Source organism: Apus apus, chromosome Z (assembly GCF_020740795.1).
Source record: "Apus apus isolate bApuApu2 chromosome Z, bApuApu2.pri.cur, whole genome shotgun sequence".
Lineage (NCBI taxonomy): Eukaryota > Metazoa > Chordata > Aves > Apodiformes > Apodidae > Apus > Apus apus.
This window is the reverse complement of record NC_067312.1, coordinates 39,665,465-39,883,904: the sequence shown is the minus strand read 5'-3', so window position 1 is coordinate 39,883,904 and position 218,440 is coordinate 39,665,465. Positions and strand designations below refer to the sequence as shown.

At 38.7% G+C, this 218,440-nt stretch overlaps 2 protein-coding genes across 7 annotated transcripts; one reads left to right on the top strand and one right to left on the bottom strand.

Moving 5' to 3' along the window:
* Window positions 1–25,991: 25,991 nt before the first annotated feature.
* Window positions 25,992–153,240, top strand: LOC127396008 (protein prune homolog 2-like). The gene is made up of 20 exons (XM_051643559.1): window positions 25,992–26,027; window positions 57,899–58,003; window positions 58,462–58,664; window positions 59,967–60,130; window positions 67,897–68,049; window positions 70,560–70,654; window positions 99,518–99,676; window positions 100,576–107,080; window positions 107,530–108,358; window positions 127,894–127,973; window positions 128,872–129,072; window positions 133,283–133,459; window positions 136,448–136,550; window positions 139,781–139,912; window positions 140,084–140,170; window positions 144,164–144,262; window positions 146,341–146,376; window positions 146,894–146,932; window positions 148,463–148,510; window positions 150,348–153,240. Exons 1-20 carry the CDS (start codon window positions 25,992–25,994, stop codon window positions 150,367–150,369), a joined length of 9,273 nt encoding a protein of 3,090 aa, XP_051499519.1. The 3' UTR covers window positions 150,370–153,240.
* Window positions 153,241–182,088: 28,848 nt separating this feature from the next.
* Window positions 182,089–195,056, bottom strand: GCNT1 (glucosaminyl (N-acetyl) transferase 1). Of its 6 annotated transcripts, XM_051643148.1 has the most exons (5): window positions 194,853–195,056; window positions 190,553–190,676; window positions 186,376–186,516; window positions 184,514–185,961; window positions 182,089–182,688 (listed from the first exon to the last, which is right to left on the bottom strand). In XM_051643148.1, the coding sequence occupies exon 4, from the start codon at window positions 185,822–185,824 to the stop codon at window positions 184,544–184,546; it is 1,281 nt and encodes a 426-aa protein (XP_051499108.1). In that variant the 5' UTR covers window positions 185,825–185,961; window positions 186,376–186,516; window positions 190,553–190,676; window positions 194,853–195,056; the 3' UTR covers window positions 182,089–182,688; window positions 184,514–184,543. The 6 variants fall into 6 exon arrangements, with proteins under 6 accessions (XP_051499108.1, XP_051499102.1, XP_051499103.1 ...); XM_051643142.1 differs by having other exon boundaries at window positions 182,089–185,961; XM_051643143.1 differs by having other exon boundaries at window positions 182,089–185,961; window positions 186,376–186,478.
* Window positions 195,057–218,440: the final 23,384 nt, after the last annotated feature.

Sequence of the window (218,440 nt, the reverse complement as noted above, 5' to 3'; positions counted from 1 at the left end):
GTAATCTGTGGGTTACTCCCAGAAAGAAAACTTTCTGCTAGGCTTTGTCTTCCTTGTCTCCTGCACACGCTGCGAGTAAACTGCTGCAAAATTTTAGCGTGTTGTGTGCTGTTAAGTAAAAACTTAGTCCTGAGCTCTGTCTTTAAATCATTTAGTTTCATGAAATATCTCCTAGATAAGATAAACATACATCACATGGTTAGTCAGAAATTATTCTAGGAGTTCATTAAATCTCGTCTGGGGAATTTAAATGAACCCAAGTAAGTAAATTAAGTGCTGAGTTAATTAAGTTGTTAATTAGTTAATTAACTGCTATGGTTTCAAGTGATGCCATTAACAAACTGACATAAATTTCAGTTTAGTTTTTTATATATAGGAAGTCTTTATGGAACTGTAACAGCTTGGGGGCTTAATTCTTTCCACAGAGTTTTGCACCAAATGCTAACATATTCATAACAGGGATTTTATTATCCATTGACAGGGGTGGGTTTAAAAATCTTTTAACTAATTGCTTTTTAAAACAAAGTCTGATTCCTACAATGTTATTTTATCCTGGAATAAAACTTTGGACATGTATAAAAATCGTACAAGATGAAAGAAATTTTCTAACAAACAGATGTGTTTGGAAAAGCTGCCCTCTTTCAGAACCAGATCTCTGCTGATCACTAAAGAATATTACACTTGTGCAAGATGACAGCATGTGCTGGTTTTGTGTTAGGGACTACCACTTGTGGCATTATTATTGTAAAAGACTGAATATTCTAGTGTATAATTTTAGCTCTGGGTACTGTTACTCTGTTATACATTTCCTCAGGTGTATGTAACTAAGTTTCTCTTGTCCTTCCCCCCCCCCCCCCCAAATTACTGACGAAGAAGACAGGATCAGAAAGAAAAGAGACCTTGGCCTGCCTTAAGTCCCTCATTTAGGAAACTCAGTTATCACCTGGTTGCAATTGTGTGTCCTGCTATTATTAATAAGGACAAAAGTGAAGGTAAGAAATACAGAGCTGGAGAAGGCTGGCTTCCCCTACTTGCTTTTGAAGAAATACTGAAAGAAGTATTCCACAGGTGGTACTGTCATAACCGAGTCTGTGATGCTGAGCAGGGCTGGAAGTCTTCCTTTGGTTAAAAACACAGTGTAGGCACTATTATAATACAAAGAACATGGATAGAGACTCTGGGTAGGAAGTCTCTCTTTCTTTTTCCCACGTACCTCCACGGGGCTGCTTGCAGGTAGTTTGAACATTGGTTCTGACAGTGATGAAAACATCAGGAAGGTTTTGAATTTATTAACACCTAGAGATGGTTTTGAAATTATGCAGCCAGAATCCTTGAATCTGCCAGTTATCCTCGTTGGAGTTTTGTCTCCCTTAGTCTCTTTCCTTTCTCTCTACAGTAAGAGAGAGGGGTAAATAAAGAGCATCTGTCATTTATTTAATTAACAGCCCAGTGTTACACTGTGACTCCAGCATGTTCTATCTTAAAATTGTTTTATATCTAGTGATTCTGTATGATGATTGGGGCTTTTTGTTTTCTTTTGTTGTTTTTTTTAAGCTAAAAGAATGACAGGAATACCTGCCTCTCCATACCTTAACACTAGCTTTACATTAGTTAATCTGCTTGCCTGCGTTGCACCATATGGTACTCAGCTCAGTCAAAAACAATAGTTACATGAACTCTTGACTTGAGTTCCCATGTGTTTTATGTCCAAACCCAGGAAATCATACAAATTATAGCTGGAAAGACATACTAGGTTTATTTCCAAGCCAATGCATTCCCTACAGGGCATTTCTGTGTGTTCTCTGCATTCTAATTTAAATGACTTGAGCAACGCACCTCCCTATTAAAAAAAGCTGTTTCAGTTTTATATAAATTTCATGGTCAAGAAGCTTTTACCACTTTGCTTAGGGTAATCCCACTATTCTTAAACATATTCCATGTATAATACTGAGTAATTATTTTAATGTTGGAGTTTTTTGCCTTCAAATATTTGGAGATGATTATTATGTTCCATTCCCTAAGCTAGGAGAGCGAGATGTAGAAATGATACCTTCACCAGTTTAAGAAAAAATGCTTTCAATGATCCACTATTTTGTATGAAGGCAGAAGAATCTTGCCTCTTTGAAGTGCCCGATGATTTTGATTCACAGTACTTTCTGGGACAGCCGATATTCTTGATACATCCAGCAGAAGAAAAGGAGGTTGGGTAACAATTGTTGTTCGTGTAGACTCACTTCTGGCAGCAATGAATAATAGTACTGTTGTAATTGCAATCTTGTTTTAAAGTTCAGAGCTACATCAACATAATGCTAGATCCTTGATTCTTAATGTGGAAGTCGGATGTACGAATATGCATATATATATATATATATATATATATATATATATGCACACATATGTATGTATGCACATGTATGTATATATTTGGATGCAATAAGCAGTATTTGTGGGCAAATTCACAGAGAGCTTGTATATGCTCTCAGAAAGCAAAAGACACTTGATACTGTGTTCTACTTGGGGATGTTGTGTTTTGTCTGAGACAGAACTTTTTTGATGTTTTTTGTTTATTACTACTGAAAATGTAACACAGCTTTTCTTCACAGAAAGGTAAAAATACAAAAAAAAATTTCATCATTTGGAAAATTCACAAGCCACAGAACGTACATTCTTATTACTTTGAAAGCTATTTCAAACATCTATCCAGCCCATGTTATGCATGTGTGTGAAAGGGGAAAAGCTGAAGAACAACAACAAAATAATAATTTTGCCACTCTTCCCGTAGTCTCCTGTACTATGGTTGTTTCTGCTATGCAGGCTCAGTATTTCCTTGGGATACTCTAGTCAGTTCATAGCCAGAATGTCAGAATAATTGCAGAAAATATTCTTGAGCAACCATGAATAGCCCTGGTGGTAGCACTATAGGCCATTGCTGGTTGAAAATTAGTAATAATACAGAGTTATTCTGAAATCAAGTGTTGATGTTTTATGCACTATACCCTCGGTCAAATACATTATCAAGGGCTTGTGTAGTTCGGAATTCATTCTCAAAATAAAATAATTTCCTATTCAAGGAGGCTGAGGAATTCCTGAGATCACTCTAAATATGTTAGGTGGTGGGTTTTTTTTTGTGGTGTTTGTTATTGTTGTTTTGGTTTTATTTGGTTGTTTTTGTTTGTTGGTTTGGTTTGGTTTTTTGTGGGTTTTGTTTGGTTGGTTGGGTGTTATTTTTTTTTGTTTGGGTTTTTGTTGTTGTTGTTGTTGTTGTTGTTTTTATGTTCTCCGTGCTCTTGGCACAAAACTGTGTTTTTTTCTGTTTTCACATAGAATTGGATAAACTTCTGTGTACCAGACCATGCATGTCTGCCGTTCTTGCTTTAAAAACAAAAACCAGGTTTCAATTTCATTTTTGAGTTGTTGAAACATGTATTATCTTTTCCTAGGAATTGTGTCTTCATTTGTAAAGACCTGAAAGTGTTTGGAAAATGCTTGCTCATGGCATACATGATACAGTGAAACTCTCTTTTCCATATTTTTTCTTACAGTGCATGTTGTCAGTTTCTCTCAGCTAACATAGATCAATCCAATTTAATATTCTGTTTTTTAACCTGACTGTATGTTTCTCCAGACGAGAAAATAATGTCTTCCCTGCAGACCATATGTTTCTCCAGATACTGCAAGTGTGACATTGAGAAAGGTGGAAAATTCAAAATAATATCTGGCAGAAAAATAATTATTTAAAGGTTAGAAATTTATTTGCTTTTCCTTAGTTAGGATAAGGTGAAGCAAATCTTTAGTCCCAGAAATATTTACTGAAGGGATGATCACTTCAGCATTAACTTTTTGTGTTCACACAGCTCCCACTACAAGACAGAACAACTGCAAGTAATAACAAGAACAAAACAGAAAGGATTGTGTGTTCCAGAAGTTCATCATTTGTGTGCTCTTCAACATGAGTTTGGGTTAAACTATCTTTGAGGTTTTACTTTTAGGTGCTGTACAACCAAAAAAGCTGTTGTTACAGAAACAAAAATTAGCATGCTGTGAATAGCCATAGACTGTCAGTCTGTTTACTTGGGTAGCCAAATAAGTAAGGGGAAAAAAATTACAGGAAAAATAGTAGCATCTGCTGCCAGAGGTACTAATTAGTGACTGTTTAAAGCTCACCTCAGAAATTTCTCTTTTACTTCAAGAAAATACAGGATTTTCTTAGGCACTTACCTCAGATTTAGATCTGAGGTAAGGTGTCTACAATAGGATTCATGAGTCCCTTTCTTCTCTGCTCATGTAAAACAAATCAGCAAGAATACCTGTGCTGTTTTTTGACAACGCTTCACAGCACTTCTGTGTGGTAAGATGCTATAAAATTCCATGCTCTAGATGTAACTGTTAGAGATGTAAGAATTCCAACTTGTTGTTTATCAAAGGCAAACCACTGTGGACAAATTACATACACGTGTCTGTCTTTGAAGGAGACTGTGTGGAGTAATATGGAGGCAGGGGGAAGTATTAAGTTTGAGGACAGGCTGCAAATTACATGAATTTCCAAGAAAAGGCATTGCAAAATAATTGTTGAAAGTAAAAACATCAGTCCTTTCAAAATAAAAGTGTTGTGCATTCGAATATTATGGAGAAAACATCACGCTTGACTTTATGTATTTGTTTATAGTGAGGTGTTTGGGGCTGTATTATGCAGGTGTATAATGAAAAATGAACAGCAGAGTAGACAGAAATGCTGTGTTTAGAGAGCATTTGTTTTTATAAATGAATTTCATATCTCCTAATAGCTCTGAGAGATAATACACAGAAAAGGTTGTTGCTGTTATTAATAATATTTTAAAATATATGTATTAATTCATTTTTTCAAGGGTTTTAATCTGTACAAAACCTGGTTTGAGCAACTGCTTCTTTTGGTACGGCGCAGCTCTTTAACCAAGCAGTAGAGGGCATTCTTTCTTCAGGAGATGGTACCTGTTCCTTTAAAAAGGCCAGTGCTTTAGTGAGCAGGTTGGTGTTTCTGGGTCCTTTTCATCTTTAAATGTAGCCTATTCACATGTAGATGTCGAAGACAGAATAAAGGGATAAATTCTTACTTCAAATGTGCAATATACTCCTCAGGGTTGAGTTAACAGTTACTGAAATTGTATCTATTTTTAATGACTTAATTTGGGGATGAGAGAGTATATACTTGTTATTCGAATTCACTGAGCAACATTTTTCATAAATTCAGTTATCTTAATATGGTGTTGGATATAGGTCGACATGTGAGATACTTCAGTTGGATGTGATCAGTAAATAATGCTAACAAAAGCATTTTCAACAATACTTACAGCAAACTGCTCACGTTGACAGCAACACCTGGGTAGGTATTTTGAGAGCATGTTCAAATGCAGCTGGGGACCTTGGTAAAATTCCAGTGGATATATTTGGGTTTTATAGGTTTTGACATTGTCTCAAACCAGCCCTTTTTGAAAATAAATGTGGTGTGATGTCTTCCTCTCCCATTCGAAATTGCTGTCTCATCTGGAGCAAGTGAGCACTGGGGGCTAGACCTCTCCATTCCAAAGTTGGGAAATTCCCTCCTGCATCCAGCAGCTGTTTGGAGACTGTCCAGACAGAGCCCCGAGTTGGAGAGCAGCAGGGGAGCTGCACACCCTTGAGCACAGGGCTAATTGGCAGTAGGTGTGGATTAACATTTTGGAGATGTTGGATGCTGTACTCCCCTTACCAAAGACCTGACAACATGCTAGGTGATTTGAGAATATGATTTTAAGTATTTGTCAGTTCTGAGGTGATTGACATCTTTTTAAATTGATGTGGAAATGAGATGACTAAATGGCTTCTAAATCTGGGTATCAGGCATAGGCATACTCATTATAGCTATGGGTATAGATTAGGCATAGGCAGATCTGTTGTGTTCCAGATTTCCTTTCAGAAGATGGTTGTCTTAGTGAGTCCAGCACCATCTACTTCTCCGGATTGTGCAGAATCAAAGGTAAGGTATGGAACAGCATGGAAAACAAGATGTTTCTATATATGGATATATATATATTCACTTTAATAACAAGAGGGAAACAAAACGATCTAATAGCAGAGATGAAGATGTTTACATCTTAAATTTGAGGCTGCATATTGCAATTGTATTTGCAGTGTTGCATCTGAACATGTGAAAGTAAAACTCTTTTCTGTGGCATTGGCCTATTGATTCACATCTGCTACTTAGTGAAATTTTTTCCTGATGCTGCTTAGTCATCAACAGAGCATAACCTCACCATATATTAAAATGAAACACCATGGGAGAAGTTATAATTGAGAAATATGGAAAGAAACCTAAATCATCACAGAATCATAGAATGATTTGGTTTGAAGGGACCTTAAAGATCTAGTTCCAACCTCCCTGCATGGGCAGGGACACCTCCCACTAGGTCAGGTTGCTCCAAGGCCCATCCAAACTGGCCTTGAACAGTTCCAGGTAGGGGGCATCCACAACTTCCCTGGGCAACCTGTTCCAGTGTCTTAGCACCCTCACACTAAATAATTTCTTCCTAATGTCTACTCCTCTTCCAGCTTAACAGTCAAACTACAGAATGCGATCTGATAAATCACTACTAATCTGCTTATGCCATATTATTTAATTTGATGTCTGATGAGTTGTTTTAATTTTGTACCCCTTTTGCTTCAGAAAAAAACTAATGGTTTTGATTTTGTGTCATACTACTGTCAGACCCTTCTTAGAACATAATTTTTGATCTCTATTTCAGGAATTTTCTCCAACCTGGTAAGAACCCCATACATAACCCTGCAGGCCTGGGGAAGTGTGGCTGGAAAGCTGCCTGGCAGAAAAGGACCTGGGGGCTCTAATTGACAAGAGGCTGAATATAAGCCAGCAGTGTGCCCAGGTGGCCAAGAGAGCCAGTGGCATCCTGGCTTGTATTAGAAATAGTGTGACCAGCAGAAGTAGAGAGGTGGTTGTCACCCTGTACTCAGCACTGGTGAGGCCACACCTGGAGTATTGTGTCCAGTTTTGGGCACCTCAATTCAAGAGAGATATGGAGGTGCTGGAGCGAGTAGAGAGGAGGGCAATGAAGCTGGTGAAGGGCCTAGAGAATAAATCTTATGGAGAATGCTTGAAGGAGCTGAGAATGTTTAGTTTGAGGAAGAGGAGGCTGAGGGGAGACCTCACCAGTCTCTACAGCTACCTGAAAGGTCATTGTAGAGAGGTTGGTGCTGATCTCTTCTCCCAGGTAATTAGCGACAGAACAAGAGGAAATGGCTTCAAGCTGCCAAAGGGAAGGTTTAGACTGGACATTAGGAAAAAAAAAATCTCAGAAAGAGTGGTTAAATACTGGAATAGGCTGCCCAGGGAGGTGGTTGAGTCACCATCCCTGGATGTGTTTAAGGGTCATTTGGATGTGATGTTGGTGGATATGATTTGCGGGAGAATTTTGTGGAGTAAGGATGATGGTTGGACTCGGTGATCCCAAGGGTCTTTTCCAACCTGAATAGTTCTGTGATTCTATGATTCTATAAAAATAAGTTTTACTGTTGCTCTTTGTGAGCATGTTTTTGTTTTTTTTTGTTCATTTGTTTATTTTTAAAGAATTAGTGTTTAATTGCCATAAAATAGCAGTATGTTATGAAGGAGACATAAAGCTCTTGTTCCCTGGAAAAGGGAGAGCCCAGCAGGTAGTGCTGCTTCAGCTGGCAAATATTTTTTCTGCTATAACAAACCTTCAAATTAGTTACTTGAGATAATATTTGCAAATAAAATGCCTTCCTTTGTCACTGGCCTACTGATACACATATCATTTCCTGGCTATTTTGATTTTAAATAAACAGCTTTTGCTTGCATAGCATTCAGGAATCTAACTGCAAACCAACACTTATTTCTGTGGATGACTGTGAGCAGAAGACTAGTAAAATTGGGTATTTTTAGACTCTAATTATGAGTAAAATAACAAAATAATAATGAAAAGTAAATATCACAACCGTATGCAGCTGTAGAATTTTGAATATAGTTTTGAGACTGGAATTGTCTCTTGCTTAGCTGAATATTTGCTGTATGTTTTCCTTCAATACGAATGGGTTTGCAAAGCGAATATCAGAGAAAGGCTATGTTAGTATTACAATAGAGTAAAGGAAACAAAAATTATTCCCAGCTGAAAACTGACATTTGTGGAGAAGGGCCATGGATTTTTTACATGAAAAAGGGCTTTCTGGTCACTTGCGGTAAGGTCTGTCTAATGTTTACTGCCTCCCCTTAGGTAGTAGCTCACATGCTTCTTTCCACTTCCCTATGCTGGCTTTGAAGTTACTGAATTCTGTGCTGGGCAGAACTTAAGCCAATGGAGAACTATCCTGAAAAAATCCCCAAAACACCTTTTGTTTTGTTTTGTTTTGCTTTAATGCAGAAGAGGGTTTATGATTAGAATTGGTTTAATGAAGAGCCCAATAAGCACTTCTGGTGCAAATGAATGTGATGGGAATGCAGAGAAAGAAGTATTGGTGAGACAGGAGAATGCAGGATCTCTTTGTAAAGCAAAGAGCTATGAGTTGGGTCATCTTGCTTATCCTCTGGAATATGGATCAGTAGGCTCCATCCTAAGACTTCTATTCCAGATAATAAAGTAGGTAAAACATGTAAAGGTGTTTACATCAGCTACTGGATTTGGTGAGCTACAAGTGAACTAGATGAAGGAATGCAATATTTATAGGTCTTGGCAAGTTCTGATGCTTTGTTGCCCAGCACTAGCACCTCTGTACTTGAATGAAAACAGTTTTGTATCCAGTTTTCCCAGTGAAAGGACGCTCATAGGTCACTAGAAATTGAGCAATAATTTGACAGAATGTTTTAGTACTTCAATTTTGGTATTTGTGCACAGATGGGAGAATTTAGGTTTAAGATTGATCCATGCAAATTAGTGGACTGCAGTCAACTTGCTCAAAAACAGACAAGATGTCTGGCATGAGAAGATAATTTAATTTGAGTGTCCCAAGTTCTGTATGTTCTGCTTGAAACACTGGTCTGCCTTCAGTTTCATGTGCAACATCCTGGTTTTTTCCTTAAAGATGAAATACTGAACTCTTCACTGTGCATCTGGTTGCTTTACCAATGAACTTAGCACTTTGTAGACTCAGACATTTGGGTAGAAAATATTTAACAGATTAACTAGAAAATGGAAAGTTATCTGGATAAAATACTCTCAAGTCTAATGTTAATGGTGGATATAGTTGACTGGTAATGCTCTTTATATGACATCAGCAGTCCTGAGCAGAAACAGAAAAGAAATAAAAAACAAAAACATTGCACTACTGCAGTATATGAGAGCTGGCTGTCTTGGCACTGAAAAGGGAGTTTGATCTTAACCTTTTAAAAAAGGTGTACTAATGCTGAAGTAATGATGCTACCTATCACAAACGTTAACCTACAAAATAATCTTTGTCATTGCCCTGAAAAGCATTGCATTTTTAAATTTTTTATTTCTTTTTTTTCCAGGGAAGAATGGCACTAGCAAACATTAAATATTGTGTTTAAATATTAAGCATCAAAGTGCACCATTAATTTTTAATAAGCCAATTAACAAAGAAATATATCCGTTTGTTTCTGTGCAAATGTAAGAGTATTGCAAAGAGTTCAGCAGAGAGAAAGTGAGTTGTGATGAAAGGAAAAGACAGCATTATAAAGCAAAACTGCAGCTCCCAGAAGGCACATTATTAAATCCAAATAATACTTTGAAGAAAGGGAGAGCCTGGGAATTTCAGAAACATCTCCATTTTCGTAAATGGTTGAAGGATATAACCTTTAAATCTTTAAAGGTTCATTACAAGGGAATTGGTGCCCTAACATGAAGGAGACGAATGTCACAGAAAAGCAGAAGGGCAAATTGTGTAGCTGTAGCTTTTCATAGGCAGGAGCGTATTTTCAAACAGAAGTATTTCTTCAATATGCTATTTCAGATTCCTGTTGATGACAATGTCAGGCAAATTTATATAGTAGTTTTTTATTCTAAGGCTATTTTCAAAATACAGACTCTTCTCCACCTGGCCACATACTAGGGGGTTCAGTGTCTGGAAATCTATGAACATAAATGGGAGCACATATCTAAGTAGGAATTTCTTTTATTTGACACAGGGAACATGTCTTGCCGCAGTGTTCAATAAGCACAACATAAAGTTTATGAGGTGGAACAAAATCTGAAACAGTCTTATTTCTTGGCAAATCCCACCAGGTTGAGTTGCATGACAGTCTGTGCAAGCAGCATCATTCCAGGAACTTGTGGTTACATATCTGAAGTACTGTGGCAGGATAAGGCTAACACAAAGGTCTTAATGTGTAAGAACGGTTCTCTTTCCCTCACACACCTACAGCTCATAGAACATAATGGTAAAACCAGGAATTCCTGGGGTTAAGGTTGGTTTATTGTTGTTTTTGTTTGTTTGTGGGGGTTTTTTTGTGTGTGTGCGCTTTTGTTGTTTTGCTTGTTTGTTTGTTTGGGTTTTTTTTAATTGTTAAATTGAAGCAGTAGGAATAAATTTCACATTCCTTGTATTGATTGTCTTCTGCCATGGTGGGAAAAATCTATTGCATCACTGAATGATGTTTGAGAATAACTGTTAAGATATCTGTTTTTTAGCTTAGTGGGAGCATGAGACCATATATTTTCTAGAGCCAAAGTCTACTGGAGTAGGCTTCATCTAGTCTTAAGTTTGAACTCTTCTCACTTTGTCCCAAGTAGACACATATACTCTCCTCCTTTCCCAACACCCTCTCAAATAATCTTTCCCTCTCAAAAAAAACCCCAACACCCAAACCCCAAAATGTTTTAGACTTAACTTTCTGAAGGCAATGGGATATTAAGAACATTAATCAGCATAGCAGAGTGGTGTTAGAGAGTTTTTCTTCATGAATACCCTGCATGAAATAGCCCTGAGAACAAGCTGTCCTTTCTTGCTGTTAGAGAATTGCTTTTTGTGGCACTTAGTACCTTACTGAACTCCATTGTTATTTTCCAAGACCTTCAAAAACTGCCTTTAGCCTGCTATATTAAAGCTGTAGACTGAAGTGTGGAGCTTGGTGCAGTCCTTTTCTGCTAAAAGTAGTCATTGGCTGCACATCTCAATTTACTATTCATTACGCATGAGCAGCACTTACATATACACTGGAAATCTATGATACTTCTGATGGCATCTCAACAGATGCAGAGGAGAAATTTTTCATGTTTTCACCTTGTAATTGGGTTAAAACACACAGGCTGCTCTGTAAAAATTGTGTGAAGTTTGTAGGACCTAGACAGGCCGTATTGTTCCCTCTTCTTTTTGTGTGGTGCTTATGAGCAAGAAAGAGCTTTTAATTGGTGACCTCTTCTTCATTTCTGCTATTGAAATGGGGATGGAACTAAATACATGGGAAGAAAGAAGAGTCACTGCAGTTTAAATAATCAGGGCTGATATTTTCTTATTACATTGATGTTTACAGCTAGAAGACATTCTAGCAGAACTCAGTGGCGTAGTTCCTGTTACTGTCCAATTGTAAATCATACATAAATCTCCAACATATTACTAGTGTGATTACTGAGACACTGAACTGGAATGCAAAGAAAGGCATTAAGTAACCATGTAAATATTTTTGTAGTTTTCTATCTGTCTATAATTATACGTAAGCTGACTGTGGTTTTCTGATATTCCTTCAGTTAAATTTGCTTAAATACCTTACGTTTTAATTTTGTAATAGTTGCTGACAGTCAAACTGAGGAACTGATATTCTGTCAGAGGTTGCTAGATGAAACTTTCAGCAGAAGAGTCAAAGCTAATTCATTCTGAAAGTCAAAATTAATATGAAAAACTTTTTTTTTAATCCCTCCATCACCATCTCAGTTCTTTTAAGCCTTGGAGCAGAATTTAACTTTTGTTAATTAATTCACTGGTGGCCACAGTAGAATCCCATGAAACAGTCTGTATATATCAAATGTCATGTGCCACTAGAGTGGGAAGCTATAGAGAAGCAGCATGTCCTTCAGCTGAGGAGAAAAGGATTCCTTCAGTCTACTATTCCTAATTCATCCACTGAAAAAATTATTTCACTGCTATCAGTTGACAGACATCTGAAACATATGCTTCTCACCTATTTTACACCATCTTGCATCACGTATGGCATTGCTATTTCTATAGCTTTTAGAAATCTTGAAGCAAAAATGTGAAAAGAGTATGAATCAATCCAAAATAGCAACATTGTTGCTCTTCTTGTTTTTTAAAGGAGGAAGGATCTCATTCAAATGACTTACCAAACTTAGACAAGTACAATTTTATTTCTATATAGTGGAAGTTACATTTATCACTGTAACTACTGTTACTACTTTATTTTATCAAAAGAAAGAGAAGAATACATTACCCGGGTGTTCTGACATACTTCCACAGACTGGATGTATCTTTTTAATAAAAGATTATGGGTAACTTTATTAAACAGAATATTGGAAACTGAGACTGTGGTTTAAACACCTGCCATGAATGTAATCTACTTAACATGCGCAGTCAGTCTACTTACTCATATGAATGTTACTGTGTTTGTCTGCTTGTGAGATCTGGGCTGTGCAGAGGGCTTGAGATAATACTGGTCCACATGTACTAAAGGCAATGGAAAGAAGGGAGATAAACTTTACTCAGAGCTTAGTGCAAAAAAGGGGAAAAGGGCAACAACATCTGTTGGCCATATTGTCTTTTTTTTTTTTTTTTTTTTTTTTTTTTTTTTTTGTATTACTCTTATCTATACTACTAGCAAGAGAAGCAATTTACAATATGTAAACACTGATTATTGGTAGTTAAATCAGAAACATTTCTGAATAGCTACAATTTACAGAAATAACACCAGTTCTAAAGTAAAATATTTTTGTTGAGTATTAAAAAAATGAATAATGATATGGAATAAGAGTTCTGAATTTGGAGTTCTGAAGGCACTTAAAAGCCCTAGGCAGTTTATGCTCAATTTACTCTCTAAGGTAGACAATAATTCTATACAGACTTAACATACTATCCTTCATCTCTACCTTGGACTTATCCATCTGAAGGAGAGCTAGAGGAGAAGTAGAAGTACAGACTAGCCGGAAAAGCAGATAGGTCAGTTGCTCAGCATGCAAATAATTTCTGGGAGTCTTGAGAATTTGCTTTAAAAATCAATTATCCATTCTATACTGTGTCCTGTTTGAAGCAAATAATGCTAATTTGGTAATTTTTCTTGAGAAAAAGAAATAATGAGTTTCTTGCACATTTTAACAGCTTCAGATAAATTCTGCTCTCCAGGAAATTATTAAATTGACTTACAGTTGGCTGTTATTCAGATTACAAGCAGTTGCTTTCCTGTAAGAAGTTTCTAGACTGTAAGTGATCAGGAAGCATGAAGGTGAGTCTATAGGTGTTCAACTGCCTGAACACCATATTCCAAGAATTATATGTTATTCTGCTTACAGAAGCTATGGACCATAAAACAAAATCACATTTTTCTGCCTGTAATAACACAGTTCAAATATCTCTGCTCCTCAGTGATTTCATGTGTTCTGGGTAGACAGAAACACTTTAAGAAGTCAAGCAGTTGTATGAATGCACAACTAGACTAGCTATGTACTGCCAAAATAAAGGATTCCAAAGGGTAACACAGGAATGGCTTACCAAGAGCCATAATCACAAGAAAAACAAAGGAGGCAGTTTTTAGTACTATGTAAGTGGTGTCATCCAAATATAAGCCCATAAACATGACAGGATAGAATATTGCCAGCAAGAAAATCAGTATGAAATACTGTAAATTTGGGGACAGTATGAGAAAGATGAAAGTAATACTTGGTTCTAAGTTTTAGTTTAACTACCAACAAAAGAATCATTCCTGTCATGAAGCTGAAAATGGATATTTTTTCACTCCTTTATTCTTTTCCTTGTTGCTCCATGAAAATGCAATATTTGTGGATTATATAATTTTTGAGGCTGAAGAGGAAATGAAGATAAGTATGAAGTAGGAATTTTTGACTCCACTGACTGTGGTGGAGAACCTTCTTGTTAACTTTAGTAGATGAAGTCTTTCATTTTTTATTTAAAAAATCAAATCATCACTGACAAAGCACTGCCATTTGGGCATAGTGAGTTAAATAAATGTCAGGTGACTCGACAAAGTTCTGCCCTCTTCAGGGGAGAAAAGAAATATAATATAAACATAATTTGCTCTTTTTAGAGCAGAAGAGATACCTAAGCAGAAGTGAATTGACTACCATATTCAGGGAGTCATGATAAAAAGCATGTGCTTTTTCTTATGCTTCTTATTTCAAAGATGAGTTAGTTCTGACACCCTCATTCACTGATTAATCTATTCCTCCCATACATTTCACTCTCAGTGGTTTATTCAACAACCGTGCAATTGCCAACAAGATTCTTTTCAGGCTCAGTGTTCATTACTCTAAGTATTATTTTTATTTTTTATTTTTTTTAAATGTGATTTACTTGAATTTTACAGTTTTCTCCAGACTGTAAATCTTTCTCATAAAATAAGTTCCTGCTAAAGTGGATGGAACTGCTCACTGAGTAATTAAATAGACTGAACTCAGCACTCAGAAAAGCCTGTTGTGGTATATATTTAACTGTCCTGCATGTTAACGTTATGATTGCAATTATCTCATGACTATGAAGTCACTGTCTGTGTAAAGTTAGCAGATGAGAAGGGCACAACTCCTAATCTGATCTTTCTCTCTAGCTTTGCTATATTTACTGGGATTGAGGATATATAAGATGCAAAGTAGTGTTTCATTCCTTCCTGATCTCCTTAACTATGTAACCTCTTTTTTCCTACTTCCATTAAAAAGGTTTCCTTCAAAAAAGAAGGGCAGTTTTACCCCACCATTGATTTATTCTGACTTGCTGAGTAAATTTTACTCCTTCCTCCTGTATTTCTGAAACAATACTCAGATAACTAAAGAACGTATTTCACTGTATCTGAGTTTCATGATGTAGAATGGGAGATGGGGTGTCATAGGAGCATCCTGAAGTGTCTCTCTCTTCTGAAGTGAGTAAACACCCAAAGAGAGGGATTATGCAGCAGTCACTTAGGAACAGACTGAATCCTGAAGAAAGGTTGGCAGCAGGAGCGTACATATTGAGGCACACACCAATGTCGCTAACAATTTTTTTTCTGTCCATGGAGGAATTACCACCAACTGCAACTCCATTCACAGATACTAGTTTCCCTCAGGCAAGTGGCCTACACAACATATTATATTTTTAAGTGTTTTTTTTGATATTTAAAACATTAGTCTTTTCAAACAAACAATACTTTAGATTTATCAAGACAATACTGATCACTTTCAATAATCTCTTGTGCTTCAGGACTGCTTTGTAAAAAGCACACGTTCAAATTTTGTTTCCTATTAAAAAAAAATAAATGCAGATGATACTGATAATCCACATTATAGTGTACTTACTGAAAAATGTAATTCTTGGTTTTGGAAAGGTGGGCTTCATCTTAGGAGGGCATAACATTACGTTCTTATCTGTCTTAGTGGCCTCTGCCTAACAGTGTTTGAAAATTATTATACTGACTTAATAAACACATTACTCATCCTTCAGCAAGAAGCACACAGTTGATGTACACTGACTTTTTTTTTGGGGGGGTTGTTGTTTTTTAATATTCTAAATGGGTATTCTTAAAATAAGTTATTGAACACTCATATTTGTTTATTGGAATTTTGTGTGGTAGGCTTTATGGTATTGCCAGTTTTATAGTCTGTGTTTATGTATTTCTGCTTCTGTGCTGCATAATAGAGAAATAAGCCTTCCATTTCAGCTCCAGAGGGCAGGACTTTGGGACAATGAATCTCTGTAGATTCTCATATGGGTGTTGTTTATCTCCTAAAAGGAAGCAGCCCTGAATAAATAAAATATAGTATTTTAAAATATTTCTTTTTCTTGTGGGTGATTAACATTACAAGTGATAGTTTTGGTTGGTTGGTTTTAAATTTTTATTTTCATAATGCTATGCTAGTTAGAAGGTAGAAGCTTGAACAGACCGTTTGTTGCTCTACCATAGTTCTTAGTAACTTCTCTGCTTCTGCAGCTCTTATCTGTAATACAACTTTATGCATCCAAAACCAGAGTGTTTGCCTCACAGTGCAAAGATTCACATTTATTCTGTTCTTTCCCAATGAGAATAGGAGTATCCTTAGTCATTTCCAGAGCTGCTCAGGGAAGCTTCTACAACAGCTGCCTGGACTGTATTTGCACTGTGGGTAAGTAGGGGAGATTGAATAAATACTGTAATTAGGAACATAATAACACATTTTGATAGTTTTAACAAATAACACCAACATTAATCTTGTGTACGTGGTGACACTAATGATCATTAATGGCCAAGCCTGTTATCTTTACAGTATGAATTCTTAGCTGAAAAGCCTAAGTCTTGAACACAGGGCATGCTAGTATTGAAACAGAAAATAAATGCAAACTCTTGGAATTAATCTCATTGGTTCATAATAATCCTCTAAAATATAAACCAGAAATAACAGGAAAGACTCCATATCTTTTGTTTCCTTTGATTTGAATGCAGAAATAATAGGGAGCCACATGGATACAGCTGGTTTCCATATAACCATATTTACTCATTATATACAGTCTAAGCTACCTTTGTGCTCCAGCTCTCTCAGGTTCATAAGCCACCCACAATGACTACCAGAAGGGGTTTCATACTTTCAAAAAGGCATGTTAGTCAGCACTGATACTACAGGTTTGAGGTAGTGCAAGTAGACACAGCTTTGTGGGGAACTTGTGTTAAGTGCTGCATTTAGTTAGCTCAGTCTACACAGAGGTTTGTGTCCCTTGGGGCTGGGCATTTAAAGGCATATTGATGGTGGACATGTTTTCCCTGTTATGTGCTACTAGTTAAAGCACATGCAGGTCTTAACAATGCTTTTGGAAGAACAGTATCTATTTTAGGCAGTCTTTCTTTGGAAATGGTTACTTGTGCGTCTATTCCTGTTTTCTAGCAATAACTTTTGAAAGCATTGATCAGTTTCAAACATATTTGAAAGAATTTCCCACATATTTAACTTGGGGAGATCAGTGTCTTTCTATTAAATGTCAGATTATCCATTGAGAGGGTCATACAAGCATTATGTCCACTATCAAAAGTTTCCAGGCTTCCAGTGTAGGCTCCAGAAAGTTCTCAGAACAAAATATACCTGTTCTTAGAAGACACTTTGTTGGTCTGCTCCTCTGTGTTGCTCATGTAGCTGTTACCTTCTGTGGTATTCCTTCCCTTGAATAGAAAAAGATGTTTTGCTCATTAAAATGCATTAATGTAATTAAATATACAGCATTCTACATTGAAGTCTTACAGATGATTTTATGAAGGCATGTGCCTTCTGGCCTTTTTTCTTCAACACAATCATCCAGCTGGGGAGCACTGGAATCACACTTGAATTGCCTTGCAGGAGCAGGGATGTACAACATACTGGTGGTGTTATGTGATACTGGCTGTGCTTTATTTCAAAAGAGGTATCAACATTGCATAATCTGCAGAATTTATGGAAGCTGTCTTGCACCTTTGACACACCACATTGTTGTCTCTGGTATCTCATGATATAGAAAGAACCACAGGCTCTCATGAAGAAACATTACTGTCTCCAGATTTCTGTTATTTTTTGTTAGCTTATCAGTTCATCAGTGACTACAGGGCTACAATAAAGCTGGACCTGCAGCTCTGTCATATGAAACACCTTTAGTCACCTTATAGGAAGGCAGTATATTTGCTATTCCATGTTGTTCCATTTATGGTGAGTAAAACACAGCGCAGTGAGCTGTTGCCAATGTCTTCTGTTTAACCACTTTATCAGGTGCTTTTGAAGCTCTGTGGGATTTTTTGCAAAACTTGCATTGACATGTTGAATTTTAGAAGCAATTTAAGGGCTAAATTTAATTTAGTGTGCGTATCTTACTTTGCATGCCACATACTAGTTATTCCCTGAAACTCTTCCAAAATGGAAGAATTTTATTATTTTTTTTTTACCCACTTCAGTCACATAGGAACAGTTGAGTTGTTATTTGACTCTATATGTAAAAATGGAAATGTGCTGCAGGCTTAGGAAGGAGTTAACAGAAAAGTAAATAGTCACAGTCTTAGGAAAAACAGTTTCCTGCTGAGTTAGAAGGCTCTGAAGAGAGGAATAAATCATAGATTTTTACCTTCTACTATGACTATCAATAATTCTACCTTCAAATGTGCTATCTTAGTGACCACTGTAAAATGTTATAGCCTGTTTACTAAAACAGGCCATCCTTCAGTTAATCTGTCAGGAGCATTTGCTTCACTGAGATGTTAGCTGCTTTTGGAAACATTAGATTGAACACTTAATTCATTAGTCTTATGGCTGATAAGATGTATTCAGTTTCACCTTCCTAGCTCTATTTGGGATACACTTTGTCCCTTGTAAAAGAGTTGCCTAAATAGAGTTACTTGCTTTGGTATTTATTCTGAAGCAGTACACGGGGTAACCATAACACAGCAAAACTGGGGTAAGTGTTGCAAAATACTTCCCTGTGCAATATGGTGCACTGGTGTCAGACAATTTTTGAGGTATACAGAGTCAGCAAGCCTTATTTGGACTTAAAAGGATTGTATATTGTAAGCTACATATTTCTGTTTCTGGCATAATTTTTTGGTTCATTGATTGTTTTTTTGTGTGTGTGTGGTGGGTTTTGTTTTGTTTGTTTGTTGGTTGTTTTTTTTCCCAAAACAAGATTACCTGAGCATGATTTCCTCTCACATCTTCAGATCAGCATGACTTTTGTAATTTCACGGTTGTATTTATATGCTTCATTAGGAAAAAAAAAAAAAGTCAGAGGCAATTTTTTACCCTCTATAAATACCCTTCTCCATTTAAAACAAATTTCATCTATGGAATGCTCTTTACTGTACTTTATTTATAATATAGAACATTTTAACTGGTATTTCAGACATTTGTAGTAAATGCTTCTCTACTTCCAGATAACGAAATCTCTCATCGTCCTCACACCATTTCACAAGGTTTCATTTTAGCCTCAACATATCTACACAACATTCAGTATTGTCCTCAAGGTAGAGGTCCTACAAATTTGTTGAGTATGTATGAATTTCAAAGTTCAGAATAAGAATTGTACTGGCTTTATAGTATTCTTTTTACAGAAGTAATTGTAATTAGCTGTGATAGTTGTCTGTGGAAGGTGAAAACTTGGGTAAAAATTATATTAGAATTTACTAATTGAGTGGTTTCTAACTTAAGAATTACTTCTAGCTGATCTGTGACAAACAGTTGCATGTTCTGGTCAGCTTGCAAAATCAGAAGAACTTCTACTACTCCAAAGGTTCAAAAAGTAATAAATATAATATTCAGTGTAATATGTTCCCCAATTAGGTTTATTGTCACAGGGCAAATATTCTGTTAACACTATAATCTCTAATTCGAAATTTGGTGAACATATTTTTTTTTAATCTGTACTCAAAATAACATTTGTAACAATGTTTCCTTGTGTGCTTTTACTAAACAACTCAAAAGTCAATAGTCAACTTACTGTATGTAATTGATTAATGTTAATCTGTAAAACAGCAGATGTTTTATGTACTGTTTACTCTAATTTTCTTAGAATTAACTTGGAAATACCTTGTGCTCCTTGCAGCATAAAATCTTATTGTCAAAGGCATAAGATTGGATGCTGCTGAGGAAGGAGATGTGTTTTCAAGGACTTTGACCCATGTGCATGGGAAGCAGTGTTAATGATTTAAGTTAAATGGCTTAAACTCTTTTCCCCCATTTTGACAGTGATTATGCTCCCTTGGAACAAGTTTCTCCCTAGTTTAAATAGACTAGTGTATGGCAGTGTAATAGAAATAAATTTATTTTAATTAATTTCCAGGTGAGGGGTCAGCAGAGAGGAGGTTTGGTAACAGCTTTAACCTGCAAAGCTGAGCACATCTATCAGAATTACCTCTTTGATCTGGGCCTAGTTTAATACAAATAGCCTGTATTCAGTCTGTGCAAATTAAGTAATAAACTCTGTCTCTTAATAAACTGATCATTTGAACAGTTTAGGATGTATTTATGTGGGAGATGCAATTTACCTACGTTGACAGTACAGGTGCGATAAGAAAGGCAGCAGCACAGCAGGTTGACTTCTGTAATAACCTGTTTTAGTACTTGGGTTTATTGAAATGTCTCTAACAACCAGGTGTGGAGGAGGGCCTGTGATACCTGGAAACTCAGTTTCCATGGGCTTGGTGCTAAAGGGAGATGAATTTGGATTCTAGCTTCTCACTAAATTTTTTCTTTGGTATAAGCTGAAGTTTTAGAGGGGCTAAACTCACAGCTCTATTGTCTGTGCTTATTCGTCTGTACTTTTCAACAAAGAAAGCTATTCAATCAGTCATTGTTTGGGATACCTCCAAGTACTTTTGGTATTGATTCAGTAGTGCTTTCTGGCTTTGAATTAGTAGCTAGCCTTGGCTTGAAAACACACGCTTTGATATCTTACTCAGTTTTGCATGGAGGAATGGAACAGACAATTATTGTAACACAAGAAGTATGTGCTATTCACAGCTAAAATAAGACTAATGCGTTCAGTCTTTGGTAACCTCAACAGATACTGGTATTGGATCTTCAGGAGTCATCTCCTACCCAGCTTCTCCTTTCTCTTTCTCTGCCCCTCAAGAATAGTGACAGCAATTTCATTTTTACCATACCTGACATTTCATAAGAATAATGGGGTCTGATATAAAGCTTTCTACTTTAAATTTATGGTTGGGAATGAGGTAATCAAATAAACAACAGTGATTCCCTGGAGAACATAATTTCTTATTAGTTGGGCAGACCAGCAGTCCAACAGGAACATTGAGTTCACTGGCTCCTTTTCATGCCCATCTTCTCCAAAGACAGGAGGCATTCACAGTGCAGAGGTTTTATGCATTGTTGGTGGACTGTATTCACATTTGGAGGACAACAGACATCTGATATTTGAAAAGGTTTCTATAGGTGCATCAAAGGCAAGAAATGTTTCCACAAATATATTAGCAACAAAAGGAGGACTAAAGAGAATCTCTGTCCTTTATTAGATGCAGGGGAAACATAGTGATCAAGGATGAGGAAAAAACTGAGGTACTCAATGCCTTCTTTGCCTCAGTCTTTAGTAGCAGGACCAGTTATTCACTGGGTACTCAGACTCCTGAGCTGGCAGACAGGGATGGGAAGCAGATTGAAGTCCCCATCACCCAGGAGATGTTGAGAATGACAATGATGATGATGAACCATTTAGAATACATAAGTCTATATGGCTGGATGGGATCCACCCAAGGATACTGAGTGAGCTGGCAGAAGTGTTACCAAGCTTCTTCCCATCATTTACCAGCAGTCATGGCTAGCCAGGGAGATCCCAATAGGCTGGAGATTTGCAAATATGACCCCCACCTACAAGATGGGCTGAAAGGAGGATCCAGGGAACTACAGGCCTCTCAGTCTAACTCTGGTGCCAGGAAAGGTTATGGAGCAGATCACCTGGAGTGCCATTATGCAGCACATGCAGGACAACCAGGTGATCAGGCCCAGTTAGCATGAGTTTATGAAAGGCAGGTCCTGCTTGACTAACCTGATCTCCTTCTATGATAAATTGACCTGCTTAGTGGGTGAGGGAAAGGCTGTGGGTGTTGTTTACTTGGACCTTAGTAAAGCCTTTGACACTCCTTCCCACAGCATTCTCTTTGAGAAACTGCCTATATATGGCTTAGACCAGTGCAATTTTTGCTGGCTAAGAAACCGGCTGGCTGGGCCCAAAGAGTTGTGGTGAATGGAGTTAAGTCCAGCTGGTGGTCAGTCACAAGTGGTGTTCCCCAGGGCTCAGTGTTGGTGCCAGTTCTCTTTAATATCTTTATCAATGATGTGGATGAGGGGATTGAGTGCATCCTCAGTAAGTTTGCAAATTACACCAAGTTGTTTGGGAGTGTTAATCTGCTTAAGGGTAGAAAGGCTCGGCAGAGGCACCTGAACATGCTGGATTGATAGGCCAAGGCCAATTGTATGAGATTTAACACGGCCAAGTACCTGGTCCTGCACTTGGGTCACAACAACCCCAGGCAACTGTACAGGCTTGGGGAAGAGTGGTTGGAGAGCTGTCCAGATGAAAAGGACCTGGGAGTACTGGTTGACAGCCAGATGAACATGAGCCAGCAGTGTGCCCAGGTGGCCCAGAAGGCCAACAGCATCCTGGCCTGTATCAGGAATAGTGTGGCCAGCAGGACTAGGGAAGTGGCAGAGTCAGGTTAATGGCTGGACTTGATGATCTCACAGGTCTTTTGCAACAAGAATGATTCTCTGACTCTGTGATCCTTATAGGTTGGCCAGTGTAACTGAAACATGTAAAACTGTGAAGTGTAAGTAACACAGAAAAGCACTGCTCACCACAGGAAGTGAAGATGCTTGACACAGAAGACTGCATAACCAGTGACTCTAAGTACATGTCTTGTTGGTAAAACCTGTAAGAAAAAAGTAGTAGCTTTCCATGTGAAAATTTTATGGAGATGCCAGAAGTAAAAAGCCTCAAGTGCCAGCATCAATGCCTGTCAATCTGCTGTTACTACATGCAGTTTTGGTCTTTCTTGTTTCTTTGGGTGGTCGCCTGGAGAATTATTCCTTCAGTAATCTGTGGAATCATTTTCTTCCTTTGAAATTATTTAATAATACCTTTTACAATACGTAAAAGCTGTGTACTGGGTGCATGTTTTTCATCTTGTATTGAAATGATTATGTAACATTTTAGTTCCACAAGGCAGAAACTACTTATTTGTACTGTGGTAGTACAGCAACTCTTGAAAAGAGAAGCCTTGTTTGTCATGAAAACAATTGTTAATATGGTATTGCAGTGTTTATCATAAACACTACTTATGACAGAAATGCTAAACCACTGGAAGCTGCGTCATGACAGCTCTTCAAAATCCTTGCTAAATTGCAAAGATGAACTACAGAGTTCAGAGTGGTATTTTCCTTAGACACAGTTAATCCTTGGTAATAAAACCAGTTTCAAGTGTATGACTGGAGAAAAAAAAAAATTGTATGAACTACAGTAACTATGAAAGATGGCAGAAGTCCCTGCATTGTTCAGTATTGCACAGTATGTAAAAGGACACAGGTTTTACTAGGATACTTTGCATATGATGAAAATTCTTTTCCCCTGGATGGTCACAGTGAAGATGAGAGTAGAGTTTTAGAAGATCCTGTAGTGTAAGGCATTCCTGTTTCAAAATCACTAGAGCTATATATTTTTTAGAAGACATAAAAATTATACAGTAAAGGCATTATGTATTTCAGCATGCTTTAGTAATGGCTGAAATAAATAGGGATACCTGTCCTTCCAAACCATACTCTCTCTCAGAAATACAACATTATTTGTACCTACTTTTTCAAAACCACAAAAATACACAAACTCATAGTCCACAGGTTTCAACATGACAAGAGGTATTGCAAATGTATGTATGGGCAAGAAAAAAATCAGCATTGCTCAGCAAATCTACTTATTAATAACTCAATTTTATACAAGAGATGTACAGTACATTGTCATTTTGGAACATGTACATGATTCCCACTGATTTAATAAGGAATTCTGTTACATACATCAAGGGAAGAACTCCCCTTAGGAAGAGCTTCTGCAAGACTGTGAGTTGGTTTTGGTTTGCTACTTCAGAAAGATGAATTTTAAAAAAATAATCTGGGTCCTGATTCATCTCTAATTTAAGCTTCAGTCAAGTGGAAGTAATTTAGTGGCTGCAAGTCGGGTAGAAGAGAGGAGAAGCAAGCTAAGGATTTTCTGTAAAATATTAAGCATTTAGAAATACTAGTTCTCTGTTCATGGTTTTGCACAATGGAATATGAATAATTAATTATACAGTACCTAAACCATACTGTAATTATGGAGGCAAATGACTTGTTTAAAAAACAGTTTCAAAAGGTATATTTTACAAACATTTTCAGAGAGCTCGGGCACACTCTGTTCTCAATACAGCTGTACTGAGGCCATCTCTGGGTTACCAGCATGTGGATCAAAAAGAATCCACAGAGTTCTTCTAAGCTCAGTGAAAGATATTACAGGGTAGGTGTGTATTTGCTGACTGTGTCCATAAACGTGTACAGAGACCTATTAATTGGATGTACAAAGAAGTAACCAACCAAAAAACTTTACAGCATGTGGGAGTAAGTGTGCTGATAGGAATGAGGTGTCAGAACATAACTGTGCTACCTGTTCAGAAAATTCAGCTTTTATTCTCCTAACATTTGCTGTCCAGAGTCTGCCTTCTGACATCACGTGTTTTCAATATGTATGCAGCAAAAATGACCTCTTTAAGCATCAGTTTCCTAAACTCCAGTCAGCTGCTGTAGCAAGATGGATTTTTTTAAACCTTGTTTTGCAGACTTCCTTGGAAGGAAATATATACTTTACCCTATTTTTTGCAAGATCACATTGATTTCTTACCTGGCAAAACATTTTAGCATACCTCAACTCTGCATCTCAAATTACAGAGCAATGCCTGTATCGCAATATTTCACTTTCCATTTAAAATCACAAGTATGATGATGCCTTGTGCAAAACTTGTAATCTTGCAAGACACCCATGTTTCTATGGAATAACGGGAAAACCCAAATTCAGATAGAGTTTTGAAACATACTAATTTGTTTCAGAAGATGAAATGTTCCAGTAGCTAGCAGGATTGAATTTTTTTCTGTGTAACACTGGCATTTAGAAAGCTTTGCTTCATGTCATTTGCACTGTGATTCAGTCCACTCAAATGTTTTAATGAAGATTTACCTTGCAGTTTAAAATGGTTATGATACAGATTATGGTTTTTTTCCTGTTCCCCAGAACACTTTGGAACAGGAACGTCTGACGAGGCAGAGCAGATTGATCACAACAGGCAGTGCAGTAATAGGATCTGCAAAATATCATGAAAGAATTAAGAAATAAAATGAGAGTGAATTGCACTGATAAGAAAAAGTTTATTAATAAGGGAGAGCTTTTAGCTTTTACAGTAATATCTTGAACAAACTGTAAAATAATACACAAGAGAAATATCCTAGATCTTATAGCACTGAATTTATTAATAATTAGCCATTGCTAACTCCTCAGTGAGGCACAACTTGATTGAAATGATAAATCTGTGCTATTCAGGTTAGTTATTTATAGTGGGCAAAGGAAACAGACTGGTGAGTCCTGGTGTAGTGCGAGCATTGGGGAAGCCATGAATCCCGCAGTTTATTTCCTGCACTACTCGTAGCATGACCTCCCGTTGACTTCTACAGTCCTGGGCCGGGACTCCAGCTCTACAGCATCTCTCGTTATTTCTGTACATAGTGGATGCTACGCTAGGAGACTCCTCTGTGAGTTGTTCAGTCGAATATATCTGAAACACGACCGTGGGCACTACAGTCCGAGGGGACGCCAGGTCTCAAGGAGAGGGCAGGGTTTCCGGAGCCTACGCGCTGTCTGCCAGGCTCCCTGCAAAGCTTGTGCCCCACAGTGATGGGAGCCCGGAGCGGTCACAGCCTCTGACCCCCGAGCCGCGCGTCGCGGAGTTTTGCCATGAGTAGAAGGGAAAACTGAGAAACCCCGGCCTCAGGACCCGTGCCAGGCACCGGCTGGAACCTGTTGCTGTCACCCCCGAGACGGCTCTCGGAGCGCCCGCTGTTTGCGTCACACGTCATCGAACACAACAACCCGGAGCTCCGAGGAGTCCGGCGGGCTGGGCAGACCAGACGGCAGCGGCGTCCGGAGGGCAGGGGCCGACGTGTCCGCCGCTCCGCGCCCTCCGCACCGCTCCGCGCCCCTCCGCACCGCTCCGCGCGGCCTTGCGGCACGGCCTGACGTCACCGCCCGCGGCGGGGCGGGGCGGGGCGGGCTGCGGGGCAGAGCGCGGCGGGGCGGCGGTCCTGCGGGCGCTGCGGGTCCTGCCCGCCGGCGCCATGGAGGAGTTCCTGCAGCGCGCCCGGTCCAAGCTGGTGAGTCACGGCCGCGGGTGCAAAACTTCGCCCGACTTGCCGGTAATGGGCGTCGTCGGCCGCTCGTCCCCTCCCGCATCCCCGGGGGCAGCACCCGCGGATGCTCCCGGAAACTTGCGGGGGTGTTTCAGCCGCGCTGCGTTCCGCGGCGGTGCTCAGCAGGGCGGGCGGGCGGGCGGATGGGGCGGGTGACCTTTGCGTCGGCTGGGGGGGTCTTTTCGGGGTGCGTTTCGGTCTCACACGGCGCTGCCCCTGCGTAGCGCTGAGTAATGCTCTCCTCAGCGACCGCACCGACCCGTGTGGGGCAGGCGTGTGGGGGTGGCAGCCTGGCTTTCGGGGATCACTGGGACATCAGTAGAGACTTTAAGATGCATCAAGTTGCACAGTTGAATGGGGGGAAAAACACGGTATCGGGAGTCACTGAAAGCCTGTCATTTCAGTGGTCTAAATGTCGCGAGGAGTAGGGTGTAAGTTTGGATAAGCAAGACTTAAAATAACTGAGGAGTATGCTGAGGTGGCCCCATCATTGTAAGGGGTTAATACTGCGCGTTAGGAATCGCAGAGATAACAACATAAGGTTGTGTTCTCAAATGACTCTGTTGTAGTGAAATTGCAGTGCCTTCATTTTGTTTACAGAGACTGATAATCTGGCCGCAAATAGTGCGTGATTTCCTCCTCCCCCCTTATATGTACTCAAAAGTAGAATGTTTTTAAGACTCGGGTGGTCTCAGGCCATCTTATTTCCAGCTGTAAGGGTTGATTTTCTGTGCAAACTCGGTTTTACAGTTGTTACCTTTCATGGTCACCCTGTGCTCTTGCTGGCTATGCCAGCTCTAAGAAGGATGTTCCCTTGTAAGGCTAATAATGACTCAGTAAAAAAAAAAAAAAAAAAGAAAATCCTGTGGCTGGTGGTTTTGACCCATAATTTTGGGCACTTGCGGGTTTTCCTCCTCACCTTTTGGGGAGTTGCTGTAGATAACTAAATGTAAACTTCATTGTTGATAGAATAGTAGGACCTTCCCAGTGGCAAAGACCTGTTACAAGTCTCTGGACAGTAAGCAATCATAAAGCAAAGAACATCTTTCTGTGGTGGCCATCAGTCCCTATATGTAATGATTTGTACCATCTTTGCTGTCATGCATATGTTGAAAATCATAGAGTTAAGGCTTTTTATTGGAGGACTGGCAAAACAGAAGAGAAAATTAATGCTATGGTGGCTCCCTTAATATTTAACTGTGTTGGCAAATGTTAAGGGTGAAGATGAGGTGTGTCATCTTGGTTACATGCCAGCTAGATTGTTTTACTATGTATTTTTAGGAGCTTGTAAAGTGTTTTCCTTATGTTTTTATGTAAACAGTCTCAACTTTGCTAGCCTTGTTAAAAGAATATGCATAGCACAGTTAGAAAACCTTAATGCATCTTCATATCAGCGTTTCGTATATTGCAACATTTGAACTGGAGATTTGGTTTTGGCAAATTTTCTGCTCAAGTTCATCAGATGTGGTCTTTCTTAGTAGATATTAATTATGTTAGATAGCGGTCCCCTCTGCACCATTTGTAAATGGCAGACTATGAAAAACTTAAGTTTACTACTGAAAGCAAATACTGCATCAATCTTTCTGAATAGCTATTGATAATCAGTAAGGAGCTGTCTGGAAAACTGTGATCTGAAGAGGCCCATGGGTAATAGGTAACATTATTTCTATAATTTAGACGAAACAAAGGATGAAGCAACTGAGCAGTAGACCTTGTTATTCCTGCAGCGTGGATTTTCAAAATAAATTCTGACTTCTCTTTGTGCCTTCTGAACTGTGGGACAAAAACCCTCAAGTAGGAGAATCACAGAGGACACGTGTCTTTCTGACCATGGTATTTCCTTGTATCATCATGTCAGCTGAGCATGGCTGAGGAAGAAGCATCTGAGCACTGGTGTGTTCAGTTCAGAACAGATTTATAATTCTTATAGGTTGACTTCAGTTTGCCCATTTACTTTGTACCACAGTGGCCTGAAAAAGGTAGTGCAAAGCAATTGAAGATCTGCAACACGGAAGGCAGATTATGTCTTTTCCTCCTGCTTGGTCAAGCCCTTTGTAGGGAATCTGCTGATATGAGGAAGCCATAAACTGAGTGGAGGGCAAACAGAGGGTTATGTTTGGTTTGCCACTGGTGTAAGGCAAAGCTGCCCCAGTAAATGGGCAAGTGGCTCAGGTCTCCTGAGCTGCTATGAGTTGCTGTGCTACTGCAGCCACATCTATGGAAGACACTAGAGCCCTGCAGTTGTGGCTCAGAGGCCTGATGATGCCAGCCTTACAGTGCTAGTATTTCACACCATAGGTAATCTTGTTAGGTTAAACTGATTACAGTGCACTGACTACATGAATACTACTCAGCATGAGTAAAGGAAAATTTTCGTTACTCATGAACAATAGCTCCAGAAGAACAGTTGCACCAGACTCTGCAGGAGAACCTATTACTGCAAATGCTTCATCATTCATTTGGGTCTGGCTCCAGCCACAACATTAATCAAAGCTGTTTTTCCACATGGAGCAAATTCTAGCCTCAGAGCATACCACACAAAGGGCTTTGACATTTTTTGTTCTCTAAGACTCTTGCATTGTTTACCTCCATTGATTGTTAGAGAGAAAAATTCTCTCTGTGTTATATATTAATAATGAAGTCTCCATTAGGCTATTCTTTCTTTAAGAACAGTGAGTTTTGTTTTTGTGACTTGTCATGTAGTCATAGAACATTCTCAGTAGTTTTCAGTACTGGTTTTTGAAATTGTTGTATATGATCTATGTACAACCAAGGGAGAAAAATGTGAAAGGCAAAACATGGCAGAATGTCAGAGATGCTATACTGAAATTTTGGGGCATTTACAGTTCAGTCCTGCAGGTTTTTTTCTCCAGTTTTTCCTAAGTCTAGTAATAATGTGAAAAAGGTCCTTCTAAACCAGCATTCCGTCTTGGCTAAAGGAGGTTTATATACAGTGGAACATACAGGTCTGCTGATCAGATGTTGAAAGCTTAGAACAAAATATCTATCTGAACTGCTATGTTAGCCACAGTTAGAGCCATCTTCCGTATATTTGGCTGTGCTTTGGTTTGTGTGTGGGGTTTTTAATTTTTTTGTTTGTTTGTTTTAATCAACTTATGCTTTGGCTTCCACAAAATTCGTGAGACAGTGAGGTTTTACAACCTTATTATGTGCTCTGTATGAGTGGGGCAATATCCCTGTTTGTTTGCTTTAAACCATCTGCCTGACAATTTTAAAGGGTGTTCCATGCCTCGAGTAAGTATTTGTTGTTAACTCTCTCCATGCTATTTAGTTGAGTTTTGCCATATCCCTCTTCTTTTGAACACTTCCATGCTAAGGTTTTCTGTTGCCCCTTCTTACACAAGCACTTACTGTATCACTCTGTTCATCCCTCTGGCCACCCTGAAAATGTGTAATTTTTTTAACCCCTTGAAAGTTGTGGAGTGCAGAACTGCCTGCCATATTTGAAGCATAAGTGCTTAAAATACTTTGGCAGTAGTATAACAACATCCCAAGTTTTTTTTTTCCATTTTCTTAAGTCTTGGTATTCTACTTGCTTACTTATTTTAATGTCAGAAAACATTTTTCTGATGTTTTCTAAGTATCATTTAAAAAGAATGTATCATGTTTTTATTTGCTTAGTAATATCCATTTTAAAGCTGTCTGACTGTGTATGGTACCTAAATACAGTTAAAAAATGAAAGTGGGATTGTTACCTCACATTTTCTCTCATCTGCACTAGTTGGCCCTCATTTCCATTTACTTTTATTACCTAGTCCTCAGTGTCATGAGTCTTTTCTGCAGCTCCTGTAGGCAGTTTTAGTTTTGACTCTCCTGAATAACCTGGTGTTATCTGCAGCTTTTGTCACTTCATTATTTGCCTGACTGTCCTACTGGAAGTAATATTATTTATTATTTATGTATATGAAGAACAGTGCATATCACAGTACATATGCTTCTGGAGACTCCTTCACAGATATTTTTCCTTCACTGTGAAAGCTGACCATTTGTAGCTGTCCTTTTTTTGCTAACTTTGATTTCTTTACTATACCATGGGAGGACTACACTGCCTTTTTCTTTGGTGATTTAGGTTCTTTACTAGCCTGTGGAATACTTTTCAATAATAGTTTTGGAGACCCATTTACAATGCAGTCACTAGCTTGCCCTTCTCTGCATGCTTGTTGAATTATTAAAAGAACTTTATAAGTTTTATTACAAAAATGTTATACTTCACAAAACCTTGCTGTCTTTCCCTATTATATTATTGATACATTTGGTGGCAACTCAGTCTGTGTGTCACCAAGTCAGACTATTTCAGGCACAACTAAGCTCTCAAGTCAATACATCATATTGTATAGTTTACTTAGAAAAATAAATCAGAAGTTTACAGCTTCAGTGTCATAACTTCAGAATGATTATCAAAATGTTGAAGGGAATTAAATAGAGAGGTAAAAATTCAGAAGTTACTTCTTCAGTAATTCTCTGATGTGAAGTACTGTGTGATGATGCATGAGGTAAAGTTCGATATTTTTCAAGTAATCTCATGTGCTTCAGACTGTTTGTTGTGAAGCTGAATGACTGTGAGGTGTTAAATCAAGGGAGTCTGTCAAGAAGGAGCAATTGAAAAAAAAAAAAAAGTATATATAAATTAAAAAATGGACAGAATTCTCCCTGAGAGATGCTGAGTCTATGGCTACCAGCCAGTACTTTTTCCCTGGCCTTAGGTCTCTGCTTAATGGGGAGCCAAATGCCTCATAAGCTGGCTTCAGGGAAGTCAGATAGGACAGAATGAACCCTGGAAAGGGCTTAATGCACAGATGATGCTGAGATACCCACATACTGCAACAAACCGCTTCGAACTAGCAATTGAAAGATGGTCCTCCCTCTGCAGAGAATAGCAAATGAGCTGGTGAAATAATCTTTCTAAATGCTGTGTCATCTTCAGCAGTTAATACTATTTGGAAGAAAAGCCAGAACCTCCTAAAACTTAATGCTTTTAATGCTTTACTGCCATAAGAAAAGAATCTATAATGCTACACAAGTGTTACAGCTGGTAGGATAATACACTAGGCAAATGGGGAATTATGCCCCTAGATGTGCCCAGAGAAAAACTGGACTGTGTGACTGGACATTTTCCAAAGGGAGGGGTAGGCCCATGACCAGGGAGATGTCTTTGAGAATAGTAAAATAGGCTTTCAAGTCATTGCTTTGATAGATATGAAAAATGAATGTTGCACTTGTTTCTGAGGCAGAGAAGTTCAAAGAACAGTTAGTGATGATGGCATGACTTGAGCAGACTTACGTGACCATAATTTAAAAACAAGCTGAGTCACTTACACATTTATTCGTATTGCCTTTTATTTGGCTATCTGGAGTTTTGTTATCAATTATAGGCAGTGGTTACTTTGAAAATAATATTTGATTTAGCTGGAAACAAGTGATGGCTTTATGGGAAGTGAAAGACACTACAGAAGTGAAGCAGAAGTTATTTTCCCAGAAATTGCTGGACTTCTTCAAGCAGAGGGATAAAAAAGCTTTCAAGCATTAAGACAAAAAATAAGTCTTACCCTCTCATACATCTTCTTTGCATTATTCCAGCAGCACACAGGGGACTTGACTCCATTTAGCAGGGCACTTAGAGTATGTAAAGAATTAAGAGTATGAATAATGATATTGACTTCAGTCAGAAAACTCGCATGTGTGAGTTGTATATACACCTAAAAATGTTGCAGAATCAGACTCTTATAGCTGATTAACCTTTTGTTCCTTAAATCAGTCAGAAGAAATTATGTACTCTGCAGCAGAAACTTCAGAGTCAGGGTTCATTAGTAATGTGGAAAAAAGAGTAAACATTGTGCTAACGTAATTGTGAGATAAATATTTAAACAAAGAACATTTGTGAGCTGTGCTGAGCACATGCAGTAATATTAAAGGGTTTATAGAGATGAGTTATATGACTGGAAAAATTTTTAGGGAAATTGTATTGAACAGCATTTCCAAATATGAATTCAGTGTAAGGGGAAAAACCCGAGAGCATGAAAATAAGAAAATGGAGGTGAAAGTGTCATTGTAATGCAAGTAAGACATGTTTTTAGGGTGATATAAGTGTTTAAAAATGCAGGTTTTGGTTACAGTCTTCATATTGCATAGTAAGGCAGTAATAGGCCTTTGTATACTTTTACACACTCATACACGCACAGTTATAAGGGAGAGTTATGTTGTGTAGGCTTGATCTGTCCCTTTTTTGTCATCATTATGCAATTTCAAGTGGAACACTTCTTTCTGTTTTGGGTACCATACAGCCAAAAGTATTTCTTAGCTGGAGGAAGAATTCAGAGAATCGTAACGAAATTACTTAAAGAATTGAGTTCCGAGGAAATAAAAATGAACTTAAACATAAGACTTGGTTAAATTACTGCTTAGCTGAGACGTGAGTGCAGTAAAAGCAATGCAAAGAAAGGATCATTCCTTCATGTACGTAGGTATACATAAGAAGTTGCAAAATTCTCAGCAAAGGCTTAATAACGAGAATATTTCCTGAAAATGGTCTTTTAGCTGAGTGAGCAGTCTACCACAGGAAAAGGAGGAAGCCCCTCCGTAAAAACAAACCAAAATAAAACCTGAATCTGATGAATTTATGTAAAACACACACACACACACACACACACACACACACACAAGCAGATCTCGCTGAAATGGTTGTCAGGCTCTGGAACAGACTGCACAGGGAAGTGGTTGAGTCACCCTGGAGGTATCAAAAAGACTAGTAGATGTGGTACTTAGGGACATGGTTTACTGGTGGACTTGGCGGTGTTAGGTTAATGGGTGGACCTGATGATTTGGGTCTTTTCCAACCAAGACAATTCTATGATTCTACACAGAAATAAATTCCAGAAGTGTTTCAGTGCACTATACCTCAGTTTACTAGGGTATCACACTACCCATGCTATTATTTCATTGTGGTACTGTGGGATTGACCAGAATCCTGTTGTGCTAGATACTGTGCAAAAGATTTAATAAAAAAAAAAAATCTGGTAAATCTTTGTCTTAAAGGGTCCATAAGGTAAGTTGGAAAGCATAAAGGAGGAAGCAGATGAATCCAAGGTATTAGTAGGATGGTAGTGGGTAGATCTGGTAACATTTATGTATCCTAATCCTATTTGTTAAAATTTTATCAAAGGACAGCTTTGTTTAGGAGTTAGAACAAGGAAGGTGGGGAGATTTGGAAATGTGTCTTTAAGGACAGGGACAACATAGGAGGAAACAAGATGATCTTATTACTCTTTCTGTTCCTCTGCTATTGAACAGCTGAACATAAATGTTAACATTTCATTATTGAATAAGAGATGATAGATGAAGCAGAGGAAGGTTTGAAAAGGTTACAAAATGTAGATTAGAGATTCTATTTAATGTGTTAATGCAAGGAGAGCCAGGAGAGAGAGAAGCCTGCAAAATGGCAGGCTCAGAGCCACAGGCGGGGAAGGTTTTCCACAGCATGGTTCTGAAAGTTGGCATCTTACGTCTGCTGAAGTCAAATAATGTTTCTATGATTGAACCATCAGGTAATGATAGCCAGAGTGTTAGCTCTGAGGGCAGATAGGAGAGGATGATGAGAAAAAAGAACCTGTGGGACTTTGCAAGAGGCAGGACGTGTATGTCTAAACAGAACACGATGCCAAGATTACAGGCTGGAGTGACGGGTGGGGTAGTTTTGTTAATCCCTATATATCTCCATTATATATGTCCCTGTGAGAGGGAGGTGCAACAAGAGGAGTGTGAGTAAATGCTCAGCTGTAGCCCTGCTGGGCTGGAGCATATGGTGAGGTTCTGCTGGGGAGGTGGGGAGAAGATGTAGGACTTTGGTGTGAAAGGGACAGGGCTGGAGCAGCAGCAAAGTCCAGTTTTCCAGCCTGAAAGGCTGAGTGAGTTCAGGTTCAGAGCTTAAATTGCTTGGTAATGTTCCTGTTGTATTCCTTTACTCCAAAGAAGAGAGCCTGGAGTCAGCAACAGTTAGACAGGTCGTTAACAATTGGAATGATATCACTTGTTCTAATGAGATAAAAAAAGATTGAAGGACAGTAAGGACAGGATGGACAGTGAAAAGGTTAGGAACGTTTTAGAAAACGGTGACATCTGGATGATGTCATGTAGCTCTCTTTCCTTGTTTTCTGTATCATTTGACAATAACTGAATCATGTGTAATAGACCTAATAGACCTAATGTGCTGGCCCAATTCCATCTTGCGCAGACACAGCCTGCTTTTGTACGTTCCCTTCTAGCCTCAATTTATTGGTCTTAAGCCTCCTTATACAAACTTCTCTCTAGAGCGCAGTGAGATTTTGCAGTACACCTGAAATAAATTGACCTGTTATGTACTATTTAGGAAGTTTTGATTTTGCTGTATTTTGATATCAATAGTTGTGGTTCTGTCTCTTTTGTAATTGATACAGTTTTGATTCTGGTTCTGTTTTCTGTGTGGAAGTGCATCTGTATACAGTGCCTGATAGTAACTCACCAAGTTAGCTGCTGAACCAGCCTTTAATTAGGTGACAGATCATCATGCTGAAGTGACCTTTTCCCCAATGGTTAATCTTACTATGCTACAAAGCATAGGAGTTATTATATGTAATAAATACTTTCTTGCTCTTGTACGATAGTGATTAAAATATCCTGAGCAGAGATGAGTTGGGAGGGAGGAAGAAACCTCTGAATTGTATGCTGTTCTGCTGTGAGTGGGATAGGAGGAAAGAACCTTTTATTTTGGTGGTGTTGTTTGGTTTTGTTAGTTTGGTTGTTTTTCTTTCTGTTGTTGTTATTTTGCTTTATTTATTTATTTATTTAATGAGGAGCAGAATTGCTTTATTTGGAATGTATTTGACTCTGTGAAGTAGTGAAAAATGGTAAACTTTTGAACACTTGGAGGGAAAGTCTCTCCTAAATATAGACCATTGGCAAGCGATAAGCTGATTGATTCAGCAGCCTTTCTTTTACTTAACAAGGTTTTTCACACTCAGTCAAAGTCATTGGCAGGCCTGGCAGGATTATGGCTGAGTCAGAAGGGGTGCAGTAAGTTTAAGCTGCTGGAAGAGTATACCACTATTTTGTGATGATGCATGTGTGCAGTCCACAGAAGCTTCGTGTATGGTTACATGGTCTTTCTATTTGAGACTGTATCCTCAGCATTCATATTACTCAGAAGAGCAAAAGGCTTTACATGATGTACCTGTGTAGCGTGCATTTATGAGGCTTGAGTCTGTGTAGCATCTGGGATAGGTTAGCCTGCCAGGTTTCTGCATGACTTTTTTAGACATGTTTAAAGTGGATAGCCTTATTAATCTTTGTACAATTCTTTGGTTTCCTCATATTCTGAGAGGCTAGCTACATACATTCATATGCATGCTACTGTGTGGAATTTGTTCCCTCCCTTGAGAATTTGATGCACATTAGAACTTCAACATCTGCAATGTTAGGAAGAATAAGCAAAGGCAGTGACTTCATTGCTTCTTTGAAGGCTGATGCACATAACTGCATTAAAGCATTCATTCCAGAATGAGAGAGTGGTGCAGATAGGAGTTCTAATCTTCTGTCTCCAGAGACATGAATTCATATCCTGTTTTAGATCACATGTGGTAATGAGTTAAGTGATCTAATCTTAGCAGTTACTTGTTCACCCTTCAAAAACATTATGCAGCTGGCAGCTTTTGCTTAGGAGGAGAGGGATTTCTAGAGCTGGTTTGAAGTTTTTTGATTGGTATGTTTTGCAAAACTTGTGCACTAGTTGTCGGTGTGAGCCTATCTCAATATCAGAGTGTTAAGTCTTCATTTGAAAAAGGAATCAGCCAAACCAGCCATCACCTTACACCCCCTGGGCTCCCTTTGCCCTCACTGTGTGAGAACTGGGCTGGTTACAGTCTCATGGCCTGAAAAGATAATTTATTTAGGGATTATAAATAAAACACGAATTACAGTTGATGGAGAAGATGAACTGACCTAAATAAATATATTTTTTTTGTTAAGGTTAGGCATGTTTGAAGACTATGAAGTCTGCTTGACTGCAAATGCTGAGATCTTGTTCCTTGTATATAGAGCAAGTTAAAGTATATGGCTTACTTATTACGGAAATAGTTTAGATGCCATTTCTGCACCATGTATCTGTCCCCTTGTAAATTATTTGAATGTGTCTGTTTACCAAATTGTCTGTGGTGGCATAAACCATTGCTGGAGAAAATTTCATGCTTTGTATTGATTTTTTTCTTTCCCCCAACCATCTTGTGGGACTTACTTGAGATGTTATTCTTGCTGTATTCTAGTAGGCTGGGAGTTCAATTCTGTGTTACGTTGGTGAAAATACAGAGTATCACCAGTTCTGGTAGCATGACTTTATGTCTCCATTGAGAAAAACAGAAGAGAGTTTTCAGTGTGAAAAAATGGAACACTAGATATAAAAAATGCTGTATTTTAATGAAGACAACAATAAGCAGGTAAGCTTACCTTCTTGCTTCCATTTCTCGTCAATTTTATAGCTTCCAAAGAAGGGAAAATAATGAGATCTTTGGTTTTTATATTTGTTTTTGCTCTTTGCTTTCCTGCCAGTAGAGTATTCGATAGTCAGAGCCATGGTATTGCTATATGGTTTTTAGGAGATAGGGCATACATACCAATGTATGTGAAACTAGTATAGTCTGCCAGTAAATTTCAAACATTTCAGTATGCTGTAGTACTTTGTGGTTCTCCTCAAGTGCTTGTAATATTGCAGTTTGAAATTTCATTCTGTGCCAACCAATGAGGTACAGATTGCTGAGTTCTTTTGCGTGGCTTGTGTTTAGGATAAAGTAGCCTTTTGACATATGGTTGTTGATGAACTGCCGTCTTCTGTTCTACCTTACAGTAAGCTGTCCATTGCTAGATAACCAGACAGTTCATCCTGTCTCTGAGGTTCTTTCTTTCTCTTTGTGTTGTGCTGCACTGAACAATAAGCAAGGGTGCTAACAAGATGTGAAATGACATTCTCAGTCTTTCTAGCCTCGCTTAATTACACGAATCCTCCATTGTAAGCCGAGTGCTTAATCACTTACCTTGTAAGCTAGTTAGATATTAATTTTAATTCCTTGCATATCTCAGTTTTTTAGAACCTGGACTGGTGCTGTTTGATGATAAAGTAGCCTAGTTAGTGGCCATATTAAGTAGTGATTAAAATGTAGCTGCTTCTCTGCCAACCAGATAATAATTACTGATATTGAATTAACGTCTGTGAGAGCAGAATCTACACTTTGCTTCCATAAAATTGAAAGTGGTTATACAAATTGAGCTTGTGGGTAATCAAGAGACAAGGAATTCCATTCAAGAAGTGTTAGGCTTATGGCAGAAAACAGGAAGAGCCCAGCACTATTTGATGGCATCGTTTTGAGCTGAGGCAGCAAACCTGTGGTACACTAACAGAAGTTGCAACTGGAGTAATAATCTGACTTCTGTCCAATTTGAAAGGTTAGAAGGTGATATAATAGGTTGCATTGCAGGCACTGCAAGGAGAGAATATTTCTTTCAGATGCATGAAAATGCCTGTTACAGATTTACTGCATTGTGAGAGCACAGGTCTCGCTTTGAAGTGCAAGTTTGGATTTTACTGTTTTCAGAGTGACTACATAGATCCTTTTGGTAGAGAGCATATATGCTGGTGAAAGGAAAGAAGCCAAGAAAGAAGAAATGGGAGGGAAGGTGAACGTGGCTGCCCAACCTGACATCCAGCCTTACCAGTTTTCACTTAGCTTGTATTGTTAAAATACCACTTCCATCTCATTCACTTGCTTGTGTGCAGACACTCTCTGTCACTTGCACGCACAGGGAGAAACATCAACTCTCTCTGCAAGTGAGTTAATGGGCTGGGGAGCCCTTGGGCACAGTTCTCTGCCTTAAATGACTCAACAGACCACAGTGAGAGGCTGAGGACTATTTTTGAAATCCCACTGAACTGGCTGGGGGACAGTGTCTGTTCTGTGTGCAGGCACATGCACACAGGTGCACTCCCTCGTGCATATGCTGTGGTGCATCTCCCAGCAGGTATAACTGGTAACAAGTTGAGGTGATGCCAGGGGCTGCAGTCTGTTGTGTGAAGTAAAACAATACATCTCTAGGGGGGCTTCTTCTAAAAGCTGTTGAGATGTGCAAGAAAATTCCTGAGGTGACAGGGGTGGAGACTTTACTGAATAATGCTTGTCCGGTTGGCATCTTTCATCAATATGGGAAAGACTGTCCTCTAAGATAAATTTACACTTCTGAAAAAATGCGAAAACAGACTTCCCTCATGCTGCCGTTGTACGCTACAGCTTTTGCCTTGCTTACAAAAACTGTTCAAGAAATAAAGTAGTCCTACTGCTCTATTTTCACTTTCATTTGAAGGAAAGTTTGAAGACCTCAAGGGCAAGACTTCTTAGGAGTGGCTGAGGTCACTTGTGTTTTTCAGTTTGCAGAAGAGAAGCTGAGGGGTGGCCTCATGGTGTCCTACAGCTTTGTCACAGGGGGCAATGGGGCAGGAGATACTCATCTCTCTGGTGATTGGTTACAGGACATTAGGAAATGGAATGAAGCTGAGTCAGGGGAAAGGTTCTTCACCAAGAGGGCGGTTGGTCACTGGAACAGGCTCCCCAGGGAGGTGGTCACAGCACCAGGCCTGTCAGAGTTCAAGGACAGTCAGGACAATGTGCTTAGTGATACAGTTTAGTTTTAGATAGTCCTGCAAGGAGCAGTGTGGAGGGCTCAATGATCCTTACATGTCCCTTCCAACTTGAGATATTATGTGATTCTGTGATTTTATGAAGTAGAAGATACCTTTAGTTCTTCCTTTGAAACTAGAAGAAATATGGTAAACAAAATGTTGCAAGCTTGTCTGCAAAATCTAAAATAGATTTCTTTTTCCATATACTCATAATTTTACATGCTCTTATGTGTATTTTCAAGGCTGCATATTAATAAGTAGATCATTAATGTTCAGAGCACCACCAATTCTTGAGAAAGCATTTCAAGTCAACTGACTGTCATTTTTAACAGGAAAGAGGCTAAGCTCTATCCCTCAGAGATCCTAGTAGAATCCTAGCTGCACTAAACGGAATAGGTGAATGGATGTCACCAGCACTGTACCAAGCTGTAGCTGAAAGATAATTTATCTTCAAGTTAAAAAGATTTAATCCTCACATTAAGCTGTTAATCTATGACAGTCCAGAGAAGCTAGGGAGTGGCATCCTTTCTAATTTAAAAATTAATTAATTAATTAATTAATTTTAAGAGTAGCACACTATTGTGTTTGTTTTGAGGATCTTTAAAATTTCTGAATGTTTAGAAATTAACCCATTTTAGTGATAAGATGATCTGAGTTAGGTTGATGGGTGATAAAAGAGCATGTTGTGTGGACTGAAAATTGGAAACAACTGCTGTAATAAGAAAAAGAACCAAAACTGTTTAAGAAGAGATAAAGGCAGGGCAAGGGAGTTTTATTGCACTTTCTGAATCTTTGCAGAAACTCGGATACTCACAACCCCCATTTTATCCCTTTGCATAACACTGAGTGCTATTTTGAAAAATATTGTGGTCTGACACTTAAGTTAGGTATTTGTTGCTGGAAATCATGGAAATTTATTTGAAATGATTGGTGAGACAGAGTCAAGGCCAAGATTTTGTGAAAAATCCCCCAAAAAATTACGCCAAGAAAACAAAAAGAGAAATGAAAGTAGAATGATAGTATGAAAGCTATTATATATTGAATTTCAGAATGTCCTGTGTGGTTCCTGGTTCTGTTGAGAATCTAAATTAACTTGAAAACTTGACTTGAGTCTTGAAAACTTCCTCCTTTCCCTATGCTTTCATTCTCTGTCTGAAATTTTTAGTTGCTATTGTTAGAGAGATATTAATTTCAGGGGCCCAGCTTTACATAATTACAAATGTTTTTGAAGGCATTTAATTAATGTAAATCAACATGCATAGAGTTTAAAATAGCTCAAACCTACTGAGCATTACTAATTAGGTCTTTTTCTTGGCAACCCCTTACAAAAACACCTATCTAGAATTGCTAGTTGTACAGGGAGGCTAGTGAGCAGTGGGAGACAAGTGTCAGCTGGATATAGTGGGGTTCTCCTAGTCGCTGAGAGGTGGGTGTTCCCCTCCCTCTCCAGTGCTGTAGCATCTTCTGCTGAACAGTCTGTGAAGAGAAACATTTCTCTGTTCCTTCTGAAGAAGGCCATGCTGAGCCACAATGTTATCTCTGGTTTTGACAGGGTGGTCTGTCATCCAGCACCTAATGCTAAAGCTGTCTAGTGTCTGTCTCTTAAAACACATCTCTTGTAAGTGCATCTTTTGAAGTGCCCTGCAGGAAAGAATCAACAAGTCCAATTTTAGCTTTTATCATCTGCTCTTTAATGACAGAGATTAGTGTCAAATCCTTGAATTGGAGAGTGAGGGATAAAAAGGAAGAGGGCCAACATCTGTGCAATGTGCTCTTTTTAGCTAATGACAGCCCGTGAGGTAAATGTCCTCAGTAAGTCAGGTCTGATACCTTTGTTGTCCCTGTCCTCAGGCCCACATTGCTGCTGTACCAGCAAACCAGTATAAGGAAAGGAATGGAGTTGGGTGTAATGTGTTCTGGTGGTGAGGAGAACTGGAGCACACATGCAAAGGATTGACCATAGAGTATTTGAGGTGGGAATGGAGAACAGGATCTCTTGCTGTTTGTACACAACTTCTATGCAGAGTGTTATTTTCTAAGCAGGTATTCCTCATATTTAAAGTCTTATAAACTTCTATATGTAAGTAGTTCTCATATATTCCATGTTATTAAATAGAAGGATATGCAGATACGCTGTCCTACTGAACACAGTGACCATGTCTATCTGAATATATGTGTGCACACAACCACCCCTGACATGTAAAGTGGCCAAAGTTCCTATCTGTGAGCACTTCTGCATCAGTAATTTAAGAGTCTTACCCTTTGATGGTGAAACTGCTCTGTAGAGGTCACTGTAACCTCATCCCATCACAGACAATTAAATTAAGTTTATTTTCTTCATAGCAATGAGTAAATCCTAAAAGGAAAAAAAAAATGGGGATATTTTAAAATAGTGAAAGACATTTAGGGAAAAGTTAAGTCAATACTTTCAGTAATGTGGAGGTGGGAGCTTGGCTAAATAATAATTTGTACAGTAAAGTTTGAAGAAAGGGCAAAGTATCTTTACCAAGATCAATAATAAGAAATTGAGTAGGTAGCACTAGCACAGCTCAGCACTCTGTGGCAAGACCAAAGATGTTTTGAAGGAAATAGGCGAAACTCACTAATACTATTCCAGAAAGCTGCTAAGCTTCATGCTTTTTCTGCAACTGTAATTTGAGGTTCAGTTTGAGCTGCAATTTGTATTAATGTCAGATCTGTGGTATTTAGAGAATCAATTGCTCTTACATAATGTTAAAAAAGGCACTTTTGTATCTGGGAACAATGTTGGGAGCAAGTGTAGGAGAACAATACCATACTGCTGTATTTACTTTGTACATAATTTCTGAAATGTCCTGCTGTCATCCCTTCCCTCCCCTCCTCACCCCCCTTTGACCTTTGGAAAATTTATGCAGAGTCTCTGCTAGTTTATTTTTTGGGTATGACTGTCATGTTACTGGTATAGTTTAGTGATGATGAAGGAAATTCTTAGACAAGGATGATACCTGTTTTCTGTGTCCTGCTATTTGCAAAGTGTTCAGACTTCCAAAACTTGATTGTATTTTTTTTCTGATGAGGTATGTATTAATAAAGAGGTTTTTGTCATTTAAATATTTTCTACAACATACTCTGAGTTTTTGTTTTTATGCTGAAAAGTTCCTGTAGAGAACTCCATTCATGAGAAGCAGTTAGGTATAGATTTCATTTAACAGTGTTACAAATTTTCTGCATTATAAAATGGCATTTTAACTTGAGTTTCTGTTAAGCACAGCTGTCACTTTGTATTGTATCAATTGATTTAACAGACTAAATGTCAGCAGAGTAAAACCTGAAGTTTTTCTTGCTAGTGTTAACTTGAGGATGTTGCACAGCCCAAATGCTTCACAATATACCCTTTATAACAAAACAGGTATTTTTGGTCATACTGTTGTTAAAATGGTATGTATTTTGCTATCTATATATCCTATATGATGTTTCAAAAGAAAAAAAAAATTAACACAAATTAAACTAATGCTAATTATTTAAATTTAATGCTAATTGTGACACTAACTACTGTAATTATGAGCATCCTGGTTCCCCGAGTAGACAAAAGTCATTACAATGCATTTGTAAGGCTGGTTTTATAATCAAAGGAGTGCAATATTCATGTGACTTCATCAAGTGGACATGGATCTCCTCTGGGAGACATAAAAGTCTATTTTTATAAGTAGATCTCATTCTCGAAATTTGCTTCTCCTGTAATCCTGTGCCTGTAATAGATGACTCAAATCACAGAGCTTCTGCGGTTTGGTCATTGTATAAGTTTAAACAACTTACTAATCTGTTTGAGTACTCATTTAGTGGAATACCTCAAATCTCTTCTAAGTCAGTATGTTCTTTTAAGACCTGCTGTGCTTTTTTGTTCAGAAGTGGTAAGTGTATGTTGATGTTTATACATATGTACTCCGTCTAGAGCCAGAGATTAAATTTGTAAATAGACTGCGTAGAAATAGGTTGCCATTATACCTCAGCCTCTTTGACTGATCCTGGGAAAACAATGTTGCTCTGCTTAGCTGGTAAAAGAAAGGCAAGAATTATGCCGTGATTATCTTTAACAGTCTTTCCTAATTCCATTAATGCTAAACAGATGCCCTTTCAACAGGTATACAGGGCCAGCACACGCTTCCTGTTTAAGGGAAAGAAAAGAACACAAAGTTATTCCTATTGTTCTTTCAGTGCAAAATGCTTACATTACATAAAATGCTGTTTAACGGTCCTCTGGTCTGCTGAGATTTATGCAATTAACTAAGTAGAAAGAATAAGGTAAAGAAATGTCACATTGAGAACAGACCTTACACTGCAAAGCCATAATATCAAAATCAGTTTTTAATATTGCTGCTGGTCTTATCCTGACACATGTTTAACTGGATGGTTGTCAGTATCTCCATGGGTGATGAATCCCTTTTTTTTAACCTTGAACACCTTACATATTTTAGTTCACTTGTTGCAGCATTTTCTTAGCTGGAAAGACAGGAATTGTCTTATTAGCACATACTAAACAACCATGTATGTTGTGTTGCTAGTCATTGATGTGGAATTTAATTACTAGCAAATTCTAAATGCTCTTCCAGTGTTCTCAGACTTCACCAGAAGAAAAATACAGGTCTTGCTGCTGTGGTTAGTATTGTACACCAAATATATTGGCTTGAGTAGGTCACAGAATCTTAGAATCATAGAATCGTAGACTGGTTTGGATTGGAAAAGACCTTTAATGGTCATCTAGTTCAATCTCCCTGCAATGAGCAGGGACAACTTCAACTACATCAGGTTGCTCAGAGACCTATCCAACCTGACCTTGAATGTTTCCAGGAATGAGGTTTCTATCACCTCTCTGGGCAGGTTATTTCAGTGTTTGACCAGCCTCATTATAAAAAATGTCTTCCTAATATCTAGTGTAGATCTACCCTCATTCAGTTTAATCCACTGCCCCTTGTCCTGTCACTACAGGCCCTGCTCAAAACTTTGTCCTCAGCTTTCTTGTAGGCCCCCTTTAGATATTGAAAGGCAGCGACAAGGTTCTCCCGAGAGCCTTCTCTTCTCCAGGCTCAACATCCCCAACAGTCTCAGCCTTTTTTCCTAGGAAAGGTATTTCATCCTTCTGATCATTTTGTGACCCTCTGGACTTTCTCCAACAAGTCAATGTTTTTCTTGTGCTGAAGACTCTCTTACGTACTTTGATTTGGGTTTTGGTTTTTCTTTTATTTATTTTGTTTGTTTGTTTATTTATTAGTTTGGGGTTTTTTTCCTCCTCTCCCCAGAGATTTGAGGGCTTCACTCTGTGCAAGAGGTGATCTAGGAGGGATGTTGTGCTCTCAGATATTTTTACCTTCAGAACTACTTTAAGTAAGTTTAGAGCTCCGTGACTTTCTAGAGGTAAGATATTAGCCTGAGAGGAAGCACATTGCTCTTTGCTAGCTTCTGTATGTCTCCTGGCCTTTGGACCCTTTATAATTAACTACAGAAGACACAGAAATCAGTGGATGATGTTTTTCCTAATAGTATGCTTTTAAATTGAAAACCAAGAGCTTGACTGTTGAGGAAAATCAAGCAAGTCCGTTTTGGGGGAGAGTGCAGTCATTAGTGTTTTTCATAGATTAAAAATACATCATAGTATGTTAAATATAAAACTAGAAGGTACTGTTCTATCTGTAGGGGAATTGTCAAATGAAAGTTAAAATTGAAATATTAATGACATTTATTTTGTTTGTTGTTACCATATATTTTCTAAAATACTTGTCTTTTGAATTAGCTAGAGCAGCAGATTTGCCAGGGATGATGAATTGCCTGTTTTGGCATTGGCTGAGAGGATTCAGCAAAATTATCACAGAAGAGGATGTCGTACTTAATCAGTCATTAGTGTCTCTTCACATGTGAATTTGTCAATTTACGTCTGCTGTTTCCTTCTTCATAATAAAATTTGAAATAATACATTGTGAAAACCTTAACTGAAATGGATGAAATTGAACCAAACCTTAAACAAAATAAAATCTCCCTAGGTCCGTTCTGTGCTCTCATACTCTGTTAATGCTTACCAAGTTTTTTAACAGAATGGAATGATGTAACGTATCTTTAAAGAAATTTCTTTGTAGCTTTATAATGTAAACAGAGCTTAAATTTACTTTGTAATTACACTTTAATTTGTTTTTTTAAATTTCCATTCTTTAAAAGTAATGGTTGATATGCTCACCATGAAGGTAATTCTTAAATCCTATATACTGTCCATTTTTATGGTTCTTCTCTATGTAACATTTTTATTGAGATGAAATTGAGCTACTGTGCCAGATAAAGTCTGTGTGCAATCAATAGGCTATTAGTTATTCCACGTTAGTCATTACACCTCTGTTCATGGTGGGGTTTTTTTTGTAGCTACAGTGACATTCTGGCTATAGCTCTATATGAAGAAGATGTGTTTATTGTGTTGTGGTTCTTGACAGATCTTGGCTGTGATGGAATATTACTGTGATGACCAGCAGTATTAACATGATTTTTTCCTTTTTTCCTGTACCAATTGTCCTAGTGTGTTAAATTTAAAATAGAGCTAAAGTACAATTATGTTCTGCATCAAGACAATGTAATTTGAAATGGAGCTGTGGTTCAGAAGGGCAGTAATAATTATTACCATAAATATTGTTTGCAGTATCATCATCTGTATGTCAGTTCAATGTGTCATGGGGACTACACAAGACTAATAAGGTGGGAGTCTTATAAAAAATGTGCAACCTCTATGTTCTTACTCTTTTTGGGAATCTTTGTAGTGGGCACTTTAGTGCTCTGTGAAACTTTTAACTGTGCATTGCTGAATCCCTGAAGTGCAAGAAGGAATGGGAAATGCAGATTTGAGTGTCTTCCCTCATATCTGTTTTTCCCAGATTGGTCCAGGTGTAGGAGGTAATAATGATTTCACCTTCTTACAACTTTTTGCTCCCTCTAGAGGATGTTTTTCAGAGTGATTATTGTCTCTTCTAATTCTTCTACTATTTTTCCACTGTCAGATGTGTGGGACAAATACAAGGATTAGATTCAGTGTTTTCCCTGATGCACTCTTTTTCCCTAGAAAGACAATTAAGAAATCCTGGTAAAACTTTTTTTTTCTTTTTTTTTCTTTTTTTTTTTTCTTCCCCCCCCCGAGAAATCTTATATCCTTAACAGTGTTTTAAATATTTTATCTGAAGCTCAAATATTCTGTTTCAGTTTCCTAACCTTTTGTCATTGAATAGTAAAAGAGGAGATTTTTCAATAGACTAGAACTAATGTTGCATTTCTTCAAAGAGCAATATTTGTCGTATTTTTGTCTTTTTACGAGAGTGTACTTTATGTGTGCTGTCTCATTAGAAGGAAAACTAAAATAAACACAGCAAAAATGAATGTTTTAGATTGCTACTGTATATTGTCTTTCAGAACACTGTAATTAAAGTGGTGTTTGTTTGCCCTATAATATTACCATTCCCTAATCAATGTACTGAGCAAGCACCATGGTGACAAGATAAGTTGCTTTGTTTTGTTCCATATGTCTGTGTTCCAAATTTTCCATAGTTTTAATTGGTTCCCTGCAGAATAACATTTACAAGCATATGGTATGGAAAATGCTGACTGCATTTGTTATCATATATTTTAGTACACTGGTGGCACTAGATCACTAAGCCTTTAAATGTGATTATGAGGTTATTTAATGCAGTCAATAGTGTGCGTAAAACACAGTGAAAATCTTCAGTGAGCCAAATGGTATCAAGGAAGTATGTTTGAATGCTTTCTTAATGCTTCAAGGATAAATGGGGAAGCGTGATTCCGAAAAGGTTTTGGGTAATGGTTGTGCTGAAAAATACTTTGTCACCTAAAAATGTTTGGAAAGGTCTGTGGAGGCTGCTTGCCATCCCAGTAAGAGGAAAGTGTGTAGGAACACAGAATGCAGAAAAGGCAAAATACACAATACATCAAAGTTTATTGGCTTCTGAAGAAGGGCACTGGCATTAGCTGATGAAATAGAATGCAGGATCAGCTCTTAAATCTCATGAGTCTGACTTTGGAGGCATCAGCACTACATTTTTACACCACTTCTGCTCTGGCAGAAGACGACCAGTCCAAAGGAGAATACGATTGACTGAGAAGACACTTGTCATCTCAGCAAGTGTGAAGGCCTGAGTTCAACAATATTGACATAGGTGTTGGGTTATGCCTTTTTTGATTGTGCTGGAGGGGAGGGTGTGTCAAGATGAAGAGCAGCTGAATTGGATTTCTTTCTGAGACAAATTGACCAAGGTTGTTCCAGACTGCTTCGAGGCGTGCTCAGTGGGCTAATAGGTTAATGACTCCTTTAGTTTTCATGAGCAGACTGGAAACTCAGGCACAGCCCAAGTGATGAGAGAAAGAGGCACTCCATACGTGGAGATTTCTGATTTATGGATTGCATCCTTTATGTATGGATTGAAGAGGTACCATACACATTCTTTCCCTAGCCTGAATCCAGCCTAATTTACTAAATAAATTTATTCCTTTACTGTTTTCATGTCATCCATGTGAAAAAGAGTATTAGACACAAGTATTAGACACAAGCAGCACAAGTCCTGCTACTGAATGTAAGAATGTGATTATGCATTTTCTCTTGCTCATATGCAATACATAGGTGGTTCTAACATTAGTATTATGGGGAGGGCAATTCAGTGATTTGAATAGTATAGACTGTATGAATAAAAACACATTCATTTGAAAAAGTAAGTTAATGCAGCAGAAGAGGAAGAAGGGAACTTTGATTTTACTTTAGTAACTTCATGAAAGAAAATCCTATTGATAGACTGTTGAAATAGTGCTGATTCAAGCTTAAATAATCATTCTGCTGGAAACATATTCCTTTTTCAGCCATATGAGAGTATATCCTGTTTTTTCTTGGAAGGAAGAGCAATATGATACCTTTGCTGAGCCTAAGGTCATTTAAATAAGTTTTTCTCCTCCTCACCTTTTAAATACTGTTTCATAAAAATTAGGTTTCTTTAATTCCCTAAGACAAAACACTTAATAGCTGTCTGACTTAATGGGAGTTTTATCTCAATGTAACAGCAAAATTGGGATGAAAATATGTGGTGCCCAAGTCATGCTTCACAAGTGCGTGCAAAGATGTGCATGTGTGTGTACCCCGTGTATGACCCATTCTGAAAACCAGATGCTATTTGATACCCTGTATTATACCTACACCACATGATCCACTATGGGATGGTGTCTCAGAAGTTGGCCTTAAAGGCAAAAATTTGGAGCAGCAAGAGAGTGTGAACATGTAAAGCTTATAAAACATGGTGAAAATCAATGCCAAATCAATTGATGGAATAAATCTAATTTTAAAAGGAGCCAACAAGATTTTGATTGATGTTTTTGATTCTGTGGTGTTTCTTTTGATATTGCAATGGCATCTCTGCATTATTTGATCATGCCAACTATTCTATTTCTAATAAAAATTACATATAGAGATCATTTTAATTTTCTTTCTTTTTGTAATGTGAATAAATATAGGGGGTAAGTTAGAGACCATGTATTTGAAGATCTGGAATAGCAGCTTGCATGCTCTTACTTTGTGCAAAATGACTAAAAGATTAAAAAGGGTAGAAGTTTGCAATTGTTAGGAATTCTTTCCTGAACAGTGTGAAGTTTGTCTGTCTGAAAAATGCCAAATTGCAGACTGATGGTAATGCAGAAATATTGATCTGAATTCTCAGCAGCAACAGCTGACCATGCCAATGCTTGATTATAAGTGACTGAAAAACAGAGATCCTGTCTTGTGGAAATTCCAGGAACAATGTAGGGACAGGATTTCCTTGCCTGACTGGCATGTCAGAGAGTTAACCTGACTTATTTCCATTTTAAGTTTTGAAGGGTCAGCATGCTTCTATGGAACAGTGTCATTTTAAAATAAAGCTCTCTTTAGCAAGCTTTTGACTCTTAAATGGCTTTTAAAGCATTAACTTCAGAAGACCAGTAATTCTTGTTCAACATGGCTATGCTCAACCTCCTATGGGAAGTGCAGTCACCATGAGAGAAGGGAATGCAGGTAAGACCAGGTAAAATATATATATCAGCTATGCCCCAGGTAAGTTCTACATGTGTGACAAGTGAGGTGTGAAGACCTTTTCCTAGTCTTTATTATAGACTAGCCATAGTTCTTTGTCATCAGATCTTACTCAGCACAAAATATGAGGTGATATTTTGTGCGTATCCAACCACATCTGAGGGTAGCTTTAAGTTTTTATGACTGTTCCACTTTTGTTTATCTTGCTGGTAAGGCTGTATCTCCCATACAAAAGCAGATGGTGTGGATTACCCCTAGTTTTATTGTATTTTATTTTGCTAGTGGGATTGATGTTTGTTCTAAAAGCTTTATCTGTAAGTAAGTGCAATATAGAAGCAACATGTAGTGATTAAAATATGGCACACTTTACATTTTCTCTGTTAAATTAAGTCCCTTGGGGGCTACTACTTAACCATGCATTTTACAACTAATGCAGTAAACTACACAGTACATGATAAATGTTATACCGCAGCGATAGAGAAATATAATAGTTTTTCTTCTGTCCTCAAAAAACCAAGAGGAAACAAAGACTTATCAGATTAGATAATATCTTTTTCTTCCCAGGCCAGTATAAACCTTTTTTTTCTGGAAAGACGTATGAAATATTAAACTAATTCGGACTTTGCATGAAATATTAAATTAACTTTGCCTTGGCTTAGAGCCATTTCTATGACAACAGAGAAGGATAATCAACTTGAAAACCCTCAGGCCAATGGAAGTATAATACTGCCTGATACAATAAGGCAAAGGCAGGATGAACTCCAAAATGACTAGCCAATAAATTGTACCCGTGGGCTGGAGGTACAACTCCAAAGCTACTGAGTAGGTACACAAATCCTCTGTCATGTAAGTAAATGACTTAAAATCTCTGTTGGAATATTTATCACTATCTTGTGATAGGTCCAGGCAGTTAAGCTTTTTTCCCATGCATCTCCAGGCAAGCTAAGTATATCTGTGCAGCCGTGCTCCCTTTTTAGTGCTTCAGCCTCAAGGCTGGAAAAGCTTTCAGCATTTTATCTCACACTGCATGTGAGTCTGCAGCTTCTTCCTTTATTAATATGATTCTGTTGAGCTGTGTAACTCCCCCTTCAAAGCCTTACTATCCATGACAAATACTGTCCCATCCCATACAGTAAAAGGCAATGATTTTGTTGCAGTTGAAGGATGAAAGATCCTGTAAGATTTGACACAAAAATAAGAACAGTGGCTCAGAAAACAAGGCTGTGTGTGGCTGCATGTGTGTGAGAGAGAGCATTTTGTTCTGTTTAGACTAGAAGTCTTCAGGATTTCTGTCTTGCAAGATCACTTCAACTTCTGCATTAACAGAAGGAAAAAAAAAGAGAATGCAATTTTTGACTGGGATATTGTAGTTTGATGAATCACTGTATGACACTATGTGTCATAGCCAAAGCTTTTGCCAACCTGATTGCCAGTGTCTGCAGTATGTTTGAATGAATTGGGGGTTTCATGCAGGTAAAAAGCAATAAAAGGTATTTTTGACTGCAGCTGCATAAAGGTACAGTTGCTGTAATAATGCTTTTATGTGATCAAGGAGAACAAAACTGGGCAGGTATTAGAATTTGTTCACCATAAGTATCAAAGTATCCGAAGAGATCTCTGGCTAGATAGCAGAAATAGCCTAATGTTTATAAATCTCTTTTTTGAGCATGTTAAGTTAATTTTGATCTGTGTGGGTCTGATCTGAATTGAGTTATTCTGCCTGGTGCCATCTGAGAATGACACGTCATTTCTTTAATTCATTTTATCTCAGACTAGCAGTGTTTATGCATTTTACAACTTTCATTTAATCTAGCTAAGCAAAAACCTACTAGCACTAAGAGAGATCAGTGGTATCTTACATAGTTAACTTATGAGTTCTAGTTTAATCACTGACCCCTTAATTTTTTTAATTCTTAGAAATACTGAAGGTTAGCGATTCCTATCACGTTTAGCAGTGGTAGCTGCAGCAGGTAAGTCACATTTTAGTCTTGTTGCAGCTAAGTCTTACAGAGTTTAAGAATCTAAAGCTGCTTCTCCTTAATAGTGGGCTTCTCTGCTGGGGTCTTTTCTTGGAAGACCTGGAAGAGGAAGCCTAACTTGCATGTACCTGCTTTTATTCTAGCTGGCCGATTAGTTGTGCAGCTGCTTGTATCTGAAATTACAGAAGAGGAAGCAAGCTCAGACCAGTAAGAAAAACAATAAGCGTGGATGCCTTGAGAGGGCATACTTCAGGGTGACTTTTATGGAGAGTATACTTTTTTGGAAGGTTATTATTAATAACTAGTAGTAAGATACTAAAAAGCCACTCAAGGAGCTATACACAGGGGAAGGAAATGCTAGTGAAATCACATATCTTGGACCTGCAAGAGAGGAAGGAGAAGTGAATAAAACTATGCTTAGTGAATAGAAGAACGGAGATCAGGAAGGCTGAAAAGAAGAAATCACTGATCTTTAAAACAGCATGTGAGGACTGTTAGTGGAAGGTCTACCTTGAACCTTGGTCTTCTAGAAAAAACAGATAAGAAATCAAGTAAGAAAAACAGACACTATCTCATACTGGTTTTGTGTTGGTTTATGAACCACGAGCAACCATGAAAACTGAGTTCCCCAGCCTCAGAAGACGTGGCACCAATTTACCAGAGGAGAAATGCCACATAAGTTTGTCAGAGCTGGAGATGTCACCTGAGCTAGAGAGTGACATTTCCTTTATATGCTTTTTGGAAACCTTCAGTGAGAACTGAGAGGCTATCAGGAGCGAATGTGGTCCCAGAGGCTGCCAGCAGTCAGGATGTGCTTCCATGACTTCTGCCCCCCGGTCTGGAGGGGTTTTTAAATGAACCCAAGGGCACATGCGGCGCTCGCGGCTGTGGCGGGTCTGTATTTTAGAGCAGAGATTAGAATCCCACCCTCACCGCACCTGCAAGTTGTTACTGAGTTTACTTTTGTTTAAAATACACAAAAAAAGGTAGCACGTCATAGGAAACACTTGTTTTGTGCAGTGTTATGTTTATATTATTATGGATAAGTTTGGATTTAAGCCCTGGAAGATGCAAACAAAGGTTATTTTGAAGGTTCTGTTGACCTTAAAATGTCATTCTAATCAATAAGAAAATAGTTTTGTAAAAATTCTTTCAATTATTCCTCTTAGCATAACTTCAGATATGCTGATATCCTCCTTCTTGCTTTAAAAGTTGTAGTGAACAACATTGTGGTTATAGATTACAAGACCTGGTTGTTACTGAAGCAATATCTCATTATTTGTTTTATATATGGATGGTGATATCTTTTGCTAGTATTGGTTAGATGAAGAAGTAATGTCATGCTGAAAGTACGGACTTCTACAAATTCTAGCATGCTGCAGATCATAATCAGGATTAGAAATGTTACTTCCATATTTTTATGTTCAGAATTGGTAGATGACACCCGTTTGTCCTAAGAGGAATATTTGCAGAACTGTTCAACTTTTTACCACTGCAGTTTCGGCAGAGATGATTTTTTTTACCCGATATACAGATGTCAGATTTTCTTTCCAGCACAGGATAAAAGAGTATTTAACCTGCTCTCACATATATAAAACTGTGGTCATCACTAAGCTTTTGCTAAAGTATCTGTGCTGTTTGTACAAGATTTCCTGTTTTAGAATAGACTGAAGGAGGTGCTATCTATCTATCTTGCATAATCCATGAGCATATGCATACATTGTTGTGATTCTGGCATCAGATAAATACCCAGTTCAAATAATAAAGATGCTTAGAATAGAAAAATGTTGTCCATGTGAATAGTTTATGCAAGTGTCATCTTTATGTGTCACTGAATTATTATAGTGGTTATCACTGTGGAATAGGAAGGTATTCAGTAGTAATGTACTGACCTGTGCCAGGAATAGCATGTGCCTGTTTTTGCTCTTCTCTGTAGATGTCCTTGGCTGGTCAGTTTTGCATGTAGCAGCTCCCAGACCATAGCTCCTGGTCTCCAGTTTGGAGTTACATCCCTGGGCTTAGAGGAGTTGCTGCATAGCCCAATGTTTCTATTCTTCCTGTCTAATGGGACAGCACAAACTATATGAATGCAAATGCTAGGATGGAACTTCTGACTGTGGCTGGTGCAGATTGTCTACAAGCCTGATCTGTTTCTTTCTATATTAAATTGATGATGTTTTCTAGAATGTATCATAAAATTATAGGTTATCTCAAGTTGGAAAGGACCCAGAAGGATCATCACATCCAGCTTGTGTTTGGGAGAACAAATTACTTACTGGATAAGAATATTCAGAAAATGGAGGACTTTGTTTGGGGAAACAATAACAAACATCTTTTTGCTTTTTCTAGTAATAATTGAGAATGAATTTTTATATTGTTTTTGTTATGTTTTGCTCCCTTTGTCAGTTTCCAGAACTACAGTAAGAATTCTCCAAACATATTTAACAACTTTATTAATATAAATTTAATTTATTAATAATAATTAATTTGGCAATGTATTATTTTCTATTGGAAGGCATCTCTTAAAAAAGAATGCTTTCACATTGTTTTTCATGAAGAAAATTCTTAAAGCTGATGAAACAAGATGGGAACCATTACTTTTCTCTCTTGTCAGTGCACCTTACATCATCAGAATGTCAAGCACAGACTTCCTTTGCTGTTTGCTCTTTCCAATTTTTGCACTGAAATCTGTGAAGTAGAAACTTCAATAGCTTATTAAGATAGTTTACAGGTTGACGTTCTATTTAACTTTAGTAGAATAGCTGTCATATTTTATTAGAAAAACCCCACTGCAAAAATACTTTGCTAAAAGTCACAAATGAGAGCTTAGGGAGTGAAATGGGGTAGGTTGTGTGCAAGTGAACAGATTCTTACTTGGGGATAGGTAGAATAATTAAAATAACCACTTCTAGTGGATGAAACAAAAATACATCCTCTCTGGAGTGACTGGAGAGAGGCAGTATGCAACAGAAACCCCTGACTGACTTCAGAAATTTGTTTTTAATTCACTTTCCTTCGGGAAAGAGTTGACAGTAGCTAGTAGGTTACCTTGACTGCATGTTTGTCTTAGGCAGAAATATTCTGGAAGAAATGAGCATTTGTTTGCAGAGCTAGTAGGTTAACAGCCTGACACAGAAGCACACCACTTTTAATCTACTTATGTCAAGTTAAAAACTCAGTTTAGTAAGCTCCATCTCAGAGTGTCTCTTAAGTTCTTGATAACAGTCCAAGGAGATGGCCTGCTCTTCCAGTCTGTTCTGGTTCATATGTGTTGATGAAATTCTGGTGTGCTTGAGTTAAAAATTCAGCCCTCAGATGGCTAGTTGACCTGTTTGGATTACAAAGAGATGATCTCCAGTGCTTTCTTGCTCTTATGTGTTCTTTTTTTATTCTGCTTTTTGTAGTCATTCTTTTCTAATTTCTTCAGAATTCAAATGCAGGGTTCAGAAATATTTGGCCTTGGAATTCTTCAGTTTTTTACGAAATTATTCTGTCTCCATTTCTGAAGAGGTAATAAAGGGGGGGAGGCACGCTAGCACATACAGATGAGTGAAAGAGGGTGTCTTGTTTTGTTGTTGTGTTGTTGTTGTTTTTTTTTTAGAAACGTGAATCTATCTTTTCCTTTTAAGCAGCTATTAAGGGGGGTTTTCCATCTTTGGTGGTTCTCCTCCTGCATGATTTTCTACAGGTTTTAGTACTGTAGTGTATACCTGTGTATACGGTTAGGCTACAGCTAACATGTGCGTCCAACAGAGCTACATCTAACATGCGAGTTCTAAAAACAGGCGAGCAGATTTTAGTGCCTGAGAGATCGAAGACAGCACAGAAAAGGTCTTAATTTTTTGGAAGAAAGCACTCACGTACCTGATGGCTGACATTCGTCACTGAAACTCAAATGACTGTTGAGGATTCTTGCTAGTTCTGTATGGCGTAGTGTTTTGTAGAATATGAGCAACAGAAAGCAAGTAGTTTTATAGGTACAGAATATGTAGATATAGAGCAGCATCAGATGCCTTGAATTTTTTATATTATTGTTTGCACTGGATTCCTAGAGGTGCTAACTTTGTAGATTTAATAGTCAGTTTATCAGTTCATTCAGTGTCCTTATTTTTCAAGGCTGAGTAATCTGCTAGGCAGTTTTGATGAATCTAAAGAAACAGACTTCTATACATGGAATAATACTTAAAAGGGATGAGCTCATGAACTTTATTTTAATTCATTAGGGTATGTGGCAGATCAATCAGAAATGTATGGTGGAGGAGAACAGTATGAGAAAAAATATATTGAAAAGAAGAAAATGGAGACAGTTTGTTGCTGGTGAAGGCCTACAGCTTGAATGAATCTGTTCTGGACATTGTACTCTTCAGAAAGCTGTCTGTCTTTCTTGATACATAGCAAATGGAGAATGTACGTCCTAATTTTATTGCCCAAAGGTGTTTTGATGGCTGTATTCCATATAAAGGAAGGACAACTACGTTTCTTCCTTAAATCCAGATAGATGTAGGATTAGACACAGAGAAAAAAGGTTAGTTTAAAGAAATTGCACATTTATAATGATTGAGGATAATGTACTAATTATACACTATGGTAATTGTGGTAGCCCTATTGGACACCTTTGGGTCAAAATGAGAGGGGTTGTCTCTTAAGGGTGGCCTTGTAGTGGGCATGTGTTACCAACCCCCAAACCAAGACAGTGTGACCAACAAAGAGATACTTGGGTTGCTCAGGCAAGCTTTGGGTCAGCAAAACCTGATTGTTATGGGAGACTTTAACTGCCCAGACACTTGCTTGAAGAATAACACTGCAACTCACCTAACATCAGTCAAGTTCCTGGAATGTGCAGAAGACTGCTTCCTCACACAAATGTTGAATGTGCCAACAAGGAATGGGGCACAGCTGGATTTACTACTCACTAACCAAGAAAACCTGCTCTGTAATATCTCAGTTAGTGAAAGACTTGGCTGCAGTGACCACAATATTGTGGAGTTTGGGACACTGCTGGGCACGATGAAGGTTAATTCCATAACAAAGGTTTTAGATTTTATAGGAGAAAACTTCAGCTTGCTCAGGGCTCAGTTGGAAGGGATTCCATGGGAAACTTATGTAGAGGGTAAAGCAGCTAGTGATTGCTGGGAATTTTTCAAGAACACTCTCCTAGATATGCAAAACTGGTTCATCCCCTCTAAAGGCAAGGGAAGCAGATGGAGCAAGAGACCCCCTTGGCTTAACTGTGAGCTTCTGGGTCTGCTCAGAACCAAAAGGGAAGTGTACCAGAGGTGAAAAAGTAGAACATCACTCATTGGAAATTATAGGGGCATTACCAGGGTATGCAGAGATGAAGTTAGGAAAGCAAAAGCTCAGCTTGAGCTGACATTGACCAAGCTGAAGGAGTGGGCTAGCAGGAACCTTATGAAGTTCAACAGGGAGAAGTGTAAAGTCTTGCACCTGGGAACACATAACCCAGGAATGCAGTTCAGACTGGGATCCACCTGGCTGGAGACCAGCCCTGTGGAAAAGGACCTGGGGGTCCTAGTGGGTAACAGGCTCAACATGAGTGAGCAGTGTGCTGCAGGGACACAGAAAGCCACCAGGATGCTGGGCTGCATCAACAAGGGCATCACCAGCAGAGATCAAGAAGTCATCATCCTGCTCTACTCGACACTTGTCAAACCACACCTGGAGTACTGCATTCAGTTCTGGTCTCTGCTCTACAAAAAGGATGCAGACAGGTTGGAGAGGGTCCAGAGGAGGGCCACAAGGATGATCAGAGGACTGGAGGACCTGCCATACGAGGAGAGGCTGAGAAAACTGGGTTTGTTCAGCCTTGAGAAAAGAAGCTTCAGGGAGACCTTATTACCATGTTCCAGTACTTGAAGGGTGGCTACCAGAAAGACGGAGACTCCCTATTTACAAGGAGTCACATGGAAAACACAAGAGGTAATGGGCACAAGTTGCTCTTGGGGAGATTCCAATTGGACATGAGGTAAATTTTTCACCATGAGGACAATCAAACATTGGAATTGTCTCCCAAGGGAAGCGGTAGATTCCACCACATTGGACAGGGTGCTGAGCCATCTCATATAAACTATAGTAGTATCTAGAAAGGTTGGACCAGATGATCCTTAAGGTCCCTTCAAACCTGGCATTCTATGGTTCTATGATTCTATGATATACTTCTTTTGAAAGATTAAACCTCTAATTGAAAATAAATCCTAATTCAAAATAATAATAAAAAAGTACATCATCAACAACAGATGTTTAATTGCCTATGTTTCATTCTGAGACATCTACCTAAGCATCAGTCAGATATTTATTTTAAATTAGGAAGCATCTCATTAAAAGAAAATAAACTGGATTGTTTCTGTGCAGCTAGCTTGATATTATTGGTGTGCACAAGAAAAAAACATCACCTTACATTTTGTTTGTGGAATTGTGAAGAAGGTAGACATTTTCCTGCAATATTTTGCTTTCATGCAGCTGATCTGTCTTTTCATGGTGTTTGTAAGGGTCCTCATTTTCTTAAATGAAGAACAGTCTGAGTTCCCTTTGTGAGTGATGACAACTCAAAGCCCTCAGAGCTGCATTTGGTGTATCCAGCTTCTGAAGAGTCAGGGTGAAAGACATTTACTTTGTCTGGTTGCTTATTTTAGCCAAGCGAGAAGGGGAAAATTAAAATTACTATTTCCTGTGTACAGTTTGCTGTGTCTATTTTCACACTCTTTGGGGCTGCTTTGATGACTACATTTGTGAGGTATTTTCAAAAGCTTTTTCCCTGTGTACATGAAGCATCTTACCTGTTACTTGGCTGCCAAAGCAACTTCTCTCAGATTAGCTCTACTTCGGGTTCTAAACTGTGGTCTCTTATGAAACTCAGATTTCTTGGCTGTCTTGGGAGCTGAGAAGCCAAGGAAATGTCTGATCCAACAGTCAGTGTATTCCTTCAGCCAACGGGAAAAAGGACTACAGCTGAGGACATTACCTAATATTTAAATAGTCTTTTGAAGTGTCTTGGTAATGGGGATTTAGTTTTTCTCATTGCTGCCACTCATTGTTGTTGTTTTCTAATATGTTACAGAACAGGAGCAAACACCTGGAGAAAGTCCATGTTGTTCTTGGGAATAAATCCTGTGATTTGGATTCACTCATTTCTACTCTGGCCTATGCATACTTTCTAGACAAGGTAATGAAAAAAATGGACTAAATGGTCCCAACTCATTTGTACCAGGTTATCTTATTGTTAAGTTAATTAAAACTTAATGTAAAAACACTATTCTGGACGACCATTTTGTTACAATCAGAGGTGATATTTTTAAATAAAAACAATATAAATTTCTTTCCATTAAAAAAATTATGAGTGGGTATTAGGTTGGTTATTAAATAACAGTGAAAGGTCACCCCTGTACTTCATTCTTTCTCCTTTCTCCTTCCTAGTATCCCAGTGATGCTGTAGAAGGCAAACAGAGATGGAAGAACAAGAAAAAAAGCAAAATATGTTTTTTTTAAAAAAATAAGTAAAAAGGAAAAAAAGTCGAACAAAAATTCAGGACTGTTTCTGATTGTTCACTCTGTTAAAACATCTTCCTAAAAAAAAGAGGTCTTATTTTATGCAACTCTGCCAAATTCACACCTATGTTACAGGTCAGTCCTCCTGATGTTCTTTGCTTACCCGTGTTGAATATACCAAGAAGAGATTTTAACTACTTCACAGAGACAAGATTTATACTCGAGGAGCTGAATATCCCCGAGTCATTTCATATCTTCCGAGATGAAATCAATTTGCACCAGCTGAATGCTGAAGGGAAATTGTCTTTAACACTTATAAACAGCAACATGCTGACAAGGTATGTACAACAAGATAGCTTATGCGGGTTTAAGCTGTTTTAGAAATCGTAGTTTACTTTTTTTCTTCAATAATATTGGTATTGCTGTGTTAACACAGACCAAAAAAGAGGAAGTTAAAATACATGTTATCTCCCATTGTCCCACAAATGTAACAAACTAAACAGTCACCTTTCCATTACTTTTAATGGAATTCACTTTTTAAAGTAACTTGTATTTTCACACGGCTTAAATTAGGTATTTTAATTTAGTTTTAGTAGTCTAGAAATTTCCTGTGACCAGTAAATAAGAGGTTATTTTTTTTTTTCCCTGCTTCACAGGTAGTTTTTGTTAAAGTCATTAAGACTCTCACATTGGTTTGAAGATGGCCAGCACGCTTGCATATGTTCTGTTAAGATGGCTGCTAGATTATTGCAGTCCTTAAAAACTACAGCATTTTTCTCAAAATGTCAGCAGTGCCAGGGGCTTAGAGTTGCTCAGTGTAAAATCACAGTCCATATACCCATGGTTTAGAGGGAATATTTACAAGTCCGTGGTTAATCTTTTATAGGAAGTCTCTTTATAATGGTCTGCCTGTCTTTCCTAGAGTGAAGGATGCTGTTTACTTCCAGCTCCCTTTAGAGCCTCATTTAGGATAAGTAACATGCTGTTGTGCTATGGCCCCATTCTCCTCTGAGGGGTTTGTAGATTAGAATAAAAGTAAGAAAAGTCTAAAATTAGAGAATGCATAAATCTCATAGTTACTGACTGTTTAACAGTACATACTTCTGTGTTTAGAAATAAAAATTATCCATAAGATTTGCTTTGTGTTTATTGCTGTCCCTTCCTGTGTTTCTTCCTTCTAAAGAATTATGATTGCTATTTTGTATTATTAAATATAGTTTGGCTTTGTTATTGCTATTTTAAGCAGAAACATAAGGTGTCTAAATGCAGCAGAAGTTCTTTTGTAAGTTGCCAAAATATCCAATGGGAAAATTAAAAAATCTCCCCCTATATTAAGAGTGATATTTTCAGTATGTGTAGAATTTTTTTTTCCAAAATATTAATTTTTAACTATTTTGATAATGGAAATGTAAACATTTGAGTCTTAACAATGTATCAAGCAGTAAAACCACTGTGAAGATCTAATTAAAGAAATTACAGTTTTAGGACTTCATTGTGACATTCTTTGGCTTTATAGCAGACTTCAAGTAGCAATAACAATAGTGTTATAGACTGGAATAAAAAAAAAAAAGTACTGTTTTACTGGGTTTTCTAAGCAGCTAGAAAGAAAAATCCATATGATTTTTAAATTTGCTTGATAGTGAGGATAAAAGTTTGGAATCAGCTGTTGTTAAAGTCATCAATCCAGATGAGCAATGTGACGGAAGCCTGGAGTTACAAGCATCTTCTTCCTCTTTAGTAATAAAAGAGATTCTTCAAGAGGCACCAGAGTTAATCACTCAGCAACTGGCTTATCTCCTCAGAGGTGAGAGATTACTCTTTATATTAAATACTGAAAGGTTTAATGGAGTGTTTCTGAATCTGCTCATGCAGAAAGAGTGTGATCCATTCTTTGGTTAACAATCCCTTTAAAGACCACAGGAAGCTTCATAAAAGAAGCAGGGAGTAAAGAGTTTGTTAAAGAGTAACATTATATTGAATATTAAAAATGTGCATTTAAAAATAGGCATGAGAGGTCTTTGCTGTATCACTAGAGAAGAATATTAAATGGAGCTGTCGACACGCCAGCTGGGTAGCTGGAAAAGCTGTGCAGTTTGTCGATTCCAGGGGCTGTGCAGTGCTGCCAGTTTGGCTCAGCCTGCCTGTGGACAACAATATGGATTGGAATCTAATATTTACAGTTAAAGCTTCTCCCGATGGCGGTACCTCTTTACAGAATGATACTTCAGTGGTGTGGTGCAAAACTTTTGCTGCTTAAAGATGCTGTAACCTGTAAATCTTCATGGCGCCCTCCGTTTCTTTTGTATTGCATGCCCGGTAGAGGCAGAATTGTTTTCATATCTGTCTTTACAGTTCATAATTTGTCTTAGTTTCCTCAGTTTATTTTCTGCAGCAGAACTCTACAGTTGGAAGTAAAACAGGGGTTGAAAGGAAGTGTTTCTTTTGAGTTATTGAATGAATTTTAATAATGTTTAATGAATTTTAAAGGTTTTAGAAATGCCCTTTTAAGAAATCACTGTAGGCATGTTTAATGAGGATTATGAAAACTTGCCTACACGTAGATTTCAGAAGCTACTGGAGTCTTCACTGTGATAACTAATCATCTTAGAACCATAGAATGGTTTGGGTTGGAAGGGATCTTAAAGATCATCTAGTTCCAAGGGCCATGTCCCACTAGATCAGGCTGCTCCAAGCCCCATCCAGACTGTCCTTGAACACTTCCAGGGAGGGGGGAACCACAACTTCCCTGGGCAACCTGTGCGAGTGTCTCATCACCCTCATAGATAAAAGTTTCTTGGTAATGTCTAATCTAAATCTACCTTCTTCCATTTTGAAGTCATTACCTCTTGTCCCATCACTACAATCCCTTGACAAAAGTCCCTCCCCAGCTTTCCTGTAGCCCCGTCAGGTACTGGAAGGTGCTCTATGGTCTTACCAGAGCCTTCTCTTCTCCTGGCCAACCCCAGCTCTCTCAGCCTGTCTTCATAGGAGAGAGGTTCCAGCCCTCTGATCATTTTAGTGGCCCTCCTCTGGACTTGCTCCAGCAGGTCCATGTCCTTCCTGTGTTGGGGCCAATGTTCTGATTTTCCAATGTTCTAATTAAAAGAGATACTTTTTTCTTTTTTTCTTTTTTTCTTTTCACATAACACAGCATTTAGCTCCATCTTTTAGTACCTTTCCACGCTAATAAGCTCTGGTGAACCAGCCATGAAATGTATTTGTAAGCTCCAAATTTCTGTTGAGTAGCTGTCCAGGAGTTTAGGCAAATGACCAAGCATAATAATTGGTTTTGGAGGGAGAATCAGAAAGACTTTTGGGGATCTCTCAGGGTACCTGCTTGGTGGTGAAAAATGGCCAAGAGGCAGTGCTCAGTGTAATGAACAAGAATGTGTTCAAGTACTATTAATGATTTTAAGTGTCTGCATGTTTTGGCTCTCTAGTCAGTATCCAAGGTAAAATAAAGTGCTTTTATTAGAGAGTATTGAGGATGTTGGCATTAGAGTTAGCACTTCCAGTTATGAGGGAGATAGTAATTAATTTTTTTTTTAATGATTACTAATTTCATTTTGATTATTGTGCTCGGTAGCACATATTTGAGGAATTTAGTGGACATAGGAGTTCCTGCATAGCTTCTCTTGCATGGTATGAGAAGTGATTGACAAAGCATAAACAACACAACACAGCTGCACTTGTAACTTAATGGTTTTCTGCTTCTCCCCACAGTGCAGTTCATACATACAGAAGGCCAGGCAATACAGTGAGTCTGTGGTGCTCTTAAAACAGAAAGGGTTTTTGGTACTTAAGAACCTCCCATTGCAAATTCAGAAGATCCAGTAAATCCCATTACTGGTTTGGGAATATATTAAAAAAAAATAATCCTAGGCATAAATTAATATAGATGGCAGATCAAATTACAAGCAATCTGAAAATAAAAATCAGCTACAACCTACCCAAGTCTAGCTTTCACATTTCTTTGTGCATATTATGGTCTTTTGCCTTGCCCATAAAGTATAGCTTTTGAAATTCATCTCACCTGTGAGCACAGGAAATAAAGGGACCATATCATGGTCTGGAAGTAGCAGTGGCAGCTTCGTTTTTACTACCTATGAATGTGTGTATAGATGCTCACAGGGTGGCCAGTCTCTCTGGTTGCAGTCCACAAGCATACAGCCAGTAAGAGGTCCTATTGGTGTTTTTCCTATTTTGTTATCTTACTGCCAACCTAAATCTATATATTGTTAGTATGTATACATTTTGGGGGGAGTTAGAACAGAAGACCAAGGTGGAAGTCAAAGTGCTAAGAATTAGGATTTTATTTTTGTAAACCAGCAGAGAGATCTCAACATCTGGGTCTCTGAGCTGGGAACTAATCTTTCATTCTCTGGCTTTCCAGGGAGTATTTTGCTAGAAGACTTGTAAGATGATACAAATACCTCATGTTTTAATAATTGTCACGTAGTGGCTGTGACAGTTTTGTTTGTTGCCTCTTTTTCAAACATTTTTTCTTACAGTCTATTAGCAATTTTTTATCCTAATAACAAAGGCAGATGTTTATAACGTGCCATATTTCCACTTAGAAAAATTACACCTGCTCTTCTGTGTTTAAAAAAAAAAAAAAAAAAGTCATGAGAAAAGACTTTTCCTGTGAAACTGAGCATTATTGATTTAGGCAGTTTAAGACTTTTTTCAGCTGAATGCTTTCCTGATATCTTTGTCTCCCCGGCAGACATGCCCTTGGGCTTTGAACAGGGCCTGCTTGGAGAGTCAGGATGTTGTACAGCCATGTTTGCCTTAAGTTAGCTAAGCTTGTGCTGTCCCTGGATTTGTGCCAGAAGCAAACTGTTATGGAACCTGCCAGAGTCTTGGGCCTGTATTATTTTATTTCCCCAGAGATGTTTACAAAGGGACTGTTGCCAAGCTCAAGATCCATTAAACTGCTGAATCATTACATTTTCTGTTGCAGCCAGCTGGCAAGGATGTGATTCCAAGCACTCACTGTCAGGTACCTTGGGTCAGTGCACTCTCAAAAATGCCTCCTTATGTTTATTTGTATAAGGCCTTGAAGGATGCCACAAGGTGCAGACTGCAACATGTAAACAGAGACAGATTTACAGCAAGGGCATCAGCTTTTTTTTTTTTTTTTTTTTTTAATGTGAATCTTCTTTTTCTAGCTATGAACTGCATAGCTGAGATCTTTTTGTGCCCTGTTGGGGCAGTCTGTCTCTCAGTAGAGAAGATTAGTTATTCTAGCCACCCAGACAAATGTTAAGAAATGCCCTTTTGAGGATTTTGGGAATGATGACTGTTTTTTTGCTATGTCTTGTACATCCATCAGATGATTCACATGTTCCTTAATTGGTTCATCCATAATATATATGCCAGGAATAAAGAAACATTTTCAAGTGCACCAAATGCTGCACTTAGTTGTACTGATAGTTTTGGTTTTATGTATGAAAACAGTTTTCTTGGACGCAGAGCTTCCCTCCTTCCCTTCCTTTTTTCCTGCCCCAGCTACATTTAATTCCAGCTTTGTGGCTTTCCTGTTAATTACAATGAAGACTTGGGTCTGCTTTACAATTCTAGTTTGTGGGATTTTTTGGGAGTGGGAAGTGTTGAAGTATACTTTCCATGAGGGACAGTAGGCTTTAATCTTTTCCCTGTCCTTTATTAGTCCAGGTCATGGAACAAAGCCTCAACAGGATAAATGCCTATGTTTTCGTTGTACAGTTTCTCTCAGTCATAAACTTATAATTCAGGAGATGCTTGTGCGGTTCTTAATGTTTTCCCAAAACGACTTCTGCCTTCATTAGATCATGTTTAATATTAATGAACAGCAATTGCTTTTGGCAAAACAAGGGCTCCACTTCCAAAGTGCTTTGCAAAAGGAATAAAATGCACATTGTTTTTAAGAGTCCTAGCCTATTTTCTAGTGACCTCTGCTTAGGAAAAAAATATCTGTAATTTAGTGTGATGTACACAAGAAATAATATTGAATCTTGTATTACCTATTATATATTTCATTTTTCTGTTCTTGTCAGCAGACAGAGCAGCCTCCATTATGCTTTCAGAAACCCTGGGGGGGCTTGCACCAGCACTCAGTAAAATCTGCAGGAGATTTCTGAGCCCATGTATCTGTCTTACATCACATACTTAGAAGAGAGCACATGACTCAGTGGACAACTGACCTGTGACCAAGGAAAAGTACCTTGCATGAACTGTTTTTCTAAACTACAAGGAATCTTAACCCTTGCAGGAATGCTGTAGATGCCTGAGGGAGAAGACGTGTGACTTTATTTCCCAGTGATTAATGCAGTATTAAAGAATGAAGGAAGAATAGATGTTGACCTTGGGACTTGCTGACACCCTATTAATTTGAGAAAGATAGTCTTGCTTTCTTCCTGGTAGAAAGGTTAGCAGTTGTAAGCACTACAGTATTGTTGTGATAAGTAGGAAAAACAGCCTTTTAAAAGATGCCTTTCAAAGCTTTTCTGAGATGTCTTCCTATGATGAGATATTATTTCAGTCTGACTGCATTCCATGTCCTAGGCAATCTTTCCATTCCTTTTTGGAATGGACTCTTCTTTCCTCAACTGCTTTCCTGTCTTGCCTCCCCATATCCCTTTACTTGGTTCTACAAGGGCTGGGCTCTATCAGGCCTGGAGTTACTCAGTTTCATTTGGCAGTCCAGCCCTAAACTTTACAGTAGAAACTGCCTGTGCTGGATAGCAATATTACCCGTTTGAAATACTGATATAGAACAAAGGTTATAGAAATAATCCATTGCATTTTATTTAGTGGTTTGGGAATCGTTTGAGAAACAAGAAAAAATACTTTTCCTTAAATTCTGAGACTCAGAAACTGTCTTTGTTTGCCTTCCTCCTTGGTTGAGCCTTTATTACCTTTCAGGAGGGACATGGTTCTGCATTTGTCTTATAGCTTACTGGGAATCAAGGACTGATGGGATAAAATCAGTGGTGTAGTTATTGCTTAATTCACAATTAATCCTGTAATTAGGCTGGAATGATTTGTGATTTATGGAGTTAAAATTAATCAGAAGTTGCTGACCTGACCGAACCCACTACATAGTAGATATTTCTATATAATTAGGCAGACAATGAAGCTTACGTCACATTGACTTCAAAAAAGATGAGTTTGATTATATACACGACTCACCTCTCGTTTGCTGTATTTCCAGTGTGTTTGTGTTAAAATTTTATATTCTTGGTCTTCCCAAATACACTTTCCCCTGAAGCACACACAGCTGTGGTATGAATTTGACACATTGTGTTTCTGAGCACCTCTGCAGATGGACAGGCTGCCTAGGAAGCTGTATGGGACATGAAAGAGCCTCCCTCCCACAGGAAATTGTGTGATGAATTTGAGAATGCATTGTTGGTCCAGTACTCCATTTCCCTTGTGTGTGCTTGAGCTATTTCCTTGTCTGCTCCTGGTGGAAGAAGAGGGTACTGAAAAAGCAGAAGACTGCTATTGCTAAAATAATTTATGCAACCTGGTCCCTGAATTGCCATTTGTAATTCATGCAGCCTGGTCCCTGAGTTATCATTTATCCAGGTGCACCTCTGTGCGGGCTGGGGATTTACTGTGGGCCATCTAACTCATTCTGGTCACTGCCCTTCCCAAGGTATGGAGACGAAATGTAACGCAGGAACTGTTATCTGGTTAGAGGTAGCAGCAACATACTGTTACATGAATTATCCTGGAGGCTGCTGACTGAGAAACTTGCTTCACATAAAAGGGACTGAAAAATAGCCTTTTCTAATTTATGTGGATATCTTGGGTGCTTTATATATCAGTTATTTACCCGTCGTCCTCTGAAATCTGCTTGCTGTGAAGGCATGTGTGGGGAATGGTCCATCTTCTCTCCCCCCCACGTAAGACTAAACAAAATGCCTTTCAAGCCAGCAAAGCAAGAGTGGTGTCTTTTTACTGATGTGACAGCATGTTTGGTGTACCTAAATTTACAAATGTCAGTCTGGATCAACATACATGATTTTCATGCAGTCTATATTTCTTTGGTATTTTAATGCTATGAAATAGAGCAGGAACATTGTCTTAAAGTGGCAATAAGACTGATAAAGAAAGTGAGCTGAGAGTTAAAAGAATACTGGCAGTTACAGGATCTGTAACAGAAGCACATAATGGAATTTCATGTATGTGAATTTCCAGAAATCAGCATCTGATGGGAAACAGCTTTTGGCTTATTAAGCGCTATTTAGTATTTAGTCCACACAGGATTTGTCTAATAAAGAAGTGTGTGCTTAGTATGTAAATTTTTATAATTTTTTTTTCTTTGCAAATGCTTTATGAATTTTGAATAAATGCTTTTTGTTATTTTTTGTGATAACAGTGTAGGAGAAGAATGGATACATGCTAGATGTTTGGGTGCTAGCCAGTCTAGTGAGATTGAGGATGGCTGTGTCCATGTTTTTTTCTTTTCCTGTCTTGGCTCTGTGCTGAAGACTAAATATTTTGCCTTATAGTAACTTATACCATTGTACGTATTTGCTCATTGACTTAGCATGATGCAATGCAATCATACACTTGTTTTAAATCCCTATGCACAGTATAGCAATAAATAATTTCAGTGCTGAAGTAAAATATTTTATTATCCTTAATGTTGGAGGAATAACTGGAAGTGGAAGTGTGAATTTATAAATGAGATCCCAGTCTCCGGGGAATGAAAGTGTGACTTTAAACCTTCAACCATCGGGAATGTTTCGTGTCCAGGATGGCAAGCATATGTGCAGCACATAGTTGTCCAAAAAGACCTCAAACTAATCTCTGTATTGTCAGAGCATAGAAATTTTGATGAAGTTATTTATTGGGTAATTTTTCTCTTTAATTTTAAAATTGAATGCCTTCTTTTTTGGGGATGAATATTCTGTGCTTTTTCATTATGTTAATTGATGAAGAATTAGCTGGAATCACTTACCCCAAATGACTTTAATACTATCTAGTCCAACCACCCTGCCACATATGTGTAGGGACATCTTTCACTAGATCAAGTTTCTTGAAGCCCCATCCAATCTGACCTTGAACACTTTCAGGGATGGGTCATCCACAGCTTCCCTGGGTGACCTGTCCCACTCTCTTGCCATCCCCATGGTAAAGAAATTCTTCTTTGTGGCCTTTGTAGCAGTTCATTGACACATCTGTAGAAGGAAGGTCAGCAGCGTGGATTTACTGTTTCCGAGCATACCAACACTTGGTCTAATGTTTAGAGAGAGCAACAAGTGCTGGTGTGCCCCAGCCTGCTGTTGGCCATCCTGCAGAGCTCTGCTGGACATGCAGAAGCACACTGCACCCTGATGGTGGCACTGGGACCATATGTAGCATAGACGAGCCACACAGTTCAGATTTTAGAAACCGCCTTCAGGTTGGGAGGATGTTTCTGTGTGAAAAGAATGCAATAGCTAATTCAGTGAACTTGTCGGTGGAAACAAATGCCAGAAAGAAAAGGGCCTGGATGGTGATACAATAAGCATTATTGTTTCTGTAGTACCTCTGCTGTTGACAGGAGGCACTGGTTTTTGTTTTTTGATGTTTCAGGAAGCATACTCTTCAAGTGCATGTCTTTGGAGGCTGGCAGAATTACAGAGCAGCAGGAGAAAGTACTGTCAATCCTAGAGGAAAAGTTTCCAGATCTTCCTCCACGAGAAGAAATTATCTCAGTTCTCCAGGAGACTCAGTTTAACCCACAAGGTAGTGCAACTTGCTTCCATTTTTCACACCTTTTATGAGTTTAGTTATGTGATTATATCAGAGTACATTGGCCCATTGTGTGGGGTGAAAATAGCTACAGCATGGACTTTAGGGACAGTTACATGTAATATATTTAATTTTAAGTTAAGTGACTTATGGAATTATGATTTCTGTTGATGAACTACTAAATTCCTAAATCAACTTATTTCTTTTACAGATAAAGTAAACAATAATTTATGCCATATATTGCTTTTACAAGTGTTTGCTAGTCAAGAATTTGTGTTATTGAAGTATATGTGCATAATCAATTCATGTGTTGGCCCAAGAGCAGAAATTATGCTACAATTACCTGCATGATGTGGGAGTAGATTTTCTCTTTGGAACCTTCCCAGATTTATATACGGTTCTGTACAGGTGGAGTTAGTTTGACTTCAGACTAAGATTAAGGAAGCAGTGGGAAAATTGCAGTTTTTCTGGTCCTTCTGCTAGAAATAGCTGAACACAGTTGTCATTGTTTCAGTGATCAAAAGTGGGAATGTTTGAACCCAAAATTTGGTAGCAGGCTTTTGAAGGGATGCCTGAAGAAAATGGTTGCAATAACTCTAGAACATTTTTGCTTTGTTAAATGGTGTTTGCTACCAGGTTCTTACCAAAGAGTGAGTATTGAATTGCTGAGATACTTTCTTTAGGTGTATCAGCTAAGCACAGAGTCCATGCAGACTTGTAGTCTTTTTTTTTGCATTCTCTATCTCCCCATCTGCAGAACCCTCTCATCTGAATTCAGATCATCAACCTCAGACGGCTGCTCTGGCTGATAGTTCAGGACAGAATCTGTGGTGCTGCTTCAGTTGCTCTTTGTTTCAGAGAGGTTGCAGACTAAATTAGTTCAGGGCTAAAAATCTTCACATAGTTCTCTGAAGTTCTTCCAGACACTAGTCAGGGACTCATAGGTCAGAACTGAACTGAATGGAGCCTACATCGGAGAGACCCAGTGACAGGGGCTTTTACAGGACGAAGTTCTTAGTTCTGGCAATGAATGGCCTGGGAAGATGGCTTGTCGTGTACTTGGCCCATGAAGTTTACCTTAATATCCAACACAAAACTTGGACATAATGGATTCTGTCTGTGTAGCACTGATTGCCAATAATTTTTATATGCTACATGAGGAGGGTAAATGTCATACACTTGTGGGGGTTTTTTTGTCTCAGAGTTGCTGTTCGTTGTGCGTTACGTATTTAGCACTGCATATATTCATATGGAATTTGTTTTCATTAAGGTGCTGTTGAGTTTCTGAAGTCCTTCAAAAGCACTCACCTATTCTGAAATTATACCTTATGTACCTGTTATTTCAGGCGATATTAGGACAAATCAGCCAAAAAAATTCTCAGTTTCAGACAGATATAATGAGTTATTGGCCTGAATTCATGAATATGTTTGTTATTTGAGACACAGTGGACTGTAGCCCACCAGAAAGTCTACAGGTTACTTATAAATATTTTTAAAAGGACAGAGGTGTAAATATAACAAATATGTGAACATCAGCCAGTTCATCTTGTCATTAAATGGAATGCAGTAACTGGACTTTATACAAGAACAGTAATGAGAGGATTAATTTACTTTTTCTAAATTGATATTTGGCTTTCTATTGAAAATAACTTATGCAGACGTTTTTTGGATGTTATGCTGCTAAGTTTTAAAAGTCTGTGGACATTTTAGTTGCCATTCTGCAATGAAGTAACTGGCTTGATGTTTGTTATCACATTTATTTTTGTGTGTGTGTGGTAAAACCGTGTGTGTGATAAATCCTATACATGATATATATTTCTGTTGAGAATATCTACAGCATTTTAGACAGACATCTTTCATTAGAGAAACTTAGTTGTGGATTTTCAATACATTGTTTTCAACATGTCTGCTTGAAATGCAAAGCAATTCCAGTTTTACACTGTTGTTTCTGATGATATTAAGTGCTTCAGTTTCTATGGCATGTAAACATCTAGTTGGTTCTTTCACCGTTTGATGTACATAAGAAGAACCTGTTCGTGTTGGTAAGGAAGGACAGAAAGGTTGAATGACTTTGTGTTTACAAAATATCTTATGTGCTTTCCTTCTGAATATTTTATAGATACTGTAGTGTTGTGTATGCTCTTTTCAGTATATTACCCAGTCAAGAAGTGTTTCACATTAGACTATAGGAATAGTCTACGCATACATTTTTCATCAACTGGAATTCAGTTTGCTTAAAAAATGTGTTTGCACACCTTAATTGCAGGAGACTTCTCCATCCTTTGCTCCTTGTGTCCCTACTCCCCTTTCATTTATTCCTTGCTTAGAAAATCCTTCTAGAAACATTAAGCACTGGAATATCAATGTTGCTTTTAATTTTCTCATAGGATGTCCTAAAATATAGAAGGCTCAACATTAAGGTCTAAGCTGTGTTTTTAATTTATGTTGCTGCATCTGGTCAGCTCTACATGTATGTATTTAAATTCCTTTCTCTTCTCCAGCAGGTGTAAGTATTGATGAGGTTATGCTGAAGGATCTCAAGGAGATTTCAGATGGAGAAATCAAAGTAGCAGTTACCACTGTGTACATGACACTGGAGGTAAGAGGAAACCTAAGATAGTTGATAACAGCTCTATTGCATACAGAGGTGGCTCTTTAGCATAGACTTTGAGACAGTTGTCTTCTCAAAATTATGTATGAGCAGAATTTTCAGTGATTTAATTAACTTTGAGAAAAACGGCCCTGCTGTTTTGGATGTGTGTCATGAAGAGTGGAAGTGTTGCAGCTCAGCAACTCAAGCTCTGATTTCAAGCAGAGTTTCACAATAGTAAAGGCAGAGATTTTTAAGTCTGGTGTTCTAACTAATGTCACACCTCAGTAGCACATTCTCTAAATGATTCTACACTTTCTTTATCTCGAGTTTTACAGATCTTAATTGAAAGTAGATTCTAAAAAAATTGTCAGTTCTTGAGAGGGTGGAAGTTCTTTTTAGGAAAGTCTTGACCTGGAGCTAAGTTCCTTTCCCTTCTCTACTGCTAATTCCTTATGTTAAATCAATAAATATTTTCCTCGGTTTCCCCTCTGTAAATTACTATGGACATGAGCACTGCAAATAAGTACAGTGCTCAGACATGTAGGACACATGCAGGTGCAATCCTGCTCTCTGCTTTTTCATGAAGAAAGACATGATTGTAAAAATCCTAGTACTATTGATGTCAATGCTTTATTTGTGTGTACATAGTGATATCAGTCACCAGTATGTGATTTACATCTATTGTCTGTTGGCTTACTAGTTGTCAACTCCCTGATTTTTGAGTGTCTTGACAATAAAGAATCTTTCAGATATTAAAGGAATTGACGGTGTTTGCCTTAGCGATAAAGGGAGAGGAGGAATTCCGTGTGGATGTGTTTAGGTTTCCATAAAAGTCTATATGCAGATTTGCATTTATTTGGATGCATAACTACCTTTGGTTCTAGGATTCCTGGATTTAGGTGGCATTAAAGCTGTCAGTTAAAATCAGACCTGTGTCTCCAGTGACTGGCTGCCAGAGCACATGCTACTTGGATTTCAGCAGCATAGCAGCATTTTTTCAAGACAGTGATGGAAGTGATAGAGCCTAGATCAGAGTTATTTTTGTTGTCTTTGTTGGAAAGTTTCCCCAAATCATAATAATGAGTACTTGCAGGAATTGTAGCAAAATGTAGTGCATGTATTACAGTTAATTTCTGTTATGTTATACCCTGAGAGTATATTTCATTTGTTCTCTGCTGGAATTCTTTTGGAAATGAGAAATATCTTTTCAATGTGACTTTCTGTGAAAGGCTTTCTTTCCTGAGGAATGGATATTTCCTTTGTAAATTGAACTCTGATCTCTGCTTTCTCAAGTCTAGTGCACCAGAAGGACAATCCAGGTTTTATAAGTCTTGAGGCTCTTGATATTGTACCTTCATAACATATTTATTGGATTGTGTCCTTAATATTTTAATGAGAATCATGTCATAGAATCATAGAATCGTTGAATGGTTTGGGGTGGAAGGAATGTTAAAGATCATCTAGTTCCCATGCCCCTGCCATGGGCAAGGACACCTCCCACTAGATCAGGTTGCTCCAAGCCCCATCTAAACTGGCCTTGAACACTTCTGGGGAAGGGGACATCCACAAGTTCCCTGGACAACCTGTTCCAGTGTCTCACCACCCTCATAGGGAAAAATTTCTTGCTAATGTCTAACCTAAATCTGGCCTTTTCAGTTTTAAAGCCATTACCCCTCATAACTCCATGCCCTTGTTAAAAGTCCCTCCCCAGCTTTCTCGTAGCCCCTTCAGGGAGTGGAAGGCCTCTCTGTAAGGTCTCCTCAGAGCCTTTTCTTCTTCCAGGCTGAAAACCCCTACTCTCAAATTGTCTTCATAGTAGAGAGGCTCTAGCCCTCAGATCATATTTGTGGCTCTCCTCTGGACTCACTCCAACATCTCCGTGCCCTTATGTTGATTCATGATAATTTATTCTAACTGCCCACATAACTTGCAGTAACCTAGGAAGACATAAAATCAAGTTTCTCCAGGGCAGGCAACTGAACACAAGGCAAATAGTTTATGGTTGTCTGCTATTGACTAGTACAGGCAAGGGAATACATATGTTCTGAAGTCTGACCAGTTTGTTGAAGTTCTTGTTCGTGTTATTGGCCATGGTATCTGAATACTTCAAAGACAGCTTTGAGGTTGGAGAGGTTGTGTGATCTTTTAGTATTGAAGGGTTGGAGCCATGTCTGTGTGGGTGCCAACCAGGAGGTTTAGAGAAAATGCCAGAGCCTCAAGGGAGATTGCTATCACCAGTGTTGGAGTCCCACAAAAGCAACCTGCGAGATCCTGCTGGCACAGTGCCAAGAGAAAGTCCTGGCTCTTGCAACAACTTTCCTCTTTGTCGCTCTGTGTCTGAGAGAAACTCACAGTAGCTGTTTCAGCAACAGCAACTTAAGAAATTCAGACATGTCTGGGCACAGGGTGGATCTGCTTCCCAATGAATAAATAGTTTGATCCCAAAGAGACAGTTTAATTTTCAGGCTATTTTGTAGTAACTAGTATAGCATGCAACTATGTTACTAACTGACAATTTCATTTGTGAGTTATAAAAAGGAATGTTTTTAATACTTCTATAAAGCAAATCAAGAATCTGTCTAAGATGGAGTGTGTCAAAGAAGTGCTAGGTAGACTATTGGACTATTGCAAGCAGTTAAGTCAGATTACATGTTTGTTTGAAGATTTGAACTTTTGGTGTTTGTAGTGTCTGGACCATAGTTAAGTATTGGGAACATTTTCTTGCAGTATACATATAAACACATTTTAAATGGCATCAGATTGGTCCATGGATTTGTTTTTGATGCTAAAAACAAAAGAAGAAAACCCCAAGTAAACATGTTAACATTTAATCTTCCAGTAATGGAATTGAAAACAAAATTCTCAGCAACTTACAATAGCAGTGCGGTTCAGAGATATTTTTCTGATGCCTGTTGTGAGAAGTTAGGGTATGTAAAATAAATGATGTATGGAGCTGTAGGAATGCGACTTTTGCAGACTACCTTATGTCTAAGGAACATTAAACATAGGGTTCTCGTTTAGCAAATAAATAACCATTCATTTCAATGGCTGCATAGTCTGGACTTCTGTGCATATTTTTGCAAAGATGAGACGAGGCCATTAGGGATTTAATATAAAATAAATCGCCAAGGGGTCTTCTTGTAGTCCTAGTCTTTCTGCCACATGGTGTGTCACTAATGTGCATAAATGGGCTTAAATGAATTTGTTATCTGTATTACATTTGCAGTATGTATATATTTATATATTATTTTTTAATTGTGTTTAAAAATAAAACATTAAATACATCATTTCTGAGAGCTGAAAACATACAATTTGTAAATAAAACAACCTTAATTAAAGTCTTAAAATGTCAGTATGTGAGATCTGCCAGTTGGAAAATGTACAACATATGTAGTACACAAAGCTTAAACATACTTTAATTTCCTTTTTCAGAAGTATTAGGCCCCTTGCAAAAGATACTATGAGGATGATACAACTTAGTTCCCCTACACAGTGGGATGCATCTCCGTGAATTCATGTAGGATGTCAGGCGGGGTGTTCATTATGGCTCCTTGCAATATGAGAAAACAATAAACTTGTAAAACCAGCCAAGGCCTTTATATTTATCAGTGCAGTTTGGCCACTGCTTAAAACATTAAATATTGATTTATTCAACTGTCATAGTGCTGTGATAACTCACAGAAAACCTGAAGAATCAGAGATTTTGTAGTTACAGTATCTCTAAGAATGCACGAGGTGAACAGTGGTATCAGGTTTGCAATGGTATGTATGTTGGATTTCAGTTTATTTTGGTCTCTGAAGAAATTGTATAGACTTCATTGGTTCTAATTTGTGTGACACCTGGCCTAAACTGGCCCATGCTTCTTTTTATGATTTTGCCTCTACAGGTTTTCTTGAATCTTGGTTCAAAGGTGAATGAACAAATACAACTATGAGAATTATTAAAGGAATAACCATAAACATTAGATTAATATACTAACATCACAGAAAACTGTGCTTATGTTTTCAAGTACATTGTTCAAGAAGCTGAAGTGTATTTTCTTTTGTATCGTTTATGAAATGTTGTTTTTTTGAAAGATTTTTAAAAATGAAATACAGCTGTATAATATGCCCTATCTCTCAACTAAATAAAATGCTGTCATCTACAGTGTCATTATTGGACTGCATTCCTGACTTCTACAAAGCTGACTAATTTATCATTTGTGTACTCTCCTAGTTCTTGTCAGTAGTGTCTCAGCTCAGCTGTTCATGGGGCATAGACACTGACGGCGGGAGGTGCCTTTTTGAGAAATGTTCAGCATAGAAAGAGATTTGCTATGAAATGAAAATAGGTTTTTTGGTTTGTTTTTTGTTTAAATTTCAATGTTAAACCCAACTTGGAGATTTAATGTTTTAAAATGTGACCATACTGTTTGATAACTGATAATTGATAGGAACTGATAATAGTTAAATTAAAACCAGTATGAATATTACAAAAAAAATATTTTTTATTTTCTGCTGTTTGTTTTTTTCTTTGCTATTGTGTGGGAAACAACTTAATTAGAACAGTAAACTGTCAATGCGTGATTATGGTATAATTCCAGGTATAAGTAAAAAGACTTCCTTTAGGTTTGCTGGTGTTAGTGTTGCATACTACAGAAGACAGCAATTCAGTCAACAGGAGGTAACAGAGATACATGGTATTTCTAAGCAAATGTCTGTCTTGGTGATTGCTTTTGTATTTTTCATTTTTTTTACATTAAAAAAATATAAGCAAAACCATGAACCACATTTAAAATCATACAATATTTGCTTAGAATAGTGATTTTTTGATGCAGAAAACCAACAAAATATGTCACTCTGTCTTGAAATATTAATTTTGTTCCATCTGTTTGGCAAAGCGTGTGCTTAAAGCACCTTCTGAACTGTAGTGTAAGCGAATGCGTAACAGTTGTAAACATTACAATAGCCCATGTTTTTAACATACCCCGTTGAATTTTATACCTTCTGCTGTATTCCAGAAGCCTAGCCCTGAAGTTACCGGGTTTTTTAAGGTGTAGGAATATCCTGGAATTGTTAATTAGTTGAATGAAGTGCTCTGTAAGATTTTTCAGCATTTATGATCTCGGTTTAGATGATGATAAGATCTTTCTTTTGACTCTGTGAAACTGGGTATGCTCTCAGGCTTACTGTAAGTCAAGGGTTGTGTCTTATTGAAAACTTCAGGGCTTACTTCATTTTGTATACATTTTGATATATTTCATTTATAAAACAGGGATCAAAAATACAAATTTATTCAAGTTGAAACCCCTCAGCCACTATTCGAGTAGTCAAGTTCAGAGTAGCTAAGAACTTCCTTCCGTCTGTCTGTCCTTCTCTCTCTCTCTTTCTCTCTCTCTCTTTCTCTCTGTCTCTCTTTCTCTCTCTCTGTATTGTTTTGTTCTGAAAAGTTTGTAATCTGTACATAAATAGTATTAGCAAGATAGTTTATTAGCATTTGTTATTAAACAAGACTTTCTAAATAAAGGAGCTACAGATATTTCAGGAACAAAAAAAGTGATTTTCCTTTTACATCTCTCAGTTGAGTATTTGCCATATGGGTTGCTCAGCATCACACTCTCAGCAGGTCTAAATTATGGTAAACACACAGAGAGTGAACAGGAAAAAAAAAAGGCAATGAAAATATTAATATTCTCTCCCCACCCCTTTTGTTAAAACTGAACATGTTCAGGTTCAGCCCATATAGTTGTGGCATTTAGTTTAGTATGAATGTATGTGCCACTCTGCTGAGAGGCTTCGAGGACTGAAATGCTGCACTTTCCTTGCCATGTGGCTGAAGTACTGGAGCTTGCATGGCAGTGTGTAAATTATCCCTTCCCTGCTCTGATCTGGCATGTTGCCAGGCCCCTCAGGGGTGTGCTCTCTCCATGAAGGGCAGTTGGTGAAAACATTGCTGCTCTTGCTGTGGCATGGGGAGCTTTAGCTTTTCCCTGGGCCGCCAGAAGGGCATCACCAGCTGAGTGAATATGTTGATGCTCTGGTCCACTGCTAGGGTTTGGAACAGGCAAAAAAAGAGAGAAAATAAAGAATTGTATGGATTTATCTCAAGACTCACAACCGTGGAAATCCACAGCATCAATATTTTGAAAATCTCCTGTCTCACATGAGTTCTTACTGTTGCATATGTGCTTTCCTTTTCTCTGTGGGTTACCTTCTCCTTCTAGGGACTAATGCCACCATAACTGTCCTTCAGGGACTCTGTAGAACTTGTTCAACCCCGCTCCTTAGCATCCCTATGTGGAAAATCAGTGGAGAGCAACAAAAAGTACTAAGCATGTATCAGCAACCCAAGTGAGTGCTCTTTCATCAAAGCTTCCAGGTACCAGTTTTACAGGTACAAACAGGCGTATCTGAGCAAAAGAAACTCCACTGCACAAAGAGAATTCTGAGAAGTTGCTGCCATTACACACTTGTTATTGTAATTACAAACAGGAAATAATTACGGAAGAAAATGCTTTTAAAAAGGTGTGGTTTGAGTGCTGCCCCTCTGCCTTACGGTCATACAATAGACCTTGGTAAAGCACATACTGTCCTTTCTGTCTGGCGGCTTTTGGTGCCAGGAAGAAACCTGCACATTCCCATTCTAGATTGAGGATTCAGCCAAATAATTGAGAACGGGTCCAGATTTAGAAGAAAGTGCAATAGTCCTTCATGGAGCAATCATGAAATAATTTCCTTTAGGCAAGATTTTTTCTAAGTCTTAAAAAGGAAACACTGAATTTACAACACCTGCAGATATTTAGTTCAAATAAATACAAAACTCTTTTTTTTGGAACCTGCTATATTTTTGTTTCAGAAAAATCTCCACAGGTTGGCAGTAAGGTCTACAAGTTGCATATTTAACTTGTTTATTAGCATTTGCAGTTGTGTTTGATTTCCCTGTGATTAGTCTTTTGAACTTAATTGGAATAGCCAGTTTTGTTTCTCTGCTTATTATTGGGTATTTTATCCTCCTGTAGTCTGCTGCAGCTTGTTCGTGTTCTCCATGAACTAATCTGTAAGTACTTGTAGATGAATAAATAGAAAATATTGGTTGTTTTATCATCTAGTATGCATTCTTCCTTCATGTATATCATTAGCCTAATTGTTTACAGTGTTCCAGTCAGTTAACACTTACACAGATCCTCTGAGGTAATGGAGTTGTGTTTTGTAGTCTAAACCAATATTTACTCAGAAGTCAAACCTCAGCCCCACTTCCTGTGGACTTCTAGTACTATCAGTGCAGCAGTAAAATCCAAAGTTAGATTTTCAAGATGCTTGGGTGGATAGAACCATGAAAGCAGTGACTTTACTAATTCCTATTTATGCATCAAATCTGTCATTTAAATTTATGTGAATAACAGCCAGCTGAAGTCAGGTGCCACCGGTGGACTATTTTGGACTCTATTTTATACTTTAACCATTTTATGGAAGTGTTAATTTACAGCGTCTTCTGTCAAACAGTAATGTTTGGAAATTTCAAGTAAATTAAGGGATAAGGAATCCTTTGTGTGCTGAGCAGTTGGTCATTGTGAACTAAAGTTTTGAACACATTTAAAGTGGAATTGAATTTGGCTATGTTTTTTATCCCTTATTAAAGACTCAAAAAACAATCGTATTTTCAAATCACATTCTGCACAGCCAGTGATGTATCTGTGCTTGATGCCACTATTCTTTACAAAATAGGATAATAGTGTTATCTGTTAACATAAAAGCAAAGTTTGACTCCACAGAGGCAGCTGGAAGCAGATAACCACAATATGCTTAAATCTCTTAGGAGCACACAGTTTGACATATACTGCTGAAACTTCCTTGTATTTAGGAATTCTCTTAAGCGAAATGCTTGTCCTGAGTCTCAGCTGGTGTGCATAAAGAAATATTCATTTCCCTGTGGTAACATGAAATTTTATTTTTTTACCTTTTTTATATGTATTTAATGGATTGAAACACTTTGAAGAAAAAAATGCATACATTTCTGGTCCTAATCTAATTCAGAGGGGTTTTATGGTTCTTTCTAATGTTTTATGTATAGGTAAATTAGAAGGTTTTGTCTTGTACAAGCTAGCAGGGAGCAAAATCAATTCTTCTCCATGACATGCAGGAGGATGATCAGTTGGGCGGTGACAAATGGATGTTTACTGGGTTGATATTGCGGGTCATTTGAAAAGGTGTTGTCAACAGCTTGCAAGAGGGTCCTGATGACAGCAGTATGTGCTAAAACTTACTACTTTTTACTTGCAAGTTGCAAGAGAGGGGTATATGAACCTCCTAAGATATGCTGGGTTTTTAGTGCCTTCAACTTCATTATTGTTTAAAATTTTAAAGTATGGTTATTATGTTGCAGTGTTCTGTGCATAGAGCCAGGCAAAGTTCCTGCAGTAGAAGTGGGCGGTGGAGGCAACTGAAAGGAAGGAGCTTTCAGGGTTTCAGTGTCATGTCAGAAAGGACACTCCAGGAGTTGGAGAAGAGGTACAAAATGATTGCCGGAGAGTGAGCTACTATGGCACAGAACATAAAGGCATAAATTAGCATGAAATGTGATATGACTAGTCAAGACTGTGCCATAGGATTGTTCTTAGAGATGAGGCTACCACATTGTGGCACTACATGCTGCATAGAAGTGTGCCATACATTTGTGTGTGTGTATATATATGCACCACATATGTGTGAGGAACATGTGAGGAGCCATGATGGAAAATGAATTAGGCTCACTCAGTTTTATTTTTAATTTCTCATTTTCTTTATTCCAGTGCAATTTAGTTTGCATTTCTGTCTGCGACAGTGCATCTAGATTTCTGACTCAGATCCTAAGAAATAAATTTCTAATTTTCTGAAACTGAGACACCTTGTCTCAAAGTTCCTTTTCTCAAAGAAATGGAGAGAGGCTGGAACCTTTGCTGGCATAACTGTTACCAACAGGAGTGTCATTTCTCTCTTATGTCTGTCCACTCACAATCAGTAAAAGTGACTCAGTTACAATCAGAAGCAAATCTGTTTCCAGAACAGCTTATTCTGTGTATGATTTGGCTTGAACTTTGCTATTGACTATGCAGATTTCAGAGCTGGAGAAGTATTAGTGGTGAAAGAAAACTGCTTTTAGATGTGGAGTGACTTCACGTTGTCCATAGGATTTTCCAGAAGCAAGACACAGTCTGGTTTCCAGTGAGGGAAGGTGTATTTGTAAGCAGATGAGTAGCAATGCTGTTATACCAGATGCATAGCTGAAGACACTATCTTGAATGGTACCTACAGTAAAATATTCTACTATTTAGGCAAAGCAGAATGAAGATCAACATAATGATGTATGTGGAAATAACTGCATAATTTCACAGATCAAAGAAAACTAGAAACAAAAATGTCATGCAGATACAAAAGATATTTCACATCAGGTCTTAGTTTCATAATCACAGACAGTGAAGTTGAAGCTCTTCACAGAAGTTTTAGTGGTTTAGTTACAGTGGGCAATTACATATTTTAACAAAAAAAGAGCTTATTTAACAAAAAAAAGGAGGCTATAAGGTAGAAGCTTTGTTTTCCTGCATTAAAATCTGCATTAGTTTTATAGCATCTGTATAATGCTGGTTTTCTTGGTTTTAAAGATACCCCACTGGTAAAGCTTTAAAAAAAATGATCTCTTGACCTCGTGAAAAAGTTAGTTATTTTGAATGTTAAATGCAATTATATTGACATATGGTGATAATGTGATAAAGCGTAAGGGTTAAAGGTTGAAGGAACTATGGCTTGGCAATTAGCAATGTAAATGAAACATTCATTATCCAGCATGCTGAGAAGTTGATGAACTGTACAATAAATCTGATCCCAAGTCACTACTGAGATAACTCATTTCAGACATAACGGTATTTATTAGGATCCTGGACATTGTTTTGCATTCTCTGATGAAATCTCTTGCTATATAGAATTTTTTAATTAATTATTTTCTGTGAAATAAGTCAATACTAAAAATTCATAAGGCCCTAAGAAATTCCCAAATAAAATAGAATGAAAAAAGGGTAAACATGGAAGACATTGAAACTTATCCTACCTGGAAATAAGTTTGTTTAGATGTATTGATATATCTTCAATGCATTGGTATTGGTATGTTTCCAAACTAGGTTGTCTCTAGCAACTTATATTAACTCGTTTAAAGTAATTTTTAATCTTCCAAGATATAATTGAAGTCATAATGTGACCAAATAAGTAGAACGCAAATTATTTACTGTTGTACTTTCCATTTATACATAAACCAGGGTATTTTTAATGAGAACACAGGATATAGATTTGTTCAAGAGATGATGCAGAACATGTTTACTCAGTATTTATAAGTTCCATGAAGATTAGAACTGAGTGTTATCAGACATTATTACAGTTAACTGTACTTGCGTCTCTCTTAGAACAATGCTCAGTACCAATAAAACCACAGTGAAATTTATTAAATTAATGATAACAGTGGTAGATTACCTCCCATTCATTAGGCAGTCCTATGAATGGCTTAGGAGGAGTTCCTAATAAATACTGCATAATGTGTCCAGTAAAAATAACTAAGGAGAAGTTAACAGAAGTTACAAGACACACAAGTATGCGCTAGCTTTCTTGAAGATGAAACACAAGAATTTTATGTTGAAGTGATATGTGGAAACAGAGTATGTATTTGGTTTGTGTTAGAAAATGCTGAAGATGTTTCTTCCTTTCAAAGGCTACCAATTTGTCATGACCTTAGGAAGTGTTACATTTTATTTTCTGCTTCAGCTTTGCTCCATTTGGCATTGTTATAAATTTTGCATTACATTTTATTTTACATAGATTTCCCACTGTGGAACAGACAAATTTCTTACTATTGAGTCAAAACATTTGAGTACATATAAGCTCTGAGAGAGTACCACGTCTCATGTAGTATTCATGCTACTTCTCTGAAATTTTATTCTTACGGATCATTATGAATCCTGAAAAAATCACAATAATTTATTATTTGAGCCAAAAACCCCTCAGTACTCCCTTAATCTTTTCCTTTATCAGTATCTGATGTGCATAATTCTAACTTCACTCATCAGTGTCAGCAAGAAATGCAGTATTTTTTCAGTAGTACAAAGCAATGTAATGCACTGTTCAGAAAAAGAGCTTAATAATATGTATTCTATATGGAAAATATATCATGGTATATTTGCATGCTATTCTGTACTACATGGAAAGTACAAACAACTTGCGAGGAGAACTCTAAAAGAGTGTTTGCTCCCTGCTCTCCTTGCTTCATTTAGTATACAGAAAACTTCAGAGAGTTACCTTACCATGATATGCATCCTGAAGTGCTGAAAATTGCTTTTTGAGTAGGCATCTGTCATAATTTGGATTTTGACTGAGAAGTTTCTTGGATCAGCATGGTGGAGGAGGCAGGATATGTTGGATATCCTGTGGAAAACCTGTAAGACTGGCAATAATTTAATTTATTACTCTGAGTTCTTCCAGTAGCAGCTTAAGCTCAAAAAAAAAAGATGTCTTCTTGGAGTAATTGAGATGGCTATTATATATATGTCTCCAACATAGGTGAAGAACAGTTTTAATTGCAGAAGCTACTTTGTTTCTGCTCTGGTTGTGTTGGAGCATGGCTGTACTTTAAAACCTAGATTGTTAAAATTTAAGGATGGGTGAAGCACATCAACCAGAATTCTTACTATAAAGACAGATCCAAGTGCTGTGTTGAGCGCATTTCTGACAGAACTAAGGCTGCTACTACTAAGTTAGTATAAAATTGTGAGGAAAATGCCATGAAGAAAATATTTAATTGCTCTTAAGCTTTATTTATATGAAGAGTTCCTTATTCAACTGCCTTGGAATTTTTTTTTGTGACTGTATAGCTTTTATTTCAGTGGCTGTTGCTGTGCTTTTCTGGAGCAGTGATATAAGTTAGAAGAATCTGAAGCATTAATTCTAAAATATATAACAGGTCATCCTATATCCAAACTTTTAAAATTAAAAATGACTACAAATAAGTTATTATGTTACATTTAATATCTTCCTTTTCATAATACTTCACTGAAAAATCTCTGATCTAAATAAACTTGCTGACCCACAGCTTATTTGTACTGTTTCTATTAATATACAGAGTTCTGAATGACGGTATTTGTAAAGTCCTGGTTTTCTGACTACATACTGATTGGCTGTACCGGATCAACTTGAAGGGAATTGTGCAAGCAGCAGTGTATATGTGTGTTTATATACTTACAAATGTATTATTTGACAATTTGCACACGGTTGAAATATGAAATAATCAGTATATACATAGATTATATACACTGTCTATAAAATATTCAGTACATGTACAATACAAAATACACACAGGATTTGTTTGAACAAGTTTATTTCTACAAGCAGCTTTAACTGTAGACAGAAGTTTTTAGAACTCATGTCTGAGTGTTGGCTTTTCTAATTCTTAGGTATTTTCTTTAAGTACTGTGTTTTCAGTTTCTCACAGTTCTTTGAAAAGGTACAAGAGTTTTAAAACAAGGCTTCATCTCCCATCACAGTCTTCTTTTTCAATTTCTTAAGCTTTCTTTGCTATGTTTGTAGCTGAGCTTGAAGCCAAAGGTGAAAAATCCACCAATCATTTGGTGTCATGACAACCCAAAACAAGTAAGCCAGAAGACTTTATAATCTTTCATGACATTCTAATATAGAGGCCACTTGTGATGATATGTCAGAATATGTCTAACTTGTTGCAAAGTGCTCAAACAAAACTTCTGGAAAGATAATAAACAAGATGAAGGAAAAATAAGGCATTGGGAGACTTTTTGCATACTAACGTGAAGGTACCTACACAAACACTGTGTGCTTTTCAGACAAGGAATTTTTATTTTTATGGCATTCAACAAAATTACATAATATTGTGACATACGGGTAGTTCTTACAGCTCATATCCAAGTGGTTTCTTGGAGTTCCAAACCTAACAGATAAATTATCTTTCTTGTAGCTATTTATGAATTTCTCAGTTCAAACCAACCAAAGGCATTCAGTGGCATATCCATAGGCATGAGGTCCTCATGTAAGATAGGAGGATCCTTGTAAATGGTAAAAATATCTGTCTTGAATAAATATTTTTTCTTATGTTTTTCTGGGTAGACTCCAAAATCTCACTGCTTGTTCTCGAAGAGTAACTCTCCCATCAACAAAATGGGATCATTTCAGTATGATGCTAGTTAGTTACTAGTAACTAGTAAGAATCAGGCTTGAGGTGATTTTGTCTGGGTTTTTTATGCCAGCAGGTTTATAGATACCAGTTGTGGGTTTTGCAGTCTAGTCTCATTAGTGGATTTTTTTCCTAAGCCTAAGTCTTCTATAGCTGGTTAGAGAGAGAAAGTATTTGTATTTTACTTGATCACATTTAGATTGTTTTTTTAACAATTTTTTAAATTTTAAATTGCTTTCTTCTTATCAGCTGCAAGGTCAGAACTAAATCTTACCATAACTGTCTTTGCAAACATGGGGGCAGACAATAGACCTTAGACCATATGTCCTGGGAGAAACAATACTTTTATTAATGTTTAAGAACTGCTTCTTGCATGAAAACATATGTCAATAGCTATGCTTTGCAGAGAAAAAAAAAAAAAAGAAGGAAAAAAAAAAAAAGAGTAATCCAAAAAGTACTATCAAGTGATGGTAAGGTATTTCTTCCTTTAGTAAGTTTCCTGATTACTTGAGACAGCTAAGTGCTTATCAGGCCACAGAGGCAGAATGCAAATCTACAGAGCCCGGCTGTAGCTGACTTTGCTATCAGCTAATTATCCAGGAGAACGTTTATAGTATGGGTGAAAGGTGCCTTTTTGTAAGGCAGCTGCCCAACAGTACTCACGAACAGTAGCCACTTAGCAGTTTGATTATTCACATCCTGCTTACTGCATACCAACTCCCCTGCTCTGTACTGTGGAAATTAGTCTTGGCTGCTCAATCTAGTTGAATCTTCCTTCTGTGGAAAACTCGAGCCATCTACTGTCCGAAGAGAGCATCGTTGAAAGTGAAGTGTGTGATTTTTCTCTTGTCCTATATCCTCAAAAATTCTCCTGTGTTTGTAGGTAGTAGGATGGTTGCTCACAGCATGGATGCAAAATTAATTTGGTCTAGATGTTTGTGGGGAAAATTTATCCATTAGGACATATACTAAAGGGCATTTATCCAGATTTCAGTGTTGACTGTTATTTTAAAATTTGTATTACATAGGCAGCTTGAGAATAAAGAAAAAAGCTGAAAAACAGCCATCTGATAGCATGCAACATCTAAAAAAATCAGTAAAATTAACAATTTTTCTGCTCAGTTCATAGTTAGCTTCCATTCCTAGTTATCTTCTCAATACTTAAAAAAAAACCCAGACAAACTAACTTTGTAAAATACAGTTAAATTCTGAACATGACTCTACTGAAAAAGCATGTCAGGGTCCTAGTTTCCTGTTTCTTTCTGATTTCAGATCTAGTAGGTATAAAAAAATACTTGATCATACATTTAGAGAAACCCTGACCAAAAAAAAAAAAAAAAAAAAAAAAAAAAAAAACCTCACCCAAACCTGTAAAAAGTAATAGGGTTGGATTTTTTTGTTGTTGTTGTTTTATCCCTGTCAGGTCTTCCAGCTCACATCCAACTTAGGAAGCCTGTCGAGATCTTTTTCCCCTGATGCTTCCCCACCACTTCTGCAGGTCGCATTGTGCCAGTGTCTGCTGGCCAGTTGCTCCAGCTATACCCTTGTGACACCTTGCTCTGCTTCAAAGTCTTAAACAGGTGCAACTACATGGAACTAAACAAATAATCATGTCAGTTTGAGACATAAAATAGGCTGTAATCAACGCAGCTGTTTCTTAATTGGAATGAGCTATTAAAAAGCATGAGGAGAGAGAAGAAACATACAAAACACTTATTTGCTGATAAAGTCAAAAGGTCCACACTAATTATTTTAGCTTGTAAGATTCCCCATCATTTTCATTACCAGGGTAGTTGCTCATGTCATACAAAAATACACAAACACACCCAATACGAATAAGACAGCATTTATGTATAGGTTGAACCAAATGATTATAAATGAATTGAGAGATGTCTCCTGGGATTGGACATAAAGGTCTTGTAAACTGAAAATTTTATAAACAAACAGCTGTTGGGAAAATACCATTATGCTGTAATAGCTGCTATTAAAATCCATTAGCAGTCTTGATGGCCTGTTTGAATTTGATGCATCATTTGCTCTGACAGCATTTCTTTCTAAAGAATTTTGTAAAATATATGAAAGACAGCAGTAATAGACTAGGTGATTAACACTGATTACACATTTTACTTCCATGTGCCAATCAAGCTTTGAAGAGTGCTTTGTATTCTCCAGTTTAAATGTCGGTGGACAGACAGGAACACAGCAACCTGAACAGCTGCAAAGCTTTCTGCGTCACTGTGGGAGAAATAGACAGGTCTGCAGAGGTGAAGTATTTCCAGGTTAAAAACCATGTTTCAGTCAACAAAATAAATCTCTGGTGTTTTTTAAGAGTTTGAGCAGTCTCCGAATTGATGCCAAACTGTCATTCTCCTGCTCACAGATCCAGATAACATGGTGGATACCAGCTGCCACAGGGGTAGGTATGACCTGCTTCCAAAAGTAGTCAGACTTCTAATGAGATTTTGAAAAATCTGTGTGCCAAGCACTATCTAAAAATTCTTCTTTTCTAAGAACAGTTCAAACATCAGTGTTCTATCTGAACTGTCTCATCAGGAGCAGGGACAAATGTGTCTGTCTGGAGGCAGACACAAGGATGCACTTGCCCGTGGATGCTGCAAGGGCACCATCTCGTGGGTGAACCAAGATTAAAAGACTAAAGCTTGTTAGGGCCATCAGATTTAAATGTCTTTTATTCAAAATTTCTTGTCTGCTGGCTTTTTTTTTTTGTTGTAATGCTCATGTTCAGATAATGTAATGCTTGTTATTTGGTATACTTTATTTCCTTTTTCATCCTGTACCTTGTGTCTTTCAATGTTTTATTCAATGAACTCAACATGACAGAGAATTATTTAAAAGTATTCTGTTATAAACTCCCATGCCAATTTTATAGGTGCCCTCTTTCCCCCCCTATCTTTCTACCTGTATACGGCAGGGCCATGTTCAGTTCCTTTAGTAAGAGGGAAGAGGGGTTCGTGCTTTAGTGTAAAGAGAGATAAGTCAGTGCTTCTATATCCTTCTAGCTCGGGACCATTAGTCTTATATTATTACACAAATAATAATATTTGTGGTTTAAAATGTTCTTTTTGTTAAGAATTATGATACAAGTATCTTAAAAGAGCTGGAGGTCTATGATAGCACTGTTTATTTCTGGTGTTGTTATAACAGGGTTGCAAGAGGTTGAAAGTAGAGTAATGTGGTAGCTGCACTGTTTAACGTAGAAGTTGTTCGAAGAGCCTTTACTTTGCTACTTATCTGCTACAGTGTGGTTGTGATAATATATCATGCATTCCCCTGTATGCCTCCCTCTAGCACTCAGCAATAGATGGTTTTGCAATGTAATGTAGCAGAGGTAAAGCCCTCCTGTAATTTCATATTGATTTTTTTCATGGTTTGAAAGAATGCTGGATGCTGTTTGGAGCCCCAGCTTTCTGATTTACATGTTAACATTTTTAATAGTATTTTCAGAAAATAAACGAGGCCCTGAATTTAAAGACATCAGTTTCACTGAGGTTGAAATGAGAGCACTGTAAAAACAAGCCAGCAGGATGGGCAGTCTTAACTACTGGCCTAATTAATAAGGTGCTCATGCACATATTTTTTACTTCTGTGAATTACTTCAGTTCCATGAATTTGGTAAGTTTTGAATATATTTAAAGTACATTTTACTGCTAAGTGTATTAGTGGTTTGATCACTATAGCACCCTATCTTACTTCATTTACTTCAATGTTCAGATGGCACAAATTCAGCATTTAAAAATTGTGTTAGAAACCTTAGTTTTGAAATCTCAGATTATCAATAGGCTACAGTGAAGTCAATGGGTAGAAGTACAAAACTTCATGAATAAGCTGCATCCTTTGTTAGATGAGATTTTGTTTTTACATTGCTAAGTAGTACTTGTTTCTTTCCTTACTGTGCTAGAAGGATGCTTGAGTGACAATGCATGACTGGATTCATGAAGGAGAAGGTAAACAGATGCTTTTTTAAAGCATTACAGCTATGCATAGCATGCCTGTAGCAAGCTCATATATGTGCTTTTGACTTGCTACGTATTTACCTTGTTGTTAATTCTTTTAGTTTGTTATTTATTGAGTTTATATTTAAATGTATTTATTTACTTCATTAACAGTATAACAATACAGTTTACCAGACAGATTGGGTCTGGCTCAAGATTTAAGAGGCTGGAAGAAACCTGTGATGGTGTGAGGAGAGACAGTTGTGCTAGCTAGAGTCGCTAGTGCGCAGGGGTAATTGCCAACAGTTGGTAAATCCCATTTTAAATGTGTGTTAAGCTGCAGGAGCAATATTGACCTAATGTGATCACACCAACAAAAGCTTTTGGAAACTAATTGACCTGGCTGCTGAAGATACTGGAAAATAATGATTTTGCATGCCACTTGTCCTGTGATATTAAAATTTACAGCCCTTTTCTGTTTATCAACGCCAGCAAAAATGATGTATTAGTGTTCTTCAGCCAAAAAGCCAAACTTTTTTTCCTTCTTTTCACACTCTTAGTCACAATTTCTTTTAAACATTGAACTTTCCATGTAAGTATAAAAAAAAATTAGAACCACGTTAAATATATTCCAGCTTTTTTGTCTCCTGAGGTCCAGTGGTTGTTGAAGTAGATGTACATGCCAGTGTCAGCAGAGCAGTGGTCCTGTGCCTCAGAATGGTTAACTCTGGGTTGGAATCAGGGTACTGTCTTGCGTTGCATCTCAGTTTTCACGTTTTCTTCTCTAGAGAGAGAGAGAGCAAAGCACAACTTTCTGAAGCATACAACCTGCATAAAGCACCTATGCTGGAGAACTCAATCCGGCCAGTTGTCATCCAAAATCTGCCTTACACACAGCTTTTATTTTGTCAGAAACTTGAACTGTCTCAGTGGGAAAAAGCTGCTGTCTTAGCTACTGCAAATGTAAAATAGAGATGAGGGTGCCACAACTGAGCTTCTGCCCAGTGTAACCAAGGGTGTGCCCCCTGACAAGCATCTGCAAAAACTTTGGTTTATCCTGTTTTGGCTTGTGTTGGTAATGACTTATCTCTTCTGAAGGAACTGACTGTTTTAACGAATGAGTTGCTAAGGGCATTTTTCTTGCCTAACTGTAAGTGCTTATTAGAGGAATCCTTAGGAAAACTTAAGTGAATTACAAGATAATGAATTGCTACTGTCATTGCTAAGAAGACTGATTTTTTTAATTTTTATTATTATTATTTATGGTACTATTCAGTGTACAGTGTTCAATTATCTCTGTCCAATTCCTGGTTCCTGTTCAGAAGTAGCCAGTGCAGATGAGACTCATGCCAGTACTACTGAAAACACACTGATCCCTGTTTGTTTCTGTGTCTTGGAGGAAGATGTTCAGCTTCCTCAGTAGAGAGATTAACTGAAAGAATAGGAAATTAATTACTCTTTTGTCTCCATAGTATTCCAAGTGAGGGTTACCTATTTCAACAAGGCAGCATGGGCAGCCAAGCAAGATGCCAGTGATTTAGCACACACTGCAAGACCGAGTTAATAAAAATAATTCAAAATGCATTTCTAAAATTTTTACATACTTCGCAGAGAACTTTTAATTCTTGAAAGGGTGTTTTGTTAAACTTGAGTGCCAGAGCAGCAGCATGAATATTGTCTGTGTAGTGTGCTGATTGAGAGAGTACTTACTTACATGTGCATCAGTAGTGTGTATGCCAAATCCTTTGAAGTCAGGAGAGGCTTTCCATTGAATTCTAGCTTGTGTGATTCTGAATTGACCTATTCATTCAGGCTTGCAGAATGAACATCTAATGGTAATAATTAGTATTTGTATTTTTTAATATGCAGAGACCCCAGTTAGAGTGGGACATATCAAAGCCATGGATCTGTGCTGCTGAAAGGAAAGCATTTATTGTGAACCAAAGGATAAAAGTATAATAAAGGCTGAGGTACAATCAAGGAGCGTTTTGCCTCAGTGGGAAACTGTCTGTAATTAGAGAGATTTGGGGCAATAAGAAAAAAATATAAAAAGGTGAAACTAAATTCTTAAATTGGCATCAGTGTTTCTTACTGAGAATTCAGTTGCAACAGTAAGAGAATGAGAAATCAGAAATCCGAACAGAGAGTTCATGACATGTTATAGGGAAAGTAAAAAAGAATTTAAGTCAAGAATTTGCAGCACTGGAGGAAGAAAATCTGTAGGAGAAAAGAGTATTTTGGAGTCAAGAAAATGAAGAGGTACAGTTTTTTGAGAAAAATGGTTTGTAATCGAAAGACTAAGGGAAGAAACAAACAACTAATTTAGAAAGTCAGAGAAAGAGGTAGCTATACAAAACAGAAGGCTTCACCAATTACTAAAATTTGATGAAACAATGCAAAACTAACACATCAACAACTTAGAATATATTAAAAGTGATAGATCAGATTACTTCACAAATGGTTGTTTTGATTCATTATCCGCTGATAATTTTCAAAGCAGGATTTTTAATGGGGAAAAGCAGTTTGGATCCTGCACAGATCTGGATGCCTGATGCTTCTGTGGTGAGAAAAGTGGTCCATTTTTTAAATTCTAGATTAATTATCTTGCCAAAGTCATTTCCCTGTCTATGTGAGTAGAGTGAAGTAGCTTTAACAATTATGTAGCTGTGGTTCATTCCTGTAGTAAGATTGTGAGATTCTTACATAAATTAGCAAAGTAAATGTGATGGGGGTTGGGGGAGGTAAAAATTAAAAATGTCAGTAACTTGGGATTTACAATTTGTACTTAACCTTTAAACAACTTAAAGAAATTTAAGGAATTAGAGGTTTTGTTGGGGCTTTTTTTTGTATTGTTTTAATTGACTGCAAGTTTTTTAGTTCCATCCAAAAGATTGTTGCTGTTTTCATAGTCTATATTAGTGTAAGATGTTTGTAGTTATTGTTAAATAGAAGTAACACTGAATTATTTGTTCAGAGGGCCACCCTGTAGGAAGAACTGCAGGTTTCCTTCTGTCTCCTATGCAGAAATTAGTTTCCCCCCTCAGCATAATGGTGTTAAGGAACAGAGAGGTTGGTGGAGACATGGTGCCATGGAACTCTGCCAGGCCATATCCTAACAATATGAGGAGGAGACATTGGCGGGCTGCTTTCTTTGGACTACAAATGAAGTCTGGTTGGGTTTTTATCTTCTTTACCAAAGAGGGGACAGGGTTAGCTTCCCTTGTATCGAAAGAAAAAAAGCCTTCAGGACTAACTCAGCTCTGTTATTTCTAAATAGGCTCTTGGCTGATGATTTATTAGGAGAAAGTAATTTCCTGTTACAGGCACCAAAGGATATGTGTGATAGGTATAATACAGAAGATATAAACACACATACAATTTTTCAGGCCCTCAGCCTGCGATGGTATATCCATTTACAATATTGCTAGCTTTTTGCTATTGAAAGTGGTTTTAATGTTTCATGTAGTCTTGCTGTCTCAAAACAAACAAATTGTTCCTGAAAGAAGAAGAGAAAGCACTGTTTAATCCTGCTACAGTGACAGCAACTAAAGAGACATAGCACTTTTTTTCCAGACAAAAGTACGTGTTTATGGGAAAATGACAGTAGTATACTGTTGCCATTGTTACAGTGAAGCAAATCTCCATTTCCAGTTAAGTTGCAAGCATTAGAAGAGCACATAAGAATAGCTCATGATCCTTCCTTGGTATTTTGTTTTTTTTTCCTTGATTGTATCTTCAGAAAGATTTAACATTTTGATGCAACATTTGCTCATGGATTTGCAGTGGTTAAATCAATAGTTAATGATGTTCTTTGTATAATTTGAGCTTGTAGTTTGTTTATGCTAGACCAACTTTATCCATACTCCAAACAAATTATCTCTTATAATCACCAGCCTGAAGATAAATCTCTAAATGTTTTTCTGATGATAGTGCTGTGGTTGGCAGGTGTTAGAAGTGCCTCCCAGGGACAAAGATTGAAGATGGGCTTGTTCTCTCAAATCCTTCAGGCGAGGTTGTTTAGCTTTCTATCCTGTCATCTGCAGAGGAGCCTTGTATGGTGCCCTGCTAATGAAATCTAATAGGCAAAGGTCATATATCTTTATGAAGAAAAATGCAAAGCTGGTGAGTGATAAATGTGCTTCATGGGGTTCAATGGACGACGCTTGTGATAAAATCCATGTTTAAACTGTGTTTCAAAACGGCTTGGAGTATCTCTGGTTTTTGTGCTGTAACTACTTTTTTTAACAATTCTCATTACTACTGATGGGATTAGATAAATACAAAAATAGTTGAATATGCATGCAAAGTTGTCTGTGTAATTAAAAAACTGAGTGGCGAGTTGAAGTGGGCAATTATTTTTCAGTATCCATAGCATAATTAATAAGATGGGTCTCACAAAATACGTCAGTGTTGTATTTATATCTGAAAGCTGTATTGATTAGCAATAGAAACATACTGGTTAGTGTCAAGATGAGAAGATTTAGGTAGATTTTAGCATCAGTTGTAAATAAAAAATGCCTTGTCAAAAGTAAAAATCTTTTTTTAAAAAGGGAGAAAACAAGCCATACTGGCATAAAATTGCAGATAGAACTTCTAAAGAATGCAAGTCAGTGCCTTTAAGACATGGCTAATTTGAAGTTAGATGGAATTAAATAAACTAGATATTGTTGAATCACTGCTGTTTTTTGAGAAGTTACCAGTTCATTTGCTATAGTTATACTGCTGAGCTAAGAGACAGTTCAATAAATCAACTCAGGCTTGATGGATTCTACAAACCATTGCAATGAGTGCGTGGAAGAGGAAAGAAATCTCTTAGTATTCCCTCTTTGACAAAAGGGTATGCAAAGAGCCTGAATGGATGAATAGTTGATTAATTTTGCCAGAAATTTTCTTGACAGCCAGAAATGTGTTTTTGCAATCCCGTGTTTGCATGGGAATTATTTTGTAAGGTATGAATTATTACATATAAACTTACACCTGAGACTTAGCTGGCTAAAACAGACATCTCCTGGTCAGTATGTATATGGTTGGGATATTTCTTATGTTTTAATTCATCACTCTGGCAAGTCAGCCTTTGGTTGTTACCAGTCAGTCAACAGTGAAATCAAATATTGTATGTGATTAAATGAACCTTGTAACTGAAGTGGTAAGTTGTGTCCCTATTTTTTAATTGATTTACAAGCTGTGGAAAAATCAGATGGCAGCTTGTAGGCTAGGGTAAGAAAGCAGAATAACATAAAGGTGAATAAAAAGTGTATCGTGTGCTACATCCATATGTCCTATTGATGAGTAAGACTCATAAGCAGTGTTTCTTTTTCTCCTCTAAGTTTCTGGGCTAAATAATGTATTAGATTGTATATACTACACTGTACTTTACTATGGAGATTTTTCCTTTTCACTTTGTGCATATTTTGTTCATGTTTTGTACAGGTGATGTTTGCTTATAAATGGGGTGCATTAGCAGGTCCCTGTATTCCTTTACTGTTAGGGTTTGAACACATCCGGTTTCATAATAAGCGACATTCCTTTCCGTGCTGTTCACTCCAGAAAAATACGTACATACTTACTTCAGCCTTTAAAATGACTGGAGGGAGTTAATTTTAACATAGTTCAAGTGCATTTCCCTGCAGTTCCCAGCATTTAATCTTTTAAACTTGAAAATCGTATCTGTAAGTTTTGCTGTATTTTTGTGTTTTTAACAACTCCAAACTACTTATCCTTCAACTGCCAAAAGTGCTGAAAAATGGCAGCTTTATCAGTCATGATTTTCTTATTACAGAAAGCATTCATTAACAAAACATCCATGTCTCATTAGACAAATGACAAGCGCTTTGAGTTTCTTCCCTTGAAGATGGAAATAAATAAGCTCTTTCACCTTTGTCTCACCAGACCAGATGATCTACATCCCTCCTTTGATTCCTGTGCTATTGTGAAACATGATTTCTTTGAGATTTTTGTGGTCTTAGCCATCTAATATTATCACATTTTTCCAGTGCACACCACAACAGTGTGCACACCACAACAGTACGCACACCATTACCTGTGTTTGATTATGTCTTTAGGCTACCTGCTTAATGTTTATCTCCTGCAGTAGCAGCAGTATCTTAACAGAACTTCATCTGCAGCCCTGCTGATCATGTTCACTCTTTGAGTGTTCATGCAACAGACCCCACCAACAGCAGAGACCATTTTTACAGTTGTATTTCAGGCAGTCAGCTGTACACCTCTGTAATCAGGGGAGGCTGCCTTGCTTAGGGATGAGAATTTGTGTTCCTTCAGGTGGGTGGCAGTGTTGGCCACCAAAGGCTGTCCAAGGTATTCCAGATGGAGGAAGAATGTTCTAAGCCAAATGGTCCATGATGATTCCCTTATGTTACATGGATATTATAATGTCTCTTAAGATACATGGCGATGCTGTACCCCAGCTGCTAAATTCAAAGCTGTCTCAGCTAGCTCTGAAAATGTGGAATACTGGAACTGAATTTTGCCTCTTTACCTGAGCAACTTTTTGTATTTTAAAAATTTTATTAATGAATCTGAACTTTCCAATCGTTCCTGGAAGTCATGTGATGTGGTAAATACATATAAAACATAGACATCTTTGTAAGTTCTAGTTAAACACCGATGAAAATGGGCAAGCTTGAATTTGAATACCCAGAACTTGTATCTAGTGAAAGTAAAACTGGTTTAGCTGTAATCTCGATTCATAAAGATCAGTTAAGACACACTATGATATAATTGATGTGCCAGTGCTGTGGAAAAGGCACTGGTTCCAGTGTGTATCTGGCTAAACACACAATTATGTTGAACAAAGCATGATAATTCCGTTTATTTTAGGTGAATTCTTCTTCTTTTTTTGGCTTTTTTTTTTTTTGTTATTCTGAATTTAAGGAAAATAATAGACTAAAAAAAAGCTCTCACCTTTTAGTAAGGGAGTGGGATCAGTGCTGAAGTCAGTGACATCAGTGCATTCATCACTTTGTTCAATACACAGTAATTCACAAAGCTATAGAATTTCCTTTTTAAATTGCCTTTTAAGTTAAGCTCAGGATGCCTAAATCTAACCATAAGGTGTGACCGGGGAATCTATAGAGCAGGATAGCACAAGCTCTGTTTAGGGCCTAATACCTGTTTCTTTTTGGAAACTTTGGACAGCAACACAAAGAAAGCAGAATTAACTGCTGGTTTTGCTCTTTTTAGAGACTGATAAATATCACTACAGCAGAGATTCTATTTGGTAGATTGAAATGCACAACAGAAAATGAAATCTTTCCTTACAAAAACGATAGTAAATTTTGTGTAGGGTGTCTTTTTTCAACAGTGGTGTTGATACAAAGAAGAGGTAAAATAGTGAAATCATGTCTGTGTTTCTGGAGTCTTATAAGCACTGTACTGTTTATGCTGTTTTTCCCCTTTTTAGTGACCTTACCTCAAAACTTTGACTAAAAATTGAGTATTTTGCTGCTTTTTTTTTTTTTTTCTCCTTTTTTCCCCAATAAAGGAGGGGGCTTCTTGTAATTAGCTGGATTTACAACAAATGGCACACAGACTGTTAGCTCTGCATGTGTGCTGTAACATTGGTGTTTACCCTATTATATTGCAATTTAAGTATGTCATAAAGTTTTGTCAGTCATCACACAGAAATAAACTGGAATACAGAAGTACTGACCATGAAATATTAAGAGAATATAGTCTGAAGCAGTATGTATCGACTTCTATATTGTGATAATTGCTTTGGTAGTGAAAATTGTAATGGGATACAGTGATATTCCTCATTAATATTTTGTGATGGTTGGGTATTTTTAGCAAATGAGTTGTCAGCAGAAAGGCTTCATTAGACCCATCAGGGTATCTGCCCATGAATAACGAATCCCAAACTGTACTGACAGTTTCCTTGAGCCAAAATGATGGAGCACCTCTGACAAAAGCCATATTGTGCTCTCCATGTGAGGAGCATGAAGAACAAAAGAGACAGTTTGTTCTTAATTTGGTCAGGTTAATATTGACACAGTTAGCTTGGAAGAATCAGAAGTCTGTGTAATGTACATTTACAGTTATCTCTTGGGTAATTGAGTAAAAAAGAGTAAACTATGGAAGTCTGGGGGAAATGATGGAATTAAAGTTTTTTAAAAAATATTACTTATAGTAATAGTATTTATAAAATTAAAATTTTTTTGCTTATTTTAAAATTAATTATTAAATTTATGTTTTGATTAATAGTCCAGACAAAAAAAAAAAATTATGAGGCAGAGTCATAGTGCTGTCAGACATGTAGTCTTATCTTGGTTTTATTCAGTAGCTTAGTCAACAACGTTTTCCAGCAAATTTAATCTTTGACCTATTCTTTTAAGGAGATCTGTTTGTCTTGTTTCCTTTCTGGATGCACTTAGGGAAGTAACGACTTAGGAGAAAGATTTATTTTTTATTATTAAGGTATTTGTGGGAAAATTGAGTAACTTACATTGACAGGTATTATTTGAATATTAGTTGTTAGTCGTAGGAGAAGCTTCTATCTTATTCCTCATGCCACAGAAAGAACAGGGTCTTGGATATTACACCTTTGCTGTACAATGACTTTTTTGTCAGAAAAAATTCTTAATGTCAGGCAATGGGGTAAAAAAATGGGATGTGTTCAGCATAGTTTTGTTTGACTGGGACTGTGTTCTGGCATGCTTTCATTACTTCCTCAGTATTATTGTTGATTGGATGTCACTGTAGAACATCTCTGGCCCTCTTGCACTTTTCAATCCTCAAATAATTTGCCTGTTTTCTTTGAAAATGATATCTTTCAGTGTGGTGTATGATGCTAAACCCATTCCCATGCTGCTCTGAGTAGTCTCTCACCAGTTGATAGTGTTTTGCATTGGCCCATCCATTATGATCCCAGAAAGAAAAGAACTCAAACTCTATGACATTGTTTATTAGATCTGACATCATAAGGAAAAAACCCTCTAAATAATGCTACATTGATTTAGGTGGTGGGAGCCCTGAGGGTGTAGCATTGAATAAGCTTCCAATCCAATGCACAGCATGCTCTACATGCCCTGTTCCACCATTTGGTCATTGCAACTCTGATAGGATTTTCTTACAAGGAAACAACTCTATTCCTCATTTCTACTGTCAAGCAGAAAGGATGTTCATATGAGAACTTGTTGGTGCACTTTTAGTTAAAGGCAAAGGTGCACAGGTGATTTCTACTACAAAGAGGATGCTGCCTGTGGGCTTCTCCTGTGCAGTTTGCTGGCCAAGTTTATTCAAGGAATATGCGTAGCTCAGCACAGTCCTAAGGCCAAGCTAGATGTGAAGAACAAAAGAAAACACAGGTAGTACAAACCTGATCTCCTTCTGCAGCTTGTATCAAATGGAGAGGGCCAGGTAGCTTGCTCAGGGTTAATCCCTGTGCTTCCTTCAGTCATCAACTTGCTGAGAACCTCAAGAAGAAAAATTCATACTCTGAATAATAGTAAATGTAAACGGATGGAAGAAATGGACAGAACTACAAGTAGCTGGATCAGGTAATTACACAGGTTGTACAGATCCATTATTGTATAAATGAATGTGGCCCAATGTGATGCTCTCTGATCTAATTGTTCCGCCAGGGATACATACTTGGCAACTTCCCTGCTTACAGCAGCAGGCAGCTGGATCATCTGTGGTTGTATCAGTTCCTCAATGTTGCTCTTGATTGTGACATAGGTTAGCAAAAAACAGGGCACAAGGCAAATTCAGATTTTAGCACCTTCAGGAGCTATACCATGGCCATTTACACCTTCAGCTCCTGCATGTGAAGGTTGTCTTGTTCTGTTCTATTCATAGTCTTGTTCTAATATGCCATTGTGGTCCTTGTGCTTAGACGTTCAAAGTATCAGCCTGCATACACATGTTGATTCTTCAGCTGGCCAAGGTTGTGACAGAGGTGTTTTCCCTTGCCAGGTAGGCGGGTTAAGAGGTTCCTCCCTCAAAATGCTGCAGAAAGTAGAATTTTGGGCACTCCCCAACCTACCACTTTGGGAGTGGAAAATGAAGGCTATCTCAGAGAATGTCACTTTCTTGAGGCTTCCAGTTCAGTCACATGATTCCTTGATTGGTCCATGTCCTTCCCTGTGACCTCCCAATCTTCTTCAATTGTCTGTGATTGGGTAACTGAGATAAGGCTTTATTGGGAATTTTCAGGTGGTTTTGAATCTGCTGTAGTTCAATCTTTTTACTCAAATAGATTTTAATTATTGTAACTGCAGTTAGGAAAGGGAAAACTGAAGGAACTCTTCCCAGCTTAAGAACGTTTTGATACTTACTCTAATTCTAATATATTCAATACTTGACTCTCTAGAAAAATATTACTGGTTTGGACATTCATACCTTATTAATGATAATTCCTCACCATAACCACTGATTCAGTTTTCCTATCTGAATATTCACTAGTAAACTGACTTTTTGTTTTACATTAATCTGCAATAATTACATATAAAACTAATTTTTAGATGCTATACGAACATCAAAGAGGAACTTCATCTCTAGTCTTGGAAAGAAAGTACTTCTCAACTATTTGACAAACCAATTTTTTTGTTTAAAGTTTGACTTGGAGGGAGGGAGATGCATTTTGTGGGCACATTTGAGTAGATTAATAAATAGTATTTGTATATATGTAACCAAAACAGTAATTTATCAGGTAGGAGACAGATGCAAGGGAACAACATGCCAATCTGCATATACAGTTGTGTTGTGTTCATGATGAACTGCTGTTTATACAGGGCCACTGTAGCTTGGCAGCATCAGAAATTGCTAGCAAGAACATGACAAAAAAAATCTTAAATACAAACAGCAAAAACATAAAGGAGAAGATCAAATTTCTAAGACTTTGTTCACTGGCAGTTATTAGAACTGAGGACTGAAGAGAGACATTTATCTTGTGTGCATTGTATCCCCAGTTAAGAAAGAGTGATGTATGGTTTATATTGTGAAATCTAGGTAATTCAATATTGGGCTTGTACAACTATAAATGAGAATAGGATTAACAAAAGGAGTGTTTACCTTCTGTGTGTTTGGTGTGCGATGTGTGTGAAAATAAGCATTTTTTAAACACAAAGATATTTTAAGACTAGTTTGCCTTACTCTGTCCTTTTTTGTTTTGGTTTGGTTTTTTGGGGTGAGGGGCAGTTATTGCACAGAATTAAAAGAGCAGAAATCAAGGAATCTAAAGGAATAATCCATGGTAAAATTTTGTACAATCATGTATCATCATAATGGATACATATACAGGGGTGTAAAATTAATTTAGAACATAAAATTTCCTTTTGAGTGCCTGATTTTGCACTTCAAGACTATTATTTTAACATTAATTATTTTAAATTAAATGTTGACATGAGAAATTTAATAAAAGAGGTGTGTTTTTTTTTCAAGAAATAGAAGCATCCCAGCACTTCTAAGCAGCCTTGCGAAAGAAAATAGCAGGAACAAGTAAGAATTCTGCTTCAGTGGCTGCTTCATAAAAACAAAACCTACACTTAATATTTTAGCATTCTTCAGAAATGGAAGTCTGTTACTGTGCTGTGAGACTGGTTCTTGATTTTTTTTAAGCACATAGATGTTTTGACAAATGGAATTCTGTCACCAGTTACAGACACTGATGTTTATTAACAAATTAATGTTTCCACTACAGATTTGGATGGAAAGAGCATGGAAAAGACACTGACATTTCTTTTACTTCTCACCATATTTCAGGACTGCGTGTTCCACCGGAGTCTCATCGGTGATCTGAAAGCATTCATAGATAAATATGGGTTTGATGTACTTGTCATTTTGGCCAACTGTTTGTCAGATGAGAAGCAAACAATACGACAAATAGCAGTATACTCAGAAAACTTAGAGCTAGGCAATCAGGTAAGTACCTGGAAGAAGAATCAAATAATGTCTATCCTGAAAAAAAATGGTCTTTTAAAGTGTAATATACCAAAGCGTTGAATAATTAAGTGAGGTTGTAATGACCACATTATGGATATGATGCAAAACGAAAGACTGTGATATTTACGACTGTTTCAGACCAGCCTAATAGAAAAAGTGTATGGTTACAAGGAACAGAGAAAGAGACAAGATTTTTCAGTTTAGCTAAAACAGAGGGGTTTTTTGTTTGGTTGGTTTTTTTTTTACTACTTTTGATTTTGTGGGTCTTTGGCAGTGAGGGACAAGCAAACACATTGTAAATGGCAATGAACATAATCCTATGTGTGTGTTATAGCTGAAGATCTAAGCTCTTATGTTCATTTACTCAAAGCCAGGTGCTGTCCATTTTATCTACTACATTTCTCCCCAAGTGGAAGAAATCGTCTCAGTGGCAACTTTCTCAACCTTTTTCTCATTCTTAAAAACTTCTGATTTTAGGGCCAGAAGGCTAAATTACTCTACTGTTTTTCAGGTGAAAATATATAATATATATACAGTGTATTTATTTTATGAATCTGATAGACTCATCCTAGAAATACTTTTCTCATGTACCCTTACCTATTTTATTCAGGTTTCTTAAGGCAACAACTAAACATTTATCTGGATTTTAACGTACTAACGAAAAATTAACTTGAAAGTCAAATGGTATAATTTCAAGTAATCTTCTGACCAATTAGAGAATACATATTTTTGATTGATCTTTTGTTTTAATACTTAATCTATTTAAAGAGCATAATAAAGTTGTTACAGCAAAATGGCTAAAAAATAGATTAATAGGAATAGGTATGTGCTGTTATGCTCATGATTGCAGTGTTTTGAAACCTCCTGTTTTTCAACAGATCTGCTGTGAATTAGAAGAATGTCAGAATCCTTGTTTGGAGCTGGATCCTCTAGAATGTGGATGTGACCAAATTCTCATTTATTGTCAGGAAAATTCTTTGGTGACCTGTGATCAAATTTTTCTTCTAGTTAAGGAAGTTATAAATAGAAGACAACCAGAAATGGTATCAAACAGTAGAACTTCTTCTACTGAAGCTGTTGCTGGAAGTGCTCCACTTTCACAAGGATCTTCTGGTATTATGGAGTTGTATGGTTCTGATGTAGAACCTCAGCCCAGTTCTGCCAATTTTATAGAAAATCCTCAAGATCTAAATGGATCTATGCAAGCCCATGTTGATGTTAATGTTGACCTTGTGAGTCCAGATAGTGGATTGGCTACCATTAGAAGCAGCCGGTCTTCCAAGGAGAGTTCTGTTTTCCTTAGTGATGATAGCCCTATTGCAGAAGGTGGTGCTTCCCATCACAGCCTTCTGCCTGGCTTTGATTCCTACAGCCCTATTCCTGAAGGAGCAATACCTGAAGAACAAAACCCTCAGTCTAGAGACAATAGTGATCACTTTGATCTTTTCAATTTTGATCTGGCACCTGTGGTTACAGCTCCATCCGAGTCATCTTCTCATTCTGTTGATTGTTCTCCAGCAGATGACTCTTTCCTCAATAGTGATTCATCAGAAGGACAAGTCACTGTGCAGAAAGAACTTGATGAGGCAAACCTGCTGGAAAATGATACAGCAAATTATTCAACTGACTTACTTATGACAACAAATGGCAAAGACAATTTAGCTGAATTTGATGAGAATCCAGAAGAAATATGTGAGAAAACATCAAGTTTGATTGATTTAGTTGCAGGTGATTCTTCTTCACCAAAAATGTTAAAATCTGCTGATTCAAGAATTCCACCAACTCCTATGAACAGTCTTGTGGAAACTTCACCATTAGATAATGGGCAGCCTTTGTTTTTCCCACAAGAGGTCATAAAAAAAATTAATGAAATAGATGGCACAAATTATTCTCAGTCTCGTGTTAGATATGGAAGCTGGTGGGATGGCTTTGACCTAGAGTCCAGAAATGCTGACACGTGGAGTTCAAGTGAGCAGGAATCTGTATTTCAGAGCCCTGTCTTATGGAAAGACTGTAAAGAAAGTCCCTTGCTACGAGAACATATTGATAGAAGAGCCTCAGATTCTGTATTTCTCCAGAAACAGCCGAAGCAAATGGATCACATGAGAGCAGGTCTGTGGGATAATAAGTTTAAACAAGATAATTGGAACCATGAGAATAAAGAGAAAAACAGTGAGCATTCACGTTTGCAAACTGCCTCGTTAGAGGAGACAAAGCAAGAACCAGAGAGCTTTATGGACCCATGGAATGTCAGTCAGCCAGCATCTATGATGTCAGATGCATGGTGTAGTGGAGAAGGGAAGGGCAGTCAGCTAGCTGGAGGCTCATACAAAGTCTGGACTAAGTTTGATGCAGGAGATATTGCTAGCTCATCAGAAAATGTATGGAACATGCCCATGCTGGAGAGTGAAAAACAATCAGTTAATATTCCTGAAGAATGGTCTGTGACAAAACCTAGTTTATCAGATTCTTCAGAAATCACAATGGACAATGACACTGAAAATCCACCTATCCAAGTAGATCCAGAAGCCTGGGATAAAGAAAGATATTATTCAGTAGAAGAATATGTAAAATCTGAAAATACAAATTCTGGTTTCAACAATAGGCAAAATGATTCCAATCTGGAAACAGAGGAAAATACTGTATTTGGTGACCCTAAACATAGACCAAAGCAATTTGAAAATATAGACAGCTGGAATATATATGATAAAAACATCAGGAAAGAAGTTACAGAAGTAGTGGTGCCATGGGAGGACACCTTCTTGTATAAACAGTCAGATCTTAGTTCATCAAACATAGGTGAAGATTTACTTGTTTCTCCACCAGACACCAATTATTCAACATCTGATTCATATATATCACCTACATATGTGGAAGATGAAAGAGAAAATGAGAAAAAAATTTTTGATGAAGAAACAGTCATTGATAAATTGATAAACCCAAATTTGGCTGAGACAGAAGTACTAGAGAAAGCAAATAAGGAACCATTATCTCCTAGAAATACGCCTTTTTCAAGTGCTGGAAACACAGATATCTGGAACATTCCTCTAAATAATGTCACCCAGTTAAAAGAAAGAAAATCTGAAATTACTGCTATTTCTGCCTCTACTAAACCTTTCCTTAATTCAGAACAAGCAGCTAGTCAATGCTTTTCAACTGAGACACATACCAGTGAAAATATTTTTTCTGTATCTGAATACAGAAGAGTAAGACCAGTTTACAGTCAAACAGTGAATGACTTATCACCACCACAGAACAAGTTAAATGCTAGAAAGGCTGCAGCTGAAAATGTAGAAACAGTGGGCAGTATTCCTGTAGAAGACACAGAGACATCTACACCAACTTCAGACACTGGGAACGGTTTGGATCTGAAAATATCTGACTTAGGGAGCAAGATACTTAGTAAGAGAGCAGTGCAAAACACTGCTGATGTTGATGAAAAGCTGAATTGTGAGGATTCAGCACAGCAGCTGAACTCACAGAGCTTACAGAATGAGGAGAGTTGTGAGGAAGGCAGGGACAATGCCATTGTTATCTCTCAAGAAGGAAAAGAAGAATATAAGAGAACAGATGAGACAAGTGGACAGCAAATGCTTAGTGACAATTCTAATAAACCAGTGCAAGAGGACAGCGAATCTTTATGTAACACAGATTCAGAAGGAAACAGGTCATCAACTGAAGTTCCCAGCTCTCCAGAAAAAATGAGGAACAGTGTCAGTTTGGAAGCATTACTAACAAGGAATGAGTCATTTTCCAATCAAAGTAATACAGTTAGTTGGGAAGAGAGGAAAGACATGTCACAGAATAATGTAGAATCTTCCAGTGCTTCTGAGGAAGGTAGAAATAATGACACTTTTGATGACTCCAGACTGAAAAATCACAATTATGGTGAAATGCCACAGCTGCTTTCTGAGAATGCTAAAAAGGACACTACAGTAACAAAGGATGCAAAAAGTCCTGAGATGGAAAGTATTTATGAAAGTTCTGATAAGGGTAGTGATGATCCTGAAGATAATTATTCTAGAATGTCCAGAAGCTCAGGAAATTACTCTGAAAAGAGTGGTTATTGCCTAGCCACATCAATTCCTTTGATGAATGAACCACAAGAAGTGCTGGGAGAAGGGAAAGATGACTTAGATGAAATAGTTCCTAACCATCCAGGCATTCCTAATTCTGAGTTAGTATCTTTCAAAGATAGCTCAGAAATGAACAGGACTCGTGAAAATTCATTCACAGATGAGTTTAAGAAGAGTACTTCTTCTGGATGTGTCAGGGTTTCTGACATTACAGAAATGTCTTTGGTGGAAAATTCATTTTCACATGAAGTAGATTCTGGAATAAATGAAAATTTTGAAAACGTAGAACCTGCTAATAATCTTTCTGAAGATCTGTGTGTAATGCCTACTGACAGTTTTCCCAAAACTGCTTGGAATTCAGAGCCATGTGAAAATTTGCAGTCTCCTGGAACGAGTCCTGAGGCAAGTGAAGTCCTTGAAATGGCAAACACCACAAGTAGCTTTTCAAAGGATATACAGACCAAAAGTTATTTGGAAGGAGATAATGTGTGGAGTGATTCAATAAATGATTATGTACACTCAAGTGGAACAAGTCCTGATTTAAGTGATGCATCTGTGAATGTGTGGGGAGACCTCCCAGTTGCTAGTCCTGACAAAAGAGCCAGAGATATGTGGGACAGTAAAAATAATAAAAATCTTGAAGATGCTTGTAAAAGGAATGAATATGGCAACGAATGTGAGGAAGGATTTGAAACAAATGCGGAACAGAAAAAGGTTCCTAGAAGCTTAGATTTTTGGAATGCCCATGTAGATGATGATACTGTATCTTCTTTATCAAGTCCTGACATAAATGAGGATTCAGAGAATTCAGAAGCGTGTCCAGCAATGATTAATGAAGATTCCACGTATGAAAACAAACAGCACAAAGGATCTGAAATTGTAGAGGATTATGCTCAACCCAGTGCAACAAGTCCTGAAGCAAATGGAGTCAATGTAGATACAAAAACTAAGGCGGGAGAAGAGGTCCAGTTAGGCATCTTCAATGAAAATTCTGAAACAGTTAAAGCTAGGAAAGTATTGCAGGAAGACATGACTATAATGGAGTGTAATGAAACTTCTGAATATTTAGGTTACTGGGAAACACTTGAGAAAGAAGCTCAGGTGAGTGTTTTCAGTGAAAAAAGAGGTAGCGAAGAAGACTTGTATTTGTATCCAAGGAATGAAGATACTACACCAACTTCTGCTGTTGGTGGTGAAGAAGAGTGTTCTTCAAAATCGGTAGATATGTGGAGTATGGTGTTGGAAGCTGATTCAAGAACTGATCCAAAATCCACAGTAGGTACATTGGGTTTTCCAGATGACAATTCAGAATGGTGGAATTCACAACCTTATGAAGAAAATAAATTGAAAGTTCAGAGTTCTCTTTCAAGTCACCCTGCATCAAATCAGTTAAAGAATAGTAAGGAGGACTCCTGGGGATCACCTTCACCAGATGAAGAACTAACAGAAGCACATTTCACTAATGCAAGTAATGATGGCAATCAGTCTGCCCTGTACTGTGATGAAAAAAAACATGAAAGGCTAGTACATCCTATGAATATTCCTGATAGTCAAATAAATCAAGACATGGTACAGTTCAAACAATTAGATCCTTTCATACTGGATAAAGAAGAAAGGGGCTTGAAAGATCAGTTGTTTCCTACAGATGAGGAAAATCAACTGTCCCCACAGAATCCTTTTTCAGATGAGGAACTAGGTACGCCAAATACATCAGTTCAAGAAATCACTGAACTGGATCTACCAGATGAGAATGAGGACAATGTAAGTCTCATTCCTCAAGAACAACAGCAGGACACCTGTGAAAGATTAGAAGTGCACAACTCCTTGCCAGTGTCTTATACTGGAGAGAATTTATCCTCTGAAGTGGCAGAGAAGTCAAGTCCAGAGTGGAGTATATTAGTTCCTCAAGCTGCACTTATCCCAGATATTTTACAGGATAAGACACAAGAAAGTAATCAGCTGTTTTCAGTGGAACCTGACCTGTGGACTAATGCTGAGCAGATTGTCACTTTAAAGTCAGATGGTGAAAATCCTGATATATTAAGTCATTGTGATCAAGACAATTGTTCAGAGGCATCAAGCAGTCCTGACGTGTGCCAGGAGCATGAAGCTAAGCATGTATCTATCCCATCTTCTCAAACTGAGGTGGAGCCTGAAGACAGTCAGCTGATTCACACAGGGTCAAATATGAGTAAAGAGGCAGATTTTGATTCAAATTGTCGCTTAGTAATGCAGAAGGTAGAGACACAGTCTGAAAGTGGTAGCCCCCAGGACTATGAACTAGGAAGAACTGATGGATCCTATCAGCTAATCTCTTCCAATACTCAGGAGCCTCCTGAATTTGTAATTTTAGAAGAATGTGGTCTAGAAAATAAACTTGTTACTGACGCAGTTGAATCAGCTGAAATTACCGATCAAGTTTTAGAAGCTATGTCCTTAGAGCTGAAAGACACATTCCATGAAAGTCCTGCAAGCCATGAAGGAACACCAACTGATGCATCTCAAATGCCTTTAATTCCCATGGATTTCACTCTACCTGACAGGGCAAAACAAAGCTTAAAAGAAGATAGCGCCTTGGCTGAAGTTGGAAAATATTCTGATACTGCCCATACAACATTAACAGGTGGTGAGTTAGACATGTCAGAAGAATGTGTGGATGAATCTGAGACAGGGGTTGAACATAACATCAGGAACGCATCAGTGACTACTGTCCTGGGAAGCACCTGTAGTGGAATGAACATACTGGGAACAGTAGGCAGTGAAGCAGCAGAAGGGGAACCAAAGGATGAACAGATATTCTTTCCTGAATCCTTTCTGCCTGGCAGTAATGAAGGCCATGAAATGGACTCAAATAATCAACTGGTTGATGACATAGTAAAAGAATATGAAGACGTAACTGAAAATGATGTTCTTGTGCTTAAGGAAATGCCAAGTGACCAGTCACCAGTGGTGTGTGCTCCACCATCCTGTGTATCTTTTGATGCTGAACTTTCTGGCAGTGGAAACTGTGCACAGGATGAGCTCTTGTTACAGCAGCCATTTTGTAACACTGTTTCTTTGGAAAAACCTCTTCCACTCTCAATTCCTTTGAAAAGTGCAGGAGGCATCCTAATGACCAAAGACAGCAGCAGTGAAGATCAGGTGTCTGAAACATCCACAGAGTGCCTTCAAGAAAATCACACGTCGCTACCTTCACTCTCTGAGTCTGAAGTAACTGCAGGAGCTTCTGAGATTCCAGTAGGGAAATATGAAGCAGAAACAGCTGATCTCGACTCGCCGCCAGATGGAGATAAAAGATCACCTGACGGTAAGAAAACCTGCTTTCCAGGGCGAGTCCATAGGACAAAGAAAGAAGGAAGCATCTGGAGGGTTACTGCTAACGATGGGGCTTTCAGTAAAGTTTGAAGTTTGTGTGTCTCCCTGATGTACAAAACCCTGTACGTTGGAAAGACATCTAGTATCAACCTTCTAGACAGATTAAAAGCTTTTAAATATTGAAGTAGAAACATTATTTCTGTTGTCTGTATGTGGCCTAGCACGTGGACACTGAATCATTTGTCCCTTAGGAATGATTGCAGTGTTAATGTATAATGTTTAACAACACTGATGATGATGATGTTATAAAATTCAAGTACACATTAACAGAGCAAAGCAAACTGAGAAGAGTTTTATCTCACTGTGCTGATTTAAAGAAATAATGGTGATTGAAATAGTAGTTGAAAAACTAAAAGGAGTTTCTGTTTGCCTGTTTTTTAGAAGCTGGCACTGACTACCTACTCAGTAACGAGAGTAAGCCGAGAAATTTCTCTGAGACCTCTGAATTGAAAAGTACAGAGGATAAGGAAGATGTGAGGCTGCAGGTGCACCGAGATCCAACTTCACTGGAGATGGATTACTTTCTTGATACTGAGGAAGGAAATACACCTTCAACAAAGGATACCATTGAGAGAAATGAAAGTGGTTTTTCATTTCAAGAAGCTAATGTAGCTGAACAACCAGAATCTTGTGAAGGCTTAACACAGGGCTCCATGGATACCTTTCAGCCAACCTCCATTACAAATGAAATGGAAGATCACTCTGTTTCTGGGACTGAATGGGACTCTGTTCACTTAGAAGAGAAAAGTTCTTCTGTTGTGCCTCAAAAACTGGATGACGAAGGATCACAGGAAAGGTGTGGGCAAGATGAGGGCTGGATTATATTGGGCCAAAATGAAGTCAGTGACATATCACCTGAAGAAATTTCTGCCAAGTCAGAGGTACCAAAATCAGAGTCCATAAATTCTGGCGAAGAACCTGAAAATGTTGTAGCACAGGCATTAATTCTTGACACTCGGGCAGAATTTCAGGTAGAAACTCCCCTTCAGAAATCTTTTGAACATGAGGGCTGTTCTCATTCAGACAGCCTGACTACTGAGGACGAGAGTTTGGGCATTTCAGGAACCCATGTGTTGGAAGTGGTTGATGGTGATGGCGCGTGGGAAGCCAATACTGAACAGAGACTCAGAAATAACAGAGCAACAGAACAAGAAGTGATGGAGAAAACTGTGCTTTTCAGCAGTGAAAGAGAACCGATTCAAAAATCAGGGTAAGGAAAAACTGACCTGTTTCCTTTCAAGAGCCTTCTGTTCACTGTTGTTATCAATGTTATTGAAGTTATTTGATGTTATGAATAGGTTGCGGGACTTTCAAGTTTGAAGTACTAATTGTACAATACGTACATTATCTAAGGATCACTGTATTCCTCCCTTTCTGAAAAGACAGTCTTGGTTCTTGGTTGCTTGATATGAGCAAAATAAGAATTGTTTTGCAATGCAGGAAGCTTGTAAGGCCACTTCCTTGCAGGAGTAAATCCATCTTCCTTCTATGAAGTCCCACAGGCTTCGTAACCTACTTTTAAATCTGAAAAAGATGTGGGCAGGGAACGCAGGCCAAAGCCAGCGATGGTGTTGCCAGTCCAAATACTATGCCCAGGATGAGATTATGGAGGGATCAAAGTGAAAGGAAGTACTATCTGTACCTAATGCAGAACCACTGGGAGGAAGAGAGGACGGAGTCAAGGCCCAGAGTCAGAAAAAGGTGCTCCTTATAGAAGAAAGAAAAGAGTGATGGGAAATTTTGGTCTTTTGGTTATTTCCAAGCAGTATTCAGGTCAGAGCAGCCTTTCTGTTGGTTCAGCCTGCACTGGCAGTTGAGGGAGTTGTGTGTATTTGCACATGCCTTTCTTTGGGTGAAAGGGCAGCTTCTGTGCTGACAGCATTACTACTGCCTGCTGTCTCTGCTGTATCACCAGATGGAGGGAGAGATGACCCTCTTCTGGACTCCACTTACTGTAGCATTGTGGATGGGGCACTTCTGTTGTTGACTCCTGTTCTACAGCCAGGAGGTTGTAACTGCTACAGTGGAGTTCTAGGGTAGCCCCAGAGACACAAGTGTAGAAGTCTGACCTCAGTTCTCCAGGGCATCTGCAACTGACATGCTGCAGTTTTACAAAGAGGAATCTGGCATTGCATTTATACAGTTAAATCCTTGTGAGTAGTAAAAGAAACTTACCAGTACAAATAAAACTAGGGGCTGAAACTGCTTTGTACTTGTTACTCCTTTTGAACTGCACTTACCTAAAATAATGTGTCTGGTCTGACATGCAAATGTCCTGTTTGTGTGAAATGCAAGACAGACTTTTTACTTTTTTTCAAGGTTCTCCCGAGCAGTTGTCAGTTCAGTGTGGAACACACATCAAATTCACAATTTCTATTAGCTGGTTTTAATTGCCTTGCAGTTTATTTTAGGCTATACTTTTTGAAATTTTCACTAACAATTTTGCAGTTTTAGTAGTAGGCTTTTTTTCACCTTAGAGATGGCATACCTGAGTATGATAGTATAACCCTGATGACAGCATGTACCAATAATCTGTGATAGAAAAGCAAGCTTTTTGCTGCCCCCTGGCCCCAAACAGTTCACATTTTATTAAGATTTCAGAACAAATAGTTAAATTGCTGTGATTTATCTTCCCTTAGATGTTAAAATACCTCCCCTCTAAACATTTTCACATATTTTTCAAATAATGTATCCATTACCACAAGATCAGATATTGTCATAGCTATTTCTAATATACTGTAAGTGCTGACTTCATCCTAAAGACAAATCCCAGTCACAGAAACTCTGGACTGTAATGATGTTACTTGCAGGCTTAAACTTAAGCATTGTATAGGACTTGGAAGTTTTCTTGACAGACAAGATTTTGAGTAGTACACAGAGCATAATTTGCCCTCACACACTGCCCCTGGCTGAAATGCTTTGATCTAATTGGACAGACAGCACTGCGAGGAATATAAGATGAGAGGGGCTCTGTTTTGTTAGGGCACCAACAGCTCTTATTGATGCAGGTTAGCATTTTCTGCCCTCAAGAAAGAGGCAAATCTTCAGATGGGTTAGCAGAAGATGAGCACTCCTCAGTTCTGCACTGACTGAACTGTCTGCACCCAGTCCTCCCAAGTTTCTGATTCCATTCCAAAAGGAGAATTAGAAATTTTGGAATTTTTTACAAAAGAGAAATCTGGAAGAAGCAAAACAAGCAAAATCTCCAAACAGTTGTTTTGTATCCATACTATTGTGTGGAAGGGCAGCTTGGGATTTGCCAATCTGGGAAAACTACATGTCCGTTTACTTTGAGGTGGTTTGCTTGTTAGGACTAGTCCACACTGTGGAAGTCATCTTCCTGCATTATTTTTGCAGGATTTCACAGGTATTTCTTAAAAACCAACTCATTTCAATGAAAAAAAGCTGCTTTTTTGACAAGCCAATAATTCGTAGTGAAAATCTTCAAGTTGAAGAACACTACCACCTCTGCTTACAATAAATGGTGAACGGGATGGGAAAAAGAAAAAGCTGTTTAGAGGTGCTGGCTAGTTGCAGGCTTGCAAATTTGACACAAACAAATCAGCTGTCAACTCCTCTGTCTCCCTTAAAGCATTTTAAATTAAAAACAGCCAGATGCTGACCCTGCTTAAGTCACACTGATTAATTACATGCAGGGAGCATCCTCGGGTTTAACTCACCATGCTTATGTGCCCACGATGTTCAAAGAGAGCGAAAGAGAACAAGTTTAGGTGTCTGATTTAAATATTTTTTTTAATAAATCAGCATAGTGGAGTAGAGGTAACTTTGTAGCAGTAAGCTTCTAAGATACCTCAAGGAGAGAATGTGATTTTTGAACTTACACTAGCCCTAGAAAAATCATTCCTATGGCCATGGGTTTTATAAGAGATTTTAACATCTTACTGTGATGAATTGTTAGATACACTTTGAGAAGAACTATGCTGTTCTTTAGGAATTTCTGGAAGTCTCCAAAGTAAAAACTTGAATCTTGTATATGATAGTAGCTTCCTCAGATGTTATACATTTGTTATTCTTAGAACTTAGTTTCTTATCTTAGACTGATTCCCATATTAAAGTCCAAAACTGGACCATGTTAATATAAGAGTCTTTTCAGTGAAAACTTAAATGCACAATGGAATATGGTGCATCCCGAAAGGACACAGTAGTTCTTGGTATACAATAACCATATATATTATATTTATATACACACACAAATCTATACACACACACACACACATATTTTTATATGTATGTATGGTCACTGTAGCTTCCACTGTAGCTTCATGGAATCATAGAATGTATTAGGTTGGAAGTTACTTCTAAAGGTCACCTAGTCTAACCCCCCTACACTAAGCAGTGACATCTCCTAATAGAGCAGATTGCTCAGAGCTCCATCAAGCTTGACCTTGAACATCTGCAGGGATAGGGCCTCCACCACCTCTCTAGGCAACCTGTTCCAGTGATCCACCACTCTCATATTAAAGAACTTCTTCCTAATGTCCAACCTAAATCTACTCTTTTCTAGCTTAAAACCATTATCTCTTGTCCTATCATTACATGCCGTAGTGAACAGTTCTTCCCCAGCCTTCTTATAGGCTCCTTTCAGGTATTCAAAGGTTGCTATAAGGTCCTCCCAGAGTCTTCTCTTCTTCAGGCTGAACAACCCCAACTCTCTCAGCCTGTCTTCATAAGAGAGGTGCTCCAACGCTCTGATCATCTTTGTGGCCTCCTCTGGAGACACTCCAACAGGTCCATGTCCTTCTTGTACTGGGGCCTCCAGAGCTGGACACAGTGCTCCAGGTGGGGTCTCTCCAGGGCAGAGTAGAGGGGCAGAATCACCTCTCTTGATCTGCTGGCCACACTTCTCTTGGTGCAGCTCAAGATGCGTTTGGACTTCTGGGCTGCAGTTGCACACTGGTGGCTCATGTCCAGCTTTTGATCCACCAATATTACCCCCAGGTCTTCTTCCACAGGGCTGCTCTCTAGCATGTCTTCCTTCTGCCTGTATTGATATTTCAGGTTGCCCCAACCCAGGTGCGAGACCCTGCACTTGGCCTTGTTGAACCTCATGAGGCCCACAAGCTGGTTCTCCAGCTTATCCAGGTCCCTCTGGATGGCATCCCATCCCTCTGGCATATAGACCACACCACTCAGCTTGGTGTCATTGGCAAACTTGCTGAGGGTGCTCTCAGTGGCACTGTCAATATCCTTAATGAAGATTTTAAACAACACTACTTCCAGTACTGACCCCTGAGGGACATCACTTGTCACACATCTCCATCTGGACATCAAGCCATTGACCACTACCCTCTGGATGTGACCATCCAGTCAATTCCTTATGCGCTGAGCAGTACACACATCCAATCCGTATCTTTCCAACTTTTTTTCCTGTCCTCCATGAGCCTTGTCAGAGCTTCAAGGGAGGATCTGTTCCACGATCTTCGCAGGCACAGAGGTGAGGCTGACAGGTCGGTAGTTCCCAGGGTTCTCCTTTCTACCCTTTTAAAAAATGGGTGTAATGTTTCCCTTTTTCCAGTCATCAGGAACGTTGCCTGACTGCCATGACTTTACAAATATCATGGAGAGTGACAACTGTAACAGCTCTCCATAACGACTCCAACTGTTGAGATGGGTTTTAAGAAAGGTTGTGATTGGTGGTATAGTTCTTCCCTTCTGTCCTATTTTTCTTCTGCAAAAAAAAAGCAGAAGCAGGAAGAGAAGTATGAGGAAGCAACACTAAAATGCTGATGAGAAGGTATAAACCTGTCTCAGTAATATACAAACACCCGAAGTAATAAACCCTGGAGGTTTCTTTCGCCTAATAAAAAAGTACAAAAATATTTGATAGCACATTATTAGTCAGTGTTTCCAGAAAGAAAATAGCTTTTTGTGTGACTTTCCATATATGAACAGCTGAGAGTGACTTTTGAGGATGAATTTGCAGAGCACTGTTTGAATGTTGGGTGGACTGGATAACATACTTTGCTGCTGCTGTGGCTGGAGCTGTGCCAGCAGTAAAATTTATTACAACTGGAGGTAATTTTCTTCCTGATAGAAGCTGTCGTGCCTTACAGAGTTGTATGAAGCTCAGTGGTGATACAGCAGTCAGAACGCAGAGAAGGAACACTGCAGGTGACTGCTAGGTTTAACCACCAGCACACTGCTCAAGCTATCTTAGTGGTTTGGTTGTGTATACCAAATAATTCGTGCTGTTTTCACACCTTTGCAGTAGAGAAAAATTATCCTTTTCCTTAGTGGGAAGAATTAGAACGAGCTGAGGGAAATACTATTAAATTATGTATTTTACTTCAGGAATAAAAAGTAGTGAGAGCAGTAGAGATAAGGACACTGATCTTTGGAAGATTGGGGAGAGAGCTTGGAAAACTGGTGGCAAAACTGAGTGAAAGACAATTTCATTTGAACAACTGTGAAGACTTACCTACCTACTAGAATAAGGCTTCCACAAAAGGAAGCTTAATTTATCTTCCTTATAGCATGTTCTCAAAGAAGCAGGAATTAGTCTTTTCTGTTCAGTTGTACAGTGACTTTTGGGAAAAGATAGTTCTTCCACTGCCTCAGTCCAAAATATCTCTCTGTAGCTATTGCTGTACCGTAAGAAATCCAGTAAATTTTTAATAGATACGTCTGTTTTCATCACATTGCCTATGGTTTTCCATTAATAAAGATAATTAAATATAATGAAAGAAAAAACTGTGACTATTTAAAGACTAGTAAGTGTTCTGAGACAACTCTGCTATCTTTGTGATTTAGTCAAATATACTTCATATAGCTCAAAGTCATTAATGATTCAAGTAAAATGTTTAGACTGACATGAGCAAGAGCTCTGGAATATTGCTGGCTTAGAACTTGAGATGTTTGAAGTTAAGGAAGGGAAAATAGATAATTAATGTACTTTATTTTATTAAGTATCATAACATTATAATAATTATAGTAAGATATATTACATACTAGAAACCATGTTATATATTAGACTTTGTGAAAATGTTTCTTCTTTGAAAACAGAAGAAATCCCTGGGACAGATTCAGAGCAGGAGACTTTGCAGCAACATAGCTGTACATTCATTAAAACATTTTATTGTGTTTTTTTTTTTTTTAATTTTGTAAGAATCTATTTTACATGTCAGTGAATCTCATTGCTAACCATCTTATTGGTGGAAGTAAAAATATATGCTGTTCATGCATGGACTTTAGTAACACCATTTATTTACATCTACTTTATTTGGCCTGCGAATTCATGACAACGGTCTTTTTTTGTTATAAATTTTGGGGTGATACAGTATTTTCTATCACCATCTGGAGGTTGAAAATTAATTAAAACTAAAAACCCAGTTTTCCATCACAGACCCAGCTGTTAAGTAATAGCAGCAGCCAATATGGCGATGATTCAATTTTTGTAACAACAGCATTAATATTTACACGCCAAATACCAAGTACTTTATAAAAACCTTTTAACAAGAAGAGAACACCACTTCAGTGACTAAAAAGCAATTTTAAAAGGAAACCCCCCCCCCCACTTACTATTATTCACCTGTGGTCCTGAAATTTTACTTACAATTGTGAGATTAGGCTGATAGAGCCACTTTCTTAAAGGAAGCAGAGCTGGGCTATGCCAGTACAGTTTAGCAGTCACATGGAAAACTCCCCTGCTATTCAAAAACCCATGTTTTTCTGAACTAATTCACTATAAAATTTATTCTGATCAATGTGATCAATGACATGAGATTTCAGCCTAAAGCATTAGTGAGCTTTGGAACATAACCCTGTGGATGGAGACCTGACTTTGACAGTGAGTCCCAGGGAGTTCAGTGGGTCCCAGCAGGATGGGCAGAAATCTCAGAGTTCTGTGTCATTCTGAGCATAAAGGGTCAAGACCATAACTAGTGCCACATTACCAATTTCATAGCTTCGTCATTATCATGCTACTAATGACTTCTATGGTATTTAAATACCTTGTAGCTGTATTTCCTCAATACAGCTTCTGGGTGTCTGGACTTTTGTTTTCAAATTAATTAAAGATTGTCCAGTTAAAAAGTACTAAAAACATATTCCTATCGTTGGAAATTTTATGCAGAGCTCTCTGACAGAAGCATCAAAGATCACGTCTGCAGCAGTGGCCTCTTTAGAAATACGTGTGCATACCCATGATGACTTTTGCATTTTTTTAAGTGCTTGGTGCTCCTCTGTTGTTCTTTGCAATAGCATCTGTGGACTAATTTCTCAGGAGACCTGCAGCAGATAATAACAGCTTTCCCTGTAGGATTATCAATACCATAAAGAACCAAGTGGGAGCCACTGAATTTATATTTACACTGTACTGTAAGTATGTATGGAGCTGTATTGACAAATGAGAATGAGGTTAGCCTTTGGTTTTGACTGCTTATGGCCTAGCATACTCTGTGAAAGCATCTCCAGTTCTCACTTATCTTCAGGGTGGAAGCGGCACACTGTAAAGGGAGAAATTAGTTAAAGGTTAGGCCATCCTTGGGCCTGCTGCCTTGCTGTTTTGTCTCCACAGGGTTGCAAGGGAATAGGACTGAAAGCTGTTTTGCTTTGGAGAAATCTGGGAATTCTAGGGACCCTACCCTCAAAAGGCTTATATAAAAGGCGACTGCGCTGCATGGGGAGAAATATCCTTCCTTCCTTCAAGTACACCCCTAAGAAATACAGTCAACAGCAAAAGCCATGAACATTGCTTCTTGCTGCTCATACAGTTTGTGTTCCCAGAATTCACCTTGCCTTCTGAACTGGTGGTTGTTAGGGGTTTTCTTAAATTTGCATGTGCATTCCCATGGCGGAATTGCAAACTGAACAAATTACGTAAAGCATGTTTGAATATGCATGTGCTCTGTAACTATTGTCGCAAACAGAAATGAGGGCCGAGAAGGGTTTAATCCGTAGGACCTTTTCTCTCATGCAGTCTCTCATAACGAGGTTTCCTTAGGGCTCTGAAATGAAGCAGCAGGGAGCATTTCACTGCTGGCAGCTGACTCGCTGTATCAAAGTTTGGTGATGATCCAGCGAAGCTCCACAGAGAATGGGGGGGAGGGGGAAATAATTTTCTCATCCGAAGCAGAGTTCTGCATTCATTTAAGCACTCCTTTAACCAAAGCTGCTAGTTCACACAGCCAGCTCTCTGAAGGCAGGTGATAACCCTTATTTAGCAGTACCACTAGCCACGTGACAAGAAAATGGTGGAGGATCTGTATTCCTAGTAAATCGCTACAGAGCGAGGGATGCTGAAGTGCAGCAGTAAAGCATCTTTATTATTTTTCCAGTAGAGAGGCCTCATCAAGTCTTTAGAAGGTAAGCATCTCTTTACTTTGAGAGGCTGATATGCAGATGGATTTCTGATTAACAGCTCTATTATTGCAGTTACTTTAGACAGAAAAACGGGAAATGTTTGTCAGCAGGATGCAAAGCACCCCGGACCTCATTACTGAAAACGGGGCAGCTGTGTTTTAATTCTGTTGCAGCTCTTTATGAGAGAAGCTTACATCAGTTCAGTGGGATTTCTTTTGTCTGAGCAAAGGCACGGTATTTCTAATTAGGAAACAAAACTTACAGTCACCTAGCATGTTTGATTATTTTCAGCTTGTTTGCCTAGCTCTGAGGACTTGGTGGGGGAAAAAAAGGACAAACGTTGGGCATTGTCAGAGGATAACTCGCTTTTAAGGCTGCTTAATTGAGGGCAGAGCAATTGCTTGTGATAGCTGTCCTAGACTACTTAGCAATGGTATTGTTTTCAGGATTTTTGCTATAGACTGAAGCATGATTTTTTTGCAATGTCCTCTTAGAATGTTGCAGAGAAGAGAATATGTTATCTTTAAGGGTTAACTAATCAAGGACGCAGCAATAATCTCAGTGGTAGAAGAACTGAAAAATTACTGCAAAAGTTGGTTTCTAGAGGCAGTATTTTTGTTTAAATGTAATTTCAGGAGCTCGATTTGGCTCCATTCAGTTGTTTACTTTTCCTGTCTGTAATGAAGGAATTAAAATATTCTTTGGTTTTAAACGTGGTATGCAAACAGATAATAGTGATGCACAGGAGGCACTGAATATTTATAGAATGTCTAAATATTAGCTCCTTCAAGCAACACTGAGAGGAAATGTATGCAGGTTTGGTACATGTATTTGGCCAGACTTATTCTAAGTAGGTGGAGGCAGGCAGAGATTTAATTTCTGCACTTACCTTTATTCATATTCTTTGGGAGCAGAGCTGTGTTGAGAAAGGGAGGATGCAGACGGCTCTAGCAGCATGTTCAGGGGGCAGAGGGCAACTGTGGGGTTGAGGCAGGGAACAACACACACCAATCCTTACCTTGCCAAAACATTTTTCTTCTAGGGCTTCTGTGCTCCTCCCACTGCTCTCACCCATGCTCTCCACTGCTATGCCCTGTGGGGCAGGGTAATACTGAGGTATACAATAGCCTTTTTGTTCATGTCTTTAGTAAGTCTGGCTGTTATTTGGCCCTGCATAAATCTGGACATTATTATAGAAAATTAATGTAGTTAGACACAAACCTAGCATTTGCATAAGTTCACTACCTTAAAAACTGAGGTCCTGCTCCAGGCAGTCTGATGTGGTTTTGTGGCATCTCTGTAGTAGTCAGCAGTAACAGGAGAGCAGTGTTTTTTAACAGCTTGTTGTATGTCTGTAGAAAAAGGCAGAGAAAAAAAAAGTCCATCTTTAAGCCACAGTCTTTGTCCAGACAAAAGATGCAGCTCTCAAACTTAACAAGAAACAACTTATAGGTGGGAAAACAATTTTATCAGCACTTGTGAATATTGGTAAAGCTATTTTTATCGCTGTAGTGTCTACAGGACTGCAGACACTTCCTATCAGCCCCTGTACAAATACCCAGAAAAATACAGTGCTACTGCAACAACGAGACTGAGGCAGAGGGGAGAGTGGGAGTCACAGTCCAGTTGCTTGACAGGTATCTTAGTTTATTTACTTGGTTTTCCTTTGGACATTCAAAGAAATGGCTTATCTGGTATGAGATTTTATGAATTAACTAGTTCAGATATTTCTTACTAGTTCTTCACTTATACTTAGCCTGTATGGCGGTTTTCTCTATAGCCATTGCAGCTGTGAAAAACAGTAGCAGATCAGACTTCTTATTTCAGACTGCCAGGTGAAAGCTGATTGTATCCTACAAGAACAGTCTCCTTAGCAGAAAACACTGGTAGCAAACTCTGAAGAGCTGTCAGTTGGACAAGAGTCCAGCAGGATACACCTTTGCCTGCTTTCCTAAAGAAGTAGAGTGTATAGCTGACCTTGCTCTTATGTTTCCCAAGCTATAACATGAGAGTGCCATGTGGCAAAAGGAGGAGCCCCATCTTCTCACCTTGTTACTTAACATTACTTCTTCAGTCTGGCATTTCCTGTAACTCTGGCTCTTTCACAGCATTTTTGATCTGACAGTCTGACAGTCTTCTCTTTCACACACTTGGATTGTTTTTTATTTTCCTACTGCTTCTGCAACCCTTCCAACTCAGTAACAGAGTTTTGCTTCCAAAGGTGACTGGTGGCTTTCTGCATCTCCTGTCTCCCTTTGCACTTGCCTTTTTAGATCTGCCTACTGTGGAGTACGACAATCTTTCCTGCTCCAAACACCACCTGACAGTGCCAGCAGGCTGCAGGACTTGTCTTGCTTAGTGCCAGTTTTATTGCTTCATTAGAGTTTATGTGCCTTGATTAGGTGTCTCCTCTGGCCCGTGTTTGGGCTTTTCCTGTATTTTTCCCAAGATACGAATCACCCAATATGGATGGGAACATTTAAGTTACCAATTTACACTCATCAGGGCATTTCCATTTTAATCTGCTAGTTTAAAATGCTTGCTCCACATTCTGCACTGTCTCTTATTTCTATTACATCTCTGGCAGCTGCAGCTTTAAGAGAGACTCAACGTTTAAAATCCATGGTTTTTTAGAGCCTTTTCTTTAGCTCAGTCATAGCCAAGATAGGGAAGAGGTAGCTGTTAGTTATTTGCAGGTTTGCTGCAGTAGATAAGAAATTAAATTATAATATTGAACATCAGAAGTTGTGGAATCATAGTTGTATTAACATAAAAAGATAGAAATTTGGCTGTACAACAGCACAGAAGTGAGAAGAAAAAATTGCCATATTCACAAGAATGTAAGGTATTGAAGGGATAGAAGTTGTTTGAGAAGTTAAAGGAATGAAGTCATAAGTAGGACCAAAGAAAAAGCACTGGGCGGGGAGAGGAAAAACAGAGCTCAGACACTATTAAAAAAAAAATTGCCATGTGTGTTGTCCTGTCTCTTAGCATATTATCATCTATGCAGAAGCTGAACTTGAAATCAAATTACTACTAAAAAAATCCTAATGTTTTAATGAATGGATCTATAAAACTGTTATGATTATGCAGATCTTGTTGTTATGGTTAGCAGCCCCTCTATATCATCCCTAAACACAGTTTATCACACAAGCTAGACAGAATTAACCTGTTGTAAGGTGCTTTGTTAAAACATTTGATTCCAGCCATGGTAGTAAGTATAATAATTTTCCTACATGTCAGCATTCATACAAATCCATTAAGCAATGCAGAAAGTTTATAGTATTACAGAAAAGCAAGGTAGAAAAAAGGAATAGTCACTGAAGTTGAGAAGTGGGTGCAGTTGCAGAACTAGTGGTTATTACTCATGGTTAAGGGCAGTCTGAGGCATTTTAGCATGTCTTCATTTGGAAGCATGTGGTGTTAATAAGGTGTAGACTGTAACAAGGAGTTCTCAACTCCACCAGAGAATCTTAGGAGGGTGCAAATGTAAAACTTAAAAATATTTTCTGCTTCTGATCCTGCAACCTCTGCTCTATTAACTAATCTCAAAACATTAGCGTACTTCCTGAAAGTGCAGATGGCTGCACTGGGTATAAGGTGCATGCTGCTTTTTCAAGTGCTGTTTATGTGCCAATTGCATCATTTGGAGCCGCAGGTATTCTGATGAATGGTCCTGACAGCACAGTATGGCAGGAAAATGGCCACTGTGAACCACACGTGCTGGAAGGAACGCTGGTTTTAAATGGAGGAAAACTAAAACTGAGTTTTTTTGAGGAAAAATTAATTGCTTAATGGAAGTGGAAGCTGGGAATCAGGTCCAGATCTGTGATTAGGTCTAGCATTTTAGTAAATTTCTAAAATACAATTTTCAAACAAAATGTGTTTTCAGGTTATACTTAAGGATATTTGACATCAGATTGATTTAACTCCTACTTTTTCTGCTGGCATTACTGTGTTACAGTGCATTTGTACCATTTGTTCAACAGTGGTTGTTGATTAATAGATCATTTAGATGTTATTTGTGGAATATAAACAACATTTGTTGTGTGGAGAGAGATAAGTTTAAACAAGCCTTCCGAGTGCTCTGAACCGACGTAGCTCTTTGCCAGACCACGTAATCTTCCAGCATTGATGGAAGAGCACCCATCATGCAGGCTACACAACTCTGTGTTGTTAATTCTGTAATTTTCCACTGGCTTAGTAAAGATTAAGCAGAGTTGAGTTAGGCATGTAGCAGAGAGCCTCTACTCTGAAGGCATTTGGTATTCGAATGCAATGCCAAAGCAGAGCAATAAATATCAAGTTGTTTGTTGTTTCTGCTTTATAATTTGTTACTCACTACCTACTTTTGCACGTAAAATACTGAGTTAAGGGAATTTTAAAATGGTAATACTAGGAAGTGTGTAGCAGATTCTACACTCCACTGTAAGAGGCGTAGTTGGAGACAGTGCTATTTCATGGCTGCAGTTAGATAACAGTGCCCTAAATTATTGTTTTCTGTCTGTGTCTGTGCAATGGAGTTGTGTGGTGTGGGACAGGTCAGTACCAGCTGCTTGAACTGTATGCACCCTTCTCCTCTGACCTCTGGCTGATTTGTTATTTTTCTGGATGCCAAAGTGAAGCCACTGTGGTCTGACCATACCAGTCTTTTTCACTGGCATCTAGTAACGGAGATCAGTAGTGGCATATAGAAGATGTTACAAGATGCTATAAACTTCAGTTAAAAAGTCAAAGGTTATTAGACAGCACATCTCAGGAACTCATGAAATGTGGACACTCTCAAAGTTAATTTCTCTGCTTCTCTTGTGTAACAGTGAATAATTCCTTATCCTTAACTAATAGAGCTGTTTTCTACACTGTCTTAAATGGTGTTTGGAAATGCCCAATATTCACGTGAATAGCAGCTCTGAAAAGCACCCAGAAAGTACTGATTGTCCTGTCTCTAGATCAGTGTTTGAGTGGTGCATGGTTAATAATGCTTGGGATGCTGAAAGGGCAATATAAGTTATGAAATAGTTGTTAGCTGGGTTGCACTGTCTTTCCTGTAGCATCATATTATCCACTGGTCACAAACCTTTAGGAAGAGACTGCTGGGGACTCTGGGATCTGCTGCAGGCAGCATCTGCTTGGCTTGCATTCCTGAGACCAAATCTCAACATCACATATAGGTTTGCGAGTTGAAATCCAATTTCCCTCATTCTATATTGAGATTCCTTTTGATTTCAAGTGGCTGGAAGTCACAGATAAATGAAGAAATCTGGAGCCCCGGATTCTTCCCATAAGCCATGGTCATCCAAAGGTGTACGCATAAGGTTGCTGAATTAGCCTAGTGAATCCACCTTACTTAGATTTACAATCTATTTACTTAGATTTGTCCCTCTACAGCTCCTTGCGTACCTCCCTGGCTTTGCCTGCTTCTCTTGTGCTGTGACACGGGGAGGGACCTGGCAGGGAGTCAGGACAGTCTGTGGGTGCCAAGCAGCAGCATGTGCTTCAGAATAGCAGCTTTTATTTTTTAACAGTCTTAAGCTGGTAAGAGCAGACAGGAGACTCTACTACTGTGAGTGGTGACCTGAAAAAAAATGGGTCTTACAGTATAAATTGAAGAAGAAGCATAAGGAACAAGATGGCTAGATAAACAGATAAAAAGCTCTAACGTTGGTTGGACACTAGGAAGCATTTTCATGAAAAGTGGTTAAACATTTTATGCAAAATTTTAACGTGTTTTCAGTTAACATACTGAAATTCAAACAATTTAAATCATCTGGCCAGAATACAGTATTTTCCTACAGATAGAATATTACCTCTTACAGACATACCTAAATTTTTCATCCAACTTTGATGCTGAAAATGGAGTAAAAAAAGTCACAACATGCAAAACATCAAGTAATGGTATAAATCAGTAAAAGAAGCTTTAGATCTGAAGAGTGAAGTGTTAACAACTAGGAAGTTATGACTTTCACTAATTCTTAGCAATATTTTATTCTCTGGCTGTTGAGAAAGTGAGTGACATGTTTTCCTGTAAAATGGGAATATCAGCATGTATCAGCATGTGTTTTTTACTGTGCAGCAGTATGACAATGATTAGTTAACATTTGCACAGATGTTTGATTCGTCAAGCTTTTGGCTCAAACAAAGCACCAGAGGTAACTTTTTTTTTTTTTTTTTCATCCAGAGGTGGGAATAAAAGTCTCATGCAATAGGTAAATTGCAGTGCTCAGTCTGTAGATTTTTCCTGAACCAATTTGTGATTAAGAACTACCAAATAAATAGCAACAGAAGCACAGTTATTTTAGTATACTAATACATGGTTGCTAAATGCATCTTTTGGGAGGTTGTAAAATTAATCTGTTTTTACAATTCACCTGTATACAGTATACTGTATACGTTAATTGATTTTTTCTAGTCTCAGATTTCCTGGAGTGGATTCCTTCCAATATGCTTCTTTTCTTGGTATATGGATGTAGTTAAAACACAGTCTCTGGTTGATATTGACTGAATCCTGCACAGTATATGTCACTTTGATTTGTTGCATACTCTGCTACAGTTTAGGGATCTTTCTTTCTACTGAAAAAAAATTCACATTACAGTCTCCTTCATTTCTGAATAGGCAACTGAAGAATTTTTTGTTTATTGTCTTGTGTTACAGTTTTGTAGCGAAGAACTTGTTTTAGAAGGTAATTTGGGGGGGGGGGGTTGTTCTTTGTGCATTTGCTAATGGGTTTTTCTTCTCTTAGCGCCAATCCAGTTCAGTTTTTTGGGGACTTAACTTCCCAGCTTCTTTCTCTGTTTCTTTCTGTTTTCATCAAACTTTTGTCAGACTAAAGTCTATATTTTGTTGTGTCCTGTTTTTCAACTTTAGCTACTAATGCTTTATTTCCAAAAGCATCTCCTTTTGGCTCTAGAAAAGATTGACCAATATTGAAGTGTGTCCAAGAGCTCTCAACCTCAATTGTGGAACATTTCTACCCATCTTCCATGGTTAACAAGCATTAAAACACAAACACATGCACGTTAAGTTGGGATTTGTTATTTGTCCATTAGCATCAAAGGTCTCTACAGATATGGATGAAAGCAAAACACTCCATGTAAGTCAGCTATCTGCTGAAATATTTTGGCTTTGAGCTTACATAAATTTTTGTAGCACAGAATTGTAAACTGAAGAGGAATGTAGCAATTAAGAAAACGTTTTGCATCAGCTCTTCCTTGAGATAGATTCCCATTTGTGGAATGCCTAAAGGTTTGCTTTAGGCTCCACTTCAGAGGCTCTTTTATTGCTCCAGAGTGTGGAAGAACAGCATTCTCATTTTATCTGAAAGAGGTTAGACATCCTCCAGGTGGAGCAGTGGAAGTGCTGTTAGAGCTATCCTAGGCCTCCTCTGGCAGCTGAAAGGCCAGAGATGGGCTCACATGAGGTGGTGCCTATCTGGCCTTGGCTTGGCAGAACTCTTAACCCTGCTCAATCATAAGGGCCCTTCAGATGCAGCAGCGCTGAGAGTCAGCAGCCAGGCGTTATTGTGTAAACGCCAAGAGCTTTTTCATACATGCCAAGGAAAATACTATGCTGTCACCTCCAGTCCCTCCAGTGCTCATTTCTCCTTTCCTGATCTCTGGTGCTTGCGTAAGGGCGGTGTTACAGGGTGGGGATGGGAGGAGTTCAAAGTAAAATAGGACTTTGTGCTGGCTATGTTCTGCAAAACTGACTTGAGGAGGAACCTAGGTTCCCTGACCTTGTTTTTGTACCTAAAATTTCACAGCTCATGCATTCTTCCTCAAAACAGTTAAGTTTTTCACTGAAAACAAGTGAGACAGTGGGCTATAAGCAGGAAGTTTACTTCATCCAAAACCAGGGTGTACCTGCGTAATGTGTGGAATTTGAGAATATGAAAGAAGCCAGATGTCTAGTCTCTGAATAATCTTTTCATTTGTACTTCCTCTCCCCTCCTCCCATTTAGTTTCCAAAACAAGCGTGTGGTAATAAAGAGCTGAAGTGATTTCACCTCTCTCATTCCTTTTACTAATCATGCTTTGAAACTTTATAAAGCCTTTCAACGTCTTGTGAAAGTTTAGGTGTATCTGTGTATAGACAGAAAAGCATGGAAGAAACATGATTTACTTATCTAGAAAATGTGTTTGGTGGTTGTGGACTTCACTTCAGGTTAAACTTTTATATTGATAAATACAGAAGCCTGGAAAATGTATACAATTTAAAGTCTGGCTGGTGAGTGAGTGAGGGATTCACTTTAGAAGGGCAATGGTCACCATTGGATTAATGTTGCAGGCTGTAGGTGTTCATTGAGAGCAACCTATTGGAGAGATTATTTATTTTAGACTAAAGAAATTAACTTCTTGGTATGCAATAGCTGCAGAGCAGCTTGGGATAGTGGTGATATATCACATGTGACACAAGGGTGAGGCAGCACAGCCCATAGGGATTATGACATAGTGCTGTGAATATTCAGAGCTGCTCTTTCCAAAATAGCAGAGTGCTGCTGTACCTAGAAAAGTCACAAAGGATAACTTGTTCTGTGAAATGCTAATTGGAGAGGGCACTAAGAATTATTTAAAGATTATTAATTTATTGAGCCAGAAGAATGTCTGAACCAAGAAAGAGCAAAGAAGGAATTTCAGCCTTCAGCTCCTCTCTCTTTTGTTCACAAAAATTTGGTATCTATCTCTGATCCACCTTTCAGAAACAGGTTTTTAGCTACTTCTGAATAGTTATGTAGACCTGAATTATCAAAGCAAATATGCAGTAACTTGATTCTCAGTGCTGTTGATCCTTCAATGGCTGGTCTGTGTACCACATAAAAGAAGTCATTTATGACACAAAAACCTTACTTGACTTTGACCACTCTTCTGAGTGAAAGATCTTTTTTTTCAATCCAGTAAATCATACCTGATAAGAATGGAGCTCTTAAAGTAGCTTCAACAAGCAGTATTCACTGAAAGGAAAAAAAACAAAACAACAACAACAAAAAACCAACAAAAAACCCCCAACAACAACAAACACAAACAACCCACAAACCAACCCAAAACAAAGCACCAAAGTTTGTTGTTTTTTTTGTTTGTTGGTTGTTTTTTGTTTGTTTGTTTGTTTCTATTTAATACTTTTGGCTAATCATCAATGGCATCTGTTGCAGAAGGCAAGAATTTTGAAAGCCAGAATTTTTGAAGCATGTGAAGTAGTCTGCAGGAAAGGAAGAGGAGGTAGTTGCTTAATTCAAGTTTCTGGAGTTCATCTTATGTTACTAGGGTTCCTGCTGAGATCTGCCTGCTTGTGCACAAACAGGAATTACTCTACAAGGTACTGAGATGCTCAGCATAGTATGCTCTCCAAATCCATCAGAAAATGGGGAGCTGTATCTGTAGAAAACATACTTCATCCATATCTTGCTCATTCTCACTGATGGGGAGTCTGGAGCCATATGTTGTGAGGTACAATGTCACAGAGCCATGCTTTGTGACTGGCTTTCTAAACCCACCAGATTTGAAAGATGCCTGTATTGCCTATTAATTTATGACTGAACAACTATTAACTAGGGCTTTTTAAAAATAGGGGCGTTCACTGAACACAGAGTATATCTGGCAAGGAATCTGAAATCTGGGTGAAGCACAAGGATTCTGGAAAAACACTACTCCCAAGCCAGACTCTTTTCTCTGACAAGCCTGTCAGAGCCTGTTTATTTGACACTAAATGATAACCTGACACAATTAAAAAAATAAAATAAAATAAAATAAAAAAGAGGAAATCTAATCTTAGTGAAAAAAATAATAATTATGTGATGTAAAATACAGTGGATAACCTTGTGTCTGCAATGCTTTTCATAACTGGGCTTGAACTGATTTTTAACTGCCTGTCTTGCCCCACATCTTTCAGGACTACAGACTCTTAATTCCCAAATCAAATATCCCAGTTTGAATGATATGGATTATTGACATTAAAAACACTGTACCATCAAAATAAAGTTAGAGATTTTTAGACAAGTTTTGATGCTGTTTAGTTATAAGTCCTAGGCGAAGGGTATTTTTTAATATATTGCCTGCAGCAGTAGCTGTATTTCAGTAGAAAATCAAACAAAGAGATACGAAACACATTTATCTTTCAATCCCCTAACAATGTACCATCCTTGTAAACACAACTGTAATATAAAATTCTGGTTTATCTCAGCTGTAGTGGTCCCACTGAAACAAAAAAACATTTGAAATTTATGTTGTGAAAGTGTAAGAGATTCTAGAGGAACCACCAATGCCAGCTCCAAGTACATATGCATTTTATGAAAAAAGTTAAAGAAACCACAGGAAGAAAAGCAGTCCTGAGACAATTCTGGAAAAGTCATGACTTAGGATAATTCTGTACCAGGCATTGCAAAAATTTTAGGCAACTCAAAATTCTGAACTAATTACTTGTGGGAAATGGCTTTTTTGAGGTGATAATTGTCACTGTTTCTGTAGGAGCAGAGTATACAAAACTCAGTCATGCTCTTATCGTACAGAGAAGATGATCTTCAGTCTGCAAAAAAAAATATTTTTACAGGCTTACCGCAAGAATTCACTGTCCTCTGTAGCTTACTCTTAACACAACTTGAAAAAGAGCATTTCTATTCAAATAATTTCCTGCAGTAATTTCTGAAGGTTATTCACAAGGAATTGTCATTTGGTGTGATAAGGCTGTAAGAGATTTTATAAATGAATACTTTATGTGTTAGTATCAAAACCCTGTTCTGTCCAACTGAGCTATACACACTAGAGTACCTGTAAGTCATCATCTGAGTAGTCCTGACCTGCTTTAACCAAGAACTTTTTATAGTTTGGAGAGTTTTTTGAGAGGTTGATAAAGCCCCAAATTACATCTTAATCTGAATTCAAAATGAATTTGAAGTATTCAGCCTCTCCCCACACTGTTTCCACCACTATTCTTACCATATCCAGTTGTTACAGCACTTCGTTAGAATTCAGATTTGTCTCTAAGTTCAAATGAATAAATTAGACTTCATTACACATATTTCACTATGAATTGAACAGACACCAAAAAAAGCCAAAGACTTAAATGACTTATTTACATGTTCTGAGTAAATTGTGATGGTATTCTGCATATCAGTTTTATATACAGCTTTTAAACACAAATGATGATACAGAGCAGATTGCCAGATTGTTATGCTTCAGTGCCATGTCTTGATCCAAGTATAATAGGCAATGTGTGACCTACAGCCTCCAAAGGCTATCCAGGCATGTGCATAAACAGGAGGTAGGAACTGCAGAGTAGAATTAGAACAGCTGTGTTGGATTCTTGTTTACATCAATTTGTGATCAGACTTCTGTACTAGCTGTTCTGGTTCTGTATGAGACCACATGTGCTGTATTGGTAGCAAGGTCAACGTGAGCATCTCTCTAAGGTTTCGCTTTGTGTTTACCTCTCAGACTGGTACAAGAGGATGTGGGAATGGACATCCCCTTTGCTGAGGATGTGTTAATCCCCACTTCTGCAGAGATGAGACCCGGTAAGAGAAGCTCTTACTCATTTTGTTAATTATATCTTATTCCCTGGGCATTTAACTATGCAGTGAGGTTATTTCTGTACTAGTAGAGACAGTAGAGTTCAGTGTTAATAAGGTGTTAAGTTTGCTTTATTTAGTCAGTTTTCTTCTTCACGTAAGAAACTATAATTGTAGTATGCCATTTTCTCTTGTGCGTTAGTGTTGTCGCCAAGTTTAAGTAGTCTCTATGATTTATCTTATATTTGATTACTAAGTGAACTAAGTTAGCATTAGAATACTTCAGACAGAACAGCTTGAAATGTGCTGCACAGTGCAGTGACATGGGGCAAAGCCATACCTAGCTTTTGTCTTGATGAGGACTGCTTTTATTTAAGAGCAATTAAAAGACTCAGAAGTATTTGTATTTCTGTTACTGTATTGAATAAGATATTAAATAGTTAAAACTAAAGACATATATACTTGCAAATCAGCACTTTTCAAATAGCAGCAAGTGTATAACAAAGAAAATATTTACAGCGCAGTTTCACTCATATGAGTTTCTCCAGGATTCAGAAATGTCTTGGTTCATAACTCAAATGATTTGTATATAGCTCTTTAAAATCTTAAACATTGTGTGATAGGGCGTGTCCAAGGCTTGATTTTCATCTGATGACTGCAAAAAAGTGAATGTGGATTTTTCATAATTTAAGAACGCTGAGCTACAGCTGCTATTCCTGTAGATGCTTGGTTGGTTTCTTTAAACATTAATGTTGATATATATGTTTTAAGTTAGGTGAACTTAAATGGCTTGGTGTTACTGAAATTGAACTGTCCTAGTGTGTTTGAAGGTGATTCTCAAGTATATGGGAGATTAATTGTAGGCAGAGGAGTTAAAGTTATTTTTTTCTTCCTCTGTTTTCAGAACCTCCCAATTCTCTTGATCTTAATGGTTCCAATCCCAGAAGAATAAAGCTCACTGCCCCAAATATCAATCTCTCTTTGGACCAAAGTGAAGGGTCCATACTTTCTGATGATAATTTGGATACACCAGATGAAATTGACATCAATGTAGATGACCTTGACACTCCTGATGAAGCAGACTCTTTTGAATACACTGGACAAGGTAATGTTCTAGATTGTCAATATAGAGTTCATCTCTGTTTACTTCTTTACTGCTTACATGATCAGTCGTATGTCTGTCAGGCTATGAATATGGTTAAAACATGTGAGCATTAATGCTAAGTGTTCAGATATTTTTTTCTGTCTGCTGTTTTTTGACCTTTCTTCCCCTGTGTAAAGTGATACATAGTTTGTAATGCAACATGCTGAAAGAAATACTACAGATTATCAAAAAAATAAGAAATGCTACCCGGAGAGAGTACAATTCAAAGTTGTGTCGTTGTCCAGTACCATAGAACTTGCCTGAGAAGAGCTGTTCAAAAGCAGAAAGCAGATCCTATCTGTTGTAGAGAACGCTATAGCTAAGTGCACCTTCATGCAGCTCTGGCCAGTGCTAGATTACAGTTGCAACAGTAGTATTTAGGGGTATAACCTTGTGCAAAATATGTTGGCTGACATAAGCTGTACTAAGGAGCTTGCAGTGCAGTGTGGTGAGACATCTTTTGTTGCTGAGAAAGGTCTTATTTTTATTCCCATGTGTAGTTGGAAAGCTGATACATGGAAGGTGTGTGCATGGCATGTTAAAGCTAGTTTGGGTAATGGAATAACAGAATTCCTCATTCCACAAATTTAAATATGCTTTCTCTGCAGGGCTAGTCGTACAGTATAGATGCACATTGAAGTGTGCAATGGGTGCTTCACTCTTCCTTTGCATGTTAATGTTACTCTGTAATGTGGGGTAACATTGTTTTCCACTGTCTTACTCATTTTACTTACCCTCATAATGTATGAAGTAGGGTGTTAAGGCTCATTCCTTGATAGTATCTTAAGACTCATATAAGAACTGTGATCAGTAATGTAGCTGTATAAAGATCATGAGCTATTTGAGGGGAAAATGATTGTGACCATTTTACAATCTACAACAGAAAAGAAACTTTAAAATTGGATACACTTAAGCAGAATTATCTCTTGCATTCGAATTCTCTGTAGTGAGGTCACTATAATTTCAAAACTGTGTTGTCTTCTGAGTGTACAAGAATAGTTGCATGAGTTTAAGTGATACTGCTAAAGAGGCATTACTGTGTACTCGGTGATGCATGAGCCTCTCTACTGTTGCTTCATTAGAAGGCCGGTTTCCTTAGGGATATAGGCAGAGCATCATGATGCATTGCTTGGTGGTTAGAATATTTTGTAGCAAAAGGTAAAACTAACATAGGCATGTGCACACTCACACGGTCACACAGAGAGCAGCATGTGCTTCCAGTTTCAGACTGTTGAGACCACTGTGTGAGAGCGAAAGTCTCTGTATGTAGTAGAACAGATTTTGCCTTTAAGCCCTCAAGTAAATTAATTCAACTCCAGTGATTTTGGTGGCAGTTATATTTATGGCAAACATTTCTCTCCAGCTTTTTTTTTTTTTTTTTGCTTTCTAAATGTGATGATTTATTCAATTACTAAAGTTGGTCTAGTTTCCCCAGACTCCTAAGTGATGAAGAGCTCGAGGTCCCTGTGTTTTGGTGACATTTTTACAGTTCCGTAGTTTGATTTTAGACATACTTAATCAGCAAAATGTCATCCACTGAGATGACCCAGGAACAACATAGAAAAGAAAAGCAAAAATCACACTTGATCAAAATAAAATAAGTAAGGTATGAATATTTTAGCTAAGTGTATAGTCATTAGAACTAGTGCAGAATGGTTTATTTGTGTAGTAAAGAACATTTGTTATCTTCATACTTCTGTCACTCTACTGTTAACCCCTGTGCGCTCTTCCGGTTACCAACATTCATTCTCCCACAGATCAGTATTTCTGAACTGTTGTGCCAGACCCCAGGGAAGTAAATACTGAGAAGACACAGCTATTGAGTCTGTGTTGAGAAGAGTGATTTTTAGTTTACCACCCTCAGACTGTTGAAGGTCCATTTGAACTGTAAAAGGCAGCTGAGAAAAGCAAGACTGTTGTTGTGACCCAGGGGTCCACCTCATTGCTGGAGAACCAATGGCTCTGTAATACAAGAGATTCTGAAAGCCATTTGTTGAAAAGAAGGATGATGAAGAATCATCAAACTGCACGTGCAAGAAAACAGATGAGAGGGAAAATACTAAAGTACTTGTCTTAAACTAGCTCCTGACTTATTTAGGGATTGTTCAATCATCAGATCCACAGGACATTTTTTTCATCACTAATACCTTGCATTTAAACATTGTCTTTCAGAACCTGCTCTTGTTTCTAAGCTTTTTGTGGTTATTATAAAAAATGTGTTTCTGAAAACCATATGTGCCTCCCCCCGTATCAGTGTTATTTGCAATATAAAAGTGAGTTTATTATTTTGTCTGCAGTTGCTTACTTCCTTTCTTAATTTCACACTGGTGCACCTTTCAGTGCAAAATCAACACAGCAGGCAGTTAAGCGTAGCTACTTCTTCAGGAGGAGGTGATTTAGTGCCATTTCTATAAAAAATAGTTCATTTTGCCAGTTCCAGCTTTGTAAGTTTCCCCAGAATCACTTTTCATCTTTTTTCATCATTTGTAGTTTCACATAAAAAATTTTAAAAGCTGCCAAACTCTGAATGCAATTTCAGCATTAGTCTCACAGTGACCTAGCCTGGCATCATTTCACTAAAAGTGTTCTGCCAGCTGCAGCTTATTCCCTCAGCCATGCTCTCTCAACCCTCTGAGGAACAAACTGATCAGACAGTTTTCCTAGGCTGTTATGATAATCCTAGCTATCTGTGCTGAAAGCACCTGAGTGCATAATGACATCCCATGGGGACCCTGTGTCCTTAAGGGACCGCCCTGCAATGGCCTGTGAAAGTTTCCATAGCTTGACTTCATGCATATAGTTTTCAGTTGTTTCCCTTTTACAAGATTAACATCACACAAAATTGCATTGATCTCTAGAGGAGCAGGGTTATGCATTTTGTAAGCTTGTTCCCAGTGTCACAGAATATGTGGTATTTTCAGAACTAAGTGCTAAGAATGGCATTAAACATCATGAGCAATATACCCTGAGAAGACATGAATGCATACTTCAGTTCCACAGCAGTAACTGTTAAACCAATTTGAAATAGTATACTTGAAAATAATCTCCTTTTGCAATTTGTTCTTTTTCCCCAACCTTAGATTTCCTCAAACTGCCTTTATTTGCAGTTCCTAAGGAAAAACGCTTATATGTTCACCTTGTATACACACATGTATGTATTTCTTGATTTTTCATCCCTGTTTCCATCATTACTGCAATTTTACTTGAATATGTTTTTAACTCATTGGCTTGTTAGGCAGTGAGGTAGGAGGCTAAATATTACTGCTTTCTGGCAAGATTCCAACAGGCAGAAATTAGGAAAAGAACTGGTGACAGACTCCACTTTTGTTGCACATGGGAGAATCTGCCTCAGAGAGACCTTCTAACAGTATTATCCCCTAGTAATACTTTGTATTAAGGGCAGAAAATACAAGACACGTAACAGTAGAAGTTCACACTTCATTAAGTCCTAAGTGTTAAGCTACACTAAGCAAAGACAGATAACAGCTTCTCAGTTTTTTCCTAGTTTGTCAGTGATCTCTTCATATCTAGCACCAGCAAATAGGAAGAAAACCCATCTTCCTCTCCTTCAGTCACGTGATAATGCTAACTCCTCGTGCATCTCAAGTAAAGTGTTTGGCCTTCATCAGGCCCTTTCAACTGAGACTAAATACCAGCTCCCTCCCAGAAGTGAAGCACAGAGCAGCCAGGCAGTCTGGCCTGTTCATACCAGCACCCATGAGAGAACAGGTACCTGCAGTTCATGTAGCTGTCTTTGCTTAGTCTAGATAAGGAGCACCACTACGCTCACTTTTAGTGCCCTGTTCTGCTTTTTAGTATGGTTCTCATACCTGCAACACAGATTCTTAAAGGCCTGCAGTTCAGTATCTCTAGTGAGCTGCTGATCAGTTTTACTGGACAGATGCAAAAATCCCATAGTGGTACTCTGCATAGTAGTAATTGCTGCAGTTCTTTTTATGTTCGTAATGATGAAAAGTTTAAAAAAACCCAAAAAGCTTCTTGCTTACTGTCTGTTGGATGATCAAATCTTGCTCTTATTTATACCAATGAAAATCCAGGATAGTGCTGTAAAAATCCCATTGATTTCAGTCATTCATTTCAAGGGTATGTAATAGAGAAAATACTTAGAGATTTTACAGGAAGATACAACGTATACAATTTTGGTTTTCAGAAGAGCAGACAACTACTAAGGATGCTTCCCAGGAGGAGTCTGAATCAATTCCAGAGTATACTGCTGAAGAGGAGCGGGAGGACAACAGATTATGGAGAACAGTAGTTATTGGAGAGCAAGAACAAAGAATTGATATGAAAGTCATTGAACCTTACAAAAAAGTCATTTCACATGGAGGTAGGAAAACCCTGAATGCATTTTTAGATTGATGTAAAAAAAATATTTACTGAGCCTGATTTTTTTCTGTTTCAGTTCAATTAGCATACTGGCAAGGGGGGAAAGAGTTTATTTTTCAGCCATGCCTGAAATCAGCTTGATTTTCAATTCAGTGTGGCAATGACTAATGAGTATTTTAAATACAAAGCATTTTCAGGAGCAAGAAAATAAAACTACATTTGTATGTCTGTAACAATATGGTTATTGTACGCTAAAACTGTCTTACACTAAGGAAAAAAACTTCTATCCTACAGAAAAAAAAATGTTGAAAACTTTATTATGTGGATTTTGGCAAAAACTTTTGCATGAGAAAGTATAGTGCTTTGTGGTTAGTAGAATTATGTATGTGTGCATACAGACCTAAACAAGTAGAGTGGCAAAAAATAATGATACAGTTTTCCTTGGGGCTTCCTTTCATCTGGCTAAGCTCCTCATGTTATTTTTCTGGCATTTATGGTTGTCAGCTGATAGTATTTCACCAGCAACCATTTTATGGGTTTTTTTGCATAATTTGTTTATGATTGTATCATATGAAAGAAAACATTTGAAGTAGGAAAATTACCTTGTGTTTGCTGCATCATGTCCTTCGCTCATCTGCACCCTAACCTCCTCAGAGACGTAGTTCTGATGTTACTAGTTACTAACACACTTCTGTATTAATTAATTCTAATAGATAAATATTACTATAGATATTGAAGGAAGAAAGTTAAACAAGTATTTTTTCAGTGCTTTTTTCTTGGTGTGTCAGAGTTAAGTCATCTTTGGATTCTGTATGTTTGGGGAACACCATTTGCTGTTAAGTAAGGTATTAATTAAGGATTAATTGCTCTGTTCCTGCAAATACTTAGGCAGGTAACTTAGCATCTCAGAGGAAAGATCCTTGAGTTTGTATGAGGATGCTGCTGTCACAGTGTTGCTGTAATGTCATTTAAAGGTAAACCATTATTTCTGGTATATTTTCAGTGTTAAATCTCTGCCTGGTAAAAGTGACATAAATAAGTTATATTATATTGCCTGAGGATGTCGTCCTCAAATTTGCACATTTACATTAAAGCAGCTACCTGGTATCTTGCAGATCTTCACAGTGGCCAGTGAACAGAAGTTTTAGTTGGAATTAATAAAGACTTTTAAGCCTCCAAGCATTTTCCCACTATAACACCACCACCAAAGATTTATGAATGTGATGACACCTCAGACACAGTTTAGCAAACAGACACAGATGGTATAATTTAGGAAACAAACATAAAATATTTTGAAGCCTTGCTAATGATGTTTATTTATATGTGTTTTGTATGCTGTAAACTAGCCTAGGTATGACTAGTGGTGCTGGCAAAAACTGTCACATACAGTTCCTAGTAGATACTGATGCATACATTTATACCAGCTTTTATGAAAAATAAATACCAGTCCTGGGAATAGAGGATCATAGAAAGATGGAGTTAAGGCTAAGGACAGAAAGCTTCCTGCGGTGTCTAAATTATTCTTCAGTGGATGAGGTCTAGGCTAGCTAACATTCTCAACTCAATGTTACGTCAACAGTATGTATTATCAGCTTATCAAATGCATTATATTTAGTCAAATCTACAAAATCAAATATAAAAATAAAAATGTCCAGCATCATCTTTCAGTGGGTTGCTTTGTCAAACCTTGCTTTGAAACAGTATGGCTTGAGGCAGGGGACTTAATTCTGACATGCATGTTTTTCACAGACATATCCTTCTTTTACTCCCCTATGGAACTGGGGGAGCAGTGGTGTCTTTCTGCCCTTTAAGGAGCAGCTGAGAGCGTTGAATGAAGGGTGCCTCTTTGCATGTCCTTACAACTGAGATGATCTTGAGATAAATCATCTGTAATTATCCTTGGAATGGAAGACTTCATGGGCAAGTCTCTTGAAGCACCCATTTTGTCAGGGATTCTGGATTCTTTGAACATCTCTACAAAACCATGCAAGAGATTACTTCCTTGACATAAACATACTGTCCTTATTTTAGCTAGTTGAGTCTCAACTTAGGTGTTGGGTGAGAGTAGAAAGCAAACAACTCTCTCATTCTTCTGTGGTTAGCACACACAGATTGTGTGTTAACTCTGTATTTCAGTTGAGAGTTTTGCTTTGTGTAGCTGGCTACAACGCAAAAAATTCTACAAGATGACCTTTAAAGTGCCTTCCAAGCCAAACCATTCTATGATTCCACAAAATCCGGGAGTGTTTTGTATTTGTTGGTAATAATACAGAAATCTGTAGCAGTTGCAAAGGAGGAAGATTAACCAGCATAAATCCATCATAAGATTTTTGCGTTTCAAGTGATTGTCTTGGACTCAAGAATCGTAGTGCTGCAGCTTTGAGGCTTTACAGCTATGATTAGGCAGTGGCACAACCCAGAACATGCCAGTATTGGACAACAGCAGTGTCCAAGGTAAATACGTATTTTATACAAAGCTTGCAGCAAAGGATTTAACCAATCCCTAGGTGTTTGTAAGGTGTTGCGGGGTGCAGTCGTAATTGTAATACTCTGAGGCCATTGGAGTGGCACTAGCCAACTGAGATCGCATCATGAGACTTTGTGAAACATCATTCAAAACATAAAGAATAACAAATGTAGGCTGTTTTATTTAGCCACTTATCCTTCAGCCTAAGGTGAGTGTTCAGCACACAGTTGCTTTAGAGGTGCAATGAACTAGGAGTTCAGGTAAGATTTTATTACACAGTAGAATAAGGGGTTCTGCCACTCTCTATAAAAATGTTTATTAATAGTTTTGCTAAATGTGTTTTTCAGGAATTCTGCATAACTGACTATCTTGCTTCCTTATCACTTGAAGATAGTTTGAACACTTTCAGTCTTCTTTAGCAGTGGTTAAAATCACTCTGTTCCAGGAATTGGAGGTTTCTTTTAAAATTTATCTTAAGAACCTTTGACAAAGATGAAACTGCCTTTTCGTTTTTTTTCACAGGGTACTATGGTGATGGTCTGAATGCTATCATTGTGTTTGCGGCCTGCTTCTTGCCAGACAGCAGTCGGACTGATTACAACTATGTCATGGAAAATCTTTTCCTGTGAGTGATATGTGCGCGGTGTGACAGAGTCACAGAGTTAGTACTCATAATTATGTACTGAGAGATAACGTGTCTTTAAGAGGTAATTTTGGTCATTAGAAGGGGAGTAACATGAATGATAAGGAAAATGAAAGTTTTAGGTAAACTGCTCAGTGGAGTGTTATTTTGGTGCTCTTTACCTGCTCAAATTAAGGCACATTTTCAAGACCAAATCTGGCAAGTAGTATTTCCCTAAATGTCAAGGAATGCAGTGCCTTCAGCCTCACAGGCCTACAGGTATGGCACTGTTTCACTAGTGATTTCCAGCCCTTGCTGAAAACAGTCAGCAGAGACTTAGGCCACCTGACTGGTTTTCACTATTCATTGTTTATTATCTATTATGATATTTTTCATATACACTGTAGCTGTGTTTAGGAGTCACAAGACCATTTTGTGACACTTGTAAAATTAGAGGATAAGTGGCAGTTGCTGGCACAAATAGCTCTAAGTATTTTTTCCTGACTCCAGCTGCTTCTGGTTCAGTGATAAGTAGCAGGGGCGAGTTGGACAGGACACAAATTTGATGACATGAACCCAAATTTATCACAGGAAAGTTACTGCTAATAACAACTTGTTTTGGCAGCCAAAAATTGTGAAGGCAGCACTCCCTGCCTCCAGCTGCTTTGACTTATAGCTGTTAAAAAATCAATCATTCTTGCATTATCTATGGTAAAACCCAGTAGGTAATTTCTAAAGCCAGTATAGACCTGGCCTTTGCCATTTGCAGCTTCCAAGGCACCAAGAATACAGACCCAGTCTCCTTAAAAACTCCAGTCCATGCAGATACACTTGGTGACAGCCATTGTCTTCGACATTGTATCTACATGCGAAAAACAAGATTGAGTGCTTTAGTTCCATATCAGACTGCTGGCATTTGTCTGGTAGAGCCTCTTGGACTTCTGTGTCGTGTACAGTAGCTAATTTACACAATGCCCAGTGATTTAGAGGGGAGGAATTACAACAGTTGGCTTTAACCTGATAACTAGGGAACAAAGCTGAGAATAACTGTGATTGACATTAAATGGTTGTTATTTTACAGTATCACAGTATCATTCTGGTTGAAAAACACCTTCAAGATCATAGAGTCCAACCACTACCCTAACTGCAGTGTCCACCACTAACCCTGTCCCCTGGCACCACATATGTCTTCTTAGATGTCTCCAGGGATGGTGGCTCAGCCACCTCCTCAGACAGCCTGGATCACCCCGTCCAACTCCCACCCCAGAACAGGACAACCCCAGAGTTCACACCATGACCCTGAGGGCCTCATCCAAATGTTTCTTGAACATTGTCAGGTTCTGTGCCATTACTGTTTCCCTGGGGAGCCTATTCCAGTGCTCCACCCCGCTCTGGGTGAACAATCTCTTCCTAATGTCAAACCTAAACCTCTCTCTGCATGTCTTTCTACCGTTCCCTTGGGTCCTATCGTTCGTCACTGGAGAGAAGATGTCAGTGCCCTCTCCTCCTCCTTCCCTAATGAGGAAGCTTTCATATCAAAGCAAGCACTTCCTGCCTTCAGAGTAAGACAATTGGCCTAGTTGATGAGAAAAATTCTGTCCCATCATTTCAAATAGTGAGGAAATTACCATTATTACAAATTAATAAGAAAATACCAGTTAGGTGAGGTTTGCTACAGAGCTCAGCATTCCTAAAATGGCAAATGGCCTAATTCAGACCACTATGAATAAGAGCTGTTCAGTGAAAGTATAGGAGATAAGTGAGATAAGACTGAAAAACTAGCAGATATGCTTTTTTGTCATAATATTCCTGTTATTCCTGATGAGGAATATGCATATTATAGCTGATTATTCATAATATTCACAATTCCGTTTTCATCTAGGCAAGCACGGACATTTTTCAGGGAGTCTTTGTTTCTGTAACTAGTGTTTTCAGAAGTAGTTGGAGAAAGCTTTCTGTATTTTTCAGTGCCTTTAAAGCACTAGATGTTTTACTGTGTCAGAAAGGCTGATTTCATAACTTGTCAAATAGTCAGTAGGTTCAGTTAAATCAAGCTTTTTGCATCAGAATGTCCATGCAATTCTTCATTTTGATATTTCACTGTTAGACATGACCCTTTACAAATGCCAGGCAAAATCAAGGAATGCACAACTGCCAGGTGAGAAAGAGAGCAGTGAAAAGCATTGAGTAAGTAGTGATTTAGATTGGATTTATCAAATGCGTGCAACTGCTCAGTTAATGGGTGCCTACTTTATGCCCAGGTAAAATACCACTCTTTGGTTAGAACTAGGTTTCCTACTCTTCCTTTAAAGAAACTGTATCTTAAGGAATTTAAGGATCAGATTAGATTATGTGTCATTCCCATACACCTGTGAAAGGGGGTATTATCCTTAGGGATAGAGCTGCCTTTTGTAGTGAGCACACTCAGACATTCAGGTTTTTAAGACACAACTTGAGATTTTTCATTGTAATTTTGGGCTGCACAGTAGAGAGAAAAATTTGAACATTCCTGTGATTAACACCTCCCAGGTGAGGTAGGAACTACTGAAACTAAATTTAAAGCTACCCTTTAATTTGACTGAGTACTGTGCTCTTCTAGGTAAGGTGAGTTTGGCCTCAAGAATACTCTTCTGTCTGAATTATGATTGTCCAGCTGAGGCACTTAATGAGTATTTGGGGTGTTTTGCTCACAAAACAGAGTGCTGTGTCTTGTCAAAATGCAGTTTGAAGGACAGGTTTTATTGCCTTTGAGATTTGAAGTGTTTGAATTTGGCAGCTACAGACTTGGTAGCAATAGTGTGAGGATCACAAGAATCATAGACAAGTATCTTCACCTGACACTATGTGACAACTAATAGTGATGACAGGTTTCTCAGCTGTTAATCTCAGAATTTCCTGGAACTTTACATGGTCCTGCCATGCTGTCCCTTGAAAAATCTCATCTTTTCATGCCCTTTTAAGAAAAAACAAAGCCACCTGTGGGACTGAAAAACTAACTATGAAACTCTGTGTTAGGAAACAATGTGTTTCTGAAGACACAATAAGACTGTGGTTTTCTAGTCATGCATCTGCAGGTAGCCTGGCAACTACTGCTAAGTGTTCATGATTGTTTAAAGGAAAACACTGTCTTGTCATAAATTGGTTATTTTGCCTTGATTTATTCCTAGTAGACTGATTTATTTTGGGCTTAAGTGGGTGATGTAAGTATGTGCTCTCTTCTGTACTTTTATCAGCTATGTAATCAGTACCTTAGAGCTGATGGTAGCTGAAGACTATATGATTGTCTACTTGAATGGAGCAACACCAAGAAGGAGGATGCCTGGGCTGGGTTGGATGAAAAAATGTTACCAGATGATTGATCGACGGTGAGTATTGTTTTCCTTTCTGACCCACAGCCATTATCTTAAACACTGTCCATTTTTGTTACTCCCCTGTAAGACAGGGTTTGCTGTGTATGATCTTTCTTTGTGTTTTGTGGGGGGTTTTGTGGCTTTATTTTTGTGGGTTTTTTAAGAAACCATTTATTTTTTACTTAGATTACGGAAGAATTTGAAATCATTTATAATTGTTCATCCATCATGGTTCATCAGGACAATTCTTGCTGTGACACGACCTTTCATAAGGTATGTAGTGAATACCAGTGAATTTCTATACTGTTAAGTATACAGAAGCACCCTAACTCATCAAACATGGCTGTTAGTCTTTCACAGAAGAGTACTTATTTTACAGTTCATGTTGGGATTTTGACAGTTGAATATGACTTTCCTAAACTGAGTGGAAAAATACTTGTGATTTATATGAGTATCTAGTTGCAAACTTCAGAGGCATGACATTGTAAATGTGTATTGGGTGTGCAGAAATCACAATTCAGTCCTTTACAATTGTCTTTGTTCCAAGCCCAGCTAAAAGGCATGCAGAAAAGGGATCTGCATGTTATGATAATCACTTCAGTTAAAGAATCCTGGCTACAGGGCAAGATTAAGTTACAGTTCTGAGTTTATGAAAAATTAGTTGCTGCTCATGCGAGAGGACTGCCAGTACCCTGAGCTGTTTCAGTGCATAGGAGTCCTGGTTCCAAAAAAAGGTTTTATGCCACCAAAAGAGTTCTCTGATTAGGAAAAAAGCAAATGTTACAGACCCTGAAGACCTCCAAAGCTGTTGAAGAAGACCGGCAAGTATTCAGATGAAACCCTGAAATCAGGGAGAGCAAATTGACAGGTGTGAGAAAGAGTTGCTTCAGGCCAGAGAAGACAGATCAACTACAGAAGCAATCAGATACACATCATTACAGACCTCAGAGGGGTCAGCCCCCAAGCTGCAGGTGAGGACACTGGAGGTGTCTGTTGTGGCAGGGTGCTCTGCCCTGACAAGTTGGCATTGAGATGGGGAAGGACATGACTTCTTCCATCACTGCAAAAGTGTGACAGGCAGAGTGTCATAGCGGAGCATCTTTCAGATGTTGAGTCTTTAATTCCCAGTAGAATTTGGCAATTAAAAATACCAGAGTCACAGGGATACAACCTTTGGAATTACCGACAGTGATGATGGGAATTCACTGAGTTGCATTTGATGTCCAGGGTGTTTTTATTGGCATCCTATTTGCTCCCAGAGGAAAGGTAGGCAGTAAAATTTAAAAAGAATCAAATATGCTGTGTCTCTTTCAATTCTTTAGTCATTTATACAGAATGACCATACTGAGCAGCTGTGACTAGAGGGTTTGCATTGCAAAATAGGAGAAAATGTTTACTCTAAATAGTTTTGCAAAGCAAATTAGCAGTACGAAACTAGGCACAATAGAGGCCAGTTAAAACTCTCAATTTCAGCCATCTAAATTCAGTCTCTGTACAAGAAGAATGTGAAGTGCAAATGGGAGCTGAAAAAAGGTGGGCAGGACACATGACCAGAGTGATGTTTGTGGAAGATGACATAAGATATTTGAACCTTCACTGAGGACAGAAAAGCACTATGAGAAAGCTGAGTTAAAGACTCTGGGAGGCATGAGAAGAGTCAATTCAATAAAAAGCAATGTAAGGAGATTGAAACTTGATTAGATTTCAGGCTGTTGGCTGTGGCTGTTTGCTAGCCCAGAGCTATTCACCAAACCACTGACAAGTACAGCGCAAATCGCAGAGTAAGAAAGCAGGAAGAGATTTCAGTGAGATAGGATTAAAATCATATTGGTAATTTTCAGCTATTTTAGCTGAGATGTGGGATAAAAACTAGAAATAAGGAAACTGAAAGTCAACTGAATGACAAGGGATGTTCAAGTCACTGAGGCTGTGCTACTGTTGATTCTGCCTAACAAAAACTGGCATGGTTGTTCAGTGGAGTCTGAAACTTATCTCGACTAGCACTAAACAGTTGCCTGAATACACAGGATGAAAGTACTTTTGGTTGCAAAGATAGATCCTAGAGACTCTCTACAGACCACATATCCGCACTAGAGATCATCTTAGTTATAATCAAGTGTCTGTGAAAGATATTTGGCATTTCATGGAAATACATAGGACGTTTATCACTGTTGGCAGTACTTCTCCCCTAACATCTGAGAGAAACAAGGACTTCTTATTTCAGTCATGTATTTGGGATGCCCATATGCAGGTTGTCACATAAAGCAATTACTCAGAAATCAGTCACTGTGATGGAACTAGTGGACCCAAGAGAATATGCAAGTGGAAAAATTAACACTTGAAAGGTTTTTATTTTTTTTTTCTTCCCACCACCACATTCCAGAAGCTTCTGATGGGATTGCAGCTTGTCAAGTTATGCATCTGCAGTTCAGGGTGATGCAGTCTACAAGCAACATTTTGGATAAAATGCTAAGAATGTTAAAATGTTGACAACTGGTTGAACATGATGCAGCAGTTCCCAGGTGGCCCAGAAGGCCAATGGCAACCTGGCTTGTATCAGGAATAGTGTGGCCAGCAGGAGCAGGGATGTAATTCTCCCCCTGTACTCAGCACTGGTGAGGCCTCACCTCGAGTTCTGTCTACAGTTCTGGGCCCCTCACTTCAAGAAGGAGGTTGAGGTGCTGGACCAGGTCCAGAGGAGAGTAGCAAGGCTGGTGAAGGGACTAGAGGGAAAGTCTTCTAGGGATAGGCTGAGGGAGCTGGGGTTGTTTACCCTGGAGAAGAGGAGACTCAGGGGGGACCTTATCACTCTGTCTAATTACCTGAAGGGAGTTTGTAGTCGGGTGGGGGCTGGGCTCTTTTTCCAGGCAACTAGCAACAAGACAAGAGGGCATGGCCTGAAGCTGCTCCAGGGGAGGTTTAGGTTGGATATTAGACACCACTTCCTCACAGAGGGGGTGATCAGACATTGGAATGGACTTCCCAGGGAAGTGGTGGAGGCACAGTCCCTGGATGTGTTCAAGGAAAGGCTGGATGTGGCACTTGGTGCCATGGTCTGGCTGATGTGGTGGTGTTAGGTCATAGGCTGGACTTGATGATCTTAGAGGTCTTTTCCAGCCTTGGTGATTCTGTGATTCTGTGAATTATCTGAATGTTATCATGGCTTTGACTGGACAATTATAAGAGATTCGTATGTCTTGAAATATGACCATTGGCCTTCTCCACCAGTGTGTGTGCCTAGCAAGGCTAATCTGGTACAAAACCCCCAAATTTTTAAAAATGAACTGGAAAGACCGGTGCCAGCACCTTCGTGTGTACCTGTTTCAGTAGTCTCATGTTACCTTATTGGAAGTTTGTGTGTTGTAAAGGGAGGGAGAGCATCTTTCCACTCAGACCTATTTCAGAGGCTTCATGTTGTCTGGTCATACACCCAAATCAGCAATAAGTAGGAAGAATATGTGTTGTTTTTCCTGGCCAACACGTAGAAACATATATTGTCAATGTGTACTTGTCACTGTTAACTGGTGTTTAAAAACTGAATGCAACCAGTGCTAAATTTGCAAAATTGCTTTATGAGTCAAATTACAAAGGTAGATTTCTTGTAAGCTGATGCATTTAAAATAATCAGTTAGACAAGTGAATAGCCTTATTTTGAAGTGTGTTTTTCTGAGTATTTTAGCCTTTTCCTGAGTGACCATTTCTCAAACACAATAAAGAATCAAATAGCAGAGCTGAAATGAACAGGGGAAGTATTTCCTCATGATAAGGCCCTGCAGTAAGAATAGGCATGCACATGCATAATAAGATATGTACTCATATAAACAAATGAGGAAGTTTAGTTTTATCTTAGATTGAGAGTCAGTGTCAAATATAAATGTCAATTCATCATGATCACTTGATGTTAATTGATTGTGGCCATGTCAAGTGAATGTTTTCTATCTCTTTTTGCATATCATGTAGACGATGTTATTCAGAATTTCAATCCATCTCCTTCGAACTGTAAAACTAATTGCATTGGTTAGTATGTGGATATTATAATTTACAATGCTGCCCTAAATACTTGCCTAAGCAAGGAACAACAAAAGGTCTAGACTTGATTCCAGCACCATTGGAACTCAGGCATGCTCATGATCAGCTGAACTTTGTAATTGAAATATGAATGATAAAATCATTTAATACATTGAGTACATGCCTTTTTTTTTTTTTTTTATATATCATGAAAGATTTTTGGGGAAAGTCAGTTAATATATTGTTTCTGTGTTTCAGTTCTAAGTTCAGCAGTAAGATACAGTATGTCAACACGCTGGCAGAGCTTCGCGAGATGATTCCAATGGAATACATGCACATACCAGACAGTATTGTCAAGTAAGTGATGTACAGTAAGCATGTACTTATTCTGGAGGTTGAATGCAATCTCTTTCCACAAACTAAAAATAATATCTCAGAGTCTGTAAGGAAAACAGAAAGCCCCTTCCTGATATTTTTACACAGGCTTATGTGTTGTTCCACAAAAATTTCAGTCAAACTCAGCAGCAAACGCTGTGTAATTGAAACACAGCATACAAGGATTTATATACACTTAGGGGAACCAGTCTTTGTAGGAAGAGGAGGTTTTCATACTGGACCATATGATACTGCTGGTAAAAACGAGGAAAAATTTCAGGCTCAAAGTCCGTTTATCAGTCCTATGACTATATAATCTGAATTGGAAAAGACTGGTAGCTCACTAATTGCAGCCCAAAAGAAAATGAGGTAAAGGTTTAACCCTTCCACAGCTGTCACCTGTCCTATATTTTTCCATAGCTTTTACCAGTATAAGTAAAAGCACTTTTAAGTTTTAGTCATAGAGAGAGCTTTGAACTGAAGCAATTACTCAAAGATAGCCTGTTCAATAGAAAACCACAAAGAGTCCCTAGGTTCACCCTTCCTTATCTCATTAATTTTCATGGTTTAACCCAGAAGCACTGAAGCGTGGTGTCTCAGTTCTTGCTTATTATGTGTAAAGGTTTTTTAAAAGCAGGTATTTCTAAAGGAAAGATGCCTACTAAAATACTGTAGAAATTTGATTTGGATTACTCACCTCAACTGGCCTTTTTTTCAGACCTGAAAACAAAAAACTGAAATGGCATGCCAAGACTGAAAACCTTGGAAGTCTATCATGGTTTTCCTGTGGGTCGTTATTGAAAAGACGTGCTGTTCAGGAATGCTTTTTCTTATTTTTCTTTTTATCCAGTACCCTAGGTTTTGAAGAGTCAAACATTCTGTACTAGAAAGTATTTTGATGAGTAAAGGCACAAGTATGGCTGCCTTTTCCTGATAGTTTGTCAGTGACAAGGTATGAAGAGTGCTCGTTTTAGAGCTCTCATAGACCTCTTCAACCTAGGCAGGAGTTTTCATACCTGCCTCACAGTAGTTGTGAAAGCAGCATAATTTCCTTCATCAGGCTGGTGTTTGCTCTGATATTTGTGTAATTCCAGGCAGCAAACAGGAAGCTCAGTTCTTGCAGAATTGCTTGTAGAAATAGTATATTAGAGTCATGAAATGAGGGATCATAAGCACTTTCTCTCAAATGTAGTTTCTGCTGGAACTTCTTTAAAGGTGGGTTGTTGCTAAGAGTGTGGAGCACAAAGGTTGTTGGTCACCTGATAAAGAAATGTCCAGAAAGTTTAAACATCCCTAAAATGTTTTCATTCTCCTTCCATCTCTTCCTCCTTCCCTCCCTTCCTCTTCTGATTCCTGTAAAAATTTTAGTTTCTTACAGTTCTCCCTGACCCAGACTTTTATCTGGTAATTCATTGTGTTTCTCTGTTTCTACTGTTAGACTGTCTGTAGCAGAACACACATCTGTGTTACACACATTTTTGTTCCCTGTAGACTGAAAACTGTTTAGAAAGTCCATTCACTTCTCAGACTGGAGGTGAAATGACAGCCCCAGTACCAAAGAAACTTTATAACTTAAGGAATTTTAGGGAACTGACTACTGCATGTCTTCAGCAGCCAGATGAGAGATCATTATTTTGCTTAAGAAAAAAAAATTTGAAAGATGGCAAGCCAGCCCATTGGTGGCAAGCATTTTTATGATGTCCTAATAAGATGATGTAGTGAGTATGTGCATTCAAGGCACCTTGAGTGGTTATTCCCATGCCACAGGGAGAAGAGCAGCATTCAGCTGATAGCTTCCCTTCTGCTTCAAATTGAGAAAGATTCCTGTAGCAAAATAAAATAAAATTCAGCTTTCAGCTTCGTAATTGCTGCACTGGCAAGAACAGAAATACCACTATTGTCAAGAGGAATCCCCCTTGTAGAATGTTATATAGAGTTACAACAGGATTTGGGTTGAGTGGTTGGTTGATAGTTTATACGGAAGTAGGATACATTGTGCCTGTCATATCATATGAACTTGTACATCTTTTCTCTTCCTTCACCCACTCTTACCATGTAAGGTATGATGAAGAAAAGTGTATTAAAAGAAGAATGAGGTAAAACTTGCTTTCTAGCCCATGCTGCTGCTCATAATGGAGTGAGTTTGTGTGTCAGCCTTTCACCTGCAGGTGACCTCAACAGCTGAGTGAGAGAGGACTTGCAATGATGTGGAATCTTACTTTCCCCTTCAAGCTGTTGAGATCAGCCTCCCTTGCAAATAAAATTTACTCAACTGTACCCTTGACTTGGCCCAGGCTGCAGCTAGTTTAATACTATCAGAGAGAGCAATTGAATGCTTTCAGCTTTCTCCACTGGGCATGCCTCAGTTTTCTGCTGCTTTTATATTTCTGCCTCCAAAAGAGCTAAATAAGGAGTTTCAAATTAAAGGTGGATTCAGCACAAGGATAAAAGGTATCCTACTGAGCCAAAGAGCTTTAGGGTCAGTGCATAATACTGGGTGCCTATTTTAGAAGCATGTACTATGTTTGTTATTTGCTCTGCTATTGCTCTGCTTCTCTCTTATGCTCTGCTTGCTTCTTTGTTTCTATATATCAATAACTTTTACTCACGCAGACTGGATGAAGAACTGAGGGAAACTTCAGAAACAGCTAAGTAAGATAGCTTTCAGCATAATGCTGGCATTATATTTACTTGCTTCACAGGAATGGATTGAATGCAGTAGTACATTATGTGTTTGGTACAGCAATCAGCTTGTAGCTTCAGTTACTGTGTAAGCTGCCAGATTTGTGAACTGGCTTCCCCCCTCACTATAAGCATCCTGCTTTTGTAACATTTGGTCTCAGTAAGGAAAAATAGTATGCTCACACTATTAAAAAAAATATTTCCTATTTATTGATGTTTGTTTCTATAGTCATTGGGAGGACGGAAACAACTTTTTTACCCCACTAAAATGGTCCATTAAATATTTTCTAGTGTTCACCCATTATGTAAGATGATTAATAAAGTTTTTAGGAGGCAATTCTTTTTTAAAAAGTATTTTTTACAATTTACTAAGTTAGGGGTAGCTATTATAACTCAATCTCAGTTAAGGTAACTTTTCCTGTCTTTCCAGTGTTACTTGGATGGGCCAGTGAATTAGTATTTGATAAAACTGTATTGTCTCTAGTCACTTAATAAATTAGTGTCAGCTGATAATCAAATACTTCCAACCTGTAACTCTGGGCTTTGACTGTGACATAGTGAGGCAGTGTAAAGTACCATAGAAACCCCTAACTGGAAGGGGACAATAATTTTCTCACTGAGCAGAGCTTAGAAAGTATCCAGTATACTTTTTTCACTTTGGCACACAAGATTCCAGAGAAGCGAGCTGTGTCTGTTAGGTCTAATATGATATTTTCCCTGTTGTTTTTGTAGCCAAAGATACTGAGGTTTTGAAGTTTCTTTTCCATGTCCTTTCTTTAGCTTGTGCAATTCAGAATTTTCGTCTTACCACTACCTCTTTGTTGTATTTTTTTCTACAGTTTCTTCTTTTGCAGTACAAACTTTCCTCTGGCTCTTCTGAGATTAGCTTTTAAAACAGCTGTGGAGAAATACCCTGTAAAACACTGGGGACTGCTTTTTTGATTCTAGTAGTTAAACTGCCTCACAAAGAATAAATCCACTTACGTAATTATCTGATAGCACCTGAGTATTTTATTAAACAGAAGAGGCCCACCCAACCTTGAAATGTGACTTCTACCCTTCTTTTCCAGTGTTTTCAGATGCACTGTAGTATATGACAATGAAAACTCTGTAGAAGACAGTTGTTTTCTTGTTAGTCCTTTCATTTAAGAGTGCAGGCTGCAGCATAACAAGTGAAAGGGGAACTAAATATTCATATGAGGCATAACTGATTGTTGTTACTGTTGGATGTATGAAGTCACTGTAGTGTGTTTCCCTTCCCCAACTTAAAGAAATAGCTTTAAAAAAATACTTCTCAAACTAATTTGTGGTGCAGGAACTAAACTCACTACATTCCTATTAATAACATTTGTGTGTTTCTGCCATCAAAGTTACTCGCTACAGTTAGTTATTACATCCACCAAATTTTATGTCATATTTAAAAGGAGAAAATAAGAAAAATAAAGAAGAAAATAAATAGAGAAGAAATGTTTACTACTGCCTCTTTTTCCTTGTGCCCAGAACTAACTGCCTCTCAAATGATCCAGAAATGACTGCAGTGGAGCAGGAGTAAGAATTTATACCTAATACTGTCATTACATTTTAACATTATTTTACAGCCACTGTGCTAGAAACTAAGGCTGGGTAAACTCCATAAAACTTTTCTGAAACATGAATGCTTATAATAATAATTTTCAGGAACTGGAATACAACATATGCAAGCAAAGAAAGCATTGAAGGTAGTGTTCAATATATTTGCATTACAGATATGTTGCATGTGTCCTCAACCATGTCTAAACAGAGACAGATAGAATTCTTAGCCTGAGGATGTTCAGGTTAAGTTATGTGAAGAACAGATAGAAAATGTGTAACATGATCAGAGTGAAATTGGTCCTATGTGTTATTGTCCATTTAAAGTAAAGTGGTAAATTTGCCGTTATCATTCAGAGATTGAAAAGTCTTGTCTTTTACTTTGGTCTGGGTCATGCTCTTGATGTCTTCCTTCTCTTTGCTTTTTGTGCTTCTCAGCTTCTTTTATAGTTATTTGCCTGAATAAATCTCCAGTATCTTTATGTCTTTTCCTTTCAAAGCTGGACTGGTTCCCTTGGAGCTGGGAATGTGTTGGTCTACTGGCATGCTGTTCCTCCAACTGATAGTATAACCAAGGCATGCAGGTGGAAAACCCTGCGCTGCTCTTACTGTACATCATTGGGGGTGTTTGAAGCTGCAGCGAGTCACACCAGCACTAACAGTTCATTACTGGAATAGCGTGTCAGGAGGACTAGCCCTTGCAGCAGTGTGTGTATTCCCAGCCAGTGTGTACAGGAAAGGGGTGACTGGGGACACGGCTGTCCCTACCCATCTCCCTGATGTGTAGACATATACTGCTGTCTCACACTGGAATATTGTTCAGGAAAGAGCATGTAGTAAACCTGACACCTCAATAAAAGATGCCATCAATAACATGAGCATTAATAAGCAGGCAAATAACTAGGGATACATGTAGCAAACATGCATAAGTAAAACTGAGCTTTTCCTGTCACTTTTAAAAAATAAAGTTATACTCTAGTAAACTATCACAGTATTATACCTGATCTGTATGTTAGAACCATAAGTTAAATTCCTAATTCCTAGAGCAGCTGACATAAATAAAATCTTCAGGCATCCTTTTTTAATTACTCAGACACTGTTTATTCTGTAATGAGTCAATATGAGAACTGTTGGGGATTTTTTAAAGCAGGAGAACAGTCTTTACAGAATATGGTAAAGACTGTTTATGATTTTGGACTTTTTTGGCTTGAACAATTTTTGTCTTTTTTTTAAATGAGAAGCTGGGCAGCAAAAAGCACTATGAGAAGAGATTTTGTTTTACCTTAAATAAACATAGTTGAGGCCAAATTAGTGCTAATTCCTGGGATTTATTTTCTCTGCATAAATATTAATCTGTATTCAGAAGTGGCGATAATCTTCTGTGGTCATATCACTCATGTCTGGTGTTATTTCTTCAGGAAATAGGGTCTCCCATGTAAATGCTACCACAATGATAATAGCAATTTTAGACAGACTTTTCTTTTGTATGCTTTCTACTGAAACCTTTCTGGAGTCTGCCCAGCTCTTAGTTGGCTTCTGTGGTCCTTTTATCTATTGTTATGCTCCCTTGTGTTCTGTTTTGTTCAACTTCATGCACTTCCCTGTGACTTATTATGGTGTGTGTTTTTCATAGATAGTAGATAGGATGTGTGTAAATTATTTCACACCAGTGTACTAAGTATATGAGAGATGAGGATGCTCAAGACTTTGCAGGAGGTCAGGACTGGGGAAATAAAAACCCATGTGTTTCATAGCACTGATTTCTTCTTTTCTTGTTGTTCTTTTGTGTTTGGTTCTTGTTGTCTTTGATGTATAGCATTGACATGACCCTGAAATAAAAAGCATCGCTGCCAGGCATTTGAAGAATAGAGTTCACTTGGATTTGTATCAGCCGGACACCCAAGACCATGGTGTACTGTAGACAATTTGGGTTAATTTTATTTGCTTTATGATTTTTCTGTGTCATTCAGCAGCTCAAGAAGACCAAAAGGGCCCATCCTGTTGCCATGGAAACAGCAGGATTTTTGGAACTGGTTATTTGTGTTGTTTCAGAAACAGAGTTTTCATTAGGAAAGCTATGTCATCTAGCATTGGTTTCTATGCATGTGTGTGCAATTTCTGTTTAAAAGGATACCATTTTACCAACAGTGCACCTCATGAACATGTCAATGAGGATGTGGATTTTTGTTTCATTTCCATCTTCAGCATATTAATGTTTATGCATAGCTAAACAGAATAGTTACTGTTACAATAAATATTAGCTTGGTTGTGTCACAGAGCAGCAGCAACTTTATTGCTTAACAGTAATTCTAGAAATTATGCAGGACTTTCTTGAATTTGTCTATTTCTTGCTGTCTGAGAAGTCATTCCATGTTCATTTAACCCTTTTTATTTGGTCACATGGAAGACTGATATACTACAAAAAATATATGATTAGTCATCAAACAGACATCCCAGAGGAAAAAATAGTAACTGAAATTTATTTTATTTTAATAATTTAGTTTAGTATCTTTATTTTAGGGACATTTTTATAGAAGCACCTAGTCCTATAAATGGTTTTCATACATTATAAAAGCCTTGGAGTATTAATTCATTCTTGTTGGGTTTTAAATCTGTTTTTCCAATTTTATTTTATTTTTTTAAGTATTTTACATGTATTCAATGCTATCAATGTAAAAAAAAAAAACTTAGTGTTTCCTGCTCACATCTGAAGGTTAAATGTATGAATCCACAGTTGGGACTTACACTCATTTCTTAGGAGTAGTTGTCCAAGTATTATTCATAGGGTATCTAAAAAAAAAAAAAAAGTATTGGAATGCAGTTTATTGTCTGTGTCATAAAACATGGCAGTAAAAACATGAAAAGGAAAAAAATCCTAAGCATTTCTTGTTTGCTGCTGTCCTGTGCACTGACATAAAAGACATTGAAATTTAAGTCCTCATATTTGGAAAATAACAGCAGTCTCTTAGACCATTATTTTGCAAGGAGTCTGAATCAATTGTCAGGTGAATTCTGTTTGCTTTAGAAGACAAGAGTCAAGAATATGCCTGATGCTTTATGTTCCCCTAGTGAACACATGCATGTATCTCCCAAACTTTCTGATTCTCCTGCCTTGTGGAATGTCCTAAAAGAAATAGCGTTATAGACTCCCTGAAATATTTTTCTTGTCTTCAAGGTACTCTTATATGCCCTAGAATTACATCTCTATTTTGTGTGTAAGTAAGCCCTTAGACATAACAGTTCAATAACATTTACACCTTCTTTTTAAGTGTGCACTAACACCAGTCCTACTTCCAGTCCGGGATTATTAATTAAAGAGAAGACAAGCAAAATATTTCTTCAGGAATAAAGTTTAAGTAAAAGGCAGGACAGAATGGGCCTGTTTTTTTTCAGTAGGGTCTAGACTGAGAGTGAAAATTTTATTTTGCCCTTTATTTAAAAGATGCATTTTATTTTTTTTCCCCGTGATTTGCACATTTCCACCTATTTGAATTTGTATCCTTTATTTGCACGGTAGTCTGCAGGCAAGGAAGCAAGCATCCATCATTGTGTGCAGAGTTGTTCAGCTACTGTAATGAAGATTGACAAAATAGCCAGAAAGGCAAGGACTTGCCAGATGCTTCTTATCTGCCAGTATCAAAATGGAAATATCTGCCCCTCTGCAGTCCTTGCTGTGATCTGACAGGTGGTGCATTGTATCTCGGACATACTAGCTAGCCTCCTGTATTGCATCTTTCTGTCAGTTCCTGTTAATTTGCACAGAGGAAGGGCTGACAGTTGTTGCTGCTCTATAAACTTGCCCTAAATTACAATCTGGTAGTTTCCACTGTTTCTCAGATATTTGAATCTTGGCTTGTGTCTGCCTTATAAAAGTGCTGTCACTTAGTATATTGGGGATAACGTTTTGTGTACATACTATTTGTATTAACTTCCAGATGCTAATTAAGCTTCACCTAGATCTGAACTATTAAGAGCATTTAGTAGCATGAAGTCACATCTTCCGTAGACCTGTAGTTTAAGCCACCTACAATGAGTCAGATGATTTGTGTTTAGCTGTAGGTGAGAGAAGTGTTCGCGAAAGGAGAAATGCACCACAAAGCAGAGGTTCAGCATAAATCTTTATATGCTGTTTGAGACCTAAGTGGGATATTTGTGGCCCTAATAGTGGGTGTCAGCTCAGAGGTGAGTTTTAATTCTAAAGGCTTTGTGTGAAAACTACTAACAGCAAAGCTATACATGAATTAATATGATTGATGTGCATGGACTAACAGTAGCAGCCTGAGATGGAAGGAATTTGTTTAAGTGTAATGTCACATTAAAACAAAATGGGGCATCAATGTGGTGGTGGAAAAGTGATTGCAAGATCAAGATGTGGTTATCTTTGCTTCATAATATATTTTGAAAAGTTTTTTAGTTTTATGATATGGCAATTCTATAATATATTAACAGTAATGTATCAATATTAATAAATGAGTAGTTTGTTGAAAGAGGAATATGGTACGTATAATTGCACAGATATAATCTTTTATATATGGATTTTTTCTACCGTGTATCAGAGTGCTCAGATAAAATAGTTGCAATTTTTATTTATTTATTTTTTTGTTAAAAGATTTATGCTGACTTAAATTGTAGATTAAGCAATACAAGGAAATCTGGTATCATTGTATGCATATATATACACCTATGAATCAGAAATAAAGAACTGCAACCCACCATTGGAAGTGTTTCCTTTCAGCTCCAAGTTTCTTCTTTATTCCCTGGGTGTATGGAAGCACTTGACTGTTTCAAATCATAGTTCTTTGCATAGTTATGTATTTTTTTTCTTTCCATTCCCTACTTGTCCTTTCAGAATTTGAATCGGAGTAATTGCTGTGTCTCGTGATGTTACTCTCCACCTCCGTGTATTCAAATCCTTGTTTTGCTGATACTAGCATTATCATTCCTGAAAGAAAGCAGGAGGTGCACCTATTTGGTGCAAAGTCAAAGAGGGTGGATTAAACTAACCCATCATGCTTGTTGAAAACAGGTATATTTTATAGGTTAGAAGATTAAGGCTTGATAATTTAGGCTTCAGTAGCAGACAGTTTTTGTTGGTTTGTTTGTTTGTTTTGTTTTGAGTATCTTTCTCCAGATCTTTCCAATATATTTTAATTACAGTTTAAATGTTTTGTTGGCAGATATCTCTGATGTACATTAGTATGGGATCACATATACCCTACATTGCAGGGGTTGTAATGGCTACTCTTGCATCTAGCAATAATGCTGTGGAAGGGAGAGCCGTGTGTCACCCTAATACCATCTATCAGTTGCTGTAATAAGAATTCAGGTATTTTCTCTTCCTTATCTCTCTGTGTGCCTCACCACCTGGCATTTCATGTATTCCAGTAATATGACTGAGGTTTTCAGAGTGCTGATTAATGGGCTTTGTAGCTGGGAACACTGGTGCAATAGACACAACTATTTATATAAGGAGAAGCCGAGAATGCAGGTAAGTAGTGACACAGAAGCCTTATTTTCAAGAAGGAAAATCCTAGTAAATGAACTATTGACACTGTGCTGTTCTCTGATAGCTTGTAAGTAGTCCATTTTGTGAACATTAAGGACATGTTCAAATTTTTTTTCAAGAAAAAAGGTGTAAAAAGGTGTAAAAGTATTTAAACTGTATGTTCGGCTCACTTGCTGTTTCTTCAGGAGTGGAATAATAGTTATTTTCTCATAGATTTTCAGTGGAGGGTTGTAACAAGTAAGTTTTCTGCACAGTTCAGTGGCGTAAAATACCAGCTGAAAGGGGAGGCCATCGCTTTGCGGCAAGTTAACGTTATCGCTTCCCCACTATGTTGATTTTCTGCCTCTCTCCTTCTCCAAGATTTATGTTCCTGTTAGCTAAGGCTTTAGAGCTAAAGCAGAAATTGATGACCTCAATTGTTTGCTGCTTGGGGGAATTAGTTCAACACACTGACTTCGAGATATTATGAAAGGAGACCATATTTATTTACAAATCTTGAAGAGATTTGATCCCACCCGCTCACACTCCTCCTTCTAATAGGCTTCATTCACTCACGCTGTCACACCCACATGCTGAAAAGCACCCAGACTTTTGTTCCCAGGGTGGCCTGGCCAGGAGCAGCTGTTGACTGCGCAAAGGACCAGAGCTGCTGGGCACCACGTCCTCAGTGGGTTTCTGATCTTTTTTACTGCAGACAGCAAACTAGTTTCAGGGTGTGAGGATTTTGAGTCATTTGAACAATTTAGGAGTCAGTCGTTATTATCAGGTGGTCCTTTGCTTTACAGACATGCTTGCTTCAGTCTCATAAATCGGCGAATGGTGGTTTTCCTTTTGTAAAGCATATGTCTTTTTTGTTGGTGAGTTATCACATGCATCACCCTGTATGTGATACACTCTTTTACCTTTTTGCCACCCTGCTGGGCTTGGGTGGCAGGGTCTTACACTACCAACCTCCAGTCTTCTCAGAGTACAGGTCATACAGTCCTCACATAAAAAAACAGATTTTACTGCTGGGATCATAGTCCTGGGTGGTATGTGTCCTGCATGGTGTTGGGAAGCTGTACTCTTTGTTATCTATCCCTTTTGTTCTTTGAACACTTCTGCTGCTATACTCACCCACTGTTTTCATACACATGCATATTTCCTTTCATACAGTCTTGTACTAATGTCTTTTGTCCTGTTACAAAGTTCTGCAGCTTTGCAGGACAAAGAACTGCAGTTGGTAAATGAGGCATGTGCTTCTTGCTGGAGCTGTTGTAACTCATCACTCTGTGTTGGAGTAACTACAGAAAAAATAAAGGAAATCTAGTTTTTTAATGGAATAAAGTATTAAAGATTCTTCAAGTGTAAGTACAAATACAGAGTTGGGAAATAGTTCTATATTATAATAAGTCCCATGGCAGTTTGGAATTTATTCAGTTAAATTAAAATCTAGCCCAGCCCCCACTCTATTCCTTTTGAATGATGGGACATTTTAAGGTGTGAACTGTAAATGCTTCTAAAGCGAGCAAATAAGACTTCATTACCATTCTCTGAAGTCAGTTTGTGGTAGATGGGGTTTTTTTAGATCCACCTGATTTTGGTGTGTCTCTTCTGCCCTCTGAATCCCGCGGGCTGATGAAATTGCATCCCCTAAAATTTCAGCTTGTTAGTGTTGAAGGCCTGTGAGAGTGCCAGCAGTGTATTTTGTTGTAAATACAAAGTCTACAAACACAGATACTCAAGTTTGTGGAGTGATCTTTTGCCATTTTTGAGTGTTAGAAGTGCCCCTCAATTTCCTACTAGTGCCACTTGTGGGAATAAATGATAGGTCCCAGACTCTGTTAGTTGTATGGTGATACAGAGTTGTTTCTGGATAAAAGAGACACATTCCAGTATTACCTGGCACAAATGAAGCCAATGAGGCAAGTGTCAGGAAAATTGCTGTTCTGCTCTTCATTCACTGTCCCTTTCCCCCAGGTGTGCAAGATCTCTAGTGCCCTGTTCCCATTGCAAAATACAGCTACCATGCAGGCCAATGGTGACAATTGGCTCAATGTTTATGAAGCTGTAGAGCAAGGGCCTAAGCTGATGAGGAAGCTCATAAATCCCTCAGATGTATGGGAAACTTATGAGGGCTTTAGATCAGTGTGTTGTTACTGTAAGCTTTTAATTTTTTCCTAATCCTTTCTTTGATGCAGACTTTAACACTGTTTTTTCCCCATGGGCTTACTCTTTGCATCAGTGCTTGAAATAGGAAGAGGTAAACATTTATGACAGGTATTTTGTTGGAGCTTGTTCTAGTCTCTAAACAACAGCTACTGGTCAGCCGTTCAGCTGGTTGGTCTTTCTTGATTCTTGCTATATTTGTATCTAATTTTCCTGTGTTGTCATGTGCCAATTACCACCATCTTTTCATTTGAACCAGTAGCTTTGTGAAAGTTTAAAACAACCAAAAAACCCAAAAAACCCCACCAAAAACACATTACTTGAAGAAAGCATTTCACTTTCCATACCTGCAATTAGAAAAAAAAAAAAAAAAATCACAAAATTGGAGTCATGGCTTATAGCATAATTTAAAATTGCTTCTTGGTAGAAGACAGTATCTTGTGATGAACAAATTATTACCTACTTTACTTATAGATGTTGTTCTGTATGAATATCTTGAATATCTACTTGTCCTGAGGGTAGAATCAAAAAACAGCACAGTGAAGTTACAGTGTTGGATTTTCCTGTTCGCCCTGTTTTGGTTTACAGTTCTGCAATCTTTGCCTTAACAAGTGTTCAGCTTCTGCAGAATACAAACTCTCTCCCAAATAAAAACTGCTGAAGTATCTTTAAAAACCATGTGCTTGGTTCTTCAAGTTATTTTTTCTAGAAAGATCCACCCATTTAAGAAGAAATAATCACTTGTCACTTGCACAAGGTGGTTTCTCTCAACAATCTCTCTAGTGACTTTCTGGGTTTGTCCACTGGGAGCAATGGAGTTGGCTGGGCTGATATCTGCCAAATTTGAGACTCTGAAATGACATGCAGCCTGAGCCTGCTGTCTCTTGGTTATTCCTTTCTGCTTTCCTCAAGATAACCCTATTAAGTGCAGTTTTCTGGAAGAAACACCTTTCAAGACTTACAGTATATTTAAATGTGCAGACTGGTATAAGCTTTTTGCTGTATCTTTACTGCAGTCTCCTTATTTTTCTCCATTTCAGAAAACCCAGTGTCTTGGTCTTTCAGGAAAGACAGGAATAACAAGGCAAAATTACAATTTATTTATTTATTTTTAATAATTGAGTACTATTATCAAATTTAATCTCTGTTCGAAGAAAGAAGTTTAGTCATTTCATTAAAACTGTTTGAAAAACTGTTAATGTGCTGAAGCATGCATACATTAGCATTGTTAGCAAGGTGTTTGTTGGCTTCAGTAGACTAAAATTTTGGTCTCAAATCCAGAATTATGTTAGGTGTGAGAATGCTCTGTACCATGTTACCAATATAGTTTGCATCACATTTGAATTGTAAATTACATTTGAAGTGAGTATTTCTGTATCATGAACAAATAATTTGACTCTGGTGTATCACTATTTCTGAATTACCTTTAAATACCTTGAGGACACAGATCAATCATCTCTGCCCTTACATTAACTAGTAACCTGTGAACACTCTTGGAAGTAGATGACAACTTCCAGAGAATGAGGTTTCTTTTGAGATTACCAGTGTGACCTCAGCGATGGGCTGCTGCAGAAAACAGTTTGGACTGTGTCTGCTCATACAGTACCTAGTCTGTCAGAAAATCGATTAAACTCCAAGGTTGGCAAGCCACACTGTTGAAAGGAGTTAAATTCAGGTGAAGAAATAAAAAGCATAAGTTCCTTTCCCAGTATTATCTGTTAAGCCAGGTCACTACTTACTTCAAAAATAGAAGCAGTTAAAATTCCAATTGGAAATGTCAGAACCTTCTCTTCTTGCTTCACTATTTTGTACTTCAGTAGGCAGCAAGCAAAGCAGCCTCTGGCAATAGCAGGGAAATAATCCACAGAGTACTCTCCACACAGCTCCCTAAGGTCTGAAATGTAAAGCAGACTCTCTCCATAAGAGAGTGACTCAGAAAATGAAGAGCTGGCTTTGTATGACAGATGTGTGTTAAGCCATAAAGACTATAAAACTTTATCTGTCTTCATCTCTGTCTTTATCCCTTTGAAGTTTGATTTATGTTGCATTAAACAGTCAACCTAAAGAACACAGAGAATATTAATGTGAAATTTGGGCTTTATAAAAGAAAAAAGGGGAAAGGATCACAGCTAAAATTACCAGTCTGGAAAAGGAAAAATAGGGAAAGAAGCACAGGTCAAGGAAATTACCAGGGGGAGGGTAGTGTTACAGAAATCATTCTGCTTGAGGCTCCAGCCTTCTTCACAATTCTAGTTCTCCCTGGGGAGAGTGTCTGAAACACAGCAGGCCCTGTTTGCCTGGAGCCTTGACCTGAAGTGTGAGTCAGCTGTTCCAAATGATTTTTTTTTCCCCATTTAAAGAAATTATGGAATCCCTGAAGACAAGTAGCTTAATCTGGTTTTCACTCAATGTAGAATAAAGCCCTCTCAGCCATTGTGTAGGTAGCGCAGAAGTGGAAGCTAGAAAAAATGTGAAAAGTTGCATGAATTTAGAAAAAAAATAAATTACGTATTTCCCAGTGATGTACACAGAATAAGCATGAGACAGAAGACATCATAGGTGTGAATGGAGAAACAAACTAAAAACCGAAAGGAATAAGCAAGATGCAGTAGAGGCATGTATAGAAAAGAGTGTTTCATAGAGGAAAATAGCTGCAGGAGGGAAATGACAGGAGATGAACTACACCAAAGATGATAAACAAGAGACCAGAAATGCAGTGTAAAACTAAATAAATGCTAATTGCCTCAAAAGAGAATTCATGTGCAGTTTAATGGGTAGATAGCAGTACTTGGTGGAGAAGCTGCCATCTCCTTAAGATGTTTCAGTGGTGTATATACTGCCAACTGGTTCAACCAACTTGACTTTAATTTCAGTAATCCTCAGAGTTATTGGTGAGGGGAAATGAGAAAATATTCCTTCAAATTTTCCTCAGGCTCATCTGAACTTCCACATGCCCACACACCCCTTTACCCAAGTGGGTGGCCTCCTAATAGAGAAGAGCTGCGGCCTGTCACCCTGCACAGGATCATCATGCTGCTACTATTATTGACATCCCTTCAGAATTTTATTAGACAATGTGTTTTAGATAAACTCATTGTCAGCCTGTCTTCCAAAATCAGTTATGTTGTACTCGCTGTATTGTGGAGCACCCAAGGTATATGTAAGGAATGTTTTCTGCATACAATAGGTAAAATAAAGTATAATGACTAATACTTCCTTTTTATATTATTGAGAAACATTCAAACAACAACTTGGGTTGTGAGTTTTTTTGGTGCTCTTTTGGGATGTCAAAAAATTAAATTTTGAGGTTATTCCTCTTTCAACAGAACAGTTGAGTTCTAAAGGATATGAAGAACTGGTGTCTCAGTTTTGGAGCTGGCCCACTCATCTGGTTGAGAAGTCTCCCTGTGAGTTCCTGGTTGGTAAGGTATATGACCGAGAAGAATATCTCTTCATCCAGTGGGTTCTAACTGCTCAGATGAAGACAAATAGAAATGTGCAAATGTGTGGGAGGGAAAATCTTGAGTAATGGTATGCGGCTTTTACCTTGGACTTTGTGTTTTTGTAAATTGCAAAGTCTGTTGGATGCCTGGATATTTTGTCTACATTAAAGAAATGCAAATAAGGAAGTAATCGTAAGTAGCTCTGACAACACCTGATAGAGAGGAAAAGGAGAAGAGAGCAAACAAGCATTATTGTTTGATAAAGAAGGGGCAAACTAGGACATATTTTGAATTAATTTAGAAAATAAAACCCCAGATTATTTAAACATCCTTCCTGAGTTCAGCAGTCAATATTAATAACTTCGAACTTCTGTGAGACTCCAGTGGGTTTTTTTAATTTTTATTCATCTCTGTCCAAGGAGTTGAACAGTTTAACTGCACATTCAACATGCAGAAGTTACAGGTGCGTGTTCTGTGCCTCCAGTTGGGAAACACAAGTGTTTGAATGTAATGCAGCTGTGGTCATCAGAACACACTGTTATCTCAGGAAGATTTCTCTGTCAGCTGTTCCAAGCTTACTCCAGATTTGCAAACTGGCTTTGTGTGTGTAAGACATAAATCTAAATTAGCCATTTGGCGATCCAGGTTGCAAAGCTTTTCCTGAGTATATTATTAACAAGGAAAATAAAAACCTGACCACATCTATCTGCTGGCAGGTTCTTTACATAGAAATATCTAAAAGTAGATATGTGTATTAAATAATATTTTTTTTTCTATTTTTAAGAAGTGGCCCTCAGCACTCTGCAGTGGCTCAGAGAGTCAGAAACCTCCCTTACTCCGCTCACAACTTAAAGGCAGCAAACAACAACTTCCCCTCAGCACTTCTTCACTTAAGACAGGCTTGTGCTATTTCTGCTTCCCAGAGTAGCCTGTGAAGGGGCTGTTGTTGCTCAGAGCAAACATTTTATCTGGGCACCTTCTTTACCACTGCCACATCTACTCCTGTCCCTGGCTATTCACTGTCCGACTGCTGCCCGCACACCACACACTCCTCACTGAGCTGTCCTTTAGACTTCTGCATGTTCTAAAATACTTTTCTTACCTGCATTACCCTTCTTTTCCCCTGTGTTTGTGCATTCTTGAGAGTGTATGTAATAAGTTGTAATGATTTGCATAGGTAAAAAACTGGTGTAGGGCTGGTATGCTTACACATCTACATTCTCTGTCTATTCCGTTACCAGTGCACAATGCTCTGTAACTATAGTGAAAGCAAAGAAAGCCTGGTTTTACCTAGTATTGTGATGCTGCTTCTTCAGGAGAAAACTGGTATCAGGTAGAAACTAATTCTGGACTGGTCTGGATGATACAGGATTAGTCTGCTACCTGACAAAAGTATTATTGCAATATTTAATTATGAGGCTTTGCTACATGCCTTCATTTGAAACGTTAGCCAGTATCTATCAACTCTTTTATTTAGTTCAGGAAATAGTTGTAATAAAACAAACTAAGCTCCTCTCAACTTGCACTTTTTCTGAATTCTGTTTCTGTCTGGCACAAGCAGGTCATTATGAGGTGGGGAAAACACAGCGAGAAACAGAACTCTGGTAGTTACCAGCAACTCTGCTGAATTCAGACTATTTGGCTCAATTTCTACAGCTATATAAATCCCCAAGGAGAAGTCTGATTTGAAAGTTTTCTGCCCTTCCCCAATGAGATGTTTTTTTTTTTAGTTTCAGACCTCTCACATCTTGATACTGACTACATAGTTTTACAGTTATTCTATGCATCAACTTCACTTCAGCTTTTAAAGCCTTCCTATTGAATGCCCTTTCAGGGTTTTTTCACTTCTGTTCAGGGGAGAGGAAGGTTTGAGAAAATAGGCCCCAAACCCATTGGCAGTACTCAGCCTGTGAAGACCTCAATGTCTGACTAGCATTAGTTTTGTTATTCTTAGAAGACCTTTATGTGGTAAGGAGGTGTGTACGTATTCTAAATGAAAGGTGTATTTAATGTAGTGCTATATCAAGTGGAATAGCACAGTTTAAGCTAAGACCTTACAAACATGACTGTATAAAGATCTGTACAAGACTGTACAAACCAGAAAGTCTGGGTCTCGGACCTTCAGGAGGATGAACTTCAACTATGTGGGAGACAAAGTTCAAGTAGAAAATAAAACTAAGCAAAGAACTATGTATTTAAAAAAAAAACAAACAATAACTTGGAGTTTTTCATAGCAATATGCTCATTTGTATGCTTTACTAAGTTTAGAAGCAGCAGTACTGGCTGTATCTGCCTTTGGTGTTCCCCAGCACACCACTGTCTTCCAGGCCTGAACACCTACTCACCCTCATTGCTTACACCTAGGAGCTAAGGAGAATTAAGTAACACCATTTGGTGCTTAGCACCAGATTAAACATAGTCTGGATAAACAAATGTACTGTATTTCCAGTTGCTCTCTAATTTGAGTACTTATTGTGGTGTCTTTTAAAGAAGAAATTGCTTAACTGGAACAGCATACTCAGACTTCTTTAGCTAAAAGGTGAATCATATTCTTATGTTTTCCTTCTGGTCCCACTGCAGCCGCCTAATAGTTTGCTCATTATTTTTATAATTAATGCTCAATTTTAAAAATAAGGATGAGCAATCTATTAGTAGCTGAGTGTTAACTCAGAATGCCCCAGAATATTTTACTAGCATTTCTACTAGTGGTAGGTGGGAAGTACCCTGATAAGTAGTAAAAGTTGGTATGTGGATACTCATCTTGACAAAAACTTTCCAGCATGAGTCAATGCAAATGTGTGCTGCTAAAAACAACAAGCTGGCCTCTCCCGTTTCCCAAGATGTGAACACTTACATTGCATGAATGCTAAGCTGCTTTAGCTTTATGTAATGTGCTGGTTACATTTGTGGTTCTGCTTCTTTCTTATTTGTGACTTTGACCAAATAATGAAATAGTGAAATTTTAGTTGTGAGCACAGTGGTCATGAATTCAATTTCAATAGCACTGAAATGGTCAGCTAATACCTTTTGAAGATTCCTAAACAACAATGAATACACATGAAAATTCCCATGTATCTATATGGATTTTGGAATATAAGTTTCAGAAAGTTGTATCTGTGCTTTTTTGTTCTTTGGTATAAATGGGATAACACCAGTGGTGTCCAAACAGAATTACACAGTCCAGTTCAGGCTCTCTTTGCAGCCACAGGAGATTCTTTTGTAAGTATTAACCAATGTAGAAAGGGTGTTACGGATTTTCTGAGAGAAGTTGTGATGTGTTGACAAAGTATTAATATTCTCACACTCTGATGTACTATAAATTTGTTTTTAAAAACCAGAAATATTTTAAAATGCACATGAACTGGCTTGGAGACTGTGGCAGGAGGGTGAGCCCACTGAGGCCTGCTCATTGTCATAAAGGTAGCCTCAGCTGGCTTACTTGTCTCCAGACATCCTCGGTATGTGTGTATATATATGTATATATTTACACACATGTAAATCAGTTTTCTCTTCAGAGACTTGCTATCTTCTGTTTGCTGTTCTGTCCACCAAATTTGGAAAGTATTTCTTCAAAGTGGCTTATACTATTACTTTTGAAATCCTCTTTCATTGTCCTCACAATGAGTCAATATATAATATTAATCACAGAACAGATAGATTTTAGTTCAAATAGGAGTAACTACTGCTTAATAAAAGAGTTCAGCTCTGCTGAGACTCCTTCATATTAATTTGGCTGTGTATCAGTTTCAGCCATTGCAGTCTCGAACTGAGAATAAAACCCTCATTCACTCAAATGGTCTTATTTACTAGCCTCTTAAAAGTTTCCACTGGTATGTGGTCAGGACTTTTCAACAGAACTGGTATTTTTCTCCAGTTTTATTCCTGTTCACATTAATTTAGACAGGAGAAAATCTGTGTCATTGTAGTCAGTCCTATATAACTATTTTGCTTTGAATCCTCATTCCCAGATTAACAGAAGTGACTTCAAGACCAACACACAGTCAGTTGGGACACCCTTTGTATTCAGTGAATTCCTTTCAGCTGGGTACAGAAGTGAGCAGCTGGGCTAGAGTCTCAGACTTGAAAGAGCCAGCATATTTACAAATGTTAAACATATTTAAAAGGAAAGAGGGATACCGCCAAAGCTGATCTGTTCCTGAAAATAGACAAGCAACAGTAATGAGAATTCCCCTCTCAACGTGATAAGCATTTCCTCAGGGTTATCCACTCTCAGGCAGCTGAATGTGAAGTGTGTGGAGCTTCCAAGATAAGGTGGTTTTGTATCCTGAGGGGATATGGCATGGAGAACTTCCGTTCCACAAAAAAGGAGAAGAAAAGAAGTTGACTAAATTTTACTTCCATCCAAAAAGTAGCCCCTATCAGTTTTGCTCGCATGTTTCTTTGAAGGGCTCACACAAACAGCATGTGCCAGTGTTTGCAATGCTGCACCAAGAATGGCCTAGCATGGCACCATGCTGGAAATAAGTACAGTTGGATGACTCTGATAGGTTGCCAAAATGATTAAAAAGGAAACATTTGCTATCCATCTTTTCCTTGACTAGTCCCTTTACAGGAGAAATAGTTCATAATAAAACTATATTTTCCCTCTGGAAAGTTACAGTTCATTAAGAATAGACCTGACAAAATAATGGGCAGCCTAGAGCTTAGACATAAAAGTAAATTAAGGTACGTAGTAAAGTATCTGCAGAGACACAGATTCAATTTTTAAGAAATACAGGAAGCAATGTTTCAAATCTAGATAAAGAAAACTCCAGCGACTCCACAGTGTCAGCGAGTGACTCAAAGAACTGGGATGGTTTGTGGTATTTTCCCATCCTTGAAGATCACAATGCTTGCCTCTTGTTTACTTCAGTTGTGACAAAAAGAGTTGACATTTCCTAAAAAACAAGTGTATTTCAAACCAGTATTATAATATGCTGTGTTTTGTTCAATTAACTTTAAAGCCCATTTGCAGTTTGCTGGATGGTACCTACATTCTTTCTGATTGTAAGCTGACTCAGAGCAGCATTTAATTTCACACTTAGGTTTAGTTCTGTTCCTTTCTGGCATTGCTGCCTCTGCCAGGGACTGAGTGGGAAGAGACCTGGTGATGTCAGCAACGCCAGTAGCACCAGAAGCAGGAGTATGGGGATGAGCCCCAGAGTAGGCAGGTTTGTGTCATGGCCCTGCAGCTTTCCAGACTGCTGGACAGGGTTAGATAATCATCATTTGATGGTTTTGTGGCTGTCTGCTGAAGTGACATCTTACGGTGCTACTATTGGGTGACCATTTGTGGAGGGGTTCATGTTTGTTTCTTTTTCCTTCTGTGTACAGAAAAAGAGCCAGCTTGTAATCAGGACAATGAAGTAACTTGCAGTGGTTTGAAATTTAACACCTGGCCAAATTCAAGTATCCTGTTGTTATACTGCAGGGAGCATGTGTAGCAGCATTCAGGAACACTGACTGAAGTCCTTAACTAAGGAGTGAAGTGGCTTACTACGGGTGCCCACAACTCAAATTGAGTTTATCATTAAAGCAAATTCATTGTCCATAAAAATATATATCTGAGTAACCACAAATTCATAAAATCACAGAATGGTTTGGGTTGGAAGGGACATTAGAGATCATCTAGTTCCAACCTCCCTGCCATGGGGAGGGACACCTCCCACTAGCTGTGGTTGTTCAGAGCCCCGTCCAACCTGGCCTTGCACACTTCCAGGGATGGCCAACCACAAATTCCCTAGGCAACCTGCACCAGTGTCTCACCACCCTCTCTTTTTCGCTCACCATTTATAGACTGAAAAACATCCTAAAAAGACAGTGCTCTGTAATTAGATGGATAAAATGTTTCAGGTGTATACACATTTCCTTGGTATTTCCCCAATGTTCTTAAAAAAGTTAAATGTATATGTTAACTAATATATGTAAAAAGCTACTACATCCCTTTTAAAGTCAGGGAAGTTAAAGGAAATACAGTAAGTGTTCCAGTACTGGTAGAACACCTATGGAACTGGAATTTCTTGGTGACTCTCAGCTTATGGCAAACTGAAACTTGCCAAACAGGTTTTGTTTCCTTTTAAAAACCTTATCTGGCATAACAATCACTTTAAACTTTTAATTATTGTTTTTTAAATGTAAATGATTTCTTGACTTTCCTTTCTGACCTCTGCTCATCTATGAGCCTTAAACAAACATGCTTTCTGCTGTGTGGACTGAACTAGTAACCGAACGTCCAGCCAAGAAAAACAGTTGTCTTGGCTTTCATTAATGAGGTTAAATGCAGGGCTTTTCTGCATATGGGTAAATCAGTAGTGTAGTTGTACATCAGGACTTGCTGCAGAGGTAATTTCCTTTTAAAATGAAACCACCAATAGAAAAAAAAAATCAAGATAGGATTGATTTCAAGAAAGACAGGTCTCGAATAAATCTTGGAAAGTGCTAAATGGAAGTCATAAGTCAAGGAAAATGGATATATTTGGAAAGTAATATACCTTTCATGACACAAAGTTCTTTTATCTTTTTGAACGCTGTTTTATCAAGACCCTTTTTATACTACAAAGAAATATTCCCTATCTACTGATAATGAAATTCCAGGTGCAAAGTAATGGAAAAATTAAGAACAAAACAAGGAGAATTTACATCTGATTTTGTTTAGTTACTAAACTTCCACATCATGATTGCCCTTGATGGGTTTTTTTTATTCTGAATTTACTTAGTTTCGTAATATTAATGATTACTTTCTGCCATCATGTTCAGATTTTTTTTTTCCCTCTCTAGTTTGTTTGTTTGTTTGTTTATGTATGAGTAATTCTCCCTGTCTATGGACAGAGCAAACACTGGAGAATACGAAGCAGTGCTACCTAGTTGCAGCTAGTCAAGGTGTTGATCTCACTCCCTGTAAGATACATCTTCAGGTGTCTATCTTTACCTAGGATTTATAAACAAGATTGGGATTACTTAGTATACCTGCACAGAATATGAGTTGAATCCTTACTCTGTTCAGTCAGCTCCTGTGAGAGCAAGATTCAGTGTTGAGCCTAGAAGGTCTTTGAACAAATGATCAGTCATCAAGACGAATTACAAGTGTGTGAGACACATGACACAAATTACAGGCACCAAACTTCCTAAAGGTATTACAACTGCTGACATGACTTCCCATTGTTTATTACCAGATGGAGAGAGAAAGGCAGCTGGAAATAAGAAAATGTACAACTCTGTGAAAAAATGAAATTAAGCATGTACTGTTCTCTGAGGCTGCCAGTCTGTCCTTGCAAAGACAAGCAGGACGATGGAAAGCTGAAGACTGATGCAAGTGGAGTAAAATTAGCCCTAGAGTAGCACTGAGGAGACCAGGTTGGCATAGAGTTCTTATGTGCACCACACCATAGGCAAGCATTGTGATTTTTGGAGTCAAAAAGACATCTCAGGTGGCCTCAACAGTCCAGATGAGGTGAGGAGTGAGATGGTGTCCAAAACCAGTTTGTTTCAAACAGCTTGTTTCTGTGTTTGGAGCAGGGCTAATAAACAGAGGACAGGAGAAATGTGAAAGGAAAATATGTTTAACCTGAAATAGATGGCACTTGTTGATACAAAGTAAATTCAGGAAAAGGACTTGACAGGCTTGTGGGTTTGGGATCATTTTTCTTCAGAGGACTGTCAGCTTAACCTTTAATAAGATCCACCAAATTATGTGGATGTGTAAAGCAGGATTCAGGCACTTTGTTGTTGAATAAGCTCCAAACTGTAATCTGTTCCCTTCTACAACACTCTCTCAAGAATAAACCTACCCAGTTTCTACCTAAAACTACCTTAACCAGAGCCGCTCAATACCTGTCTGTTGCTCGAGTCCACCCAGGATCCAGATACAGAGGGGACAAGCAATTCTATAGAGATTGAGCTAAAGGAGATTTTGTTTCGCATTGATGCAGCTGGACCTCCTTAGTATGCAGGCATTGGTGTCTGCTTTGTGAACAGGATATTCACCTGCAGATGTCCTTCTTAGGCATTCAGCATCACATGTCCTGTTCCCTGGAAGTGTCCGCACCACTAGGAGAGGCTCAGGCACAGGGTTGCTCTTCTGTCAGTCTTGTATGTGAAAACAGCCATTCCATGTAAAACAAAAAGCTGTGCAGGGATCTTGGGGGAAAGGTTTTCTTTCTGTGATTTTATTATATCCAGGATTTCTTAACAAATAAAGTGACATCTCTGGCATTTCAAAAACTGGGTTTTCTACAGTGTAAAGGAACTTCCCATTATAGCCGAGACATCATGCCTTTTAAAAAATTTCTTGTGTTTACTCAGGTATGCATCTAACTAAGCACAAACATAATTTGCTGTACTTCTCTTTAATTTCTCTGTCATGGAGACAGTAGTTCTACTTAATGGTTTGATTCATAATGATAATCTAAATAAAAAGTTTACATGTAAAATTGCATTATTGTTTTAAATTAATTGCATAAAGGTTTATACTGAATGGAGGCATAAAACTATACTGATTGGTTTTAAGTATCTAGTGAGAATAATGTACTATTTTTTAAATGCCTAACTTACAATTTTTATAAATGCCTAACTTGGCAAGAATTGTGCACGTCCTTGTGTAATGCTACATGATCCTAGGAGGACTGGGACAAAAATAAAGTGGAGGAATTTAAGAAAAATTTAGTGGTGAAAGAATAGCAAAGGAGGGGGCAGCTGGTTAATGTTAGCTGAAAGTCTTCTGTTTAAAGATTGTCTGATACTGTGAGACATACCCCTTATTTGGCTCTTTTGAGGTTAGTCAGTTATCACCTTTAAAAAACCAGCTGAGTTTAAATGTTTCATTAATTGTGGTGGCCCACTAAGAATAAATATTTTGTTACCTTTGTGGAAATGCTACTTGTAAAGATCAGCAGGCTAGCTGAAGAAAGGTAACATTTTGATATGTAAAATACACATTTAGTTTGCCAGCTGGCTGTAACAAATCCCTACTCTCAACCTTTTCCATTTCTGGTGAGTAAAAATTATTTTAACGCTTGGGCTAATTCTAAAGACATCTAGGATTCTCTGATTTTTAAATCTGACAAGGTACACCCCACTTTTAGAGTGGAGGAAGGGGAAGTTTATCTTAACTGTTACACCAGGGGTAACTCAGCTCAAGGCAGAAAAAAAATGCAAATTAGAGTGTTCACCCAACCCAGTGTCTTCCTGCCTCAGTTTAGCTGCAGGATGTTCGAGGTGCCCCATCTTCCCTCTCCCTTTCCTCATCCTTCAAGTCAAACTGGTGTATTTAGAAATACATTGTTTTCCCAAAAAAATGAAGTAGTATAGAAAAAAAGAAGAAAATACAGAAAAAACATCAACTAAGAAAAACATGTCATCCCATCTCAGGATGGGTCCTGAGAAGATGTCACCTCTTAAAATCCATGCCAGGGAAGTCAGCAAACAGGATGTTTAGTCACTGTCATAATGCCTCTGCTCCCATGCCTGCTCCCTGGGGCGACTAACCTTTTGAGTGCTCTTACTCTCTTCAAATGACCAAAATGAGAAGAGCCAGAGAAAAACTTTTTATTTTTTTCATGGGAGCTAGTAAAAAAGATTTGTCTTCACTGCTTTTTACACCTTTTCTGACTGCTTAACAACTGCAATTGAGGGCACAGAGAAAAAGAAAGTCTCTTCCTTGGTATCTCCAATCTCATTGGTTCTCTTCTTCCTTGGTGAGCAAGACTCTTCCCCTCACCTCGCTGGTTCATAGTCTCCTGCCTCCTTTTCTCCTCCTGCCATAATGTGCTGGGAAGAGAGCACACCTCTGAATGAAATGCCAACAAGACCTTGCCAAAAGTTACTTCAAGTGGCTAAAGGAAAAGAAGAAGTGAAGTTTCAGGAAAACCATTTGCACATTGGGTTGCAGATTCTACTCAGGGCAGGTACACTTGATTGCTTTGCTCCTGAAGGCTCTCTTCCCCACTCCAGCTTCTCATCCCAGAGGTCTCAGCAATATCTAGGATGAAAATATGGTGCAAATCCCCTTTAACTATGTATATAAGCAAGAGAATCCTTTGGTGTTCTATCTGTCCAGCTTTATTCCACAACCTATGCTGAATCTGAACATCTTTCTTAAATGATGTAATTATTATATATTTAGGTACATGAGGAAAATAAATGAGATTTCTCTCAGCAGCTGAAATCTTTCTAAATACTTCCTAATCAATAAAATTTGCAAACACACACTGTTTTCCTTTTTGAATTACAATTCAAAATAAGAACTGCCACATACATCATATTTCATAGAATCATAGAATCACAGAATGGTTAAGGTTGGAAGGGAACTTAAAGATCATCAGGTTCCAACCTCCCTGCTATGAGAGGGACACCTCACACTAGACCAGGCTGCACAAAGCCTCATCCACTCTGGCCTTAAACACCTTGAGGGAGGGGGCTTCCACAACCTCCCTGGGCAACCTATTCCAGGGTCTTACTACCCTCATGGTGAAGAATTTCTTCCTGATGTCTAACCTAAATCTCTGCTTTTTCAGTTTAAAACCATTACCCCTTGTTCTATCTCTACCCTCTCTGATGAAAAGCCCTTCCGCAGCTTTCCTGTAGCTCTTCCAGATAGTGGAAGGTGCTCTAAGGTCTCCCCAGAGCCTTCTCTTCTCCAGGCTGAACAGCCCTAATTCTCTCAACCTGTCTTCACAGCAGAGGTGCTCCAGGTCCTTGATCATCTTGGTGGCCCTTCTCTGGACCCTCTCCAACAGGTCTGTATCTTTCTTGTGCTGAGGGCACCAGAACTGTACACAGTACTCCAGGTGAGGTCTCACCAGAGCTGAGTAGAGGGGCAGAATCACCTCCCTGGCCCTGCTGGCCACACTTCTTTTGAAGCAGCCCAGGACACTACTGGCTCTCTGGGCTTCAGTGCACACTGGCAGCTCATGTTTAGCTTCTCATCTACTACCACCCACAAGTCCTTCTCCTCAGGACTGCTCTCTAGCCATTCTCCCCCCAGCCTCTATTTGTGCCTGGCGTTGCACCGACCCAGGTGCAGGACCTTGCACTTGGCCTTGTTGAAGTTCATGAGGTTGGCATTGGCCCACCTCTCCATCGAAGGTCCCTTTGGATGGCCTCCCTTCTCTCTATGGTGTCAACTACTCCACGTAGTTTGTTATGGTCAGGAGACTTGTTGAGGATACACTGAATCCCACTGTCCATGTCTCCAACAAGGATGTTGAACAGCACTGGTCCCAGTACTGACCCCTGAGGGACACCACTTGTCACCTGCCTCCACTTGGACACTGAACCATTGACCACAACTCTCTGGGTGTGGCCATCCAGCCAATCTCTTATCCACCAAGTGGTCCATCTGTCAAATCCATCTCTTGTCAGTTTGGAGACCAGGATGTCATGTGGGACAGTGTCAAATGCCTTGGACAAATGCAAGTAGATGATGTCAGTCCTTCCACCATTATCCACTATGTCTGTAGCCTTGTCATAGAAGGACACCAAATTTGCCACATGACTTGCCCTTAGTGAAGCCATGTTGGCTGTCACCAACCACCTCCCTATTTTCCATGTGCCTTAGCAGATTTTCCAGGCCAATCTGTTCCATGATCCTGCCAGGCACAGAGGTGAGACTGACTGGTCTGAAGTTCCTTGGGTCTTCCTTTTCCCTCTTCTTAAAAATAGGGGCTATGTTCCCTTTTTTCCAATTGGAGATTTACGATTTTGCTGCACTTAAGTGTAGGAGTAATGGACTGACATTCAAAATACAACAGAAATTTGAGTCATGGATGTAGGTTAAATTCCATAATTTAGAAACAGTTTTCACTATTTTAAGACAACACTTTCAATATATTTCTTAGGTTCTATAGGACTTTTCATAAAAAAACCAATCAAACAGTAATGTTTTGAATTTATTACAATCATTTCTGCACTGTTGTATAATTGAGAGAAGTACTCTATTTATTTAGAGGAAGGATGAGCAGAGTGATTTCTTCTGTATTTCAGCATAGCTCTAGGCTTCAATACCCAAGAGCAACTTGTAGAGAAAGTGGGATCTAGAGAATGGATTACATTTTGTATGTAAGGGTGATGTTTTTTCTCAGTTTGGTACCTATTTCTTAGCTTAAGTTTGGGGTAAATTAAGAATCTCAAACCCTCTTGAGCATAATTGCTTTTGCATGGCTGCCATTTATTTGGCAGAGAAGCATATTTGGACCAGCTGCTGGATGGAGGGCAGTGATTTAATGACAGAGGCTGAGGTACTTGGTGGCATTCAAGTGAGTCCTCAACCTGCTCACACCCCTGAGACTAGTTGGGCTGCCCCAAAAGGTACTGAGGGAACTATCCAACATCCTCACAAGGCTGCTATCCCTCAGTTCTGGCAGGTCATGGAGGTGAGAGGAGGTCTGCAATGATAAAAGCAAAGCAAATGTTGCACCTGCCTTCAGAGAAGGGCAAAGGGAACAATCTGTGGAACTACAGACTTCCTTTTTGGTCTCTGGGAAAACCATGGGCGGAGCAAGATCACTTGGACATGCATGAGCACACAGCAGAGAAGACTAGGAACAGTCAGCAAGGATTAACCAAGGCTAAATGACACCCGACATGTTGGAGGGTATTTTCACACAATCACAGAATTGTTGTGGTTGGAAAGGACCCCCAAGATCACCAAGCCCAACTGTGATAAAATGACTAATTTGTGGATGAGGACAGAGCAATAGATGTTGGCCTGGATGTACATGAGCAAGACTTCAACAGACATTTTGAGGAAAGGCAGTAAGAAGTGGATGAGAGAAGGGGGGCTTCGAGGTGCCCATTCTACCTACAAGGATTTTACCAGGGGCCAGACTTTTTGCCAGTGGTGACCATAAATGGAAACAGGAGAGTTTCTAGCTACAGAAAGCAAGGATGGGAAATTTCCAAGGCAGGAGGCTGTGCCATCTCTGTTCTTGGGGAATTTGAAGCCCTGGTTGCATTAAGTCCTGAGCAACAGTGTCTGACCCCACAGCTGAGCTTGCCTCAGGATGGGCTTGGATTGGAGACCTCCTGCAGTCCACATCAGCCAATCCTTCTGTATTTCTCCAGCAGTTATGCAGTTAAAAAAACACTCCAAAGCAATGGAGAGCTGAAGAAAAATATTTCCAGTTACATAATGAATTTCTTATGAACTTAAGGCTTTAAATAATAGGTGATACCTCAGGCTTGCTGTAACTCATTTTCTCATGTTGCACACATCCACTTTTTCACGCCTACAAATACCAGTCCCCACAAAGTTCCAACACATTGTTCCCTTTTTTTTACCTGTTCGGTTACTTTTACCTTAGCATTCTTCTCACAAGCATACTGCTACATCTGTCTTGGATTAAATTTGGTCAAATGTTTGCTTACACTAATGACAGAGATACACTCTGAGGTGGGCAGGCTGCTTACTACATGTAATGTACACGTATCTGCTCATTAATGGCAACTGCATTTCAGAGGACCAGTTAGCCCAGATGAAGCCAGGAATAGTGATTAAAAAGCAACAAACAAACTGGGAAATAACAAAGACACTTAGTTAACACTTTCCAGTACTGTTGTGACCTCCATTTGGCTTTGCTCACATCCTCAAATGAAGCCATAGACAAATCCATTTGTGTGACAGAAGAGTGAGATGTTAAGAGATGGTTCCCCACTTTTCCGTGGAGCACACTCAGAGGAAAATCAGTCTGTGTTTGTACAAGTCTCTCTTTGGACAAAAGAGAGGACAGCAGAATCAGGTCAGTCTTCTCCTGTGTGCTGCTCTAATAAGGTATTTGGCTTTTTGGACATTTCAGGGTTGTTTTAAAGGTAGCTGTAATGATTAAGTGTAGGAAAGCAAATCTCTTCTGTGTGATTTTCATGTGTGCTCCCACTTGCCTAGGAAGGTCCGTATGCCTGGATTTGTATGGTACTTCTGAAAACTACTGTAAAGAAGGCTAGATGTATATGTGTTAATATAGCTTGTAATCTCTTTGGACAGGGCCTGATACTTGAAATAGTTTAGATTGAAGAATAGTATTATACAGGCCTTTGATGGGAATTTGCTGTGGTCTAACAATCCATGCAAGATCTTGGCTTTCCATTGGTAGATGAAAATATACCAATGGAAGTATTACTCTTTGTATATAAATATACTCTTTGTATATAAAAGCATTGGGGTTATAGTAGTAGAAATTATTTTTTGCAAAAGACAGTATTTGGTTAATATTTATTAAGTGCTGCTCTCTTTAATTGATGGGAAAAAGAAGAAAAAATAATTATACCAATATGATTTCACTTTTTGCTGAGTGCTCTGTGTCATTTGTTGGCAAAGGTAACGGAAGGAAAAATATCTGCAACAGAATGTAACCATGAAGTTGTTTTTTTACAACAGCACTGGCTCCAACTTTCTTTCCCATATTTGGTATTGCTGAAATTACAGTAAATAACTATGATACAATTTATATTTCAAGCTGCTAGCCTTGGCCAATTTTCAAAAATAATTGAAAGCACCTGATGTGGGAACTTGAATAGTTATGCCCAAAATTACATCCCTGCCCCACTACACCTGAATTTAGGAGCATCTCCATTCCATCATATTGTCATCTTTGATCTTTTGTGCTTTACCTAAGCACATGAATCTACATGTCTATTTCCACCTGGCCTGGCCCATGCTGCATAGCTCAGTGCTTAGTTAATTTTTAAGTCTACACAAAGACATAGTGCTGTAGGCACACTCAGAAAACTTTCCTCTCCCTCTCCTCCTCCTTCCTCCCCTCCCCTTTGTGTTGGAAGAAAAGCACACTGTTTTTAAAAAGAATAGGAAATACAACTGTGTCTACACAGGATTTTGTTCTCTGTAGACAAATCACCAGCTCTATAAACACAAGCGGGTTAAACACAAACCCTCCTCCATACTTCCAGGCTTGGCCAGCCCCATGTAGCTTATAACTCCCTGTTCCAGTTGTTCATGCCCTCTGTGGAGCCAGGCACTTAAGCCCAGAATAGGGAATCAGGCACATGCTTCCAGCATCCCTCTGGAAAAGCATTTTAAGTGCTGTCTGTAAATACAGCCCAAGGTGTACATCTTGACTGATGTTTGCAGTTCTCTGCAGATGCTGCATGCTATTTGCACTTCATAACTCCAAAGGAGGAAGTATCACTCTATTTGTCTGATGTGAGTTTCTTGTGTCTTTCTCTGAGGTTATGGTACAAACCAATGAGGATCAGAGACACGCTGCCTGACTTGTGGGGTGGCTCAGACTGATGGGAAGTCTCAAGAACTGACATTTGAAAAATGTCAGGCAGGAGAAGTCAAGAAAAAAAACAAAGCAATACAAGTTACAGTAGCCCAGACTCTGCATAGTTTCAGGAAGAAAAGTTTATCAGCCTCAGAATGGTTATGGAAATGAACCACTGCTGCAGAAAAACCCTTCACTACCCTACCTTTTAAACACCTTGCCTATTGCCAGATAGAAGATTATCTGCCTTTATTTAAAAAATGGCAGGTAGAATAAAATGTCAGCCCCTATATTAGATGACAATCTGCAGAAAAATTTCAGTCTATTGGATAAAACACTGTCAAATAATATCTAAGTATATTTCAGAAGGCCATCGGCATTTTTTCCTTATCTAATCAATTCCAGTGCAGCAGCTCAGCATGCCAGCCCTGGCTTCAGGGATGCTTCGTTCCACTTTGATCACTTTATTCCTGCCATAAGGAGTCCGTCTGCTGGGCAGATTTGAAGCTCCATGATGTAATTTCAGTGCTCTACAGTGCATTATAAGAAGGTTCACACAGCACTTTTTTTGTTAGACTAAGAAAATCAGCAGTCATTTAGGAAGCAGAAGTGAATTGAAATTGTCTAGCTTAACTTACAGCAAAAAAAAGAAGTTTTCAAAATGAGCTGTGAAAAGCAGAACCTTTGATGAGACTGTGCTTAGCAGAAGCACTTCCTTTTTTCTCATAGCAGGGAAAAGGGAGGAAGGGACAGAGCATCCAGTCTTAATTGTGAAGAAGTGAAGTGGCTCCAGAAGCCCATGTAAACCTTAGGAATGAAACAGAAAAATAAAAAACAATAATGACATGGATCCAGTAACTTTTTCTGCAGTCCTGACAGTGGATATATACTCAGTGGACATATATTGGAAGGAAAAAAGAAGAAAATTTTAAAAAATTAGCCACAGTATGGCTTTTACTAGAGTTAAATATTAACTTTTCCAGATGAAATGAAAGGCAGAAAATATCGCAAAGTTATTGATTTCATTGTAACTTTATCCAAATGCCCTACTGTGGCAAGCACTATGTAAATAAACAGGAAGACAGGTGACATTCGCCAAAGAACCCATATCACAAAAAACACAGGGTAGTGTTCTAAAAGGTGAGACATAGAATGTATTTTCTTTTACTGACAAAAGCAGAACGAGAAAAAAAAGTGGAATAAAATAATTTGAACTAATGAAATGGGAAAAAAACCAAGAAAACCAGAAGGCTGATGAAAGAAAAGAGTGCAGAAAAGGAGGAATGGAAAAACTAGCAAAAGGTAATGACAGTAAAACGGCTGGAGATGGCACAGCCTGCGCATGGTGCTGGAGGAGCCTGAGGGGAGGAGCTCCCACTCAGTGTTAGTGATAAAGCCTTGTCTTTAACAGTGCAACAGGAAGTTCTCTGGGGAACATCCTTCCTGTTTGACAATAAAAATGGTGAATTGAATGGCTTTCTTGCTAGAAAATCCTGTAAGAGCCTGAATGACTATCAGGGGCTACTCGCTTGCTCTCTCTGCCAAGAAAGGGTATGCAAGGCATCTTGCCTGTGGATCAGAGGCCTGTTAGCAGCCTGGGGCTCCCAGCACCTAAAGAGATGTATGATCAGCTGTGCTTTTCTCTTCTTATTAGCTCTAATATATAGCATTATGGGTGATACCTTACAGGGTCTGAGCACTTTTCTTACTGGGATGGCAATGGGCCAACACCTTCTGGGGCAAAACTAGAAGCCTAAATGAATATCACTCTAAGGAGCTAGAAACAGCACCTAGTAATAAAACTAAAACTTAATAAAACTATTTATTTATTTATTTATTTGCTTTATTCTCCCAAGAACAACTGACATAATCTCCTCCCACCTGCAAGGTAGTACATATGCATTCAGTATTAATGTCATCAGGCAGTGACAGAAGATTTGACAGTAAATGGAAATAAAACCCTTTCACAGAGACTCCTAGGTCTTTTTCTCCATGGAAAGCTGAATTTCCATCTTACCTAAAATGGAAAAACTATTTGGGAAAATATCTCCTTGTGGAAAATTAGTTCAGCATAATAAATGCCTTTATCCTTCTTTCCATCTCAGTCTTGCCTAAAATAGGAAGAATGCAAATGTTATTCTGAAACAAGACCATCCACACTAACTTTTACTGAATGAAAAAGTCTGAAGTAACTGCACAAACAGAACTGTGTAGTCAATATAAAAGTTGAAAGAAAGGAAGTTAAGCATCATACTTCAAACATCTTAAACAATGAGACATACCTCTTGCCCCTGTATGCAGTCCTATCCTAGCATTTTCTCACAATACATTAACAACCTTGCCTGAATCATAGCAGGAAGCCTTCTAGAACCCACTGCATAACACATTTTAATCTGGGCTGTGTAGGCTGTCATTTAGGCCTAAAAGTAAAATAAATTGAGTTTTAAGGTTTATGACTACCAGACAGCTTTCTTCCTTTGGGAGCACACACCCTGCTTACCATAGTGATTATGAGACACTGTAATCCAGATATTTTTTTCATGAGTAGTACAGTCACTACAATTAGTACTAGAATGTATTTCAGACACCTCCTACACACTAAATGGAGATAAAACTACATTATGTGCTTACACTGAAAGAAAACTATCTTATTCTGTGTACCATCAGCATGTGGGTGGTTTCAAGATGTCGATCCAAGGTTAATGAATTACAAGAGCACAAACCCAGTATCAGCAAAGACCTGAGTCAGTGCAGGAGGTCTGGGTGTCAAAATCCCTCTCTATCGCATATAGATAAGAACATGCAGCCTGTCACAGCAAAGCAGGACTGAGGTAAAGTCATGGTGATTCAGGGAAACATTGCCTCAGCCTTCCTGCTATTCCCAGCCCTGCAGATGCAGCCTCAGGTGGCTTTGGATGAGGAGGCTGCTTCCCAGCACGATAATCTTCTGGGACCTCATACAAGTTTGGTGGTGGTCACTCTAGCCTGGGGAGCACTGGAGAAACACACAGTGGCATTGGCATTGGTGAAGGATGAGGTTGTCTTCTTTTTCTTGTAAAGCTCTATTACAGCTATAGAAGACACAAAAATAAGTACTGGCAGAGCCTGTAAGAATCCAATCATGAGTAAGACTCCAACAGCAAGGAACAGTTTCAGAGACACAGAATTTAAATGAGGGCATGGAGTGAAGTATTTCCCTGTCTGAAGATACTGTAATGTAAGACAAGGCAAATAAGGGAGACCAAAATGGAAAGACAAAGGATTGGTTTGAGTTGATGAAAAAAAAAAAAAAAAAAAAAAAAAAAAAAAAAAAAAAAAAAAGCAAGCCACAAACTGTTACTTATATGCAAAGACTGAGAAACGGACTAATTTCAGTTATGAAGCAGAAAAACTCGGGATACAATATGAAGAAAATAACTTGATAAATCAAATCAGTGTAGGTTCTTGAAAATTCTGAAAGAATATCTGGAAAAAGTTGAGTGACTTGATTTGGGAAAAAGAGCATAACCTAGAGGGTATTGCTTTTTTGTGTCTGCTGTCTAAGGCAACTGGAAGGCTTTTTGCCTGTCAAAAGCAGGTTACTGTTAATTTACCACACAGCAGTCTAGGGTATTAAAAGCGCAGTTAGGGAAACTAATCTATTGGAAAGAAGAAAATTTTTAAACTCTGGAAAGTGGTCTTCTAGATTATTGAAATGTTAAGCTAAGGATGAATGGCATTACTAACTGGAATTGGGAAACCTTTATGTAATAAAATTGTCCATGTTTTAATGAACTGAAAAGGTGCTCACTATATTTAAACTCTTTTATATATTCTATAAGTAACTAAAAAATTTCAACTTTATAATTTTCAAGAGTAAAAGAAGCTAAAAATTAAAACAGTGAAAGATTGCAACAGAACTTTATTATTTTAATGACTGCCACTGCCATTTGGAGCTAGCGATAGCACTGAATCTGGAGGAAGGGATTATGTTCTCCCCATCACTACAGTACAACTATATTGTAGCAGATGGCCTCTTCTTTAATTTTTATCCTCTAATGCATTGATGTTACAAGCCAGATAAATTTTTAATTGTCAGACCACTCAAAAGTGCACCAAGTAATGGTTATCTGGCTGGCTACCTTAAAATGCAGTATTCACCTTGAAGGTTCCCTGTCTTTTTCTGTTGTGCTAGATAGGAAGCAGCGAGAGTGCCAAGCACATGCTTCCTGTCAAACCAAATCTAAGGCAGGAAAGAGATGAAAGCACAGGTAGCCAGTTTCTGGGATCAAATCAACCTTTGAGCCTAAAGGTTTTCTGCCTGGTGACCCTTAGCGATAGAGGTTACTTGGTCACCACAATGATTACCATTCAACCAAGCAAATTGTTGTTAGTTTTTTTCAACTGATGTATTAATAGCCATTGAAGGCCAGGTTGGATGGGATTCTGAGCAACCTGGACTAGTCAGGGTTGTCTCTGCCAGTGCAGGGGGGTTGGATCTAAATGATCTTTAAGGTCCCTCCCAACCTAAATGATTCTATGATTCTATTACTGTTTTTAGGGCCACTCAGAATGTTTTTGTGTGAGGGCTGAACCGGAGCTGTGCCTCTGATGCACTGAGCTCTCTTGGAAAATTCTTCTATGGAAAATTAAAAGTTGGGGTATTTTTAATAGCATATGTATTACTTCAACAACAGTTTCACTAGCTACTCATTCCTAGCATTGGTAAGCTGGACTGGAAAACTAAACAAGCTCTAACACAAAGAAAAAAGAAAATATTATTTGATAGGCAGAATGCAAACCAGTTTCCTTCCTAGCTGCCAGAATGACTGTAAGGTCACAGTCTGGGGTCTGGTGTAAGCTACATGCATGCAACAGGAACCGGAAAAAGCAAGTGCCCTGGGCAGCACCCACCATCACAGCTTTGATTTTAACTGCTCTCTCCTCTGTCCAGCTTCCAAGTCCAATCCTGGTACAGGTCTGTATGTTGCCTTCTTCCTTGAGAGGGAACTTGGAGGTGATCAGCAGTTTTCTTGTACTGGAGCACCACTGTATTCAGAATGGTTTTCATTATGTTTTTAATTTTTAGCTATTCCTAACAAGAGTGTCTTCAGCAAAGCATCAAGATTGGCTTTTTGCTTCACTGTCAGTGAAGCATTCTTCCTTCATGTTCATGCAAGCTAGTACTATACTTTCACTCCAGTCCTCTAAATACCTCCTAGAAAACTGAGACAAGTTATGAAAAACCTACTCCTGATTTCAGCAAGGGATATAATCCCCTAAAATTTTATTTGAGTTTTGTTGGTGCCATACAGTTGCTTGATCCTAGAATTATTATTATGAACGATTCTATGATTTTGGCTAAGTTTCTTGGCAGATTCAGTGAAACACTAATGTAAGTTAACATAGTTTTCTCTACCCATTATAGCTGACCATAATGTCTTTTCTGTACTGTGTAGTTGAAATACTGTTAATTAATCTATTATTTTCCCTTGTCATATTCAGTACTTGTTCAGCAGATTAAGAGTTTTTTTCCTGAAATTGCCTTTCTAGACCATTTAAAATCTACTCAATTAGAACATCTCTTCAGTCAGTTTTAGAGAGAGGGGAGGTTTGTGATTCACTTTCCCCCAGAAGAAAAAGGAAGTCTTCCTTCTGGAGAATGTACACTAAACAGCAACATTCTCCAATTTTTCCTTCGTACAGAATACAACATAGTTTCTTCACTCCGAAGACTCCACTTTGCTGGGAGCAATGCTTCTGACCACCTCTAAGAGTAACACAGTGTAATAGGCTGCCCAGAGAGTTGTGGAGTCTCCTCTGGAGACATTCCAAACCCATCTGGACCAGTTCCTGCATGATCCACTGGAGGTGATCCTGCTCTAAGCAAGGGGGTTGGACTAGATGATCTTCAGAGGTCCCTCCCTTCCAACCTGGACCTCTGTAGCAACATTCAGTGAGTGTAGACAGGATCTCTCTCGATTCTATCCAAACAGTAACATTTGGAGCACCCCGTCAAGTAGCATCTTCATTGTCTATTTACAGTAGCAGTGTCATTAACACAAGAGATACAGATAGGCATTCCTTGTATTAAACAAATGAGTAAGTACCAAACAGGCTGGAATAGGTAGGGAAATGGGTGCAGAGAACTTCATTATCACTTTTTCAGTCTATTTGATCTAGCAGTGTAGCAGTTCTGGTCTTATTGAACCTACTAATGTAGCTTGTCTTTAGGTGGAAATTCTTAAAAACAGTCAGCTTCCTTTATGCTAAAAATGTAACAAGTGCCTGGAATTTCCCAATACTATATGCAGTAAAGTTACACTTGGTTGTAGCTTGTGCAAAAGTGGTAGAGCCCAACTGTCTGTAAGAGCATTCTTGTAGAAAAGCCAAAGGGTGGGGAAGACAAGGTATTTCTCTCCACTGCCTCAGCTCATAGGCTTCAATTACCACTTTATGCATCATGTGAGAGTGCATGAAAACTTGCTAAAGAGCTTTCAGGTGGTTCTGAAGGCAGGGTTGGCAAGAATAGGACATATTTCAGATTAAATTGCTTGCCTCCCTACCTGTTTGCATGATCAACAGTAAGCAGTTCATTATGCTAATGTCTAAGTGCTGGGGCACACCTCAGGAGAAACTTCATGACAAACTACCTTTGTAAGAAACACATGCTGCCATCACAGCAACAGTTAAAGAAACAAAAAATGAGTCTGTTTTGCCATTTGCTAGTGCCTGTTATGAAATTCCAGTGTCATCTCAAGAGTAAGATGAGACACCTGGCAGTAACTATGCTTGGCTAACCTGAATTGATATGGGAAGAAATACTATCCCTCGCACTGCCAAGTTCTCACACCACCATGCTTCTGTGCCATTTTGCAGTAGCTAAACTAAGCGGGAACATAAAGTGGAACAAAACTCATCCAGATTTCCTCCTTTCCCTTCTATGAAAAGAAGCAAGTAAAAATCAGCTGCACCAGCTGGTGCACCAGAACAAGCACAGGGACATGAATGAATGAATGTGTATATGGAGGAAGGGTAGAACTTGTATCAGCTGCAGCTTCAATTGTGTATGGCACACTACAGTAAAAACACTTCAGGATTTTTTGGTGGTGACTTTAGGACTTTAATTGTAGGAATAGGCAGTATCATTTAGAAAAATAACTTTATTTTTGCATCTGGAATGATGAAAGAATCTGGAATGCGTTGAGCTTGACAAAAACCAGAAACTAGCAGTTCCATGAAAGACATGTACACACAACTTTGCAATTCTTTTAAGTTTTTTATAAACTTGAGTCACTTTACATACAAAAGCAAGACCCCCGATACAGTAAGAAGTGTAAAATTACAAGTCTAACTCTCATGAGGCACAAAACCGAAGTTTCCCTGAGAATATATAATTGAAACCAGCATATAAATTTTATGTCACATTATCAGGGGAGTTTAAGAGTACAAAAGAAAGATTTGGCTACGAAAATTTAAACACAAGTGCTTAATACTCCATGCTTAAGATTAAATTCTCAGGAGGATTAAGAATTACATTTTACAGAACTACAGCAACCAGATTTAAGTTATGACAGGTGGCTTTGGTATATTCCCTTCTGAATAGTTTTCAAATAAATTCTAATATTTTTTCCTGAGATATTTCAGTACCCAGTATGAAGTCTGTGCAGACCTGCTGCTTTTTTTCCCCCTTTTTTGTTTCCCCCCTTCTTCATCTTTCCCTGCCAGGTGTTGTTCCAAAAGTGGGCTCTGTCACCCAGTGTGCAAGAAGCCAATTCACACACAGAGTCAAGAGATTTTCTTCTAATATCCAGATCTGCGCAGAACAGGGAGCAGGGGGGTATTCCACAAGGCAAGCTCTGTTTGCTGAAACACAAATGCTACTTTTATACCAAAAAAATGTGAGAAATAACTTTATCTCTAAAACTATTCTATCACTGGCAGACACAATTGGTCAAGTCATTCCTTGCTTCCACTTCAAGTGACAATGCTCAGGAATCTCACTGCACCTGCTCAAAGAGCAGGGGGGCTTGTCGTTAGTAGGGTCCCTCTAGCCTGGGGGTGTGAATTTTAGTATGTTAATAGCTCATTAATATATTAATATGGTATTCTGGTTTGGTTTGTTAGGTTTTTTGGTAGCAGAGGAAGGGCTCCAGGGTGGATCAGATAAGAAGCTGAGAAGCTCTCCCTGCTATAAAACCAGCCAAGGAGCCATTAGAGGGACAATAGATGCACCTCCGTGATTAACATTCCAAAGAACTGAAAAGAGACCTGAGCAGAGCGAGCAGCTGGAAAGGAGCTGAGCTGGAGGCAGAAGAAGGTGCCCAAGCAGAAGTTTCCCTGCAACCCATGGCAAGATGGCAGGCTGTCCTGCATTCATGGAGGAACGTTGTGGAACATTCCCTGAAGATTCCAGGAGTGGTGAACTTGGATTTTTCTGCCAGTGGACCTACATTATGCATCTTTGGAAGACCCTGGTGCCAGGGGAGTTGGCTGTTCTGAAACAGCCTGTGACTCTGTGGGAAGCCCACACTGGAGCAGCTTGCTCTGGACCTTGTGGGAAGGACTCATGAAGGAGAGGTTCGTGGAGTACTCTCTCCCATGGGATAGACCCCCCGGGGAAGCAGGGGAAGACTATACAGAACCACCAGCCTTTGAACTGACCCTAGACCCCAACCCCTGTCCCCTGTGCCGCTGGGGGGAAGAATGGAGAGAAACCAGGAACAAAATGATTTGGGCCCAGGAAGAAGGGAGGGGCGGGGTAACATATGCAAGCCCTGCTCTGTGTGTTGTCTGTGTCCTGTGTGTGTTTGATGAGTGTGAAATTAAATTATTATTTTTCCCTACACTGAGTCTGTTTTGCCCAGGACCTTAATTGGTGAAGAACCCTCCTTGTCCTTTGTCTCAACCCACAAGCTTCTAGTTGGCCTTTGTCCTCCCCATCCCAGAGTGTGTGTGAGGGGGAGAGGGCATGAAGGGTCACATGGCGTTACCACGAAATACAGTGATTTCAGTTACTCTTTTTTTTTTACCCCAGTGTTCAAGGCTGTAACCAACATAAGCTGTGGGGAGTGCTCCTTTCCATCCCTTTAATCTGTCCTGTAGGCCTGTCTCAAGGCCAGGCTGGTGACTGCTTGGGGCGTGTTTTTCTCTAATTGGGATCTGGTTTTGTACAACTCCCCGTTTCAATGTTATCTGTTTTTATTCTGCATGTCCCTTATGTTCTCTGGGATTTTTTTCCCAAATGTGATTTCCCCACCCGCCCCCCCAAACTTTACTTATTTCAATTAGTAACTGACATCACAGCTAGCTTTACATTTGTGGGGAAAAAAATGAGGAATAACCATGAGCAACATGCATTTTCCAAGCCTTAAAAGAAACAGTCTAACCAAAGAAAAGAGTCTAACCAAAGGAAGCCCACTGATTACACCTTTTAGATAATAAATATTCCAAATAGTTTGCTCTCCAAAACTTTGTCTTCAATTTTGTACCCAAAGTTTCAAGCCTCAGTGTGCAATACAATGCATCCCCATTATCACTTAAGATATGTTTTCTCTTCCCTTTGTCCGTGGACAAGACAGGGGAAGTGTCATCACCATAATATCAACATGGCGAGAACAATTATACCCACCATCAGCACAACCACCACTAGTGTTACACATTAAAGTACATAGCTCTATACTACTTGTACCTATGTTCTCTGACAGGAACACGCAGTACTTCAGTTCTTTTGCAGATACAAAGTTTTGTGTCGCAAATACTCCTCCAAACATTTCACTGCAAAAGGGTCAACATCAGTGTCAAACTTATTAGCAAAGAAGTGGTGGTTTCGTAGCATCCAGTTCAGGTCTCCTACCCCAAAAACACAGACAGACCGAACATGAACTCCACTGCATGGTGGGTAGGGTGCACCTTTGGACACATCACCTTCAAAGTACTGCCACTTGACAAATCTGGCTAGTGCATTCATGTCAGAAACGTCGTACTTGTCACTAGAAGAAACTGCACCCGGAACTTCAGGGATTCTCTGAATTGTTGCCCATAGGTACTCATCTGGGCTGTAAGTATCTTTTGCCCATTCAATGAACTTGAGTATTTTGCTGTTTTCTAATACATATTCTACAAATCTTCTGCTAACTACAAAATAGGCACTACCAGAAAAAATTGGAGTATTGAGAGGTGGTAGTTGTTTGTCTACACCTGTGTTCTTTATTTTACCATCAATAATCTCATGGTGTTTTTTCCATCTCACTTCTTTATAAGCAGGCATTTTTTCTGTTTCCAGGCTGTTTTCACCTTTAAGGGCTTTTAATTTTTCTACTATTTCCTGGTTCGTCTTTATAGGAAAGTCCATGCCACAGAGGTTTATTAGGTATTTCCAGCTGGAGCTTCTTCTGTAGAGATCTTTCATGCAATTAATGTCTGCCTGCACCCTGCTCCATGAAGCATACACAACACTCTCTAACTGGCTGGAAATAAAGACATTATCAAAACATGAGACTATTCCCTTCACAGCAGCAAAAAAAGATTCTGGAGACTTTTTGTCAACATGAATGCAGTAAAAATTCTGAGGGGCATAGATTGATCTTAGAAGTCTATCAAGCATCTCAATTTTGTGATAAACCACTATTGAGTAAGCAATTGGAAATTCTGCTTCTTCATTGCTGAGAGATTCCATAATATATTTCCTAGTCTTCGTGAAGGAGGCACAGTCTGCTGTCATGTTAATATAGTCATTTGTTGTTAGTCTGCGGCGTTTCTTAAATGACACTGACAACGTCTCAAGCTTTACCTTTTCAATTTCTTCTATGTCTCCCTCTATAATCTTGGTGCAGTTAACACTGCCAATAGGATCTTCTTTGGTCAGCTCTAGATGTCTCCGATTTAAGAAGTCTTGTTTCTGGTTGACTTTCAAAACAGAAATTGTTACTAAAATAAGAGTTAGACCCAAGAAAAGCCTGAAACGTGAGCTGTGGCAAACCCGTAATTTCCTCTGCAGCATTTCAAATAGCAGGTAGCTTTGCAGGGCTAAAAAAATTGCCCTCCACTCTACTCATATCAGCTTCAACAACTTCAGAAAAAACATTTTCTGTTTCTTTTGAATTTGGTGAGTTTGTCATGGAGATGGAAGCAAAAATCCTAGAAGAAAATGATGTATGACTGTCATTCAAAAGATTAAAAAGCTTCTTTAAAAATATTACTGGCCAATAACTACAATGTTATTTAGTGACAGTAAAAAGGTGAATAGTTCAGTCAAAAAATATTCCATTGGAAATGAGAAATTAATTAATAAAATTTGTTTATTTTGCTAGAAAAATATTGGAAAAAGCAGATCATTTTTTTGAGACACTGTTTCTGCAATTCTAAGACTACAAAACCATGCTCGGTAAGAAAACAGAGATTATTCAGCTGCCTCTGACAAAATTAAAGCCAGTAAGTTAGATCTGTTGCTGAGAAGCAAATACTTGGTGTTAATTCACACTTCAGAGTTTGATAAAAATGTTTTCTACTCACTTCAGCAGTGACATAGGTTTCATTATAATTATAACTTACCACTCACTTCCTGAATGCTAGTCATGCTTCATCTTCTCACTGGGAAAGCAGTCCCTTGAAGCCCTTCAAGATTTTTATGTGAGAGATCAATTTCTTCAACCTCCTGCAGATGAAGTTAGAAATACCATCAGGGAAGAGCTGCTAAGAAGAGGAGAAAGAAATTAATATAGCATAGCTCCTCAACTATCAGAGTTGTAAGAAAAGCTGTGACTGAACTGCTGGAGTACCTTTTTAAGGTAAAAGGCAGTACTTTTGGCCTCACTCTGCAGCTGATTTGTGTTAAGTCAATGCAAAGGCACAAACCTAAAAGCACAGGTGTATTGTGTTACCACTGTTGAAACACACTTGCTTTTATGATTCAGCTATTGCTTTTATGTGAAAATATGCTGCAAGGCTGAGTTGCAACAAGATTTATATGCCAGTCTTATTTTCATGTTGATTTCAATGGCACTACATCATTTTAATTTGTTAGTCCTGTTTCCCCTTAAGCACCCTTTCTCTGTTTCAGTACTCCATGCAGTGATCACTGCACAGTTACTCAGAAAACTGCAGTCTAGAACTGGATTTACAGAGCTGGTGTCTTTTTTTTTTTAAGTACTACCTCATGCAGGTGCGCACTGTGTCCCCTCCTGGGTTTTGCTGTTGGCAGTTCAGCATTAGCATCTTCTTTTTTCCCCCCTCTTTAAGCTACCCCAGCATCATTTTAGCATTAATACTCAATCTGTGGCTTTTACCGTACTACCTGCAAATCCCAAAACAGGTACATGTACTCTGGCATCAGAGTTTTTTGGTAGTTAGGCTGCCACTGGGATGCACTACACACTGGGTCTACTGCTATGACTACAGCACTGCAAACTGACTTGGGGGAGTTGATCCCCATGTAATTGGTGCAGGGAAGGTGCACCAGCAGGCAGAGTCCACAAATGCTTTGTGATTAACAGCATTATATAAACATCTTACTTACTATCAAGTGTACTTTGTTTTCAGAGTTACACCTGTAATTATTTTATACTGCATTTCTAATTTATCTTAGGGAGGTAGACATTTGTTCCAAGTCTGGTTTAGGTGTACAGTCAAGTCAAAGTAGAAGAACTACAATTTTAACCCTTAAGGTAAGTAGCCAGATGAATTAAGTGTGCAATTACAGCTGAAAGCATTGAAAAGTACCTTTTCACTATCAAGTCTCACACTTTGAATTCAAATAAAAAAAAAAAAAAAAAAGAAGGTAATTTCCACAATTACCACTTTTAGTTAGCAATGTGGCTTCAAACACAATGACATAACTTAGAGCGAGTTTCAACATGCTTTATACCTTACCACGCTCTCTTGCTTATTTAACATCCTGCTAGTTTTGACTAGTAGATCTGATCCAACAAAAATAACACAAATTAACAAAGGTAGGGTACTAGCTATGTGATAGTCTCCATAATCTCTACTGAGTATGTTTACACAGGATGAAGATTCTGATAGCAGTTACCTTACCTTACTGTTTTCTGCCTACCAACTTAGAAATGAAGACTTGTCCTAGAACTTAAAATGTACTTCACATGCACTTATATTTGTAAAGCTCTAGCTAGCACAAGCTGGAATCCTTCTTTCTTAAGGATGAGCATTAGCACCATTATTTTATTCTATTCTCAGTTTTTACAGTAGCACCAGCATTGTGAAGTAACAGACTTCAATCCCCCCTGCTCTTTACAATGTAGGGAGACAAAGCTTTAGCTGAAAGATGTAACTGCAGTCTTCACCTTCAACAATTCCCAAAGAATAAAGCTTGCTAAGAAGTATTTCCCACTCCTGTTTTAGAATAAAACATAGCTAGAAGATAAAAAATCTTTCAGAAAGGTCTTCTATATCCCAGCTGTGTGCAATTCCTCTATTGTTTTGAGCTCAGAATAATCAGACCCTGAATTTCCATTATACCAAAATGAGAGATCTGCAAACATTTACACATTAACATGGCTCTTATCTTTAGGTGGAGGTTTTTCCCTACAGTCAAATTTATCTCACTGGCATGTTACTTCCTCTCAACAGTCTTAACAGTAAGTTACTACTTGTTTATGCTTGCATTAGGCTTCTAAAAAGTCCTAAAACTTGATCACATCCCATTATTTGCAAAAACTGACCTTTAAAGGTATGGAAGGATTTGACACCTTTCATCTAATAATATACCTGCTCTTTGGTTTGCAAAGTTTTATGAGCTTGGAACACTCCTTTAACATAGCTTCAGGGTGCATTCAGTAAAGCTTTTAACATACTTTTCTGAAGCTCTGCATACCTTTAATGTACGCATGAGAGAATGTGGTGTCAACGGCAGCACATTGCACTGTGGGAGAACTAGAGGGAAGTCTGTGCAGCCACAAGATAGAGGACTTTATGCCTTGGTCTCGCTCTCAAATGAAACCCAGGTGCTGAAGTTATGTACTTGACCCACTTGCTACCTTTACAGCCTCCCTCTCAAGTCAGAGCCTGTGTTTCTGATGCAGTAGTCATTAAAAGGGGAAACTTAGAGCAGTTGCTGGTACTTAAAGGAGTTAGTGCAAAGGTTGAGTTACCTGCCTACTTCCCTCTTTCTCGCCAACATTATTCTTCTGGGCTGTATACAAACTGTATGGCATGACTTGAACACAAACCCAAGATAACTTCAGCACGAGCTGGCAGAGAAGTGCTACCCCAGCCCTGACAAAGGACCTGTGCCTCAGCCCAGCAACACAAAAATCCAGCCTTTGGCCACTGGCACAGCAGAGCTCTTCAGCTGCAATTTCACCCTGAGACCAGTTTGGTATCATGATATACTACAGATGGAAGAAGCAGCCCTGCTTCCACCCCTGCTGGCCACACCAGGAGGGGTATGACAGCAGATCCACCCAGCTGGCCTTTGGCAGATGCCTGAGGCCACAGCTACCCCTGTGGCCCCCAGCTGCCCAGCTCCAGGCCGGGGTGGCTGAATGGGCCTGGCTGCCCGTCCCTACCCTGACAGACCCGCCACGAGGTGTCCACAGCACCTGGCACCCTGGACTCTTCTGCTCATCACCTGCAGTCCAGCAAACCTGGGTTCTGGGTTTTAGGCTCTTGTTTGGACTGGTATGGCGAAGAGCGAGAGATTTTTCTCTGAGGCTATCCATTTTGCCTGAGTTACAACACCCGGACTGGGAAAACAGGATTTCCAGTTCTTGACCATCGCACAGCCTCCCTCGTGCCAGCTCACATAAAATGCATCACCTGCCTCTGTCCTGTCTGAAGTCATTTGGAGAGCAGAGTGAAACTGTAAACTACATTTTTTTGTATTTAAGCTATTACCTACATTGGGTATATTTTTTTCTTGGAAAAAGCAGTTAGGGCTTGCTGTGACATGGTACAACACTCATTAGGGGCTGGTGACACAGGAGCAAAAAAAATCTGGTATCTTTTGATTTTGGCATTTAGGTCTCGTCTCACATCAGCAAAAACTGTTGAGGCAAGATGTTAAAACACCAATTCAGCATCCAAAAGGAAGAACTGTAGCCTCCAAAATACACCATGGGCCAGTGTCAGCATCAGAAGTTCAGAAGGGGGTAGGCAACGGGTAAGAAAGTACTTTGGGGTACACTTCAGCAGCCTGTAAATCTTGTGGAAGACCAACAGAAAGGCAAGGAAGACCTTAGAGTTAGGCAGCATCGAGGCTCTCAGGAGGTCAAAACAAATTATAACAAGAGCAGGTCTTGCAGGCTTAGCTGCAATGTTCTGGTGTCACAGCTCTCTCAAGACTTGTGGGCTGCTGGACCAGCTCTTTCCCTTCATTTTGCCTCCTATTCTGCTTCCTTTAACAAATACTAGAGCAAGTAGATGGTGACATTTGCTCTCTTGTAGCTGCTTTGATGACTTGCCATACAGCTACTGCATAGAGGACCAATCAACATGAACATTATGCAGGCCTCTGTATTATGTCCACAGACACAATGGTTTTTAATCAAAGTTTTGCAACAGGTATTTGAAAACCTCCTGCCAGCTGCACTAATATTCTACATCTAATCATGAAAACCTGAGATTTTTGTTTTTACAGAAATATATTAAAGGAAAGCCATGTGGAAAATGTAGTCCTGAGAACAAACACCCACCTCTGAAATGGTAGTTGGGATGGGCTAGGAGACAAGTAATCATTTTAATGGGTGGGGAGTGAGAGTCAGAACTGACTTACTTTTCCCTTTTCTTGCCTCAGAGGGTGGGATGACAGAAGGAAACTTCAGCTACCCCTGAGAATAGTAAGTGAGCAGGTCTTGACCAGTTCTTCGCAGTTCTCTTTCCCTGTTCAGAAATTCCACCTGAAATACAAAACTTTACTCAACACTTCAGAAGAAGGTCCTTCACTGAGGGTGAATTTGCTAGAAAGTCCCTGAGTTTTACAAGGGCATGTCCAGGATGTTTCAAAGCATACATGTCCCGCAAGCAGTTACTACAGTTAACCTGCTTCTATTCAGGTAAGCAGACCAGTCTTTTTTCAAGGAAGTGATTTTTAAAGACCTTAGCAGCTTGAATAAACACATACATAAGCACAAAGACAGCACAGATGCAGAGCTATCTGCAGAAATCTGCCAGACACGGTGCTGGGAGTCACATTTACTCAGCATTTCCATTAGATCAAGCAGCCCGATCTTGAAAGTAGATACCTATGTAACTGAATGAAAGTACTCCTGATTGTTCCATGACATAGTCTTCAGTAATACTGAAAATAACAATTTATCATAAGCTGAGTATTTGGGTGACCATTAGACTTCACAGGACTCAGATCTTAATTCTGAAAGCCAGGCAGAGACAACAGCAGGGTTCTATATGGGTGCAGTTGTCTGCTCACTGACAACACTGCCAGATCAGGGGTTTTCCTTCGCAGCTGCTTAAAAAACAAACAAACAAAAAGACACTTCCTTCTTACAGAAAAAATAACACCTTTCTAGTCCCTTGTTACCTTACAAGCAGCTTTATGCCAAACTCCACAAATGACTAGTACTGCTACACCTACCACTACATTGAGATAAAACAGTGAAGAGCAGCTAAAAGGAGATCACATTTTTTTCAGGGAAAAAAAACTATGCAAATATATTCAAACCCCTGGGTTATTTGGTGAGCTTGTGTTCCAATGTCAGGAATCTGATACACTAAAATCTTTCCATTTTATAAAATGAGTAATCCCCACATGAACATACAGTCAAAGTGTAAAATGGCATTGAAAAAATGTAAGTTCTGGTAGCCTTTCCAGTATTCTCTCGTACTACTGGATCAAGTAAATCTTCCCCAGAACAGTTCCAAGCCTCATTTCCATTAGTGTTCATGTTTGGTCTTAGAGGTCCAACAGAGCTGTAACAGTAGAAAACTTCAACTAAGAAAAGTAAAACCATTATGGCAAAGTCACTCAATGACCAGTTCCAACCTTGAGCAGTTGGTGACTCTTTAGTACTGATGAAAAGATATGTTTTACCTCAAGGTAACTAACACTGAAAGTACACTCACAAATCCCAAACCAATCTGTAATGTAATGCCACCCAATTTACCCTGGTGATGTAACCCTAATATTCTAGATGTTACCCTAGTAAAACTGCCTGGTGTCGTACAAGGTAATTTGTACACATTGACTACTTTAAAGTAAAATGCGTATCTACTTTTTCACATTATTCTAAAGTAGGAACTGTAATTTTGCCAGGAGCAGAGCGGTCACTGCACTCATTGCACCCACCTACACAATTTTGCTAATTGCTGCCTTGTGACACTGCTGTATTTCAGATGGGAGACACTGGCAGACACTGTTAGAGGAAAGGAAGTATCTATTAAGCCACAGCTAAATTACATGGGAGAAGGAAGATGCCACCAAATTTTTTACTACCTGGATCCTTCTTCAAGCATAACATGTAAAATATTATTCTAAGAAAACTTTCTTTAGGCCCATGTGAGGCAAATGTTTTAGAGCCATGCCTACAGCTCCAGTTCAGCAGTGATCTAAGAACAAACAGCACCCACAGCACTGATCTCTGAGAACAGATGTCTCGCATAGCTACAGGACCAACAAGGATCAACACCATGCTGAAGCGCACAGGCTTAACTCTACTGGGCAAGCAAATAAAATAATACTTTCTACTTTTAATCTACAGTTGAAGAAGTAATGTATTTTTTTTTCCTGTTTTTTCACTGTTCACTTCAGGTGAGATGTGTTTAACCAAAACTGCAAGACAACTGCACATAAAAATACAGTTCAAGAATACAAATTTTTATTGTGTAGGGAGCAGATACTACCTGGAAAGAAGGTTCCATTGCAAAATGCACAAAACGCCACAATCTCCCCCCTCAGCTCCCTGTTATAGTTTAGTGCTGTAGTAGTATAGTGCTGTAAATATCATCAGCAATGGGTAGCTTTCACTGTAATCACAGAAACTTGATACTAGGTGAGAACTGCCACCTTTTTTACTCCCTTCCTTACAGGATTTTTCAGTAGGAAAATGTCCTAATCCTTCCAATTCCTCAAAAAGATAAGCAAAAGAAGGCTTTAAAATCCAATTGAGAACATTATGTACCATTATAAAAGGAGAACCCACACTTGGGAACATTCTGGAAGCACACCACAGTTTCTGTTAGGATTTACAATGTTCTTCTCTGGTGGACCTATACAGCTGAGATAACCTGTGAGAGTTTTGTTTGGTTTACTAAGCTTCTCTACTAGCACCACAATTATCCTGAGTACCATAATGCTTCACAGTGCAAGAAGTGGTTTCCCTGGAGCTATGAAGCAAACCTAACAGCACAAGTTATTTTGGTTGTACCAGTCAGGCATGCTACATTCCTGTGGTACTACCCTTTTTCAGTTCACATAAAACAGAACTCGAGGTTGATAAATGTAGGTGTTTTGAAGTTTCAGGAGTCCGTGAACCAAAGTAAGTGGAGAATTTCTGGATTATGTTGGAAACCAAAGGAAAACAAAGAGGAGATATTTAAAAAAACAAAATTAATTAAACAAATTTCATTAGACTAGCAGTGGGTTTTCCACTGTGGCAACAAATTTGGAGAGTGAGGTTTTGTTCAGTAAATCACCACATTCTCAACACAGCACACAGTACAATCTTCAGCTTGTATGTTCCCCAGTGCATTTTGTTTAATTTAGAAAAAATGGAACAGACTTAGCAAAGGTATTCATAGGAGTTTCTTAAGTGATGTTTGTGTCTTCTGGCTTCAGGACAGTACTACTCCAGACAATTCAGATTCATATTAAAGAGGTGATGTGGACAACCGATGAATACTATAGGCAGAATAGATAACTGAGGAGAAAAGTGGTATTTTCCTTGGCAGACAACTACTTTTGAAAGCAATGTACCACTGTTAACTGAACTCCAGCTTCAGCTACAAATACTGCATTATTTTTCACAGGAATTTTCATGTTGAAGTTGATAGACTGGAATCCTAGATTTGTCCCCTCTCTCTTACTACCGTTTCTTACTGTTACTCTTGCCAGCTCTGAGGCTGCCTATCTCATATTCCATTAAAAACAGCTCCCAAACGGCAATTCCCTCCTGCTGCCACTCCTCTTCTTTCCTACAAAGAAATCTACTTTTCTGAGCGACACTGAAAGGAGGCCAAGTGCCAGAGCGTAACTAAGCGTCCTGTCAGGCCTCTGAGTCCTCCCACCCAAAGCGGCTCACAGAAAACTATTTACAACCTTCTGAACACTTTTGCTGTTCTGAAAAAAAAAAAAAAAAAAAAAAAAAGAAAAGAAAAAAAGGGGGGGTGGGGGTGGGGAGGTGGGTGTTTCTAACCAGTTCTAGCAAGTTTAAGAGAAGGGGGGAAAAGGAGAAAAAAAAAAAAAAAAAGCTGCACCTCAGGATGGCAATACCTCAGAAGCATCAAGTATCTCCTCAATCCTGTGCTCGCCAAGAGATTTCACACCAACCCAACATTCCTGAGGCCAACAGCATGCCCTGGGCTCCCCTGTATGCACTGCAGCGGGAAAAGGCCAACGGGAGGAGGAGAAGAAAAAAGGGTGAAAAAGGGGAAAGAAAAAAAAAAAGGAAGAAAAAAAAGGGGAGAGAGAGAAGAAAAGAAAGCGAAGATGAAGAAAGTGAAGATAATGAAAGGGCAGGAGAGAGAGGAGGAAGAAAGAGTAAGAAGAGAGGAACAGAAAGAAAGGGGAAGAACAGGGCAGCGGAAAGAAAAGCAAGGGAAAGGAAAAGCAAGGGAAAGCAAAGTAAGGAAAAGCGAAGCAAAGCATAAAGTAGGAAAGAGAAGAGAGGAAGAGGAAGCAGGTAAAGAGGAGCCAAAAGAAGAGAGAGAGGCAGAGCAGCTGTGCCTCCCCTGCCCTCCAGTGCAGCACCTGAAGCCCGCGATCCCGCGGAACCCGGGGCAGGGCCGCGTCCCTCCGCAGGGCACGGAGGGGGCCGGCGGGCAGAGCGATGCTCACAACGCGGCCCGCGTCGCCAGCCGCCCCGGGGCCGCGCCGCTCCCGGCCCGCCCGCAGCACCCACCTGCGGCGCCGCGGCCGCGCTCGGCCGGCGCGGAGTGGCTCGACGGGGAGGGTCGTGTCGGTGACGCGGCACGGGGCAGGCAGGGCGGCACCGGCAGGGCGGCACGGCACCGGCAGGGAGACGCGGCACCGGCAGGGAGACGCGGCACCGGCAGGGAGACGCGGCACCGGCAGGGCGCTCCGCAGCACCGAAGAGCACGTTCCCCTGCCGAGCGGCCCCCGCCCGCCCCGCACCTCCCCCGGCACCACCCACCGCCCGGCCCGGCCCGGCCAGTCGCTCCGCGTTCCGCCCCTGCCCCTCCCGGCCCCCGCCCCCCTTCCCTCACTTGCGACAGTGCCGAGCGGTCGCCAGCCCGTTGTGCAAGTGCTGCTCTTGAGTCTTTTGTTGTGTTTCCTCAAGGCTTCCCCTGGCGCTGCCGGTGAGGCTGAGACCCCCTCGGGCGCGGCCGGGGGGACTGCTTGGCGGCTCATGGCAACAAAGCGCTTTCTGGCGGCTCCCCAGGCCACCCCAGGGGACGGCCTGGCCGTCAGAAGGAGCCAGCATCTGTCCAAAGCCGCCGCGATCCCACCTGGGCTGCCTCCGGGGGCGAGGGGGACAGGACGGCGCGGGAGGGGCTGAGCTGGGCTGCGGCAGCGGCGCCGGGGCTGCTGCCGGCGTGGGTGTCGGGCGCCGGCGGGGCCCGTCCGGCCTGAGCGGCGGCCGCCGCGCTGCGCGGAGCCTGGCTGCTGCGGGCGGGCGTGATCTAAAGTGGGCTTGAAACGAGGGCGGAAACATCGAGAGGAGGAAGGGAGGGGGGGTGGGAAGGGAGCAGACCTGGCTGGAAAGCCGGGTACGAAAATTGCAGCTGTGAAAACAAAAGCGTGTCTAGGTGGAGTCTGTGGACGAGTTTGATTTGTTCTTGACTTGGTCCCATCAAGTGACTGCCCAGCGATGAACGCACTACATAGCGTCTGGAGAGCTGTCAGACGCGAAGGTGAAGCTCAGGGGCAGGCAGCTTCCTAACATGTTACCAAAGTGCTTAGAACATAAAATTAAATTCCAAGGAAATAGGAAGTTCAAAGAAAGCATCTTCATAATTAAAAATCGAAGTGCTGCAGCCTGCAGGAGCTTGAACAGTGCTTGCAGCATTCCCCAAGAAGCCTGGCACAACAGCATTATCTAGAGTGCAGTATCATTTGCCAGGTTCAGACATGCCAAGAAGACTCTCCTGCACTTTTCTCATCCCAGTTGAGAGTTCCCACCGGAGGTCTATGCATCTGCCCAGTAAGCAGGATCAAGGAGCTGAAAGTGAACATAAAAATGAGGTTTGGTTTCAAGGCTGGCAGTTGGAGACGCTGCCAGGAGAAAGGGGAGTTCCCTTCACGTGTCACCACTTAGATCAGACATGTTAGTCTGCAAATGGACTGCAAGACCTCAAATTTGCATTGTTGTGTTATCAAGAAAAATTTCATTGTATATGTACCTTCTGGGTAGAGAAGCAGTGTACAGCAACATGCTAGCTTGGCAGTCCTCTCTTTTTCCCGACAGGCAGAAGGAAAAAAAAAGGGTCTTTCCAGTTACTTATAGGGCTGAACTTCTGGTGGGGCACTATATTAAAAAGGCCTTTCCTTTGTAAACTCAGTAGAAGCTGGTGACAAGTTTCCAACAGGGATGAGAAACTTGGGGGGAGGGGGCAAGATTTCCCGATTGTTTGTTCCTATGGACAGTAATGGTTTATTATTACATCTGATGACTGTGTCTTGTTGGTCTTGCATGTAAATTAGAACAGTATATCACAGGTAGCATAAATTTAAGTATTTGTTCTCTTGCCAAGCTGTCTGCAAAGCATTGCAATAATGCCATTGCAGTACAAGAAGTAGTAAAGTAGAATGGAACACTGAGTATTCGTAAAAAAGCAAATTGGGTAAGCTCTGGGGGCAGACATTTCCTTCATTGTTTTTCATTCCCCCTACCTTACACATCTACAGATGCAAAGAAATGTGTTGGATCAAAACCAGCAAAGCACCAGAGTTGGTGCATATTGCTGTAGTAACAGGAAGTAACCTCTAACACGTACTTTATGTGGAGGAAAAAAAAAAAAGGAAAGAGGATTAAAGTAGTTACTGAAAACAGTTACTGCGGGTAGATAACTGAAGTTCAGAAGTCTGTTATTCTCTAACTTTTGCACAGGTAGAAAGTTCCTCACAGATTAACATGATTAGAGAGTTTGTGATCCTTGGCTGACTGTGCTGGCAGTCTCACCATTTGTTCATTGCAGCTTTGTGAAATTTCAAGGACTGTGTTTCAGTTATGGTTCCTTTCACAGACAGCTTATGTCAGCTGATCCTGAAAGGAAATGGCTGAAGTGCATGTGCACCTGGTTTTCTCTCTTCTAACGTTGAATCTGGAATGTGAAGATGACAGAACCCACAAGCTGCCCTTCCTGCTATGAGGTAGACCAGTGAGAGATGTGACCGTATGGTAGCTGTGAAACAAAATAAAGTTAAAAAGAAAAAAGAGTCTTATTCACCATTATTTAAGTACTGATAGAGGAATTAAATAAAATTATGGCAAAAAGTGCAACTTTGAGTCAAAATCTAGGCAAAAGTGAACAAAACAAGTAAAAAAGATGGGACATTTAAAAGACAAAATTGATTTTGTTAAAACTTTTGACTGGTTTGCATTAAATCAATTTGTACATTAATATTTGATAGCAGTGGTGAGACCAACAATCCAGTGAGAACAGTGCATACTGACAACATAACTGAGGAATTTTCAAGAACAGTTTTCTCTGTATGCCTAAACCTATAAAGTTATGGTTCAGGAGAAAACAGCTTAAATATATTTCCACTGGGAGGACATCTGTCTCATAGGTATGTTTGCTCTAAATTGGTATCAGTATCCCATTTGTCATTTGACAGCTGCCTCCAGGCTTTTAGACTTTTTCTCGGAAAACCTAAAGACTATAGAACAATTTTAAAGAGTTTAGGCTTTTTATGCTGTCAGAATTTAAAGCTGCAAATAATTTTTTTTTTTAAACCTAATAGTTGCTGCTCATTCTTGTATCTTCTAAATTTTACCAAGTTTAAGGGAATAAATTTTCTTTTTTTCTGAAAAGCCAGCATTTTTCTGAAAAGTGGTCTAGCATTTTGTATTGTTAATAGCTTCTCTGCTAACCTTTTGAAAAGATCACTTGTCTGATTTTTATGTCTAGTAATTGTAACCCCTATATCTGATTCTTGTGATTGTTGAGACTTAACTTAGGAAGATGTTAGATCCTAATGTCTAACCTTAGGTATACAGGGGATCCTAACTCCAGTTTTGAATCCTGCTAGGACTTGAAGTCTATGCTTAGCAGCATAGAATCACAGAATGTGTGGGGTTGGAATGGACCTTTAAAGGTCATCTAGTCCAGCCACCCTGCAGTGCACAGGGAGATCTTTAATGAGGTCAGGTTGATCTGAGCCTCCTCAAACCTGACCTTGAATGTTTCCAGGGATGGAGCCTCAACCACCTCTCTGGACAACCTGTTCCAGTGCTTCACCACCCTCATCATAAAGAACTTCTTCCTGATATCCAATCTAAATCTATCCTGCTCTATTTTAAGACCATTGCCCCTCAGCCTGTCACACAGCCCTTGTAAACAGTCCTCCCCAGCTTTCCTGTAGGCCCCTTCAGGTACTGTAAGGTGCTATATGGTCTTCCCAGAGCCTTCTCCTCGCCAGGCTGGACAATCCCAGCTCTCTCAGCCTGTCTTCGTAGGAGAGGTGCTCCAGCCCTCTGATCATCTTTGTGGCCCTCCTCTGAACTTGCCCCATGTCCTTCTTGTGTTGAGGACTCTAGAGTTGGACGCAGTACCCCAGGAGGGGTCTCATAAGAGCAGAGTAGAGGAGCAGAATCACCTTTCTTGATCTGTCGGCCACACATATTTTGATGCAGCCCAAGGTGTGTTTGGCCTTCTGGGCTGCAATTGCACACTGGTGGCTCATGTCCAGCTTTTGATCCACTAGTAGCACCCCCAGGTCTTTTTCCACAGGGCTGCTCTCTAACATGTCTTCCTTCTGCCTGTATTGATATCTCTGGTTGCCTCGGCCCAGGTGCAGGACCCTGCACTTGGCCTTGTTGAACCTCATGAAGTTCACCTGGGCCCACTTCTCCAGCTTGTCCAGCTCCCTCTGGATGGCATCCTGTCCCTCTGGCATGTTGACCACATCACCCAGTTTGGTGTATGTGGACACTGTGCCTTTACTACATTAGCCTTCTCTAAGGAAAGAGTTGCCACAATCCAGAAATTTGTACTATCTTTTCTGTCAGCATCCCTAGTAAAATTTCGCTTTGTTGTAAAATTGAGGAGACTTAACATTCTTGCTTAGATTCCCCACACTGCCTGCTCTGTGTCTGAGTCGGATAAAAATAAATTCTAATTTTCAATTAAGTTTCAATGAACTCTTGAAAGCTGAGCCTCAGCCTAAGTCAGAGGGGGAATGCCAGAATTGCAAACACTATGTGCAGAGGGTAAAGGTCTAAAGAAAATTATCACAGCTGCCAAAACCACTTTAACATAAAATATTGTATGACGAAAGGAAGACACCCCACCCCATTTAAGCAAATATACCCGAACCATATTGTAGTATACTTCTCTTTGGAGCAAAGTGTCCTCTGATATGGGTGAGTATTCATTTGTAGGGATGAACATGGCTCAGGCCTTTAGTTAATAAGGGAAGGTCATGTTTTCTTCCTCAGATTATGTGTAATACATATTAAAAATAAGAAATACCCTTTCATTTTACTCACTGGGTGTTTACACAAATTCATCATGCTTTTTGAGAGGCAATTTTTTCAGATAAATTTAAACAAAATTTAATATGAATAAACTATGTCAGTAGTGCATGATCAAAGCCACACTGGGACAAACTTCTTCCAAGACATAGACTGGCAGCTAGCAGTAATTTCAGAATCAAAAATAGAGTGGAGTAGATTGCAGCCTTAAGTTGCCAAAATTAACTGTAAAACATATACTGGGTAAATTAAGGGCCTCCCATTGTACCACTGTTTTTTGACCTTGGTCAAAAGATTTGACCTTGACTTGCTGCCAGATGCTCTCTTACTTTACCTCCTCAACAGGACAGGAGGAGAAAATAAGATGGAAAAGCTCATGACTGGGAATACAGACAAGGAGACATTACTTACCAATTACTATCTTGGTCACAACAGATTTAACTTGGGAAAAATTGATTTACTGCCAGTTACAAGTAGAGTAGCATAGTGACAACAAAGACAGAACTAAAAATACCTTCCCCCAAATTTCTATGGCTTCTTCCCATGACTCTTCTACCCTCTTCCCCTGAGCGGCACGGGAGAATGAGGAATGGCAGTTGTGGTCAGTCTGAAGCACCTCCTCTCAGCCACTCCCTTCTCCTCATCCTGTTCCCCTGCTCCAGCATTGTTCTGTCCATTAGTGTGGTAGATGTGGTTTATCTTGATTTCAGTAAAGCATTTGACACTGTCTCCCACAGCATCCTTGTCGATAAACTGAGGAATTGTGCTCTTGATGGTCAGGTAGTGAGGTGGATCATGAACTGGTTGAGAGGAAGAAGTCAGAGAGTTGTGGTCAATGGGACAGAGTCTAGTTGGAGGTCTGTGACTAGTCAAGTCTCTCAAGGGTCGGTACTGGGACTGGTACTGTTCAGTATTTTCATCCATGACCTGGATGAGGGAACAGAGTGTGCCCTCAGCAAGTTTGCTGATGACACTAAACTGGGAGGAGTGGCTGACACACCAGGAGGCTGTGCTGCCATTCAGTGAGACCTAGACAGGCTGGAGAGTTGGGCAGGGAGAAACTTGATGAAATTCAACAAGGGCAAGCGTAGAGTCTTGCATCTGGGGAAGAACAACCCCATGCACCAGTACAGGTTGGGGGCTGACCTGCTGGAGAGCAGTGTAGGAGAAAGGGACCTGGGGGTCCTGGTGGACAGGAGGATGACCATGAGCCAGCAATGTGCCCTGGTGGCCAAGAAGGCCAATGGCATCCTGGGGTGTATTAGAAGGGGTGTGGTTAGTAGGTCAAGAGAGGTTCTCCTCCCCCTCTATTCTGGTGAGGTCACATCTGGAATATTGTGTCCAGTTCTGGGCCCCACAGTTCAAGAAGGACAGGGAAGTGCTTGAAAGAGTCCAGCGCAGAGCCACAAAGATGATTAAGGGAGTGGAACATCTCCCTGATGAGGAAAGGCTGAGGGAGCTGGGTCTCTTTAGCTTGGAGAAGAGGAGACTGAGGGGTGGCCTCATCAATGTTTACAAATATGTTAGAGTGTCTGGAGGACGGAGCCAGGCTTTTTTCAGTGATGTCCAGTGACAGGACAAGGGGCAATGGGTGCAAACTGGAACACAGGAGGTTCCACATAAACATCAGAAAAAACTTCTTTACTGTGAGAGTGACAGAGCACGGGGACAGGCTGCCCAGAGAGGTTGTGGAGTCTCCTTCACTGGAGACATTCAAAACCCACCTGGACATGTTCCTGTGTGATGTGCTCTAGGTGATCCTATGCTGGCAGGGGGATTGGACTAGATGATCCTTCGAGGTCTCTTCCAACCACTAAGATTCTGTAATTCTGTGATTGGATATAGTCCTTCATAAACTGCTGCAGTGTGGGTCCTTCCCATGTGATCCAGTCCTTCAGGAACAGACTGTGCCAGAGCGGGTCCCTCCCCAGGCTGCAGCTCCAAGCAGAAGTCTACTCCTTTGTGGGTTCTCCATCAGCTGCCTCTTCCTTCAGGGCATGTTAGCTGCTTTGGCATGGGCTCCTCCATAAGCTGCAGGTGGGTATCTGCTCTACTGTCATTCTCCATGGGCTGCAGGAGGACAGCCTGCTTCACCCTTGTCTTCTCCACAGGCTGCAAGGGAATCACTGCTTTGGCACCTGGAGAACCTTCTCTCTTTCTTCTCCATTGACCTTGCTGTCTGCAGGGCTGTTTCTCCCATGCTTTTCTCACTCTTCTCTCTCACAGCTGCTGTGCAGTGTTTTTTATCCTTTCATCAATATGTTATCACAGTGATGCCACCACCTTGCCACTGTCATCTTTGGCCAACAGTGGGTCTGTTCTGGAGCTGTCTGGGACCAGCTGTGTACAACACAAGGCCTTCCCTGGCTTCTTCTCACAGAGGCCACTCCTGCAGCTCCCACCCCAGCCCCCTGACCTTGCCAAGTAAACCCAAGAGAATGGCTTGGGTTATTTTTTGTAACTATGATTCATTGAGAAAAGTGTGACTTGCTGATTGCCCTGAAAAGGTGAGAAGCAGGCCTGGTATTAACATGTCTGTTGGAGGAATGAATGACTGCTGGCTGCTTTGGCAGGAGTGATGAAAGATTAGTCTGGTGTGGCCTGGCAAGTCCAGTGTTTTAATTTTAGGGAGAAACAGGCAAACTCCTCCTAAGACAAACTTCAACCTTTCAAACTTTTCAAAATGCTATTTATGAAAAGTATCAGTTGGGTTAGAAAGTTCCCTCTCTCACAGTAAAAAAAAATCAATACCAACATTAGGTATATAAGTAAAAAAATATGTACATACATACATACACGTGGATATATGCTTATGTAGACACCAGGAATTATTAACTAGTTTCTGAATTGGTTTCATTTCTCCTCTATACTTTTGAATCATTTCATGAATTTCAGAGCCTGGTCTCACAATTGCTTTAAGTTGATCTAAGTGTAGGCTTCTGAAAGAACTGCAGATTATGTATCTGCAATGCTCTGCTCAAGCCTTTCCTTTGATAGTCTATCATTTATCAAGTACTTTATAGCTCAGATTTTCCATTTAGGTTTATTTCATTTCTCCTTCCTCCCTTTGTTGAAGGTGGTCTGTTATTACAGCTATGAGGAACAATTCTACAATAAACCATTTTGTAGTCTCTTATGTTCCTGTTTTGCTAGATAAACATGTATTTTCTTTCCACTAAAATGGTTAAGCTCATATGGTCCTATATCACATGAGCAACATCTTTGATTTAGTTAAAATAGTTCTGCAATGACCGAGTTTCACTCTCAGTTGTTACATAAACTGCTAATGTGGTGCTAAGCTTCCTATTTGCATTTTGGTGATGTTGCAGACTGTAGGGTTGTTGGTATAACTTATCTAGCTAATATGATTTCATGCTACATTGTCTGGCATTGCTACTGCTAGATAGGAGAAAAGATGAATTCAGTATCAATGCTTATCTTCCAGCGTATTTCCATTACCTGGGATCAGCTGAATTTTTCTCAGGAGGCAAGCTGGTTTTTACCAAAATATGCTCTTCTGGGAACAGAAAGCCCTACTCTGTTCCACTAGGCAATCAGTCTGTCTGTACAATAACTTAATAAAAGTAACCTTTAAATGATTCCTGAGAAACTGCAGAAGTATGGGATCTGAACACATTATTTTTCTGGTATTCCCATGGGAGTTCTTTAATATTATGTCAGTTGTGAATAAAATCTATAGACTGACATTTTCCAGTACTGGACTAGGTGCTTCATTCCCAAAAGAAATCAAAATCTGTGTATTTCCAAGTGCTGAGAATTGTTGGGATTAATAACCTTACTCGGCGCTAGAAGCTAAAATAGTTGAAGCCTAGGCCACAAGAGCTGTCCGAAAGTAAACTTTTGGTAATGCTAATGTTGCAACCACAAAACTAGCTGAAACCAGTAGACACAAGCAGAATGAAGAAGATAAGGACCAACAAAGCAATTCTGAGAGAATGTCGTAACTTCAGAAGGCCAGCCCAGCAATCAAGAAAATAAATAAGAAATCAAGAGACCACTGACCAGAATTAAGTGACTGGACTTGGGCATTGGGTAATGGCTGGTATGTTCCAGGACATGTATCTGTAATGGTATTGCTGGGATGTTTGGTCTGCAAGGGGGATCCCTCTTTGGATATGGCCAGCTCAAGCTGCTCTGCATGTTGGATAAACAAGCCACTTACTTACTCAGCCGATTGGTGACTTGTCTTCTTTGAGCAGGAGCCTAGGACCAAGCCCTGTTGAGGTGGTAGCTGCATAATTCCTGCAATGCAAGATTGCCTTTAACTTGTATATTTAGAATACATGAACCTATAATAAGAATTGTCCCCTGGTCTATCTTCTGATTACTGTCTGTTTGTGACTTTACTGTAAGCTTGGACATTACATAATCATATAATCTGCACATTACCATAAACCACAACTGTTTTATTCATATTACTAGTTACAGCTGCCTGTTGAACTGTTCATAAAATCAGTATCCATGTAATATAAAGTAAGATTATACTTCCATTTTTATTAGGAACTTAATCTTTGTCCATAGTCTTTTTTGCAGATGTCTTAAGTTCTTGGCAATGTGGTAATTTCATCAAAAGGGCAGATACTGCTGGGATGTGTATTTTACTGCACACTGTATATAGTCTTTCGCAGTGCACTTTCCAAACTTATCCTATTGAATTTGCAGACTTACGTTTTTAAATCTGTCTCATTTCTTTATGTTCCCAAAACTAAAGTGGTTTGGTCATGTAGTCTGTTACTGTTCTGCCCTGGAGAGTAAATGTGGGGTCCTAATTACAAGCTAGTCAATTTATGTTCTGCAGTTCACCACTCCTTTTTTTATTCTAAGTCTAAATCTAGGCTCTGTGTAAACATTTTGTTCAAGGGTGAGTGTCTCATGTTGGTCACAGATAGATGCTGAATAAGAGGTTCCCTAAGACTTTAAGACTGCTTGTAAAGTTGAAGTATCTTGTACGCGCTTCCTCAGTTTCCTTTTCATACCTCGTACCTTTCAACGTACTTTCTAGGTCAAGAATATTTAATATCTTTCCTTAGTACAGTCTGATAAACATGTAGATTCACTTAAATCTGAATTATTAAAGTAATCTTGCATATCCAGGACAAAACAACTTTCTTCTCGTATTTGTTTTCAGCAACTTCATTGAGCCTTCCTGAGGGACAAAATTCCTGCTGGATCTCTTTGAATTTTTTTTGCATTGGTCTTTCTTTTCCTAAGCCCAGTTTTATTATGTAATATTCATAGGTGGTGGTATTTTGTAGCAGAGGTAAAAGTTCCAAAAATACTCAACTAAAAAAGCAGAAAGTATTTAACTCTTGATGGTGAGCTACAACTGAGAAGCTTGTGAGAAAGAAGGGGTTTAATTTCTTGCTCTCCCTACGCAAGTTGGGAGATGTAAGTCCTCAAGAGCAGCTCTGTTCTCTTAGAAAATTTTCAGTCCTCAAAATAATGAAACTTTTGAAAAATACAATACCTTTTTCCTAGCCAGAAGTCCAGAAGTCCATCTTATGCTGCTGGTAACTTCTTGAAACTGTTAACAACTCTATGTAAGGAAGAAGTCTGTAAAATAAATAAGTAAACACACAAAGAAACAAACAAGCAATATTCAAGGACTTGCACTATAATGTAAAAATGTTTAATAGTGGAAAATATTATATACAAATACTATTACGTGTTTTTGTGTCCCAGCTTGCTGGCACATGCCTAAAAATCATATCTGTAGCTCTACTAGGAAGTAGGATGCTTGCCACCCCAAGGGAAACAATTTTTCCTTCAAAATCCACATATGAAGATTTGAACTGCATCTTCAAAAACACTCCAGTGTCCTAAAGAAAGGTTTCTTGGCTCAACTATCTTCATTTAATCCCTATAATTTATGTTCAGTTCACTCTCAATGTTGCTTGATCTGTTGATTGGCTGCTCTGTGTACCCCAGGACAGTGTTCACCAAAAGGGTTTAAACGAGCACAGGAAATCAATGGAGTTAGTTTCAATTTACCAAGAAACCATCTAGTAATTTAGACAGCACTTATTTCCCCATGTTGTCTTAAAGCAGGGAAATGAAGATCATAAGCAAAAGTGATGCTAAAACTCTCTATTCAAGCAGACAGCAATGAGCTGTAGTGATAGAAATGGATACAGCAGAGAAAATCATTCAAGCAAATCACTCTTCTTTCAATAATCTGAAGTGAAAAAACTTTTATGTGAGAAGATCTGTAGCCTGTTATTTTCTAGCACCAAGCCAGAAAAGGAATGAGGAATAAAGAGATATTATCTCGATCTGGGAGACTGCACTTAAGTAAATACAAAGCCTTTGTAATAATGCAGCTTTAAGCCACACCCTTGCAAAAAAAAAGTGTTTCTAATACACACTAAGAAGAAAGAGTACTTATTTTTAGACTTTCTGGTACTCATGGTTTCTGAATTAAATAAAAAGGACAGTTATTCCTTCAGTGAAGTGCTTTGAGGTTTACTGATGAAATTATGTGCATAGATGCAGATGTTACATTGCTGCAGTTTGCAACCTTTATTTCTTGCAGCCACCTTCTTTGTAATAACTCAAAATGTATTCCAAGACAACTTATGGTTCAAGTTCAAAATAAGTAAAAATTCACTTAAAGCTCAGTGGTAAGTCCAGTGGTGACAGTTTTGTTTCTTTTGCATACAGCTGCAACTTTCTGTATGAAGAAGTTTAATGTACTGACAGGCCATTCTGAGAAACTGGTCTGGTGTTCTCACAGAAATAAAGAACTAGCCACGTGTCATTCACTCTGTTTCTCCTGTCTCCTATACATGCTTTGCAACTGCTATGTTCAAAGCAAAGTCAAAAGGAAAAAAAACAACAAATCCTAGTTCCTACCACAGCAAAATACTGCATTGCGTATTCTACTTGTGAAGAGACATAAAATGGAGTGGTAGATGTTAATCATACCAGTTAATGCTGAACATACTAAGGCTCTGGTAATGAAGCAAGTTCACATTAGAGAACATCTTACGTATCAGATATGAATTGTCAGAACTTAGTTCAGGACCAAAATTTGATTCAATTAAAAAAAAAAAATATTTTTTTAAAAATATATATGTAATGCCAACTAATGCATAGGAAAGAATTACCTTAACTTTGGAATTTCTGAATAAAAATCATTCAGCTTTTGTATTAATTTATAATTGAATATAATCAATATTCTTGGCAAACGTACATGGACAATAAGCCCACATAGGTAAAACTGATGAGGTTTCATTACTTACTTCAAGAAGTAAGGTATAGAGTGAGGGTCCCCTGTAATTTATTTTTATTTAAACTATTATAATTAGATTTATTTAAAAAAATCTACTGGGTATTTCAATGGAGGTATATGAAATCAGAATTCAGCTTGATGTTTAAGCATCTTACTAGATCAAGGTGTTAGGGATATTCATTGGGCAGAATTTTGTTTTTAATAATACACTGTGTTCTAATACTTACAGAGAAATGGTCATAAATTCTCTGAGATCCTTCATGTGCTCTTGGTCAAGCGAGGTTGTTGTTAATGTGCTTGTGTTCTGATATAGTTTATTAATATATACCTGATAGAGGAAAATGTCCAATATTTAGCACAAGTACTTGTCAAGAAAGTGGAGCACAACCTTTAAGTAATTCTCGAATTTAGTGATATTTTAAGTACTGAAATGGAAGGGCATTCAATTCCATATTTATATTCTCTTTGTTTAAATATAGCATTGACATTCACTCAAAAACTAGCCAACTAGGATAAACAAGTTGATACCAACTTGGCAGCATTGAATGGTCAGGTAAACAATTGTCTTTTGTTCACTTTTTCTTTATTATTTCACTAATTCATGCCCTTGGAGCCAATCTATAAAAAAGCTACAATAAGAGCAGTAGAGAAGTTGATTAAATTCCTATACAGAAAGGTCAGAATGACAGGTACTAGTCTTCCTTGAACTTCAAGGTTCAGCCTTGTGCATTTTCCATCTGGCTGCAGTGAGAGTGCATGGGAGAAACCAACTGTAATAATGTAATTCACACTGAGAAAAACTTGCACAATTGAGTGTTCTCATTGAATCGGGTCACACCACCAACTGTGAATCTGAACCTTATATATGCAAAATTTTAGCCCAATGTAGTAATTAATAAGGTCGTGGTCTCGTGTTACTGCAATGAAACTGGATACAGTGATACCAACTAGCCCTTCATGGGTCACATTTGTGCTTTATCTCTGAGCGTTGTCTTGAGATTGTTGGTGGGTTTTTTTGTTTGTGTTTGGTTTGTTTTTTGTTGTCGGTGGTGTTGTGGGGTTCTTTTTGTTTGGTTGGTTTTGTGGTTTGTGGTTTTTTTGTGTGTTTTTTTCCCCTTGTTTGTTTCTTTTTTTCTAAATCAAACCTTTTGGGTTGCCTATCGAGGAGGCCTGTAGGAATGGGGCAGTACAGTGAAGTGAAAGGCCTGGAAAAGCACGATTGCAGCTGGTGTTCATATGTGTTACTTCATAGCTTCTTCTCAAATATTTTTCAGAATAGAACTAACTTCTGGGTCACTGGTATTAAGGTCCTCCAAAAGGCAACAGTTTCAGAAGCACATTCTAGTTAACAGGCTTAGCATGGGCAATACAAAATGATTAAATATTTAGCATGAAGACAAAATTGTAGTTCAAAATAGATGTTCACACAGATCCTCTTCCATGGCTTCATTTCTCCTCAAAAGAAGAAAATGTCAGTCTGCTAATTTAAAAAATATTCTTTAACATCAGAAAAAAATGGTTTGAATGCTTTTGTGCTGCCTTCTCACCTCTAGAAACAGCTAATAACTGTTGAAATTGCTTGTTTGATTTGAGAAAATATTGACCTGAAAACTAAACAGACTATTTATTCTCTTCTGTCAAAGCAGGAAGTGGAAGATTATTCGAACTGTGCCAGAATACGATGCCCTTTTTCACTCACAAGTAAATCTTTCGCAATACCTCAAAATATCTGCTCCATGTTAGTACATTCTGGTTGCCAAGTACAATTTTGCTAAAATTCATGAAGGTATTTACTAATCTCTAGTTTAAAAGGCAACAAAGGACTATATGAATCTCTTTATTAAACCTCTCTGATACTACACAAATGATGGCTATAAAAACCCTGAGAGTGTAGAGATAATTAGTTCTGTAAGGTAAAGCAGGCTCTACAGAGAATCTTCTGCTCAACCTGTTTTGTGGCATAAATTATGGGTTTCCTCTGCTATTTGGCAATGTAAATAGTGTGGGGCAAAATGAGTAATCCAAGAGCAAGAATAGTGATATTATTAATGTAGAAAAACTGTTAGAACACCTCCACATTAATCTGGTACTGAGTTAGATGGGTTGTTTTGAACCTCTGCAGCTCAGAGAAACTAAGTGGAATAGGTGTCCTAAAACCATACTGTTCTGTGATTTGGTTTGTTTTTTCTGCCTTTCCCTTTGCCTTTCCCCTTTCTTTCCCTTTTTCCCTCCCCTTCCCTTCCCTTCCCTTCTTGTTGTTGTTGTTTGGGTTTTTTTTGGGGGGGATGGGGTGTATATTGTTTTGAATAATTGATTTTTAATTTTAATTATAGCTCCCAATGAGTGAAACATTCATTGCTTTAATTTCTGATGGATGCAGCTTAACTGGGAGAACTGGGGGAGAAGCACACAGTGCTTCCACAAGGTAATTAATTTGGCAACAAACGTAACAGCTGCATTATTCAGACGATTTAAGCCTTGTTTGTCTTAGGGCAAGACCAAATGAACCAGCAGCAGCTTGGAGAGCAGCTCTGGCAGGCTCCACATACAGCATGAGAGTTAGCTTCCGATATTACTACTCGCAGTTAAGTTTCCATTGTCCATTAAGGAACTCACTTGAAATCAGCAGGACTCATTTAGGGAAAAAGTCATGCTGGAACAAGCCCTGCAAGACAAGTTGGTGATGCAAAAGTGGATGGAATAAGGCTGTTATCCCAGTTACAAAAAACTATTTAATACAAACTTACAAGTAAGGATATAAGCTACTCCATGCTTGATCCAAAGGACATATTCTCCTCATTTGTAACCCTGTGTTTGGCATCTCCTATGTCACCAGATCCAACTGTGGATTATGCACCACTGCCACCTCTGCAATGGTATTAACCCAATAGGTTTCATGCATCTACGAAAAAAGTCAAAGAAACTGGAGTTAAAGGAGAAAGCAAATATGGTGAAAGGATTTGAATTTCAAAGGAGGTGGAAGGAGTTGTGTGAGGAAGTGAAAGTGATTTAATGGTTCAATTCTAAGCATTGCAGTAGGGCTATTTTCTTTTTTGAAATCTTGCTTACTGATACAGGTCATAATTATTTATTACACAATGCACACCCTAAATGCATTATGGGCTGCAAAAAAAAAAGAGCAGGAACCACATAGGTAGAATAACATTTATTTGTTAGCAGCCCTGACCTTAGCAACAGCCTTTTATCCTTTTGTATTTGGTAGGGTTTTGCAATTAGATAGCATGTATTAGAGTTGTGCTTGGTTTGACATAGGGATAGGATATGATTTAGCAAGAACTAAGCAGGAAAAAATGCTTATTGTTTCTAAATATGTCTTCTAATAAGAATTTGCCTGCTTATGGGAGAAGTGATAGCTTAGAAGAAATCAAGCTTGATTTTGCCCTTAATTGTTTAAATCCATACATGGCTAAAATAAGTGGTTTTATGCTTTTTCTGGTTTATTAGAGTGCCACATTTACAGAACCAGTATTACTGTTGCTTGTGCTATGAAATCATGGGAAAAAAGCAGTCTTGAAGGAACTGCTTGAGACAGGCTCAACATTTCTGCTTCCTCTTTTAACTTCAGGGCTTTATTCCCCTTCCATAGCCCACAAAGGAAAGAAATCAGAAACTGGTCTTCTATTACTTCCAGGTTTCTTCTTTGTACGTGTCTTTTGTATTCATAGCTTTGGTTTGATTGTGCAGACGCCTATGGCAGCACCAGTCTGCCACAGTGAGGCATATTTCAGGAAACTGATGTGGAGTAACCCTTCCATCCACAACACAGGAGGGTCTGGCACAAGCTGCTTGCAGGAGTACTGGCCTTGTGCACAGCAATTGGAATGTGGCCCAAAAAACAAGAGTGGAAATTAGGGCTAACATTTTCCCTTGTTGTGCAAATATTTCCTGTGTTGAGAAAACACAAGGTTGCAGTCAAACAGCATGCATGGAGAAGGATCTCTCCACGGTGGAAGGCAGGAGTGATGATCAGGGCTCTTCAAAAGGCAGCAGAAAAAAGATTGCTAAATAAAAGAGTGGTTGCCTTGTAATGATGGCAGTACTGTCAGAAATGAAGGCACATTGTGCATGTGCTTGGGAGCCAGTATCACATACTGGTATTATAAACTCCAGGTTCCTTTTAACAATGAGACTTTTTAACTAGGATCTTTCTTGTTTGCTCAGCCATTGCTAACAAGGCTGTAACAGCAAGCCTGGAGTAGGAAAGAAAAAAATTATCTTAAAACCTGATAATTAGCATGCAGGGAAAAAAATGCAGCCATTCTCTTCATTACCTCCTCCCTGCAATGTTATTCATTATTACAATAATTTTCATCTTCTGCTCTTTCAGATGCTATTACATAGGTGAAAAAGCTTTCTCCCTTGTAGCCTGAAAAATAACTAAGCCTCTTCAGCTTTCCATAAACAGAATAAAGGTTATGGTCTGCACAGGGTATTTCTGGACATTAAAAAAAAAATAAAAAATCTTCCCCATGAAAAGTGGAAATTAAGAGCCTAGTAGTATGTAAGTCCTAGGTCAGAAAATATTTTCATGGAATCACAGAATTGCTACAGTTGGAAGGAACCTCTAGAGATCATCCAGTCCAACTCTCCTGCTGAAGCAGGATCCTCTAGAGCACATTACTCAGGACTGTATCCAGGCAGGTTCTGAGTATCTCCAGACAAGGAGACTCTACAACCTCCCCAGGCAGCCTGTTCCAGGGCTCTGTCACCCTCACAGCAAAGAAGTTTTTCCTCATATTTAAATGGAACTTCCCATGTTCCATCTTGTGCCCATTGCCCCTTGTCCTGTCACTGGGAACTATTGAAAAGAATCTGGCTCCATCCTCCTTGCACCCACCCCTTAGATACTTATAGGCATTAATAATCCCCTCAGGCTTATCTTCTTCAGGCTAAACAGCCCCAGCTCTCTCAGCCTTTCCTCATAAGGCAGAGGCTCCAATCCCCCAGTCATCTTTGTTGCTCTCTGCTGGACTCTCTCTAGTAGTTCCCTGTCTCTCTTAGTTCCCTGACTCTCTTTTGGTATGTTTGGGTGTTTGTTTTTGCATTCCAACTCATCAGAAACAGAAAATATTCAGATTCACCAAAATATGAAGATATTTCTGGGTTTTTTTGTTACATTTAACAAGCTAAAAAAATTCATTTCCCACCCAGTTGTTTGTGGCTTTCTTAACAGGTTTCAGCTAGTCACCTCCTGTAACACATTATTATTTCTTACATGTAATTTCTGCAGGAATACTGATCAGAAATAGCTTGACACTAGCCTCCAAGTAGTCACCTGCAAGGCATTACACAACTCATGAAAACAAAGTAAACATCTCCTGACCTGCCTCTCTGAGATCCTCAGTCTCATTCTTCTACATTTCATTGTGGGATTCCAGGTAGCAATCTGTGTTGATTGCTGAGAAATGCAAGGTATTTTGGAACACGGACTCTCAAATAATACATGAGAATCTTACTTACCTTCAAGGGCGGAAGCTGCCCGAGATGCCTTGCCTTGTACTACTTGTGCCTCTGTGCGTAGGATTCTCCTGAAGATTGCACCAAATTATCATTCAGACTCTGCTGTATCTTTCATGTTGTTGCAGACTGGAAATCTAAATCACAGGATTTTATTTATTTGATAGACTGGTCACAAATATTTTTATCTTAGTCAGCTGTGGCTGGAAAAAAATATGTGTGATATACACCTGACATTCAGATGGCCATCATTATGATTCAGCCTCATCAGAAGTAGTTAGATCACAGTTATTTGATCTGAGACACCTATTAAACTGTTTTTGGAAAGTGGACTAATAGGGAGGGCTGTAAAATACATTTAACAGCTCTTTGCAAAAAAACGCTTGGGTTCTTCAGCAGTTTCAAAATTTAGAGAATTTTAAGTGCTAACCATGATGTCCACATGACACAATACAATGGTGGGCAGAGACAAGGGAAAGCAGTTAAACTAGTTGAGAGCAGTGTTGGGGATTTTTCAAGAAGCCAGTTGAGCCTTTATTGTGGAGAAAGGGCACTAGAAAGAGAAATAGTGATTCAAATGCTGAGGGAATTTTTTAACACATTTGTATTAGCTTTCAAAAAGCATCACACTCTAAACCTTTATCTCATATTTCTACAATATCTGAATTGCACCAGTAATTAATCTGACAAGCTTTGTCTCTCACACATCATTTAGTAACACACAAATGGTAGGTGCTAGAATTTTCTATAATTACCAAAAGCTGTTCAGTATGTAACATCAACTATGCCTTACTATGCAGACATGGATAGTACCTGTTGCTTCACTGTAATCTAATGCAGTCTTGTTAGCCATCACATTAATCTGCAGTTATTTCTTTATTTCTTCTAGAAGAATGTGGTCTTTTCACATAGAAAAAAACTTCAGACTGTTAAAAAAAAAAAAAAAAGAAGTAAATTCAGTGGTTAAAAAAAAGGTACCTTCTGTTGTTCGCTATTCCAGACTAAAATACAGTAAAACTAGCTTCAAAGCAGAAATGTTTCTGAGACATTCTTGAAAGAGTGTTCTGTACATACCTTTGTACTCTGAATTCATCACTGATTTAGCCCATGAAGTCAGGTGTGCCCGTGTCCTTGGATTGAACTCCTGAATCAATGAGAGTTTTGTCACACTGGGAAAGGAAACTTCCAAGCAGTGGGATTAAATGCTACTAGTTTTACTATATAGCACTCTTTTCTGTAAGTCACCTCCTGAATATTTCAGGAACCTGTTGTAACCAGAATTTCCAGCTTAGCTAGGACAGCCCAAGAACATCCCAGTATACAGCAGATATAAATGTAGATATATACAATTTTTTTTTTTTTTTTTTTTTTTTTCTATTTTTCCAGCTTACATGGGGGAAACAGGATATTCCTGATCCCACCTTAAGCCATGCCTAGGAATGCACCCTTTTGCAGCATGGCAGCAGGAGACAGGAGCTCTGGCATAGGTTTGCAATGTGATACAAGTCATTTGTTTTACTATGACACAAGAAGAGTATGTTCTGTGTGGTGTTAAACCTTGTGTAGCATGATCAGTCCACAAAACTTATCATGTAGACTGACACTGATGGTGTAACACATGCTCTCTGTTCTTTATTCTGGTTTCTTTGGCTGTATATATATACTAGAAAAGTATTTACACACTTCTCACTGACAACAACAGCTGTTGTACCATAAGCAGGGAACAGAAGTTTCTCCCTAGCTGCCTGAAATAATGCCTGAGTTTTCTCATTGCAGGTATGAACTATCAAACTTATTTTCTTGGCTGACAATGCTAGCAGACATACATATGACTAAAATTTGATTACATTTTGGAAGAAACATGTCCACTAACTCTACTAAAATTTAATACTGGTAGTTAAATGTATTCATCCAAGACCCCTCTCTCATATGAAGTAGGTGCAATTAACAAGAGAAGAAAAAACATGTCCAGTATCAAGGTTGGCTTAACTTTTAGCTGGACCAAAGTAACCATAATAATGGCTGATTAAAATTACTAAAATTACAACTATTTGGCAGAATGAGATAAAAGTAATGTTAGACTGCTATGAAATTACCTAACTACGTAGTTCTTAAACAAATACTTCTTTTAACTTTCTCAAGATCTTCTGTTATTGAGAAGGTTGTAAACCTAATCCCAAACCTACGGACGCTAAAAAAGAGGACACTGCATGCCATCTTGTGGATATTGCAAGAACATCAGCATTCATTCCGAAAACACGTATTAAATTAAAAAAAAAAAAAAAAGCAAAAAAAAAAAAACACTGAGGGGGCTGAGGGGACGGGGGCGAGGAACACAAATGTGTATCTCCTTAAAGATGAATTACAACCTGATCTTGTCACCATTCACTCTCTGAGTCCAGTCATCCATCATATTCTGGAAAACATAGTGTTTTGTTTTGTTTCCTGCACTTCTGCTAAAATAAACTAACAATTCTAATGGCCACAGGGTCACATTTTCAACTGTTATAGTTTGCCATTCAGTAGGCAACTACATAATGTCTTTGGCAATTGGACTTAATCTTCAGCACACTTCTATTACAAAGTATTGCTGGAAACACTTTCTGTAATACTATTCTCTATATGGTGGGAGACAGCAGATTGGACTATAATATGCAGCAGTAGCTACTTCAGACATCTTTCTCCTCCACTTCCTCTTCTATGTATGCTACCACCACTCTGCTGCACAGTTACGGCTACATACCTAAGGATCCTGTAAGTCAGTCAAACCTGTGCAAACTGAAGTAATGAATTTAAGTGTTGGCATGAAAAGGATGGGGAGAAATGGTATTTTATAACCTAGTTTGTGTTTGCAGCTTCCATGAACAGTGTTTTATGGTATGACATATAAGTCACTTTATCATAATAGTTCCCATTTTAAAACATTACTTACTTGGAATGCAATTTAAATATAAGGACGAGTCACAGTGTGAGAAACGTCTGTCGTGCCAATGAGCAGGCCCACACAGATCCTTCAGTGAAGCACAGCTTATTTACACTCTTGCAAGAATGGGTGACCTACACAAGTAGGCACACCCATAGGAAGGTGAATAACGGTTTATATTCCCTATTCCCAATGCAAAGTTCCCTCCCCTGTTTCCCAACTGGCTGGGTAGTCCAGGGTTTACAGCCTTTTCAACAGTTCTAATTATCCTATAAGTTTCCAGCCTCTGTTTAAACATTCCATTCTAGCAGTTTACTTTTTACCTTTTAAGGTATAATTCTCACCTTTCTTCCCCCCTTGGCTGTCTTCCCAATCACCAAAATGAGCTACACCTACTGGTGTCATCCTGCCCCAAGAAGCAAGATAGGAGTGGCTTTGTTCGGTCTTATCTTGGGCCATAAATCCTTCTCCATGTTTGGATCCCCCAGGTGGAGCCCAATTAAGTCCCTCAGTTTCTTGGACCATAAACCACCCCAGGTGTCATTGGAATGTGCAGGTATCTCACTTCTCTCTTAAACTATTATATTCCTAACACTAGGGTATATAAAAAAAACCAAACACAGCAACATGCTTCTAACACTAAGATGTGAAAACAACACTACATTTCATCTCCAACAACAGAACCACAGAATCACCAAGGCTGGAAAAGACCTCTAAGGTCACCAAGTCCAGCCTATGACCTAACACCACCACATCAGCTAGACCATGGCACTAAGTGCCACATCCAGCCTTTCCGTGAACACCTCCAGGGACGGTGTCTCCAACACTTCCCTGGGCAATCCATTCCAATGTCTAATCACCCTCTCCTTGAGGAATTACTTCCTAATATCCAACCTAAACCTCCCCTGGAGCAGCTTGAGGCCATGCCCTCGTCTTGTTGCTAGTTGCCTGGAAAAAGAGCCCAGCCTCCCACTGACTACAAACTCCCTTCAGGTGGCTGAAGAGAGTGATAAGGTCCCCCAACTCTCCTCTTCTCCAGGCTAAACAACCCCAGCACCCTCAGCCTCTCCTCTAGTCCCTTCACCACCCTCATTGCTCTGCTCTGGACCTGCTCCAGCACCTCAGTATCTTTCTTGAAGTGAGGGGCCCAGAACTGCACACAGTACTCGAGGTGAGGCCTCAGCAGTGCTGACTACAGGGGGAGAACTGCATCCCTACTCCTGCTGGCCACGGTGTTTACACTGCTTTTCCCCCATTAATGAAATAGCTAACAAAATTAGAGGTAAGATCAACTATTTTTATACATAATATCAAACTGATAAAATTAGCAACTGTGTTTTAGAAAGGAAAAATACTGGAAATTCGTTTCAGGGACTTCAGTGGTCCAATTGGCTTATATACTACTGATACAAACAGAAGGATTGTTGTCAGGCTGCCTGCTTATGGTTAGACAATGGACATTTTTTGCATTTAATATTATCTTGAACTCATGCAAACTGCATTTATTTGAGCTGGATCAGGGCCATAGAAAAGAGCGTTAATCAGCTAGACATTAAAGAGATTTATCAACCCAGCTACACTGAAGGGCAACTGGAAACAGGAAGAGGGGAAATGCCCAGTTACTCTTCTCTAAGTATGTAGAGTGAACACAGGATGGACACTCCTGTCTTGAGGTGTGTGTTTTTTTCCAAAGGAAATCTCTGCACCACCAAGGGTAATGACACAAAAGGAGATGTGAGCATGATGGAAAATCAGAGAGGAATTCTCTTTCTTTCTTTCTTTCCTTTCTTTCTTTCCTTTCTTTCTCTTTCTTTCTTTCTTTCTTTCTTTCTTTCTTTCTTTCCTTTCTTTCTCTTTCTTTCTTTCTTTCTTTCTTTCTTTCTTTCTTTCTTTCTTTCTTTCTTTCTTTCTTTCTTTCTTTCCTTTCTTTCTTTCTTTCTCTTTCTTTCTTTCTTTTTCTCTTTTTCTTTCTTTCTTTCTTTCTTTCTTTTTCTCTTTTTCTTTCTTTCTTTCTTTCTTTCTTTCTTTCTTTCTTTCTTTCTTTCTTTCTTTCTTTTCTTTCTTTTTCTTTCTTTCTTTCTTTTTCTTTCTTTTTTTCTTTCTCTTTCTTTCTTTTTCTTTTTCTTTCTTTCTCTTTCTCTTTTTCTCTTTCTTTCTTTCTCTTTTTCTCTTTCTTTCTCTTTCTTTCTTTCTTTCTTTCTTTCCTTCTTTCCTTCTTTCTCTTTTTCTTTCTTTCTCTTTCTTTCTCTTTCTTTCTCTCTCTTTTTCTTTCTCTTTCTTTCTTTTTCTTTCTCTTTCTTTCTCTCTTTTTCTTTCTTTTCTTTCTTTCTTTTTCTTTCTCTCTTTCTCTCTTTCTCTCTCTTTTTCTTTCTCTTTCTTTCTTTTTCTTTCTCTTTCTTTCTCTCTTTTTCTTTCTTTCTTTCTTTCTCTTTCTTTCTCTTTCTTTTTTCTCTTTTTCTTTCTTTCTTTCTTTTTCTTTCTTTCTTTTTCTTTCTCTTTCTTTCTCTCTTTTTCTTTCTTTCTTTCTTTCTCTTTCTTTCTTTCTTTCTTTCTTTCTTTCTTTCTCTTTTTCTTTCTTTCTCTTTCTTTTCTTTTTCTTTCTTTCTTTCTCTTTTTCTTTCTTTTCTTTCTCTTTCTTTTCTTTCTTTTTCTTTCTTTTCTTTCTTTCTCTTTTTCTTTCTTTCTCTTTCTTTCTTTCTTTCTCTTTCTTTTTCTTTCTTTCTTTCTCTTTCTTTTTCTTTCTTTCTTTCTCTTTCTTTTTCTTTCTTTCTTTCTCTTTTTCTTTCTTTCTTTCTCTTTCTTTTTCTTTCTTTCTTTCTCTTTCTTTTTCTTTCTTTCTTTCTCTTTTTCTTTCTTTCTTTTTCTTTCCTTTCTTTCTCTTTCTTTTTCTTTCTCTTTCTTTCTTTCTTTCTTTCTTTTTCTTTCTTTTCTTTCTCTTTTTCTTTCTCTTTCTTTCTTTCTTTCTTTTTCTTTCTTTTCTTTCTCTTTTTCTTTCTCTTTCTTTCTTTCTTTCTTTCTTTCTTTCTTTCTTTCTTTCTCTTTCTTTTTCTTTCTTTTCTTTCTTTCTTTCTTTCTTTCTTTCTTTCTTTCTTTCTTTCTTTCTTTCTTTCTTTCTTTCTTTCTTTCTTTCTTTCTTTCTTTCTTTCTTTTCTTTCTTTCTTTCTTTCTTTCTTTTCT

Coding starts and splice junctions, on each gene's coding strand:
- LOC127396008 (XM_051643559.1), top strand. CDS start 25,992: ATGGAGGAGTTCCTGCAGCGCGCCCGGTCCAAGCTG. Junction 60,131..67,896: donor ACTGGCTTATCTCCTCAGAG/GTGAGAGATTAC, acceptor TTGATGTTTCAG/GAAGCATACTCTTCAAGTGC. Junction 107,081..107,529: donor AGATAAAAGATCACCTGACG/GTAAGAAAACCT, acceptor CCTGTTTTTTAG/AAGCTGGCACTGACTACCTA.
- GCNT1 (XM_051643142.1), bottom strand. CDS start 185,824: ATGCTGCAGAGGAAATTACGGGTTTGCCACAGCTCACGTTTCAGGCTT.